General features: G+C 41.5%; 3 protein-coding genes across 7 annotated transcripts; 2 read left to right on the top strand and 1 right to left on the bottom strand.

Annotated features, from left to right (window-relative positions):
- Positions 1–40,543: 40,543 nt before the first annotated feature.
- LOC126483837 (nuclear pore glycoprotein p62) lies at positions 40,544–76,009 on the top strand. Of its 5 annotated transcripts, none has more exons than XM_050107044.1 (7): positions 40,544–40,797; positions 46,071–46,088; positions 58,375–58,627; positions 67,951–68,113; positions 73,320–73,492; positions 73,695–73,809; positions 75,787–76,009. In XM_050107044.1, exons 1-7 carry the CDS (start codon positions 40,722–40,724, stop codon positions 75,952–75,954), a joined length of 966 nt encoding a protein of 321 aa, XP_049963001.1. In that variant the 5' UTR covers positions 40,544–40,721; the 3' UTR covers positions 75,955–76,009. The 5 variants fall into 5 exon arrangements, with proteins under 5 accessions (XP_049963001.1, XP_049963003.1, XP_049963002.1 ...); XM_050107046.1 differs by having other exon boundaries at positions 40,545–40,797; positions 58,402–58,627; XM_050107045.1 differs by lacking the exon at positions 46,071–46,088 and having other exon boundaries at positions 40,545–40,797.
- A 5,217-nt stretch (positions 76,010–81,226) lies between these two features.
- Positions 81,227–145,643, bottom strand: LOC126483838 (NADH-quinone oxidoreductase subunit B 2-like). Its single transcript, XM_050107050.1, has 6 exons — positions 145,488–145,643; positions 144,921–145,040; positions 137,381–137,484; positions 113,491–113,682; positions 101,845–101,968; positions 81,227–81,438 (listed from the first exon to the last, which is right to left on the bottom strand). The coding sequence occupies exons 1-6, from the start codon at positions 145,510–145,512 to the stop codon at positions 81,341–81,343; spliced, it is 663 nt and encodes a 220-aa protein (XP_049963007.1). The 5' UTR covers positions 145,513–145,643; the 3' UTR covers positions 81,227–81,340.
- A 416-nt stretch (positions 145,644–146,059) lies between these two features.
- LOC126483835 (uncharacterized) lies at positions 146,060–245,378 on the top strand. The gene is made up of 6 exons (XM_050107042.1): positions 146,060–146,282; positions 165,499–166,650; positions 194,739–194,983; positions 226,413–226,589; positions 244,452–244,665; positions 245,006–245,378. Exons 2-6 carry the CDS (start codon positions 165,523–165,525, stop codon positions 245,120–245,122), a joined length of 1,881 nt encoding a protein of 626 aa, XP_049962999.1. The 5' UTR covers positions 146,060–146,282; positions 165,499–165,522; the 3' UTR covers positions 245,123–245,378.
- The last annotated feature ends 683 nt before the right edge of the window (positions 245,379–246,061 follow it).

Genomic DNA, 246,061 nt, shown 5'->3' with positions numbered 1-246,061 from the left:
CTCATGAAATCCATGGTGTATCTTAATGAAATAATAGTATTTTCAAAGGATGTGGAAGAACACGTGAAAAGACTGCTAGAACTCTTTTAATGACTATGGACAGCACACTTAACACTCAGTCCCAGTAAGAGCTATTTCAAACAAACAGGAGTAAACTGTCTAGGACACATAATTAACCAGGAAGAAGTAAAGACTGTCCACATTTAATATCAGCAGTTCGTGATTTTCTTCCACCACAGACTACATAATAATTACAAAGGTTCTTAGTTCTCGATAATTATTATATGAAATCTGTGCAAGTTGCCAAGCCCTTGAATCGTCTATTAAGAAAAGAACTAAAATTCATGCGAGTTGTAGAGTGCCAAGCTGCATTTGAGAAGCATATTACCATTCAGTCCCATGTTGGTATTTTCTAACTCCATGTTGGTATTTTCTAATCCTGTGATACAATCATTATATCAGTTGGTCGAGTTTTGAGTCATATCATGGATAATAAGGAACATGCAAAGGCTTATGCGTGGAGACAGTGGACTGAAGCAGAAAGCAATTATTCGACAACAGAAATGACATGTTAGCTCTTATTTAAGGTGTTACCTACTTTCAGTACCATTTCTAGAGACAGACATTTAGGGTGACTGACCATGCTTCCCTTAAGTGCTAATAGAACTGAAAGACTCTCCAGGTAGATTAACTAGGTGGGCATTCAAATTATGTGGGTTTAATTATGAGGCAGTGTATAAACCTGAGAAAGCACACACTAATGCAGACACAGTAGGCAGAAAATTGGAGAGCTTCAAGCACTAGGCAGAAGCTAGTCAGAAAGACAGAAAGCACAAACAACAGACATAGATTGTCATGATTTAAGTTACAGCCACAGTTTGTGACACATGACGGATTGCTATGCAGTAGTACAAACTACAGACCATGTGTGGTGGTACATGAATCATTAGAAAGGAAGTGTCGCAAGTAGTAAGACAAGGGCGATGCAGCCTCACTCTGCACTGTTGCCAAATTTATTCAAGATGGCGGATCCAAGAAGGTGGAGGTAGATATGACAATGTCACAATGACGTCATAGCGTGAAGTTCAAATTTTTGCAGGAAAATAGGTTAATTGGGCTATCTCCAGTAACCTAACCTCCTCCCTCCCCTCCCCCAGAAAATGGCGGAAATGCAAAGTTTGGCAGAAAAAAGGTCACTTGGGCTACCTCCACTAACCTAAGTGATCCGACTGCCACCTCTTCCTTGGAATTGGCGGGAAAAGGACTCAGCATGTGCTGGGCAGCTGGATAGGATGGACAATAGTCTTTATTTAAACAATTTGAGGCAGTAGCTCCATCCAGTGTGTTCACCACAAGGCCCGGAGTCCAACTGACCTAGTACACAGGACTGTCACCAGAGGGTGCTGTCGTACCATGGTGGTCTGTGGGAAAAATGGCACGAACAGGACTCAGCCTGCTCTGGGCTGCTATAGAGAGGAATGAGTATACTTTATTTATTTTGGAACAATTTATTTAGGGACGGATTTCAAGTAGTTTATTTATTACACTGATACAAAACACTCGCCCTGGCATGCTTGGGGTCACACTACATAGCCTACAGACCTACAAACTACTCGTAAATCCCCGAAATAATGCAGTACACTGATGTAAATTGTGAAAATAATGCATGTTTAATGCTCTGAAAACACTCTCACTAATTATAAACTGCCGAAATAATACAGTTCACAGCATACAGAGCTGCGAACTACTAGTAAAGTGTCAATATAAAGCATGTAATAGGCTCTTCAAACACTCTCACTGTCCAAATAATGCGGTGCACAGCATACAGATCTGCAAATTACTCGTAAATTACAGAAATAATGCTGTATAAAGCTCTGACAACACGCTCACAACACTTAAACAGTGTAATTAATGTAGTGCACAAACACTCACTGCGCATAAAAACAGCCTCCAAACTATCGTTAACCATGACGTATCAGCGAACTGTCCCCAACAAAGATTCCAACATGCGCAAGCGCTGACGCTACCAGAGAGACGAACGCAGGGCCACAAGCCATTGCTCTCAGGCCACTGCCACCTACAGCCAGGAGGTGAAAGTTGCGTCTATTTTCTGGTATACAGTTAGAGTTCTTCCAGTGTTATACTGACTTCACATGTCTATGTAAATAAGAGCCATGTCACCCTCTGGACGCGCATGTGTTCACCTAACCACCAGGGCTGAGGCATACCTTCCGTCCAGCACCGAGAGAGATGCTTACATAGTGGCTCACCCTTGCAGATGCGGCTAAAAGGTTTTCAATCCTATACTGATATCACAGGTCTATGTAAATAAGAATGAAGTCTCCCCTCTCAGTGCGCTAGAAAAATCTGTTGCAATGCTCCCAGAATAGCACAGGGTGTATTGTTCCTAGCAATTCTAATGGGATACGCAAGATGCATTCTCTCCAATTCTATTCAGTACCTCCTCATTAGTTACATGACCTACCCATCTAACCTTCAGCATTCTTCTGTAGCACGACATCTCAAAAGCTTCAATTCTCGTTTTATCTAAATTGTTTATTGTCCATCTTTCACTTGCATACGTGGCTACACTCCATACAAATAATTTCAGAAAGGACTTCTTAACACTTAAGCCAATACTCGACAATAAGAAATTTCTCTTGTTCAGAAATGCTTTTCTTGCCATTGCCAATCTACATTTTATATTCTCCCTACTTCGACCACATCAGTTATTTTGCTTTCCAAATAGCAAATCTCATCTGCTACTTTAAGTGTCTCGTTTCCTAATCTAATTCCCTCAGTATCACCTGATTCGGTTACATTCCATTATCCTTGTTTTGCTTTTGTCGATATTCATCTTGTATCCTCCTTTCATGACACTGTCTACTTCATTCCATTGCTCTTCCAAGTCCTTTCCTGCCTCTGGCAGAATGACAATGTCAAAATCAAACCTCAAAGTTTTTCTTTCTTCTCCCTGGATTTTAATTTCTGCTCCAAATTTTTCTTTTGTGTGTAGAGATTGACTTACATCTGGGATAGTCTACAACCCTGTCTCACTCTCTTCTCAACCACTGCATGCCTTTCATACCCCTCGACTCTTGTAACTGCCGTCTGGTTTCTGTACAAACGGTAAAATGCCTGTCGCTCCCTGTATTGTATCCCTACCACCTTTAGAATTTGAAAGAGAATATTACAGCCAACATTGTCAAAAGCTTTCTCTGAGTGTACAAATGCTACAAACGTAGGTTTATCTTTCCTTAACCTATCTTCTAAGAGAAGTTATGGGGTCAGTATTGCCTCGCGTGTTCCTACATTTATCCAGAATCGAAACTGATCTTCCCCAAGGTCTTTTTCTACCAGTTTTCCATTCTTCTGTAAAGGATCCATGTTAGTATTTTGAAACCATGTCTTATTATACTGATAGTTCGGTAATTTTCACATCTCTCAGCACCTGATTTCTTTGGAACTGGAATTACTATATTCTTCTTGAAGTCTGTGTGTATTTCACCTGTCTCACACATCTTGCTCACCAGGTGGAATCGTTTTGTCATGGTTGGCCCTCCCAAGTCTATAAATAGCTCTAATAGAATGTTGTCTACTTCTGGGGCTTGTTTTGACTTAAATCCTTAAGTGATTTGTTAAATTCTTCATGCATTACGACATCTCCCTTCTCAACTTCATCTATGTCCTCTTCCATTTCCATAACGTTGCCTGAAGTACATCTCCCTTCTATAGACCCTCTATATACTCCTTCTACCTTTCCGCTTTCCCTTACTTGCTTAGGACTGGTTTTCCATCTGAGCTCTTGATATTCATACAGGTGGTTCTGTTTTCTCCAAACATCTGTTTAATCTTTCTGTGTGCAACATCTATCTTACCACTAGTGATATATGCTTCGACATCCTTACATTTGTCCTCTGCCCATTCCTGCTTAGCCATTTTGCATTTCCTGTCGATCTCATTTTTTAGACTTTTGTATTCCCTTTCACCTATCTCATTTACTGCATTTTTATATTTTCTCCTTTCATCTGTTAAATTCAATACCTCTTCTGTTACGCAAGGATTTCTACTAGCCCTGCTTCATCCTCTGCTGCCTTCAGTATTTCATCTCTCAAAGCTACTCATTCTTCTTTTACTGTATTCCTTTCCCCTGTTCTTCTCAGTCATTCCCTAATGCTCCCTCTGAAACTCTCTACAACCTCTATTTTTTTCGTTTATCCAGGCTCCAGCTCCTTAAATTCCCACCTTTTTGCAGTTTCTTCAGTTTTAATCTGCAGTTCATAACCAATAAATTGTGGTCAGAGACCACATCTGCCCCTGGAAATGTTTTACAATTTAAAACCTTGTTCTGAAATCTCTGTTTTAACTTTACTATATCAGTCTGAAACCTTCTGATGTCTCCAGATCTCTTTCATGTATACAACCTTCTTTCATGATTCTTAAGCCAAATGTTAGCTGTTCTGTGAAAAATTCTACCAGATGGCTTCCTCTTTCGTTCCTTTCCTCTAATCCATATTCACCTACTACTTATCCCTCTCTTCCTTTTCCTACTATCGAATTCCGTTCCCCAATCACTATCAAATTTTCGTCTCCCTTAACTATGTGAATAATTTCTTTTTTCTCATCATATGTTTCCTCAGTCTCCTCTTCATCTGCAGAGCTAGTTGGCATATAAACTTGTACTACTGTGGTGGGTGTGGGCTTCATGTCTAACTTGGCTACAATAATGCGTTCACTTTGCTATTCATAGGAGCTTACCCGTGTTCATGTTTTGTTATTCATTACATCTACTCCTGCATTGCCCCTATTTGATTTTGTATTTATAACGCTATGTTAACGTGACCAGAAGTCCTGTTCCTCCGGCCAACGAACCTCACTAATTCCCACTGTATCTAACTTTAAACAATACATTTTCCTTTTTAAATTTCTAACCTATCTGCCCAATTAAGGGATCTGACATTCCCCACTCCGATCGGTAGAACGCCAGTTTTGTTTCTCCTGACAACGACATCCTTCTGAGTACTCCCTGCCCTGAGATCTGAATGGGGGAATATTTTACCAATGGAATATTTTACCCAAGAGGATACCATCATCATTTAACCACACAGTAGAGCTTAATGCTCTCAGGAAAAATTACAGCTGTAATTTCCCCTTGCTTTCAGACATTCACAGTACCAGCACAGCAAGGCCGTTTTGGTTGATGTTACAGGCCAGATCAGCCAATCATCCAAACTGTTGCCCCTGCGACTACTGAAAAAACTGCTGTACGTCTTCAGCAAAGAGACGTTTGTCTGGCCTCTCAACAGATATCTATCTGTTGTGGTTGCACCAACTCTACAGCTATCTGTATTGCTGAGGCACGCAAACCTCCCACCAATGGCAAGGTCCATGGTTCATGGGGGGAGGGAGGGGGGGTTCCATACCATAGCAATGATATCATTTCCACACCACAAACTTGTGAATGCGATGGTTTATACTTGGATACTAAGATTTGGCGGTCCTGATACTATAATTACAGGTCAGGATACAAATTTTATGTCAGTCCTTCAGACCTTTTCAATATATGTGTCGCCTGCTTTATATCTGAAAACGTTGCACTAGTCCTTTCCATCAGCGAATGAACAGTCATACTGAATGGATTCAGCCTACAATTCAGACATGTTATGCCATTTGCTGATGGTCAACACGGTAATTGGGATGCATGGGGCGTCAGAAGCTATTTTGGATGGTGATGTTAGGTTTCTGAGGTCAGTATCTAATTGGTTTCCCACTAATGGGCGCAGGCGAGCAGTAACTCAGTGTGTGATGCCCGTCAGGCGCCCTGACGGGGCAGTGAAATGTTATTAGCAAAACAAGCTTTCATTGCTAGAAGTTACACAGTTGTCTTAATTCTCAGACTACCTCCAGCAGCAGAGGAGGAGAGGCATGCATTATGAGAATAAAGTCTTTTGTGACAGCAGGTTGTATATAACATTCTTGGACTTTTTGATGCATCAATTTGGGGTAAAACCTCGAACTTTCGACGATTTCCACCGTCGTCATCGTCAGGAGCAACTGACCGTCAAAATCGCTGCTGTGGGGGCCTTATGTAGCCCAAAGACGGCTTCTGTTTGTTCGGTATTTACGGCATGCTGTCGCAGATGGTTTCAACGTCTGCGCTGGTGGCTCGACGCTCCTGCTGTAGCGTAAACGTTGCGACGAGTATCTATGGCTCTTCTCTGCATAGAGAGCTCGCTTCCATGCACCGCTAAGATTATATCCTATGTCGTTGTTGAACGTTTTCTCACACATTCTCATTCCTACAGCCTATTTAATTATAGAGTCCCAGTATGTGGGATCCTGAGACAAAACTTTTGTTTCATCAAACAGTTAGTGAGGCTGCGATCAGCAACTGCAGATTTCTCCAGATCACGGTTTTTAATATGCCATTGATGTTCTGCTCGCTGGTCAGAAACGGTGCAGATGGACAGACCGATGTAACTGCTTGTGTGTTCACAAGGGACGTTGGAAATTCCAGGGATCCTGAGGTCGAGACTGTCCTTAATATGGCGTAGCATCTGCTTTATCTTCTTGGGGCAGGCAAACAACAGATCTGATACCTCATCTTCCCAGGACTCTGCGTATTTTGCTGTATGCAGAAGGGAAGGTTCCAATGCGCGCATCCGCCGACACCGCCAAAGAGACGAACGCAGGGCCGCGAGCCATTGCTTTCAGGCCATTGCTGCCTATAGCCAGGAGGTGAAAGTCGATTCTGTTTTCGGGTATACAGTTAGAGTTCTTCGAGTGTTACACTGACGTCACATGACTATGTAAATAAGAATCAAGTCACCCTCTGGACGCGCACGTGTTCACCTAACCACTGTGGCTGAGATGTACCTGCCAGTCCAGCACTGAGAGAGATGATTGCATAGCAGCTCACCCTCGCAGACGTGGCTAAAAGGCTCTCAATCCTATACTGACGTCACAGATCTATGTAAACAAGAGCGAAGTCTCCCCTCTCAATGCACTACAGAAATCTGTTGCAATGTTTCCCAGAATAGCACAGGGTGCATTGTTCCTAGCGACCCTGATGGGTCACATGAGATGCATCGGCCACACGCATGTGTTTACCTGCCCAACGAGGCTGACGCATCGCCACAAGATGAGTGCACAGCGTGGCTTGAATTTTCGATGCCCTACAGCTTCTGGTCTGGAGATGTCCTAACCACAATGTCGGATGAGGGACAGTGTTGCGCCATAGATGGATGGTCTGCTTCAACTTGTTTTTGAACACCTGAACAGAGGATACATCACCTTACAACCAGAACTTTCCATAGATATCTTGCCACCCCCATCTTGTTCGAACCAGTCTGTAGAGGCTCCTATGTCTCAGAACAAAGGATGTCTTGTGAATGAATGGAGCACTCTGATTGGCTCTTACTGAATTTACCTGCCAAATTAGTGATGCAGCAGGTGTGGAAGCACTGTCCGCCTTTTTTTTCTGCAGACGAGACTTTCAGTGGCAAAACTATCTTCTACAGATCGCCATATTGCATTGAGAATTAAAACCCGCTAAAGTGGTCTACAGATCGTCAAATACATCCCACATACTCACCGTGCCACAGTGCAGCGCTGACAGAGGAAACTGCCGTCATAAACACAGCCCACGGCCACAGCTGCGAAACTGTGTGTCAGCCAGAGAGAGGCCAGCTGGCTGTGGATGACCCCCAACTCCAGGAGGACCTGAGTGGTAGGAGTTCGAGTGCTATCAATACTTCCAGTGCAAATAGTTGTCACACTGAATCTTCTCAAATTTCTGCATTGTTTACACACGACACACACAGTCACGAGGGCAACTCAATGCAAATTGGGTCTTAGTTCACTATTCACCAATCCAGGGGGAGCTGTGAACCAAATCTTCATAAACTGGAAGTTTTCTTGGACTCTCTGAACTGTTGTAGAAAGGATGGGCAAGGCCCTCTCGGAACAAAGGCGTCCGCTGAGATGCTGTTTCTGGCACTGACCTGCTTGTTTGTGGCTACTGTTTCTACGGCCATCTCTAGACTCACAAGAATATTGGGAACCAGGCACATATTTATCAGTGTAACTAAAATTAAATAAGGTTGCTGCCGCAGCCTGACACCCTGCAGCGTACTAAATATGTCTTCTCTCGACGCCCTTGGTTCTGGAACTAATCTCAGTGTCTATAAGACACATAATTTTCCACATTAAAAAAAAATCTTTCATTCCCGTTATGGCTATTGACGTGCTGAATGTATACCTCCCTTCGATAGGACACACAGTCATTTTCTCTGAATATACCTAAACGTAAGTAACAGTAACTTTACACTGCAACATCAACACATTTGAGACAAAGAATGCAGTTATCGTTTTATATGTGCACAGCATCAAAAAATAAATATATAAATAAATTATGGTATGCCCACACTTGCACCAGCCGTGTGTCATAGTTCTCTTCACTTGCAGGAAATTATTTTACGTTTATGTTTTCCAGTCTGCCCTTCCAGAAAATGCTGCATACTGCCAAGACTCTCCCAAAAAAATGTTGTAAAGCACAGTCGTCAGGCACTATGTGTTAATCAACAACGCTCCCGCCGACTAAAGGGTTCAAGGACATCGCCGATATGGATAGTGTACTGCAATCTACGTCAGAGTCGATAGTGCAACAAGGAAAACTTGAGAATATGCTTAGGGCTGATGCTGAGGGACGTTTTGTTATAGTAGTATTGCCTGTCCTGTTTGTACACTATAGCAGGCCCAGTTGAGGCCCTGCATTGCTATATTATGCAGCTGTTCATGAAATGAATCTATCATCCCTTACGTCACCAACTCAAATCTATCCTTCCCTTATGACTAGACATATAGGGGAACTCGGGGCAGAACGGGATAGCGGGGCACAATGGGAAATTGCTTTTTTTTTAGACTGGACACTATTGCAACCTGTTGTATGGGCATGTAACTATTTCTCCAAATGGAAGGGAAGTGAGGGCAGCCATTCTGATTTATTGTTCCATTAAGTTTCGGGTGTGCAGCCGCAAGAAATCTCCTTCTTCTTCTAATATTTCGGGTGTGTAACGTTCAGACATCTTCAGAGTGAGCTGCAACCTGAAGATTCATATTCTGATTTAGTTTGAAGTGCGAGACCTACGTGAATTGTTGTCCGTCACGTTACCGCTTGCATTGTTCTAACGTTTGGTGAATTTCAACGCCAGGTAAGCTGTTTAATTGTTAATTGTATACCCTAAAATGACACATTCCCTTAAAGTGCATGGCATTTGTTATACTTTGGTTATTTAATGCGTCCCGTTCTGCCCCGTCATATTTTGATGCAAGCAGAAAGCAAAACCAGCCTGGATGTTCATGGATGTCAGACTCTCCCAACCAGCGTTCGCTGAACAACTCAGCTTTCCAGATATCGCCCGAGGCTGTCATTCCAATCACATTAATCTGTCGAAATACTCGGTGGACTACAAGACGAAAAGGAAAAACCATCGTATTAACAGATTCTCCTTATAAGAAGGAACTGCAGAATGCTGTCGCACGTAAAGTAGGCCTACAGAAGGGAGGAGGGTGCTCAAATATGAACAATGTCAGGACAGAGATGTCAGGTGCAATGCAACTTAAGGCAAAAATATCAAACTGTACACACAAAAATAAAAAACCCGAGGACATCAAAGATCTTAAGAAAAATAAAAGTAAGAAGATGATGGAGAAGAGAGAATGAGAGAGAGAGGATGCTGAGTGTCTCTACTGTGGGAACTTCTAGTCCGTTTCTAATGAGGGCTGGGTCGTATGCCAGAGTGGGCACACAATTCATGTGCTGGCATAGACAATGAAGATGAAGAGGAAATACTGATTTGTGGCTATTGTCGAAAGGGCTAGTAGTTAGTGGTTTGGTCGTTATTAAGCATTGTACATTTTTCAGAATGACATTAAAATGTTTTCTTATTCTGAAGAATGACTTTTTAATTGTTTAAATTACACTTTCCTAAGTCTGAATTGCCTGTTATACAACATTTTGTCATAGTTTAATACGATATTCGTAATTCAAATTCAACGTTTTGCAATAATTTAACAAAACATACCCTTATCCCATTCTGCCCTGTGGGTGGGGTGGAATGGGAAATATGCAAGACTTTCTTTGAAAAATTGTAAAAAATACAAAATGTATTGTTTTAAGTGATTTTAAAATAAGGTACATTAGGTTACACAACAAGGTGTTTTTTGTCACTTTAAGAAGTGTTTCCTTGTGTTCCCTTATTTTATAGAAATTGTTAAACATTAAGTACCTCATTCCGCCCCGAGCTCCCCTATAATTTTTTCATGTGATTAGTAGCTTTATTAGTTCCCACAAATGCTGCCGTTAGCTGGAAACGTGAATCACCACAGGCTACCGCCACCGTGCTCCACGCACCCCCAGACACAATCGTCCTACGAAACCGCTTGCATGTATATTTGATCGCTATACTTACAATTAAATATTACGTTTGCAGTCTCAATTGGGCGACATTCGACCATGAGCAAAGTATCTCAAAAACCTCCTGCTCACGGCTGTGGCTCTGGAAATAGAAATACCTGTACCATTCTTATGACTTGACATACTTTTCCAAGTAACGAAAAATCTTCTTCCCTTTGCTACCGCACTAATCGCACTATTCCACATCAAATCCATACCTTCCTTACGACTGGACATTGTCATTTTCTTTGCGCATGTTGGAACACACACACACACACACACACACACACACATACTTTATAAGCCTGATGCTGAAGGCGAACATGTCACGCATCTCCTACTACTAAGTATAATACTTCGCCAATAACTGATTGCTGGCTGTACGAAACAATTCTGAGTGAAAATCAGCGATGGGTGGACATGTCTCATAAGTTTCTCGGGCGAGTGGTACCACTGTGTCTTAGAAAGAGAGGCATAATCGTCTTACAAGCCGCCAGATGTTAAAAACACGATCGCAACGACAATATTACTATCACAGTCGGTATTGGTTCTACAGGAGCTTACAAGTATTGCTCATGATATCCGTGTTAAAAACTATACAAGCTTTATAAATCGACATATGGCATTGCCCTGAAGGAACTGTTTTTTCCAGACAAATACCACGACACTGGATATAGACGGTGATCGCCGGAATGTATATTATCAGGCCAAAAGTGCGGCCATACATCACCGACGGTGTAAGCTCGCAATAAAATCTCCGAAATTAGAAAGTGATTCGGTTACAGAACATGGTATGAAGCCAGTATTTGCAACTCCCTCACGCCGCCGCTAGATATTTCTCCAGGATTCGTAACGCATTCTGTCCCGATGCCATGTCAGAGATTCTGTGATGTATCTACTGGGTTATGGGCGATGGTTGATGGGGAACAATCACATGCTGTGCTGATTGAGGTCGTAAGAAATGTGCAAAGGCTTTTTAGATTTCTAGTGTTACGCTCTCCATTAGAAATACTGTCTGCGATTTGGAATCAAGTGTTTGCATTCAGCCACACACCTGTGTTGGATCCTATGTAGAAGTCCTTTATTGATTAAAGCTACTAGTGAATCATATTCGTGGCAATCTCATATCTCGAAACGAGTCACCTTTTTCGAACTTGTCTGTTACAGTAAAATTCCAACGAAGTTTTTTGGGCAGTCCCTATGCATCTTGCAACTGCTGCCATTCTTGCAGCTTTGCACATGTGTTTGTTCCAATTTAAGTCAGAACTTAGCAGAAGTCAGAGAGAGCTACATCTGCCACCTTCTGCATCCTGTGTAACAACAGAGTGACCTGAATTAGTGCAACAGAACCGTGTTTTGACGATTCGGTGGCAATGGGAACATGTTGTCATAGCTCCGCCAACAGTGCACAGTGTGTAAGGTCAGGGCCAAATGCAGCTTGCTCTTGCAATATGACGCAGTATAAAAGACAGTACAGGAACCAGGAGAAGGACGAGGATTTAGCTACTGCACTGTGGTGCATCTCCAGACTACATATAGGTACTGCAGTCCGAAGCAGACCCTCATCCCTCAGCGTCCATTCACCACTATCACCCCAATATACAGGGTGGCGCAGATGGATCGGGTGGTTTTAAAATACTTGTGAAACTGTCAATTGTAAAGGTATTGGATTGAAATAAAGTGCAAAACGTGTAGTTACAATGGAAGTTTATTAACAAAAAAATAGTAATGTTAGTTTTTAAAAATTACATCCATCAAATGCCCTCCTTCTCGAGCGACGCATTCTTGGAGTCGGTCCTTAACGTTCCGCATTGCCCGCTCAAGCACATCACCAGGAATTGATGTGATTTCGGTGTGAATTGCTGCCTTCAACTCCTGAATGGTCCGGGGTTTGTTCATGTAGACCCTTGCTTTTAAATAGCCCCATAAGAAAAAGTCACATACCGTGAGGTCCGGCGAGCGAGGGGGCCAATGGACATCTCCATTACGGGAAATCAAACGGCCAGGGAACAAAGCGCGTACAGCTTGCATTGATATCCTAGCGGTATGTGCAGTTGCCCCGTCTTGTTGGAACCACATATTGCCCATGTCGTAATTGTTCTCTTCAAGTTGTGGGAGAAGAAAATCTTCAATCATGTTCACATAACGCTGCGAATTAACAGTAACCGCCTGCTCCCTTTCATTTTCAAAAAAGTAAGGACCAATTATCCCTACCTTAGAAACCCCACACCAAACCGTCACTTTGTCACTATGGAGAGGCCGTTGGTGTAGATCTCTTGGGTTAGTGTCGGCCCAGTAACGGCAATTTTGCTTGTTTACGTATCCGTTAATGTGAAAGTGAGCCTCGTCAGACATCATGATAATCAGGTTTACATCTTCCAATAACTCCAACATCTGTTGGCTAAACTGAAGCCTTTGAAGATGGTCTGTTGGGAGAATCTTCCGTACCAACAGGATTTTATAGGGGTGGAATTTCAGTTCTTCGTTAAGAATCCTTTGAAGGCTCCGACGTGACATTCCAAGAGCTTGAGCACGACGTCTCGTTGATCGACGTGGGCTCGCAGTGACATCGCGTCTCACACGCTCCACGTTCTCAGGCGTTGTTATTGTTGGCGGTCTAGGCGTCCATTTTGGAGCACATGAATCAGTAGTGCGGAAATTATGCACCCAACTCAATATCGTATCTCGCTTAGGAACACTACCGCGAGGTGGGATGTTGAAACGCCGGCGAAAGGCACGCGTCACAGCAACAATTGACTCGTTATTGCGTATGAACTCTTCCACTGCGAAAACACGATGCTCAACGGACCACGTAGCCATCGCGACTGACTGCCAGCCTGCAACTGAAACTTCCCGTCCCCCCCCACCACAGGACGAAGTCGCCGAACACCTGGCTCCCCCCCTCCAGACGTACAGTCCACTTCAAAACCACCCGATCCATCTGCGCCACCCTGTACTATCACCATTATTCTGTACCATCCAACAGAGAAAAATTATGAACTATAAAAGCTCCGCTAACTTCATTCAATAGACAACTCGATAAGATTTTTACTGCATCTCTCTCTCCCAATATACCGAAAACAAATACTGCCTGCTTGCCGGCATTGAGCACATGTGACGATTCTATTAAATATACAGGTATTGATCCATAGGAGTAGGCGGTCAGTGATCGAAGTCGCTTGCACAGAACAGTGTGAACTGTCAACGCCTGTATTTTAGGAGGAGGTGGATGATAGTATCCCACAGACTATACTGTCAATCGCAAGAGAAGCTCCCTGTGCTGTTATTTGAAACATTGTTTTTTTCTGCTGTAACAAGCTTTGTACGCTGTCATACATTTTGTTTTTACTGCCATGACTTCGAGGTCTGTGTCAGGTTCTAAACAGATATTAACACGTTCTGATCCTTTGTGTGTGACAGAAAACTAGGCATTGCACGGCGTAAATCATGTTGTTGCTGCTGATACCACAACACACACACACACACACACACACACAAACACACACACATGCGCGCACGCACGCACTGGATGATTTTAAATGAAAGACAATCACAACATAAGGAAACTGGAAACTGGAAGAGATTTTCAGCTTTGTGGAGCATTTTCAAACTGCTGTCTGAAGGTGATTGACGACCTCTACATTGAAACTCATGTGTCACAGTGACACGTGGCTCTGTGTTCCATTTCGGTTAATTCCTCATTTTGCAGTCACCTATGCAATCACTGTTTCTTTGCTAGCCATCCCCAGAAGGTGCTGCCCCTCCACCATGACTCTTTCTCCATCTCAAACAAATGGAGTCAGTCAGTCATTATGTGGTAATCAATAGCGTACCAATGGATGGATGGAATGGAAAAGACACCATCGATGTACTGTAATAATAATAATCGCAGTAGGTAATGTGAACAATTTTAGCAATTTTATAGTAATTTCAACACTGATCAATGATGCGACAGCAAGCTTTCTAATTTCAGTATCATCACTAAACCGCCCCTCCTCTATTTTGCGAGTACCACTGCGAATGTAGATAGATGACTGAGCAGTATGTCCATTCATTTTTAATTCATGAACATATACATCATCAAAGTATACCAGACAGCGATCTATGTACTTCTACCCCCTCGAGCGTAGTGTGGAAATTATGATCTTTCTCTATGGGGAGTCACAGGGTTTTCTTGCATTCTTTGGATAAAATTAGAGACTGAAATATCCCCTCGCACTGTCTTTGACCAACTTGCCCTACAGCACCACCACTGATTTAATCTGCAGCTGACCAGAAGTAGACCGCTACATTCTGCGTCTCGTGAATGGTGCATGTCGAGGAGGTTAGCACCCCTTATCATTGTATAGTAGTAGATTTGAAGGTGTTGTGAAGTTGTAGCAGACGCTTAGAAGAAAAAGAAACAGATAATCATTATACATGATGAAACTCCAAACGGATGAAGTTCGAAGCATTTTTTGTAAAACAATTACACTATCAACTCTAAAGTATTGTCCTAGTGTGTGGGATCAGTACCAGGGAGGTATTTGTAAGAGAGAACATAGACACATGCACTCCTAAGGCTACACCGTTCTGCACTTAAAACAGGCTACGATGTTGGCTCACATCAGTTTCTGACCTATTAGTTGTATGGAATGTAATGCTGTTAATATTCCCATGTAAGAAATACATTTCTAGTGCATGACATATGTCCTTCTTGCTGGTTTCTCTACAACAAACTATGTAACAAACTGTAAAATGAAAAAATTACTTCCTTAAAATATCGACTCTATGTGATACATGCACAATGTAACTTTCCAGAGATGTATAGCGTCAGATGTTCACATCTGATCAGGCTTCAGAAATTATACTATGCTCGCATCAGTCCTTTATAAAATGATCGTTATTAACGGAGCCTCTTATAAGGAAACAGATAAACGTATAGCAGAGGCGTTTGACGTGTGAAATTACATGTCATGCTATCATTAACTCTGTAAACAGGACGTCTGTCAAACAGATGTATACACGGGGACTGCCGTGTCTTACAATCACCTGTCGCTAACTTAGAATCACCTTAGTTATGAAACTGAAGTCTCGATTTTATACCCAAGATGTGACAGAAAAATGGAGTATGTCACATAAATCTTTGTTCGTTTCGAGGAATGTGTCGAAACAGGATGGTCACGTTTCATCACACATGAGATGGAAGTCCTCTGATGACCCAGACGTTTGCTATTAACGATCGCAAGTAGACAGTGCTCTAAGTCACACACAGAACACCCAGTTGTATACGAGTTGAAAGCAAACAACTGATGCATCCTGATGGAACAACGGTAAAATAATTGTCAAATGATCTGCAGCAACATCTCCCTCTCTCTCTAGAATGTATCATAAGTCTAAAATTAAATCATACTTCATTACAACTCCAGCATAACCGATCACTCCATCCACTCTCTGTCACCCTTTAACGCAGATGCAAGTAAGATTAGAGACAGATGGTTCTTTGTTTTCCTGGAAAGCGTCAAATACAGTAGTCAACTCGTGTGTATCACTGTTACCTCAATAGACATACAGCACAATGCTGCCTCAATGGAAAAAGGAGTGACTGTTTCCCTGGTTCCCAGCGATTCTATGTCAATGTTTTCTCGGATTGCTCTTGCTGTCGCGTACTTGTCCTCATGTACAAGAATCGTTGTGTGCCAATCAGAAGACACGCAAGTATCTCCTCGATTTCCCCGCATTTCAGTGTATTTTCCCTCAATTTATATGTATTTTCGTCATTTTTCGCAATTCTAACGATTTTTTATGTCACTTCTACCCATGCGATCATGACATAACTTCTCGTTCCGTGTTCTAAAATTACTTGTAAAGTTAGCACAGCTGCAATGCCTAGCGCAAATGCACAATTTTTCTGGTCGGGAGGCGTAGTATAGCACTGCACTTGATTGCATCCAGTCGCCTCCACCCACATATTCCACATGTGCAGTGCGTTTGCTCTGGCCTCTCTCTGGCTGACACGGGCTTCCGCAGCTGAGGTCATGGGCTGCGTTTATGGAGGCAGTTTCCTCTGCCGGCGCTGCAGTGCGGCAAGGTGATATGTGGGATGTATTTGATGATCTGTAGACCCCTTTTGCGGGGTTTAATTGTCAGTGCAATATGGCGGTTTGTACAACATAGTTTTACCGCTGAAAGTCTCGTGTGCAGAAAACAATGGCAGATGATGGTACCACACTCGCAGGAGCAGCAGTTTGATGGGCGAATTCAGTAAGAGACATTACGGATGGGCTATCTTGTTAGGACCATCAGGAGGAATGCATTCGGTCTTATTCTGGGCCATTTTCGTAAACAGGTTCTGTTAGGACAAGAATTTCCATGCAGACAAACTGAGACATCACGAAAGCTCCTGCAACAACAAAGGCGACCGTGAACTATTTCTGCAACACTTTACGATTTCCAGGAAGGGCTGTCTGTTATGATCGCTAGGAAGAATGCATCCTGTGAAACTTCCTGGCAGATTAAAACTGTGCGCCAGACCGAGACACGAACTCGGGACCTTTGCCTTTCACGGGCAAGTGCTCTACCATGTGAGCTACGCAAGCATGACTCACGCCCTGTCCTCACAGCTTTACTTGTGCCAGTACGTCGTCTCCAGCTTCTGTAAAGTTTAGAAGGTAGGAGACGAGATACTGGCAGAAGTAAAGCTGTGAGGACAGGGCGTGAGTCGTGCTTGGGTTGGTCAGATGGTAGAGCACTTGTCCGCGAAAGACAAAGGTCCCGAGTTCGAGTCTCGGTCGGGCACATAGTTTTAATCTGCCAGGAAGTTTCGTATCAGCGCAAACTTCGCTGTAGAGTGAAAATCTCATTCTGGAATGCATCCTATGTTATTCTGGGGAGCATTGCAGAAGATTTCTATAGTGCATCCAGAGGGAGACTTGGCTGTTATTTACACAGACACGTGATGTCAGTATAACACTGACAATCTTTCAGCTGCTCCTGCAAATGTGAGCTGCTATGAAAACATCTTGCTGAGGGTGGTCCACTATGTGAAAATTTCGCTGGACCACAGGTACAAAGGCTATGCGTCACTGCGCCAGCAACAGTGCCTAGGCGAACATGTGTTTGGACAGGTATTTCTAAGGTGTCAAGTATGAAAAGGATGCCACCGCCTCATCCTTGTGGGACCCGAACTAACACATGACGGCCGCATTTCACAGGGACTGCTGCTGCATCCCGACTCCTTCTAACATGTGCGGTGGCGTTCTGTGCCGCCCAGTGGACGGGGGACGGCGGGCGGTGCGTGCTTCACGATCGAGAGATTTTTAACTGTTTAATTACATGTGATGTGTTTCATGATGGTATTCCTTGTGCAAATGGAATAAAAAAGAATGTGGATCGATTTAATTACTTCTTACAAGACCTGCATAATCCGAAACAGCAGATAACGATGAGCAAGAGAAATCCAACCCCCGGTAACAGATTTTTTAATGTAAATAAACAATGTACCCTTGAATTTCCCGTCATGAGATCCTTACTCTCCACTGCAGAGCCGCCAATTTCCGCATAGGAGGGGAGGGGGAGAGGGGAGGGGGAGAGGGGAGGGAGATAGTGAGGGGGATGGGGTAGTGGGGAGGGGGGCATCGATTCCCTGAAAAATTCTTTAAATAAATAAATAAACTACATTCTGTACACTGCCCTGAATCCCATAAATTGTTTAAATAAACAACATTCTACACATTGTCTAAATTGTCTAAGCAATATTCCATACACTGCAATCGATTTCCAAACAAATTCTTTAACAAAATAAAAAAACTATGTTCCATACACTGTCAAAAATAATTAAACAATATTCTATACATTGTCTAAATTGTTTAAGCAATATTGCATGCACTGCAATCGAATTCCCTCCAAATGACCTATTAACTGAGTCTTTTTCCCACCAGTTTGCGAGAGGGAGGGTGGGAGGGGAGCTGGTTTACCAGAGGGTGTGAGGTTAATTAATTGATCAATTTAATTAAGTTGTCAATCTAATTGAGAAGAGTGAGAGGGACTGTTCCAATAACTCAGACCTGAAAGTGTATCTGAAGCAGCGAGGGGGCAGGGTGTGTTGGAGGTTTCCTGAGGGGTGGAGGGGAGGGGGTCTGGGAACAATAGGTTAAGGACCTCCAATCAAAAGGAGGGATTATTTTAGCAGAACAATAGGTTAAGGACCTGTCAATCAAAGGAGAACAATAGGCTAATGACCTGTCAATCGAAGGAGAACAATAGATTTGCCCCTCAGTACATAGTTGCTCCTGATGTCGGCAGCCTGCACTAACAAAAGGCGCTAGTGTCTTTGTTGCCCCACTACTACTGTCCCACTAATCACTTTAATGCAGACTGGTCTGTTACAACTTTAAATTGTCTACCATACCAATAACATTGGAGATACAGGGTGAGTCTTGCCCTGCGTATAACAATTTATTACAGAATAACTGTTTGACATAATAATTTACATTTGATTCTGTCACATAGGTTATTGTTACTAGTTTTTTTTTAAGACCACTTACGTAGCAAATCTCAATGTGTGCTCCCTTGATAGCTCAGAGAATTTTGAGGCAGTATTCCAGTTCCCACCAGGTGTTTCGTAACATGTTTTCTGTCACAGTACCCACAGCAGCTTGAATCCTAGCTGTCAGTTCATCGACGTCAGCAACTGGTGTGGTGAAGACTCTGTTCTTGACATAGCCCCAGAAAAAAAGTCAAGGGATGTAATGTCTGGAGCGGGGTGGCCAGGGTGTTGGACCGTTCCCTCTAATCCACCAATCTGGAAATGTTTCATCCAGGAAATCATGCACTATCAAAGCCCAGTGGGGGGGGGGGGGGGGGGGGTGGGGGTGGGATGCTCCATCTAGCTGGAAAATTATCCATGGTTGATATTCTTATAACTGTGGGGCAATGAACTGTTGCAAAACGTCTAAGTAAATATTAGCGGTAATGGATTTTTCCACGAAGAAAAACGGTCCAAGAACCTTGATATGCATGAGGCTGCACCAAACATTCACTTTTTTTCTGTTTTGCTGTAACTGTACAGTAGCATGTGGACTCTCTGAACCCCATATATGGACATTATGCCTATTTACCATTCCACTGACATGAAAGGTGGATTCATCGGTAAATCATATGCGATTTAAGTAATCGTTAGTGCCTTCAATCCTGTTGAGAATCTCAGTTGCAAATTCAGCACGTGTCAGCAAATCATTCGATTTCATGAAGACTCTTCACCACACTTGCTTGCAGTATTTGACGTTTACGTGATGCTTGACGAGTTGATTTAGACGGACTCTGGTGAAACGATCGCCGAACACGATCAACAGTTGCATCACTCACACGAGGCCTGCCACTTCGAGGACGATCTTCAACGCTGCCTGTTTCGTTAAACTTTGCATACCTTCTTTTTATTGATTTAATGCTAGGAGGACTGCGTCCATAAGAAGCCTGAAATTTACACTGAACACTGATGGGCGATTTAGTTTCGTGAAACCAAAGCACACATTGTGCTTTTTCCTGCTTCGACGCCATTTCGCCAGCAAATAAAGTCACCTAACAGACGGCGTCGGTGTTGTGGGGTAATAGCGCCATCTATTGGTCACAACAACTAGTAACACTAGCCTATGTAACGGCATCAAATGTAACTTATTATGTCAAACGTTTATGCTGTTATAAATTTTTATAATCAGGGCAAGGCTTTGTGCTTACCCTGTATATCACACTGTATATAGCACCCAAAATTTCTTTTTCCGTGCTAGAATAATTCTGCTCTGCTTTACTCAGCTGTCTCAATGTATATGCCACTACATGTCTTTGTCATTCACATCTTGGGAAAAAAAAGTCAACTCGCCAGAAAGCACACAGGGCATGATACAATAAATTCCTTAATATAATCTGGAAATCTAATACTGGAATTACGATTAATGCCTGCTTCAAATTCTGAAATGTGTTTTCGCAATAAGTTGACCACTGAAATTTTGCTCCTCTTCTTAACAAACAATTCAAGATACAGCAAATTCCTTAACTAATTTCCTACAACAGATACGAAGTTGAAGGAATGACTGAAGCTGCTTTGTTCTCTGTGGAAAGAGCTCATCAATTGACCACAGAGAAACATTAACTCAGTCAGGATTGAACTTATACATCAGCCACTCTAAGCTTTCATCTCTGAGGGAGTAGTCTAAATGGTGGTAATCAATCAGGACAGCCCACAAATTGTGATTAGCTCTTTCAACTAACCATGGATTTGGACAGCAAGGACTGGTTGTGAGAGTCTAATTCCTAGACCAAAACAGAAACTGCATAAACGTTCTGGATGTGAACACACATTATCCGAAACCAGGGCCTGCCAAGGACTAAAGATGCCAAATATCCTCCTCACCCTAGTGTATTACCTCCTTCACCTTCTCATTCCATAAATGAAACAGCCAAGAAAACCTACTAAAGGCATCCATGTGCACCAAACTATTTGCTTCTTGATCGTGAGTGTGAAAATGGTCCCGTGAAGTCTACATATAATTTCTCTAATTGCTTCTCTGCAAGTTTGAACAACAACATCCCCTCTTTAATATCCTATGGCACTTTAATTATGGAACATGTTTTACATGTCCCCAGAATAGTCCTAATAACTACATTCAGCCATTTCCAAACCATCTCGTCTCTGATCTTCACATGGACCTTTTACACCCCTAACTGTCCACCAACTAGCAGCTGATGGCAATAGCCGAATAACGTGGGAACCAGTCCCACCAAAACAATTAAGTTGGTGGTTGCCTCTAGCACACAATGTATTACACCACTCTTGAAAGTGTATGGTTACACCGCATCCGCTATGGTCAGCTAATTCCTAACAGGACACAAAAAGCATCCTCATCCTGAAGCCTTAAATAATGCTGGTAATTCTCCTAATATAGGATTAGGATGAATCTAGTTTTCTTGTTCTCCTGATATCTGAGTTCCATCATCCCACAAGATCCCCCTTGAACAGTCTACTCAGTGTGTCAGTGATCACGTTTTCAGTTCCCTTCACATGCTTTATTTTAGATTGAAACATTAATATCCAGGATGATCGTTGAGCTGTTATTTCAGTGCACCTAGGTCTCACTAACACCAGCTCAAACCCTGACTGTTGGTCTCGATTTGAAATGGACTATGTTTTAGGTAGAACCGAAACTTCTCTAGTACAAATAATACACCCAAGGCCTCTAGCTCATAAACTTAATACTTTTTTCTAATAGCGGCAATCGCCTTTAACATACAATACCAGCTGCCCACCTTCTAGGTGTTCCTATAGAAGCATGGCTGCCACCTCCAAGAGAGATGCGTCTCTCTGGACAATGAATGGCTTCTCAAAATCGGAAACTGCCAATAAGGGATGATTGTTGCTACCAGTCACGAATTCTAAAATACCAGTGCCACTGTCAGTGTGGAAATTTGCCTTGCCTTTTGCTGCATATGTTTGCACAGTACTGCTGAGTCGCTGTTTCAGCAAGCTAACCTGCCCCAGAACATTGCAGTGTTCTTGTTGAGTTATTATATGCTTGCCTGTTGCCATCACTGCTACAATACACCGCACAGGTTCGCACTAATACGCCCGTTAATGTTTGGTGTGTTACACTACTTTCACCTGATTAACCATGTCTTAAATGCAGTTGAAAATCACACGAAAATGCCAGGGTTATTCTTAAACCTAACAAACGCATTTAATGTGGTTAATTATTCTGTGTTTCTGAGAAAGCTTGAACTATATACTGTAGAAAGCGCGCCAAATATGCGGATTAAACCGTTAGGGTCATGTATTTTGCTCATGTATATTCATTACTGTGGTTTGAGGGAATGAACACCTGACAAAAACAGTTTTCAGGAAACAAAAGGCAATTATAAGGACAATGAAACAAACAAGCAACAGAAAATCATTAAAACTTTTCTTTAAAGATTTAAGAATCTTACAATTTCCGTTTGTTTATGTACTGGAAATTGTTATTCACGTCAAGAAAGGTATAGGCCTACTGAGAAAAGAATACGTTTTTTCTGAAAACAAAGTTGTCTGTGATAATATAACTGGGTCAGTGACATAGATGTTAGTCATTGCAACACCACATTCTGCCGGAATGGTATATATCATGCAGGAACAAAACTATACAACAGATCTGGGTACAGATGAATAAAATCTCTTTCTGAAATATAATACACCTTTAAAAAATCTTACATCCTGGGTTGTATGAATAAAAACGAGAACATTCTCCAGAGTTGATACTCAGAGCAAAAGAACATTCTCAAAGAAAGTTCTCAGTTTCGTATGAATAAAAACTAGGAAGCATAATCTCTGACACTGGAGTACTTTCTCTCTACCTCCCCTCCTTACTGAGTAAGTTCTCAGCAAATAGATTAAAATCCAACATCTTTGGTTCTCAGTTTGTTTCGTTTGCGTGTGTTTTGTGTTAGCGAAAGTTTTGTCAAGTTATTTCTGTGCCGAAATGGAAGACTCAGAATTAGGCTTTGTCAACATTATTAAAGATTACCCCGCAATCATCAGTAAATCACAAACTCCGGCCGCAAGAAGAGAGAAAGCGGATTGTATTAAAGAAATACAACACCGTTATATCGTTAATTTCGGGAAAGAAATAACGGACGGGCAGATAATGAAATCTTGTATCAAGGCGAAAACGGATGTGAATAAGACGGGAAACATTGAGATTTCCCTGAAAAATTGGGAGCAGATATTTTTAAAGTTTTTGGACGGAGATGACTGCAACCCAACTATCGACAGAGTTCCTGGTAAGTCCCATACTTTCCGATTTTTTAATTACGCGCTTAATGCTTTGAAATTGTGATTCAGACAAATACTTATTTTTAACATGTGAAAATGAAACAATGTTTGGTAAATTTCGTCTACTATATCGCCACTTTTCAGTAAAAGTATCACAGTGTACTATGCATGAAATTGGACGAATCTCTCCCACATTTCTGCGTAAACCTGTTTGGTATATTTACTAACTAGAAACTGAATCCTGACACACTACTATTACCTTTTTTTAAATTTTCATTAGGAGCTTGTGCAGTAGGTGGTGATTCCACCTCTGTCATCACTTCACCAAGGAATTAGGACATAGCTGACACAGACTGCATGTATGAACAAGAGTCAATTTTGCAGCTACCACTAATTGTTCCAGCCGACCATATGGATCTGGTGGGCCCCGAAGTCGTCATACCTTCACAATCGCCTGCTTCGGGGCATGAGAGTGTGCATAAACGTCGGAGATTAAGCATGGAAACAGATGAGACACGTCGTTTGTCTATTCCAGAGCTGCAAAGGCGGGTGCTATTGTATCAATTGGACATACTCAAATGAAAGCAGCAGAAATTGATGCGCGAAGAAGATAAACAATAAAACAAATTGTGTAGTGTCTTATTTACATAACGAATTTTATTAATAAAAACATATTTTTAAAGTGAATGTTCATTTTCATTCCTCATTTACCAAATTCCATATCCTCTTACAAAAATTATTCTGTACAAATGTCTTTTCAATGAAACAATAAGAGTAATATAATCCAATCTGAAATGTTAAAAAAGTGTATGCACTTATATTGTTGTGTCTGGCCAGTATCTTCACCATATCATTGAAACAATTTCTCGTATAGTAAAGCAAAAAGAGTAACTTGTTTTACTGTAGCATCTGCCAAATACCTTCACCACTAATTTTTGGTACAGTAAAGCAAAAAGAGTAAGTTGTTTCTATTTTAAATGCTGCAGGTAAGACAGTTGTGCTCTTATTTACTGTAGCACCTGGCAAATATCTTCACCACATCCTTGAAACAATTTCTGGTAAAGTAAAGCAAAGAGAGTAACTTGTTTGTATTTTAAATGCTGCAGGTTAGACAGTAGTGCACTTTATTTACTGTAGCACCTGGCAAATATCTTCACCACATCCTTGAAACAATTTCTGGTAAAGTAAAGAAAAAAGAGTAATTATTTGTATTTTAAATGCTGCGGGTTAGACAGTTGTGCACTTTATTTACTGTAGCACCTGGCAAATATCTTCACCACATCCTTGAAACAATTTCTGGTAAAGTAAAGCAAAGAGAATAACTTGTTTGTATTTTAAATGCTGCAGGTTAGACAGTTGTGCACTTATTCACTGTAGCATGTGGCAAATACCTTCACCACATCCTTGGAAAAATTTTGGTAAAGTAAAATAAAAACTTGTGCCATCAATCTGCTGAAGTTACAGTACAGAAATTACATTAAGGTTCCAGCAGTTCATGTTAACCTGTTGTGTCCAAAGCTATTTACAGTAGTATCTCTGTTCCAGTTTGAATAGTTACATGTTAAACAATTTTTGTTGAAAGTAAAATCGATTATAGATAATGAAAAAAAAAACACTAAACAGCATTTTATTGCGTAACATAAGAGCACTGTGCTTTATTTTCATGAGGGAATAATTACTGTAATTACAAAAAATATCAAATTGGGTTTAATTATTCAATGTTTGGCCAGACACCCATACATTACAGTTGTCGTATTACATTTACAATTTCCCTTCTCCTATTTGTTCCACGTACACGTACGTTTGCTGCTTCCTCTTCTCCAAGTACTGGAAGATTGTTGTCGTCATCACTAGGTGCCTCAAAATCCTCATCACCTACATGTTTTGCTACGTTGTGCAAAACAAAACAGGCTACTATCACATTGGGGATTTTTGTTTGGGCAAGCCTTATTTTATTTTGCAGAATTGGGAAACGCCTTTTCACCTGTCCAAAGCACCGTTCGATTATCACCCTTTCCTTAGAGTGAAGTCTGTTGTATGCCCTCTCATCAGGTGTTTCTGGATTTTGAAATGGTGTCATTAACCACGGTGCAATGACATATCCTTTGTCTCCTAAAATTATGGCGTTGCACTGGTTCTCACGCAATATACGATAGACATCGGAGTTTCTCCATATCCTAGCGTCATGTACAGACCATGGCCATGAAGCATCAACACTCGTAAACATTTCACTGTTGTCACACGTCGCCTGCACGTTTATAGATGGAAAGCCCTTTCGATTGACGTATTCGTCTCCATGTGAAGAAGGTTTCATTACAGGTATGTGAGTGCAGTCTAGGGCCCCTACCGCACATGGAAACTTGTATCTCGATTGCCATTTAACTTTCGCTGTTTCTAGTTCGTTAATATTTCTCGGAAATCTGATCCACAACGGTGCTTTCCTGTTGACCTGTTGCAGAACATACGAAAATGTTAGTGATACTGTAGTCTGGTGTACTCCCAAATCTTCTCCCACACTTGTCTGAAAGCCTGGATCCGCTAAATAGCGCAAAAATATTTTCATTTTGCATTCATTGGAAAGGGCGCCTCCTCTTCTTTCGTGATTTTCCGGAAGAAAGTGATTCGCCAGCCAATTAATGTTTTGACTGTTAAATCTATACAAACTTCTACAGTTCCTTTCTTCTGTGTTCCTGCGTACTATGTATATCTTTTTTTGCCTTTCAAGAAACAAATTCCGCCATTTTCGCTAAAAACACTGGGTAACGCTTAATCACAACACAACACAACTCACTCAGCTCGAAGTATGCTAAGGAGCTCACTCACATAAACAGAGAATGTTCTCCGCTTGTGAGAAACTTCTTTGGCTTTATTCATACGAAATCGGAGAATATACTTTGCTTTGAGCAAAGTATATTCTCAGACTCGCTTTATTCATGCCAACCAGACAACTTTCTCCGAACATCTGAGTATAAAGTATATTCTCTGTTTTATTCATACGACTCCCTATCTACTGCAAAACTGTTCTTAATCAATCTCACATGTGTAAGGTCTCCTGGTCGATGTTGAAATAATCGTGCTGGGAGGCAGCCCAACTGCTAACACAAAGTGTATGGGTCAGTATGAAATTTACGTAATGAGAGATAATTACTACTTGCACTACTGAAATTAAGGCATGTATTCTTGTTGAAACTAAATTTGGTGCCATAAACAGTCTTCCTCGCAGGCGTAAGAAGAATACAATGCAACATACCAATACTGAAGTCACACAAATCGTATTTTGCAGCAAACTTGGTGCTTAACAAAAAGTCAGTTGTTCGATTATTACACATAACTATATTTAATAGAAGTCACTATCAAATTACGCAGACATCACTAATTTACTTCTATTTTTTTGTAGTTGCCGATCATACAGTCCGTCCACTGAAACATGATGATTAACACATAGATATTTTTAGATGTCTTGCAGGATGGAAGAAATTACTGCTTCTTTTTATGATTGTAGGCGATATTCATGCTTGTAAACGAATATTAGCGTAATAAATAAAAATATTCTTGCGGTTATGATTACTCTAAATATAAGTACACAATATGATCAAAAGTATCCGGATACCTGGCTGAAAATGACTTACAAATTCATGGCGCCCTCCATGGGTAATGCTGGAATTCAATATGGTGTTGGCCCACCCTTAACCTTGATGATAGCTCCCACTCTCGCAGGCATACATTCAGTCAGGTGCTGGAAGGTTTCTTGGGTAATGGCAGCACATTCTTCACGGAGTGCTGCACTGAGGAGAGGTATCTACGTCGGTCGGTGAGGCCTGGCACGAAATCGGAGTTCCAAAACATCCCAAAGGTGTTCTATAGAATTCAGGTCAGTTCTCTGTGCAGGCCAGTCCATAACAGGGATGTTATTGTCGTGTAACCACTCTGCCACAGGACGTGCATTATGAACAGGTGCTTGATTGTGTTAAAAGATGCAATCGTCATCCTTGAATTGCTCTTCAACAATGGGAAGCAAGAAAGTGCTTAAAACATCAATGTAGGACTGTGCTGTGATAGTGCCACGCAAATCAACAAGGGGTGCAAGCCCCCTTCATGAAAAACATGACCACACCATAACACCACCTCCTCTGAAATTTTACTGTTGGCAGTACACACGCTGGCAGATGACGTTCACTGGGCATTAGCCATACCCACACCCTGCCATCGGATCGCCACATTGTGTATCGTGATTCGTCACTCTACACAACGTTATTCTAGTGTTCAATCGTCCAATGTTTACACTCTTTACACCAATCGAGGCGTCGTTTGGTGTTTACTGGTGCCTATGTGTGGCTTATGAGTAGTCGCTCAAGCATGAAATCCAAGTTTTCTCACCTCCTGCCTAACTGTTGTAGTACTTGCAGTGGATACTGATGCAGTTTGGAATTTCTGTGTGATGGTCTGGATAGCTGTCTGCCTACTACACATTACGACCCTCTTCAACTGTCGGAAGTCTCTGTCAGTCAACAGACGAGATTGGCCTGTACACTTCTGTGCTGTACGTGTCTCCTCGGGTTTCCACTTCACTATCGCATCGGAAACAGTGGACATAGGGATGTTTAGGAACGTGGAAATCTCGCATACAGACGTATGGCACAAGTGACACCCAATGACTTGACCACATTTGAGGTCCGTGAGTTCTGTGGAGCGTCTCATTCTGCTCTCTCACGATGTCTACATGACTACTGAGCTCGCTGATATGGAGTTCCTGGCAGTAGGTGGCAGCACATATGAAAAACATATGTTTTTGGGGGTGTCCGGATACTTTGGATAACATAGTGTATTTTATTGCATTTTTATCATGGATAGCACTTACTACTACACTGGTGACTGCATTGCACAGACTGAAAGACATCCTAGTGAACTTGAATAGATCGAAAGGTGTTGTCACCCCTGTCTTGGGATACCTTCTATGGCAGCAGGGACCTGATAATACGCCCGGACTAGATCAGTAGTGGAAAAAATAGTCTTACCATGAACACTGGCAGAGAAGTCTCCTATATGTGGTACTGGGTACCAATCTGGGATGGTCCTCGCATTGAGCTGTCGGTAATCGCCACATGGACGCCATCCGTTCTTCTTCTTTGGTACCACATGGATTGGGGCTGCCCAACTGCTACTCGAAACCCTGCAAATGCCCATTGACAGCATGCTGTGGAATTCCTGCTTCACCACTGGCAACTTCTCTGGTGTGAAACGTCTAGGCCTAGTGTGAGATGGCGGGCCTGGCGTGGTCAAAATTTGATGTGCCGTTGTGTGGTTAACTGGCGGGAGAGTAGGCGATTGCTGCATGATTTCGGAAAATTCCTTTAGTAATCGTTTGTATGGTATATCTCCTGCTACTGTACGTACCGTCATTGGAGTGATGCAACACACCTTCCCTGGAGTATGCAGGTTTGTAGCGGACTCGATCAGCTGCTTGCGTCAAAGGTCAGATCATGAAAGGATAAAAAAATCAGCTCCTATGATAGGCTGCGATATATCCGCTACAGTGAAGCCCCGCTCACATCTACGGCGCAGTCCCAGGTTTATTTATTTATTTACGTCCTGAATCTTTGTGGTAGATATACCATACCTTAGGTTAACCAACAATGTGATTTGAGCATATGTTTTAATCTTAGAGATGTTAGTGGCAAACAGACAAGAATCGTCACAGCTCTAGCATGGTACACGAGTTACCGGATACACGGACACTTCTGCCCAAGTGTTCACTACGTATTATACTTTCGTGTTGTGGTCTGTGACAAAAAGTCGACATGATTTACCGGTATGAGTAGTTGTTGCTGCTACGTTTTCCGTGTCATGTTTCCACTTGCATGGAAGTGTACGCTTTCGCGTGTCCTAGCCTAATTTCTTGTGGCACCAACACAAGTTTTGTGCCAATCAGGACAACCAAATATTGCGCAGCTCGCTGTGTTGCTGGACAGTGTACGCAAACGGTGCAAAATTTGTGACAGGGTTCGATCACTGAGCTCCTCAGTCTGTAAAAGCTTCTCTAACCGCTTCGATTACGACTGTGATAGGTGCGTCACTAGCTTGTTCTTGCCGACCGCGGTATCCGTGCAGTTCTAGGCGTTTCAGTCCAGAACCGCGAGCCTGCTATGTCGCAGGTTCGAATCCTGCCTCGGGCATGGATGTGTGTGATGTCCTTAGGTTAGTTAGGTCTAAGTAGCTCTAGGGGACAGATGACCTTAGATGTTAAGTCCCATAGTGCTCGAGACATTTGAACCATTTTTAGCGTGTTCTTAATTGACGCATACCATTCCATGTTGATTGGTGCAGCAAGAATATCCTGCACCTCAGTAGGTAAGTACTCTATTAGTGCTGCGACTACATAGCAATGCTTCGTTTCGTCTGCTGATATCTGTGCAAGGACTAACTGGGTTTCAAGCTGAGCAAACCATAACACTGGGTTATTTTGCCAGAATAGAGGGTGTTTAATTGTAACCCTGTTAACTGTGCTGTTTGTAACTGGCTCTATGGTGACTGGCGGATTATCTATTTTCGTGAGAGAACGAGCGAGCCCGTCAGCTGCACCACCATTGCAATTTTATAGTGGAGGTAGGCCAATAATAATAAATAATAATAATAAATGATAATAAATGATAATGAATTATAATAAATGCTAATGAATGATAATAAAGACAAGCACGGTTTTGCAGCCATTATCCTGTTGGAATTTGAATTTGGGGAAATTTTCTAGTGAAGGTAGGCCAATAATAAAAAACAATAAATGATATTGAATGATAATAAATGATAATGAATAATAATGAATAATATTAAAGACAAATAGAGTTTTGCAGCCATGATCCTGTTTGAATTTGAATTTGGCGCCAATTTTTTCTGGAGGGTTAGTGGACATAGCACAATCGACCTATTTTCCCACCAAAACTCAAATTTCGCGCCGATTTTCTGGGGGTTCGGTTAGTGGAGGTAGCCCAATTGGCCTATTTTCCCCTCCAGAATCCGTCATCTTGAATAACGTCACAGCAGTACTCTCTGGTGGCAGGGGGATAAACTAACACAGTTGGACTCCGGACCTTTTAGTGAACACACATGCATGGTATAAATAATAATCATAAAAAATAAATGACAATAAATAATAATAATGATAATAAGAAAGACAAGTACGGTTTTGCAGCTATTATCCTGTTGGAATTTGAATTTAGCGCCAATCTGGATGGTTAGCTTAGTGGACTTAGAACAAATTGACCTATTTTCCAGTCAAAATTCGAATTTCCCGCCATTTTTATGGGGGTTAGGTTAGTGGACATAGCACAATTGACCTATTATCCCGCCAAAATCCGCTTTCTTGAATGACATCATGCACTGTTGCCTTGTCTACACGCCGCCATCTTGGATGATGTCATCGCCACCATCTTGAATAAATTTGGCATCAATGCAGAGTGTTCCCATACACAGGTAATCCCACTACTAATGAGCGACCGTATTTTTCCAACGTTGTAGCCGAATATCTTGCGAAAATCAACGTGAAGTGCATCCCTCACCCTCCCTATAGTCTGCATTTAGCCCCATGTGACTTTTTCTATACCCTAACATGAAGAAAAGCCTTCATGGGAGGCATTATCAATCATGAGAAGCAGTGGTGAAGGCTACGGAGGCGATTTTGAAGGATATCTAAAGAAAAACGGTTTCTAGTATGTATTTGAAGACTGGTAGAAACACTGGGACAAGTGTGTCGCATTCATGGGAGACTACTTTGAGAATGACTATCAAAATCATGAGGATGAGTATAGGTATGTTGTCAAAACAAATTATGATTATTCTTTAATGAGCAGGCCTCGTACATGTGCATACTTAAAAAGCAGGTCTGTAAGTTCCTGTTGCTCCTGTTCCTTTAAGGTGCTGTACTAACTTACCTTTTGCTCTCCCATATCATATGCTTACATCTGATCCTGGCACTTGTTGATTATAGTGAGTGTTTACAAATAATACAGTAGGAAATACAAATTAAACTGTCACATCAGACCCCTCCTTCTGCTTGACCTTCTTGTCTGACGTTTCTATTAAATCGTCAAAAAGTACTTGTTCATTTACAATGAAGTAGCATTTACCACTTTCTATGTCAGTTTGATCTTATAAGTTCTAAATGTGTCCGTCCCAATCAAACAATTTACTATTAATTTGTCAACGATGAGGAAATTACATTTGACAGTAAATTGTCCTATTTTAATGGAATAAGTGCTTCTAACTTATCTACTTTTGATTTGTTTCCAGTGGCCGTCTGTATTCTACTATTTTCCACTGGGAACGTGGGAATTTTACCTCTTTTCTTTAACTCTTGGAATAATTTGGTTGACATTAAGTTAGTCGTTGCACCGATGTCTACAACTAAGTGTACTTCCATGTCAAATGAAGTTGTCTTCGTAACTGCTGTACTTGCTCTTCATACAAGTTTTCCTGAACTTTCTCCTCATGTTGGTATAAATTATCTTTCATGTCACCTTGTTCGTCGTATCTGACAAAACGTGTTTATAAGAGTATTGTCCCCACTCCGTACCTGGTCAGCTGTGTAGGATCACACTGCGACCAGTCAAAATTTTCTGCTGGTGACCAGAGTAATTTCAGCGAGCTGTACAGTGTATGTTGTGTTACGCCAATTCATATCATTGGCTGCATGTCACCTATTTTCGCGCGAATTCTTGTTGATAGTAGCGAAATTATAGTTCGCGCTATTGTGTTGTCCAAAGGCTGGCTGTGGCACAGCGCGCGGCATTTGATCGTTGCTGACCGCTAGCCACTACATCGGCTGGCTGTTACCACTTATGGATGGCAGATAGCCTTGTACTGGCGGACCGTAGTTCGCTTGCCTGTTGTAATGGATCCTGTTGTTCTGATAATCTCGTTTAAATCTTTCGTTTTTCCCATTTCCATTACCATATCCATTCCCTTTTTGTATGTACTGTGTCGGATATGGTTGCCATGCCTGTTGCATAGTAACACAGGTTGGTTTCCAAAGATGGGTTGAGGTGATTGTTTATCTGCCGCTTTATGTTGCCACGGTGCCTCTTCATAAATAAGTTCAATGGATTCCAAAACTGACAAATGGTACTCAGTGTTGTGGTCTGGTGTGGTTGATAATTTTTTCCTTATGTGTGGCGGAAGCCAGCAGCTCTTTCATATCTTCAATGCATCCACCTGTGATGTGGGATTGGTCAAATATCTGGTTCAATTTAAATAGTTTTCGAAATAACCCTGCAAGCTACAATGCTTACTATTAAATGGAGCCAGGTTAAAGACTTCACGCCTTAATATCTCTTGAACCCTTTCGACAAGTTCTTGTGTAAGAAAGCACGTTCAAATTGCTCATAACTGTGACAGTGTTGTGTCGTTTCAGTGGCCCACAAAAGAATGTCAGCTGGAGTGTAACCAACAACAAAAAAAAAAAAAATGGTTCAAATGGCTCTGAGCACTATGGGTCTTAACATCAATGGTCATCAGTCCCCTAGAACTTAGAACTACTTAAACCTAACTAACCTAGAGACATCACAGAACACCCAGTCATCACGAGGCAGAGAACATCCCTGACCCCGCCGGGAATCGAACCTGGGAACCCGGGCGCGGGAAGCGACCAACAACAAATCTTATCTTCTGAGCCTCTGTCCGGTTATTCAGAAATACGTTGCGGAACCCACTGATAAAAACTACCTGGTTCATCCGCCTTCCATCTGTCGAATACGTGGGAAACTGTCTATGTCCAAGCAATCCTTCAAAAGCAAAGATGGATGTTACACATGAGGCATTATCAGACGTCAGTGTACTGTTACAAGTGTGCAGAGCAATGTGTGGCAATTGTGGATAAGTTGTAAGTATTGCTGTAGGTAAATTTTACAATCTTCACTTGTGCTCGCTAACTGACTTGTGACAAGATGTGGATAACTATTACATGCATCTGTCTTGGGCACAGGTAATTAAATTTTAGTAACCGAACCTATTTCATTTGATGATTCAGTTCCCCTTTTCTTCACGGCCCCATCTACCATGTCTACATATTATACTCTGCATTCAGATACTATCTTCTGCACATATGTACTACTTTGATCTAAGGTACCTGCTTCTGCTCTTTTGGTTATATCGCCTAAATTTTTCCCTACCTGAATTCTTTCCTTTTTGGCACATTCAGATGACAATTCCAGTCTTTCTACTCTTAATGGTAGCTCCTCTACCGCCAATGGTAAACCTTTATAGTCCTTGTGTAAGTTGTTGGCAGTAGCGGTTAGTTTTTTTTTTTTAGTAATACACATTTGGTTTTGATTTGATCTTATACTGTTATTTGTGTCCATGATTTTCTTTAATTCACTCTCTATGTGTTCTTGATTGTCACTAACGGATCCTATCTTTTTGTTCAAAACATCAATATGTTCTTTAACGTCAGAAATAACCTCCTGTTTTAATTGTTTCTTTTAAATTTACAGATATCTCTCTGTCTACATTTTCTGTCAGATCATTAAACTTTTGTGTGACAGAGTTTTGGAAATCTTCCAACACCCGCTTTTGTTCTATTTTGAAATTTTAAACACTTGTGACAAGTCATTACATTTTGTGTTCAAGTTACTAAGCTGCTCTGTCGCTGTATTGAATTTCGTGTTCATATCATGGAATTTCGTATTCACAGTTTTCAGTAATTGCTGTAACAGTTCATTGGTGGTACTATTATCGTTGCTATCAGCTGTACTTTGCATATTAATGTTCGGATTACCGATAATCGGTTTCCATCCAAAGTTGTCGCTGTTTCACGTTTCTTCTTTTTCGTTCAGCAGCGATATATCGCTTCAGATGCGTGAAACAGTCTCATCAATAGTCATTATGGAATAGTCATATTTTGTCTGTGTATCTGTCATGGATGTAGAATTATTTTTACCTCCATGGTATCAGTGCTGTCATTTGTTACATCTGTGAACTTATCTCTGATTTATGGCGGCTTTCTGCTAGCCGCGCGGTTGGCGCTTCGTTTTCATTATCTGTTCGTGCAAATCGCCGTCATCTTGACCGATTGCAGCTTCTATATTACGGTCAACAATGGGTAAGTTTTAGACTGCCATTTTGATGGTGCTATCAACTACCAAAATATTAATAAAAGCCAGTAGGAAAATTTATGCAAATAAATATTTCACCTGAAACCTGAAGTTTCCTATGAAATCGCGATTCGATAAATTCCTGTAAATTTGGCGAAAAGTATTACAAACAAAATTGAAATTTTCGTAATGATTCACGCTATACTGATGAGTCAAAGTTTGGTATGATTTTTGAGTCCTTTCGATTAATAAATTGCCTAATAAGGAAACGGAGAGGCCAATAGGAAAGAAAGCTAATACAACAAGAGACGCGCTAGTAAGCATAATCATGCAAGCTATTGCTCAGATATTCTACCTTCTCTGCGTAGTCAAGCAGCTCACTTACATCTCCCATTAGTGGATAAATTGGTCTTTTTAATTCTCTGCTTCTCCTTTTCATATAATATTGCTTTTGTTGCACTCATACTAATACAATAAGACAATAGACAAAAACTAGTTTTTCTGTTACACAATAATAACAAAAGTTTTGTGTATCTTCATTTAATATTCGCTAGAAAAATCTTTTCGTATTTAGCTATTACTTAGTCCTGGAAAATCGGTTGCCAATTGTGCTAGGTCTCTTGGTCGATCTTGGAATAACCGTGCTGGGAGGCAGTCCAACAGTCCAGGTTCTGTTGAGCTATAGGGTCAACAGAAGCGTCCGATCTTACCCGTCGGCTTTGACCCGTGACGTAAGCGTGTTGTGGTGTGTGACGTCATTACGGCGCGGAGTTTGATTTGCGATTGTGGCGTGTTTGTAGATGTCTTGTTTTTGTTTGTCGTGCTCTCTGGTGGTGTGTTCATGGTTTTCGTTTGTTTCGTTTGTTTCGTGTGGTGGGGTCAGTTTTCTGTTGCTCTGGTGTTGGATTTGAAGCGGAATTTCTATTAGTGAGTTAATGGTTAATTTAATGCTCATTGCTGTACGTCGGGTGAGTTTGTTATTGAGTGTATTTGGTTGTGGTTTTTTGTTCAGGAATGGATATGAAAGACCGCCTTAACAGTGTTCAGTTGAGGGCGATGATGGGGGAGACAGCTTTAGAGCTGATTAAATTTCTTCAGCTATTTGGCTTAATTGCCGAGGTCGTGAAGTGCGGTGTGTGCCGTGAACCTATGAAATTGGTTAAAGTTCCGGACTCTCGGACCAGGGACGGATACATGTGGTGTTGCCGGAAAGATGGCGTATGGCGTTCTGTAAGGCGTGGTACCTGGTTCGAGAAGTCTAGATTGGCCATGCGTGAGATTGTGCTTATTACGTATTATTTTTGTTATAGTTGCGGGCAGAGTTTTTGCGCGTTTGAGACTGGTGTGAGTGAGAGGACTGTTTTAGACTGGTATTCCTTTTGTCGTGAGGTGTGTTCCGAATTTATTAAGTACAGGGGTAAGTTGGGTGGGCATGGGGTGCTTGTGGAGGTGGATGAGTCGCAGTTTGGTAAAAGGAAGTATGGGAGGGGGAAGTCTGTGGCTGGTCTTTGGGTGTGGGGGGCTGTTGTTCAGGGGGGTGGGGGTACTGAATGTGTTTTTATGGTTGTGGAGGGGAGGTCGAAGCCTGAATTAGTGGGGTTAATTGAGGAGTATGTAGAGCCGGGGTCCACAGTAGTTTCAGATGCGTTTTCTTCATATAGGGGGTTGGGTGAGAGGGGATTTAATCATTTAGTAGTGAACCACAGTCTAGAGTTTAAGAATTATGATACTGGGGCTTGCACTAACACAATTGAGGGGATGTGGGGAGCGGTTAAGTCAGTTCTTGGGAGGGGGAAGAGGCGCTCTTCCAACCTTCAGTCTCATTTAGATGAGTACTGTTGGCGGAAGAGTGTCCCAGAGGGCTATTGCATTCTTCGGGTTTTTTTAAGGGCTGTGGGTAAAATGTATAGACCGAAAGTGGTTAGTTAGGGTGGGCTGGGTAGGTGGGTGGGTGGTTTATTTTGTTGTATAGTGTTTGTGTGTTGTATTTTGGAGTTGTGGGGGAGGGGGTTGACGTTTGGGTGGGTTGGGTTTTTATTTTAGTTCAGTATTTTTTCGTTGGTGTGTGTGTGTGTGTTTTTGTATGTGTGTGTGTGTGTGTGTGTGTGTGTGCGTGCGTGCGTGTGTGCATTTGTGTGTGATTGTGGTGGCCAATCTAGTTTGTGGAGCTGGAACTTTTTTGAGGTAAGTTCCGTTTTTTTTTTTTTGGTTATTTATGTATGTTTTGTGTATTGGGTATAGGTTGGAAACATCCGATCTCACGCGTCGGCTTTGACCCGTGACGTAAGGGACCTACACATTGATCTGTAGCGTAGCCCTGAATACGAGGTTAGGTTGGGAGTTTTTTTTTGGAATGCGGCCGCGGCAGCGGCCGCCTATGATTCGAAAATATTGATTTGACACTAATGAACATGTATACGTAATATGAAGCAATTTGATGAACATATTGATCTGTAGCGTAGCCCACTTGAGGTTAGGTTGGGAGTTTTTTTTTTGGAATGCGGCCGCGGCAGCGGCCGCCTATGATTCGAAAATATTGATTTGACACTAATGAACATGTATACGTAATATGAAGCAATTTGATGAACATATTGATCTGTAGCGTAGCCCACTTGAGGTTAGGTTGGGAGTTTTTTTTTGGAATGCGGCCGCGGCAGCGGCCGCCTATGATTCGAAAATATTGATTTGACACTAATGAAGCCTGTGGGGGGATGGGGGGGCACTGCAGACTCCCCCCACCGCATAACGACACATGATGATCAAATTTTGAAAAAAAATGAAAAATTTTTTCCGTACCTGCTAAACTGCATAAGTGCCGATGTATGTAGGTGTAAGGGAAGCTTTCGTTTCTTAGTTTTCTATTGGGGGATGTGATCGGTAGGTTCTGTTGAGCTATATAGGTTAAGGGAAGTGTCCGATTATGGATAGGAATGTGTTTTTTGGTATTTGGTCAGTTTTGTGATGTTGATTTATTTCGTTGTTTTGCGTGGTTTTGAATGGCGGTCGGTGGCTACATTTCTGTATATTTAGTTTCTCCGCACCCAAAAACCCCTAATTTCCCACGCTTGTCCCGTTACAGTCATTAGGCTTTTTGTGAAACTTGTGTATTTCAGTGTTTACAATACGTATGCGATGTTTTTATATCCGCCATATTGGAATTGTTTATAGTCGTTTCCGCGGTATTTGTGACGTCATGGGTCAAAGCCGACGGGTAAGATCGGACGCTTCTGTATTTCCACACAAAGAGTATGAATTGGTATGAAATTTACGTATTGAGAGATAATTACTACGTGCAGTACTGAAATTAAAGTATGGATTCTTGTTGAAACTAAATTTGGTGCCATGAACATTCTTCCTTGCAGCTTAAGAAAAATACAATGCAGTATACCAATGCTTAAGTCATAGAAACCGTATTTTGCAGCAAACTTGGTGCTTAACAAAAAGTCAGTTGTTCGATTATTCCACATATGTATATTTAATAGAAGTCACTATTAAATTACCCTGACATCATTAATTTGCCTCTAATTTTTTATGGTTGCCGATCATACAGTCCATCCACTAAATCTCAATGATTAGCGCATATATATCTTACGGGATAGGAGAAATTAATGCCTCTTCTTAGGACTGCAGGCGAAAGTCATGCTTGTGAACGAATATTGGCGTAATAAATAAAAATATTCTTGGAGCTATGATAACTCTTAATGTATGTATTTTCTTGCATTTTTATCACACATAGCATTTACTACTACATTGTTGATGCATGAGTAAAAATTACATGTCATTTTTGTGGGAGATCTAAAACTTAAGTCTTTAAACCCCTTTTAACTTTCATAACTAATACATAACTTGGCCTGACAGTACGCAAGTAGGTGCTTCCACAAGTGAGGTTATGCGAGTGGTGGTTGGGACATGTACATGTAAGTAATTCATGGTTGTGGAAACCGGACTTAATGGAAGCTACCATGTCATCTCACATATGTATAACTCACTTGTGTATTGAGCAAGAAGTTACAAATTAAAAGGAATTCAAAATTAGTTTTGTTCATTGATTTGGATTTGCAACAATACATCTGGCGACAAGAATTTTGAGAGCTGGTTGATACACCCAAATGATTTATATGAGAAATCCATTCTTGTACCCAGTGTTTGTGGGATAATATCCTTTTGGTTAATGTCTCTGTAAGTTCTTGTCCAAAGATTTGTATAATTACATTTACACCAGCGATATTCTGGTTGACACCATCTTGAATATGGTGCCAGTAGAGAATAAGATTAAGTGTTGAAAATTACTGGGCTCTGGGTGCCCACATTTCAGACGATGATTGGGTGGGGTTGGAGGGGTGGGGATGGAGAAGGGCTGATCACATGTGCAAGTTTTTATTGCCTGTGGAAACATGGCTTAGGCGTAGTTTCCGCAGATATGAATTACTTGCAGGTGCATGCTACCACCACCAATTTCATAAAATCGAATTTCAACCCACCTCTCCTACTGAAATTAGGAAAATAATAAATTCACTGAAAAGTAAAAGCTCACATGAAATTGACAGCATTTACAACACTGTACTAAAAGCTAGTTCCCAACAAATAAGTAGGATTCTCAGCCACATATGTAGTAGCTCACTGAAACAGGGCATCTTTCCAGATAGACTGAAATACACTATTCATAAACCATTGCATAAATAGGAGGATAGATCTGATACTAACAACTACAGCCTAATCTCACTTCTATCCAAAATTCTTGAAAAAGTAATGTATTCAAGAGTAGCATGACATATTTGTAAAAATGAAGTATTAACAAAATGTCAATTCGGTTTTCAGAAAGGCTTTTCAACAGAAAGTACCATGTATGATTTCACTGATCAAATATTAAATACACTGAATAACTGAACATCACCAATTGAGATTTTTTGTGATCTCTCAAAGGCTTTTGATTTTGTGAATCATGAAATTCTTCTAGGCAAGCTTAAGTATTGTGGTATGAGTGGGATAGTGCACAAATTGTTTAGTTCATATTTAAACGGAAAAATGCAGAAGGTTGAAATTAACAGTACAGATAGTCTGCAAAAACCGGCAATGTCCTCTAACTGGGGAGGTATCAAGAACGGTGTCCCACAGGGTTCAGTCTTGAGTCCCTTATTGTTCTTAATATATATTAACGACTTGCCACTCTATATTCATGAAGATGCAAAGCTAGTTCTTTTTGCTGATGATACAATTATAGTAATCACACCTAACGGGTAAGAATCAGCTGTGGAAATTGGAAATAATGTCTTTCTGAAAATAATTAGGTGGTCTTCTGCAGATGGACTCTCACTAAATTTTGAGAAAACACAATTTATACAATTCTGTACAGTAAATGGCATAACACCATTGATAAATATGGTCTATGAACAGAAGTCTAATGTTAAGGCAGAATACTCAAAATTTCTGGGTGTGTGCATTGACGAGATATTGAATTGGAAGAAACACATCTATGATCTGCTGAAACGATTATGTTCAGCTACTTATGGGATTAGGGTTATTGCAAATTTTGGTAATAAACATATCAGTAAATTAGACTACTATGCCTTTTTTCGTTCACTGCTTTCGTATGGCGTCATATTTTTGGGCAATTCATCATTAAGAGAGAAAGTATTCATTGCACAAAAGCGTGTAATCAGAATAATAGCAGGAGCCCACCCAAGATCACCTTGAATATTTATTTAAGGAACTCGGGTTGTTCACAGTACCTTCGCAATACATATATTCACTTCTGAAATTTGTCCTTAATAACCCGTCCCAATTCAAAAATAACAGCGAAGTGCATGGCTACAACACTAGAAGAAAGGATGATTTTCAGTACTCTGGATTAAACCTCACTTTGATACACAAAGGGGTGAATTATGCTGCCACAAAAATCTTTGATCATTTGTCAAATAGTGTTAAAAGTCTGACTGATAGCCAACCAACATTTAAAAGCAAATTAAAAGAATTTCTGAACGGCAACTCCTACTCAACAGATGAATTCTTAGACATAAACTAGTACCTGTAACAAAAATTATTATTTTGTGTAAAGAAAACTTATTTTGAAGTGACACGTTCCACATCGTTACGAAATGTCGCATTCATGATCTATAGAACAAAGATTAATGTATTTACTAATAAGTGTGTGCACATTTCCACGTGCAAGTTTTTCTGCACTGCAGGATACTTCGTCTGATTTGCACCAGTGTGAGACACATGTTGAAATCGATCTATAATGCGTACATTGAAATAATCTTTGGTGTGTTTATTTGTGGCTTTGCGCGAAGTTGAAATTGATGTGCATTGTATTTGGTTGTTTATAATGAACGTGGTGAACTTTACCTTGCACGTGGATAATAACACATATTGACGGTATTAGGCGCAAACGATACGTTGAAACACTGTGAGGATGAATTTTACATTCGGAACTCCTGTTTCCAAACCTGCTACAGGTTTTACCTTATCTCTTCCCGCGGCGAGTACAGGTAAGATAATGCCTTTTTTGTGAGAATTCTAATATAAGGACGCTTAATACTTATCGAAGACCGTGGAATGTGAAATGAATTGAGTTTTCATCTGTTAATTTCGATTTGTTTGTGTACTCATGTTCGAAACATGGCTTATTGTTATGTTACAACGCAACTGCGTAAATTTGTGTTTATACAGGGAAGTTTCCCAATTCCTGATGTAATGCACCGTGGCTTTTAAGTATGTGTTGGTACCAGCTTGTGTGACAGTCGCGTCGTAATGGGAAGCTCATTAACTTTTACCTGTACCCATTAGATTAGATTAATACTTGTTCCATAGATCATGAATACGACACTTCGTAATGATATGGAACGTGTCAGGTTAATAAAAGATGTCTGTACAAGATATTACATTACACAAAATACTGCATGACACTAATGTTTAAGTTTTTTTTCCCTTAATTGATATCTAAAAATTCAGCCAATGAGTAGAAGGAGTTGTCATCTAGAAATTCTTTTAATTTATTTTTAAATGTTAGTTGGCTATCTGTCAGGCTTTTGATGCCGTTTGGTAGGTGGCCAAAGACTTTTGTGGCAGCATAATTTACCCCTTTCTGTGCCAAAGTCAGATTTAACCCTGCATAGTGTGGATCATCCTTTCTCGTGGTGTTATAGTTATGCACACTGCTATTACTTTTGAACTGGGTTGGATTATTAACAACAAATTTCATAAGTGAATATATATATATATATATACTGTGAGGATCCCTAGACCCTTAAATAGATGTCTGCAGGATGACTGTGGGTGGGCTCCAGAAATTATTCTGATTACACGTTCTTGAGCAATGAATACTTTTCTACTCAATGATGAATTACCCCGGAATATGATGCCATATGAAAGCAGTGAATGAAAGTAGGCATAGTAAGCTAATTTACTGAGATTTGTATCAGCAAAATTTGCAATAACTCTAATAGCATACGTTTCAGCAGACCATCAATGTGTTGCTTCCAGTTTAACCTTTCATCAATGGACACACCTAAAAATTTTGAAAATTGTACCTTAGCTACAGACTTATGTTCAAAGTCTATATTTATTACTGGAGTTGTGCCATTTACTGCACGGAACTGTATATACTGTGTTTTATCAAAATTTAAAGAGTCCGTTTGCTGAGAACCACTTAATAATTTTGTGAAAAACATCATTTACAATTACATCACTTAGTTCTTACTATACTTGTATCATCAGCAAAAAGAACTAACTTTGCATCTTCATCAACGTGGAATGGTAAGTCTTTAATGTATATCATGAACAGTAAAGGACCTAAGACCGAACCCTGTGGGAACCCGTACTTGATAGCCTCCCAGTTTGAGGAATCAGCTGTTGTTTTAACATTACATGAACCACTTATTTCAACTTTCTGCATTCTTCCAGTTAAGTATGAGTTAAACCATTCGTGCACTGCCCCCCTCAAACTATAATGATTTAGCTTATCTAAAAGAATTCCATGATTTACACAATCAAAGGCCTTTGAGAGATCACAAAAAATACCAATGGGTGATGTCCGGTTATTCATAGGATTTAATATTTGATCAGTGAAAGCATATATAGCATTTTCTGTTGAAAAGCCTTTCTGAAAACCAAACTGACATTTTGTTAGTACTTAATTTTTGCAAATATTGGAGGCTACTCTTGAATACATTACTTTCTCAAAAATTTTTGGTAGAGCTGTCAGAAGAGAGATTGGATGGTAGTTGTTGACATCCGACATATCCCCATTTTTATGCAATGGCATGTTTCAGTCTATCGGAGAAAACACCCTGCTCCAAAGAGCTATTACATACGTGGCTGAGAATCCTACTTATCTGTGGGGAACAAGCTTTAAGTACCTTACTGGAAATGCCATCAATTCTGTAAGAGCTTTTGCTTTTAGTGAGTTTATTATTTTACTGATTTCAGAGGGAGAGGTTGGTGGAATTACAGTTGTTTCAAACTGCACAGGTATGGCCTCTTCTATTAGTAGCCTTGCCTCTTCTAGTGAAGATCTAGATCCTATTTTCTCCACAACATTTAAAAAATGATTATTGAAAATATTTTCAATTTCTGATTGTTTGTTAGTACACTTGTCATTCAGTTTTATGGCACTGAAGTCTTCCTGTACTCTTGGTTGCCCTGTTTCCCTTTCAATAATATTCCAAATTGCTTTAATTTTATTATCAGAGTTACTGATCTCAGACATGATACATATGCTTCTGGACTTTTTAATAACTTCTCTTAGTACCGCACAATAGCTTTTATAATATTGAACAATTTCGGGGTCAGTACTCCCTCTTGCTGTTAGATACAGTTCTCTTTTACGGTTGCAAGATATTCTTATTCCTTTAGTTAGCCAAGGTTTTTTTATATGTTTTCTTGGAATTATGTTTAACTATTTTCTTGGGAAACAATTTTCAAATACCCTTAAAAATGTATTGTGAAATAAGTGATATTTCAAGTTTGCATCGGGTTCCTTATGCACTTCATCCCCTTTCTAGCTGCTGTAGGCTTTCCCTAAAGTTTGCAATATTTATATTGTTAATTGAATGCACTGCTTTGAAAGTCTGATTTGATATACTGCTTGGAGCTATGTCAGGTACTGTAACTAGCTGTGCACCATGATCTGAAAGACCATTCTCAACAGGATACGCATTTTTGTCCTTAAACTTATCTTGGTCTATAAAAAAGTTATCTATCAATGCACTGCTGTTCTTTGTTATCCGAGTAGGAAAATCAATGACGGAGCTCAAATTGAAAGAACTGAGAAATACTACTAGGTCATTCTTCCTATTACACTCTTTCAGGGAATCTACATTGAAATCCCCACAAATGATAATTTGCTTCCCCCTGTCTGACAGATAGCACAACAAAGCATCCAAGTTCCCTAGAAATAGCTGGAAATTCCCTGAGGGGGACCTATACACTGTTACAATTATGAAAGAGCCATAATTTAGTTTAAGTTCAGTGGCACATGCTTCCATATCTTGCTCTACACAAAATTTTTTACACTGTGGAAGCTTTTGACATATATGGCAACTCCTCCTCTCACCATATTATCTCTACTTACATGTGCAGCTAATTTGTACCCATTGATGCTAACATTTTGCATATCAGTGACAGTGTGATGCTCAGACAGGCATAGTACATCTATTACATTCTCAGTTTCTATATCTTCTAAACAAAGCAGAAGCTCATCAATTTTATTCTTCAATCCCCCAATATTTTGATGAAATATACTAACATTATTTTTCACTTTACTTTTGTGAGTATCTTGAACTTTTTTAACATCTATAGTACTTGCCTGGCTGAGTTTCCCACTGGACACTGATCTTACACTAAAAAATAGTTTCCACCATGAGATATAGTTCCTCCCCCATTTCCTGCTATCAGCCCAGCCAGTTTACCCTTTCCTTTCTTGTTGAGGTGTAGGCCATGTCTAGTATAGTCCCACCTACAGAGTGAATCAACAGGAACCATACCAATGTGTGACCCTGCACCAGATCCAAGTAGCCATTCCAACTCCAAAATAACTCTCCTGACAGAAGAGCTCAAATGAGGTCGGTCGTGGTGCTCCAGAACTGACACAAACCCAACACTGGTATGACTCGATGTTGATGCAATCTTTGCCAGGTCACACTCTATGCTGTACCCCGGATCTCTGTCAATACTGTTGCCCGCCCCACCCACAATAACCACGGTATCTTCCTTAGTAAAGCCTCTACATACTGAACCTAAATCCTCTGTAACCTGTCCCAGTCCAGCACTAGGTTTGAAAAAACTTGTGACCTGGTATTCTGACACTAATTCATCCTGCAGAAGTTGGCCCACACCCCTGGCATGCGAACTACCTAGCAACAAGACTTTCTTTCTCTTTGCAGACTTCCCTACATTCTTATTCAATTTGCTGCTGAAAGCTTGTTGAGCCCTGTCTACATCTACTTCTGTGAGAGGCTCTTCAGTTTCTGACTGAGGCAACAGGTCAGACATCTTGCACATTAATAACAAAGGTGTCAGAAGAATTTCTTGGCCTGTTCCTTATGCCTGTTGCCACTTCCCACCCCTGTTTACCCTTCTCCCCCCTTAACCTGCCCAATTCTCGCCTAGCCTCATCTAACTCAGCCTGAAGGGCAGCAATTTTCCCCTCCTGCTCCACAATCTTTCTATCTCTACTGCATAGCCTACAGAACCACTGATGAGTCTCGCTCATTTTCCCAATTCCCACTCCACTACAATCGCCCCAATGAAAAAAGTTACTACATCCATCACACCAGACCCCGGAGCTAACGATTCTACGGCACGTCAGGCACTTTACACCCATGGTACAAATCGTTTTTAGTGACAGAAAGACAATTAAGTTACCGGAAAACAATGAAAATATGTGTACAAAAAATTAGGCCTACTCGCGACTATGTAAACAGTGGTTCAGAAGTTTTTTACTGGAAAATACTTAAGAGACAACACTAAAATAACATTTTAGTCAGGACTAAAATCAAAACAGGGAAAATTCCATTAGTGGAAGAAAGCTCTCGTTCGATCGTTGAAAAATCCCGGAAAAAAGTTGCGTGACTTGATTTTACCTGCATCTGACACAGTAGACACGCAATACGCAGTTACATTCGACGTCGAGAGTCCTGACCCAATCAATAAGACACTGTTTGTCGTGATGAATCAAAGCAGTGATTGCCGAAAATTTCTACAACGACCAGTTATGTTATATTACTGGTACTGTTAAAGCCTTGCACTTTCATAAGAAACCTGAAGGGACAGTTTCATTTTTATCTCTTCAAAACTACAATTTCATGACTGAGTGAGGTGCGTGAATGGAGCGAGATTTAACCAGTAAATTAGATAGCTGTAAGATATGCTATAATAGTGTGTTCTATAATGTGATTAAGCAGCATATCAGCCTGTGGGGGGAAAATCTGACGAAAAATTCAGTAAGTTATTCAGTTTACTCATCTTTTTGAGCCCAGTTCTTAAGAAAATGTTTAAAAATACTGTACTTGTTTAAACAGCTGGTAAATCACTCAACTCTCTTGCCAGAAGGTCAATGTTTTTTGCTTACTGACCATTTAGATTAAGATTTTCCTTGTTTATTATCCTTGTCCAGCTTTTGCTTGTGCTCTTCATTGATCATCTTGACAATGATAGGACATTAACCTCAGACCTTCCATCAAATTCATTTACATACATGCTAAGAACTTTTCTGCTGTGCTGCATATGGTGTATTACTTCATGGTTCTTTCTTTTATTGCAGGCCTTTCTTTCCAGTGGAGTGAGTGGTTTGAAATGACAGATATTTTTTGTCTCAATATTTACGTTATTAATTTCTTGTAAACTCTCAAGCTGCCAAAAATATACCTCTTCAAGACGTAATGCTTATTATCATACCAGCATCACTAATTTATTCGCTCAATGATTAGTTTACAATGATATATAAGATCTATCTGCTTAATAGAAGAAAAAGGTGTCACATATACAGAAATAAATACTCATGTTTAATGAGGAGAGGGCAGGACAGGTGGTTGGCTGAGACCTAGTTGGAACAACCACTTCACCATTTGCCTGAAATGATGTAGGAAAACCTTAACTGGGCTTGCCAAACAGATCATGGACCTTTATCCTCTTGAATCTGAGACTACAGTCTTCACAGATGCACTACCTCGGTTGGTTATATCAAACATTTGTAGATACGTATAACTAGTTAACTTAATAACATAAAAAAAATTATGCTTTGGTCATTCAGCATTATATGCTTTAAGCTTCCCACAACACCGGATGGTGCTAACTGAGGGACACCACTAGCCCTAGATAGGTTTATTTGGACCTGGTTACCAAAACGTTACATAACTGTTATGGGTTATGGGCCATTATCTATAATGGTGGTGATGCTTTTAGGGTAATGAAATGGAGGGTCATAAGCATTATTACTGAAAACAAAAGGTTGGGTGGTGGTTGAATATAATTAGCTACAAAAGGGGGACGAGGGAGCAGGAAACCACACGGACACAAATCAAGGTTTAAAATTCAATACTGAGATCAAGAATATCTTAAAACCAATAACCCAAAAAGCAGGTAAAACCCAGTATAAAATAACAGTACAAAAGCATATTTTAAAAAATCGTATAATGATGTGAGTGAGTGCTTAATAATAATGGATGAACAAGCCATCCTTTTACACACTAAAATCTCCCATGCAGTATTTTGAAAAGGAAGCCATGCAACACAAACTTTAAAACCTATACCACTCTTGTCTCATTGGCCATTTTGTAGGGAACATCCTGTGGAAGACTCAGACTACCTCTCAGACCAGAACATAAAAATACAAATAAAATACTTGGTATACTGACACCTGTGTTCCACACATTTCACACACTGGTATCTCCTTACACCAGAGAAGAAAATCATGTGTTAGGGGACAATGTCCCATCTGTAACCATTTAAGGGCAACTTGATCTGCTTGTAGTAGCCAGAAGGGAGCAAGGCATGGTTGCTCTGTAGGTTTTACTGACTGAAACATATTGCTCCTCACATCCAGCCATTCAGTCTCCCAATAATACATGGCCCTCCTTGTCATTTATGTGGTAACTGTTCCTAGGTGAACTGCCATCTTGTTGGCTGCATCAGCATGTTCATTTCCCCAGATTCCCATGTGCCCTAGGATTTCCTTCTCTTTGTCAGCCTGGACCATCCTGTCTAATGGATACATGTGTGTGTTGGCAAGAAGGGCACTTTGGATGTTAGAGCAGGGTGAATTTCTTGCCATAAGGTCATCTTATCTGTTCAAGTGTCCTCAGGATAGCCAGCAATTCTATTTAGTAAATAGAAAACTGCTCTGAAACTGATGAAATTCTCTTGTTTAGAACCATCAGTGTAAACACAAAATAAATCGCACAGATCTAAAAGCTGCCAAGAGTTAAATATTGAGGGATTCGAATTACGATTATCCTAAACTGGAATGATCATGTATGTTTTGGGGAAAGTGAACCAAAAACAGAGTTTTATTGGTAGAAAGCTTAAAAGGTGCAACAGGTGTACTAAAGAGACTGCCTACATTAATGTTTGTCCATTCTCTTCTGGAATATTGCTGCACGGCATGAGAACCATATCAGGATTGATGGAGGACACCAAAAAAGTTCAAAGGAGGGAAAGTTATTTTGTATTCTCATGGACATGGTACTTGAGTTGGGAGTGGCAATCATTGAAACAAAGGCAGTTTTCATTGCGGTGAAATATTTTTGTGAAATTTCAATCAGTTTTCTCCTGCAAATGCAAAAATCTTTTGTCAGTGTCCCCCTAAAGAGGGAGAAATGATCATCGTGATGAACTGAGAAATCAGATCTTGTATGGAAAGATTTAAGTGTTCATTTTTCCTGTGCGCTCTTAAAGAGTGAACAGTAGAGAAATGGCTAGAAGGTAGTGTGATGAATCCTGCGCCAGGTAGGCTGCTTGTACCAATTTCATAGTATGCTATGTAAATTTAATCGTGAAGTTAGTTGAACAAAGTAGTTCTTGTCAGATTAAGATTATGTGCTAGACGTGAATGTGATCTCAGTCTATTGCTTTTTATTTATTTATTTGTCCTTTGACCACTCAGCATGACAGTATAGGACACATTAGGCACATGTTCGAACACCTCTCTTTCTAAATGGGAGTCAAGTGCCTTAATAGTGTGCTACTTCACTTGGTATCTTTTTTTAAAGGAAAAACATCAAGAAAGTTACACATATGTAGAGCCTGTCATTAGTATACATCATGCTGAAGTATAAACAGTAACTATTGGTACAGAAAACTTTCATATTTTCTGAAAAACATCAACACATGAACACCTTCCAGTACTGCTTTCTTCGTAACTGTTCTTGGATGTGATTACCTTCACTGAGGTGATGTGGTATGTGTGCATCTGAATCCAAGAAAACTGGAAACTAATAGGGGTTACGATAAACTGAATGCCCCAAGAGCCATAATACTTTCATCTAACCAAGACAGCCAAGAAAAGAGACAACCATCTTCCTCTATTTCCAAAGTGAATGTTGGTACAAATGGGGTTGAAGGGGTGAAGAAACTCCCTCAATTTATCTTCTCCATGAAGTCACACTGTGACAGTATTGTCCACATACCTCCAAAACACTGTTGGCTTAAGGGCAGTTGAGAGAAGTGCTCTCTTCTCGAAATCCTTTGTAAAAAGGTTAGCCCCCAGTGGAGATACAGGGCTGTCCTTGGCAATGTCGTCAGTCTGTTCAAAATATTCTTAGTTGAACATAACAGGTGTGGAAATAAAGAAACCCGACTCATGCTCTAACTCTTTATTGAAAAAATGTACGCAACTGAAATGTTGTCCCCTTCAATATAGTCTCCTCCTTGATCCCTGTACTGCTCCGTGTGAATTTCCATTGTTGGAAGCAGTGCTGCAAGTCTTTTTCTGTTATACTGTTGAGGAGGCTTGTCACTTTTTCCTGCACTGTGTCCGTGGACTCGAACCTGTTTCCTTTGAGTGCAGACTTCAGTTTTGGGAAGAGAAAGAAGTCGCATGGTGCTAGGTCATATGGATATGGTGGATGTTGTACCACTGGAATGTTATTTTTTCACCAAAAATCTTTTCGCAGACATTGCGTTGTGGGCTGGTGCATTGTTCTGAAGAAGAATCCCTGCGCGATACTTCCACAAATCTGGTCTCCTTCAATACACATTCAGAGGTCTTCAGAACAGTTTCGTGATAAGTGTGATTGACAGTCTGATCTTCAGGCATCATCACTTTGAATTTTGATTTGCTCATGTGCACTTTCTACTTTGTAGGGATTGAGGGCTCTTCCAATGCATGGTTTGTGGCTTAGCCTCTGGATTGTATTGGACTATCCTTGTCTCGTCACACTTAATTACTTTGCTGAGATAATCAGGGTCATTTTCAATGTTTTCAAAAATGTCAGCACAGCAGTCCACTAGATGTTGGTCAATCCAGGTGAAGTGCTCAAATAATTTAGTTAGTTGCTTGACCATTTTAAATATTTTGATTTTTTTATGTTATCACCCTATAATTGAGAATATCAAAACAGTTTAAAAAAAAAAAAATTGCCTTCCACTGTTACTGAATGGCGGCCCTTTTTATTTTTTAGCAAACAAGTTTTTGAATTTGGAGAAATTAGTGTTAATTTGAATATGCCTGCACTGTGTTAAGTTACAACTTTGCAGTTGACATGATTAATTTTAGGAGTGTCTTCTGTGCAACATAGTTTGTTACCCAAAGTACTCTAAATTCAAAAATAACCGGTCAAAATGACCTCCCAAGTTTGATATTTAAAATTTTAGACAACTCACTTTTTAGACCCAAAAATAACAACGGAGTGATTTATTAGGTTTTTTTTAGATATCATAAACTAGCTTCATATAGAACAACAACAATGACAGTTGTTTCCTTAATTTTTTGTAAATTATTGAAATTTTAAAATCCATATTTTTTTCTAAGGTTTGGGGCTAGTTACCTCTGGTGGGACTGAATAAAAAAATATGATTTTGCTCATGTTGTACACACGTGGTAGCAAAGTACTGTAAAAAATTCATCATAGATATTTGACTGTGAACAAAGATATGTATTTTTAAAAATAAGGAAATAATTCACATTGCACACAATTGATCTTATGGCTGTGTGATATTGGCTAGACGTAATCAATTATTATTGAAGATACGGTTCTAAATTATACGCAAAAACTTAAAATATTGCTGAACTAAACATTACTGTTATCATGAAAAATTTAAAATAAATATTTTCTATTGACATACTTTCGAGATGTGGTACTTCTTATCCTAGGGTTGAGTGTTAAGAACAATTATTTCTTCAGACAGCTATGTGATATAGAATAAGACCTCCCAGTTGCTGTGGTAAGTTGAAGCACTGAAAGCGTCCTAAATATATTTTTCATTAGTATCCAAACTTTGTCACTAGTAGATTTCAAACAATGAAAATGCAAATTGCAAACTGAAGAACTACAAACTTCATCTTTCTCATTTTTGAAGTATAGAACAAATGGATGCACTGTTACCTTGTCATGGACCCAGTAGTACCATTGTGTTTCATCCTGAACCACAAATGTGAAGTTTTCTGCAAAATCAGCTAGGACTATGTATTCAGTTTTATAAAGTTGTGCTTTTTATCCTTCAAAAACTTGTCGGATTTTAGAAACATAGTGGTGTGGTTCTGAGATTTCCTGAGTTATCTATTATAGGTTCAAAGTACTCTTCCTGAGATGTAACCTCTGTTAGCATTTCAGCCCTGTTGGTTGTGATCCACTGTATGAAGTTTCTTGGTTGAGCAGCTCCTTTTCAGATTTGTTAAACAATTCAAGAACAGTTTCTTTACAAGGACATTATCATGTAACCTCACCATGCAGTCATAATTATTAGTGTCACAAACCATAAATCTAGTAACTCCTTGTAGTTAACATCATTGAGTTTTGCACCTGCAGTCATCAGTTTGCCATTTTGATGATATAAACAAACACATATGGAGCATGTTCCTGAGGAGCCAGCCAAAATACACCACTTAAGAGTGAAAGTCACAAAATTTTGACCTTCCAATTTTACATTCAGGATGAGCATTTTTGAAAGCTACATAAAGTTCATTTATATGTGGCAGCACTAGTCATTTCTGCTTTGTTACGCACTCCATTTATAACAACGCTTTCACTATCTTTGCTACCTGAGCACATTCTACTATTTTTATTATTTGCAAAAACCTGCTGGATCTTTTCAGTTGTTTCTTTACAAGTACCTACTCCTTTCTTTCCTAAAACTCGTAGAATGCCTTGCTCTTTCACTAATTTTCATGTTAGTCTAACCAAACGAACAGAAACGCTGAACTTGTGAACTGGTTTTTCTCTTGATCATGAGTGAAAGAGCAAACTTAAAATTTTTACTTTTTCCTCTTTATGTGTCACTGAACACTTACTTTCTAATTTCTCAGTTACGCTCAAATATTCGGTGTCGGATGATTCTGGAGGTAGGCTTTCTTATTTTTTAGAAATACTGTTGGTATATGCATTATTAAAGCATAATTCTAAGTCTTTTCTAATTTTGACTGAAATTCATTGTACCTTGCTTTCAATGGCTGCTTTTCTTTCTCTGCTACTAAATTTTCTTATTTTTGAAGCAAGAGATTACCCTGAATAAGAACAGGCAAAATTCGATTTGCTAATAGCTTCCTCAGTAGGAACATAAATATCATTAACAAGGTTATGTGATTCTGATTCAGGATTCACGATAAATGTTTGAGTAACAAGTGAACAAGTAACAGGGAATTTCCAGTAATTACTCACAAACTAATGATACAGAGAAACATCCACATAATTTAAACAAAGTTTGTCTATCTTCATCGAAGTCACTAAAATTTTTTAAGTTTTTTGAAACCGAACTGTAACCTTTTTTGTGACACACTTACTTACTATCTATCCAATAGAGCACTGTTCATCCATTTTATTGTATTCCAATTAGTCTTTCAAATTTATTTAGTATTAAATTTTACAATTATTTTAGTTAATTAAAAATTACACTCACAACAAAAGTGCACAAAATATTCTACATGCTCAATGGAGTATGTACTTTCAGTCTGACATAGGTTTCTGAACAGACTGAGTACAACAATGCCACACCCAGCAAATGTAGTGGGAGTACACAGTTCATGTAAGGACCTGTTGCTCTGTGTACTGAGCTCCTGTATGCACTTGCCTTGAGGACTAAACTCGTGCACCAAACTGTAGCCTTCTCATCAACAGAGAAATTACACAAGTTTATTATTGTACTTACATCATTTTGAACTTGTCATAATGTGCTACTTAATTGAGAATAAATCTAGATGTAAATGGGCAACGTTTTAACATAGAACTAAAGCAAAAGCTCATACTGTTTAATATTTTATTGTTAAAATAAATAGTACTAACTAGTTATATAGGGTGATAGTGTAAAGTAAGTATAGGTTACACTAAATTTCATTACAATGAAATAATAAACCATTTAAGTAGGCAACAACCCTGAGAGCAATTGTAATGTGAAATATTTCCTGATTTTCAGAATTCATATCTTTGTTCAGTCAGATACCAATGTTGAATTTTTTTACAATACTTTGCTTCATGTAGGTGTACAAAATGTGCAAAAATTGAATTTTTCTGTTCAGTCTCACTAGAGATAAGTAGTCCCAAACTTTACAAAAAATAAAGATTTTCAAATTTCAGAAACTTATAAAAAATTAAGGAAACATTTGTCAGAATTCTTGTTCTATACAAAGCTGGTAGTTTATGATATCTAACTAGAGAGGGAAGAAAAAAAAAAAAAAAACTTTGATAAATCACTCCTTGGTTGTTATTTTTGGGTCTAAAAAGTGGATTTTCTAAATTTTCAATACCAAACTTCAGAAGTCATTTTGACTGGTTATTTTTGCATTTGGGATGTTTTGGTTCACCAACAGTGTTGTAGAGAAGACTTCTCTAAAATCAGTCATATTAACTGCAATGTTGTTACTTAACACAGTGCAGAGATATTCAAATTAACGTTAATGTCTCCAAATTGCAAAACCATTGTGTTCTTACAAATAAAAATGGCCACAATTCAGTAACAGTGCAAGGCAAAAAAAAAAAAAAACAAAAAAAAAACTGTTTTGAACTTCTCAGTTATAGGGCAATCACACACAAAAAATCAAAATATTTAAAAATCGTCAAACAAGCCTCATTGTATCACATCATATGGATTGACGCTGTTACTTTTGCTTGTCTGTGAGTATTCTTGGCACCACTTTAGCACAAAGCTTTGTCATGCTCAGATCATTGTGCAAAATGTCTGTTTCTTTATCGGTAAGGGCCAGTTCTGAAATTGCTCGAACGCATGGGCGGTGGTCTTCTCGAACAATTCTACCGACCTTCTCCACATTCTCTGCAGTTTTTGAAGTGGAAGGTCTTTGACATCTTCCCTTCTGTCCTTGAACCTATTAACCCAATTGAAAACTTGCCTGTGATATGAACACTGATAACCATAAACTTGTTGCAACAAATGTTAAGTGGCAGACTTTTCCAAGTTTTGTGAGGAATTTGATGTTAACATGTAGTTCCACTTCACGAAACAATTTCTAAGAAGGCTCACAGCCAGACTAACCACCACACCGATGTGAAATTTTGTATGCATGTCAGGGAAAATCCCAAGGGTATTCACCCTCTCTTTTTTGTTGACAAAGCAGGAAATACACACAACAGCTCACCCAGTTTCTTTATTGCTACACCATGTAAAACAGATTAAGGCTAGAATATGCCGAAACAAAGCAGTGATGCCCACCTGAAACTTTTTGTCGACTAGTGGCAAAGAATCTGTGGGAGGTACCTTTGTAAAAAGTGATAAAACATCAAAGCTTACCAAACGGTCAGAACTGCATAGGCGGAGAGCCTCCAGTCTATTGATAGTCAGCTGAGTTATGGATGTGATGTGAGCGTTTACCCACCAATGGTCTCAGCAAAGAAGCAAGATGTTAAGCCAAAACATATGTAGGAGCTCCAATGTTGTTCACTATTGGGTGTAATGGAACACAATCCTTTTGAATTTTTGGGATGCGGTACTGTGTTGGTGGTACACAACCATGTGGTCTTAACCTCTTGATGATATCTTGAGGTAAGGAGGTGGAATTCAGTAGTGCAGAAGTTTTCTGTTGCACACTTCCTGTGGTGTCGTTAATCAGTTCTCCTACAGATAGTCCTTATGAATCCAACTCAACTTGGCCAAAATCATTCCATCAACTCAATCCCATGCAATAGGAGAGGGATGTTCTGTAACCTTTAGATGTAACTGGTACAATTCTTCTAAAATGGCATCTAATCTTCTTCTAGTATAGCAATTCCTCTCTTTTGACATTAACATGACTAGTCTTCTCAGTACTTTTCCATGCTGTGGCAGTCTTAATAAAATGTGTCACTCTGGCAAATTTCAATATTATAAAATGGTCCTGACATCTCAATAAAATAGTTAAAGTATTTAACAGTTTTGCTCTCTTACTTAATTCTGACCACAACAATATCTTTTTGGTACTTCATTATGCCAGAATACACGGAAATACGACTGGCAGAGAATCTGATGGACCTGACAGTGGCTACCAGTTGGACAGTGCATTGAACCCCATCATCTCCACAATTTGTTGTAATTGAAGACAACAGTGCGCCAACAGTCACAGCAAGCAGTAACATAGAGGATAGGTGAGTTTCCAGGGAATCGTTTTCTGTCCGTAAACTTGATTTTGACACATGCGTGGAGTCCTCACAGTGCGCTATATTTTGCAGAAAAGTAGCTTTTTGTCATTCTCAAATGGCCCATGTGAAGATGATAGGCTACAAGCATGAAATTTGTTCGAACATTCAGTTCGCTGGGAAAATTTTAAAACTTAAACTCAGATCAGACGCCTTTATGGGGAGGTGGCGGCCTCATGTCCAAAGTTTCAACCATGTGGTAAGAGAGCAAAACTGTTAAATACTTTAACTATTTTATTGAGATGTCAGGACCATTTTATAATATTGAAATTTGCCAGAGTGACACATTTTATTAAGACTGCCACAGCATGGAAAAGTACTGAGAAGACTAGTCATGTTAATGTCAAAAGAGAGGAATTGCTATACTAGAAGAAGATTAGATGCCATTTTAGAAGAATTGTACCAGTTACATCTAAAGGTTACAGAACATCCCTCTCCTATTGCATGGGATTGAGTTGATGGAATGATTTTGGCCAAGTTCAGTTGGATTCATAAGGATGCAAGTTTTCAGCAGATGTCAAAATTTTGATCATTTTTTGCCACAAGAGGTAACTACACGATGCTCCATTGTCAATTTATGGTGAAAAATTTGGACAATACAATTCTATTTGTATTACACAAGTGACGCAAATTTTGCATCTACACCTAGAACACCACCTGCAATAAGTTTTGTGAGTGGTGCTTATGGAGCTGCACAACACTGTCCATTGCAGAGTGCAGAAGAAATAAGTAACGTAACCTCAACAGAAGGGCAGCACTATGAAATTTGTGTGAGGATACTGATATAATGGTACTGAAGGCTGATAAATGTAATGCAACTGTTGTGTTACCATATAGTGTGTAAAAAGATAAGACATGTTGTCTGCTAAGTGACTGCCTGTTGGAGAATTGATTGTGATCCCACAGAACACTTGCAACAGAAAAGTTCTGCACTACTGAATTCCTCCTCTTTACCTCAGAGGATTGTAAGTAGGGTAAGACCACATGACTGTGTACCACCAAGACTGTATGACTTTCCAAAAATTCAAAAGGAAAATGTTCCATCACATCCAATAGTGAGCAACTTTGGAGCTCCTACATATGTTTTAGCTAAACATCTAGCTTCTTTGTTGAGACCATTGGTGGGTAAATGCTCACATCATGTCAGTACTCAGCTCTCTGTCTAAGCAGTTCTGGCCATTTGGTTAGCTTTGATGTAGTGTCACATTTTACAAATGTCCCTCTTCCAGGTTCTTTGGCATGAATTTGCATAAAGTTGCAGGTGGACATTACTGCTTTGTTTTGGCATACTCTATCCTCAACCTATTTTATGTTAAACCAAGAAATTTGGAATTGACTGATGGCATTGCCATGGACAGCCCTCTGTCTCCCTTGGTGGCCAACCTTTTTATGAAGGATTTTGAGGAGAGAGTGCTTCACTAAGTTGCCCTTAACCCAAAAGTATTTTGGAGGTATGTGGTGAATACTTTCATAGTGTTGCTTCATGGAGAAGATAAATTGAGGGAGTTTCTTCACCACCCCAACTCTGTTTGTAACAACATTCATTTTGGAAATAAAGGAAGATGGTTGTCCCCCTTTCTTGGCTGTCTTGGTTAGATGAAAGTATGATGGCTCTTGGAGCTTTCAGTTTATCGTAATGGCACTCGTACCGATTTGTATTTGCAAGCATCAAGTTGTCATCACCTGTTGCAGACTATGAGCATGCCGAAGACAATCGAACACAGAGCTCACACTGTCTCAGATGTAGATGGTTTGCTAAACGAGGTTGCCCGCTCGAAGACAGTGTTGAGAAAAATGGATATTCCACCCTGCAGATTAATAGGGTACTGTCAGTTAAAACCAAACAAGCACCCAAAGCAAGTGGACAAGAGGAAAACACATCAGCAAAATCTTTAGCTTTTCTTCCTTTTGTGGGCAACATTTCATTTAAAATAGCAAGAATCATCTGTACATTCCAGGTGAAAGTGATTTTCTTTCCATCCTCTAATATAGCAGACCTTTTGGGACCAGTGTAGGATTACTTGCTATTGTGGAATGCTGGAATTAATAAAATACCTTGTCAGTGTGGTATGGCTTATATAGGATGGACCCCACACACTCTGAAAGAATGCTGCACTTGAACATCAATATTGCACTTGCCTTTTTCAACCAAGGAAGTCTGCTACTGCCAAACACTGTATTTCTAGTGGATGTTCAATAGAGTATGATAGAACTATAATTCTATATAACTATATTAAAGCAGTATATTTTTCTTACACCATTATTAAAGAATCCATGGTAAATAACGCCTGGTGGAGAATCTGATGAACTGCAATCGTGCCTACCAAGGTTATAGTGCATGGAACCCCATTATCCCCACGATCTTTTGTAATCAAAGACGACAGAGTGCGCCATCATCCATGGCAAACGGTAATGCAGAGGACAGCCGAGTTCTGCAGTTCCACCAGTGAGGAGGCTGCCACTGGGATATGTGGTCTGTCTGTCAGCTTGATTTTGATGCATGCATAGAATACTCGGAGCGCACTTTATATTCCAGAACAGAGCAGCTCTTTGTCAGTTTCCAGTTGCTCACCTGAGGAAGACTGGCATTTGCTCAGTCAAAATATTGTATGATGGATTAAACAACAACCGGCTGCAAGCCCAAAATTTCTTTGAACATTAATGATAATAAAACATTATCAGTGTTCATTATGGACATGTGCGAATGTTCACACAAAATTTCAGCAAAATCTGTGATTGTCATATGGGAGCTTTTTGTGATATTAGATCATTGTCATGGAATAGCTGTATTACATTCTCAGAATGAAAAATAAAAAAAAGATTTTCAGTACCTAAGTGATATAAATGTTATATTTGAGAAACAACACTACAGTGAGACCCCAGAGTCCAGATGCTTGCAATTTGTTCACTGCCTATTCATCCGGAGCAACCACTCATGAAATCTCTTCCTCTGGCAAAACTGTTCTTTGTGTAACATTACTGCTCTGTCTTGAATGACTTTGCTTCATTAAATACTGACAGTGCCATTGGTTAGTGAGTGGTACTTAGAGTAATTTACACAGTTACCATTGTGGTTACTTTTCTTATTGTTCTTCTGTAGTTTATTATCATAAAGATCAGTACATATTATCTGAGAAGTTCAGATATTTATCTGGGATGAGAATGTGGAGAAAATTTAGTCTGTAAGTAAAACTTCACATTCAGTGAGCTCATCTGTTTTTTTGCTGAAAGGAAAAACATTAAAAAAAAAATTTAAGATACTTTAGACTAAATGGTTTGTCATTTATGAAGGACTGACACTAACACCAAAAACTACAGCCACTACGTCAACAGCTGCTGCATCAGGAACAACAGCACCAGCAGGAACAAGCACAGTGGCGACAACGACCGCTGCTACTGGCTTCAGCCTACCTTCAACTGCAGCATCTGGCTTCTCCCTCATCTCAAGTGCCGCTACATCAACAGCTACAGGAACTGCACCCACGTCCATTCAGGCTATAGCAATAAGCTCATCTGTACAGGCTGGACTGGGTGCAACCACTGTGTAAGTTCTTCCACTTGGTTATTTTGGTACAGGGTGACAATTATTGAGCTATATGAAAAAAAAGTACATCATACACACACTTTATTCAACATGTAAATGTCACAACAGATACTAGGATTTAGGTTATGACATGTTCAATATGCCTGCCATCATGGTGATGTGGTGCAGACGAATAGTGAAATTCTGCATGACCCGCTGAAGTGTCAGAACATTGATGCTGTCGATGGCCTCCTGAATCGCTGTTTTCAACTCAGCAATGGTTTTGAGGTTATTGCTGTACACCTTCTCTTTAATCCAGCCCCACAAAAAGAGTTGCATGTGTTCATATCCGAAGAATATGGCAGCCAATCGAGGCTCAAGTGAGCTGCCTCTTGGAACCCAGAGCCAAGATGTGGTCCACAAAGTGCTCCTCCAGGACATTAGACACTCTCCTGCTTCAACAGGGTTGAGCTCCATCTTGCATGAACCATATCATGTAGAAATCAGGGTCATTTTGGATAATCAGGATGAAATCATCTTTCAAAACCTTCACATACGTTCAGTAGTCACTGTGCCATCAAGGAATATTGCACTGGTTATTCCGTGACTGGACATTGCAGACCACACAGTCAGCCATTAAGGGTGAAGAGACTTCTCAGTTGTGAAATGCAGATTCTCATTTCCCCAAATGCGCCAATTTTGCTTGTTGATGGACCAATCCAAATGAAAGTGAGCTTCGTCACTAAACTAAATCATATACACTTCAAAGTCCCGTTCGTCCATTCTGTGAACAATAATGTTGGCGAAACCCAAACGCTGGTCCATGGCCTCATGGCTTAATGGCTGATGGGTTTGAATTTTGTATGGGAAGAGATACAGGTTTTCAACAACAATTTGTCACAGTGTCTCCATGTCCCACGTGTTGTGCAGCTTGGCTGATCAATTTCCTGGGGCTGGTTTGAAACACAGCGCTTGTCTTCTCAATGTTTTCAGGTGTTTTCACCCCTGTTGGACAACCACTATTGCCAACACTGTCATCACCAACACTGACTGGTCTCTCAAACTTGTGAATCAAATTGTTGATTGTTAGTTAGTACACTTGGACCAGTTGCCTTCAGCTTGAACTTGGTTGCAAAGTTACTTTGAGCCGCAGTTGGGCTGTTATTGCTCATATAGTGTTGCGTGCTCAGGCATGCTGTACAGTGACATTTACCCATGCAAATGGCCGACAAGAGGGCATGCGCATACTAATTCCCATCATGCCCCGCGGCCAACTGTGCAGTTTGAACATCCTAACACAAACTGTTCAGAAGTTATGACTTTTTATTTCAAATAATTAGTAATTGTCACTCTGCAGTTACTAGTGTAGGTTGGTATTACTTATTAAATTTTACGAGACTATCTACTGTATACCTTGTTTGCTGCTGTGATTATCATATAGGCTAAAATCAAAAAGGCAATGATGATGATTACATATTCTTGTTTGTGAAGACCATCTATTGAAATCCTTAGTGATGTTTTTTTTTTCCTCGATAGGCATTGTGCCCTGGTCCAATTAAAAAATTGACAAATTGCCAACATATATTTATGTTAGTATTTACACTATACTTATTCACAACTATATATTAAATGCTTCATATATAAAAACAAAGATGAGGTGACTTACCGAACAAAAACGCTGGCAGGTCGATAGACACACAAACAAACACAAACATACACACAAAATTCAAGCTTTCGCAACAAATTGTTGCCTCATCAGGAAAGAGGGAAGGAGAGGGGAAGACGAAAGGAAGTGGGTTTTAAAGGAGAGGGTAAGGAGTCATTCCAATCCCGGGAGCGGAAAGACTTACCTTAGGGGGAAAAAAGGACAGGTATACACTCGCACACACGCACATATCCATCCACACATACAGACACAAGCAGACATATTTAAATATGTCTGCTTGTGTCTGTATGTGTGGATGGATATGTGCGTGTGTGCGAGTGTATACCTGTCCTTTTTTCCCCCTGAGGTAAGTCTTTCCGCTCCCGGGATTGGAATGACTCCTTACCCTCTCCTTTAAAACCCACTTCCTTTCGTCTTCCCCTCTCCTTCCCTCTTTCCTGATGAGGCAACAATTTGTTGCGAAAGCTTGAATTTTGTGTGTATGTTTGTGTTTGTTTGTGTGTCTATCGACCTGCCAGCGTTTTTGTTCGGTAAGTCACCTCATCTTTGTTTTTATATATAATTTTTCCCACGTGGAATGTTTCCTTCCATTATATTGATATTATTAAATGCTTCATTTATAAATAAGTAGTAAACCATCTTAGTTTATAATGTTAATAGTGAAATAAGCCTATGCACTTCTACAAGCAACTTTTAATCCTCGGGAATCCATACACTTCTGCGTGTGGTAGCATGAGCAGTGCATACATGCTACCTGGTAATGAAAGAAAGAAGTGGTTTTATTAAAAGTAATATTGTTTTTAAATATTTCAAGATATTTATTTGAACTAGAATTAGGGAAAACAGTATAAAGTTGATGCAGAGCAGTCATTACCAGGGCAAGCTGACAAGTTTTTGGACTGGCAGTGAAATACTGCATTTATTTACGTCATAAAAAACTTCATAGCAGTGTAGTTTCATTTTATATAGATGTGCTTTGTCTGAATGTTCTCCCAGCTGGTATATTCCACCTATAAAGTGATGTGCAGAATACTGATCTGTAGCTGTAATGACCGTGATTGCTCTAAAAAAATTTCTGACCATAAATCCCTTTAATACATTTAGATCTCAAAATATGGGGAATTCAGATTATACTAAATCTTGTGAACAGAATAAATGTCCCAGTAATGCATATTTTTTGTTTCATTCATTACCAAAGCATCTTTGTGGACCGGTACATTGTGCCAATTAGTTATAACTTTTTCATTTTTGTTATCCAGATTTCTTCTCACCAAACTGTAGATTAAAATGATTTGTATAGAGCCACCAATTATTGTTTCAGCCATTCCAGAATAATAATAATAACAACAACAATAACAATGAAGCAGATTAAGGTAGCAGATTCATCTCAGATCATCAGATGTGATCCTTTTAACATGCTTCAAATGTTAAAAATTCATTTTCAAATTTCATCTTCATGAGCATTCGACAGATATGGCACCCACATGACACAAAGGGTTTCATTTTTATTTCATGTAAAGTGGACTGCACTCTTACTTATACATTTTTAATCACTGAATGTACAATTCTGAGCACTTTCTGTTTTCATAACATTGATTGCAGTTCCTGTATTGTTTAACATATAACATCTTAATGACATGTAAAACCATGTTGAATTCAACTGACCATTTCACAAGTGCTGAAGACAGAGGAGAAGATTGTTTATAAATGTTCCCCAACTTGGGGACAAATTGCGTTCGCTTGTAAACTGTCCTACTTATGCTGACATGGTGATATTCTACTTCGGACAAAACTTGTTTTAAAAACCCGTATAACTAAAATTATTAGGAGAGCAAGTTGGTAATTACATTGTGTTGTGACAAGTAACAACTCTATAAAAGGAAAATTTCATCATATTGGATGATGTCTCTGTGCAATTGCAGAGTATATTTTGCCTTGTTCTTCTAATAATACTCAATTCTCTGACACAGAGTGAATGACTTATTATGGCTATTGCATTCTCCTTGTGTGGTATTTCACTCATTTGTCATATATTGGTATCTACGTATTGTGCAATTCAGTGACCAACTTAGCATGGGCTCTGCAACTGAACAATGAAAAGTAGTCGTGTGTCTGTAAATCCACTGCCTTGCAATGTCAGCCACTATATTTAATTCAGCTATCTTGCCTTGCAAAGTAAGCCACTGTATTTAATTCAGCTATCTTTTCAGAATCAGTCACAACACCTTTTTGAATGATTTGACTTCATGTTCAAATTTAAAATTTGGGAATAAAGGTTCAAGGCAAAAATTCTGCACGAGATTGATAACAGTTGATATGGCATATCAGCCAGTTTGGGAGTGTTTTTTATGTGATGCCACAGACTGCATTATATGAGTGCCAAGCACATTCTCCATTTTCACTTGCCTCTGAAACATAAAATACGAATAGTTAACACTTAAACATGTGCAGAACAAATGCTACACAATTCACATAGCAGGGCTGTTAGAGGACTGTTTTGGAATAGGAGGTGTTTCCAGTCGCAAAAACAAACCAGTTCCACAATGAAAATATACTCAGCGTGTTAACATTGGGTAGTTGTTGAATGGCGGGAGGCAGAAGGAAAAAGTAAATAAATGATTTATGTATTTATTTACTTTTGCCATTGCAACTTTGCACACTAGATAAAGCTATCCATTGGTGTGCAACACTAGAACAATGGAAAATGTGACACTCTCTAAACCAGTGTGCATGAGTCGTTGATCCCTAATGAGTTTAACCTTTAGAAGTAAGACTTTTATTTTTTCTGTTCATGTGTAAGTCACACATATTTTTCAATCAAAGTCTTACCTTGAACTTCTAACACTTAGATTATTGTTACAGATACAAAACTTTGCACTTCTACTCAAAAATGTGACCCATTTTTAAAGTTCCTGACATTTTTTGATATATTTACTTGTTTATTTTCAGACATTGAAATTGTGCTTTGAGTACATTATTAATATTTTTCACACACATTTCCGGCTGAGGTCCTCTTTGCATGTCTCACAGATGTATTTGATCTTATTTCCTGTGAGCCTTCCAGTTTGACACTTTTTTGAATTGTCCAGTCCTTCAGCTGCTTCTTTGTTTGATTGGCTTTCTTACTATTGTCCTGTGATTTGTTGCTTTCAGTTTCAGAGTTTATTTACCAGCTGAAGACTGAATGCATTCCTCTTCAGCCTATTTGATTTTGGAAGAAACGCACATTTATTGTTGCTCTGTCTAGGATATAAAGGCAGGCATCAGCCATCTCGTGCAAGAAGGCATAGTTAAATTTCTGTGAATCACTTGCTCACATGCATCCACACCGCACTTTGTTGCTTTATGGACGGTAACAGTTCCTGGTTTTGTCTTTCCTTCAGTGCCCACTGGTTCTTCAGGATGTAATGTTTTGAAAATAATGGAGTTCTTATTCTTCATCCCTTGCTACACTGTCAGGATGCACCCTGGTTTGTCAGTATTTTTCAGGAAGATGGTGGAATTTGAGTCAGAGTTGTTCTTGAAGCAGTTCGGGATTTCTCTGTAAATCTTGTTCACCGTTCCCGCTAGTAATATTTACTTCTGTTGAAATTTATTGACAAGCGGAAGGGATGTGAATAAGTGCTGTCACATTCCTTCCATGCTTAGGAAATGGCTCCAGGAGGCAAGGGATGACATACTCTGATCTACCTTCCTCCTTACCAAGGTATGGGAAGCTATTGCAAATGTACGTGGATACATGTCAGTAGCTACCTAAAACTAGAGTGAACTTTTCAGCAGGGATGCATTGAGCTCAGGATGACTTCTCATCGAAGTGGAGGAATCTGTCACATGTCATTTTATCAGTGATAAAATTTTACCTCAGTGAACACAACCAAAGGTCATTCAATGAGACACATTTAGCACAAAGAGCATCTCTGGTGTACATCATACCAAAAATTGTCTCCAGTTCCTTCAACAATACAGTCTAAGTGGTGATTTTTATTTTGTGCTGAGCATTTGATTCTGTGCATTTTTTATTATACACATCATCTGTTCATCAAAAAGAAGAGGGAAGGCATTGTTGATGCAATTATACACTTGGTGTGAGGCATTTGCTGTGGCCCCACTCTCCTTCCGAGCATTCAAAGCAGCTGTTCTTCCAGGCAGTGGTGTGTTAGTGACCTTCCATTCCATACCATCTCCATCTGCCAGCTTCACTGTTGTGCCAGTTTATCTTGAGCTTGGAATGGAAAGAACTGAGATGGGGGGACATCTGATAGTGGTTTCTCTTCCTCTGTCTTGCTACTTTTATTGTCAGTTGACTCTGACAGATAATCACGATAATCACCAAAAGAATCCAGTAAGTCACTTTATGATTCAATATCTGATTTTTTCCAGAATAAGCAAAATCTCTTTATTAGTGACATTGAGAGCATCTGTTACCAGCCAAAAAACACTTGGGGGTCAATCGATTCATCCTGCAGCTCTAGGTACACTTCATGTAATTTCCATGAAATCGTGAAAACTTTCCAAATTGCAGTACACTCTTGTGAGAAATTGAAGTGATGCAGGAAAGTAACTAAGTTTGGTTGAAAAATGTTAAAAGTGTAATTTATTGCTGCAGAAATGAAAATTGAGAGGTATCTTTGAGATATCTTCGCTGTTCTAGAGTAAACTATGTTCTGGCTAGCACCAGCACTTTCTTGTAGCCATCATTAGAATGTGCCAATTGTTTTCAGTATGTCATTGTGTTCGCATGAGTTACGGAACACTTACATTAGGATTCTGGCTATTTTCAGTTCACATATAATCAAGTTTCCATTAATATTTTGCATTACTTTTTGTTTACTTACCCAGTGGTTCAGTTATAGTGAAGTCATGCTTATGTATGCAGAAGTAATGTTGTTTAGTAGTCATTAAGTTTTCATGCTGGTTGCTTAAGCAGACAACACATTTTCTTTCGAATAGATAGCAGCACACATTTGGAAAATTTAATCATCATCATTTTTAACCACTTGATGCCCACTGCTGGATAAAGATGTGCTTCAGCCATACCCATGTTGCTTCTGCATGTTTTCAAGTGTCATATACCCACATTCAATAAGGTAATTACATCCATTTTTTATTTTTTGAAGTCCATCAGTGTACATCTTTATTGCATAAACCATTCATTTGCGTGGATGTATGTCCTGCCCACATCCTTTACGTTTTCTTGTACTACATTCTGTTCCTGATCCATTTGTATGTCTGCCTGTCTCTTTTAGTAACTAGCAACACCTGCATTTCCATTTCACAGCTTTGAATGGAAATGGGTGATATATACTGAAGGGAAATTTTTCCTTTCAGATATACTAGAAGCTTAGTTTTGAAAAACTGTTGATTCCTTTTGCTGTCCACAATGAATAGTCTTCAGTTGTCCTAAATACAACCCAACTAATTCTGTGATTACAGTATTAATTTGTATATTTTTTTTCACTGTGTTGACACTGTAATTTCTGTAGTTTTGTGATAATGTTTTCAGTTGTACATGCAAATTGAGCCTGTGAAGTTCTTTCATTAATTGTTGAAATTTATCTACCATTGAGGAAAACAGTCCAATGACATCTTCAAAACAAAATTATTCCACTACTTTGCCAACTTTATGGATCTGAAAACTTTAATGCGACACATTTTTCCAAATAGTGGATGTATGACAAACACCTTAGCTGCAAAAGTCTGCAGTTTGGCTGTTCAGATAATATTACGCCTCAGAAATCACCTTGTCATTCTGCAAGTTCCTGCCACACAACGATTTCTTCATTCCAGGGAAAAAAAAAAAAAAAAAAAAAAAAATGGTCACAGGATGCCATGTGAAGAGAATACTGGCAGAGGAGTCAAAGTGAAACAACGTAAAAGTAATTGTAGGAAAGTCAGATGCCAGACAGATTCATTGGAAGAATCCTCATGAGATGCTATAATTAAATGGAGGGAGTTTGCAACCATCATTTTAATTATCAACTTTCTGCATTGTGCTCCTGCTTGGCACAGTATGTTTGTTGAACTTTGCAGTGATGATAAAAGTGTTTACTTGTAATTTCTGTGTCGACTAACTGAATCTTCCATTACTCATCCAGTGGCCACTTAAGACTACTACACACAGTTTGTATTTGATAGTGTGCTGCACTCTTATTTTTGGGCTGTGTAATTATTGTGTTCTGCACTTCCTTGTATAATTCTCAAGCTGTTTTTTGCCTGTTTATCTGTATTGTTTTTCCTTTGTAACTCTTTTGCTCTTTTCTGAAGCTGCTAGCCGAGGTGGTCAGCAGCTCTAGGAAAGAGCAAAAGAGTTACAAGGGGAAAACGATACACGTAACAACACCAAACACAGCTCTTCTTCTATATTTCTGGCACCTGTCAACTTTACATGTAGGGTTTTATTTTGGAAAGTGTTGGAGAATGAGATGCTGCTATGCCATTTCTAGGCATTTCTTTATTTATTGCCGTATTTCAATAACAATTAGTGCATACTGGTTTCGGTTGTATAAATGAGAACTGAATGCAGAATTTTTAAATTTAATTACACAATTGTAAGGGAGATGCTAATGGACTACTAACTATGTCTGCTCCGGGTTACCCAGAAATACAGTTTGCCTTCAATCTTAAATCCTATGAAAAAAGTCTCTTAAGTTATGGTCTGTGATATATGCAGTTTGTGTATTTTTTACTGTATCAGTTTAGCCAGATCCGTAGCAAAATCGTATATAAGTCAGAATGCTTTCTGCCACAGTTCTATGGGATTAGTTTGTCATGTTGGCTTTAAAACTCTCTATTCAAATTCCAGAATGGCCCCTGACACCACAAGAAATTCTGCTTTCACCCTTTTGTGATCTGAACAGCACCTCTACTTAAGTAGCATCATTCTTTCTATAGTTGAAATTACAAAGAAGGCAGTAGAGTTTAGACTCGTTCTGCGCAACTGACATCATGCTTTTTCTAACAGCCAATGAACTTAAATGGTAATGTTTCAAGTGCACTCTATTTCAAATGTTGTATTCTGTGCACGTATATAATGTGTTCATAGCAGGTTATTTAGTAAATTTTTACTCAATTTGTTGCTAGTTATCATGGTGATGAGGTGGTAAGTGACATATTCTACATAAGCAAGTGAGAAAACAACTTTCTTCAAGCATAAAGCCCCTCTATGCATGTACAACAACAGTCACTTGGAATTGGCGATACTGCAGTCCCCATCCATGCTTTGACTTGTGTAAAATGCCATCATTTGTGAATTGGGCTATGGTACATGAACAGAATTGAGTGATGCTTTATGCTATACTTTGCCTAAAATTGTTGTCCTCGTGCATATTGCATTAATCTATTGCTAACATTTTTTAACCAGAAGGTGCCTTTATTTTTAAACATGTTCAAGGAAAGTAAAGGATGAAAATTACTGTTTATATTGGGGATTTTAGGTGCAAATATAATTGACTTACTAAAAAGTCTGACATAAAATTCTCAACATGTCTCCTTCTGTAAAAGGATTTGTACCTGTTTGTTTTGCTTCATCATCCTAGTACTTGGTACATAGGTAACAGTGCAGTATAAAGTTTCACTCGTATGCTGATGTTTGTACTTTGAGTTTAATATTTGCAGTTCATCATACAGTACTTAAATTCACAGCTGTGATCTCTGAAACCAGTTATTCTCTGTCTTCTAGGGTTTCAAGTGCAGCAGGTACAACTTCCTCTCTTAACTTCAGTCAGCTTGAAGAAAACATAAACAAATGGACTCTGGAATTAGAGGAACAAGAAAAAGTTTTCATGAATCAGGTTGTGCAGATTAATGCATGGGACCGCATGCTTATTTCTAATGCTGAAAAGGTAAGATGACAAATTTCAGTGACTAACAGTCGCAACTTGCATTTTTTATGATAATGAAGAACTTGCTATTAGCTGTTGCAACATGAGCAGAGAGTATGTCTTAAATTTTGACTGAAGTCTTTGTGTTGAATCCTGAGTGATATAAAAATTTCACAAAGTGCTTGTTCAATTGCTTTTTCGTATGTTACTGTTGAAAAGTTGTTAATTAGCGATGAAATTAAGTATTCAATGGTAGTAGTAAGTGAATGACTGATGTGTGTCATATCAGTGTGTGAGGTGCTTAAGATACTAGAATCATATTTGGGATAAGTGTGGTTAAAATAATTAGCTTTCTGTTCCTTTGCTTTGCTGCTTAGAAATGTTGCAGGAAATTTCTAGTGAAAAGTTAAGTACTTTAGGATTCAGTGAGACTACTCTCTGAAAATCTGAAGCATTCAGTTGTCAATGCACACAAAGAAAGAAAGAAAGAAAGAAAACTTGATAGTTTATAGCAGATTAAAACTGAAGAAACTGCAAGAAGGTGGGAATTTAAAGAGATGGGACCTGGATAAACTGAAAGAACCAGCAGTTTAGAGTGTTTCAGAGAGAGCATTAGAGAACAATTAACAAGAATGAGGAAAAGAAATACAATAGCAGAAGAATGAGTAGCTTTGGATGAAATAGTGAAGACAGCAGTTCATCAAGTAGGTGAAAAGACGAGGACTAGTAGAAATCCTTAGGTAACAGAAGATATTTTGATTTTAGTTGATGAAAGGAGAAAATATAAAAATGCAGTAAATGAAGCAGGCAAAAAGGAATACAAACGTCTCAAAAATGGGATTGATAGGAAGTGCAAAATGGCTAAGCAGGAGTGGCTAGAGGACAAATGGAAGGATGTAGAGGCATATATCACAAGGGGTAAGATAGATACTGCTGACAGGAAAAGTAAAGAGGGCCTTTAGAGAAAAGAGAACCACTTGTATGAATATCAAGAGCTCAGATGGAAAGCCAGTTCTAAGCAGAGAGGGGAAAGCAGAACGATGGAAGGAGTATGGAGAGGGTCTATACAAGGGTGATGTAATTGAGGACGATATTATGGAAACAGAAGAGGATGCAGACAAAAATGAAATGGGAGATATGATACTGCGTGAAGAGTTTGACAGGGCACTGAAAGGCCTAAGTCAAAACAAAGCTCCAGGAGTAGACAACGTTCCATTAGAACTCTTGAAAGCCTAGGGAGAGCCAGCCCTGGCAAAGCTCTACCATCTGGCGAGCAAGATGTATGAGACAGGCGAAATACCCCCAGACTTAAAGAAGAATATAATAATTCCAATCCCAAAGAAAGCAGGTGTGGACAGGTGTGAAAATTACTGAACTATCAGTTTAATAAGTCATGGCTGCAAAATACTAAAACGAATTGTTTGTGGACGAATGGAAAAACTGGTAGAAGCCAACCTCTGCGAAGATCAGCTTGGATTCTGTAGAAATGTTGGAACACGCGAGGCAATACTGACCCTACGACTTATCTTAGAAGATCAAACCTAAGTTTTTGGCATTTGTAGACGTAGAAAATCTCTTTCAAATTCTGAAGGTGGCAGGGGTCAGATACAGGTAGCAAAACGCTAGTTGCAATTAGTGCAGAAACCAGACGGCAGTGATGAGTCGAGGAGGCATGAAAGGGAAGCAGTGGTTGGGAAGGGAGTGAGACACAGTTGTATCCTATGCCCGATGTTATTCAATCTGTATATTGAGCAACCAGTAAAGGAAACAAAAGAAAATTTTGGAATAGGAATTAAAATCCATGGAGAAGAAATAAAAACTTTGAGGTTTACCAATGACATTGTAATTCTGTCAGAGACAGCAAAGGACTTGGAAGAGCAATTGAATGGAGTAGACAGTGTATTGAAATGAGGATATAAGATGAACATCAACAAAAGCAAAATGAGGATAATGGAGTGTAGCTGAATTAAATCAGGTAAATGCTGAGGGAATTAGATTAGGAAAGGAGACACTTAAAGTAGTGGATGAATTTTACTATTTGGGGAGAAAAATAACTGATGATGGTCGAAGTAGAGAGGATATAAAATGTATCCTAGTAATGGCAAGGAAAGCATTTCTGAAGAAGAGAAATTTGTTAACATCGAGTATAGTTTTTTCTGAAAGTATGTGTATGGAGTGTAGTGATGTATGGAAGTGAAACATGGACGATAAATACACCTGTGCTCATAAATTAAGGATAATGCTGATACATGGTGAAACAACGCTCTGGTGGGCAGTTTGCTGGTTTAAATCACCTCGTGGTATTGAGCATGTGGTGCAATTGACCTGCAGTAGTTGCACGGTGGCGCTGGCACAGTCCACATATGCAGAGGTGTGTTGGTGCATGTCAGAGTACAGTGCAGTGAGTAAGTGTGCAGACGTTTTCAGATGCCAATGGTGACTGTGTGTTGAAAATAGCTCAAAGAACACACATTGATGACGTTATGAGGTGTAGAGTACTAGGGCGACTGGTGGCTGGTCAAACACAGCAGGTCATAGCACAGGCCCTCCGTGTGCCACAAAGTGTGATCTCAAGATTCTGGCAGCAATTGCAGCAGACAGGAAACGTGTTCGGGCGCTACAGTACAGGACGTCCACAATGTAGAACACCACAAGAAGACCGATATCTCACCATCAGTGCCCGCAGACGGCCACGGAGTACTGCAGGTAGCCTTGCTCGGGACCTTGTCTCCAGACACACAGTCTACAGGACCCCTGGTCACAGGAGAGCCTGTAAAGCCTGGTGTCAAGAACACAGTACATGGTCATTGGAACAGTGGTCCCAGGTTATGGTCATGGACGAGTCCAGGTATAGCCTGAACAGTGATTCTCACCGGGTTTTCATCTTGCATGAACCAGGAACCAAATACTAACCCCTTAATGTCCTTGAAAGGGACCTATATGGAGGTCATGGATTGATGGTGTGGGGTGGGAAAATGATTGGTGCATCTACACCCCTGCATGTCTTTGACAGAGGAATTGTAACAGGTCAGGTGTATCGGGAAACAGGCTTTTCTCAATAAACAGCTTTTAGCATCGATGAAATACAGTGTGCAGTGTTGCAAAAACTTTATCAACAACATTTTTAATTTTGAATTCTTCCTTATTGACAGAGTTGTCACTAAAGCTTGGCATTCTCTGAATTAACAAAAAAATCTGTAGGCATAATTGCACTAAAATCTTAAGTGTTCAGTAGTATGTTCCTGAACCAGTTGTCACTGACTTTCAGCTTTTCCACAGGAATCATAGCATACAAATAAGAGTGAAGGACTACCATTCCTCAGATCCAGTTTCTGTCCATCTTGACAAGCGAGAGCACATGGAATCTGATGTATTTGTTTTGGTGTGTAAATAAAATTGCTACATGTTTAATTAGGTCTTCCATTACGAATATCTGAGAAAAAGAGGCTTAAACTTTGACCAAAGGCACATTTGGGTCATGTAGCTGAATCATCAAATGTGTGTGCACAAATGGATAAAAATCAGTTTTCTTTCAGTCAAACATGTCGCTAAAGTGTGCTTTTTTCCCATGCACTTTGCACTCACTGTGACCCTCCAGAGCCTGTAGAATTTTCATCTCTTGTAGGAACAGATGGTTGTGTTTTGGTTGTTGTTTACACAGATGGGGACTGTTACTTTGAGATTCTTTTGAAGGATTTATTTTCAGTGTCACTGCTAGTCAGACTCTCTAAGGTTTCTGCCTCTCTACAACTTTGATGGGATGCCATTTTCTTTCCATTTACATAAACCAGTCTTAGTCAATAGCCAGTAACTAATTCTGAAGAAGAAAACAGCAACAGAAGACAATAGCAGCAAGTGCACACAAGGACTCCAACTGAGCACACCAAATGTTAAACAGCTAGTAGGCTCTCAGTGTGGAAATCTGGCTCTGCATGTTAACATGTCCAGAACACCCAAGGACCTGAGCAGCTGTGTGTCATAACACAACTGGAGCAGACAGGGGTCATCAAGGTGGCACATAACAACATGTCTACAACACCTGGCAGAAGGAGCAGTAGCATGTTTAAAACGTCTAGAGGACATAGGGACAGGAGCAGCAATGTGCGTTAATACACCTTGAGTAAGTAGAGGTGTAGCTTGTAAAATTGTTTTATGTTGCTGAGTGAAAAGATCCTGTAATGTGAAAAGCATAAGTAAAACACTGGGTATCAATTGTTTAAATAATCTTCCTTAATACTGTAGGTCTTTCAGTGTGTGTACACACATTGTACTTTACTGTACAACTTTGTATGTGTGCTGGGCAATTCTAACAGCACAAAGAAGCTCTGCATTTCACACACCCATTTCTGTTGACAGTGTGACACACTTCCAAATTCATGGCTTCCCTTCCTTAGTGGGAATGTATTTGACCTACTACATCAAAGTGCCAAACCTTTTGTTGAAGTTCACATAAATTTGGTAATGTTTCTACCTGCCATGTGCATCAATAATTATTCTTAGAACTTGAAGCTTATTTTAGATATCCATTTTAAGTTATTTCCTTAATAAAAATAGGTAAGCAGGAGTCTGAAAAGTCAAAGTTATAACCTCAGGAAGGTTATGTGAATAGAAATTCAATTTTATATCTTGGGTGTGGAAATGTGATAGTGACAATACATTTTGCTTTACTTTGCGTAGTGCCAGATGTCTAGGAAATGCCACAACTTCACAATAATTCCCAGTATCATGCAAGATGAATGATGTTGTTCTATTATTCCTACATGTTGGAAAATACTGTTTCATTGCATGAGAAATATAGTAAAGTGTAATTAACACCATAGTCACTAAACACTCCACTTAAAAATAAATATGTAGCCAATGTAAATCAGATTAAAATCTTCCTGGGTACACTACTGTGGTATTATTTGAAATTCATTCAGGGTCAGTCCCAGAAATGTTATGTTTTCAGATACAAAATTAGCAGCCCAAACTTGGATGTGAATAATTGGTTCCAGGTAATGAAGTGTTATTGCACCCAGATTGTATTATGCATAACTTCATGTTTGGCTAGACAGTTCAAATGATTTAGAGTAAAAGAAAAGTTAATTGTGTGTATGTGTTTGCTTTATAAGTTTTTGTGTTATTTTTATGAAATGGATTCTGTTGCTAATGTAGTGGTTATGTCTTTTGTATAAAGTGTAGCTAAGCAGTGCAACTTTTTTTAGTTAAATGTGTCTTCAATGTGCAGATTGTGAATTTGAATAGTGCTGTGGAACAAGTCAAGCTAGAGCAGCAACAGCTGGAACATGAGCTAGATTTCATTGTGGCTCAGCAGCGAGAACTGGAAGAATGCTTAGTTCCTTTGGAAAAAGAACTTGAGAACACTATTACTACAGGAATAGATCCAGAGCGGGAGCGAACGTGAGTGGCCTTGCAAATCTTGCTCACATGTTATTTGCATATTTATTTCTTCCTCCTCGTATTGATGTTAGTTTCATAAACTGTGTCGCTTTGTAACAGTGTTTTCTGAAGATACTTACTTTTTGTTTACCACTCCATCATAATTACAGTTTTTGTGTGTTGTGAATGTTAGGAAATTATTTTGATTGTAACTTTTTTTCAGTTATGATTTGGCTGAGAATCTAGATTCTCAGCTTAAACAGATGTCGGAAGATCTCAAGGAACTTATTGATCTGTTGAATGAAATGAATCGCAGTGGCAAGGATTCAAATGATCCGGTAAATTTCATTATTTTGTGTTCATAAACGTAAAGCGACTTTCTCTAAGAGTGACAGTTTATCAAAGTAAGTTGTACTTTATTTTGAAGCATGGACATTGTAGTTGTGTTCTGAACAAAATATCATTCAGATGTCACCCACAGCTTTGAACACACTGACAGTCTGTAATACCCTGATGAAAGTTCATCTCCAAATGTTCCAAAGTTTGTGGCTTGTCAGCATAGACTTGGGCTTTGATGTAGCCCCCCAACAAGACCCCCTATGGGTATCATATGTGTAATACAGCCAACTGGTTGCAGCAAGATTTTACTTCAACCTGGTTTTGACACCAACTATGGGTAATGTCAGAAAGTCCAGACAGTTACCTCAAAGGATTACAAAACCATTAACATAGAGGGAAAACCAAGAATAGATGGTTATTGTACCAAACAGATTCATGCCAACGAAAATAATCAATTGATGACGAAATAATGTAATTGAACAGATAAAAAAAATCTACTCAAAGCGGAAGCATAGCACATCACAAAAAAAAATTTAAGAAAAAGGGGCGCATGCATGCATGCACGCACGCAAAGGCTTTACTTACGTAAGTGTTCAGAGCCAGTGGCTGCTCCTCCTGGCAGAAGGGTTGGAGGAGGAAGAAGCTGGGTGAAGAGAGAGAAACTGGAAAGGTTTCAGAAAAGAGGTAGAGTTCCGAAAATTCACCCAGGGGAGACCTACTGGATGGGATGAGAAGGATCAAGACTTTTTGCCTTCTCATCCTGACTGGTAAGTCTCTCCTGATGCATGGTTCTGGGTGACTTTTCAGAACTCTACCTCTTTTCTGAAACCTTTCCAGTTTCTTTCTCTTCACTCCTCTTTCTTGCCCTTCAACCATTTGAGCTCAGAATATATATGTCAAGGGTGTTGGATGGTAGTTTTGTGGATCACTTTTACTACCCGTCTTGTAGATGAGTGTGACCTGTGCTTTTTTGTCCAAGAACTGTGCATGATTCTTTGTTTGAGGCACCTGCAGAGGATTGTAGTTAGAAGAGGCGCTAACTCAGCCACAGAATCAGTATAGAATCTGACAGGAATATCTGGTTTTTCGATCGTATATCAATCAGTGCACATGGAGAGAATGTAGCTTATTCATCAGATCCATTAAAATGGAATGCAGGATGCATTAAATGCTTTGAGATATAAATTCTCACTTATGGCTGTTAGGTTTTGATTAAATACTATTGCATTAAATTAGGAAAATAGTGATGTTTAACCCTTGGGCAGCCATGTGGCGTACTTTGTACGCATGTACAGAATAGCTGTCTTTGTCGCCAAGGTAAACATATGAGCAAAATCAGAGTTTAATCATACAACAATAAAGTAAACTCACATTTTATGAGCTAAATCATTGTTTCATTAAACAATAATAAAACAAACATTCATCATACCACTATCTACTCAAGGCATTAAACAGCGCAGTTGCATCAGATCCCAGCCAACCACTTAGTCAGTTGCTAATGATCTTGTACACAACAGCCTCATTATGGGATTAAGCTTGGAATCTGGGTCATTTTCTTGCATGGGTTGTAATTTTTTTCTCACCTAGTTTGCTGTTTATTTTATACTACTACTGCTGCTCACTTGGATGTATCCACTACTTATCATTGTGTTAGCTGAAGCAGTAATGAAGGGATAGGTACGGGCTCACAATCGTATAGCAATGGAATGGTACAAGACAATGTTATTTGTGGTTGCCGCACTTTATACGTAGATGCACCCACTCGAAGGTTGAAGGAGTAGCAAGCAAAAAAAATAATAGACAACAAACCCTAAATTGATAGACTGTCACAAGGAAATTTTTTATTAGAAAATGCTAGTCACACTGTAAAGTAATCTCTAGTGGTTATGTATACTTAAGGTGCCAATATTTTGTAGCTATTATTGTACAAAGTAAATTTTTGTGTTGTATGCAACAAGCTCTTTGCTCTGTTACAGTTTGTGCAAATTGGCCGGATTTTAAATGCTCATATGAACTCTCTGCAGTGGATTGATGAAAACACTACTCAGCTCGCAACTCAGATCGAACAAGTATCAAAACTGCATGACATACTCAAAAGGGAGAATGAACGATCTTTCCATCTTACTTATGATAAAGATTATTAAACTCTGTACAACAAACCACTGTAATTATGTTTTTCAATAAAAATTCAGAAATTAATACTGATTAAATCATTTCTAAGCCATTTGCCAACCTCTGCCTTGCTTCCTTTGTATTTCAAAACTGTATTACTGCCGAACCTCATTTCAAGATGCAGAATTTATTTTAGTTGTCTATTAACAGCTACTAGTGCATGCAGATAGAGCTGCGAAAATGGTGGCTGGGTGACAAAGTATGGATGGTGCTCCCCCCCCCCCCCCCCCCCCGCCCCCCCCCCCCTCCTCTTTCTTCCTCTTTGCATTCTTCAGCTGAGTTGGGACTTTGACCTGAAGCTAAAACACAAAGATCACAACATTCCCAGATATTACCATACAAAATCTATATTTGCAGTAATTATGATTTTGATTGAAAGAAATAGTTTCCTGCCTATTTGGACTGTTCACACAGCTGATTTTTGAACACAATGTTTCAGTAACTTTTTAAGGCAAAGGCATAGTATTACACATTACAGGATATAAGATGTTCATTTTTGTCATCTTCAAAGTCTGTGCAGATCATCTTAATGTACGTTTTACGTACGTGTGGGGAACAAATAGCACATACTGTGGAATGCTTGTCACATGCACACCTTCATTTGCTAGGCTGTGGTAGCTGGTCCTGTTCTTTGCATGCTGGCACCATATCCTCTCCCTGCAAGACGAATCTATGTATTTATCATAGATTTTGATATATATGGAACTGGCCATTTTTTGACAACATTGTTGATTAGTCTCCTTAGCCACAGCCCTCAAAAATTCGTGTATTGTAACTTTATTACCAGAGCTTGTAAGAGAGAAATGGATTCAGAGCAGATGTTTACCAAATGAAGGGGGAGGAGCAGGGGAACAAACCACGAATGGACGTCTTCCTTTTACCAACGCTACAATTACTACTAATCCAATCACAAGTAGCTACTCCAACATCCATGTGCTCAAAAAATGTAGCATCTGGCTTTCTTTGACAGCCTTTTGTATTCTTCAATCTTTCCATCATTATGCATCATGGAGAAGAGTAAAACAGACAGCAACTTAGTTGTAAAATATGACACCGTTGTTGCATCTTTTATAAAACTGAACACACTTGAAGCTACTGTTATTTGTTTATTGGTCAAAAACTGAGATGATTATTTGGTTTATCTTTTTATTTATTTATTTATTTATTGTTCCGTGGGACCACATTTAGGAGAAGTCTCCATGGTCATGGAACGAGTCAATACATGAAATTGTAACACGATTGTAGAAACAGATAAAATGAAATATAAGAAACATATTCAGATGACAAGTCGTTAGTTTAAATAAAGAAAATCAAGAATGTAACACTGGAATTTGCTTAATTTTTTAGCTCTTCCAGGAGCTCCTCGACAGAATAGAAGGAGTGAGCCATGAGGAAACTCTTCAGTTTAGACTTAAAAGTGTTTGGGCTACTGCTAAGATTTTTGAGTTCTTGTGGTAGCATATTGAAAATTGATGCAGCAGAATACTGCACTCCTTTCTGCACAAGAGTCAAGGAAGTGCATTCCACATGCAGATTTGATTTCTGCCTAGTATTAACTGAGTGATAGCTGCTAACTCTTGGGAATAAGCTAATATTGCTAACAACAAACGACATTAAAGAAAATACATACTGTGAGGGCAATGTCAAAATTCCCAGACTATTGAATAGGGGTCGACAAGAGGTTTTCGAACTTACACCATACATAGCTCGAATAGCCCGTTTTTGAGCCAAAAATACCCTTTTTGAATCAGAAGAATTACCCCAAAAAATAATACCATATGACATAAGCGTATGAAAATATGCGAAGTATACTACTTTTCGTGTTGAAATGTCACTTATTTCAGATACTGTTCTAATGGTAAATAAAGCGGCATTTAGTTTCTGAACAAAATCCTGAACATGGGCTTTCCACAACAGCTTACTATCTATCCGTACGCCTAGGAACTTGAACTGTTCCGTCTCGCTTATAACATGCCCATTCTGTCTGATTAAAATGTCAGTTCTTGTTGAATTGTGGGTTTTGTATAGTATTCTGACCATGTCAACCTTTTTTCCCCACTAGAGTTCTGGCAAGAGGCATGCTGTTACACCACTTATTTTAGTTAAATTTCTGCCAGTATTTACTAGAGGAAAAACAAGACACTACACTATTTCTGAAGAATTGTTTGGTTTGTTGAAAGGACCACTTCACTGTTTGCCTGCATAAACTTGAAATTTCATTAGATAAATTTCTTTTTGAGTCTACCAAAGGAAACCTTTATGGCATATTCCTTGGGGATCTTTTGGGAGATGTTATTGGAAGGAACATTGTCCCCAGAACAATGAGTTTCTCTTCATCACATTCTCTCCAGAAGTAAACAACTTCAGGTACTTACCTTGCAATGGTGTTAGCACCAAGCTTGTAAGTTCTTTTTTCCTCGTCTCTAGTGATTTATCACTGCAAATACATCAAGCCCATTTATATCCTGCAGGTCACTGAAATGAAGATGGGAAGCTCTAAGTTCCTGCGTATAGCAGAAGATCCAGAAATGCATTCATCTCCATGTGGTTAGTGTCGACGTGTAGAATCATCCAAAAATGTTCATCAAATGCATGTTAGTGTATGTAATGATGTCATCGATAATTTTTTCTTCAAAATAAAAACTTTCCCTTGGGAGTCTATGCTGCTTTAGCCAGCACTAAAGCACCTGGTTTATGAGAAAAGATATGGCTTTTGGGTCTTCCTTCATGACTGTTTTCACTTGTGTCAGCTCATCTTCACGACACAGTAGTCTTTAGAAAGAAATCAAACAATGGAAAATCCAGGATGGAATGTAACAATCAGAATATCTCTCTCTCTCTCTCTCTCTCTCTCTCTCTCTCTCTCTGTGTGTGTGTGTGTGTGTGTGTGTGTGTGTGTGTGTGTGTGTGTGTGAGAGAGAGAGAGAGAGAGAGAGAGAGAGAGAGAGAGAGAGAGAGAGAGAGAGAACAAAAGCCTTGTTAGCCGGAAGTTTATTTTGTGACAGTCTTTTTGTTGTGCCTATCTGTGGCTCTGCATCTCTGCTATATGGTCTTTACAAAGAAACAAATTCAACGATTTGTCACTTGAAGAGGCAATGACATTTTCATCAGTAGCCTCTCCATCTTCTTACTTCTCCTCTGAAAGAGACTGTTTTGTCATCACTTTCTAATGCCTATGACATAATTGCCTCTTCTTTGAGAAACTGATATTTTGGTAAAGGACATAATTGACAACCTTAGGACCTAGAATAAAATGAATGCCTTTGGTTTGTGAACAGAAATTAAGAGTGCCACACAACAGAAGAAAAAACTCCTGGGCCATCTTGACCCGACACGAGCAGTTAAGGGTTAAGCATTCAGTAACTCTTCCTAGTGTCAAGGAATTCCTCTGTTCTGGGCACATATACTTTCTGTTGGACTGTAATGGTAACTGGCAAACCTCACAAACTCTTTGGCCATTGTTGCTAATAGTTCAAACTGGTTGTAAAGGTGCTTGTCGCACCTGACTTCCTCTGGCATCACCAGTTTTGTACAGCAGCATGAAAGTGAAATTATTTTCTCCTCTATTAACTGTAATTTCTTCCTTCCTTGTGCTTTAACCAGTATTTGAAAAAAATCACCAGATTTGGTGGCTGCACGACAGTCTTTCCTTCGTTATTTGCTACTTTCAAACCATCACTGCCCTTTGAATCCGATTTTGATTGAGCAAGGCCTCATCAAGATACACAATAAGGCTGCAATTATTTGTTTTCCTGATAATGTGCATTTTTCTCAGGAAAGCTGCCACAACATTATATCTGTCCATCAGAATATATATAATCCCAGTTATTTCAAAATTCTGGCAGTCAAATGGTGGTGTCATGGGAACCAGTCTTGTAAGACATCTTCCACCTTTTGCTGAGTGGGATACTCATTGTGGCCATAAAATTCTTAAGCAGTCCTGTGAATCATCCAAGTGTGTGACAGTTCTTTGTTCCTCAGAGATTGCTGTTGCAGTCTGCAGTTTCTTATATGTGAGTCACCTTAACTTATAAACAAAAATAGAAGTAATAAATAATAAAAATCAAAGCTCTCTTGGCAAACTAGCAACTTCATGTATTTTATTTAAGTTTGTAATTTATTTAAGTTTTGCCTTTCGCAACCTGTAATAAAAATTTTGATGTTCTTTGAAAATAAACTGTTTGTTCATATAGAAATGTGAATATCATGTGAAAGTTATTTTCTTGCCATGTCACATACACCAGAAAAAATTACAGGTACATTATAAGTGTCAACAAAATGTTCACACATTCTGTAATTTTGTCTATATTATATCAAAACTTACGTCAGTTAGGTATGTACACATTTCTGGTGTGTTGACATCACAATAAAGGTGCTTTGATAACCAACTAAGCCTTGATGAAGCTGTACTTGCATACTAAAAACACAGTGCATATTTATTATTCAGTTTTCCATTCATTTCAAATAGTAATCTTAGCTTCAGTGGAACAACTTTTTGGTTGTGATGCTGTGCCATCATGAAGTGCAGCACTGCCATGTAAACCTTATCAGTGATGACAGGTGTCGTTTTGCTAACCATTCCTCTTTGTTACCTGGCCTCTAGTTGAGTGCACATCCTTTGGTTGGGCAATATGTACCTTGAATTGGGAGTTTACATTGTGCAGCTGCGTAACTGATATCCGAAGCGAGTCAAAATCTCTGATATAGTCCATTGGACCATGATGTGTTCCATACAAAAAATTGGGTAACCCATTGCAAATGGCCAGTTGTTAATCATCTTCAGCCTTACACGGCATAGGCTTTTACCCATTGACCATATACTTTCACAATAGCAATTCTACACAATAGTTTTGTTGTGGGGTTACACTCTCCAAGAATTTTTTAAATGACATATTCACCATCTACTGTACTACCAATTACGATTGCAATTTCGACCTTAGGTCATTTTCAACCATATTTAACAACTTGATAGTGACTTAAGGTCAAAATTGCAATCGTGGAAATTTGAATAAATAGTACAGTTGATGGTAAATGTCATTTAAAAGTAGCTCTTCTGTTTTAATAGAAACTTTTTAAAAGTTTTAGGCAGTAAATAATTCACTTAATGTGAAGCAGGAAACTAGAAAAATTCCCACTGACATCACTGATCAGATTCATATAGAAATTAAACGTTGATTTCCTACCGTTTGTTTTGACTTGTTTTATCCTGAAGGCTAAACTTTGGGAATAAGTGAAGTATTGATATATTTTAGATTAAGTATTTTAATATTATAAACTTTACATAATTACAATAAATATTAGGGTACAAATTCCTTTTAACATTGTGTTAAAGAGGAAAGCACTGCTCATCTAAGTAATTTACTTTCTGTACCACATCTGCAGTGTCTTCATTCGCTTCACTTTCTTTTGTAATTGGAGTATTCCATACAGGAGTGCTTCAGCTGTCGGTGGACAACCTGCAAAAGAAGAAAAGTCAGAAATGGTATCCACACATATTTTACTATTTATTTGATCCTAACTGACCACAGTAAACGTTACTCAAATTTTACAATCAAGTAACGAAGGAGTGAAAAAACTGAGATCTAGTTTCATCTCAATAATCTGATTTAAGGTATGCTTAGCTTGTTCTGATAAAATACAGAGTAACATCAAAATTTAAACCACAGAAAGGCAGCATTGTCTCAGCAGCTGAGGATCTTATTTCATTATTTTATGAACAAAACAGTCAAGATAACTTCATATTTAATGGTAAATGCCAGTTTTGGATGAAATGGGCCTTATTCAGATATAACACCAAATATAGGATGATGACTGGTACCACATTGTCATCTCGTAGAATCAGGTGTACTGCCAGTGGTCTGCGTTTTCCCAACACTATATTCTGAATGTAACTCGGCTTCTTTGTAAGGTGTTCCCTCAGACTGGTTGATGAGCTGATCTCGTCCAATATTTATGCCTGGGCAGTGTGTGGCGCTCCCTATGCCGTCCGTGCCCACTGTGGCCATTTCTGATCCAGAGCGAGGCAACCCAAAACAAACATCTCAAGAGACGTGAGAATTGCCGCAGCCTCCTACCTTAAGAAGATGTTGGCACCATATGTGGGAAAGAGGGTCCACCACTTCCCCAACTCCTCGGACTTTGTGGAATGTCTCGACAACCTACGGATCTCAGACACAGACCTCATGGTCAGTTTTATTCACCAGCGTACCACTTCAGGACACACTCAATATAATTAGTGAGGAATTTGACAGAGCCTTGCTGGATCTTTTCAAGCATATTTTGATGTTGTAGCGGGACTTTGAATTTCGCCGCGCTACACTCGTTCCCTCAAATATAAATTATACAGTCGCAGCGGTATGAGCGCTCGATGGCAGAGAAAATTGTAACCCTTTTTGTTTTCTATCCGTCTTTTGTCTCTCGAGAGCGGAAGCTGAAGGCAGACGTAAAAACTTATTAGCTAGTCTTGGTCGGATGGAGACGAAAAAACTTATTGATGTGCAGATGTATTGTGGAAGTTTGTATGTAATTCAGGGGGCATAAAATATGAGGGTTATTCCAAAAGTAAGGTCCGATTCGCCATAACTATTGAAATTTGGCGCCAATGACAAAACACGCATGCGCGCCGACTCCCGGCAAGCCTTGCGCGTGAAACGCCGCCATTCGCTTTGTTACTGTTGCTGAGTGTAGTTCACAGTGTCACTTTACAATGTTTAAGACAATTGATCAGCCCGCCGATTGTGAAGTAAGGGCAGTGATACGGTTTTTGTCTGCAAGAAACAATTCAGCGGCGGAAATCCATCGGCAGATTACTGAAGTGTACGGTCCTAACATAATGAGCGACAGTAAAGTGCGCAAGTGGGTGCGAGCTTTTAATGAAGGACAGGATAATGTGCACGATGAACCACGGTGTGGCCGACCATCAGTGATTTCAGACGATTTGGTCAATGCGGTTGACAAAAAAATTGGTGAAGATCGCCGATTCACTATTACAGACGTAGACATGCATTTTCCGAATGTGAGTAGAACAACTTTGTACAGAATTGTGTCTGAACATTTGAAGTTTCACAAATTGTGTGCCCGTTGGGTTCCCAGGCTGCTAACTGAGCCCCAACGAATGAAAAGAATGGCTTTTGCTCTTGATTTTTTGGAGCGATATCATAAGGAAGGTGACAGTATTTTAGACAATGTTGTCACAGGGGATGAGACATGGGTTTCTCACATCACTCCAGAGTCTAAACGTCAGTCAATGCAATGGCGTCACACGTCATCGCCAGTCAAGGTCAAGGCAAAGCAGACAATCTCAACACGTAAGGTTATGGCGACTGTGTTCTGGGATAGACGTGGAGTATTGTTAGTCGACTTTATGGAGAGAGGAACAACGATTAATAAAGCCGCCTACTGCGCTACCCTGACTAAACTTCGACGTGCAATCCAGAATAAGCGACGTGGTCTTTTGTCGTCTGGAATCTTGTTGTTGCATGACAATGCCAGACCCCACACTGCAAATGAAACGCAAGCTCTGATCAAGAAATTTGGATGGGAACAGATAGACCATCCTCCTTACAGTCCGGACCTGGCGCCAAGTGATTTCCACCTGTTCCGTTACTTAAAGGAGTTTCTCGGCGGCAAGCGCTTCGACACAGATGATGAAGTGAAAGAAGCAGTTAAGGACTGGTTATCGTCACAGGCGGCTGATTTCTATAACATGGGCATTCAAAAGCTTGTTGAACGATGTGACAAATGTTTAAATAAGTATGGAAGTTATGTAGAAAAATAGATAAAGATGTAAGGAATGTAAATAAAACAATTGTTTTGAAAAAACATTTTAGTTTTGATTTTTTTTTTATAACCGGACCTTACTTTTGGAATAACCCTCGTACATTGCATTCAACATCAAGACGGTTTTGTATACATTAGTAATTCCTAGACAATGAAATTTATTGCAAAATTTCGGAGCCGCTACTACTTTTCACGCAGAAATGAAGTAGGAGATTTTTGAAGACCTGGACGCCGCACGCGAGAAGACATGTTAACATGGCAAAGGATGAACTCTTATCTATGCCATTTCTCCCTGTTAATCACATTTGTTATTCTCTGCTCTCTTTCAAATAATTTTTGTAGTGGAAATTGGTTTGACTTTTGCTCAGAAACGCCACAAGGACCACTCCAACAATAGCTTTTCCGAATCACTAAGTCCGATAACTTTTCTGTAATAAGAAGTCCGATTTACATTTCATTCTTTCCCTTTTTCACGGTCATTAACGATTTTAAAACCCCTTTTTATTCAGCATTTCTTCCCACATTTCCTTTCTTGTCTTCTCTCTCTCTTTTTTTAATATATTAACCACTACAACTGGCGACCGTGACAGGACGCAATTTTCGGATGTTTCGTTTTTGAGCAAATTTCAAACTTTAATTTGTATTTTTTCCCAACAGAGAACAACCAAAAATCCTAAAGTTTAAAGGGTAACTAAAAGACCAACTTTATTGTCCCTAAACAAATGATTATACAATATTGTAAAGAATTTTTGTAACTAATTCAATATGCTTTTCTTTTCATGTTAACATCATTGTTGCAAAAGTGTTATTTTGAGACCTCTTGGTGATTATCCGATGGAGATGTATTAAGAAAATCCATATTTTGACGAATACGATTTACGCAGAAGTGATTGACCAGCCACTGAAGGACAGAAAATTTAATGGTGAGTCACAGAATTATGTTTCATTCAAACATTCAATAGCCGACTCCAGAATCCATTTTTCCCTTTCCACAGATCCTGTAGTTTTCTTCTAGATTTTTCCAAAATTATCTCTATTGTAGTTTGTGGTAATTAGAGTATTGTTGTAGCATATGAAGATCATGAATTTGACCGCCAGTCATTTGCTACGAAAAATTTTGTCCGTCCTGCTGCATCTTTCTCAACCATTGTTTGCAATAGAGCAATTATTTACATTGACGGAAAATATTTCAACCTAAATTTGAGTCAAATCATTATTAATCAGACTTATATTATTCCCTTTTAAACTTACGATTATAAATCCTATTACAATGGAACGCGGTAAGGTCGAGATATTTTTGGCAGATGAGTTAAGTGAACTAGATTCATCGTTCAACCAACAAGAAAGTCCGCGTTTCCCTCCATGGACGAGCTCACAGGTCAACGCAATGATTTTGCCTCAAACTCACAACATTTGTGATAATACACAGATGGCGACTTTAAATGACGAAATGTGGAATGGACGCAAGACTAGACCGTCAACGCCATGGTTAACATCAATGTCAGAACCGAATATGAGACAAATTCAGCAATGTGACAAGTCGGACACAGGAGACACAAACTGGACCGACTGTTAAGAGTTATTTGCAGACATGAAACGAGACGTTAGTCAGAAAATTGACGCAAAACTGGATGCACTTGGTCAGGACTTTAAACAAAGGCTAGATAAAAGCGATGAAAAATTTGACGTATTAAACCGTACTATGACCGAAAATTTTGAACAAACGACAAAACAGATGACAGAATTAAATAACACCACTCAACAGCTCAGCCAGCGATTTGAGACATTGTCCAACCGAGTCACTAAACAGAAAGAAACTTTCGTTACATTCACACATGAAACAAAAAACAATATCACCCGATGTGAGAATCAGTTGACTCAAATAGTTAATGTGCAGCAGGAAGTGAACACCCGTGTGGCAGAGTTAGCTCAGGCCCACACTTCAGCTAGCTCCACCCAAGAAAAGCTGACTGAAGAAGTGTGAAATATTACCCAACAGCTCACAATGGTAGTTCTTGAACAAACCCACCTCAAAGAAAAGATAGAAAAATTAGAAGACCGAGCGGACCTCGCGTCACTAGACGACACCAACATGGCCGAAAGAATTGTACATGAATGTAAATTGTGTGACGACTATCTGGACAAAAAACTTGAAACAATTACACAGGACATACTTTCAAAAAACAAAGACACATGTTAAAGACGTGACAAAATTACGAGACAATGTTGTGCCGTGTTTGGCAATTGGTGCAAACGCATTGTCAGGGAACGACAGAACAGCTAAAACCATGGCTAATGACACAGACAGAACACCTATTGTGGAATCACCCGTTACCGATCAAAATTACAATGTGCCGCTTTCTTTTCCACCAAATGAGCAATATTACGGTACGACACCTAGAGTAGCAAGTGACACAAACCACGTCAATACAGTTATGCCAACCGGCATGGCCGATGACACGTTTGTAAGGCATGGTTATTTCCAGATGTTTTCCAGTGAGGACAAGCACAAAGTCCACCCTATTGTGTTTATTAGATCATTTGACGGTGTTTTTCCACGCAGTTGGTCAGAAGTCGATAAAATCAGATACGTCACCAATCTCATGAGAGGATGAGCAGCTAAGTGGGGTGCCGCTATGAAACGGCGGGGCTTTACTTTTGAACAGTTCAAACAAGCCTTCTTGGACGAATTCTGGTCCGAGAATGAGCAACAGAGTCTAAGGAGAGAAGTGTGCAACTCCGAGACCTATGACCCTAAAAAAGAGACATTAAGACAATACTTTGAGAGGTACCTAGACAAGACACTGTACTGGTCCAAACCAGCCGACTTGCCAGCCATAATTGACACTTTAAAGAGCCACTTACCCTTTCTGTACCGAGACAGATTAATAGGAGTACCGGAGAATGACATTAAGACTTTCTTAAACTTCTTAGATCAAATGGACGTAGTTTACAGAGGCGACTCACGCCATTCAAATTTTACTCATGTTATTAACCAAAATCAGCACCCACCCCAAAGGAACTGTAGTGACGGTGGTTGGTGGAACCATCTGTTCATGCCGCGACACAATACGATGCCTGCGCGCGAAACATATTCAAATGGAAACATGTATGACGGTAGAAACAACCGCAGAAATTCGTGGAATAATAATTATCACCCATATCAAAATGGTAACTACAAGCAAAATGAAAATCACAGACAGAATATGTGGAACACACAAAATTCACGCATGACAAATCAAAACCTCCACGGAATCCGCTGCCGTTCCCCAGTACAGTTATGCACTGCCCGCCACGAAGTAGCAATAACAATTGTGGTGTGCCATCAGCTGACGCGTGGGCGCCAACCGGCCGGAATGTAAACATAGTGGAGCTGGTCAATGAACCCGGCCAAGCACATCAGACGACGACCAAGCTAAGCGCTCGTGCTTCGGTCGTGAGGTGTTGTACGAGCGCAACGCCTGAGACGGTTTGTTTCCTCAGGTACGACGACAAAATGACAGCATAACAGGATTTAACAAACCTATCAGGTTGATGACCTTGTTCTTTTGCGTTCACATCCCAAGTCTACAAAATTAAAACAACTGAACAGAAAATGGCAGCTATTATATTCGGGTCCTTTCAGAATAGCAAGCATACTTCACCCAGGTTGTTACTCCCTAGAATACCCGTTATCTCTGCATCCCCACAAACATCTGAAACCCTTTGTGCACTGAAACAACATAATATAATGACAACTAATTTGAACACGAGCAAGTCGCTGTGAAAATGAGATCGTAAATATTTGTATTGAATACTCGAACATTAAGTTATACAGCCTAAGAACACAAACGTTAATTTATGGAAATTATATACTGCAGTTACACTTGTACACATAATTATGAAGAGAATGTAAACCCAGGTGAGTACACTTACTGAATGAAAAAAGATATTCATATAGGAATGAGATCTACGCAGGTTACATTTGTTGTTAATTGTAAATTATAAGGTGAATCAACAATTAGTTATTTCAAGGCACTCTAATGACAGGAGATAATAGCTATTGAGATCAGTAATGACATAGGTATGTTGCAGAATAAGACTGAATGATCAGTATGAATGAGTTAATATAAGAAGGTAAGTTACTGTGTAGTTGAGGGGGGCACAGAGATTATTTGAGGAAAATATTATTGGAGTTTTATGAGAATGGAAGTGCCAAAGACTAGTCTTTAAATATGTCTGCTTGTGTCTGTATATGTGTGGATGGATATGTGTGTGTGTGCGCGAGTGTATATGTGTGGATGGATATGTGTGTGTGTGTGTGCGCGAGTGTATACCCGTCCTTTTTTCCCCCTAAGGTAAGTCTTTCCGCTCCCGGGATTGGAACGACTCCTTACCCTCTCCCTTAAAACCCACATCCTTTCGTCTTTCCCTCTCCTTCCCTCTTTCCTGATGAGGCAACAGTTTGTTGCGAAAGCTTGAATTTTGTGTGTATGTTTGTGTGTCTGTCGACCTGCCAGCACTTTCATTTGGTAAGTCACATCATCTTCGTATATATATATATATATATATATATATATATATATATATATATATATATATATAATGATTAATATATGAGTGAGAATGTTTTGGTAATATTGTGCTATGTAGGCCTAGAGGAGTGAGTAAATTGTCAACATCTTTAAGATTACATAAGAATTTCAGTTTGAAAGAAAACATTTGGGATGAGTTAGAACGGACGTTAAATATGAATCTATTTTCAGTGCCCTTGAAAATGAACGAATGCAAGAAAAGCAGAGTGAACATAATGATGATTACAGCTGTTGAAAGAAGTGTAATAAGAATGTAACTTGGAAACACATTAGCTTTAATTTATTTCAGAAATAACTTTGTAACCTTTCGTTAAGTTTTCTTAAGCCGCTGTGTGGAAGAAAACATTTCTAGTTCGTGTCTAGACAGGAGAATGATATTTTAAGCAACTTAAGTTGAAATACAGTTTTTACACGTCCCTCATGTGAATACATTTGGGTATACAAAAGTGAAATTTAGTGCCATGTTAGCCTTTATTATACTTACACAACAGAAAACCCTGAGGAAGCAAAAGATAGGAGAGTTATTAAGGCCGTTTTGCGACTCGTACAACACCACCACTTGAGCGAACAGATGACAAAATTACATCTACTTTGAAGACAACATTTGACTTTTCAGGTAATGCAAGGTAAGTGCAAAGGAGCAGCGACCACCCGTGCAACCGACACTGAGAAAGAGATATTTTACTGTCAATTATAATACTATGTTCTTTATTTATGTTTTATAGAAAGAAATGACACACACACACACACACACACACACACACACACACACACACACACACACAAACATACATGATGTTTAACCTTCACTAAAGTAGAAGAAAGTTCATGGTTGAACTCTTGAGAGGAAATTTGATACGTTATTATAAATATACATTATGAGAGAGACAATCTCTGTGAGATATATTTTCCATTTGTATAGACGGTATCCACAAGAAGTGGAGATATCAAGGAAGTACTGAGCAGATATGTGATTTACTCATGCAAGAATTTGTTAAGGTATAATACACTTAGTCATATGAACAGTCAGAACACAAAGAGAGAATCTGTCATGATGTTACACTACACAGACTTGATGTAAGGACACTTACATTTACCTCATGATTTGGTAAATGATAAGCACCTCCTTTCACACACACCTTGAAGGTGATGCAAGCGTTATAATGTATTATGTTCTCTTTCTATGTCGTAGCTATAGGATTTGGTAGCTTATAGGTAGTGAATAGTTTCTTCCATTCTATCTTTCTCCATTATCCTACCACCTCCTGCAGCTGGGTATTGTTTGTTTATGGAATGTAAGAGTATGTTGTGTGACAGTAAACTTTCAGGTATGAATAAAAAGACATGAATATTGATGGCATTACAAGCCTGGTCAACCACTAGCCAAGATATGGAATCAAAGGAAAGAAATGAATTATAAATGAAGGAAAGCCCGTGCTATTAATATTAAGTCCGATATCCCTTGGCACGCCCAAACCTGAATAAAGAAACTTAATACCGCAATAAAAGAAAGCCAATGGGACTTAGTATAATTTTTTTAGTGTAAATATTTCACACGCATATTCTTGTAAATTTATGTGTTAAAACTTTGCATATTGTCAACATATTTTGAAATGTGACCACGAAATGTAAGCTTTCATAATTAATGATGTAAACATGCTTGGACAAAGTGAACTGTTAAAATGTAAATATGGCAAACTGTGTTAGTTATAAACGACGAAATTTGTGAAACTTATGGTGCATAAACCAAATAACTGTTTGCAAACCGATATAAACTACAATTTATTTCGACGATAATGTGGATTTTCACACTGCAAATGAACGTTTGTTGGCAAGTGTAAACAACATGATGAAACACCTACCTTTGCGAACATCGACGCCCTTGTTCCTGGCCGGCCTTCAGATGCTTTGGAGACAAAAAACTCAGCACCTGTCATAGGCGATGTGGAGGCAAAAAACTACATCGACAATATATGCCCCGGAAGCAATAGTCATGAAAACGCACAAGGACCTGGAGTGTTGTGCCGTAACAGAAGACATGGACATTGCTTCGGATCACGCACACGCTCAATCTTATGGTGTCACCGGACTTAGCATGCCATTTATGCAGGAATAACAACTTCTAATCAACACTATGTGAAAGTGAATACTGTGCAAGACTGTCATGACACAGAGATTTTGAAACTGCCGCACACGAAATTCAGTGATGCTATTGAGCATGCGCAAAGACTATGTGCTGCCATAGGTGTATTGGGAAACCAACGCTGGACGCGCACAACATTAACTGTGCTTGCTCAAACAAACTATGTAAATATATGTATATTAATTTTGTAAAAGGGATCAAAACTATAACAATTGTATTTAGTATATAGGTTTAGAAAGTAAGTATTGACAGAGATTATCCCCTACGAATGCACGTGGCCTTTCCTATGAAAATATGTATATACTGACAGTTAGGTATATCTATTATATTGTTTGCTAGCCTGCCACGCTAAATGTTTTAGCGTAATAGTCGAGGGGGCGATGTAGCGGGACTTTGAATTTCGCCGCGCTACACTCGTTCCCTCAAATATAAATTATACCGTCGCAGCGGTATGAGTGCTCGATGGCAGAGAAAATTGTAAGCCTTTTTGTTTTCTATCCATCTTTTGTCTCTCGAGAGTGGAAGCTGAAGGCAGACGTAAAAACTTATTAGCTAGTCTTGGTCAGATGGAGATGAAAAAACTTATTGATGTGCAGACGTATTGTGGAAATTTGTATGTAATTCGGAGGGTGTAAAATAAGTTGCATTCAACATCAAGACGGTTTTGTATACATTAGTAATTCCTAGACAATGAAATTTATTGCAAAATTTTGGAGCCGCTACTACTTTTCATGCAGAAATGAAGTAGGAGATTTTTGAAGACCTGAACACCGCACGCGAGAAGACATGTTAACATGGCAAAGGATGAACTCTTATGTATGCCATTTCCCCCTGTTAATCACATTTGTTATTCTCTGTTCTCTTTCAAATAATTTTTGTAGTGGAAATTGGTTTGACTTTTGTTCAGAAACGCCACTCCAATAATAGCTTTTCCGAAACACTAAGTCCGATAACTTTTCTGTAATACGAAGTCAGATTTGCATTTCATTCTTTGCCTTTTTCACGGTCATTAACTATTTTAAAACCCCCTTTTTATTCAGCATTTCTTCCCACATTTTCTTTCTTTTCTTTTCTTCTCTTTTTCTTTTTTATTAACCACTACAACGTCGACGTAAATCCTTTATGGAGGCCAATTCTATGAGCAGACTGAAGGAGTGGTCATGGGTAGCCCCTTATCTCCAGTAGTGGTGAATCTATTTATGGAGAAATTTGAGGATGAGGCAGTTACAACTGCTGCCTACCAGCCGACGTGTTTCTTCAGATACGTTGATGACACGTTTGTCATCTGGCCACAGGGCAAGAGAAGACTGGATGAGTTCCTGGACCATCTGAACACAAGACACCCCAACATCAAGTTCACCATGGAACTAGAGAGTGATGGTCAGCTCCCATTCCTCGATGTCCTGGTAAAGAGGAAGCCAGACAGCACCTTAGGCAACAGTGTGTACAGGAAACCAACACACTGACTTATATTTATAGGCTGACAGCTGCCAACACCCACAACAGAAGCATGGAAAACTCGTAACCGAGCCAAATCACAGCCTGACAGCGGAATTAGAGCATCTACAAAGAGTGTTCACAGACAACAGATACTCCACCAGGGACATCCACAAAGCACTCCATCCCACCAGACGACCTGAGGCAACAGGAGACCAGACCAGGAAAGTAGCCTTTCTACCGTATGCTGGACCTATATCTGCCAAGATCAGAAGAATCTTGAAGAAACACAATAGCAAGATAAGGACGCTCCTCGGAACTGTCAAGGATGATTTGGGGTTAAGGAAAGCTGGTGTCTACGACATACCATGTGAATGTGGGATGTCTTACTTCGGTCAAACTACCGGAACAGTTGAAATAAGATGTAAAGAACACCAGAGACATACCAGGCTACAACAGGTAACTAAATCTGCAACAGCAGAACATTGCTTGACCTTTAGCACATCATGGATTATGACAAAACCAAATTGGAACTACTATAGAAACAATGGAAGAAAGCTCCCTCCTCCAGGAATGAACTACAGATGTCCAAGGGCGTAAGTAACGAAACAACCACATACGCAATACCAGGCAGCAGCAAGCTCCTTTGAGGATGACCATCGTAACATGCAGCTCCAACAGCAGCCGGATGCCGCAGGAAGTGCACCTCACAGGCACATACCGGGTTCAAAGGCCAGGAGAATGGCTCAGCCACGAGAGAAACTCACCGTGGTCACGGACAGCACAAGGAACTTCAACCACAATGAAATTTATTGCAAAATTTTGGAGCCGCTACTACTTTTCATGCAGAAATGAAGTAGGAGATTTTTGAAGACCTGAACACCGCACGCGAGAAGACATGTTAACATGGCAAAGGATGAACTCTTATGTATGCCATTTCCCCCTGTTAATCAGGCGCGGACCCAATACGGAATGCCTTGGGATGTCCACTACCTAAAAAGAGAGCCGCAATGGGTGGAGACGGCATAGAGAGTGCCACACATTGCCCAGGCATATATATGGGACAAGGTCAGCTCATCAACCATCCTCAGGGAACACCTGATGAAGACCCCGAGTTACGATGTCAAAATATCGTGTTGGGAAGATGTGGACCACTGGCAGTAGACCCGATTCTACAAAATGACAACAAATCACCGGGAAAGTCTTAGAAATTATGGTACCACATTCATACAATTAAATTTAAAGTGCAGGAGGAGGGTTGTATTTTAGTACTCTCTATCCGGCATGTCACAATTGAAAAATGCCCCCTGGCGCACGCGTGTAGTTCAAGTGAGGCAAAAGACATTGTAATTGTAAAGTTTATACAGGGGGGGAAACAAAAAAAACCTCAGTCATATTATTTACACATGTTTCTGCAAATTAACAGGCTAACACTCATTCTTTTCGATGAGAGGTAGGTATGTGATGTACCACAGCAACTGTTCACTGCAGTGAAGAATGTTTACTGTATTTATACTCTAAGTAAGTAGAATGCAACCACTTTTATCCAATGTGGTGCATTGTCGAAGTTTATGAGTAGAGTACATGCAGTATTCTTCTCCCAAATGTACACAGACTTTTCCGTCAAAACAGATCATGGAAGAGAAGTGTGTGTGTGTATATCAGGTGCTGTGATGATGCCAGAACAGCAGCTTCACCGATGGAAAAGGAAAGACACATGTATTGCAATGGCAACACACTGCCACTGCAGATACTTCAATAAATTGAGGAAAAATGACATTTCCTGCTTTCCAATGCAGGTATGACATCCGCAGATGGCTAGGCTGTAAGGAAGAGATTTTTTGATGTGGAATGGGTGACAGCTGTCGACAAACAGGTACTGTTGGTGGTTTTTACTACCTTGATATGGAAATTCATTTGCAGTTACTCATTATTTCTAAATGTTCTTAGGTCAGCAAATTATACCCAGCAAACAGAATGCACGGGAGGCCACTTCAGAAGTAATGAGTCTACAAATTATGAATCATAATCACTAAATTATGTAAAATAACAGGAAGGTAACCACTCACCCCTGTAGCAGATCAATGTGTGGAGCACAGTAACATATATCAGGAAACAGCTCTGAGTAGGACATGGGGAAGTCTAATTCCTGGTGGATGACGTGGTTGAGCTTTTCAAGGCCAGAGAAACTTTTCTTTGTATGAGCTGGATAGGATATTGTGTGTCATTAAAGGTTCTGGTAAAGTTATCAGAATATTTTGACATTTCCTGCTTTGCAATGCAGGTATGACATCCGCAGATGGCTAGGCTGTAAGGAAGAGATTTTTTGATGTGGAATGGGTGACAGCTGTCGACAAACAGGTACTGTTGGTGGTTTTTACTACCTTGATATGGACAGACATACTTACGGAGCCATCAGAGGTGGATGTCCTCATCTAGGAAGTTGGCTCGATGAATTAAGAAGGATCAGGTGAAGGGGATATGGGAGTAGGCGTCAAGGTTTTGGAGGAAAGAGCAAAGGTTGTCCTCGCATTAAGTCCAGATCAAGCAGGAACTGTTGAAATATACCAATAACCTTAGCAGAACCTTTACTGACAAACAATATGCTAACCAGCTCATCTACAAACAAGTCTCCCAAGCCATCTGCTCATCTGATGTCAATAAATCTGTTCACTAGCCGCAAACGAGCACTCTTCTGATCTTCCAGTAATACTGCGGCCTTGAAACGTTCAACCACATCTTCTACCAGGGCTTCGAGTACATTTCATGCCCTGAGATGAGGAATGTCCTACCCAAAATCCTGCCCAGATTCCCCAATGTAATGTTCTGCCACACACCCTACCTACAGAATATCCCTGTGCATTCCTACCCTACTCCAATCCTATTCCCAATCCTGCACCCCAAGGGTGGTTTTCTTGTGGTCAGTCCGGGTGCAAGAGATGCGTTGTGTTGTGCAACACTGTGTCTGTCCGATATATTGTTTCCCACATTCACAGGAAATACTGCAGACACCCAGTGTTCTTAGACCCAAGTTGTCCTTCATTGAGCCCAGCATATTTCTGATTTTTGCAGGAGGATGGAAGATGGTTTTTATCTTGTCCTTCTCCAGTATCCTGGCAATCTTGACCATGGGCGGCCCTGTGTACAGGAGGAATGCCAGACCTTTGTTGTTCTCTTCTTCCTAAAGGTCCTCCCTCCTCCTCCTCCTCGCCCATCTTGAGAGCATGTCTAATCTGCGCTTTGATGTATCCATTCTTCTGGAAGGTTTTCTTCAGGTGCTGAATCTTTGTAGATAAACTGTCCTTGTCGCATATGTCATGAGCTCTGCAGACAAGAGTAGTGAGCATGGATTTCCATTGTGCTGGGTGATGGCAGCTGTTGGCGTTGAGGTACAGGTCTGTGTGTGTTTTCTTTCGGTAGACCTAGTGCTCCATCCGTTTTCTTCTTTATTAGGATATCGAGGAAGGGTAGACAACAACCATTCTCTTCCAATTCCATTGTGAACTTGATGTTCTCATCTATGCTGTTCAGATGGTTGAGAAATTCCATTAGAGTGTCTTCGCTGTGCGTCCACTCCGCGAAAGTATCGTCAATGTACGATAAAAGACCTTGAGTTTAAGGTGTGCTGTTTCCAAGGTGATATCCTCGAAGTATTCCATGTACAGATTAGCGACGCATGGTGCCAGTGGGGATCCCATAACAACTCCATCCATCTGTTGGTAAAACTTGCGCCCACACTGGAACGTGGTCGTGAGTGCATGGCGGAATAATTCCACTGTGTCTTCGTTGAAATGATTCACCAATAGCTTCAAGGAGTCCTCTAACGGTACCCTCGTGAAGAGGGATGTAATGTCAAAACCGACCATATCATCATTTTTGTCAACACGCCACTCCTTGAGTGTCTTAACAAACTCCATGGAATTCTTGATGTGGTGAGGACGTTTACCCCCAAGAGGCTTAAGTAGTTGCATCAGGTGTTTGGCTATAGAGAATTGATTGTGTCTACAATCGGGCGTAGTGGTACCTCCCTCTTGTGTATTTTGGGGAGGCCGTACAACAGTGGTGGAACCGGAGCTCTGAGGTAAAGCCTTTTTATCAGGTCCTGGTTCAGACCTGAGTTGTTGAGAAGACCAATGGTCTTTCTAGTCACAGCTGTTGTAGGGTCCTTCTCCACTTGTTTGTAGGCCTGGTCCTGCAGCAGCAAATTAATCTTGTCCCACTAGTCAGCCGCTCTTAGCAGCACCAACACATTCCCTCTGTCTGCTGGTAGAATGACAATATTCTCATCTTCTCTGAGGCTGCGTTCCACCACTGAGATGTTGGATTTCAGCATTCTCGCTTTGTCTAGGATTCTGCAGGTTTCCTTTCTCACCTCTTCAGCAGCTTCAGACGGCAGCCCGCGTATGGCCTGTTCGACGCTGCTGATGATCTCTAGTTTTGGTAAAGTGCTCGGAACCGGTGCAAAGTTTAATCCTTTGGATAGCACGGGTGTTGTCACCTCATCCAGCTCCTTGCTGGTCAAGTTAACAATGGTCCTCGAATCCTCGGTGTCAGGCTCCTGCCGTTGTGCACCTGGTAATTGTTGGAACTCGTTTTGTTGTTTCGTGATCGCCTTCCGCTTACATTGTTGACTGGAGGCATCACCAGTGCCGAGCTGGCACGTTGGAGGATGCATTTGGTTCTTGCCATATGTCTAGGATGTCACAGGTGTGTGAACTGCGGCAGTACGTGCTTGTCCCGACAGCATTGCAAGAACACCTTCTTGATCCGAAGTCTTGCAATGATTTGATACTGCAATATATGTCCTCCCTGTAGAGGTGCGTTATATGAGAATGCAGGATTTCTCGGTGAATCTCAATGATAAAATCTCCTCAGATTGACAGCCGAGTCAATGTGTTGTTTTCCAGTAACGTTTAAGCAAGTTTCTTACTTGCCTTCTTCAGGCGAAGTTTTGAGTTCGTGTCTCATCCTGATCTTTATAGCCATTGGACCACAGGCTTCTCTGCATCCTCGGAGCCGGGTGGGTCAATGAGGCACAAGCGGAATTGGCGCAGCGGTGAGAGGGGGAGCAGCAGGCATCGGGTCCTGGCATCTCGTCTCGGTGCGGCCTGTTTCGGTAGCTCAGTCTACCATCTACTGAAAGAAAACACACACAGACCTGTACGTCAACGCCAACAGCTGCCATCACCCAGCACAACGGAAATCCGTGCTCACTACTCTTGTCCGCAGAGCTCATGACATATGCGACAAGGACAGTTTATATACTGAGATTCAGCACCTGAAAACCTTCCAGAAGAGTGGATACACCGAAACGCACATTAGACGCGCTCTCAAGATGAGCAAGAAGAAGAAAGAGAAGGACCTTCAGGAAGAAGAGAACAACAAAGGTCTGGCATTCGTCCCGTACGCAGGGCTGCCCATGGTCAAGATTGCCAGGATACTGGAAAAGAACAAGACAAAAACGATCTTCCATCCTCCAGCAAAAATCAGAAATATGCTCGGCTCAATGAAGGACAACTTGGGTCAAAGAACACCGGGTGTCTACAGTATTTCCTGTAAATGTGGGAAACACTATATCGGACAGACACAGTGTTGCATAACACAACGCATCTCTGAACATCTGAGAAGTATCCGCCTCTGACAAAAGAAGCCCGTGGTCCAGCGGCTATAAAGATCTGGAAGAGACATGAACTAAACACTTCACCTGAAGATGGCAAGTAAGAAATTTGTTGAAACGTTGTTGGAAAACAACACATTGACACCGCTGTCAACCCGAGAAGATTTTATCATCGAGATTCGCCGAGAAAGCCTGCATTCTCATACGACACTAATCAATAGTTTACCGCAAAATATTTTGTAACATACCAATTTAGGTGCCTAATGACAAGAAACCTATTATAAACAAATTAAGCAAGAGACGCAGAAATAACATAAGTGGATTTATGCTTCAAGCAAATTTTGAGGATGCACTTCTGTTTTGCTTTTCTACACATCAGTTCTCAGACCTCTCTTTGTATTTTTCCTCTTTCACCAAACACGGCATCCAACATTTCAGACACGCTCCTGATTAATGTTGCGAAGCCTCTTTAAGAATCACCTCCCATTCTTTCAGGAGAGCCACCCATACGTCATGTAGAGTCTATGACAGATCCTTCTCTCTGGCCGGTCCCATATAAAATCAATAAGATTCAAATCAGGTCTTCGAGCATGCCATGTATAAACTTCACTTTATCCAAAAACTCTTAACACAATTCTCATAACATGAGGGCGTGCACTGTCATGCATTAGTGAAAAGTTATCACCAATAAATGGAGCAAAAGCCACAACATGCCCCAAAAGGATTTCCTTCACATACTAATATGCTGTGTCACCCCCATGGTCCATGAAGACCAAATCTTCTTGCACTCTTACTGATTCCTGTCCACATCATCGCAGAACAACCTTGAAAGGCATCCAGGATGAAACATGTTAGGGAATGCCTTTCAGCAGACCTTCTCTGTTCTTTAGCGTCAGGTGATTCCAGGTCAAATTATGACTCTGTGAACAACATTTGCTTCCATTGCTGTACTCTCCAGCCACAATATTTCCTTATGAAACACTATTTAGTTGTGCAATGCTCTCTGGTGAATTCTTGGCCTGTAGCAGGTCTTCTGGTGGGAATGTTGGCTCCTTCAAATCTTCTTCAAACAGTTCTTTCACTAACATTGACCCCCTTGAACTTGGCGGAATCAATTTTGTACTTGCAGGAAGTGTGATAGTCGTAGAGACTTAAGTTGTAAGAAGTGGGCATTTATTGGTGATGTGGCTCTTCTCAGGCTTTATTCTGGTTTCCTTGCATAGTTTCCAGTCTGCCTATACCTTCTTACAGTTTTGGAAATCATGGTATGTGTAGTTCTAACATTTTTGTAATATAATGCATGCTCCATCCATCCTCCAGCAAAGCAACAGCTTTTGCATCATCTTCAGGGATTAACACCACATGCCCTCGAGACAGCTGATTATGATAATCACAGAAAGATCTTATGAACACACATGATGTACCGTTCCCTTCAAAAGATACAACAATAAGGGTTAGAAGAGCGGAAAAAAAAAATCAATTTGCACAGGGAAACACACTTAAGGCTACTGGAATAAACAATCAACATTTCATTGTTTTTTCCCTAACCCAATAACATACACCATCTCAAAACAAAGGATAATGCGCTACAGCTTGATTAAATACATAATTACACAGAATTTATTACGTGCTGTGTTTTTCACATCGATCAGTGCATTTAAGTGACCTAGTGATAACATCTGAGGTTCCAAGAGGCTTTTTCTGATAATGCTGTAATGTAGAAAGAAGTTGCAAATTTTCGAAAATTATAGTGCAATGCAGGAAGATCTGCAGAAGATTGACATTTCGTGTAGGTATTGGCAGTTGACTCTCAACATACAAATATAGTCACAGCCATTAAATGTCTGAGTATGCATAACGAGTGATAAAAGTTGAACAGCCACATAAACTTAGTCACAGGGATGGCAGGTGCCAGACAGATTCATTGGGAAAATCATCAGGAATGTAATCCATCCATGAAGGAGATAGCTTACAAAAATCCTTGTTCAGTCATAGTTTGGTTTTCACAGCGTATGATTGCTAGACGAAGCACAATAGATTCAAAAAGATGGCTTGCATTGCATCACAGTTTCATTTAGTAAGTGTGAAAGCTTCAAGGAGATGCTCATGAAGCTCCAGTAACATGCACTACAAGAGAGGCGTTGTGCATCACAATGTTGTTTCCAGAATGAGATTTTCACTCTGCAGCAGAGTGTGCGCTGATATGAAACTTCCTGGCAGATTAAAACTGTGTGCCAGACCGAGACTCGAACTTGGGACCTTTGCCTTTCGCGGGCAAGTGCTCTACCAACTCAGCTACCCAAGCACGACTCATAACCCGTCCTCACAGCTCTACTTCTGCCAGTACCTCATTCGCAGGAGAGCTTCTGTAAAGTTTGGAAGGTAGGAGAAGGGGTACTGGCGGAAGTAAAGCTTTGAAGACGGGGCGTGAGTCGTACTTGGGTAGCTCAGTTGGTAGAGCACTTGCTTGCGAAAGGCAAAGGTCCTGAGTTCGACTCTTGGTCCGGCACACAGTTTTAATCTGCCAGGAAGTTTCACAATGTAGTTTACTCTTAAAATTCAGAGAGCAAATGTTCATACAAGAGTCAACCAATATATCACTTCCTCCACGTATATCACATGAAACAACCATGAAGGTAAAATGAGATCTGATTTCACATGAAGGCTTACCAAAAAACGTTCATCCCAAAGACAATTTGTGACCAGAACAGAAGAGGGAGTCTAGTGGGGGCTTGGGGTGGTGACAGTGATACAAAGAGCACTCATAAACCACAAAGTGGCTTGTGGAGTACAGATGTAAACGACAACTCTTTCTTATGGACAATTTAACATTTTAGTTAATCACAACCACATATGTAAATGTATTTTAAAATTATCCTTATCTTGGCAAAATTATCAGAGGGATAATGATTCTCAAGTTAAGGAGTGCTACAGCTTATTTTGGACAAGGCGAATTAAAGTAATAAAATTTATTTACCCATGAATCATTTTTACAGTACTATAGCATTTCTCAGCTTAATCTAAAGAAAAAGACTTGTCATAAATACTCTGGCCAAAAAAGTTAGTCATCCCCAGAAGGCATCACACACATACTGTGTAACACCACTTCTAGCTTTAATAACACCTCAATTCAGTGAGATAGAGAATCTACAAGTTTTGTCACGTACTCCACTTCCAGTTTAAACCACTTTATGATTAGACGCTCGTGAGACACCAAAGAGTGAGGAGTTTGATTGTTGTTTTTCACCTACTGTTCCAAATACTCAAACATTTTCTAGGCAACTAAGAGTGGGTGATTTTGTGAGGCAGTCAAGTTGTGATAAGAGTGCCTGAGTGTTCGTCAAACATTGCTTGTGCAGCCCTGTGAAGACGCCTGTTATATTGGAAGATGTGCGAGTCCACAGCCTACTCATCATGAAGATATCGAAGAAAGAGCAACACTTGGTCACCGAGAATGTAGAAATAAAGATTGTGGTTCATATCCTCAGTAATCTGAATGACTGGACCCAATTTATAGTATGGAAAAACACCCCCAAAACATCACAGAATCATCTCTGGCCTGAACTACACCCACCAGACACTGCAGGTTATGCATACCATACAGCTGTTGGTGCAGTCGACAAAGTGCATCATTGGAAAAGAAACAAAATTTTGACTCATCTGACCACACTACATGATTCCCATCAGTTACTGTGTTGTTTGGAACATGGAAGAGTTGTAGCTCTATGTGCCCTGGAAGCAATGGCTTTTTGTGAGGTATCCAACACCAAATGTCCATTGCTGACAGTTTCCTTTGCAAGGTTTGCTCAGAAACTGATTGAGATGAGCCTACATTTATTGACAGCAGCAATTCCTGTGAAGTTCAAAACCAACTGTGATTGACAAGGCCCACCACTCACTTCTGGTCCCTGTCAGGATCTTTTTACAACAACTGCATTACATGATTGCAATTGGTAGACTGTTCCTTCTAGGCCTGTTGGACAGCCTACATGATACAACAAATCAGGCAACTTCATTCACTGTCTCTATGGCATACATAAACACAGCAGTGCCTCTCCACCACATATCTACATTGACCCATCTTAGGACACTGATCCAGACAACCAGCTGGCAAGTACACATAACAGACAATTACTGCCTACATCTACATTTACCTTGGTTATGTCAGTTTTCTACAGCGCGCGCGCGCGCGCACACACACACACACACACACACACACACACACACACACACACACACACACAGAGAGAGAGAGAGAGAGAGAGAGAGAGAGAGAGAATAGTATTTATTCTTGCTCATATTGGATGTTTACCTGGTACATAAATGTCCACTGGGATAATTCTGTCACATCCCCTTACAACAGAATATGAATAGTGATAGTAACCTCCACCATTTGCACAGCTTCCCATTGATATGACCCATCTTGGTTCAGGCATCTGTAAAAAATAATGAGTGTTCTGACACACAGCAGCAGTGAACTAAATTGTTATTACAAAACGCAGAGCATCTGCATCTCAGTGGTTCCAGAGCTGGCCTAATTTTTCCCACCTTTGAGAGGTTTGGTGTATTAATCGAATTTCCTGCCTTTGGAAACCAAGCATAACACTATAAGAAGTATTTATTAACATGGAATCAATAATCTTTCTACACACTGGGGTTGCATGAATGTGTATGTCTATGCTGGTCAATTCAGAGGTTGTTCTTTCGGTTGAAAGCTTACTTGTTTAGAAGTCTTGTTGTGCCTGTTTGCAATTCATGTCCACAATATGGTGAGTAGAAATGTACCATTTTCATAATACTGTCAAAACACACACACACACACACACACACACACACACACACACACACACACACGCGTGCACAGGAATGGCAGGGGGAGCTGGCCGAACAAGGCAGCTAGGTCAGCAAGAGGGAACAGGTGGTAAGCTCCATTCCTGCCCGGATTCTAACAGCCATAGCCTCAAGAGCCGTGTGAAGTGGCACTGGGGCACTAGGAACAGTGGGAAGAACATAAACACAGACAACGCCAGACACCCTGTTGTATTCTACGTGGTTCTTATAGTAATCCCGGTAGCCACAGAGGGAGGGGGTCCGCCGAACAGGAAACCAGGTTTCCTGTAGGGTCAGACAAGTGGCAGGGAAGCGGCACAAAAGCTGTTTCAACTCAACAAGATGGTGGAAAAAACTATGACAATTCCATTGAAGGATAATGGTATCCGACTGTGAAGACATGAAAGAACCTGGGAAGGGGGGGGGGTATAGGTTACGCCTTAGAAGCACTCGTCGCCACCGATTGCAAAGTAGCCTGATCAACTTCCATAGGAGCTGGGGGTTGAGCAACATCTAGCTCCTGAGGGGACACTAGATGCTCCACCTCATCTTCAGGTGCAGTGGTGAACTCCTTTTCTGTCTATGTCCTTCTGCTTTTGCTTTTGCTTTTTCTTCTTTTTGGTAGGGTCCCGTTTGTCCTTCAGTTTATCAGGCTGGGTGGGCTTTTCCGACCCAGTCTCATGGACCGACGAAGACCTGGAAGCCCTACAGGCCTCAGGTGGTGGCTTTTTCAGCCACTGGCTGACATCTGGAGGGGCAGTAACCATGGAAGGGAGGGCACCAAGCGATCCCTTCCGCGCGAGGGGAGCCGGAGGAGGCGGGCACTTCTCCAGCGCAGAGGTGGGGACTGAAGTCCCCAAAGAAGGAGGGGTTGTTACTCCCAATGTTGATAATGGGGGAGCAACAGAAGAGGGTGTTCCCCAACTACCTGAAGGGGCAGGAATAGACGGCCAGGCTGGAGGGCCCACAAAAAGCGGCTGAACTTGGGGGCTCGTTGCCAGGGACGGCGACATCGAAGCTGCTGCAGCAAATGTCGATGAAATGCGCACAGTCGGTCATACTTGCGTTTAGCTTCTGTGTAAGTGAGCCTGTCTGAGGTCTTATACTCCATAATCTTCCATTCTTTTTTGATAAACCACGCAGTCTGATGAGCAAGGTGAATGTTTCTGTCTGCAGTTGGCACAAACAGGGGGTGGCAAACACGGGACGTTGGGGTGGGAGGCACTTCCACAATCCTGACAGGTAGGGTTGGCGTCACATCTTGATAACATATGCCCAAACCTCCAGCACTTAAAGCAGCGCACGGGAGGAGGGATGTAATGCTTAACATCACATCGATATATCATCACCTTGACCTTCTTGGGCAGGGTGTCTCCCTCAAAAGCCAAGATGAAGGCGTCGGTGGCGACCCTGCTATCTTTAGGTCCCATGAAGACACGTCATACAACGTGAACACCGCGACGTTGCAGATTTGCACGAAGCTTGTCATCGGACTGCAACAGGTCACGATGAAAAACAAGTCCCTAAACCATATTGAGGCTCTTATGAGGCGTAATGGACACTGCAACATCACCGAGCTTCTCACAAGCAAGCAATGCCCAAGACTGTGCTGAGGATGCTGTCTGTATGAGGACTGCTCCAGACCTCATTTTAGACAGGCCCTCAAATTCTCCGAATTTGTCCTCTAAATTTTCCACAAAAAACTGAGGCTTTGTGGTCAGAAATGAGTCCCCATCTGTTCAGCTGCAAACTAGAAATCAAGGAGAATACATCTCACTGGGTAATTTAGACCGCCGTTCCTCCCCTGGTGTGGACAGGGAAGGGAACGATTGGGGTTCATACTGTAAAGCATTGAACTTTCCTTTCTTAGAGACTCGTGCTTGCACACTATTCGTATTTCGTTTCATGGTGGTCCCACGAGCAGCTAGGGGAATGTCTATCCAGGCAGAGCCTCGCTTGCCTGAGTAAGCCTAATACAACCGGGAGGGGGGGGGCAGGTTCCCCAGAGGTCGCCCGCTAGCAACTGTTCTACCTCAACAGCCATGCGTCTCCTCGGCACGCAGCACACCTTGAGATTGAGGTTTTTTTTATAGACGTTTATACCATCCTTGCGACCCAGGCAGTTAAGCCAAGATCCCCAGGCTCTGTACCGTAAAACGTTCCACTGTCGCGCCTTACGGTGGTCGGTGAAGCATGCTCAGAGCTTACAGTATTGAGGACTGGTGGCGCTTCACTCCCCAGCTCAGGGACCCCGGGGTCGCCAAGCCCATACCCAGCAACTAAATGCTGAGCCCCCTGAGGAGGATGAACTGTGGTATCATGTTGAAGCTGCATGGGCAGCTGTACCTGTACACGCCATCCAAGCTCTGTTTGATTCAATGCCCAGGCATATCAAGGCCATTATTATGGCCAGAGGTGGTTGTTCTGGGCACTGATTACTCAGTATCTATGCACCCAAATTGTGTGAAAATGTAATCACATGTCAGTTCTAGTATAATATATTTGTCCAATGAATACCCATTTATCATCTGCATTTCTTCTTGGTGTAGCAATTTTAATGGCCAGTAGTGTGACAAAATAAATTCCATCATATAATGTAGATTCGGGCTGCGGTTACTCTTGACACTGCATCACAGACAGGAGCGCCTGCGATGGTGTACTCAATGACGAACCTGGGTGCATGAATGGTAAAACGTCGTCATTTTTGCAGATGAATCCTGGTTCCATTTACTGCATCATGATGGTCGCATCCGTGTTTGGCGACATCGCGGTGAACGCACATTGGAAGCATGTATTCGTCATCACCATACTGGCGTATTACCTGGTGTGATGGTATGGGGTGGTTTCGCAGCGAACAAAAGAATGCAGTAAAGGATTTATAATATCGATCCATAAAAAGCCAAATGAGTGGGAGAGATTTTTAATGTTTAGTTATATCACTCCTGGTGAATATATTGATCTGGGAATAGTATTTCTGAAACAAACTGCCACTCCTATCAGCACCTCCTAGAAGAGAATTTACTTGGTCCATCTAACAAACCTTTAAACACAGTTGTTGTTACAGAACTTATTTGCCCAGATCACATAAAAACACACAACGATAACTCGTTGCAGTGAAATTAAATCACCATCTTCAGATCATTTGTATAGAAAAAAAATTGTGTAGTGTGAATGCATTCTGTTGACCGATCACATTAACTGGACATATCTTATAGACACAATATTCCATGGTACTCTCTCGTCATACAATAGGAGAGTATGTGTGAATAGCGCAAAACAGTTACAAATAAAATTGTGACTATTGTGCACTGCTTTTCTCTTATGCGATTTCATTTCTGATAAAATTTACCAAATTTTTGTCTGCAAATTTCAGTAGGAAGGAGAAGGGTGTGAAACTGAATGACATTTGGATCCCAATGTTGAAGAAGATGTGTACCAGTCTTCCACCAGCAGTTTATAGCAACAGTGGACGGAGGCAATTGAAAACTGGCAACTGTGCTTGAGTATTCAAAACACGTGATGTCATGCCACAGCATGGAAGCACCCATAAACAGAATTTTGCTGCAGACGTTAGTGAGCTAGGTTGTGAATCGGACACTCAAAGATGCTACAATCCCCCTTGAAAATGTTCTACATAGCTGGGGATGAAACAATGGGTTTAAATGTAAAATCCATTCCACCTTGGCATAATAGCCTGCAACATTTTATTAATTGAGACATTTCTGCCCATGACAGTTTACAGGGAGGAAATGTCAAGAAATGGGCAGTACATAGAAGGTCTCCAGAAGAGGAGAGTATAGCTTTGTTTTGCCTCACAATTCTGTCTCTTTGCACATCAGTCAGTGTTATTCGGAAGCTTATGAGAATTAAAGGAAGCGTATGAGAATTAAAGGACTATGCAGCTCACCAAAAGTGCAGCATATTTTCAAACGAAGAGGCAAACTGAAGAGGCTTTATGAAAAGAGCAGATTCAACAGACCTGCTGGGACCTGTCAAGCACAGACTGTTAGTTAATGTCTCTCCATTTTACTATCAGCAATAAATTATGTAGTGGTGACGGATATAATTAATAGACTATTGCATGATACTGTTAGGAAGTGTATATTGACAAATTATGTAGTGGTGACGGATATAATTAATAGACTATTGCATGATACAGTTAGGAAGTGTATATTGACAGTGTCAGTCAGACAGAAGAAGGAATCTGATAATTTGCAACCTAATCAGACAACTCGCCATTTGGACACCTGCTGCACAATTAACAATTTATCAGGACAGTCATTATCTGTTGATCTGCACTTACCACTGGTGCAAATGTTGACACTAGTCCGTGAGCTGTGCTCACAGAAGAAATAATAGCCAGTTTAGAAGCAGGCATTCGTAGTGTGGGCATAGTTACAGCTGATCAAATCCTTATAGAAGCCGTAAGAGTACAGGCTCGTGCAATGCCTCCAAAAAGTAATTTAACTAGAGGTGAGAGGAATGCTGTAGAAAGCCTGAATGAGGATGACAATATTATCATTATCCCACTGACGAGAGAAATGTAACGGTTGTTCTGAATGTGAATGACTATCATTTTAAGATTAATGACTTACTGGATCTGCAGATATATAGGAAACTGAGTGATGAGCCCAGTGACAAAGTTCGTACGACTGTTACGTGGATGATAAAAAAAGTCCTTTTAAATAGAATGTTGAGAAAAGTCCTGTTCAATTCATTTGCACTGCCAACAAAACTTTATGGGTTGAAAAGGTGCACAAAGAACATGTTCCTCTAAGACCTATAGTGAGCGTTACTGGTTCACCCATCTATTCAATTGCTAAATTCTGTACAACAACATTACAATCATATGTGGGCCATCTGGATTCATATATCATGAATATGGCACATTTTACTAGTAATTTAAATAGCATAGTCAGCTGAATTGGATTTTTCCTTCTGATGCAGCAGAACTGTTTAAATTTTGCCCCACAACCATATATTTCAAATGGAATAATGAGTTCTATGAACAAATGGTTGACATGGCTATTGGGGGGGGGGCGGCTTAAGAGAGTTATAGCGAATTTCTCTATGGGAAAATTTGAGGAGTTGGCATTGCAAACAGACAACAAGGGATATTTGGTTCCAGTGCGCAGATGATATATTTGTTTTGTGGAGACATGACAGAGAGGAACTAGCTCATTTTCACAAGCATTTCGATAGAATTAATCCGAAGATCCAGTTTACCATGGAGCAGGAGGTAGGTAACAATATTAAATTCTCTTGATGTGCTAGTTGTCAAGGAGATGGTAGCTTAGGTCAAGCCACTCAGTTTACTGAAAACCCACACACAGACCATTAACCTATACCGAGATTCGAACCACCACCCACAAAAAAAGTGAGGCGGCACCGCAACGTTGGTTGAAGAGCAAGGAACATCTGCAACTCACAGCTGCTCATCACAGAATTAAAACATCTAATTAGTGCATTACTCAAGAATGGTTATTCACCTGCTGAGGTAAACTTAGCATTAAGACCACCAGACAGAAATCATAGCAATACACAAGTGCCTCTCATTAAGGACGTTACTGACTGAAGAGGAAAAATCTTGAAAAAATGGAACATCGCAATAATCTATAAACCTGCTTAAAAGACACAAAATAACATAAAATTGGTCAAGGATGCTTGCAAAAGCTGGAAAAAGCAGGAATTTATGGGATTCGATCTAGTTGCAGGGAGGTGTATGTGGGTACTACCAAAAGAATGGTCAAAAAAAGACTAGAAGAGAATTAGGGCAATTGCAGAAGAGGGGCAGACTGACACATCAGCTGTTGTGGAACATGCTTTGCAGACAGGAGACCACCACATTCATTTTGATAGAGCTCTAGCACTGACAGACACAAACAAATACTATGAAAGGCTACACAGAGAGGAAATAGAGATTGTAAATACCTCAGGAATTTCAGCAGGAAGGAGGAGGACGTGAAATTGAATGACATTTGGATCCCGGCACTGAAGATGATGTATAACAGTCTTCCACCATGGGGTGATAGTAATAGCAGACAATGGCAATGGACAAGGGCTTGGGTAGTGCTTGGGTAGTCAAAACATGAGACGTCACACCATTGTGCAGAAGCAGGTGTAAATGCAATTGTGCTGCAGTCGGTGGCAAACAGGGTATGAATCAGAAACTCAAGGAAGCTACAATCCCCCTTGAAAATGGGGTGAAGTCTGGCATATTGTTCCAGTTTGAAGTTGGCTTGGCAGATGATACCATCCAAGGAAACATGAGGGCCAGATAGCTGCAATATTTTGTAGGAGGAGAGAACTCTGGTGGAGTGGAAATTGGCTGAGGACGCATACTGGCTACAGATTAGCTGGTTAAGAGCAAGAGATTGCAGTCTTTGAATAGAGCCTGGTGTAGAGTAGATTTACATCCAACCCAATCCTAAAACCATTCCAACAGCAAACCTGACATTGAACCCTGTCTTTAACTGTTCAGACCACGATTCCAACTTGATCCATGACCACAACCTCAAAATACACTACTGGCCATTAAAATTGCTACACCACGTAGATGACGTGCTACAGACGCGAAATTTAACAGACAGGAAGAAGATGCTGTGATATGCCAATGATTAGCTTTTCAGAGCATTCACACAAGGTTGGTGCCGGTGACGACACCTACAACGTGCTGACATGAGGAAAGATTCCAACTGATTTCTCACACACAAACAGCACTTGACCGGTGTTGCCTGGTGAAACATTGTTGTGATGCCTCGTGTAAGGAGGAGAAATGCATACCATCACTTTTCCGACTTTGATAAAGGTCGGATTGTAGCCTATCACGATTGAAGTTTATCGTATCGCCACACTGCTGCTCGCTTTGGTTGAGATCCAATGACTGTTAGCAGAATATGGAATCGGTGGGTTCAGGAGGGTAATACGGAATGCTGTGCTGGATCCCATTGGCCTCGTATCACTAGCAGTCGAGATGACAGGCATTTTATTTGCATGGCTGTAATGGATCATGCAGCTAAATCTCGATCCCTGAGTCAACAGATGGAGACGTTTGCAAGACAACAACCATCTGCACAAACAGTTTGACAACATTTGCAGCAGCATGGACTATCAGCTTGGATACCATGGCTGCGGTTGCCCTTGACGCTGCATCACAGACAGGAGCGCCTGCGATGGTGTACTCAATGACAAACCTGGGTGCATGAATGGCAAAACGTCATTTTTGCAAATGAATCCCGGTTCTGTTTAAGGCATCATGATGGTCGCATCCATGTTTGGCGACATCGCGCTGAACGCACATTGGAAGCGTGTATTGGTCATCGCCATACTGGCGTATCACCCGGTGTGATGGTATGGGGTGCCATTTGTTATACGTCTCTGTCACCTCTTGTTCGCATTGGCGGCACTTTGAACAGTGGGCGTTACATTTCAGATGTGTTACGACCCGTGGTTCTACCCTTCATTCGATTCCTGCGAAACCCTACATTTCAGCAGGATAATGCACGACCGCATGTTGCAGATCCTGTATGAGCCTTTCTGAATACATAAAATGTTCGACTGCTGCCCTGGCCAGCACATTCTCCAGATCTCTCACCAATTGAAAATGTCTGGTCAATGGTGGCCGAGCAACTGGCTCGTTACAATACGCCAATCACTACTCTTGATGAACTGTGGTATCGTGTTGAAGCTGCATGGGCAGCTGTACCTGTACACGCCATCCAAGCTCTGTTTGACTCAATGCCCAGGTGTATCAAGGCTGTTATTATGGCCAGAGATGGTTGTTCTGAGCACTGATTTCTCAGTATCTATGCACCCAAATTGTGTGAAAATGTAATCACATGTCAGTTCTAGTATAATATATTTGTCTAATGAATACCTGTTTACCATCTGCATTTCTTCTTGGTGTAGCAATTTTATTGGCCAGTAGTGGAATCCCTTATAAGCCTTCCAAGTATTCATCACATCCAGCATTGCTTCACAACCCTTCCCCAGGTCCCTACAACATGACCCTAACCTGCACTCTACTGAACTCCAGGCTCTATGTTCCGTAAAAGCTGTTGACTATCATTATTCTCCCAGCAGACAATGGATCTACCTGTGTAGTACTTGACTGAAAGGAGTAGACTATGTTACCAAAGTCTGTCTGAAATCCGTGCCCTCCCCATTCCCACCACACGCCTTGCTTGTCGCCATTGATGCCACTTCCTTCTATCTACCAACATCCCTCACATACATGGTCTGTCTGCTGCTGGACATTTCCTCAGTCAGTGCTCACCTGATTCCAAACCTATGACGTCCTTCCTACTCACCTTAATCATCTTTATACTTACCAACAACTACTTCACCTTTGAGTTGCAGACACACAAACAGACCAGGGGTTTGGCCATAGGAACCAGAATGACTCCTTCCTATAACAATCTTTTCAAGGGTCACTTGGGGAGTGCTTTCTTGCGATCTATAAATCTTCAGCCCTTGGTTTGGTTTAGATACATTGGTGACATCTTTACCATATGGACCCATAGTGAGGATGACCTGCTAAAATTCCTAGAATCTCTGAAGACCTTCCCCCTATTAAATTTCACATGGTCCTATTCTGAATCCCTTGCTACTTTTCCTTAATGTTGAGCTCATCCTCACCAAAGGCCAGCTACTCACTTCTGTCCACATTAAACGTACCAACAAACAACAGCACTTACATTTTGACAGTTGCCATCCTTTCCATGTCAAATGTTCCCTCCCATACAGCCTTGGCATCTGCAGCTAATGTATCTCCACAATACCCTTTTCAGACCCTATGCTCCTTCTGCACCCATCTCCCTATCCTATGCCTCCTACTCCTGTGACTATCCCCACTGTAAGATCTGCCCTATGCACCCTCGTACTACCACCTATAGCAACCATGTAACTGGCAAAACATATACTATCAAAGGGAGAGCCACCTGTGAAATGACACATATCATATACCAACTGTTATGTAAACAATGTTCGGCCTTCTACAATGGCATGACTATCAGCCAGGATGAATGGGCATAAACAGAGAGAGTATACAGGCACCACACATTATCCTGTTGCAGATCATGCTGTACAGCATGACAATAGTGGCCTCGGTGCCTGTTTCATCACAAGTGCCATCTGGATTCTTCCTCCAGACACCAGTTTCTCAGAACTCCAAAGGTGCGAACTAGCACTGTAACATGTCCTTGGTTATCGCCACCCACCTGGCCTTAATTTATGTTAATTTCTTCTGTCTCAGTCTTTCTTCACAGTAACTACTCTTTGCGTCACTCTGTTTTAGTTGTCTACCTCTTTCACTGCCTTACCTGTATTTTTCACAACCCACCTCCCACCTCTGTTACGTATAATGCTCTTAGCTTATCACTCTTATTAAATCATGCATCATGTCTAAGCAGTAATCACTGTCTGCATATTACCCTGTCTTCCACTTTTAAGTTCTCAGGTTTTCAAATCTCATTCAATGGAGTCCTCAACAATAAGTATTTCCTTTTAATTCTGTGTGCAAAGTCTCCCCTGACCCGTGGTTCTGGGTGACTTTCCCGAAATCTTCCCCTTTTCCTAGGCCTCTCCAGTCCTTTTCCTTCAACCCTCTTCCTTCCCCTTCAATTTTTCTGCCTGAAGACGGAGCCACTGTCTCTGAAATCTTGCCAATTACAACTGCCTTTTATGTGTGTGTTCTGCCACCACTTGGGGAGTAGATTTTTTATCTATTCATTTAAAGTAGAAGTTGAGGCTGAAAGTATTATAAATTTTCTGGATCTGAGCACTGTCTGACACTTTTTGAAACCTATATTTTTATGTTATAACTACTATCACTTTTTGTAAAAATCATCGTGATGAAATAGTAACTTCATCACATTAGTGAGGACTACATCCAGTCAGTTGTGTAAATTGATTTCGTGTAGATTTTGAACATTAATCACAGTACACTTAAATGTGTAGGAAACTTTGAAATGGATCCTTGATATCTGAAACAATTTGTAAATAAATTGTAATGTGCCGTTGAGACTTGATCGCACATACATAAGATGAAATGTCCACAGGCAGCATAGAAAAAAACTGCTGCTCATATTTCAACTCCAACAGTTTGGCTAAAGAAGTTAACAGTCCCATTGTTTGTTGGCTATACCAATTCTGACACTTATGTCATTCTCAATAGCCCATATTAGTCCTTAGTTTTCCTCTCGGCTGTAAGGCGAATGCCAGGACTGTCCCCCAAATCCTCCAAAGGCATCTCTCTCCCTTCTATCCATGAATAAACAGTGCCATAACAGAACTACATTAGCCTTGCTGAAAAGCAGTTCCCCACAATAACAGACTCAATTTCTCCAGCCCAGAAATTTGGGGAAAAATGTTTGCATCAATATGTACTAGAAGAAAACATATCCTCAGGTCCTCTACCACAGAACTAAGTAGTAATATGGGCTACTGAGAATGATGTAAGTGTCAAAATCACTCCAGCTAACAAACATTAAAGGTCAGCATTGATTTTAATCTCTGTCGTCAAATGTAGTATGCTCACTGGTGCTCTATGCCAGCAATATTGCAGATGTAATCACAAGGGAGTGTCCAGCTCATTTAATTCACCATCAGATCTTTGCCAACATCACAATATGAAGTAATCTCAAAGTCACTTTCCATGCACAGTGGAAATCTGCACATCAGGATATTTTCTTTTCAGCTTCTTTTTTTGTGAACTTTTCTTTCACAACAACCAATAACAACCAAATCACTAAACTGTGCCCCAATTGTAGTACCTTAACAGAATTAATGTATTCAACAATCTGGCCAACATCTACATGCATCAGAGAATTTGGTAAGCATAGTGGTTAGATAGTATTCCAGCTGTTTTAAGAGCATGTGGAAAGTGTATGCCATAGTACAACCTTGGCACAGTAAACTGCTGAAAGAATGTTCATATCCTTGTAATGCCATCACATCTGGAGCTCATCAGAAAAAAGGAGCAAGTTAACACATTGGACTACTCATGGAACTCTGGCCAGAGCAGTGAAAGGTGAACAGATATTTTTAACACACTAAACTCAGTTCCACATTTGTATCATAAATCACAAACTGCGACATCAGTATTTTCTATTACAAACTTTATTTGTACCTGGTCATAAACTTTTCGAAGAGCTGGTGCCATTTTATTGGTGAGAGTTCCTGCGACTATAATAACATCTGCCTGTCTTGGTGAGGCACGGAAAACAACTCCAAATCGGTCCATATCATAGCGAGGAGCTGCAATATGCATCATTTCCACAGCACAGCAAGCCAAACCAAATGTCAGTGGCCACAGAGAACCCTGTAAAAGGAATGTATCTTCAGCAAAGTACATTAGTTGTAAAGGCACTATGGTACTATATCAATAAACCAGAAATCAAATCTGCATATTTTGATACTATATTGATAAACCAGAAATCAAATCTGCATGATGATGAGGTCCCATACTCCGAGGAGCATAGGGGAAGATGCGGGAGACCCGCACCGCCAACTAGGCAAGGTCCTAGTGGAGGTGGTTTGCCATTGCCTTCCTCCGACTGTAATGGGGATGAATGATGATGATGATGATGATGATGATGATGACGACAACACAACACCCAGTCACCTCGAGGCAGGAAAAATCCCTGACCCTGCCGGGAATCGAACCTGGGACCACGTGTGTGTGAAGTGAGAACGCTACCGCAAGACCATCAGCTGCGGACCAAATCTGCATATTTTGATATTATATTAAATTATAGTTTTGACTGACTGACTGCCATAACCAACGACTGTTGCAAAATGAATTCCTAAGTCAACCTTTTTGACATTAAACTGAAATTTTCTCTTGGAGACCCATTCCACACAGAAGTTTCAATCAAGGCTACACCTATGCTTTGTCTTTATTAGAATTACAAAACTTGAAAGATGATAGCAACTAAGTGACAGAAAGCTTTTGTTGGGAGACAGGAGCTCACTCTTCATGTGATGACAACAGGTGCCTTCTCATCAGTCCAGGACTTCCAGCCCTTCCCCTCATCAGTTGTTGCTTTGCAAACAAAGCACTAGAAGTATATATTATTTTCTGCTAACAATACGGAGTTCTTTGATGAGGCCTGCATTGGAGTACTGCGATGGTGGATTTGAACCACTATAATTCGAATAGTCTTCATTTTCAAGGATACGACACTATTAGCAACTAAACATCTGCCCATATTAGCAGCCCACAAGTACCACAGAATGGTCAATATGCCTTGAGAAATGTTTAGATTATTCTCCGCAAAATTTCCACTGTGTTGATTGTTGTGAATAGTTAACTGACATCCTTGCCTTTTGCAAACACGGTACACCCATATCTGATTTACGTACTGTTCCGACAGTGGATGATTATGATGAATATGGTTTTACGGTGCTCAGTATCTGATTAAATATCAGTGGCTCTGGTTGAATAAGAAAGTTTGCATTTAGGCATAAGGCAATCTTTTTGAGACAATAGACCATGGACACATATTGCAGACTGACTGATAATGACGACATGTACAACAGTTGGTTATCAATACATTAAAATAGATAATAACTAGCAACCCAGCTCGGCTTCACGTGAGTAACATTAAATACCTACAGCTAGACAACTTGTGCAGCATAGCTTATTTTGTTTACGGGCCACCGCGTTGAGTTGCGAAAAAAATTCTGAGAACAACATTCTGTCTGTCTGTGTGTGTGTGTGTGTGTGTGTGTGTGTGAGAGAGAGAGAGAGAGAGAGAGAGAGAGAGAGAGAGAGAGAGAGAGAGAGATTTTTCACTACGTATTGAAGGCTGGCTGGGGTAGCACAAATAAAAGAAAAAACAGGCATGATCTACATGTTTGGCTCATGTTACAGCACTCTTCTTGTCAAGCTTAATACACACTGTGATGCACTGTTGAGGCTCCCTGCCACAATTCAAAATGCGTCCACCAACCACTGAAATCTTTTTTATTCATCCACAATAAATTTCTTAATTCTATTCAGGAAAGTCAGGCCCATGTCTCTATGATTTTTAAGAGGCCTATGTGTCTTTCTGACCAGAGGAGATTCATTTACCAATGTTCTGTATAAATCAAAAGTGTTCAAACAAATAATGTCTTTCACTCCACCATGCAAAGATTGTATTAACAACTATGCTTGACTCGAGGAAATCAAAAGTAGGTGTGGGGAAGCAGCACAATAGGAAAGTCCCCAATCCTTTGGAGAGGGGGATGGTTGATCAGCCCTGAGAGCCCACTGCAGGAAGTGTAAGGGATGGGAGTACCATTGCCAAAGTGGGCGATGTCGTCATAGCTGTGGCATATAACACTATCATACATGCTGGGTGCAACTGCTTGTACATCTTCTTGACTTATTTACAAGTAATTTAATCCAGAGGCTTATATTCTTGTATTTTCTTTCCTCCCTGGAAAATGGTGCAATCTGGTGAGCAGGGAGACTGATGCTTTCCACAGGTGACACAGATGGGGGAGGGATAAAAGGAGCATTTGCACACAGTGGTCGTCCACAATATCTACAAATGGGGTTAGCATTGTAACGCGAAGACATGTGCCCGAATTCCAAACACTTGAAGCACTGCCTAGAGAGGAGAACATATGGTTTCACATTGCTTTGATATACCATCACATTCATCTTCACCTTTTCAGGCAATGAGTTGCCTTCAAAGGCCAAGATGAAGGCACTGGTAGCAACCCCTTTGTCCTTTGGTCTACATCTACATCTACATCTACATTGATACTCCGCAAGCCACCCAACGGTGTGTGGCGGAGGGCACTTTACGTGCCACTGTCATTACCTCCCTTTCCTGTTCCAGTCGCGTATGGTTCGCGGGAAGAACGACTGTCTGAAAGCCTCCGTGCGCGCTCTAATCTCTCTAATTTTACATTTGTGATCTCCTCGGGAGGTATAAGTAGGGGGAAGCAATATATTCGATACCTCATCCAGAAACGCACCCTCTCGAAACCTGGCGAGCAAGCTACACCGCGATGCAGAGCGCCTCTCTTGCAGAGTCTGCCACTTGAGTTTATTAAACATCTCCGTAACGCTATCACGGTTACCAAATAACCCGGTGACAAAACGCGCCGCTCTTCTTTGGATCTTCTCTATCTCCTCCGTCAACCCGACCTGGTACGGATCCCACACTGATGAGCAATACTCAAGTATAGGTCGAACGAGTGTTTTGTAAGCCACCTCCTTTGTTGATGGACTACATTTTCTAAGCACTCTCCCAATGAATCTCAACCTGGTACCCGCCTTACCAACAATTAATTTTATATGATCATTCCACTTCAAATCGAAGTATGCACACTCCCAGATATTTTACAGAAGTAACTGCTACCAGTGTTTGTCCCGCTATCATATAATCATACAATAAAGGATCCTTCTTTCTATGTATTCGCAATACATTACATTTGTCTATGTTAAGGGTCAGTTGCCACTCCCTGCACCAAGTGCCTATCCGCTGCAGATCTTCCTGTATTTCGCTACAATTTTCTAATGCAGCAACTTCTCTGTATACTACAGCATCATCCGCGAAAAGCCGCATGGAACTTCCGACACTATCTACTAGGTCATTTATATATATTGTGAAAAGCAATGGTCCCATAACACTCTCCTGTGGCACGCCAGAGGTTACTTTAACGTCTGTAGACGTCTCTCCATTGATAACAACATGCTGTGTTCTGTTTGCTAAAAACTCTTCAATCCAGCCACACAGCTGGTCTGATATTCCGTAGGCTCTTACTTTGTTTATCAGGCGACAGTGCGGAACTGTATCGAACGCCTTCCGGAAGTCAAGAAAAATAGCATCTACCTGGGAGCCTGTATCTAATATTTTCTGGGTCTCATGAACAAATAAGGCGAGTTGGGTCTCACACGATCGCTGTTTCCGGAATCCATGTTGATTCCTACATAGTAGATTCTGGGTTTCCAGAAATGACATGATACGCGAGCAAAAAACATGTTCTAAAATTCTACAAGAGATCGACGTAAGAGATATGGGTCTATAGTTTTGCGCATCTGCTCGACGACCCTTCTTGAAGACTGGGACTATCTGTGCTCTTTTCCAATCATTTGGAACCCTCCGTTCCTCTAGAGACTTGCGGTACACGGCTGTTAGAAGGGGGGCAAGTTCTTTCGCGTACTCAGTGTAGAATCGAATTGGTATCCCGTCAGGTCCAGTGGACTTTCCTCTATTGAGTGATTCCAGTTGCTTTTCTATTCCTTGGACACTTATTTCGATGTCAGCCATTTTTTCGTTTGTGCGAGGATTTAGAGAAGGAACTGCAGTGCGGTCTTCCTCTGTGAAACAGCTTTGGAAAAAGGTGTTCAGTATTTCAGCTTTACGCGTGTCATCCTCTGTTTCAATGCCATCATCATCCCGTAGTGTCTGGATATGCTGTTTCGAGCCACTTACTGATTTAACGTAAGACCAGAACTTCCTAGGATTTTCTGTCAAGTCGGTACATAGAATTTTACTTTCGAATTCAATGAACGCTTCACGCATAGCCCTCCTTACGCTAACTTTGACATCGTTTAGCTTCTGTTTGTCTGAGAGGTTTTGGCTGCGTTTAAACTTGGAGTGGAGCTCTCTTTGCTTTCGCAGTAGTTTCCTAACTTTGTTGTTGTACCACGGTGGATTTTTCCCGTCCCTCACAGTTTTACTCGGCACGTACCTGTCTAAAACGCATTTTACGATTGCCTTGAACTTTTTCCATAAACACTCAACATTGTCAGTGTCGGAACAGAAATTTTCGTTTTGATCTGTTAGGTAGTCTGAAATCTGCCTTCTATTACTCTTGCTAAACAGATAAACCTTCCTCCCTTTTTTTATATTCCTATTAACTTCCATATTCAGGGATGCTGCAACGGCCTTATGATCACTGATTCCCTGTTCTGTACATACAGAGTCGAAAAGTTCGGGTCTGTTTGTTATCAGTAGGTCCAAGATGTTATCTCCACGAGTCGGTTCTCTGTTTAATTGCTCGAGGTAATTTTCGGATAGTGCACTCAGTATAATGTCACTCGATGCTCTGTCCCTACCACCCGTCCTAAACATCTAAGTGTCCCAGTCTATATCTGGTAAATTGAAATCTCCACCTAAGACTATAACATGCTGAGAAAATTTATGTGAAATGTATTCCAAATTTTCTCTCAGTTGTTCTGCCACTAATGCTGCTGAGTCGGGAGGTCGGTAAAAGGAGCCAATGTCCCCTATGGACACAACAGACAAATTGTACAATCCGTCACTCCAAGTTGGCATGTAGCTCATCATCAGATTGCAAGAGCAAGTATTGCTGGAAAATGATGCGCTGTACCATATGTAGACTATTATGAGGAGTGACAGCCACTTGTACATCACCCAGCTTGTTACAAGTTAGCAGCAACCATGACTGGGCAGGGGATGCTGTTTTAATCAAGATTGTTTCACTTTAGAGATGGCTGCCACTTCCTCTAACTTGTCCTCTTTGTTCTCCACAAAGAATAAGGGCTATATGGCCCAGAAGAAATTCTTATCAGTCCTTGTGCAAACCAAGTATTGGATGGAGTATTGCTATGCTTGATGCTTAGTCCTGCATTCCTCCCACAGTGTAGCCACTGAAGGAAACATTTCCAGATCATATCTCTGTGCATTAAACAAGTACTTCGCAGCCATAGAGACTGCTGGGGCTATTGGCCACCAGCAAGGCACAACTTCACCACTTACACAACTTCGCCACTTCATTTGCAACTCATCCGCCATGCTGCCACCCACTCCGAACTGGGGCTCTCCCCAAAGGGGCCACCCAGCCTCAGCAATGGCTGCCTGGCCAGTAACATGTTGCTTGGAGTCCTCATGCCCCAATCACACCGGACACATACTCCCTGGCATATGTCTGCAGCTTGTGGTCTTGCAATTGCATTCTCGCTTCCCGAGCACAGGTCCCGGGTTCGATTCCCAGAGGGGTGAGGGATTTTCACCTGCCTCAAGATGAATGGGTGTTTATGTTGTCCTCATCATTTCATCATTATTCATGAAAGTGGCAAGATTGGACTGAGCAAAGGTTTGGAATTTGTACGGGCGCTGATAACCGCACAGTTGAGTGCCCCACAAACCAAACGTAAACACCACCACCACCATCATCATCCTTGGCATATATGGGGATCTTTCACCTCAGGCACCAACAGTGCAATCCCTATGTGGTCAGAGGGCTACGACTGTGCAGGTACTTGACGATCCCTTCACAACACAATGGCTACCAAGCTGGGATTTTTGATGTACTTCCTTATTAAACGGAAGGGGGTGCAGACATGGAAAGACACAAAAGTGGAGCATACACCGCACTGGGTGACCTTCCCTGTATGATCAGCACTTCTGGAGAATTTTGAGTGGTAGTTGAAACTCAAAAATGGGGACTATGTATTTATTTAATGAAAAGTTGTAGAAAATGCAAGGTGGAAACTTGAGTCCCAAATCATAAACCAGGTCCAAGCAGGTCCGCAACAAGAAACCATCTGATGGAAAGGCAGAAGGGGAATGGGATACTGGAAGTACAAGCTTGAAGCACGGGAAGAAAGTAATGCTGCAAAGGCTGGGGCCCCGTGGAAGCCAAGCACATACTCATGAAAGAGTTGTGAGCCTCTTGGGGGTGCGTGGGAGAGGGGGGTTGAGCAATTTCTGAGACCAGTCTGCATATACATGTGGATGCAAAAAGGAGACTTGAATTTATATTGATAGAGATGATAAATTTCGTGAGTGTGTTCATGTTGTGAGGTAACAGAATAGTGTAGCACTTGATCTAGTGAAGTACTTGATACCAAAACATGAGCATAGAAATATTTTATAGCTACCGCTTACATTTTGTGAACTCATTATTTAATGTTTTACGAGTTCATAAATTACTAAATGAATATTAGTTTGATTTATACGGAGTATTTTCATATAAAATTATGGTCTCATAAACTCTTGTGACATAACATAGTAATTTTAGTTGTGTTCAATATTATATTGCACAATCAACTGATCTAAAGTGTAAAACTTCTGTAAGGGATCTTGTATAAATGTTAAATACAGTAAATTTAAGTTTCATGAAAATAATTTTTTGCATATTATATCACACAATATTTCATGCAGAATATTAACTTTTGTCGAAATTGGATTTATTTTTGAAACATTTCCTTTCTTGCAAAACGTAACATTGTATTCAAACATTTGTAACCTTGCAACTTTTAATCACACTGACCAGTTACATTTACATAATAACCTGTCAAAAGTCTGAATAACCACCTTTTGCAGTGTGGACTGCTGCAAGACATGCAGGAAGAGAGAGTCCGAAGTTCTGGAAGTACCAATAGGGAAGTGGAGCTATGTCAACACCAGCGTGGCCAACTGCGCTAGGTTTCCCCGTTGAGGATCCATGGCGTGAACAGTCCGAGGCAGTCCCACAGATTCTGATTGGGTTTGTTGTTCAGGGCAGTATGGTAAACTAATCCAGGTACTTTTTGAACCATGCATTTACAATGGCAGCATATGACATGCTGCATTGTCCTGCTGGTAAATGCCATCGTGCTAAGGAAAAAAAACTGCACGTAGGGGTGGACTTGGTTCCCAAAGGATAGATGCATACTTGTATCGATCCATTATGCCTTCCAGAATGATGACATCACCTAGGAGAGGAGGAGGAGGAGGATAGTGTTGAACGTCCCGTCGACAACGAGGTCATTAGAGATGGAGCGCAAGCTCGGGTTAGGGAAGGATGGGGAAGGAAATCGGCCGTGCCCTTTCAAAGGAACCATCCCGGCATTTGCCTGGAACGATTTAGGGAAATCACGGAAAACCTAAATCAGGATGGCTGGAGACGGGATTGAACCATCGTCCTCCTGAATGCGAATCACCTAGGGAATGCCATGAAAACATTCCCCGCACCATAATGCTCCCTCCTCCAGCCTGGACCCTTCCGACGATTTTGCAAGGTGTTTGCTTTCAGATTTTTCACACTGTACACGCCAACAGCCATGTGTCCAATGGAGAATGAAACGTGATTCATTTAAAAAGGGCATCTCTCACCACTAAACAGATGTCCAGTTGTGGTATTCGTATACAAATTCCAGCCTTTGTTGCTGATGAATAGCAGTCAGCATGGGTACATGAACCAGGCACCTGCTCCGAAGGCCTTAACACAGCAATGACAATCAGTCTATATCGCAAAAGTTGTTTACTTTTATGGTGTGGTAACTGGTTTCAGTCACTCTACACCTAAACCTACATCTTTACTCTGGAAACCACCATGAAGTCCATGGCAGAGGGTACATCCCATTGTATTAGTTATTAGGTTTCTTCCCATTCCATTTGCATATCAAGCATGGGAAGAATGACTGACTGAAACAAGTAGGAATTATTCTAATCTTATCCTCATGATTCCTATGTGAGCAAGGCATAGTTGGTTGTAGTATATTCCTAGAGTCATCATTTAAAGCCAGTTCCTAAAACTTTGTTAATAGACTTTCTCGCGATAGTTTCTTCAAGAGTCTTTCAGTTTCAGTTCCTATGTCTATGACACTCTTCCACAAATCAAACAAACCTGTGACCACTCATGCTGACCTTATCTGTATATTTTCAACATCTCCTGTTCATCCTATCTTGTATATGTCCTCCACACTTGGGAGACTTGAGCAATATTCTAGAACTTATCACAGGAGTGAGGATTTGTAAGCAACCTCCTTTATAGACTGATTTTTCCCCAGTATTCTACCAATAAATCACCTGCTTTACCCATGACTGACCTTATGTGATCATTCAGTTTCATATTTCTAGAGTGTGTTACACCCATGTATTTGTATGAGTTGGCTGATTCCAAGATTGAGACATTGATATTATGGCCACAGGATATTACATTTTTTTCATTTTGCAGATTGCACAGTTTTACATTTCTGAACATTTAAAGTAATAAAAAAGTATCAAGGCTTTCATGGGGACTTGTTGACAAACTGCCTGTTGGCTTCTGTCTCAGGTTCTTGAGCCAATGTTTGTCAGATGACTTTGAGACAGACATTGATCGAAGAACCCGAGACAGAAACCAACAGGCAGTTTGTCATCTAAAGCAAGTTACCCTCTTTGCACCATTCAAAATCTTATCAAGATCTGACTGAATATTTATGCAGATCCTTTCAGACAGTACTTCATTATAGATAACTGACTCATCTGCAAAAAGTCTGAGGTCACTATTAATATAGTCTGCAACGTCATTAACATACAACTTTAACAACAAGGATCCCAACACACTTCCCTGACACACACCTGAAATCACTTCTATATCTGATGATGACTCTTCATCCTAGATAACATGATGTGTCCTCCCTACCAAAAAGTAATCAATCCAGTCACAAATTTCACTTGATACCCCACATATGATCATACTTTTGACAAGAAGTGTGGGTGTGACAGCAAGTAAAATGCTTTTTCGAAATCAGGAGATATACTGCATCTATCTGACTGCCTTGATCCAAGTCCTGTGTGAGATGGTTTCACATGTGATTGATATTTTCAGATCCATGCTGGTTGGCATTGAGGAGATCATTCAGTTAAAGATAAATCACTATGTTTGAGCTCAGAATATGTCCTAAGATTCTACAACAACCATCGTCAAGGACATTGGACGGTAGTTGGACCTGTGATAGATTATTGTTAGAAGAGGGGTTAATGCAGCCACAAATTTGGTACAGAATCTAACAGTGATTCCTTCCAGCCCTGGAGCTTTGTCCAATTTTAATTATTTCAGCTCTTTCTTAACACCATTGACGCTAATACTTATTTCATTCATCTTTTCAGGGGTGTGAGGATTGAATGGAGCAGTTCTCCTAGGTTTTCCTTTTTAAAGAAACATTTGGAAATGGAGCTAAGCATTTCAGCTTTTGCTTTACTATCCTTAATTTCAGTTCCCATCTCATGCATTAGGGACTGCACAGTAACTTTGGTGATAGTGTCAGCCTTTACATACAATCAGAATTTCTTTGGGTTTTTTGAAATATTATTTGACAATATTCTGTTATGGTAGTCATTGACAGAACCATAGATTGCTCTCTTGACACCCAAATGAGCTTCATTCAGCCTCTATCTATTTATAGCCCTATGCTTTGTTTTACACCTATTATGCAGTAATCTCTGTCTCTTCACAAGTTTCTTTTCACTCATGTTATGGACTGTTCTACTGGGTACATATCTATTCAGAGCATGATCAACTATTCATTTAACTTGAGCCATAGTTCCTCTGCAAGCTCCTGCCCTGTGCTGAAAGTTTCCATCTTCCTCACTGATATATGACACTTCTCGTTTTATAGTTTACTGAACATATAGATAAGAAATCTACTCACCAACAGCAGCAGGGGAACAAACACACAAAAGGGCTTCACTTTCACAAGCTTTCAGAGCCAGTGGTTCCTCCTCCTGGCAGAAGAGTTGAACGGGCAGGAAGAGGGGTGAAAAATGGATTGGAGAGGTTTGGGGAAAGGGTGCAGAAGTCACGCAGAACCTCAGGTAAGCAGGGACTTACCGGACAAGATGACAGAGGAAGACTGATTGTTGGGGACTGCACGAGACGAAATTTGAAAACCTGAGAGTCTGAAGGTAGAGGACAGGGTAGTATGCAAGAGAGAGATTACTACTAAAACATCGTGCATGAGTTAATAAGAGTGAAAAGCTAAGTGCATTGTATGTAACAGAGGTGGGAGGGGGACAGCAAAAATAGACAAGTCAGAAAATAAAAGGTGTAGAAAACTAAAATGGGGTGAAGAAAGAAGTAGTTACTGTGAATAAATGCCGATACAGAAGGAATTAATGTAAATTAAGGCCAGATGTTTTAGCACTAGTTACCAACTGCGGAATTCTGAGAAACTAGTGTCTGGGGGAAGAATCCAGTTGGCGCATGTGGTAAAACAGCAACCACGGTCATGGTCATGGCTGTTACGTTGTACAGCATGCTCTGCAACAGGATATTGTGTGTTGCCTGTATACACCTTCTGCCTATGCCCATTCATCCTGACATAACTGGGTTCTAGTCATGCAGATGTAAAAGACCAAACAGGGTTTACATAACAGCTGGTATTTGACATGTCATTTCACAGGTGGCTCTCCCTTTGATAGTATATGTTTTGCCAGTTACAGGGCTGCTATAGGTGGTGGTAGTAGGGTACATAAGGTAAGTCTTGCAGGGGAGATGGTCACAGGGGTAGAAGCCATAGGGCAGGGAGATTGGTCCAAAAAAAAAAAAAAAAAAAAAAAAAAAAAAGCATAGGGTCTGACACGGATATTGCGGAGATTCGGAGGGTGACAAAAAGCTATTCTATGTGTGGTGGCCCTACCAATCTCTGCAATATCCTTGTCAGACCCTATGATGCTTCTATACCCATCTCCCTACCCTATGGCTCCTACCCCTGTGACGGTCCCTGCTGCAAGACTTGCCCTATGCACCCTACTACCACCACCTCTTCCAGCCCTGTAACTGGCAAAAAATATACTCTCAAAGTGAGAGCCACCTGTGAAATGACACATCATATACCAGCTGTTATGTACACACTGTTTGGCTTCTTACACTGGCATGACTACCATCCAGTTATCAATCGGGATGAATGGGCATAGGCAGAGGGTGTATACAGGCAACACACAATATCCTGTAGCAGAACATGCTGTACATGACAGACATTACTTCGGTGCCTGTTTCACCATACACACCACGCGGATTTTTGCCCCCAGACACCAGCGCCTCAGGATTCTGCAGGTGGGAACCAGCACTAAAATAGGTCCTTGTTTCTTGCCACTCATGTGGCCTTAATTTACGTTAATCCCCTCATCTCAGCTTTTCTTCACAGTAACTACTACTTTCTTCACTCCATTTTAGTTTTTACATCTTCCATTTTCTGACTTTTCTATTTTTCGCCATCCCCCCTCTCACCTCTGTTACATGCAATTCACTTAGCTTTCCACTCTTATTAACTTGTGCACTATGTTTTAGTAGTAATTCATGCCTTGCATATTACCCTGTCTTCCACCTTTAGGCTCTCAGGTTTTCAAATCTCGCCCAGTGCAGTCCCCAACAATCAGTCTTTCCTTCTCATCCTGTCCGGTAAGTCTCCCCTGACCCGGGATTCTGAGTGACTTTTCTTAACTGTACCGTTTTCCCTAAACCTCTCCAGTCTTTTCCTTCACCTGTTTTCCTTTCCTTTGAACTCTTCTGCCAGAAGAAGAAAGACACTGGCCCTGGAAGCTTGTAATAGTTAAACCCTTCATGTGTGTGTGTGTGTGTGTGTGTGTGTGTGTGTGTGTGTGTGTGTGTGTGTGTGTGTTCGCTGCTGCTGCTTGATCTAAATTTTTTTTTTATCTAATCAAGAATTCATTATTTTTGTTGTTTCTTAACATATATATCTTTCTGCTTGTTTTAGTAGTCCTTTGTACTTTGGTAATTATTGTTGTCACAATCACATAATTGTGACTGATCCCAGTTTCAATGCGGACATCCTCAAAGAGGTCAGGCCTATTTGTTGCCATTAGATTCAATATACTTCCATCGTGAATGGGGTTCCTAACTACCTGTTCTAGGGAGTTTTCAGAGAAGACATCTAGTAATGTTTCACAGAATTCGTATCACACCCACCACTAACAATTCTGTAATTTTCCCAATTAACTATTGGATGATTAACGTCTCCACCAACAATGACAGTATGATTGAGGAACTTACGCAGATTATCTTCAGACCAGTATGTCTCTTAAATCAACAAAGTAGGCCAGGAATAATACAGCTACTAATCTTATGTAACATTAAATAAGCAACACAGTTACAAAACAAATATATCATGCATATACCCATTGGTGAAACACTGAGTCAATGTGTGGAGCTGAAAGGCACCTATCATCAATTAGTGGGTAGCAGAGGGGTGCTCAGGTCATAAACAGAGCACCACCCATCAATCCACACATGATCGACAACCAGTAACATCAAAACACGCAAAATAGTATGTATAAAACTGCATATGTTTTTGGCTTTTGTAACTAATGTCAGCTGTTCATTGTCTTATGGTCAGCATTGCTGACTCTCAATCACACAGCCTCGGGTTCGATTCTCAGCCACATCAGGCATTATCTCAGCTTGTGCGTGCGTGTGCGTGTGTGTGTGTGTGTGTGTGTGTGTGTGTGTGTGTGTGTGTGTGTAGCATATGCACACCAGGCAGCTGAGATCATCACAGAGTGGGTCCCCTGGCAAAAAATCCGACACACACATTTTTTAAGCAACATTATAATCTTACGTGTCTACTATATGAAGTCTGTATAATTAGGCGCACACTATTGTGTGTGTTTTAATGTTATTGGTTGTTCAACTATTGATGTGCATATCAACGGGCAGGTGCTGGCTCCATACATTGACTCCACACATCACTAATGGATGTATGCACAACATATTTGTATTCATTTTGTAATTATCTTGCTTATTTACAATTTTATAAGGTGAATTACCATATTATTCCTGGCCAACTTTACTAATCTCAGGGATAAACTGGTCTGAAGATGGTCTATGAATGAAAAAACCAGTTGTTGTTGTTGGCACTGTCTTTAGACCAGAGACTGGTTTGATGCAGCTCTCCATGCTACTCTGTCCTGTGCAAGCTTCTTCATCTCCCAGTACCTACTGCAACATACATCCTTCTGAATCTGTTTTATGTTCATCTCTTGGTCTCCCCCTATGATTTTTACCCTCCACGCTGCCCTCCAATACTAAATTGGTGATCCCTTGGTGGCTCAGAACATGTCCTACCAACTGATCCCTTCTTCTAGTCAAGTTGTGCCACAAATTCCTCTACATTTCAAAAACTTGTATTCTCTTCTTGTCTAAACTATTTATCGTCCATGTTTCACTTCCATACATGACTACACTCCATACAAATACTTTCAGAAATAACTTGCTGGCTCAAATCTACACTCTATGTTAGCAAATTTCTCTTCTTCAGAAACGCTTTCCTTACCATTGCCAGTAAAAATTTTATACCCTCTCTACTTCATCCATCATCAGTTATTTTGCTCCCCAAATAGCGAAACTCATTTACTATTTTAAGCGTCTCATTTCCTGATCTAATTCCCTCAGCATCACCCAATTTAATTCGACTACATTCCATTATCCTTGTTTTGCTTTTGTTGATGTTCATCTTATATCCTCCTTTCAAGACAAGACAATTGTGCAGAACTATACCACACAGCACAGCAACAGCTCAGCTGCAACCAAAGGCTCTGCAAAATAACACAGAGCATCTACTGTGAGAAACTACCATTAAGCCACTTTAAGAAATTTAGGCCCTTTCGAGATCTTCCAATCTGATGGTTCACACATGGTAATGAAATGAGTTTCTCATTAATGATAAGGCCCAGGAACTTAACTGATTCAATGAAACTAAGAACGGTATTCTTCAATCACAGTTTGGATCATTTTAAACCATATCATATATGAGTAAAAGTAACACACACTTATTTAAACAGAAAATTTGAAGCCTGTGGTTTTCCTCCAATTCTAGCCTTTCTAGTGTTAGTTGTAGATGTTGAGGGTAGAAGATAAGCAAAAGACAAAAATTGTCCACAAAAAGAGAGCAGCAGATATGATTTCCAATTGTAGATGATATGCTGCCAATGGCTACAGCAGATGACATATTCCCAAATGACACCATTCTTCTGCATACAATGGTCTAAGAATCCTCACCAACTCTGAATTAAATATAGGATCCTGAGAGGTTGGTTGGTTGGTTTGGGGGATTAAAGGGACCAGACTGCTATGGTCATCGGTCCCTTTTTCCAAAGACAAGAAACACCCACAGAATAAAAACGAGGAACAGAAGAGATCACAGACGACACAGAACAAGAGAAACTGAGACAAAGACAAGACAAAACGAACTAAAACCACACAGAGTGTGACGGTGGTTGGCCGACCATAGAAATAAAAAAGGAAAAACCAACCACTTAGAAACACATTAAAAAAAATCAGTTGAAAATCATAGGCCAAAGGCCAGAATCAACACAAAACAATAAAATAAAACAGAAACACTCAGAGTAAATGATAAAATCCCCCTGCCCGAATAAAACGTAAAACTAAGTCAGCCATAGTGGTGTCGTCTGTTAAAAGGGCAGGGAGCGTATCAGGCAGCGCAAATGTCTGCCTGACCACAGCTAAAAGGGGGCAGGCCAACAGAATGTGGGCCACTGTCAAAGCCGCCCCGCAGCGACATACAGGAGGGTCCTCCCGGCGCAGTAAATAACTGTGTGTTAGCCGGGAGTGGCCAATGCGGAGCCGACCAAGGATGACGGAGTCCCTGCGGTTGGCTCGCATGGATGACCGCCACACAGTCGTCGTCTCCTTAATGGTACGGAGTTTATTGGGTGTAATCCGATCGCGCCATTCAGCGTCCCAAAGCACAAAAACTTTTCGGCGGAGGACTGCCCGCAAATCAGTCTCTGGGAGGCCAACATCCAGAGATGGTTTACACGTGGCCTCTTTCGCCAGGCGGTCAACATGTTCATTGCCCGGGATACCGACATGACCGGGGGTCCACACAAAGACCACAGAGCGGCCGCAACGCGCAAGAGTATGCAGGGACTCATGGATAGCCATCACCAGACGAGAACGAGGAAAACACTGGTCGAGAGCTTGTAAACCGTTCAGGGAATCGCTACAGATCACGAAGGACTCACCTGAGCAGGAGCGGATATACTCTAGGGCTCGAAAGATGGCGACTAGCTCAGCAGTGTAAACGCTGCAGCCAGCCGCCAAGGACCGTTGTTCGGAATGGGCCCCGAGAGTTAGCGCATACCCGACACGACCAGCAACCATCGAACCGTCGGTGTAAACAATTCCAGAGCCCTGATACGTGGCAAGGATGGAATAAAAGCGGCGGCGGAAGGCCTCTGGAGGGACCGAGTCCTTCGAGCCCTGTGCCAAGTCGAGCCGAAGGCAAGGGCGAGGAACACACCACGGGGGTGTACACAGAGGCGCCTGGAAAGGAGGCGGAACAGGGAAAAACCCAAGCCCGCAGAGAAGCTCCTTGACGCGTACGGCGATCGGACAACCCGACCGGGGCCGACGGTCCGGCAGATGGACGACCAACTGCAGGAACAGGACACGGTAATTTAGATGCCCGGGCAAACTAAAAACATGGGCAGCATAAGCAGCCAGTAATTGTTGGCGTCGTACCCGCAGTGGAGGTACACCTGCCTCCACTAGTACGCTGTCCACAGGGCTGGTGCGGAAAGCACCAGTGGCAAGGCGTATGCCGCTGTGGAGAATTGGGTCCAGCACCCGTAACGCAGATGGGGATGCTGAGCCACAAGCCAGGCTCCCATAATCCAGACGGGACTGGATTAACGCCTGGTAGAGCCGCAACAGGGTAGAGCGGTCGGCGCCCCAGTGGTTGGTTGGTTTGGGGGGGATTAAAGGGACCAGACTGCTATGGTCATCGGTCCCTTTTTCCAAAGACAAAGAACACCCACAGAGAATAAAAACGAGGAACAGAAGAGATCACAGACGATACAGAACAAGAGAAACTGAGACAAAGACAAGACAAAACAAACTAAAACCACACAGAGTGTGACGGTGGTTGGCCGACCATAGAAATAAAAAAGGAAAAGCCAACCACTTAGAAACACATTTAAAAAAATCAGTTGAAAATCATAGGCCAAAGGCCAGAATCAACACAAAACAATAAAAGAAAACAGAAACACTCAGAGTAAATGATAAAATCCCCCTGCCCGAATAAAACGTAAAACTAAGTCAGCCATAGTGGAGTCGTCTGTTAAAAGGGCAGGGAAGTATCAGGCAGCGCAAATGTCTGCCTGACCACAGCTAAAAGGGGGCAGGCCAACAGAATGTGGTCCACTGTCCAAAGCTGCCCCACAGCGACACAGAGGAGGGTCCTCCCGGCGCAGTAAATAACTGTGTGTTAGACGGGAGTGGCCAATGCGGAGCCGACAAAGGACGACGGAGTCCCTGCGGTTGGCTCGCATGGATGACCGCCACACAGTCGTCGTCTCCTTAAGGGCACGGAGTTTATTGGGTGTAATCTGATCGCGCCATTCAGCGTCCCAAAGCGCAAAAACTTTTTGGCGGAGGACTGCCCGCAAATCAGTCTCTGGGAGGCCAACATCCAGAGATGGTTTACACGTGGCCTCTTTCGCCAGGCGATCAACATGTTCATTGCCCGGGATACTGACATGACCGGGGGTCCACACAAAGACCACAGAGCGGCCGCAACGCGCAAGAGTATGCAGGGACTCATGGATAGCCATCACCAGACGAGAACGAGGAAAACACTGGTCGAGAGCTCGTAAACCGCTCAGGGAATCGCTACAGATCACGAAGGACTCACCTGAGCAAGAGCGGATATACTCTAGGGCTCGAAAGATGGCGACTAGCTCAGCAGTGTAAACGCTGCAGCCAGCCGCCAAGGACCGTTGTTCGGAATGGTCCCCTAGAGTTAGCGCATACCCGACACGACCAGCAACCATCGAACCGTCGGTGTAAGCAATGCCAGAGCCCTGATACGTGGCAAGGATGGAATAAAAGCGGCGGCGGAAGGCCTCTGGAGGGACCGAGTCCTTCGAGCCCTGTGCCAAGTCGAGCCGAAGGCAAGGGCGAGGAACACACCACGGGGGTGTACGCAGAGGTGCCTGGAAAGGAGGCGGAACAGGGAAAAACCCAAGCCCGCAGAGAAGCTCCTTGACGCGTACGGCGATCGGACAACCCGACCGGGGCCGACGGTCCGGCAGATGGACGACCGACTGCGGGAACAGGACACGGTAATTTGGATGCCCGGGCAAACTAAAAACATGGGCAGCATAAGCAGCCAGTAATTGTTGGCGTCGTACCCGCAGTGGAGATACGCCTGCCTCCACTAGTACGCTGTCCACATGGCTGGTGCGGAAAGCACCAGTGGCAAGGCGTATCCCGCTGTGGAGAATTGGGTCCAGCACCCGTAACGCAGATGGGGATGCTGAGCCATAAGCCAGGCTCCCATAATCCAGACGGGACTGGATTAACGCCTGGTAGAGCCGCAACAGGGTAGAGCTGTCGGCGCCCCAGCGGGTGTAGCTCAAGCATCTCAGAGCGTTTAGATGCCGCCAACACGTCTGTTTAAGCTGCCGGATATGAGGCAGCCAAGTCAACCGGGCATCGAAAACCACCCCCAAAAACCTGTGGGTCTGCACCACAGCAAGGAGTTCGTCGGCAAGATAAAGCCGCGGCTCAGGATGGACTGTTCGGCGCCGGCAGAAATGCATAACGCGGGTCTTGGCTGCCGAAAACTGAAACCCATGCGCTACAGCCCAAGACTGCGCCTTACAGATAGCGCCCTGTAGCTGACGTTCAACAGCTGCAATGCCAGTAGAGCTGTAATAAAGGCAGAAGTCGTCAGCATACAGGGAAGCGGAGACAGAATTTCCCACGGCCGCAGCAAGCCCGTTAATGGCTATTAAAAACAGACAGACACTTAAAACAGAGCCCTGTGGCACACCGTTCTCCTGGACGTGGGAGGAACTATACGAGGTCGCGACTTGCACGCGGAAGGTACGACACGACAGAAAATTGCGGATAAAAATCGGCAGAGGACCCCGAAGGCCCCATCCATGAAGCGTAGAAAGAATGTGATGACGCCATGTCGTATCGTACGCCTTCCGCATGTCGAAAAAGACAGCGACCAGGTGCTGACGGCGGGCAAAAGCAGTACGGATGGCCGACTCCAAGCTCACCAGATTGTCGGAGGTGGAGCGGCCTTTACGGAACCCACCCTGAGATGGAGCCAGAAGGCCCCGAGACTCCAGTACCCAATGCAAGCGCCGGCTCACCATCCGTTCAAGCAACTTACAAAGAACGTTGGTGAGGCTAATGGGACGGTAGCTGTCCACCTCCAGAGGGGTCTGTCCAGGTTTCAAAACGGGGATGACTATGCCTTCCCGCCATTGCGACGGAAACTCCCCCTCGACCCAAAGACGGTTGTAAAGATCGAGAAGGCGCCGCTGGCAGTCCACTGAAAGGTGTTTCAGCATCTGACAGTGGATGCCATGTGGCCCAGGAGCGGTATCAGGGCAAGCAGCTAGGGCACTGCGAAATTCCCACTCACTGAATGGAGCATTGTAAGATTCCGGGTGGTTGGTGCGAAACGAAAGGCTCCGACGTTCCAGCCGCTCTTTAATGGAGCGGAAGGCCTGGGGGTAATTCGCAGAAGCGGAACTCATAGCAAAATGCTCTGCTAAGCGATTTGCAATGACGTCGGAGTCAGTACACACGGCTCCATGCAGTGAGAGTGCAGGGACGCTGGCAGGGGTCCGATAGCCGTAGACGCGTCGAATCTTGGCCCAGACCTGCGAGGGAGTGACATGGAGGCCAATGGTGGACACATACCGCTCCCAGCACTCCTTCTGGCCTTGGCGGATAAGGAGGCGGGCCCGCGCACGCAGCCGTTTGAAGGCGATAAGGTGCGCTAAGGAGGGATGTCGCTTGTGACGCTGGAGCGCCCGCCGGCGATCTTTAATCGCTTCAGCGATCTCAGGGGACCACCAAGGCACAGCCTTCCGCCAGGAGACCCAGAAGAACGGGGAATGGCAGATTCGGCGGCAGTAACGATGGCGGTGGTGACCGATTGAACCACCACATCAATGTCATCAGTAGAGAGAGGCTCAAAAGCGGCAGTGGAGGAGAACAAATCCCAGTCAGCCTTATTCAGAGCCCATCTGCTAGGGCGCCCAGAAGAGTGACGCTGTGGTAGTGACAAAAAGAGCGGAAAGTGGTCACTGCCACACAGGTCGTCATGCACACTCAATTGGACAGATGGTAAGAGGCTATGGCTACAGATGGAAAGGTCAATGGCGGAGTAGGTGCCATGCGCCACACTGAAGTGTGTGAAGGCACCATCATTTAACAGCGAGAGATCGAGCTGCGACAATAAATGCTCAATGATGGCGCCGCGACCTGTGGCCACTGACCCACCCCACAGAGGGTTATGGGCGTTGAAGTCGCCCAATAGCAAGAAAGGTGGCGGCAATTGGGCGACCAGTGCAGCCAGGACAGGCTGCGAGACATCACCATCCGGTGAAATGTAAAGACTGCAGACGGTAACAGCCTGTGGCGTCCACACGCGTACAGCGACAGCCTCTAAAGGCGTCTGGAGAGGGACAGACTCGCTGTGCAGAGTGTGAAGGACATATATGCAGACACCACCAGACACCCTTTCATAAGCTGCTCGGTTCTTATAATAACCCCGATAGCCACGGAGGGCGGGGGTTCGCATCGCTGGAAACCAAGTTTCCTGGAGAGCAATGCAGAAGAAAGGGCGAAGGCTGAGAAGTTGGCGGAGCTCAGCTAAATGGTGGAAGAAACCGCTGCAGTTCCACTGGAGGATGGTAGTGTCCATGGCGGACAAAGGCGTGACGGGGCTGGGAAGGCAGATTACGCCGCTGGGTCACCTGCTGCCTCCGATTGAGCACCCGTGCTAGCGCTATCCACGGCGTCTGAGGGACCGGCGAGATCGAGGTCCTCAGCGGACGCCAGGATCTCCACCTCGTCCTCAGACGCAGATCTGGAAGGTGGCGGTGGGGTGGCTGCCACCCCGAGTTCCTTGGGCTTAGAGCTCTTCTTCTTTGATTTCTCACGCTGCTCCTTGGGTTTAACTAGCTGGGAGGGCTTCACCGATTCAGTCTCCGGGACTGAGGAGGATCGTGAAGCCCGTCGACCAGCTGATTGCGGGCACTTACGCCACTGGCGGTCGTCAGCCTTCCCACTGGTGGAAACCTGGGAAGGGAGGGACCCGACGGACCCCTTGCGAGCGTGAGAAGCCGAAGAAGTTGGACACTTCTCCGGCTTAGAAGCAGGGACGGACGTCCCTGATGGGGGGGATGGTGTTGCCCCTGAGGTAGGTGGCGCAGGAGCAACCCGGTGGGTAGAGCCCCCCACTGGCAAGGGGGCAGGAGGAGTCTTACTGCTTATTGAGCTGGCTGTAAGTCGCGAAACTGATGGGGCTAGCACAGGTGTTGTAGCAGCTGCATAAGAAGATGTCATTCTCACAGGATGGAGTCTGTCATATTTCCTCTTGGCCTCAGTATAGGTCAGCCGGTCCAGGGTCTTATATTCCATGATTTTGCGCTCTTTCTGAAAGACGTTGCAGTCTGGCGAGCAAGGTGAATGGTGCTCCCCGCAGTTGACGCAGATGGGAGGCGGGGCACATGGAGTATCGGGATGAGATGGGCGTCCGCAATCTCGACATGTGAGGCTGGAAGTGCAGCGGGAAGACATATGGCCGAACTTCCAGCACTTGAAGCACCGCATCGGGGGAGGGATATAGGGTTGGACGTCACATCGGTAGACCATCACCTTGACCTTTTCCGGTAACGTATCACCCTCGAAGGCCAAGATGAAGGCACCGGTAGCAACCTGATTGTCTCTCGGACCCCGATGAACGCGCCGGATGAAATGAACACCTCTACGTTCTAAGTTGGCGCGCAGCTCGTCATCAGACTGCAAAAGGAGGTCCCTATGGAAAATAACACCCTGGACCATATTTAAACTCTTATGTGGTGTAATAGTAACGTTAACATCCCCCAACTTGTCACAAGCAAGCAACCTGCGTGACTGGGCGGAGGATGCCGTTTGTATCAGTACTGACCCAGAGCGCATTTTAGACAAGCCCTCCACCTCCCCAAACTTGTCCTCTAAATGCTCGACGAAGAACTGAGGCTTTGTGGAGAGAAAAGACTCCCCATCAGCTCTCGTACAAACTAAGAATCGGGGCGAATAACTGTTACCTCCATCCTGAGACTTACGCTCGTCCCACGGCGTGGCCAGGGAGGGGAACGTTTTCGGATCGTACTTCTGAGCATTAAATTGAGCCCGAGAACGCTTAGAGACTGCTGGCGGCTGGCTGCCAGCGAGAGATGATGTACCACGCTTCATTGCGGGTCATCCGCCCTGATGCCACCTACTCCGACCAAGGTCCCTCCCCAAGGGCGCCACCCAGCCACAGCAAAGGCCACCTGGCAGGATGGCCGTTGCCGGGAGTCCCGATACCCCAGGAGGATAGGCATCTACTCCTTGGCATACGTGGGGAGTTAACAGCGCAGGCATCAGTAGAGCGATCCCTGTGTTGTCAGGGGGCTACAACCAAGAGGTTACATGGCGGCCCCACCACAACGGGCTGGCTACCGTGCTGGATCTTAGGTGCAAAAATGTCCAAGGTCGTCGTCACAGTGAAAAGAAACACTGCAGAGGGCAGCGTGGTAATCGCACCCAGGGACGTATCCTCGCCCAAGAGATCGAAAACGAGCGGAACACCATTCCAACGACGAGAAATCCGGCTAAAGGTCTAATTGCACGACGGATACAGTGCACCATGTAAGGCGCCCTTCCCCAATTGGCTCGCTCTTCGGATAAATTTAGAAAGATGGAGGTCAAACCCAAGAGGGGACCATCACTTAAGGCCGAAACATGTGAGACTCCTTTTAGTCGCCTATTACGACAGGCAGGAATACCGCGGGCCTATTCTAACCCCCGAACCCACAGGGGGGGGATCCTGAGAGGAAGGTCACACTATAGTCACAAGATGGCCCTGAAAACTATATTCCCACGTTTTTTGGATGATATTGTACCATCATGTAGTACCAGAAGTGTTTTCAATATCAAAAAATATTCCAGTCAAGTACTGCCTATGTAAAAAGCCTCCTGTATTGTCAAGTGCATGAGTATTGGCTTGTCACGTGTAGAGTGGTACCTATGGGAACCACAATGAGGATGAAAGAGTTTTCAAGCTGCAAACATCCGTACAAAGTGGCTGTCGAAAATTTATTCCATTGTCATCCCTACACAATTGTTAAGTGCTACACTGGATTGGTGCAATCATTTCCAGGTTTCAGGTACATCATGTTTCCCTTCAGGGCTTAGTATGGCCACTGCAGTAAGCATTACCTTTCCAAAGGAGCCTTCTCATCACTTCCCATACACCATTCCTGAGGATGTGAAATGATTAATACAGTGAAACTTCTTTATAACGTTCCTCCATATAATGTTTTCCTCTATGTTACATCTGTTTTTTTTTCGGTTCTGACTAAAAGCCCATATAAACAATGTTAAATTTTCCTCTTTACTGTGTTTCCTCTATATTACAATTTCCTCCATGTAATGCTCATATTTTTGGAACCCTGGTCAATTATTTACCTCTTTATGACGTTTAAGTGACTGGATGTAGACGCATCGTTTTCTGTTCTGTGGATACACAGTTTGCACCGACTCTGAAAGCCCTTGCGATCTTTTTGGCGCTATTTACTTTCACCCATCCACATACTGGGCCCCATGTTTCAATTACAAAAAAACTAATAATTTGATACATTGATCATTTGCAATGAATATCATATTACAGTGTCGCGAAAATTTAAAATGTCATCTATGGCACCATTTGTCACAGCTGATTAGTGGTATCCCGATCTTCAGTAATGCCCTATAATTATTATTTGGAAGCCTTCCTCTTCATAGTGTTTTCCTCTATACAGTGTTCAGAATTTGTGGTCCCTTGAAAAATGTTATATAGAGGTTTCACTGTAATTGTAAAAGTTCTTGCCATACCTTTTTTTGCTCTCTCCTTCTGTTCGAGGAATTCAAAAGTTTATAAGGTGCTCAAATTCTGAATTGATATAGAACTTGCACGAGCTCACTCACTTGCCATGATGGCTAAATGGCACTCCTTGCATCACCACTTCTGATTATGAAAACTATCAACACAAACACACACACACACACACACACACACACACACACACAAATAAACTGATAATGGAAAATCTGCTGCTAGTTTATTTTTGAACTGGTGATGAGCACCAAGTGATTTGACTACCAACTTTGAAGGTATACTCTAAATTTCTATTTCCTATCTTTCTGCAGCTCTATTATAAGAGTTTACTTGGTATTACTGCAAGTTTTTTTCTGTTTGCAATGAAAGTGCAACTGAAATGTAGCATTACCTTCCGTCCCCAATTAAGCAGGTCGTCCAGCCTTGCCAACGCATATTCAGCCAAGTTGCTAGTGTTTTGAAATGGAGAATATGGTTTTCTAGTTGCAGGTACAGCTGGAAAGACAAAAAAAGAAAGTAAAACAATTCTCATTCTAGACTATGAAAAAATGCCATGGAAATACACACAGAAGCTGTGGAGGTCATTTAAATTGAAGGAGTGCTGTAGAAAAGTGACATGATTACCACTGATGTTTTATGATTTCTTATTTATTCATGATATGCAAAATACACCAATAGCACCCGCACTGATGTGGTTTTATTATTTATAGAAAGTAACTATGTAAAGATATTTAATAAAAGGAAAACAGAATGTATATTCTCACTGGAAAGAATCCATATGTGATCCTCAAAATTCAGAAATCAAGAAAAGTGACAGAATAATCGTTCTTCGTGTTACGTATAGAAACATCTAAGGAGATAACTCAGTCTTTACCTAATGTTCACATACATGGTGAAAGGGATAAGGGGAAGGACATTACAATGTTGCTGCAGAATTAAACACAACCAGCAAGGAGCCAATACTTTATGGAAAATGTATTGTGATGTACATAAGCAGTCTAATACTAATAGAGAGAAATGTCTAACAGCGAGAAATATCTAACAGTAATTAAGTTTTCTTAATCGGTTTAGTAAATTTGGACACACAGATTGGGTGGAGATTCATTTTACCAAGTGCGGATGGATGCAGCTTTTCTGCAAGACAAGGTAGGGCTGGCAGTTTGATCATGCTTTGCGGCACCTGCTGGTTTGGCGATTACTCCATGCAGCTGCATCCTTACATAAAAGACACACTGCACCTTGACAATGGACTACATCATGAAGAAAAAGATATGAGAGAGAGAGAGAGAGAGAGAGAGAGAGAGAGAGAGAGAGAGAGAGACTACTCTGGCTAGAGAGTTGGCTCTGAACTGTCTATCAATTTGTAACACAAGATGTAATTACCAAATTATAAAGGCAGGCAGTTACTGTATGGGATGTTCTGAGATTGAAAGGAAGAATATACATATGACTTCAAAGGATGACTTATGTTAATTAGTAGCTTATTATAAATATATAAGTACAATTCCATTTCAAGGACAGGCAAAACCACACACGAAACCAAGTCCACAAAAATAAAAATAGATATCATGAGGGGAGATACACACCAGACAAACAAGTCAGTATTTTCAGATCAGTAAATATAAGCATCCAAATTAGTACAGTAAGTCACCTCTCTGAGTATCCATCCTACAAAGCAGGAAACATCCCAAAGATTTAAACTTTTAAAAAGTAAGTAACAAAGCTCTTCACTAAATCATTTATGTCCAACTGCCCAACCCAGAGGAAGCCTAACAAATGTGGTTAAGAGAGTTAGAGAAAGTTCAAATACAAGTTTAAATTATCACAGAAATACTAAACAGACTCCAACAATAGTTTTTAAAAAGATAAAGGTGTTTTGCCTCATGGAAAAGCATGCTCTCGAAACTTTGAAACCTACTATAAACCTGCATATAAAATCAGTATAAATGGATTGACTTAGTACCGATGCCTCTAACTGGAAGACCACAGAAAGGGAACAAGTGTTTCCAATGTAAAATCACCAAAGGGCTTAGAAAGATGAAAACAATGCCAGTGTTGAAAAATATGAAGGGATGAGAAATGATTCAAGTGACATGGTACAAACACTGAGCAATGGTGGCTAGCAATTTTTGAACCAAACTGAAAAGTTTTTAACAAAATTTCCTATAGAGAAGTCAAGAAAATCTAGTCTCATGTGAGCATGTAGAATGGCAATGAAAATATTATTAAAACGAAGCCAACATGCATAGTGTAAGTGACTGATTTCCACAGCATTAAAGTAAATGTCATCAGTAAACATAACCACACAGAAAAATACAGCAGTCTACGAATATTTCACCTGTAAAGAGGGACCATTGGTTTACTAAACAAGCAGCAAAAATGTACAGCTTATTTTATTACACTAAACTAGCTGAATCCGGCCACATTTTATTGTAGCTCAGTCTGCTTAAATGGAAAAGAAAGAAAAGAGAAAGCACTTTTTTGTAATATGAATGGGAATGTGATATACATCCTAATTTCTTCTCCCTGTATCTGTTCATCTTGCACTTCCCCTTTGTCCATCTCCTCCTCCCCCCCTCTTCATCTCCTCCTGTCCCCCTCTCTGTCCATTTCCTCCTTCCCGTTTTCTATGTCCATTTCCTCCTCCTCCTCCTCCGCCGCCGCCGCCCTCTCTCTGACCTTGCGCCTTGTTTGATTGTTATTTGCAAATCCTATATAAAGATATGTTGTCTATATGTGCCTACACATTTATTACTGTAATGTGTAAAAATTTGTAGTAATTGGAAAGATACATTTTGAGATTTTTGTTAATAATGTTTCCCCTGTGATTACATATATACAACATAGTATTGCAGATGGTATATAAAACCATGCAAATATTTGAGTGCAATGTGTCAAAATTTTAAAGCAATCTCTGAAGAACTTTCAGAGATTAACACAATCAGTCAAGAATGTGATTCTGAACAAAAGGACATACATTTTTATTTATACAGATTGATGTATTTTTGTTTTTGAATTATTGTGACCATATTAAAAAAACGGGTGAAAAAAAGAAAGATATTCAACATGACCGCCTACTGTTACATTATAGATCTTAAAACTTTTTTCGTTTTGCATCTAGTGCCGGATTTATTGTTGTAAATTAGAGATTTTTTTTAGCTTTTGAAATATAAGGTTTGTACCTGTACAGAGATATAGGTAAGGTTGAAGGATAGCAATTTGGTTGAAAGTTGATGAAGCCAACAAATATGAATACAAGATCTCAGCTGTGGTGAAATAATGATCTGTAACATAGCCTGTGCTCTAGGTTAGCTAGAAAGGTGACAGTTTTGTTGTGAATGTTGGAAGCAATATCGAAAGTATCATTTAATCTCTGTGCCATGGGTTATACAACTGCTTATTTTTAGTTGAATAGACCATCATGATTGACATTTGCAACATCAAATGTCTCTGGGGATTTTGGAACAGCTTCTCTTTGTGAACAGTTTGGACAGTGTGTGGATGTCATGAGTAAAGCAGGAAATGGGTAAGTTTTATGAATTGGCCTCTCTTACATTTTCATAGTTAATTTACAACATTCGTGCATCATATACTCCAAAATAATTGGAGTACTGTCTATTATGCAGTACAGGTTTTCTGAGTTTACCTTGTACTTGTACATATTTATAACAAAAAGTGTAAATATGGAGGGAATCAACAACTCAAGCAATGCCACAGATCTGTCTGTAACTATAACCTTTTTTGTATTCCCATTCACAAAACCTAAAGCTCAGGTTATGCTTCAGATTACTATCACCACAAAAAAAGAGTTTTTTGGGGGGGGGGGGGGGGCACTATCACTATTAACCCTCAAACAGAGTGATGACTTCTTAGTATCATAAATCGTGTTGTGGGGTCCAAAAGTATACCACTCAATTTTATCCATGAAAATTAATTTACTTCTCTTTCATTAAAATATTTTATTTATAAATTCCTTAACTGCCTATGTTACAACACAAAACTTAAGTCAAACTAAAAAAAATCTCTATAAAAATCACAAAAGGAAAATAAGTTTATGCAACACTACTTAACATTGAAATGAAATGCAATATAAAAATTCAAACTAGTTTATTGTATCACAAATAACATGAAACAGTAATAGATTGCTGTGAGATAAATATATAGTGTTTGAAAAATTAGCTGCATTTAATGAACATCAAAAATGAATTGATACAGAGTTTTTCACAAATTGTCAATAATCACCCACATTCTCCTCTCCACACTCTTTACTGACAACCGAACGACAGGTTTGGCAAACTGGGCGACTGCAGCAGATACAATACTGGTTTGTCTTTTTCTCACTGGCACATGGACAAAGAGCACATCGTTTCCTCTTTAAATCCAGAGTGGATATTTGTGATTTTGGGAGAGGTTTCTTCAAAAGTCCTGAGATTGTTACTCTTGGTTCTTTTGGTAGTCTGCCATTCAACAGCCTCTCATTGAGATAGGGTTCAGTAAGCTGCCTGGCAAGTGTCTCGATGAATTCAAACCGGGAAATAGGTATTCTATGTACTTCTTGCAGGACGTTTGTCTTACATACGAGTTAACTCCAAGTATGTTCAGAACTGCCTAAAATACAGCAAGAGGTCATTGCGTGTTCGTCTGCCTGTGCTGTAGGTAGCACACTTCTGGACAAGAGGGTCTACGCCACCTTTTGTGCTATTGTAAAAGGAAATTATTTCTGGTTTTCCTGTTTTTGGATCTGCACTTTTTGAATGATGCATACTGGAAATCAAAATGACAGCTTCTTCCTTTTTTAGGGACATAAGAAATCAATGTTCTGTCATTTGTGAAGCCATGAAGTGTTGAACCATCCAAATGCCTTCTTAGATGGCTGGAATTCGGGTGGGATTTCCTTTTTGTTTTTCCTCAATGTACCAAAATAGGTCAACTTTCGTTTTTTCAACTCTGAAACTAATTCAATAGAGCCAAAGTAATTGTCAGCTGTAATGTTACGTTTTGTACTGTAAATGGGCTTTGCTAGTCTCAGGACAGATTGTGTAGGTTTCTGAAATTTCTTTTCTTCTGGTGTCAAGCCAATGTCATCACAGTCTTTTCCAGTGTATAAATAGGCATTCAGAAGGTAATTTGTTTGAGCATCAGCTAAAATCATTATTTTCAGCCCATATTTCACTGGTTTGCTAGCCACATAAACCCTAAATGTGCATCTCCCATGAAAACCAACCAGCATTTCATCCACGCATGCATGTGAACATATGTTATAAGATGCCTGAGAATTGTGAACCATAATCCAAGAAATCACTGCTGCAGGGTCATTTTTCCTCCTCTCATCTCTGCTAGTTATGTCATAAAATCTTTGGCAGTAAAGCAATATCAGCACTCTCTTCATGGATAGTGTGGCACGGAACATATCTCTTCCCATGACGTCTGTTGCAAACATAGACTCCAGATTTTAATGATTAGATTTGAAAATGGCACTGAAGTATAATAATCCAAATAGTGCCCTAAGTTCGTTGACATTCATGTCTCTTAGTTCTGTGCACTGCTGATCAGAAAAGTTTGATTGATATGAAGAAATTTTCACATTGGTATGACCCACAATTTCTTCTAGCATATCTCTGGAAAACAAACACTCTCATGCTTCCAATGGACTGCATGAGTCTCCCAATCGGCTTGCAGGGCCTTTCAATGTAGGAACTTTTATTACCAAGTTGTGGGCTGGTGTTCTCACATTCCTTTGAGGTTCTAGAGTGGACCACTTATACCTATTTCTGCCACAGAAACTAGATGATTCCCCTCTATGTTTATTTCCCTCTAATTTATCTGATTCACTAGAGTCACAACTTGAGTCGAAACAAGGCCCCGGGAGTAGACAACATTCCATTAGAACTACTGACGGCCTTGGGAGAGCCAGTCATGACAAAACTCTACCATCTGGTGAGCACGATGAATGAGACAGGCGAAATACCCTCAGACTTCAAGAAGAATATAATAATTCCAATCCCAAAGAAAGCAGGTTTGGACAGATGTGAAAATTACCAAACTATCAGTTTAATAAGTCACAGCTGCAAAATACTAACGCGAATTCATTAGACAAATGGAAAAACTGGTGGACGTCGACCACGGGGAAGATCAATTTGGATTCCATAGAAATGTTGGAACACGTGAGGCAATACTGACCTTACGTCTTATCTTAGAAGAAAGATTAAGGAAAGGCAAACCTATGTTTCTAGCATTTGTAGACTTAGAGAAAGCTTTTGACAATGCTGACTGGAATACTCTCTTTCAAATTCTGAAGGTGGCAGGGGTAAAATACAGGGAGCGAAAGGCTATTTACAATTTGTACAGAAACCAGATGGCAGTTATAAGAGTCGAGGGGCATGAAAGGGAAGCAGTGGTTGGGAAGGGAGTGAGACAGGGTTGTAGCCTCTCCCCGATGTTATTCAATCTGCATATTGAGCAAGCAGTAAAGGAAACAAAAGAAAAATTTGGAGTAGGTATTAAAATCCATGGAGAAGAAATAAAAAATTTGAGGTTCGCCGATGACATTGTAATTCTGTCAGAGACAGCAAAGGACTTGGAAGAGCAGCTGAACGGAATGGACAGTGTCTTGAAAGGAGGATACAAGATGAACATCAACAAAAGCAAAACTAGGATCATGGAATGCAGTCGAATTAAGTCGGGTGATGCTGAGGGAATTAGATTAGGAAATGAGACACTTAAAGTAGTAAATGTGTTTTGCTATTTGGGGAGCAAAATAACTGATGATGGTTGAAGTAGAGGGGATATAAAATGTAGACTGGCAATGGCAAGGAAAGCGTTTCTGAAGAAGAGAAATTTGTTAACATCGAGTATAGATTTTAGTGTCAGGAAGTCGTTTCTGAAAGTATTTGTATGGTGAGTAGCCATGTATGGAAGAGAAACATGGACGATAAACAGTTTGGACAAGAAGAGAATAGAAGCTTTCGAAATGTGGTGCTACAGAAAAATGCCGAAGATTAGATGGGTAAATCATGTAACAAATGACGAAGTATTGAATAGAATTGGGGAGAAGTGGAGTTTGTGGCACAACCTGACAAGAAGTAGGGACCGGCTGGTAGGACGTGTTCTGAGGCATCAAGGGATCACAAATTTAGCATTGGAGGGCAGTGTGGAGGGTAAAAATCATAGAGAGAGACCAAGAGATGAATACACTAAGCAGATTCAGAAGGATGTAGGTTGCAGTAAGTACTGGGAGATGAAGAAGCTTGCACAGGATAGAGTAGCATGGAGAGCTGCATCAAGCCAGTATCAGGACTGAAGACCACAACAACAAGCCTAAAAATAAAATGACATTTCGTTGATAAGTAAACTTTTGACGTATGGCAAACAAACACTTACGGTGTTGTGAGGTCAATAATGGCACCACCCAAACTTTACAGCTGTGCACTGAGAAAGAGAACAACTCGACAATGCTGCTAGTTCGTCAGGAGGTTCACCTTCAACTGCCGAGATGGTATGTAGAACCATCAAAAATAGAATTACCAACAGAGGAAATGGCACGTGTGTACAGTTTGACTGGTATCAAAAAGGACCCTACAACTCCGTTTGAGGGTTAATCTGATGAAACGAGCCAACTGGTGTTTTTGCCGTATTCCTGTTACTCTTTACAGAAAATAAAAAAAGTGGTTCCAGAGATTATTACGGGCACAGACTAAGTTGGGAGTAAGTTACAAAAGAACATGCAAATTTCGCAAGGGCGAGGAGGAGGGAAATAGCGAGAGGAAAACTAATAGTGTGCAAAAGGTTCAAACCTATAAGTTCATGCTGAAATTTCTACAAAGTTGGAAAAAAAGACCTGAATACAGAAAGGAGTTCATAAACCACTTACTTACATTATCAATGAAAACGGCAGTTCGCGACAAGGAGTACCAACAATATAACTTCCTTACCATTTGCTTTTGATTGCTGTGCTACAGTTGACTGAAATCGACAGTGTGAAGATAGGGCAGCACATGACCTTGCCGCAGAGTCCAAATATATATCGTTGTTAACCTTTGGCGTGTGATGCACTGAAAAAGAATATTGGTCTTACTTTGCGCATAATAATTTTTACTCTTTCTCTGCGTTCTCTCTTAATCAATTAGGGCCTATAATTAACTAACTAGGGCCTATGACAAAACAGTTTTCACTGAATTACCTATGCATGTGACATGACTAGCAGTAAACCATATAAAACTGCAAACATACTAAACCAAGCACAATAGAGCAGTAGTTCAAAAATATGACGAACTGGTGAATGCTGTTATGTGACGCCACAATGTGATTTAGTGTCAAATCATTGCCCCCCATTTTTTATTTTTATTTATTTTTTTTTTTTTATTTATTAGGAATAATCGCACCACAGTCGCATTCATCAAGCTGAGTACAGTGCTTTAAAAATTCCACTTGCTTATGGTGCTGGCATAGTCGAACATCCCACACACATTCCAATTTCAATAGCACAAACATCAACTTACACTGTCTCAACCCAATACGCAACATACTGCGCTCCAAACACTCAAACTTTCACTATACGAAATTCCTCTATGTGACCGACACTACAAATGCAAAGCTCAAAGCTGAAAGCAGTAAGATATCAAAGCAGCTTCAATCAAAGATACACCACACGCAACACCTGCGTATAGCAGACATCAGAGGATTCAGTCGTAGCCGTCGAGATGGCATTGCTGATTGGTTTATTTGTCATCCAAGACGGTTGACGCTTGACATGTTAGCTGCAGAGGCTAGGGAATTGTCGGGGTGGGGTAAATGGTACGTAAAACCAGTTTTATGAAGTAAGTAATAAGGACGGAATCAAAGGTCAAGCATTGATAGAGTCGAATGTATATATATTAGTACTTATACCGGACGTTTAAAATTGTGATTGCAAGGGACAAATTGAATTTTCTCATAGAGTTTACTATCCAGTTCACTTAATGCTTTTACTGTTCGAAAATGAGAGAGTAAATAATCACTAATAACATATGACATTCGCAAAATTACTAGAGGTTTACAATGTGTCAAATGCACTTCTTTGTTCAGGAGTCGATCCTGCGTTTGTATCAGTGCTCGAATTCTATACCTGTTGATTGTATGTAACCTCATGCAGCTAATGGCGAAGACTTCGATGTCTAGGCTGAAAGTGTGCCCAGGAAGTTTTGTTGGATTTCAGCCATTAATTACGAATTGTGTGGCATTAGCTCACTGGCATTACTGCACGATTTCAAATACTTGCCAAACTCAAGAATTTGTAGTCGATCTTTTTAAACGATGTACTGTATACGTACCAATAGTAATATCTTATATCACTATATTCTAATTTTTTCTCCACACGAAAGTTGCCGATATAATTCAGCACATTCACACCGTTTACAAGTAAATGACTGCTCCTTTTAAATATAGGCTCGTTTGGTCCTGTAATCTGGTCAGTGAAACTCGAATATCGCAGGAATTTTGGGTACACTGCGTGCATAATAGTATTTAATAAAATCTTTGAGCTAATTCTCTTTAAATTTTGACCAGAAATGTAGGCATGTATCCTGTGGGACTTGATTCCCTTTAAAGTTCAGTTTCCTCCCAAACAGTCCTTTATATGTGATAAGTGCATTGTGAAATAATAAATGCTAGTAATGTTGTATGTTCATGTAATACAAAATTTGTCAACCACTTTTTGCTCAGAACAACCGTAATGCTTCGGTTACTAAACAAGAGGCATTAACTGATTCGTATTTTTTAAAAGTGAAACAGCATAATCCTGATTGCTGTAATATCTTAAACAATCCATTGTCAAGTTTATATATTTTTGACAAAACTATTTCCAACACTTATTGTGTTTAGTACTTACATAAAATTTGTTGTACCAAAACAAAAAGGACCACTTTTGTTTGTGTGTCTATGCACTAGTGACAAAGGTAAATTGAGACAATAAATATGTTGTATTGCATGTAACTGTTTGAAAGTATTTAACTTCTATACTGATGGTTTTGTGCAAAATGGTCAAATGTATGTATCAACCATATGCCATTCACTTCTGTGTAAAAGTTATGTATTGGACTCCCCATTCATTTTTCAGTGTGGTGTGGAGATAAACATTAGACTTTACTACCGGTCAGTTTGTTAACACAACCAGATTTTCTGCTTTCACATTCATTGGCTTCCCCAACTTTCAACCAAATTGTCACATTCCAACCTAACATAGACCTTGGGCTGTGCTATAGGTAAGTCTGTTATCACAAACAAGATTTCAGGGGTGTCTAACACGTAACTTCAGTCCATGTCTGGACAAAGCCCTTATCAAGACTTCCCACGTGTGATGCTTCCATGTTGCTCCTGTATGCTTTCTAATGACATTACTCACATTCTATTAGGTCTCCATCTTTCCTAATCCCTTGGAATCCAGCAAAAAATTGTGCCTGATCCATCAAACACTGATTCACCTGACCATGTGCCCACACCACCTTAATTTCATTTTTCACTGTGCTCTTTTACCTGATCTATTTATTTGTTCTGTCTTTCTTAGTAATCCATAATATGCATCTCTCTTTCGCTCCACGAAAAATCCTCGGTTGTAAATGCTTTATGCGCTGAAAGTCTCTCTTTCATTGCTGTAGGTCAAAAGTGTGTTAGGCACATTGACTGTACACTTACCTTTCAAACCCATTGGAAAATTTGCATTGAAAGTCCTATTTAGTTTGTCACTACTAGTGCAGTCTATTTTTACTCTTAAATTCTTTCTCTTCCTGTTCATCCAGTCATTGCCTAAAACTGCGCTAAACATGAAATTTTCTCACTTATTCTGTGTGTACTTTATTAAGTTGTAGAATTATCTTTTTTGTGTGTTTATTGTACATTATTTTAGTCTTATTATAATTGATTTTCAGGCCTACTTTCAGATTTGCACTATTAACTTCTTTTTAATTCTTGATGTTGACCTGCACTGTAGGCAAACAGTACAATGTCAATAGCAAATGAAGTATTTCAGATGTGCCCCAGTCACACGAATTCTTCCAACTGCGACATAGTTGCGTAAACAAACAGTGATCCAATACTGTTAAATGTTTTTTATTCCAGTCTTTGATCACAATATCAGTTCATTAGTCAATGACCGGTTTCAGTCCGTAATGACCATACTCATCCTCATGGTGTAAAAAAGATCTGAGGGTGGTCATTACGGACTGAAACTGGTCATTGACTAATGAACTGATATTGTGATCAAAGACTGGAATAAAAAACATTTGACACAAATTTTTTTACATTTTTCCACACTACAAATCTGGAAACTTCACTAGGTCTGCTGAGAACAGCTTTTGTGATACTTAATCGCTTTGCCTGACTGCTCTTTCAGTTCTAAATATTTCCTCTTCTGTTGAAATTGGTATAGGCAAGACTGAGTAGCAATTCAGATTCATAGTTCTGTATCTACTTCAACAGTTGGCTTGATCCTTTTCCTGATATTTTTTTAATGTGTTTAATTGTTAATTTAGTGAATATTTTGTACACTAGGGATTGGAGGCTAATATGTCTGTCTCCTTTTTTCTCAAAGGTAATAATTTCAGGGTTGTTCCTGTGTAGTGGAATTGACTTCTTTCCTGATCAGCCTTAAACACTAGGAAAAGGAGACTTGGACATAAATAAATTGCAATATAACTTTATTTTTCGGCACAACTACTTTCAGTAATACTGATTCAAAAATTGTACAAATGTTTTTGATACATTTAGGTAGGTCCAATTTTTTGCCTTTTTATATGCTTAGGCAATGTGATATGTGTGGGTGGTACTCCTCAGCTACCAAATACTTAAAACAAGGGTGATTCCATGTCAGATTTTGTTCAAATTTCAAAGACTGAAATGACTGTAGCTAAATAACTTGAAAGAGCATAATGTACGAATTGATTGACAAGGGCTATAAATTTTTATGGATTTGTCAAATTGCAGAACTGAATCAAAATCTTCCATGCTACATCAATGGGAGAAATGCACTTGACTCACATCTTACTAATCTGTACAAGGACATTGGTCCTATAGAAACTGTGGTGGATGAACAATGCACCGGAATAGATTGTGCATTACTTGCAACTAATCAACTGTAGGTAGAAAATTTTGTTATAAAGATGGAATCACAAATCTCTAACATAACCATTCTCTACTTTGTTTCAAAAAGAAAAATATCTTAAAACTGTGAAGCAGAACCTTAGGCCTGGTGAAGTAATTGCATGCTTGATTTTGTTGAGTATTGGTCATTTCTTGTCCAAGATGCTGCCCAATGTTTTCAGTGGGAGAACAGTCAAGTGAAAATGGTCCGTTGACGATAAATAATGAAAATTGTGAGGTCATCCACATGAGTGCTGTAAGGAATCTGTTAAACTTCAGTTAGACAAAAAAAAAAAAAATCAGTCAAATCTAAAAACTGTAAATTCTCCTTAATACCTAGGAATTACAATTATGAAGACTGGAGAATATGTTATAAGGATACCCCCCCCCCCCCCCTCCCCCCATCTGCACAGCTCAGAAAAGATAGTGGTGGAGGGGAAGATCCAGACAGGCTGGGTTGTTAAGCTGCCATTAAAGTCTAACATATTATGTTCTGCTACATGTTGTGCCAGAGGTTGGTCTATTTTGCTCTTGGCCACAGTTTGGTGGTGACCATTTATCCTGGTGGATGTGTGATTGGTAGTCGTACAGATAGAAAAAGCTGAGAAATGATTGCAGCAGAGCTGGTATATGATATGGCTGCTTTCACAGGTGGCCCATCCTCTGATGGTGAGAGATAAGTATGTGACAGGACTGGAATAGGAAGTACTGGAGGGGGGGGGGGGGGGGAAATTGGACAGGTCTTGCACTTACATTTTCCACAGAGATATGATCCCTGTGCTGAGGGGTTATGATTGGGAGTGACGTACGAATGGACTATGATGTTATAGAGGTTGGGTGGTTGACAGAACACCACTTTAAGAGGGGTCGGATGTTGGCCTGGCTATTGAGACCACTTCCTATCCGAAGGCTCCATCCACACCTCCATATTAAGCCCATCAACCAACACCAACACCTACATTTCAACAGCTATTATCCCTTCCACACCAAAAAATCCATCCCATCTGGGGACAGTGTATATACAGTGATGAGAACTCCCTTGTACAGTATGCTGAAGGTCTCACGAAGGGCTTTACAGACAGGTACTATCCTGGTGAAAAAGTCCATGAACAGATCTCCCATGTCATTTTGCACATACACTCTACCCTCCTTCCACCTCCAAAAACTAGCTGCAAAGGAGCCCCTCCTCCCTCCCTTTTTCACCCATTATCACCCTGCACTTTAGCAACTGAATCACATCCTTTGTTAGGGCTCTTATTACCTGCCCTGATTACCTGATCATCATGCCCTTAAATGAGGGACATTCTACTCAAGATTCTTCCCACCCTTCTTAAAGGATGTTCAATTGCAGACCCAACCCCATAACATCTTAGTCCATCCGTATGCTATTTCCATTCCCAATCTCTTGACACAGGGATCATGTCCTTTAAGCAGCGTCTGAGAAGGTACAAGTGGGTAGAGGTTCGCTAGTTATCAGGAGCCCCAATGTTTTTCGTGTTATGTAGCCCTGTAGAAAGATAGCTTTCAGGGCTGGAAAGAAAGCCATTGTGCATTCGGTATGTCTGCCAGGTTGCCTCATCCGAAATACGTAGGTGGCCTTGCCTGAGGGTATCGATTGTGCAGGGTGCAGTCGTCTCCAAGTTGTGGCTCATGTTGGCACTAATGGTGACTGTCGCATGCTTTCTGAGGTCATTCTCAGTTTGTGCAGTAGCTGGCAGAGATGGTGAAGGCTGCCAGCCTCGCATGCAGTGTGCAAGCAGAGCTCGTAGTTTGCAGTATTGTTCCCAGCATTGATTGGAGTCCTTTGGTTTGGAGCCGAATGGGATAGCATAAAGGAAAGAGCTACTCAGGTAGCAGAGCACTTGTGGAGCACTCTTTTTTTAACACTCACACGTCAATACGCAGAAAGGGAAGCCAGACCTTGTTCAGAGTAAAGATGCTTTGACTGCCAAAATGTTATCAGTAAATTGTTAAAGTATTCATAACAATGTTCTCAAATTTACTGCCCTCCAGGAAAGCTCATGCATTCAAATTATTGTTGGGACTGAAAGCTGGCTGAAACCCAAAGTATTAATCTCTGAAATGTTTAGCGAGTTCAACATATATCAGAAAGACAGATTATATGCCACAGAAGGGGAAACTGTTCATTGCAGTTGACAAAAATATTTTGTGTATTGAGTTTGACATTGCGTGTGATAGTGAAGTTATATGGTTCCATATAACAGATCCAGGTGAAACCAAGTTAATTGTTGGATGTTTTTACCAGCCACCAGGTTTCGTTGTGACAATTCTAGAGTCATTCCAAGAAAGTCTACAGTTAGTAGCATGTAAATACCCAGATAATGCCATAATGCCGTATTAGTTGGAGGCGACATTAACCTACCGAGTATAGACTGGGATGTCTATGGATTCATTGTATGGGGGGAGCGGAGGGGGGGGGGGGGGAGGCTACAGACACATAGTCTTACAGTCTTGTGAAGTACTTGCGAACACATTTTCTGAACTGTCTTGAGAAGCTAGTTCGGCAGCTCACTTGCAGTGGAAATATCTTAGACCTTGTAGCTACAAAAGGGCCGGACAGCGTCATTGTAGAGACAGGGGTTAGTGGTCAAGGTCTCATTATACCACACGTAGTTACCAAAGTTAATAAATCAGTCAAGAAGCCTAGGAGAGTGTCTCTGCTAGAAAGAACAGATAAGCATTGTTAGCACGTTACTTAGACAGTGAATTGACATCATCTACTTCTAGTAATATGGACATAGAGGAATTATGGGCAAAGCTTAAACAGATTGTAAATTGCGGTCTGGAAAACAATGTGCGTAGGAAGTGGATTAAGGACAGAAAAGAGCCGCCATGCTTAACAACAAAATTCAGAAAATGCTGAGGAAGGAAAGAAACTGCAAATGATGACAGGCAAAGGTTAGTAGAGATAAGTGTGCCTGTGAAAAGATCTATGCATGAAGCATACAACCACCACCACCACCACCATCATATGTTAGCAAAAGATCTGGCCGAGAACCTGAGAAAATTGTGGTACTATGTAAAATTGCTAAGTGGGTCTAAGGATTCGTTCAGTTCTTCATTGACCATTGTGATGTGACAGTTGAAGATAGCAAAACAAAAGCAGAATTTTTAAATTTTGCATTCAAGAAATTGTTCATGCAGGAGAGTCATACAAACATACCATCATTTGACCAGCGTACAGACTCCCATGTGGATAACATAGTAATAAGCTTCCCTGGCGAAGTGAAGCAGCTGAAAGAGTTGAAAACAAATAAGTCAACAAATCTGTAGAGAATCCCAGTTTGGTTTTATAGAGAGTGCTCTAAGGCATTGGCCCTTTACTTAGCTTGCATTTATTGCAAATCTCTCAACCAGTGCAAGTCCCAAGTGACTAGGAAAAAGTTCAGGTTACCCCTGTGTATAAGAAGGGTTAAAGAATGGACTCACAAAGTTAGAGATCAATAATACTAACACCTGTTTGCTACAGAATTCTTGAACATAATCTCAGTTCAAATATAATAAATTTTCTTGAGACTGATAAGCTTCTGTCCATGAATCAGCATGGTTTTAGAAATCATTGCTCTTCTGAAACTCAACTTACTCTTTTTAACATATTATGTAGCTACAGTATATAATATACTGCAAACTATAGAAGAAGAGCAAGAGACAAATTCCATATTTCAGGATTTCTGCAAAGGCGTGATACAGTTCCTCACTGTAGACTGTTAACAAAGGTATTAGTGTACGGAGCAGGCTCCCGGTTGTGTGAATGGTTCAAACACATCTTAAGTAATAGAACCCAATAGGTTGTCCTCAATGGCGAGTGTTCATCAGAGACAAGGGTATTGTCTGAAGTGTGCCAGGGAAGTGTGATAGAATCATTGTTATTTTATGTAAATGATCTGGTGGCAGGGTAAGCAGCTGTTTGCTGATGATGCTGTGGTGTGTGGGAAGGTGTCATCGTAGAGTGGCTGTTGGAGGATGCAAGATGACTTAGACAAAATTTCTAGTTGCTGTGATGAATGGCAGCTAGTTCTAAACATAGAAAAATGTGAGTTAAGGTAAACGAGTAGGAAAAACAGACCTGTGATGTTTGGATACAGCATTAGTAGCAACCTGCATGGAACAATCATGTTGGTTAAATATGTGGACATTACATTGCAAAAAAATGGTAAGAGCACGTGAAGATTGTGGTAGGGAAGGTGAATGGTCGATTTCAGTTTATTGGGAGAATTATGGGAAATTGTGGTTCACCCATAAAGCAGACTACTTATAGTATGCCAATGTGACCTATTCTTGAGTACTGCTCGAGAGCTTGAGATCCATACCAGGTTAGAATAAAGCAAGACATTGAAGAAATTCATAGGCAGGTTGCTAGATTTGTTAGTTTGAAACAACACGCAAGTGTTTAAGAAGATGCTTCAGGGACTCAAATGGGAACCCCTGGAGGGAAGGTGCTGTTCTTAAGAACCACTATGGAGAAAATTTAGAGAACTTGCATATGAAGCTGACTGCAGAACGATTCTGCTACTGCCAACATACATTCTGCTTAAGGACAATGAAGATAAGATAGAAGAAATTAGGGCTCATAGGGAGAAATGTAGCCACTTGTTTTTCCCTCACTCTATTTGCGAGTGGAACAGGAAGCCATTCTGGCCCATTCAGTATCCATCTGGTCTCTTGTACTACTCTCCCCCAGTGGAACTGTAATGGTTACTATTGTCAGCTTCTGGAATTGGAACTCTTCTTTCACTCTACTCTGTAGCTTGTGTTGTGGATACTTACTCACCAACTCTTCGTGGTTTCCAAGCATTCTGCTGGAACCATATTGGCCCTTTACGAGCTTTTGGTGGTGTCTGTATGTTGGTCCTGATGAACAATGTTAGTTCTTGGGATCCTATTCATACTGTGGTTGAAGTGGTGGCTGTTCAGATCCATTTAGACTCTGCGGTAACAATAAGCAATGTTTATCTTCACAGACTGGCTATCTATAGTTCCTTCTCTTCTTGCCCTCCTTAGACAACTCCCTCCCCCTGTCATTCTACTTGGGGTTTTAAAAGCCATAACTCACTGTGGGGTTGTACTGTGACCACTTACTGCGGCAGAATTGTTGAAGACTTGCTGACAGGGCTTCATCTGTGCCTCCTCCACAAAGGAGGCCCCACACACTTCAGTGTGGCACATGGCACTTTCTTGGCCTTCCAACTGTAGCCCTGGATTCCTCCCCTCCATTCAACCATTCAACACAGAGCCCATGATGATTTGTGTGACATTTTTTGATCCTCATTTCTTTTCTTCAGCATCACTTGCCTAGACACCTTCCCAGGTAGGCATTTATTAATGCAGATTGGGATATCTTTTCCTTGTCTGCCATCCCAACCACTCCATCACACAATGGCACTGATGAGTCCATAAGGAGTTTGACCGAAGCCATCCTTTCGGCAGCTGTTTTGACACTTACTTCTTCCTTGCATTCTCCCTAGTGGAAGACTGTCCCTTGGTGGACCGCCTGCATCCATCTCTTGACCAGCTCCTGGCCTTTAAACGGTTTCATGCCCGGGCCCATTATCTTCCTAAAACCAGAAACAGCTCATGTTCTGTTATTACCAAGCAACAAACCTAGGAACCAACACAACTGGATACAGATCACAAGTATACACAACATTTATTACCAGATACCCAGAATTAAAATTTTTAACAGAACGACGACTAGCTGATCAGATCCGTGTAGTAATAAAAAATAACAGGATACCCCAGTCAGAATTAGAAAACATCAAACAAGTACAACAAATACTGGAACAAAATAATGTGCAATCAGAAGAAGAAGAAAATACAGTAATGGACTCAAACATCCCAGAGCAAACAAGCAAAGAACAACACGCATCAGTTAAACAGTCAGAGGGAAACAAAATCTTAAGACAGCCACCAGAACAAGCACAAATAGAACACGAAGTGACACACATGTTAGATATAGAAGAAAAATTTCAGCTGACATATATAGAATACAAAGACACAAATACAGACTTTAGACCATTCTTGCATAGACCACCAAATAACCCACATGTCAATACAACAATAACAACTATCCACACAATCATACACAACAAAATAAATGAAAACACAACTATGGAAGAGTTACAATTACTAGTTTATATAGGAGCACTCACTACACAAAATATACACACTAGACAGAGACCAGAACCAACCAACACACAGAAGAAACCCACAAAACCAGCATGGCAACACAGGCTACAGATCAGAATAGAAAAACTGAGAAAAGACATCGGACAGCTAACACAATTTATAAGAAATGAAATGTCAGAAAAAAAACGAAAAAGGTTAGGTAAAATCTCACAACAAGAAGTGATAGAGCAATTAGATGAAAAGAAGCAGAAATTACAAGCATTGGCCAAACGACTTAGAAGACAAAAAAAGTGAAAATAGAAGGAAACAAAACCAAACATTCAACACAAACCAAAAGAAATTTTACCAGACAATAGATAACACACACATTAAAATAGACAATCCACCAAACATAACAGACATGGAACACTTCTGGAGCAACATATGGTCAAACCCGGTACAACATAACAGGCAGGCACGGTGGATACAAGCAGAAACAGATACATACAAGATGATACCACAAATTCCTGAAGTGATAATTTTGCAACATGAAGTCACCCAAGCAATTAATTCTACTCACAATTGGAAAGCCCCTGGAAAAGATAAAATAGCAAATTTCTGGCTAAGGAAATTCACCTCAACACATTCACATCTAGCTAAATTATTTAACAGTTACGTTGCAGACCCATACACATTCCCTGATACACTTACACATGGAATAACTCATCTGAAACCTAAAGATCAGGCAGACACAGCAAACCCAGCAAAATATCGCCCCATAACATGCCTACCAACAATATACAAAATATTAACTTCAGTCATTACACAGAAATTAATGACACATACAACACAGAACAAAATTATAAATGAAGAACAAAAAGGCTGTTGCAAAGGAGCACGAGGATGTAACGAGCAACTGATAATAGATGCAGAGGTGACATATCAAGCTAAAACTAAACAAAGGTCGCTACACTATGCATACATTGATTACCAAAAAGCTTTTGATAGTGTACCCCACTCATGGTTACTACAAATATTGGAAATATACAAAGTAGATCCTAAATTGATACAGTTCCTAAACATAGTAATGAAAAATTGGAAAACCACACTTAATATCCAAACCAATTCAAATAATATCACATCACAGCCAATACAGATTAAGCGTGGAATATACCAAGGAGGCTCATTAAGTCCTTTCTGGTTCTGCCTTGCTCTGAACCCACTATCCAACATGCTAAATAATACAAATTATGGATACAATATTACTGGAACATACCCACACAAAATCACACATCTGCTATACATGGATGATCTAAAATTACTGGCAGCAACAAATCAACAACTCAACCAATTACTAAAGATAACAGAAGTATTCAGCAATGATATAAATGTGGCTTTTGGAACAGACAAATGTAAGAAAAATAGCATAGTTAAGGGAAAACACACGAAACAAGAAGATTACATATTGGATAACCACAGAGACTGCATAGAAGCGATGGAAAAAAACAGATGCCTATAAATATCTAGGATACAGACAAAAAATAGGAATAGATAATACAAATATTAAAGAAGAACAAAAAGAAAAATATAGACAAAGACTAACAAAAATACTGAAAACAGAATTGACAGCAAGAAACAAGACAAAAGCTATAAATACTTACGCTATACCAATATTGACCTACTCATTTGGAGTAGTGAAATGGAGTAACACAGACCTAGAAGCACTCAATACACTTACACCATCACAATGCCGCAAATATAGAATACGTCACATACATTCAGCAACTGAAAGATTCACATTAAGCAGAAAGGAAGGAGGAAGGGGATTTATCGACATAAAAAACCTACATTATGGACAGGTAGACAATTTAAGAAAATTCTTTACAGAACGAGCAGAAACTAGCAAAATACACAAAGCAATCACTCATATAAATACATCGGCTACACCACTGCAATTTCATAACCACTTCTACAACCCTTTAGATCACATAACATCAACAGATACGAAGAAAGTAAATTGGAAAAAGAAAACACTACATGGCAAGCACCCGTATCATCTAACACAGCCACACATCGATCAAGACGCATCCAACACATGGCTAAGAAAACGCAATATATACAGTGAGACGGAAGGATTCATGATTGCAATACAGGATCAAACAATAAACACCAGATATTACAGCAAGCATATTATTAAAGATCCCAATACCACAACAGATAAATGCAGACTTTGCAAACAACAAATAGAAACAGTAGATCACATCACAAGTGGATGTACAATACTAGCAAATACAGAGTACCCCAGAAGACATGACAATGTAGCAAAAATAATACATCAACAGCTTGCCTTACAACATAAACTTATAAAACAACTTGTTCCCACAAACAAGTATGCACCACAAAATGTACTGGAGAATGATGAATACAAATTATACTGGAACAGAACCATTATAACAGATAAAACAACACCACATAACAAACTTGACATCATACTCACCAATAAAAAGAAGAAATTAACACAACTAATCGAAATATCCATACCCAATGCAACAAATATACAGAAGAAAACAGGAGAAAAAATTGAAAAATACATCCAACTGGCTGAGGAAGTCAAGGAAATGTGGCATCAGGATAAAGTTGACATTATACCAATTATACTATGAACTACAGGCGTCATACCACACAATATCCACCAGTACATCAATGCAATACAGCTACATCCAAACTTATATATACAACTACAGAAATCTGTAATTATTGACACTTGTTCAATTACCCAAAAGTTCCTAAATGCAATGTAACATATACCGTACAGTTGAAAGGAAGTCACGCTTGATCAAGGTCCGCGTCACCTTCCATTTTTAACCAGACATAACGTCTGAGACAAGAAAGAAATAATAATAATAATCTATTGCTGAGCATTTTGCTTATCGTTTCACCCAAGTCTCCGCATCAGTCCACTATCTGCCTGCGTTCCATCTTCTCAAACATCATCACAAATGTCCCCCCTGTATCTTTCGTTCTAGGCCACCTAGAGCCGTATAACGCCCTGTTTAACAAGTGGGAATTTGCCAGCGCCCTTCCTGTCTACACTGACACCGCTCCTGGACCGGAATGGGTGCACAACCAGATGTTTCAGCACTTATCGAGGGCTAGCCAGTGTCATGTACTTGCACTTTTTAACCATTGCTGGAGTGAGGGGGGAATTTCCCTTTCCAATGGCAAGAAAGTGTCATTATTCCAGTTTTGAAATAGAGTAAACCACCTATTCAGATGGACAGCTATTATCTGATCAGTTTAACCAATGCCCTCTCCAAGTTACTCGAAAGTATGGTGAGTCGAATTCTGTATTGGATCCTTGAATCCCAGGACATTTTCGCTTCAGCCCAGAGTTGTTTTTGCTGAGTGACTCTCCTACATGTAGTTTAGACCATGTGGAGTTTGCCATCTGAATGGTTTTTGCCCAGCATCAACACCTTGTTGCAGATCTTTTCAATCTGCATAAAGCATATGGTACCACGTAGCACAATCACATCCTTGTCACCTTACACGAATTGGCCTCTGTGGTCTGTTCCCAATTTGTATCCAGAACTTACTTTCGTGTCTCACTTTTCAGGTATAGGTTGGTGCCTCCTGTAACACATCCCGTCTGCGGGAGAATGGGGTACGCATGGTTCTGTTTTGAGTGTCCCCAATTTTAGTGGCTATCAAAGGTCTGGTGGTGATCGTGTGACCTACAGTATCCCCCACTATGTATGCTGATAATTTTCGCATTTATTTTTGTTTGACTGCGATATATGTTGCTGAATGCAGACTCCAGGGAGCAACAGACTGAGCACAATCTTAGGCTTCCTCTCATGGATTCCATTTTTCAGCTGACAAGTCCTGCATTACGCATTTCTGTCATCACCGTACAGTCCACCCCCCACCAGAACCTGTACCTTCTTGGCCAGTCCCTCTTTCCTCAATCTGGTGGACTCGCATCATTTTTCAGGACATGTCTTTGATGCCTAGTTGACATGGCTTCTCCATTTCCACTACTAAAGCAGGCACAACCCAATGCTTATCTACATCTTAGCAACACCAACTGTGGTGCAGACTGCGCTGCCCTAATACTGCTTTACACAACATTGGTCCAGTCTCATCTAGATTATGGATATCTTAAGTTTGGCTCGACATCACCTTCAATTTTACAGGTGCTGGATCCACTATGCCATTGTGGAGTATGACTGGCAACTGGTGCCTTTCGGACTAGCCCATAATGAACCTCCCAGCAGAGGCAAGGGTTCCACTGTTGCAACTACTGTTACTGCAACGGTTGATCATTTATGTGCTACACAACCACTGCGCCCTGGAGCACCCAAACTACTGTTTCCTCTTTACAGATATGGAGATCCACCACCCACAATGCTGGCCCAGATTGGGGTTACATTCGCCAGCTGCATACAGTTCCTTTTTTTTTCTGCACTCTAGCTCTCTCCTCTACCACCTGTTCTCCGGGCCCATTCCCATACACCTCTGTGGTGCAGCCCCTGTCCACAGCTTGGTCTTGCCCTATCACAAGTTTCAAAAGACACAGTTCATCCTGAGGCTCTTCACTGCCAATTCTCCATTCTTGGCATGTTTCAGAAGTCAGTGTATACTGATGATGACTTAATGGTTGCCCGGTCATGCTGGCTTTGCTTACATGCTTGTGGGATGTAATGAACTCCACTCCTTGCCAGATGGCTGCAGTATTTTCACTGCAGAGTTAGTAGCCATCTCTTGTGCTCTTGAGTATAACCATTCCTGCATCAGAGTGTTCTTCCTCATTTGTGCAAATCTATGAGCAGTTTACAAGCTCTTGACCAATGTTAAACTTATCATCCCTTGATTGATTATCCAGAATTTCCTACTTGCCCTTGAGCAATTTGGATGTTTGGTCTCTCTTGGTGTGAACCCCAGGTCATGTTGGGATTCCCGGAAATGAACTCACTGACATGCTGGCCCAATTGGTCACCTTTTGAGATCGGTATTCTGGAATCAGATCTTTGCTCAGTATTAAGCTGTCATGTTCTAAGGATTTCGATACAGAACAGCGTAATTGGACTTTGCCAAACAAACTACATGTGGCAAAGGAGACCACAAATTTGTGGATGTCCTCCATATGGGCCTCTCACAAGGTCTCCACTGTCCTTTGCCAGCTCCACATTGGCCATACTTGACTGACTTGTGGTCATCTCCTCCATCATGAGGGACCACCCCACTGTCGTCGTATTGCACATTTGATGGTGGTCCTCATTTTGCTGGACTGTCCTAACCTAGTCATCCTGAGGCAGACCCTTAATCATCCTGAATTGCTACCACCTGGTGTTAGCGGATGATGCATCAGCAGCTGACCTGGTTTTACTGTCTATTTGCGAAGGGGTTTTTGCCATCTCTCTAAGGGAGGGAACCTCAACCTTGTCAGCCCATTGAGGGGTTGGCAGGACGCCCCGTTGCCTCATCTGCTCCCGAACGGGCAGCGGCAGTCTGGGTGTGGTGGTCCGCCCCAGCCCTCGCCATACTGGAACAGCCGTGGTACATGAAACTGTACAGTATCCTGGAGACGAGGCTGGCAGGAAACACAAATAAGTGAACTGAAGTCTGGCTTCAATAGCAGGAAGTGGACATCGCTGAGTCGAAGATATTCCAATGGGCCATGGTGTCACCATAAAATGATGATAAAATTTGAACAGTTTGCCTTCCGTTGATTTTCCCTTTACACAGTAATAATTTTATTTTCATACTGTTGTTTGTTAATCATTTTATATGCTTTTATAAGGTTTAATGTGTACTTGTGCTTCACTTGTTGTAGAATTTATTACAGTTTGCGTGTAAGCTAGCACTCCCATTTTGTATATAGGCGCAATCATTGCCCTTGAAATCATCAATCTGGTGGTTGTTATAAATACTGCGTATGATGTGGAATTTGATAGTTAATCGTTTGCCACTCATCGCACATGAAGTACATTTTTAACGATATCAGTCGGTTTTATTGCTTATCTAGCAAAGGTATGTTGGGGCTCTTAAGCTTAACTGTTTTACATAGCTGTTCTAACAAACTTGTTTTACTTCTGCTGTTCACTCGTTGTGTATTCGTTTTTTACATACCTGCTGGTCTGCCGCTTGCAGCTCGAAATCCATCTGTCATATATATGTCATTGTGTCTCCGATAAACTCTCTGTATTTTAAAGTCATTCCTAGACAAGAAATAGCAACGAATCCAGATTTCATAAAATTGGGAAATTTGCAGGGAGTTTTAGAGTGTTCTGTGCACTCAAATCAGGAATAAAGAGCAGTAAGACTTCACAACTTGAGCATGTTGTAATAGTCTGTCTACCACTCACAGCTCGAAATCCATGTGTCATAAGAATCCGCTTCGTGTCGCTGTCGGAAGTGTATGTGGTTCAGAGGTCTTATAAAGTTGCTTGTACTCTACAGTGAGAAGAGTTTTTCCCTATATCTTCCCAGCACTGGCTGATGCAAGTGACTTTTGTGTGTCACGTAATGCATCTGTGAAAGATGAAGGCTTGAGAGCACTGCTGACAGCTTTTGGAGTTAAATGCACAAATTCATACACAGAAAGAAATGTACATATGAAACCAATCTTACAACATTGTTGCTGCTTTTCATTATACATTGTGAGAATTGTGGAACACTTTTTGATTTTTCTTTATTTGACATTGTCTTGTCTTTCCACTGACTAATCCAAAACCTCATATTTTGACATGTTGCCTATTAGCTTCTGCCTCAGGATCTTTGGTCAACAGTTGTTTGATGATTTTCGTGTCATTTCGCCAGTGTGAGTGGCATCTGTTTCAAACGTTCATTCTCCACTGTCGGTGTCGGTGGAGGACGACTCTTCGATAATGCCAATTACTCATGTTTCCAAGATGTCAGAATAATCGTTAAGTAAACATCAAGCAAAGATCTTGAGGCATAAGGCAACAACTGATACATCGGCAACTGACCACATAAACACTAACAGTTTCATACATGTTCTTTTACAGTAGTTCTAATTTTTTGTTATGATGATTGATGGTAAATAAATGTATTCTTCCACACATATATTAAGTAATCACTGTAACATAATAATCTTACTTATCATTCAGGTCAACTGAACCTACCAATTCTGGACGTTGTCGTCATACAGTTACGTAATGCAGCATGGTGTGTGTTGCCATACATGCACAAACAGAAGGGAACAGAGCACTAGCAGTAATTCTGTTGTGTCTATATTAGTTTAATAACTGTATAATGTAGTGACACACAGATATTCATAGGCGCTTGAACTGAAGGTCTAGGTTAGCTTGGGAAGTGACAAGGTGATTACAGTTTGGTGTAACCAATGAATTTAAATAAAAAATCTTAAATATTGTTACATTCTGATCTGTAGCATGTTCAGAGATGTACAAGGGCAGTTCAATAAGTAATGCAACACATTTTTTTTCTCGGCCAATTTTGGTTGAAAAAACCGGAAATTTCTTGTGGAATATTTTCAAACATTCCCGCTTCGTCTCGTATAGTTTCATTGACTTCCGACAGGTGGCAGCACTGTATGGAGCTGTTAAAATGGCGTCTGTAACGGATGTGCATTGCAAACAACGGGCAGTGATCGAGTTTCTTTTGGCGGAAAACCAGGGCATCTCAGATATTCATAGGCGCTTGCAGAATGTCTACGGTGATCTGGCAGTGGACAAAAGCACGGTGAGTCGTTGGGCAAAGCGTGTGTCATCATCGCCGCAAGGTCAAGCAAGACTGACTGATCTCCCGCGTGCGGGCCGGCCGTGCACAGCTGTGACTCCTGCAATGGCGGAGCGTGCGAACACACTCGTTCGAGATGATCGACGGATCACCATCAAACAACTCAGTGCTCAACTTGACATCTCTGTTGGTAGTGCTGTCACAATTGTTCACCAGTTGGGATATTCAAAGGTTTGTTCCCGCTGGGTCCCTCGTTGTCTAACCGAACACCATAAAGAGCAAAGGAGAACCATCTGTGCGGAATTGCTTGCTCGTCATGTGGCAGAGGGTGACAATTTCTTGTCAAAGATTGTTACAGGCGATGAAACATGGGTTCATCACTTCGAACTTGAAACAAAACGGCAATCAAAGGAGTGGCGCCACACCCACTCCCCTACCAAGAAAAAGTTTAAAGCCATACCCTCAGCCGGTAAAGTCATGGTTACAGTCTTCTGGGACGCTGAAGGGGTTATTCTGTTTGATGTCCTTCCCCATGGTCAAACGATCAACTCTGAAGTGTATTATGCTACTCTTCAGAAATTGAAGAAACGACTTCAGCGTGTTCGTAGGCACAAAAATCTGAATGAACTTCTCCTTCTTCATGACAGCGCAAGACCTCACACAAGTCTTCGCACCTGAGAGGAGCTCACAAAACTTCAGTGGACTGTTCTTCCTCATGCACCCTACAGCCCCGATCTCGCACCGTCGGATTTCCATATGTTTGGCCCAATGATGGACGCAATCCGTGGGAGGCACTACGCGGATGATGAAGAAGTTATTGATGCAGTACGACGTTGGCTCCGACATCGACCAGTGGAATGGTACCGTGCAGGCATACAGGCCCTCATTTCAAGGTGGCGTAAGGCCGTAGCATTGAATGGAGATTACGTTGACAAATAGTGTTGTGTAGCTAAAAGATTGGGGAATAACCTGGTGTATTTCAATGCTGAATAAAACAACCCCTGTTTCAGAAAAAAAATGTGTTGCATTACTTATTGAACTGCCCTCGTAAATTAAGGTGAAAGGGGTCAGTTAGGTTGAATTGGTGTAGCAGTATCAAACACTTCAGTTTGTAATGAACATAAACAGCCTCAACCCCAAGAAACTGCTATTTTTGTGGTAACCAATTTCTGTCAGTTAGTGACCATCTTCAGACCTAATACCATGGTGGTAGATGGTGGTGGAGAATGGAAAAGAAGTTATGGAGTCCATGAACATCAACTGCTCAGTTTAATCCATAACGCTTGCTCTGTTCTCTGCCACCACCTACCATCATGGTATGAGGTCTGAAGATGGTCAGTAACTGACCAAAACCGGTAACCACAAAAATGAAGGTTTCTTGTGGTCGAGTCTGTTTATGTTCATTTTAAAGTGCTAAGAATAGCCATTGTTCTCTACGAGAAATGTTCTCAAAAATTACTTCAGTTTATCCTATCTTTCTCACATGCTTTCTAATTTGTGAGAAGTTCTTTTGCATTATAATAATGCTGCAAGATAACTACTAGGAAGGTAATTTTCCTGATTTGTAACTGCTCAACAAGTTTTGAATGAAGAAATTTTGGCAGTAATTTCTTTATCTGCCTTTCTTCTTCACTTCAGATATCAGGAAATACTGCTTGCAACAGTTTCCACCTGTTGTGTGGTCTGCCCACTCTGTCTGCCACAACATTTATAATCTTTCACTGTTTCTTTCTTTCCAGTTGGTCGCTCTATCTGAAACACTTTCGATGCATACTTTCATTGAGGCTTTATACCTGTAGTTTTCTTAGTGTTTCATTTGTAATCCTGCTTGTTCTTGTATACCATTTCACTCTAAGAAATCTCATATATACTCTTCTTTTAAAATTTTAGTGTGAGGACTTCCATTACTGATGTTGCCATACGCACTATATTTCTGAAGTATTTTGTAGTTTTCCAAAGATTAAAATTGATTTTTTAATTATTGAGCATTTTGGCTACAGTATTAAGGCTTTTTGAATACCGTAAATCTATAACATTGTTCTACTTCTGTTGTTTCATTATTGATTGTAATCTTTGATATTTTTTTATCCTTGTCCATTAAAGACCATTACTTTCATCTTCATGCAGCAAATTTTCACGTTCTCCCTTTGTCATGCAGTTCATAATGATTCCAGAGTGTAGACGTTAGCTATCTCTTGTGCTCCTGCTTTTCGTGACACCTCAGCTTTTTCCTGTTTACCCGTATCAAAAGCTTTGATAATGTCCATGTTTATTCATTCATTAACTGCCCATTGGATCATGCACAGGACAGTCTACTTGTAGCTGAATGAGCATTCCCATTCCTGAGACTTGGGTTCTTCACTGCTCAGCAGTTCCATTATTCTATTTCATTTTCACCATGCAAGTGTTGCGTATCATTTCAGGCCGAATCCAAAAACACTCACCCCTCTTCAGTTGTCTTGCTAATTATTGAATTATTAATTTCATGTGTGTCTCATTTGTAGTCATTTGTGTTGCTTGTTTACCAAAGACAAATTTTATTTTCAGGTCTGCACACCAGTATGACACAGAATGAGCAGCAGCCCAAATTTTCAGTCAAGGCTGGAGTCACCACAGAATGATTTTTTCAATTACTTTAGGTGCTGCATGCGGTGGTTGCCATGCTTGCAGAGCAGGCGCCAGGTGCATCCATCTGCAAGCAATCTGGTGGAAAATAAATTCATCGTTTTAAGCACGCAAAAATTGATTAGAGTTATCCATATGGACTATGAGTCAAAAATTCCACCCATCAGAGACAGCCTTACAGGCAATGTCAGCCAGCCAACTGCTACAAATTCGAGGAACTGCTCTAAAATATTATCACCTGACATTGAGTGCAGTGATTATAAAAGGAGAAGCCATTCAATGATATCCAATACTTCAGAGCAGTCATCAGAGGATTATTGGTTCACTCATTGGAGTAGACCGGCTAAACCGATGGATAGTTGTAACTGTTCTTTTAGAACATCATGGCGCTCCTCACTAAGAGATTCCAGATTTTCAGATATCCAGAATGCACTATCTGAAGTAAAAGAATGTCTCTACTCTCCTCAAGAGGAAACTAACACTCAAGTGATCCAGCCAACTACGGTACATAGTTTTGCTAACAACCTTGTAGAAAAAATTTTAGTTGACGTTATAGATCATTTGGCAAGTGATGAGTCAAAGAACGGTATTGCTGCAAAGACTAACAGAGCATTTAATATTAATTCCACTCTTCATAAAGATGAGTTTAACTTTAGTACAAAAGATCTGAAGTTTTCTTCAAATGGTTGCGTGCAGAATGGAAGAGGTGTTTTGAATCCGTCTTTTGCTGATCACCCTTCTGATCCAGTCGTTGCAGCATGCAATGATATAATTGGATTGGAAGACATTAATTTTAAAGTAAATCGATCAGAGCGACTTCAGCCTAACTTCATCAGTTTAAATAAGTCAGCAAAAAACATATTTGAGACAAGGGATTGTTCCAGCGAATCTGTAGAACTGAAAATTACTGACGCTGAAAAATCGTTGAGTAACAAAGTAAAGGCAGTTGAGCAGACTGGTTCTCCAACTGGCAACAAAGTACAACCCCTACTTGAAGAACCCCCTGTTATCACTAGAACAGCACACTCTAAGTGTCATCAGAAATGCACCCACAGCAAAAACAATAAAAGACTGGTGAGTATTGATTAATATTGCCTACTTTTTTGTACTTTATTAAAGTTAAATCACACATATAGAAAAGATTGAGGCTCATTTAATTTAAAATCACCCAAAAGTAAGAAATCTTGTTGCCCTGGTGTCGTAAATGTTTGTGAAAGATTTGTGTGAGAAAGTAAATACCACAATGAAAGAAGCGTAAAACATTTTTTTCAGATTATTTTTGATCAAAAGTACAATCAGTGTCAGTTTGAAAAGTGTCATTTTCACAAACTGGCCTCGGTAGGAGAAGTGAGTCAAAATTATGTAACCACTATAACTTCTTTATTTATAACTCAGTTTCATTAAGTGTGGCATCATGGAAAGATAAAATGGTCAACCATGACATAAAATTATTAAAATTCTAGAGTTATGGGTACAAATGTTTACAAATCAGTAATGAAAGATGAAAGTCATCTCTACAGATTATTTTATTTCCAAATTTCAGAAATTTTTTTCGCCAAAACCACAAGTGCTAATATCTTAATTTTTGTTTCACATAATCCCTATTATCATACGTTTCAGTATAAAAAATATAAGGATGTTTGTTCTGTTTAGTGATTTAAGACTGAAAGAACACAAATGTATATGTATATTCATTTCCTATTGTGCTTTGTAGAACAAACGAGCTTTGAGGGCACAAAACAACTTTCATAACATTCTAAAAAGAGTTCATTGTTTCAAACAAGCTTTCACTGGAGAATATTGTGTCTGATCCAAAACTATATAAATGATTTGTGCATGTGCTTGTGGCAGGGAAAGTCATTAAAATGTTTTGAAAAAGGGATGCAGCAAACATCAGCATGTGGCCATGAATGAACTGAGGAAAATGCACTTGGTTTCATGAATTTCTCTTTTGCATCTCTTGTCTTCACAGGTCTACAGAATTTTTCCAAGCTGCCATTGGTTATCATAGATACGTACGACAAACTTTTCTTCTTTAATAGTGACAGAGGTGGTGTTTTGAAGCCCAAGATAAACTTGTATGAATTTAGTCAGTGATGGAACACACTGCATCAGTAAACTGCTTTCACTTTGTGGTTTGAGAAGATGATTAACTTTTGTCCCAGGAATGGTAGAACCAGCTTCATACTGTTTTTGTAACATACTTGGGTATTTTATCTCCTTTGTCATTAAATGAAATGTTTTTGCTCTTGGAACATGAGTTTTGGCAAATGTAAACAGATCTTTTGAACTTAAAATGTGATTGTCACATAGATTCTGTAAATGTGTTCTTCTTGCTAAATGTTTAATAATACCAACAACTCCATCATGTGCATTTTTGCCATGACTAGTGGCAAAAAATTTACATTCTGCAGTCACCCCATCATTTTGCTTGTGGTGGCACAAAATTTATATGTGCTTAAAGTTTTTGTATTGTGCAAAGCTGCCATCACTGAAGTAAATAACAGGTTGGATGTGTGGTATTTGTTTCAGTATATAGGTGATACTGGTTTTTTGGAAAACTTAGAATGTGTTTATATCACGCTGCAAGCAATCCAGGAGGAATATTGACAATGTAGGAATACTGATTGCTACTGATTATAAAGAGGACATGCCATGTTGGAGACAGGCACAATTAAGACATCACATATAGCTTTCGGCCACAGCCTTTGTTAGTAAAAAGGACACACACACACACACACACACACACACACACACACACACACACACACACACACACACACACACACACACACACAAGTAAGCACACTTCATGCACACACGACCACCAACTCTGGTGTCGCGGGCCGGAATGCAACATTTACATCCCAGGGATGCAAGCAACAATCTGGAGGGAGTGAGGAAAGGGAAGGGATAGTGTTTGGGTGGGGAGGGAGACTAACACTGTCTGGTGAAGTGTGCAGGGTCCAGACTGCTAACAGGTGCAGGGGATCTCAAGTTGATTCTGTATTTCTAGATTTCCGGAAAGTTTTTGACACCGTTCCTCACAAGCGACTTCTAATCAAGCTGCGGGCCTATGGGGTATCGTTTCAGTTGTGCGACTGGATTCATGATTTCCTGTCAGGAAGATCGCAGTTCGTAGTAATAGACAGCAAATTGTCGAGTAAAACTGAAGTGGTATCAGGTGTTCCCCAGGGAAGTGTCCTGGGACCTCTGCTGTTCCTGATCTATATAAATGACCTGGGTGACAATCTGAGCAGTTCTCTTAGGTTGTTCGCAGATGATGCTGTAATTTACCATCTAGTAAGGTCATCCAAAGACCAGTATCAGTTGCAAAGCGATTTAGAAAAGATTGCTGTATGGTGTGGCAGGTGGCAGTTGACGCTAAATAACGAAAAGTGTGAGGTGATCCACATGAGTTCCAAAAGAAATCTGTTGGAATTTGATTACTCGATAAATAGTACAATTCTCAATGCTGTCAATTCAACTAAGTACCCGGGTGTTAAAATTATGAACAACTTCAGTTGGAAAGACCACATAGATAATATTGTGGGGAAGGCGAGCCAAAGGTTGCGTTTCATTGGCAGGACACTTAGAAGATGCAACAAGTCCACTAAAGAGACAGCTTACACTACACTCGTTCGTCCTCTGTTAGAATATTGCTGCGCAGTGTGGGATCCTTACCACGTGGGATTGACGGAGGACATCGAAAGGGTGCAAAAAAGGGCAGCTTGTTTTGTATTATCACGTAATAGGGGGGAGAGAGTGTGGCAGATATGATACGCGAGTTGGGATGGTAGTCATTAAAGCAAAGACGTTTTTCGTCGCGGCAAGATCTATTTATGAAATTTCAGTCACCAACTTTCTCTTCCGAATGCGAAAATATTTTGTTGAGCCCAAGCTACATAGGTAGGAATGATCATCAAAATAAAATAAGAGAAATCAGAGCTCGAACAGAAAGGTTTAGGTGTTCGTTTTTACCGTGCGCTGTTCGGGAATGGAATGGTAGGGAGATAGTATGATTGTGGTTCGATGAACCCTCTGCCAAGCACTTAAATGTGAATTGCAGAGTAATCCTGTAGATGTAGATGTAGATGAGGCAGTTGTGGGGCAGAGAGGTGGGATAAAAAAGAGCAAAAGAGGAGAGGAGCAGGGAAAGACAGGTGGATGTGTTGACGGAGGCTGCAAATAAACAGGGTGGGAGATGGGAGATGAAAATGAGGAAGAGATGAAAGGACTCAACCTACAGTAGTATACTGTTTCCACACTCTCCACCCAACAGTTTCCACTCTTCTCTGTTCTATCATCTCCTCTCTATTCTTATCACCCACCCTGTTTATTTGCAGCCCTCTCCCAACACATCCCTGTGTGTGTGTGTGTGTGTGTGTGTGTGTGTGTGTGTGTGTGTGTGTTTCTTTTTTTTTTTTTCCTTTTCTTTTTTTTCTGATGAAGGCTTTTGCTGAAGATTAAATGTGTCTTTTAATTGTGCCTATCTGCAACTTGATGTGTCTTCTTAATGGCAAGTAGCAATCTGTCTTTCCCTACATTGTTGTTCTTATACAATACAATCCTTTTCATGATATTGTTACATTCCATCCTGGATTTTCCAATCTTATACAACACAGTGACATTGACTTAATGGAATCCTATGTTTTATAGTAGACAACGAAAGGATGAAGGATGACTTGAATGTTCTGCCAGAGAAATCCTGACACAGACATGTCTATTTCCTTCAGAATCCACTGCAATGATGCAGGATTTTCCAATCTTATACAACACAGTGACATTGACTTAATGGAATCCTATGTTTTATAGTAGACAACGAAAGGATGAAGGATGACTTGAATGTTCTGCCAGAGAAATCCTGACACAGACATGTCTATTTCCTTCAGAATCCACTGCAATGATGCAGGAAATATCAGGGAGTTTTCTTTGCTTGATTAAGTAATGGGTCTGAGATTTCGATATGTAACAATGTTGTGTCGAGGTTTTAAGTTCTGGGATGAAATACTCGAAAAATTCATTGATGTTCTCCATTAATGTGTCCAGTGTAGGTCAATCAGTTTGCAGTCTATGCTTGAAAATTAAATTTTTAGCATCTTGCAAGAATTCTAGCTCTAGCAAAAAATTGTGCAGTTTGTATTCTTCAAGACACGGAGAACAGCAATGCCGCATATGCCCCTCATTTTCCAGATTGTAAACAAGTCTCTATAAAAGTTAAGAGTATGGTTCTTTTACACAACCAACACGCTTCAGTAGTTTTAATTTTGGTGGTAAATGAACACGCATAAGTTACGTTATGCATTCCACAATTTTTGTAGTAACATATTCTTTTGGGCAATCTTCGTAAAATCAGTTTTATGGAAGCATATTTTTCTTTGAAAGCTAATTACACTTATTTCAGATTATTGAAAATGAATGTTTCGCTCTTATAAAATTTTTTGCCACTTTCTGAAGGAATGGATAGTGTGTTTTTTTATAATCAGAAATTCGACTTATCATCATACTAAAAAGTCGGCACATGGGTTTCCACATCCTTACATATTCTGTTTCCCACATTGTAGGTTTCTTTTGACAAACAGCCATCTTCAACCTTGATTTCTTTATCACGTATTCCATAGCATTTTCTTTCCCCTATGAGGTTGGTGCTAAAGTAAGTATTTGCAGTTCTTCTTTAACAGAGCTTCTCAAAATTTTTGCGTTAAAGTATTACAGTCTGTGCAGTCAGGACGGCCATTTTCTTGAGACATTATTCACTGGAACATGTTGCACTTTCGATGTTGCTTGCTGGAATTGTAATGCTAAGCAACAAGACTTGGATCGAATGTATTCTGGATGCCTGTCTTGTGTTTTTTTAATATACAACATTAAATGGTGAACTTTCAAGTAAGTCACAATGTTCATTAAGTTTTTGAGAAATGTAGATGGATCTGGTCTGTATTCTGGATTGTTAGCTTCACATTCAGCCATGTAGCTATGTAATGTGAGATGTCACATGGCCTTATGGCATGTTACACAAGTCTTAGTATCTGGGAGAAGTCCAAGACTTTTCTATTTCCTTCCAAAGGTTAAAGAAACAATTTTCAAAGAGTTCTTCAAAGTTTTTTTGCCATGCTTCTTGAAAGGGGCAAATCAAATCGTTGTCTTCAAATGTTCCCAAATAGAGCCTTTTATGAGAAGAACAGACATTGTCACCATTTTCACAGATACTTCTTAGCTTCAGTAATTCAATATCAGTTTGATTCAGACTTCACACATCTATTAAATCAATCTCTTTACTACTGCTACTTTTCTTCTGACATGGCTCTGCTGTCACAGAACTTATAGAACATGCTCTTTCCCATAATGAATTCTAAATGAAGTGTGTATGATGCAGAAAAGAACTGAATAATTTAAACTTTTTCTGACACAATTATGAAAAAATTGTATGGGGGAAAGGCTAGAGAGTGCATGACTACTTTATGTGATCTCTAGCACTGATGTTAGGGAACAAATAAGATTTTGTGACATAGTGGAAATCTCCATGTAGCATGCTCTGAATAAGAAAAACTATAAAACTGCTACAATTCACAACAGTCACACTTCTTTCACCTGCTAAAATTAATGTATTACTTTCAAATAACTTATCAGACAGAAGAGACACTGACATAGAAAGCACAAAATCAAAAGACTGAAAAGTTCTCCAGAGATAAAAAAATCACATACACACAAAAAACTAACAATCACACGGTCTGTGTTGGCTGCGAGTTGCTGCCAGATTGAATTTTTCAGAACATGGGCATTGAGCGCCATGAATTACTGTTAAACTGAATTTTTCACTTTTGTTTCATGTATTATCGTTGTTTAGCTGTATGAAGCAACAATCATTAGAGCTCTATTGAAAAACTATGAGATCTAGCAAAAAAGGAAAAACACCATTCCGATTTTTTTTATATTGAAAAACATGTTAACAATCATTATATGAAACAAAAATTAAGATGGTGAAACTTGTGACTTCTTTTTTTTTTTGGGGGGGGGGGGGGGGGTGTATTTCTTGAAAATTGCAAATAAAAAACTGTCTTCATAAGTGGCATTCATTACAGATCTGTTTGTAAATATTGGTATGCATAATTCCAGTAATTTCTTAGTTATTCCCTCCAAATTTCCAATGACAGCATATTGAATGAAAATGGTTCATAAATAAAAAAAGTTATATTTGTACTCATCTGGGCCCACTGTATCGTACATGTTGTGTAACAACATTATATATTATGCTGTGAGATCTAGTTGATGCTGTGTTGGATTGTTATATTTAACTGCACTAGGCCTATTTCGGCATGATTGCCAACATCAGATAATACCAGATGGTCTTGATGTCCATATGATACCGCTGCCTAAGTGGCTGTCACTACTGCCTAACGAAGTGGCCGTGCGGTTCTAGGCGCTGCAGTCTGGAACCGCGAGGCCGCAACGGTCGCAGGTTCGAATCCTGCCTTGGGCATGGATGTGTGTGATGTCCTTAGGTTAATTAGGTTTAACTAGTTCTAAGTTCTAGGGGACTGATGACCTCAGAAGTTGAGTCCCATAGTGCTCAGAGCCATTTGAGCCACTACTGCCTAAGTTTGCTCCATTGATGTTGGAGCTAGAGTTGTTAAACAGTAGTTGGAGCATTTGCATCTGAAGGTTTCCAATTATGAAAGCTTATTTCATAATGGTATTTGACAACTGTATTGACAGTTGAGTCAGCAATGTTTTTGTTACCAGTCACTGTTTACCTGTATTTATATCCACAACGTGTTATTAAGGTTTAAACCTCCATCTTGTGTTAGTACTGTGTGTGTGTGTGTGTGTGTGTGTGTGTGTGTGTGTGTGTGTGTTTTGGCTTAAGACTTTGGGGTAACCTGTGGGACTGTCTTTTGGAGAAACACACACACTATTTCACAATATGGCTTTGGGGAGGCTTATGACTAAAAACTAAATGTACCAGGGTCATGCAGTAATTAAAGAGACAAATTGGTCTGGGGAAAAAACTCTTAGTAGGGCAAGTTTAGTACTTTTATGGCTTGAAGTTCGCATCACTGGGATGAGCTCTGATCAGCTGATGTATCAACATTGTTTTGTTTGTAACCTCAAAAATTCATTAAAAGATGGCGAGTCCACTTGAAACGTCCACAATAGTTGAACAACATTGTTGTTTGTTTTTTACTTGCTGAAGGCAAGAAACCAATGAATATATACTGTTGAATGTCTAAAGTTTATTCTGAAGGTTGTATGAATTGTGCAAATTTTTACAAGTGGTTAGAGCAGTTCGAAAATGTTTATGACTCGGTGATTGATGAACACCGTTCTGGCCAACAAGTTACAGTTTCAACTCCCTCTCATGAAAGTCGAATTGATGACATTATTTGTGTCAACCACCGTGTGACTGTGGAAATGGTAGTTCGTTAGGTTCAAGTTAGTACTGGTACTGTTCATAACATTATCTCTAACAAGCTGAAGTACCATAAAACATGTGCAAGATGGGTCACAAAAGAGTTGACACGGCTACACAAGGAAACAAGGTGGAGAGTGGGCACAAAGCTAAAGGAACGTTATGAAAGGGAAGTGAGCACTTCCTCAACAAAATTTTAACTTTTGATGAAACTTTGGTTCACTATTATGAGCCAGAATCAAAAAGACAAAGCCTGGAATGGAAGCACACCAACTCACCTGTCAGGAAATAATTCAAAACCCAAGCTTCAGCAGGAAAAGTCATGTTGACGGTCTTGAGAGATATTGAAGGTCCAGTTTTTGTGATTATCTCAAAGAGCAGCGTACAATGAACAGCAATACTTCTTGGATTTGCTGTTAAACAAGGTGAAACAAGCCATGAGAGAGAGACGTAGTGGATCTCAGAAGAGAGGTGTGATTCTCCAGCAATACAACGCACATCCTCATATTGTTCAACTAACCCATGAAACCATCGACAAAATGGGCTGGGAAGTACTGCCTCATCTTCCTTGCAGTCCTGATTTAGAACCTAGTGATTTCCATTTGTTTGGTGCACTGAAGGAGGTGTTACGTGAGAAGAGGTTCCAGGACAACGAGGACATGAAAAAGTTTGTGGGTAATTGGTTCCAACATCAAGATAGAGTTCCTTGCAGCCAGAATAAAAAAGTTGGTAGCCCACTGGAACAAATGCATAAATGTCAAAGGGGATTAGGTTGTAAAAATAAACATTTTTTTTCTGCAGACCAACTTGTCTCTTTAATTACTAAATGACCCTCATATATCTAAATGTGAAAATGAAACAACTAGTAGAATGTCTCCAGTGGTCACAGGCACATTTCTTTATCATAGTACACCACATGTAAAACTTGTCATACTTTGTAAAGAAAGATAATGTCTGGAAACTGATAGGTGCAAAAACATTTAATGAAACACAAACATAATCTGGAAGTACAAGGAAAATATAGCAAAACAACATTTATTCATGAATAAGTTTTAAAGGATTCTGGAGGTCTTTGTTTGAGTTAATTAATACATATGTAGGAATAAGTACTCCAAGTGGTATACAAATCTATTTCTGTGAGGTTTGTATAGCTTAAATTTCATACTCATTTATATAATCATGTGATATGTTGGAAACCTTATTATGTTGCTAACAGTGGTAATATTGTACATTAAAGATCAGTCTTGGCTGGAACTCATAGGTAGAGGATGAAAGGGTTGCAAGAAAGAGAGCTCAGTTTAGGATATACTAGAGGTGTGGGATCATTAAACTTATGTCTGTTGTGTTATAACTAAGTAAATGCTGAATGAAAACAGTGATACTGAGTTCAAGGTGTCCAGATAGATATGTTTGTAGTAAAACAAACAGGTAGATGTATATCAGGCAGACATGGGTTACAAACTGTTGGTTTTATTTCAGTGAATCCATTGAGTTTTGTGAGTTAGATAAGTTATTGCTCATTTGGAAAATGTTGAAGGAAACAAGCAGATAACTAAATTAACTCATGGAAAATAGGAAGGGAGTATGGAGAAAAGCAAATAACTAAATTATTTCATGGGAAATATGAGGGGATGGATGGAACAGAGAGAGAGAGAGAGAGAGAGAGAGAGAGAGAGAGAGAGAGAGATTCAGATACAGTGGGGAATGAAGTGATTGGAGGAGAGCAAATTTTTCAGAGTAGGGGAATCTTGAGATTACATCTGTCACATATCATAACTAAGTAAAGGCTGAAGTATGCTTTAAGTTATGCAGGTAGATAAACAGTTTATGCTCTTAGTTGATATTCATATGGTCTCAAGCTAACAGGGTACAAGCTGTTGTTGTGATGATCTGTTTGTAAATGAAGCCATTCTGTTGTTCATTTGGGGGATTAAAAAAACACTCAGCAGTGGCAAAGCAATCAAAAAAATGTACTGCACAATCCCATTACTTGGTTGTATTTCATATCAGATTGTCAGTGTCTTCAAACGAAAAGGTATAAACATATTCGTTACCACTGACAACAAGTTTGAGCAAAAGTAACCTCACACCAGTGACACACGGATTCCACTTCTCCATACAGGTGTGTACATAATTGAATGTTTGGACTGTGGCTGTTTTTGTACGTAGGCCAGACAGGTAGATCATTTGAGATTAGATTCAAAGAACACATCACAGCACTAAAAAACAGAGTACTACAGAAATAGCTGCATGGATCAAAACACCATGCCAATAAAACAAGTATCATCTTTCTACATATCCAACCTAAAGACAAAAAAGTAGACATCCTTAAAAAAATTACAATATACAAACGCCAAAGAAAACAACATTCTTCTTCATATTTATCATAAAATAATTAGTTATGTTACCATGATGTTCCCCAAATGTACAGGAGAATGGCCTCGCTTACAAATATATAATAGCAGCAGCTTGTACCCAATGTCAGCTTGAGAGTACATGTATGTCAACTAATAGCATAAACTGTATATCTGTATGCATTATTTAAAGCAGAACCAGTTTTATTACTTCAGACTTTATTTAGTTATGACCTATAAAAGACATATCAAAAACCCCTGCTCTGAAAAAATTGCTCTCCTCCAATCACTTCCTTCCCCCCCCCCCCTCCTCTCTCTCTCTCTCTCTCTCTCTCTCTCTCTCTCTCTCTCTCTCTCTCTGTGTGTGTGTGTGTGTGTGTGTGTGTGTGTGTGTGTGTGTGTGTGTGTGTGTGTCCATCCTTCCCTTCATATTTCCTATGGATTATTTATTTATTTACTCTCCTCCATCCTCCTTTCCTATTTTCCAGAAGTTAATGAGTTAATTTAGTTATCTGCATGTTTCCTTTCATATTTTCCAAATGAACAATAACTTACCTGATACACAAAACTCAATGGATCCACTGACATAAAACCAACAGTTTGTACCCTATGTCCTCCTGACATACATTACCCGTTTACATTACTACAAACATATCTATCTGGGCATCTTTAATTCAGAATCACTGTGTTAATTCAGCATTTACTTAGTTATAAGCCCCCTCCCCGCCGCCCCGCCCCCTCCCCGCCGCCCCCCCTGTGCACTCCTGAAGGCTGGCCCACGCATCTGCCACATAACGGGTGACAGGATAATGTGTAATTCCCAGCCCTGCATCAACAGGTAGGGTTTGCGCGTACCCCCTGGTAAAGGCCAGGCCCAGGGATGGGTGATTGTGTGAGCTGTTACCTTCCCAAATTGCCAATTTGTCCCTCTGTCAGGAGTTTGGGAAGTGTGACCCGAGGTATGAACAGTCACCTAAGTTGGAAGGAGCACACCATTGGAGGTGCTGGCAATCATGGGGGAATTTCTTGCAGTGAGCCAGTCACCATCTCAGTCTATGTCCACTAAACTTAAACCAAATGAGGCTAAAGATTCGAAGACTCTCCGTGCTGCACTTCAGTTCCTCCTGGTATCACATACTGAAGGAGGTCAGTGCTTTGCTACAGTTAATCCGTTTATTATTCAGAAAGGTGTCGATGCAGTTGTCGGCCCTGTGAAATCCTGCTCTCATTTACGTAGTGGCACTTTGCTTTTGGAGACTAATTGTGATTCTCAAGCACAGCTGCTTGCAGCTTCCTTCCTCTACGGCTATCCTGTTCATGTCGAGTCCCATCGAATGCTGAATTCTTTGTGTGATGTTATTTACACTAGGCGGCTTGATGGTCTGACTGAGGGAGAAATCCAAACTTACTTCTCTGATCAGTGCGTGGATCGTGAAAAATGTTGATGCATCCATAGTGCGCGCGCGCGCACACACACACTTTTTCTCCCGGTTGATTGAGTAGTGCTTGCATCGAAGATCAAAGAAGGCTCTGAAGTCATCACAGTCCAACCTTACATTCTGAAACTGATGCACTGCTGTCAGTGTCAACATTACAGCCACACTCAAATGTCCTGTCGAACCTGGTCAAATGTGTTGCTTGTGGTAGGGATGCCCACAAGGGCAATTGCCTGCCTCTTTCTCCTCACTGTATCAGTTGCAATGGTGGTGAAGCAGCTTCATTCCGAGAATGTCCCACATATCTCGATGTGTGGGCCTTCTGGGATATCTGGATGAAGGAAAAAGTGCCTTACCCTGTCGCTCACAAGCTGTTGGCCAGTTGAAAGCCCTGCGATTTACCGTGTGGCACAGAACCGTTCTTGCTGCACTATGCTCCACAAAGGACGTGGCCATGCAAACTTGCGACCTCATATTCAGCGCTATGGTTGTAAAATCGCCCAGTATCACAGAAGCATCTGCATCTGCTTCTCCTCCAGCCCCAAAATTTTTGCATCCTGCTACACAGCCAGCAGGCCAGAAAGGACAGAAGGATTACTCCCGTAGGGACTTTCTATGTTCCTCCACCAAACATACATCTGAGTCTTCATTTGCCAAATAAAAAAGCTCCAAGAAATCAAACAAAGGCAAATGGTATTCTCCTTCAATGACTTGCCGCACGATACCCTCACCTGGCTGACTTCCATTTCACCAGTGCAAACCACCAACCATTTTTCTGCCCTGGATTCCACAGGCCAACCCAGTGACAATTCCAATACCTCTGTAGATCTTATAGAGCAGGATCCTCCAGCCTCTGCACCCTGTAGCAGTGAGTCTTTGAAGGCTGACACCCAGCAACTGCCGAGGTGACAACCCTTCATTTTTTCCTCTCCTCCCTTTCCCGTCATGACTCTCCTCAAATGGAACATTTGTGGCATTAGATCCAATAAGGAGGAATTATGGCTGCTCTCAGAATCGCAACTCCAGGAAACAAAATTGTGTCCCTGTGACTGCTTTGACACCTCGCAGTTCTTTTCGGTCCACTTTGACCTTCTCCCCTGAGGACAGCATTCCATCTCATGGGGGAGTCAATGTGCTCATCCGGGATGGCGTTCATAGTCAAACCGTCTCTCTGAACACCTGGCTGGAAGCTGTTGCAGTCTGGATTTTCCTTCCTCGCATTCCCTTTTCTCTTTGTACTGTCTACATCCCTCCATCATTCAGTGTAACTAGACAGGCTTCCTCCAGCATATTGGGCAACTTCCTCAACCCTTCTTGCTGCTTGGTGACTTTAATGCACGCCATCCCCTTTGAGGCTCTTTGAGAACCTGGCCAAGACGCGCCCTCTTTGCTGACTTTCTCAATCAGTTCAATCTCATCAATGCTTGTACACCCACATTCCTTTCAGACTCTACATCCAGCTATTTCCCGTGTGGTCCATTTTCTCTGACACATACTCAAGTGACCATTTCCCGTGTGCTATCCGTTTGCTGACTCTTACTCCACCTATGTGTAAACCCAATTGGCAGTTTTCTGAGGCCAACAGGAGGCTTCACTCCTCCATTGACCTTCGATATCAACATTTCCCCAGTTACAATGGCCAGGTGGAATACCTTACAGACGTTATCTTACTGCCGCAGAATGTTCCATTCCTCGCACATCACCTTTATTGTGTCATGTCTCGGTTCCTTGGTGCACTGAGTTATGCTGCAACGCAGTCATATGCGGAGACATGCACTCCATGTTGTTAACTGTCATCCTAAAATGGCAAACAGTATTTGTTACAAACAGTTGCATGTGCAGTGTTGTAGCATTCGTCGGGAAAGGAAAAAAAATTGGTGGCTTTCATTTACTAGTTTTTTTAATAGTTCCATTCCCTCTTCCGTCGAGTGGGCCAACGTCAAATGGCTCTTTGGGACGAAGGTCCGTTCCCCAGTTTCTGTCTTGACTGTAGCGGATGATGTCATTGTGGACCACATTGCTCTCTCCAACACCTTGGGCCGCTATTTCTGCGGAGATTTCAAGCTCCACCCACTATCACCTCACTTTCCTCCATTGGAAATGAATGGAGAAGGCTTGGGTGATTCCCTTCTCCTCTCAGAATCGTGAATGCTACAATGCCGCCTTTACCGTGGAAGCTAGATCAAGCTCTCACATCATCTTGATCTTCTGCCCCAGGGCCATGTTCAGATACAGATGTTGCACCATGTGTCTCTTGCAGGCAACCACTTTCTCCCTCATAAGTACAATTGCATATCGGCAGGTGGCACATTTCCCAGGTGCTGGTGTGAAGCCATTATCGCACCCATACCTAAGCCCAGTGAGGACAAACACCTTCCTTCTAGCTACTGCCCCATTTCTCTCACCAGCTGTATTTGCAAGGAGGTGGAATGTATAATTCATGCCCAGCAGATATGGTGGCTCAAGTCTTGCTATTTACTATCCACTGCACAATGTGGATTTTGAGCATGCCATTTTGCAGTTGACCATCTCGTCACTTTGTCAACCCATGTCATGAATGGTTTTCTGCAGAAATATCAGACTGTGGCCGTGTTTTTTGTTTGGAGAAAGCCTACATCATCTGCTGGAGCATTGGTATCCTCTGTGCTCTCAACACGTGGGGCTTCCGAGGCCGCCAGCCCTGTTTCCTTCAGGCATTTTTAAAAGACAGTGTTTTCAAGGCACATGTGGGTTCTGTCTCATTGGACATCTTTATCCAAGAAACAAGGTTCCTTAGGGCACTTTCCTGAGTGTCATCCTGTTTGCTGCCGCCATTAACCCTATTATGGCCTGTCTTCTGCTGGGCATCACCGGCTACCTTTTGATTGAAAATTTTGCCATTTATTGCAGTTCTCCATGGACTTGGCTCCTTGAGCAGTGTCCTCAGTGATGTCTTGACCATCTTTACTCATTCAGCATCAACAATGGGTTTCGCTTTTCCACTGATAAAACAGTTTATAGAAATTTTGGGCAGTGCAGTGGATTTCTTCCATCATCTTATACCTTGGGCTTGTTGCTCTTTCATTCACTGATACTATGAAATTCCTGGGGCTTGTGCTTGATAGGAAACTTTCCTGGTCCTTCCACATGTCTGGCCTGGCCACACACTGTACCTGGTCCGTCAATGTTCTACGCGTCCACAGCGGTACTTCCTGTGGAGCAGATTGGTCGAAACTAGACTACGGGTGTTTCATTTATGGATCTGCATGTCTGTCCATGTTATACTATCTAAATACAGTCCACCATTGTGGAATCCATTTGGCCACTAGTGCCTTTTACACTAGCCCAGTTGAGAGTCTCTGCCAAACTACTGCTGTCATACTGACATGATGTTCTCCTGAGCGGATAACCATGTCGTTTGTCTGCCATTCATGGCCACCCTTCCTATGCCTCCTTCTTCAATGACTCCTTTGACTGCCAATGGTACATCCCTCTTCTCTAATACCTCCTAGAGGTCGCTTTCGGCTATTGCACCAGCAACTTACCTTCATGCTACCTGCCACTTTACCGATGTGTGCGAACCCTTCTGCACCTTGGCTTTGTGCAATATCCCATGTGCACTGTGGACTTCGTTCACTTCCTAAAGACACTACTCCAGATTCGATCTATAGCTGTAAGTTTCTTTACCTTTGCACGAAACTTAGCAATAGTACTTATGTGTACACTGATGGCTCTCTACTGACTGTGGTGTCACATTGGCATTACAACTGATCTTCCCTTCATGGAAATGAGCTCCAAGGAATTAAACCTCTTCCAGTGGCTTGCCAACCTCCTTTTGGCCCACTCGCAGTGAGGAGATTATTTTAGCTAGGTTGCGTATTGGACACTGTTGTTTTGCCATTGCCATTTGTTAAGTGGTGGTTCCCCACCACTTTGTACTCATTGTTATCAACCTTTGATGGTGCATGATTTCCTGACTGAATGCCCTTATTTTAACCACTTACATTCTAAGTATGTTTTTCCATTTGAATTATTGGCCATTTTAGTGAACATCACACAGGCTGTGAACTGTGTTTTACTTTTCATCTGTTGTAGCAATATGGCAAAGGACATTTACTCTTTAGTTTGGGACCTCCATTGTGTCTATGGTGTATTTTGTGGACCTTCCTCCTGGGGGAATCCTTATTCTTAGATGTCTTTCCTTCCATCGATTGGGCTTAATGTGTAGTCAGTTTAACTCCTTTTTCATATTAGTGTTCTAAGGTTCTGACATGGGCCCGTATGACCTTAGTTGTTTTTGCGTCCTTAAAAAACCACATTTCAGCAGTACTCAAGAATGGTTGCACAAGTGTTCTGTACTTGGTCTCCTTTTTATATGAGCTACACCTTCCTAGAATTCTCCCAATTTAACCAAAGTCATCCATTTGTCTTTCATACAACTGATTTTACATATCCATTCAATTTCATTTTGTTTTACAGCGTTACCCCTAGATATTTAATCGACTTGGCACTAACAAGCAGCACACTACAAATAATGTATTTGAAAATTACAGAATTGTTTTTCCTACTCAGATTCAGTTATTTACATTTTTGCATGTTTAGAGCAAGCTGCTACTCGTCACACTAAATCAGAATTCTGCTCAAGTAATCCCGCTGCTCACCCAATCCTCATGAAAGAGTTAAAGGAAGACTGTTGAGGAAAGTAGATGTTGCACTGAAGAAAAAGTCAGCAGGCATTTTAATTTTCAGTATGCTTTCATTGCTTTAATATTTAAAGGATGGGTTATATACCACAATGCAAGACCTTCTATATCAGAGCATATGAGATGATGATCCCTATACAAGAGATACAGGCACACCAAAGTTCAATGGGGATAAGCAATACACAAGATGGAATCACTGTATACATCTTCACCAAAGTATGTTAACTGTCAGGGTGCTCTTGTGTGTAACAATGAATGCAATGTGTGTACCATACTACAAATACCTGTATGGTTGATGAGGTGAGCTGCAGGAAGAGCTATGAGCTGCTTATTAGGAGAAGGTGGTAGTCGCATATGAGGAGCCTTTGTAGAAGTGAGTGTGTGCACTGTCCCTGCTACTTTCCATCTTAAAAATATTAGACGGTCAAATGAAACTTATCTGCAACGTAGGATTATAGTGACTGGATTCCACTCATGTCAGTGTCACTGCTGCTACTGCTGACTGCGGAGTCTGTGCTGTGTGCAATGCTTCTTGCATCGTTGTTGCTCTCTTTGTCACTGTCATCACTACTCTTTTTGTGTCAGCGACGAATTGTTCTGGCATTGTGTCAAGAGTTTGTTTAAGGAGAAGTTACTTCATATTGCAATCACAAAATGCAAAGTGAAGTCTGCTTATATTTACATATTGACTGAAATGTTTCTTCCACAATTTTGATTGCATCATGTAGAGTGAAAGCAACATTTTTCTTTCATAAATGCTCTTTTACTGTAGCCCATATAGGTTTAGTTGTATTTAAATCGTGCTGGGAAGCAGGTAATCTAAGCACTGAATGTCAGTGTTCAGCAAGCAGAGCGTCAGTTTTAAATGTCTGAAACCTTTCTTTACACTACATGAGGAGGCATTTGAGTCACAGACGGGCACAATGAAAAAGAATGCTAGAAATATTTAGCTGTTCTTTAAAGTTCTAATCATGAAGCACTTGCCAACTTCTTGTTGCATTAAGTAAGCATTGGTCTGACTTCTGGTCAGTGTTCATTCTTCACTGATTTAAACATTGCACACATGTAATTCATACCACTTAATCACAGTAGTTAAATATTACTTTAAAATAATCAATCAGTTCACTTTAGAAAGGAAATGATTAGTCCAGTCTTCAGTTTTATAATAAATTCAGAATAGTCACAAAGTCTTCAGTTCTTTTTATGTTGTATAGTTGCTTGATCACTTCTGCGCATAGTGACATAGTTGGCATTGGTTAATGTCTTACAGATTTGCTCTTCTTTAGCATGGTTACCAAGTGGAAGGTGGCATCAATCCTTGAATAGTTTATTGATAACTGTTGTTGTCTTTCTCAGTTTTCAGAAAATGTATAATACTTCTCCAGTGCCAACCTCTCCTTTCTTTATTACATCCTTTGGATTAATGTTGATTTGCTTCTCAACTCGGACACCACATCAAAGGGTGGCACCAGTTCTGGCATATTATTTTTTTAAATCATAATGAATTACTTCTGTTGTTATTTTCTTCGAAATAATTCCCATTTGTTTCAAATAACAACCATCTTTTAATATGATGCGTGCAGGTTTGGCAGGCTGATGGGTCAGTCATGTTTTGGCATTTCAAGAGGCATTATATCGAAGAACTTAACTGCATACAGGAAAGTGGGACATCATCATCTGCTAAGTCATAACGTGGATGAAAGTGTGTGTTGAGTGTGATCATGACAGATGGTCATTGAAGAGGATTGTGACAAAAATGAGAGAACAGGTGCAAAGTCAGTGCAGATCTGAATGTCACACTCACGTACCCTCTCAGTACTGAAACAACTTGAAGAGAGCTCCATAAGGAGGGAATTTCAGGGCAAGCTGGAATTTCATAACCATTGATCAGTGATGTGATGCAAATGCTCATAACAGGTAGACTTGGTGCTGAAGCCATAAAACCTGGACTATGGGGCAACGGAAGTGATTTGTTTGTCGAATGTGTCCTGTTTCACACTGTTTCTAAATTCTAGCTGCATTCACATTCCAAAAGTGAAACATCGTAGAGGTTCAGTGTTGATATGGGCAGCCATGCCACTGTATTTCGTGAGCTACATGGTTACTCAGCAAGGTCATATTACTGCCAAGGATTATGTGACCATTTGGCTGATCAGATCCATCCTGTGGCACAGTGACCAAGTAGGTTAGTACAGTTGTTAGCACACTGTACTCCCGTTCGGGAGGACGACAGTTCAAACCTACATCTGGCCAGCCTGATTGAGGTTTTTTGTGATTTCCCTAAATCGCTTAAGGCAAATGCTGGGGTGGTTCTTTCGAAAGAGCATAGCCAATTTCTTTCTCTGTGCTTCCCTAATTCGAGCTTGTGCTTTGTCTCTGATGACCTCATTGTTGATGGGATGTTTAACACTAATATCCACCGTCTCCTATCATGATGGTATGTTCCAAGACAACAGGGCGCCTGTTAACGTAGGCCACATCATCCAGGAGTGGTTTTATGAATGTGAGGATGAATTGTTGCATCTCCCCTGGCCACCACAAGTCACTGGATCTCAATATTAATGAGCCTTTGTGGTCTACTTTGGAGTGAAGGGTGTGTGATCACTATCCACCTCCACCACTATTACCTGAACTTGCCATTATTCTGCAGGAAGAATGGTATAACATTGTCTTAAAGATCATACAGTACTTGTGTTTATCACTTCAGAGATGACTGGAAATTGTTTGAATGCCAATGGGTTTTCTACACTCTGTTAGGCATGGTTTTAGTGTTATGTTTTTGGTGTTTCCAAATTTTTGTCCAACCCCTGTATTCATGCTATAGTTGTATCTCGAGTTGTCAGTTTGACATTTCATATTCAAATTATTGCAGTGTTTTCTTATGAAGAGATGCTAATATGAACATTCATTGTATTTAGTATTGTGTTTCCAAATTTTTGTATTGTATTTGAGAGTACACATTGATTGTTGCTCTTGTGGTCTTCATTCCAATGACTGGTTAGATGCAGCTCTCCCTGCTACTGTATCCTGTGCAAGCCTCTTCATCTCTGAGTAACTACTGCAACATACATCCTTCTGAATGTGTTTAGTTTATTCATCTCTACGTTTCCCTCTACAATTTTTACCTATCCTCAATTCCCTCCAATACTAAATTGGTGATCCCTTGATGCCTCAGAATGTGTGCTACCAACCGATCCCATCTTCTTGTCAAGTTGTGCCACAAACTCCTCTTCTCTCCAGTTCTGTTCAGTACCTCCCCATTAGTTACATGATCTACCCATGTGATCTTTAGCATTCTTCTAAGCAACACATTCCAGAAGCTTCTATTCTCTTCTTGTCTAAACTGTTTATTGCCACGTTTCACTTCCATACATGGCTACACTCCATACAAATACTTTGAGAAAAGACTTCCTGACACTTAAATCTACACTCGGCATTAGCAAATTTCTCATCTTCAGAAAAGCTTTCCTTGCCATAGCCAGTCTACATTTTATACCCTTTCTACTTCGACCATCATCAGTTATTTTGCTTCCCAAATAGCAAAACTCATGCATTACTTCAAGTGTCTTATTTCCTAATCTAATTCCCTCAGCATCACCTGATTTAATTCAATTACATTCCATTTTCTCATTTTGCTTTTGTTGATGCTCATCTTGTATCCCCATTTCGGGAAGCTGTCCATTCCATTCAACTGCTGTTCCAGGTCCTTTGCTGTCTCTGAGAGAATTACCATGTCGTAGGCAAACCTCAAAGTTTTTATTTCCTCTCCATGGATTCAATTCCTACTCCAAATTTGTCTTTTGTTTCCCTCTACTGCTTGCTCGTTATACAGATTAAATAACATTGGCGATAGGGTACAGCCTGGTTTCACTCCTTCCTCAACCACTGCTTCCCTTTTGTGCCCCTCGGCTCTAAAATGTAACTGCCATCTGGTTTCTGTACAAACTGTAAGTAGCCTTTCACTCCTTGTATTTTATCCCTGCCACTTTCAGTATTTGAAATATAATATTCCAGTCACCATTGTCAAAAACTTTCTCTGGGTCTACCAATGCTATAAACATAGGTTTGCTATCGCCTAAGATAAGTTGTTGGGTCAGTATTGCCTCACATATTCCTACATTTCTAAGGAATCCAAACTGATCTTCCCTGAGGTCAGCTTCTACCAGTTTTTCCACTCGTCTGTGAAGAATTCATGTTAGTATTTTGTAACAGTGACTTATTAAACTGATACTTCGGTAATTTTCACACCTGTCAACACCTGCTTTCTTTGGAACTGGAATTAGTATATTCTTCTTGAAACTTGAGGGTATTTGGCCTGTCTCGTACATCTTGCGCACCAGATGGAAGAGTTTTGTCATGGCTGGCTCTCCCAAGGCTATCAATAGTTCTAACAGAATGTTGTCTACTCCCAGGGCCTTGTTTAAACTTAGGCAGTATCGTATCTCCCATTTCATCTTCATTTACGTCCTCTTCCATTTCCATAATATTGCACTCAAGTACATCACCCTTGTATAGACCCTCTAGTACTCCTCCCACCTTTCTGCTTTCCCTTCTTTGCTTAGGATTTGGTTTTCCATCTGAGCTCTTGATATTCATACAGGTGGTTCTCTTTTCTCCAAAGGTCTCTTTAATTTTCCTGTAGGGGACATCTATTTAACTCTAGTGATACATGCTTCTACGTCCTTACATTTGTCCTCTAGCCATTCCTGCTTAGCCATTTTGCTCCTCATGTCGATCTCATTTTTGAGACGTTTGTGTTCCTTTTCACCTGCTTCATTTACTGCATTTTTATATTTTCTCCTTTAATCGGTTAAATTCAGTGTATCTTCTGTTACCCAAGGATTTCTACTTGCCCTCATCTTTTTACAAGCTATCCATTCTCCTTCTACTATGTTTCTTTCCCCTGTTCTTGTCAATCATTCCCTAATGTTCTCTCTGAAACACTCTACAGCTTGTGGTTCTTTCAATTTATTCGGGTCCCATCTCCTTAAATTCCTACCTTTTTGCAGTTTCTTCAGTTTTAATCTGCTGTTCAAAACCAATAAATTGTGGCGAGAGTCCACTTCTGCCCCTGGAAATGTCTTACAATTTAAAATCTTGTTCCTAAATCTCTGTCTTACCATTATATAATCTATCTGAAACTTCTGGTGTCTCCAGGCCTCTTCCATGTATACAACCTTCTTTCATTATTCGTAAACCAATTTTTAGCTGTCATTAATTTATGCTCTGTGTAAAATTCTACCAGGGGCTACCTCTTCCATTCCTTACCCCCAGTCCATATTCACATACTACTTTCCCTTCTCTTCCTTTTCCTACTATTGAATTCCAGTTCGCCATGACTATTAAATTTTTGTCTCCGTAACTATCTGAATAATTAAATTTATCTCATATTTCTTAAGTCTCTTCTTCATTTGCAGAGCTATTTGGCATATAAACTTGTACTAGTGTGGTAGGTGTGGGCTTCAAGTCTGTCGGGGCTGAAATAATTCATTCACTATGCTGTTCATAGTAACTTATATGTTTTCCTATTTTTTTATTCATTATTAAACCTACTCCTGGGACTCATATTTGATTTTGTATTTATAACCCTGTGTTCAACTGACCAGAAATCTTGTTCGTCCTGTGACCAAATTTCACTAATTCCCACTATATCTAACATTAACCTACCCCTCAAATTGAGAGGAATCCTGGTGCTGGACATATCTTGCCCATTATAGTTTCTGCAAAACTTTGTTCCACCTGAATTACAGTTGCAGCATATATTATGGACTTGCACTATCTTCGTGGCTGATTGGTTTTAAATTTCTAGCCTGGTTGTTGAATAGGTCAAGGACAGTTTGAAATCTGGTGGGTACTGTAAGCCTCATACCTGATACTGTATTTTCAAGCTCTAATTTTATGAGATTTTAAAAGAGAAATATAATTTTAAAGTTAAGTTAGGTGCACATTCAGGCCTGAGCCAGGGTAAGCATTCACTGTGAAATTGTTTTCTTGGTAGATGTCTTCAGAATACATCTCCAAATTAATGTACTCTCTATGACCTAGAATACCATGCAGTTCTGAAGATAGTGGAATAGATGTGACAAAAACAAAGCAAGAAAATTCTTATCTGCCCCTATGCCTTCGATATAATACAATACAGTCCATCCAGTTGATAAAACTGCACAGAATGTCCAGGACAATCATTATTAATTACAAAAATGAGGAAAGATGGTGGCCATTTGTCTGTGAAATTTCTGTATTCCAGAATACCTTACAAACACTGTTAAGTTCAAATTAGACTCTTTGGTGCATGCACCCAGTGGGAAGGGACAGGGGGGGGGGGGGGGGGGGTGTTAGTGTAGCTTGTTTTGATGCATTAATAGACACAAGTCCAAAAGTTTTCATTTATCAGAGAGGCCGGCTGTTTTTATTAGTAGTCAGTCAGGCAGGCACATATTGCTGACAAACAGTTTCATATACTTTCATTATTTTATTGGGTCATAAATAATTTTACCTCAAGACTATTACTGTCATTATAAATATTGGAAGCAAAGGCTTCAGGTGTTTTAGACTCACCGTTGTCATTCTAAGTGTTGAGTACACTAAACTCAATCAAGAACAATAATAACTTATTGTATGATGTTACCTGAAGGTGTGTGATTCTGTAGTGATTTCTTTCAAAATAAAAGGTTCATTCATTAAGATGTGTTGATATTAACAGTTCTGAAAGGAACAGGTCTCATAAAGGCATGCTCTGTTCACAACTGTGTCTAAGATAAGTTACATGAAATTCATTATATCTGCTGTTGGCCAGTTATATTGTCGTTTTACTTACCCAAAGATGCCCAAATGCCTTGCTCAGTGATAAGTCATTAAGAGGTCTTTCGCTTCTGGTTTGTTTAATATAGATAGACTGGTGATATTTTCTAGTCTTGTTAAAATTCCATCATGCAAGAAATGACAGTTTTTGTTGGTGAATATCAGTGGCAGAACTCCAAATGAAGAAAACCCCATAAATATCAATTTAGAGGATTTTCAGTATTTTGCATGAGTATGGATCTACAGGGTGATTAAAGTTTGTTTCAAAATGCTGTAAAAAATAAATCAATGAAAGAACTGCTGCTTGGAGTGATGTCAGATTTGAATGGAGTATTGCGAAGAAGAGAAAAATGCTGTGGAAAAAAAAAAGTTATGAAAAATTTCCCAATAGGTGGCACTGTAAGCATCATAACGTAAAGGGTTTTGGCTACAAATGACAGATCAATTGCAGTATGATGGCTATGGTGTGAGTTGCATATTAAACTAATCATATTGTGCAAGGTCTACATCTACATCTACATTTATACTCCGCAAACCACCCAACGGTGTGTGGCGGAGGGCACTTTACGTGCCACTGTCATTACCTCCTTTCCTGTTCCAGTCGAGTATGGTTCGCGGGAAGAACGACTGTCTGAAAGCCTCCGTGCGCACTCTGATCTCTCTAATTTTACATTCGTGATCTCCTCGGGAGGTATAAGTAGGGGGAAGCAATATATTCGATATCTCATCCAGAAACGCACCCTCTCGAAACCTGGCGAGCAAGCTACACCGCGATGCAGAGCGCCTCTCTTGCAGAGTCTGCCACTTGAGTTTGTTAAACATCTCCGTAACGCTATCACGGTTACCAAATAACCCTGTGATGAAACGCGCCGCTCTTCTTTGGATCTTCTCTATCTCCTCCGTCAACCCGATCTGGTACGGATTCCACACTGATTAGCAAACGTGTTTTACTGGCGTGTCATCACAAGGCAAATTCTGAACATAGGTAATTTTGTATGGATAGCAATGCAGGATGTTTCATAGAATTTTATGCTCCTTTTCCACAGGTATGTGTAAAGATCGGACAATGCCCTGTGCAATGCATGTTTGCAGACCACCACTAGAGCCCTCCTGCAATGCTGTGGCAAGATCTTCTACTGATGTTGGATCAACTGTTTCCCTCTCTCCCCTCTCTCTGCCACACTGCACCTGCCTTTTCGAATTTCATAATCATTTTCTCCAGACCCTTGTCAGACATTGGACCAATTTCCCCCCCCCCATTCCTTTGAGTGTCCGGAAGTTCTGGCAAACTATTGGTGCGCAGTCACCATTCTTCTAAAAGTGCTCTATGAGCAACGTGCAATACTGCATTGAGACAGTTATGCTGCGCATCTCAGATAGAAACTGAGGAATTTTGTTTACATACCGTTTCCCGCTTCTTTGGTAATATTCCAATGAAATTAAATGTCATTCTGCACCCGTTTCTTTTTCTTTTTTTCCCCCTTCTTCCAGCATTTTGAAACTGGGACTTGAACCTCTGAACTTAATGTGGTCATTGACTAAAATATCCTGAAAGTAATTTTTTAGTTTCTGTGTAGCTATGAAGATCAACTATGTATTTCACAATGATTTCCTGTGAACATAAGTCTTGGAGGAGCCATCTGGAACACAGTGGATTGCCTGATCTTGCTAAATTACTGTTCATGGGGTTCTTTAAAGACAAATATGTGCTGGCAAAAAGTGTAAACAAGGAAGAAATGCCTGCCATCTGTTTAAAATGTTTGTGCTAACCATCATGAAGAATTTAGACACCTGAGCTGTAAATTACTTTGAACTGGACAATAATACTTTTTAATGTAGCTTGTAAAGGGGAATTGACCCTTGGTTCTTATCGTGATATGGGGTGGCAATGTACGATCTGATTGGGAACCACCCCTTTTCTATTATTCGATTTTCCTCAACTTATTATTGCCACACCCTTGCTAATATCTTCTGATCAAATTCAGTTTCTCAAAGTGCTGCAACTAATATTGGAAGTTAAGAGTATAAATCCAACATCCATTTCTGGAATTAAATACGATTCTTGTATATTGTACTCTTGCTTACAATAGCCATGCATTACAAGGTTTCTTCATTATTCCCTACACCCAAGACAGGATCCAACAATAGGAAATAAACTGCCCAGGGACCAGCAGGTGCTCCGAACATGTATTGTGATAATTGTCATCCTGGCTTGTAGATAAACTGTGTCCATCCATTTCATAATACATACGCATAAATAAGACATACATGCAAACAGTGGGTTACATTAATGCATTATGAAAATAAACTTGCTACAGTGGTGATCATCACTCATTGGTTCAGAAAATGTTTGTGCAACACATCACTTCACCAAAACGATGTGTTGCAGTTCACCACAAAATTCAAAAAATGGTGATGTGTTCATTTCCTATCACCTGCACCTCCCCATTCCCAACAACTTAAAATTAAATACTTTCCAAAAGTTACATATGATCAAGAAAAGAACATATTTCTTGAATAGGATATCTGGAGAGTTATTGATGAAGATACGGTTTAATAACAAGCCATATGACACGACAGTGTTAAAAATTATGTGCCTGGAACAGTTCTATGGCTGGGGGGGGGGAGGGGGGGGGAGTGTGTATGGTGGCTGACAGGCTGTAATTTATCTCACCATTGTATTCCTGACATCATCTTTAAGATTCATAGTTTGCTTAAAAAAGTTTTGTACCACCCTCTTGACTTGTTAAAGATTCCTTCTTTTGTTCATCCCTGCCCCCCTCCTGCACCCCCCTCTGTTGATGCTATCCCACAGCCCCCACCAGAAACCTCTTTCCCAATACTATTTTAACTACAGCAGATCATTATGTACAGCCACCGGTGTAATGGAAGTGAATGTTAATGTAATCCCACATTCTTAGGGTAGACCAATAGAAGAAACTGCATCTCCATTTGCAAATGGGCAGCATAATATGTGCATAATGTTCAATTTGTCAGCATGTTACTGTTTGCACTTCTGTCACTTCATAGCATGAGTGGTTGCCCACCAAATTGTGAACATCATTTGAACATTTTACTCCCACTGAGAAAAATCATTGAAGATATACTTTTGAGGGGTCACTCATGCTCAACAGCACCAGCTTCAGAGCGCTACCTAGTAATTGTGGCTCAGAGGTACTCGTATGAGAATGAAACAGAACCGTCTTCCTGGAGGCAGCTGGAAAGGTTGTGTCAACACAGGCAAAATAAAGCTGTCTTCACACAGTCAGTTTGGCTTCTAGGTTTCCATTGCAAACATCAGTACAAACATCCCTTCTTCATCAATGAGTACAGGATTTGTCTAACGCCTGATTATCATCTTAGAAGAGTGTGGACATGGCCAGGTACTAGTGCATGTCTGAGGCAAGCAGATTTAACGTGGAGGGTCAGGCAAGTTTTGGGGGTAATATCGTGAACTGATGTTGGAAGCATCTCATCAGTACTGAGCACTATCTGTGGGCTATGCCGTATTCGGACAGTGTATTGTGCTCGCTTATAGTCAATATTTCATCAACAGTTTCATCAGTTGAGACAGTGAACACTTTCCACCAACCAGACAGTATCAGCCATATGGAGTGACCTGTGTCCTGTGCTAACATGAAACCAATTGAGCATGCTTGTGACCAGCTGAAACTTACAATGAATTGTTGTAGGAACCCTTGTCACATACTGGGTGACCTCACGAGGATTGCTGTCAAAGACTGGGACAGACTTGAGCAGGAATGTCTCTCAACCTCCTTGCGGCAAGCTTGCCCAGGAAACAAATAAACCAGGTGGACCAACACTGTACTGAATGAATGTTACCCAACAGCAGGCTTAGGTTCTGCAGAAGTGCAAAGATGGGCTTTTTTTTTAACAGACTGCATCTATTTGTCATTATTTAGTTTTTATTTCAAAGTTACAGTCTTTTCAAAAATCCTTGTTTTTTAATTCCCTGCTCCTCTTGAATAAAAATCCATAAGAGTTTGCAAATATGCAGTTGGTGCAAGACTTTTTCAGTAGTTTAATTGGAAACTCACTGTCCAATCCATTTATTGGATATTTCCACCTGCAAGAAACTCATGCAAGAGAAAAGCTTGAAGCAGTCCTCCATGAAGAGTAAGTTTCCGACCAGTTGCACCTGAGAAAGTCATACTTCTGAGCACCTCTGGATCCCACAGTGTTTCTCTAACCACCTATGAAGATGTGACCTTCCATACAGCCCTCCAGTACAATGGCTCCCTCCAAAAGTACTCCAGAAATGCCAAACTGGTTCCTTTCCTGAAATTCCTGAGTGTAGATTGATCAAAAATAGAAGCTCCTAAGGCATATGTTCTACAGACAGTTGTCTTGTAGACATCACTAGATGGTGTCATGCAGTTGAGACTAAATGTTGGTCATGGTTGACGCAAACATTCTTTGTATCTTGAAATTGTCATGGGAGCCTTAGAATAAAACTTTGCTGCAGAAGAATTCTGCTTTGCAGTAGAGGGTACAGGTAGCTTCTTAGTGGCATTAAATTGTAAACATCCCCAAGAGAGAACACCTTGCTCACAATGAAAATGGAAATACAACTGGGTCATCGTGGGTATAATGCACTGCTTTTCATTAGCTTTGAAACATAAGCGTATTCTGGTACGTGCAGAAAATCTTACTAGCAATTAAAATCTTGGCGTATGTTTTCTGTTTCCACCAGAAAACTAAAATATGCATGGTCATAATCACATAATTTTTTCTAGTCCTTTAATGTTTTTGTGTGCTAATTGTTCAATGTATAAAACTATTGAAAAAGGAAGATAACTATATTATGCTTGTAGATTCCATGTTTGGAAATATTTGCCAAATAAGATGAAACAAATGCAAGAGGGTACAAATCTGTACCCCCTTTTCAGAAGTAGTAATTGATGCTCCTAATCATATTTTCTTCTCAGTGAGGGACTATTTATTCAGAAACCATGACCAGTTCTTTTATTTAACCCTTTATTTTCTCTCAGTCCACTGTTAAAGGGGGGTCCATTGAAATATCACTTAAGCTATTAAGCAGAGTATTTAAAATCTACGCACATACATACACCGCATTACTTCTGCCTCCTGCCCATTTTTCACCTCCCCCCCCTCCCGCCCCTCTCTCCCATGCCATTTTCTCTAAACCCATAACCCATACTGTCTGTTTCAAACTACACCATCCCCTCCCTCCCTCCCTCCCTCCCTCCCTCCCTCCCTCCCTCCCTCCCTCCCTCCCTCCCTCCCTTCTTAGACCCAGGCACTACCTCACCCTGAGAGGGTACTCTAATTCTGTGGTATAATTGAATAATCTAATTAACTAAAGCAATGTGAACTGTGTTGATAGTGTCTGTTAACACCTATTTCAGTTGCTATTCCAATGGGCAACATCATTCCTGTACATCTAATTGTCTTAGTTCTCATGCATTGTTTTTCTGAAGATTTATTTTGTTTTCAGAAACCACCTCTTTATTTCCTGCATGGTGCTGGCTCTTCAGCAGACATTTGGTTAAGAGTAATGAAACATTTTGCTAAAATGGGATTTGAAGTTGTTGCTCCAGACATGTTGGGTCATGGTTACAGCTCTGCTCCTGACAGTCCAGCACTATACTCATTCAGTAATATACTGAAAGATGCTGTAGAAATATTTGATAAGTTCATAAGTGAACAGCAGAAATGTGTCATCATTGGTCATGCATATGGGTGAGTAATGCATAAAATACTTATTAATTGTCCATGTTACAATAATCAGCACGTTCACTGCCACGAGGCCACTGGTCACCACAACAGGGCCTTCCTTATACATGATGCCGTGTGCATACTGGCAGCCACAGCAGACCCTGGTGCTGTGCCTTGGTCCGGCTTGACGGTGAAACATCCATCACTATGCATGCAGCAGTCAACGTGTTAAAATACGTTCAGGATTGCCGTGCATTTTTTGGTACTCTCAAGTAGAAAAGATGTGAAACTTCTCAACAAATTTTAATGTTCTGCAGTTTCAGAAGTCAGATTAAGGTTTTGTGTCTGAAACTCACACTTTGATATCTTAACAACTGTAAATCTGCAAATCTGAAGATGTACAAAAGAGAATAATTCAGGAACTGCTTATGATAACAATACTGTTATACACTGAAAAGAAGTCATTTAATCTTGAAGATGGTTCTTCACATGTTTTAACTTAAGGAAGAGAATATGCTAAACATACCAGCAATCATGTAAGTGTGGAGAAAACATGTCAAAGAGCTTCTGTGTTAGCATACGTTTAGGGTGATCATAGAAATATTATTAAACTAATGAAAACTGAGGACACAGTAGCTAAAGGTTATCAAAAATTGTTAATATACTCAACAAAAATTTGAAAAACACGAAAATGTGAAAAATTATCAGGGACGATAGCATCCTAGAATACTTGAACAACCATTCCACTCGATGTTCCTGGAACTGCGGCAAAAGAAGAACTCTTAAAAACTATTCAGAGACTAAAATCCAAGAAGACTGCAGGTGCTGATGAAATCCTTAATGAAGCATGTGAGTGAAGAAATAGCTAAAGCACCTTTGTGTATAGCAAACTGCTCATTTAAATCAGTATTTCCAGAAATATTAAATATAAGCAAAGTAGTGCCAATATACAGGAAAGGTGCCAAAGATGATCCAAATAACCATAATCATACACACATGCAAGCACACCTCACACACGATTGCCAACTCCAGGATACAGAGTAAACTGAGTAAATTCTTTGAGAAACATAATATTGTATTTTAAGTAGTATGTGGTTCCCAAAGAGGGACATCTACAGAAGCAGCTACAGCATGTCTAACCTAACAGAATCTCATATGATATTACGGTGTGAGCATCCACAGCTTTGTTGATATATGTTAAAAATGTTCTTTAAAAAATTTGTTGAAATCTTCTAGAACAGCTTCTGGAAACTGCATTAACTGTTAATAAGCCTTTATTCTAAGATTAATCATGACCAGTTTCACAGTATTGTAATAGCATATTCAGAGGAAAATCTACAAAACAGAGAATGTAAATTAGGAGCAAGCTACTGTATTTACCCAAGTATAAGACCACCCTGATTATAAAAAACTCGCCTTTTTTTAAGGGACTACTCAAGAAAAATATTATTTTTAACATATTCTGACCAGTTGAAATTATACCTGTTATGCCATGTATTGATTGTCTACACATTTTATTAATATTAGGAGAGAAAAATAATCAAAAAGAAATGGTTTACATTAATTTTCAGACCATTTTTTTCCTGCTAACCCAGTAGTCTGTATTATCACCATTTTTAATAATAATAGTAATACTACTACTACTACTACTACTACTACTACTACTATAATAATAATAATAATAATAATAATAATAATAATAATAATAATAATGGTTGGGGACGAAGCTTGAATCCTATGCCCGTCCACAATGGTAACGACACTCCTAGCCACACGGAAAATGATTCAAATCCAAATAGAGGTGTTTTGCAGGATATGCTTCCTGCAACCACTGTAGAAGGAAAACAAAGACAGAGGATGAGTTGGTCAGGTGAAATTAACCGATACCTCATATTCTGTTATTACCAAGCAACAAACTTAGGAACCAACACAACTGGATACAGATCACAAGTATACACAACATTTATTACCAGATACCCAGAATTAAAATTTTTAACAGAACGACGCCTAGCTGATCAGATCCGTGTAATAATAAAAAATAACAGGATACCCCAGTCAGAATTAGAAAACATCAAACAACAAGTACAACAAATACTGGAACAAAATAATGTGCAATCAGAAGAAGAAGAAAATACAGTAATGGACTCAAACATCCCAGAGCAAACAAGCAAAGAACAACACGCATCAGTTAAACAGTCAGAGGAAAACGAAATCTTAAGACAGCCACTAGAACAAGCACAAATAGAACACGAAGTGACACACATGTTAGATATAGAAGAAAAATTTCAGCGGACATATATAGAATACAAAGACACAAATACAGACATTAGACCATTCTTGCATAGACCACCAAATAACCCACATGTCAACACAACAATAACAACTATCAACACAATCATACACAACAAAATAAATGAAAATACAACTATGGAAGAGTTACAACTACTGGTTTACATAGGAGCACTACACTAAATATACACACTAGGCAGAGATCAGAACCAACCAACACACAGAAGAAACCCACAAAATCAGCATGGCAACACAGGCTACAGATCAGAATAGAAAAACTGAGAAAAGACATCGGACAGCTAACACAATTTATAAGAAATGAAATATCAGACAAAAAACAAAAAAGGTTAGGTAAAATCTCACAACAAGAAGTGATAGAGCAGTTAGATGAAAAGAAGCAGAAATTACAAGCATTGGCCTAACAACTTAGAAGATACATAAAAAGTGAAAATAGAAGGAAACAAAACCAAATATTCAACACAAACCAAAAGAAATTTTACCAGACAATAGATAACACACACATTAAAATAGACAATCCACCAAACATAACAGACATGGAACACTTCTGGAGCAACATATGGTCAATCCCGGTACAACATAACAGCCATGCACGGTGGATACAAGTAGAAACAGACACATTTAAGATGATACCACAAATGCCTGAAGTGATAATTTTGCAACATGAAGTCACCCGAGCAATTAATTCTACGCACAATTGGAAAGCCCCTGGAAAAGATAAAACAGCAAATTTCTGGCTAAAGAAGTTCACCTCAACACATTCACATCTAACTAAATTATTTAAGTTACATTGCAGACCCATACACAGTCCCTGATACACTTGCTATCTACATTTTCTAAAATACTAGAAAAAATTTTTCATAAGAGGTTGCTAGATTTTCTAGAAAAGTGCAAAATATTATCCACAACCCAACATGGCTTCCGGAAAGGCCGATCAACAGAAACAGCAATATATGAATTTCTGGGTGAAGTACTCGAAAAAATTGATAGTGGACAAAAAGTAACTGGCATATGCCTTGATCTGTCTAAGGCTTTTGACATCATAGACCACACTCTATTGCTGCAGAAGCTTGAAAGAATTGGTATCAGAGGTATTCCTAACAGCTGGCTTAGATCATATCTTACTGACCGCAAGCAAGTAGTAGAAATACATTTTCACAAAGAAAATAAATCAACAAGACACTATTCTGATTATAAAGCAGTAAAATATGGAGTACCGCAGGGCTCGGTACTGGGCCCTATCCTATTTTTGATATATATAAATGACCTAACATCAGCCAACCAGTACCATAGCACTATCCAGTTTGCAGATGACACAAGCATATTAGTCAGCGGGAAGACTGCAGAGATACTACAGACAAGACTGTCTGAAGCATTGACAAATGTTGTAAACTGGTTCAACCAAAACAAACTAATAATAAATAAAAGCAAAACAGTAGCATTAAATTTTCATAATATCAAGAGAAACATTGAAGAGGATATAAAAATTCAAATGTCAGACACGGATATTGCAAGTGTGCCTAATACAAAATTTCTGGGGGTCTGGCTACAGGATAATCTTAGATGGGAAACTCACATTGACAACATATTAAAGAAGCTAAGTACCATGTGTTATTTAATGAGAGTGCTAGAAAACTGCTGTCATAAGGACTGTCTAATGACAGTTTACTATTCTAATATACATTCTGTCCTAAAATATGGGATCACTTTTTGGGGTAACTCGCCATCCTGCCTAAAACTCTTCAGGATGCAAAAAAGAATAGTGAGAATCATGGCTGGAATAAAAAGGAACAAACCATGTAGACCATTATTTAAAAGGATGGGGATTCTTCCCCTTACGTGTATTTTCCTATTTGAAAGTGCAATGTTTATAAAGAAATATACAATAACAAATCCTAGTATCCTCCCCAAAAATGAAAATGTTCATCATCATAATACAAGACAGAAAACTGACTTTCATGTACTCCATACAAAAACCAGTTTGTGCCAGAAAGGAACATTACACCATGGAAAAATTATCTACAATAAATTGCCAAGAGAAATTAAAGTAATGACAGATGTAAAAAATTTTAAAGCAGCATTAAAAGAATATCTGTTGACACATTGCTTTTATAGTGTGGAAGAGTTCCTCCAAAATCCTCGAGAGTCTAAGTGATGATTATGCAAATACTGTAACCATTAATATTGGCCTATAAATACATTCAGATGTAATTCTCAAGTTTATAATGGGGTTCACGTATAAGTTGTATAGCGACTTGCCCAGTATATGAAGCAAAATTCTGTGAATGTAATTCTCTAGTGTACATGTCAGTTCATAGTGTAGAAGAGTTCCTCAAAAATCCTTAGAGCTTAAGTGAGGATCATGCAAATACTTTAATCGTTAATATTGGCTTATACATGTATTCAGTTGTAAACTTCAAGTTTCTAATGTGGTTTAATTATAACTTACACATTGACTTGCCCAGTATATGAAGTGCTGTAAAATTTTGTGAACATAATTTTCTAGTTTCTAAAGTGTTTTAATTATAAGATATACTTTGACCTGTCCAATATCTGATGTGCTGTACTGTACATGTAAGATTTACTGGACCAATAAATACAATACAATACAATACAATACAATAACTTATGTGAAACCTAAAGATCAAGCAGACACAGCAAACCCAGCAAAATATCACCCCATAACATGCCTACCAACAATATACAAAATATTAACTTCAGTCATTACACAGAAATTAATGACACATACAACACAGAACAAAATTATAAATGAAGAACAAAAAGGCTGCTGCAAAGGTGCACGAGGATGTAAAGAGCAACTGATAATAGATGCAGAGGTGACATATCAAGCTAAAACTAAACAAAGGTCGCTACACTATGCATACATTGATTTCCAAAAAGCTTTTGATAGTGTACCCCACTCATGGTTACTACAAATATTGGAAATATACAAAGTAGATCCTAAATTGATCCAGTTCCTAAACATAGTAATGAAAAATTGGAAAACCACACTTAATATCCAAACCAATTCAAATAATATCACATCACAGCCAATACAGATTAAGCCTGGAATATACCAAGGAGGCTCATTAAGTCCTTTCTGGTTCTGCCTTGCTCTGAACCCACTATCCAACATGCTAAATAATACAAATTATGGATACAATATTACTGGAACATACCCACACAAAATCACACATCTGCTATACATGGATGATCTAAAACTACTGGCAGCAACAAATCAACAACTCAACCAATTACTAAAGATAACAGAAGTATTCAGCAATGATATAAATATGGGTTTTGGAACAGACCAATGTAAGAAAAATAGCATAGTTAAGGGAAAACACACGAAACAAGAAGATTACATATTGGATAACCACAGCGACTGCATAGAAGCGATGGGAAAAACAGATGCCTATAAATATCTAGGATACAGACAAAAAATAGGAATAGATAATACAAATATTAAAGAAGAACTAAAAGAAAAATATAGACAAAGACTAACAAAAATACTGAAAACAGAATTGACAGCAAGAAACAAGACAAAAGCTATAAATACTTACGCTATACCAATATTGACCTACTCATTTGGAGTAGTGAAATGGAGTAACACAGACCTAGAAGCACTCAATACACTTACACGATCACAATGCAACAAATATAGAATACATCACATACATTCAGCAACTGAACGATTCACATTAAGCAGAAAGGAAGGAGGAAGGGGATTTATCGACATAAAAAACCTACATTATGGACAGGTAGACAATTTAAGAAAATTCTTTCTAGAACGAGCAGAAACTAGCAAAATACACAAAGCAATCACTCATATAAATACATCGGCTACACCACTGCAATTTCATAACCACTTCTACAACCCTTTAGATCACATAACATCAACAGATACGAAGAAAGTAAATTGGAAAAAGAAAACACTACATGGCAAGCACCCGTATCATCTAACACAGCCACACATCGATCAAGACGCATCCAACACATGGCTAAGAAAACGCAATATATACAGTGAGACGGAAGGATTCATGATTGCAATACAGGATCAAACAATAAACACCAGATATTACAGCAAGCATATTATTAAAGATCCCAATACCACAACAGATAAATGCAGACTTTGCAAACAACAAATAGAAACAGTAGATCACATCACAAGCAGATGTACAATACTAGCAAATACAGAATACCCCAGAAGACATGACAATGTAGCAAAAATAATTCAACAACTTGCCATACAACATAAACTAATAAAACAACACATTCCCACGTACAAGTATGCACCACAAAATGTACTGGAGAATGATGAATACAAATTATACTGGAACAGAACCATTATAACAGATAAAACAATACCACATAACAAACTTGACATCATACTCACCAATAAAAAGAAGAAATTAACACAACTAATCGAAATATCCATACCCAATACAACAAATATACAGAAGAAAACAGGAGAAAAAATTGAAAAATACATCCAACTGGCTGAGGAAGTCAAGGACATGTGGCACCAAGATAAAGTTGACATTATACCAATTATACTATCAACTACAGGAGTCATACCTCACAATATCCACCAGTACATCAATGCAATACAGCTACATCCAAACGTATATATACAACTACAGAAATCTGTAATTATTGATACATGTTCAGTTACCCATAAGTTCCTAAATACAACGTAACATATACCATACGGTTAAAAGGAAGTGATGCTTGATCAAGGTCCGCGTCACTTTCCATTTTTAACCAGACATAACGTCTGAGCAAGGAAAGAAATAATAATAATAATAATAATAATAATACAAATAGCATACCTGTGAAAGTATCTTCATTGTCACAAATATTTGGCTGTTTCTTCTGAATATGCCTGTTATTTTGAGATCAATGTTATAATCTTTTTTTTGCCTCCTCAAATACATTTCAGATTTCACTTTTGTACTGATTTGAAAATGTAACAATGTCCCTTGCTTCCAAACATTGCCAACGTGCCGCTCTTGTCATTGGCTGTATTGAAATAGCTGACACACCCTATCACTCATGTGAAGGCAACGGCAACATTGTGACAAGAAATGAGTAAGTACGCCACTGGTCTTATCTAGATTTTTACCAACTCCTGCAGAAATGAATACTATTATTGTCCAATTTTGTAGTCGGTTTGATTCTGACTGCAAATTGATTCAGGAAAACTGTGGTTTGAACGTGATAGATGTTCATAAGAAGCCAAAGAATGTGGTATAGATTCCCACAGTTGGTAACATGATACTGCTTGCTCAGCCATACGCTCACTATTCATAACCACTCCGCTCCCCTCGCCTTCCCCCTGCCCTCTCCTTCCCCTCGCCTTCACCCTGCCCTCTCCTTCCCCTCGCCTTCCCCCTGCCCTCTCCTTCCCCTCGCCTTCCCCCTGCCCTTTCATTCCCCTCGCCTTCCCCCTGCCCTCTCATTCCCCTCGCCTTCCCCCTGCGTCTCCTTCCCCTCGCGTCTCCTTCCCCTCGCATTCCCCCTGCCGTCTCCTTCCCCTCGCCTTCCCCCTGCCCTCCCCTACCCCTCCCCTCCCCTACCCCTCCCCTCCCCTACCCCTCCCCTCCCCTACCCCTCCCCTCCCCTACCCCTCCCCTCCCCTCCCCTACCCATCCCCTCCCCTACCCCTCCCCTCCCCTACTCCTCCCCTCCCCTACCCCTCCCCTCCCCTAGCCCTCCCCTCCCCTACCCCTTCCCTCCCCTAGCCCTCCCCTCCCCTACCCCTTCCCTCCCCTAGCCCTCCCCTCCCCTACCCCTCCCCTCCTCACCGCTGCCATCCCTCCTCCCCTGCCATCCCCTCCTCACCTGCCATCCCCTCCTCACCTGCCATCCCCTCCTCCCCCTGCCATCCCCTCCTCCCCCTGCCATCCCATCCCCCCTGCCATACCCCCTCCCCCCTGTCATCCCCTCCTCCCCCCTGCCATCCCCTCCTCCCCCCTGCCATCCCCTCCTCCCTCTGTCATCCCCTCCTCTGCCCTGCCATCACCTACTCTGCCCTCACATCCCCTCCTCCCCCGGCCATACCCTCCTCCCCCTCCCATCCTCTCCTCCCCTGTCATCCCCTCCTGCCCCTGCCACACCCTCCTCCCCTGCTGACCCCTCCTCCCCCTGCTGTCCCCTCCTCCCCCTGCTGTCCCCTCCTCCCCCTGCCGTCCCCTCCTCCCCCTGCCGTCCCCTCCTCCCCCTGCCGTCCCCTCCTCCCCCTGCCGTCCCTCCTCCCCCTGCCGTCCCCTCCTCCCCCTTCCGTCCCCTCCTCCCCCTGCCGTCCCCTCCTCCCCCTGCCGTCCCCTCCTCCCCCTGCCGTCCCCTCCTCCCCCTGCCGTCCCCTCCTCCCCCTGCCGTCCCCTCCTCCCCCTGCCGTCCCCTCCTCCCCCTGCCGTCCCCTCCTCCCCTGCCGTCCCCTCCTCCCCCTGCCGTCCCCTCCTGCCCCTGCCGCCCCCTCCTGCCCCTGCCGCCCCCTCCTGCCCCTGCCGCCCCCTCCTGCCCCTGCCGCCCCCACCTGCCCCTGCCGCCCCCTCCTCCCCCTGCCGCCCCCTCCTACCCTGCCGACCCCTCCTCCCCCTGCCTCCCCCTGCCGACCCCTCCTCCCCCTGCCGTCCCCTCCTCCCCCTGCCGTCCCCTCCTCCCCCTGCCGTCCCCTCCTCCCCCTGCCGTCCCCTCCTCCCCTTGCCGCCCCCCACCTGACCCCTGCCGCCCCCCACCTGACCCCTGCCGCCCCCACCTGCCCCCTGCCGCCCCCACCTGCCCCCTGCCGCCCCCCACCTGCCCCCTGCCGCCCCCCACCTCCCCCTGCCGCCCCCCACCTGCCCCTGCCGCCCCCCACCTGCCCCTGCCGCCCCCCACCTGCCCCCTGCCGCCCCCCACCTGCCCCCTGCCGCCCCCCACCTGCCCCCTGCCGCCCCCCACCTGCCCCCTGCCGCCCCCACCTGCCGCCCCCACCTGCCGCCCCCACCTGCCGCCCCCACCTGCCGCCCCCACCTGCCGCCCCCCACCTGTCCCCTGCCGCCCCCCACCTGTCCCCTGCCGCCCCCCACCTGTCCCCTGCCGCCCCCCACCTGTCCCCTGCCGCCCCCCACCTGTCCCCTGCCGCCCCCCACCTGTCCCCTGCCGCCCCCCACCTGTCCCCTGCCGCCCCCACCTGTCCCCTGCCGCCGCCCACCTGTCCCCTGCCGCCCCCCACCAGTCCCCTGCCGCCCCCCACCTGTCCCCTGCCGCCCCCCCCACCAGTCCCCTGCCGCCCCCCCACCTGTCCCCTGCCGCCCCCCACCTGTCCCCTGCCGCCCCCCACCTGTCCCCTGCCGCCCCCCACCTGTCCCCTGCCGCCCCCCACCTGTCCCCTGCCGCCCCCCACCTGTCCCCTGCCGCCCCCCCACCTGTCCCCTGCCGCCCCCCACCTGTCCCCTGCCGCCCCCCACCTGTCCCCTGCCGCCCCCCACCTGTCCCCTGCCGCCCCCCACCTGTCCCCTGCCGCCCCCCCACCTGTCCCCTGCCGCCCCCCCCACCTGTCCCCTGCCGCCCCCCCCACCTGTCCCCTGCCCCCCCCCCCACCTGTCCCCTGCCGCCCCCCCACCTGTCCCCTGCCGCCCCCCCACCTTTCCCCTGCCGCCCCCACCTGTCCCCTGCCGCCCCCCCACCTGTACCCTGCCGCCCCCCCACCTGTCCCCTGCCGCCCACCCACCTGTCGCCTGGCGTCCACCCACCTGTCCCCTGGCGTCCCCCCACCTCTCGCCTGCCGTCCCCCCACCTCTCGCCTGCCGTCCCCCCTCCTCTCGCCTGCCATAACCCCTCGTCTCGCCTTACATCCTCTACTCTCCCCTGCCCTCCCCTACTCTCCCCTGACATCACCCCTCCGCTCCCCTGCCATAACCCTTCATCTCACCTGCTATCCCCTCCCCTTTCTCGGTCATACACGGCCATCCTCTCCCCTCCCTCTGCCATCCCCTCCCCTTTCCCGGCCATCCCCTCCCCTTTCCCGGCCATCCCCTCCCCTTTCCCGGCCATCCCCTCCCCTTTCCCGGCCATCCCCTCCCCTTCCCGGCCATCCCCTCCCCTTTCCCGGCCATCCCCTCCCCTTTCCCGGCCATCCCCTCCCCTTTCCCGGCCATCCCCTCCCCTTTCCCGGCCATCCCCTCCCCTTTCCCGGCCATCCCCTCCCCTTTCCCGGCCATCCCCTCCCCTTTCCTGGCCATCCCCTCCCATTTCCCGGCCATCCCCTCCCCTTTCCCGGCCAACCCCTCCCCTTTCCCGGCCATCCCCTCCCCTTTCCCGGCCATCCCCTCCCCTTCCCCGGCCAACCCCTCCCCTTCTCCTACCATTCCCCCCCTCTGCCGTCCCCTCTCCTTCCCCTGCCCTCTCCTTCCCCTGCCCTCTCCTTCCCCTGCCCTCTCCTTCCCCTGCCCTCTCCTTCCCCTGCCCTCTCCTTTCCCTGCCCTCTCCTTTCCCTCCCTTCCCTCCCTTCCCTCCCTTCCCTCCCTTCCCTCCTTTCCCTCCCTTCCCTTCGCCTCCCCTGCCCTGCCCCTTGTCCCTGCCCACCTACCCTGCCCTCCTCCCCTGCCCACCTCCCCTGCCCCCTCCCCTGCCCCCTCCACCCCTCCCCTGCCCCCTCCACCCCTCCCCTGCCCCCTCCACCCCTCCCCTGCCCCCTCCACCCCTCCCTGCCCCCCTCCCCCCCACCCCTGCCCCCTCACCCCTCCCCAGCCCCCTCCACCCCTCCCCTGCCCCCTCCACCCCTCCCCTGCCCCCTCCACCCCTCCCCTGCCCCCTCCACCCCTCCCCTGCCCCCTCCACCCCTGCCCTGCCCCTCCACCCCTGCCCTGCCCCCTCCACCCCTGCCCCTCATCACTCCCCTTCCCTGCCCCTCATCCCACCCCTTCCCTGCCCTCCTCCCCTCCCCTGCCCTTCTTCCCTCCCCTCCCCTCCCCAGCCCCCCTCCCCTCCCCTCCCCTCCCCAGCCCCCCTCCCCTCCCCAGCCCCCCTCCCCTCCCCAGCCCTCCTCCCCTCCCCAGCCCTCCTCCCCTCCCCTGCCCTCCTCCCCTCCCCAGCCCCCTCCCCTCCCCAGCCCCCCTCCCCTCCCCAGCCCTCCTCCCCTCCCCTGCCCCCCTCCCCTGCCCTTCTCCCCCTCCCCTTCTCCCCTCCCCTCCCCTTCTCCCCTCCCCTACCCTTCTCCCCTGCCCGCCTACCCTCCCCTCCCCTGCCCTCTTACCCTCCCCTGCCCTCTTACCCTCCCCTGCCCTCTTACCCTCCCCTGCCCTCTTACCCTCCCCTGCCCTCTTACCCTCCCCTGCCCTCTTACCCTCCCCTGCCCTCTTACCCTCCCCTGCCCTCTTACCCTCCCCTGCCCTCTTACCCTCCCCTGCCCTCTTACCCTCCCCTGCCCTCTTACCCTCCCCTGCCCTCTTACCCTCCCCTGCCCTCTTACCCTCCCCTGCCCTCTTACCCTCCCCTGCCCTCTTACCCTCCCCTGCCCTCTTACCCTCCCCTGCCCTCTTACCCTCCCCTGCCCTCTTACCCTGCCCTGCCCTCTTACCCTGCCCTGCCCTCTTACCCTGCCCTGCCCTACCCTCCTCCCCTCCCCTGCCCTGCCCTACCCTCCTCCCCTCCCCTGCCCTGCCCTACCCTCCTCCCCTCCCCTGCCCTGCCCTACCCTCCTCCCCTCCCCTGCCCTGCCCTACCCTCCTCCCCTCCCCTGCCCTGCCCTACCCTACCCTCCTCCCCTCCCCTGCCCTACCCTACCCTCCTCCCCTCCCCTGCCCTGCCCTATCCTCCTCCCCTCCCCTGCCCTCCCCTGCCCTGCCCTGCCCTGCCCTGCCCTCCTCCCTTCCCCTCCCCTGCCTTGCCCTCCTCCCCTCCCCTGCCCTGCCCTCTTCCCCTCCCCTCCCCTGCCCTGCCCTCTTCCCCTGCCCTGCCCTGCCCTGCCCTCTTCCCCTGCCCTGCCCTGCCCTCTTCCCCTGCCCTGCCCTGCCCTCTTCCCCTGCCCTGCCCTCTTCCCCTCCCCTGCCCTGCCCTGCCCTGCCCTGCCCTCTTCCCCTCCCCTGTCCTGCCCTGCCCTGCCCTCTTCCCCTCCCCTGTCCTGCCCTCTTCCCCTCCCCTCTCCCCCTCCCCTCCTCTGCCCTCTTCCCCTCCCCTCTCCTCCTCCCCTCCTCTCTCCCCCTCCCCTCCTCTGCCCTCTTCCCCTCCCCTCTCCCCCTCCCCTCCTCTGCCCTCTTCCCCTCCCCTTCCCTTCCCTCTCCTGCCCTCTTCCCCTCCCCTGCCCTCTTCCCCTCTTCTCCCCTCAGAGTGAATAATCACAACAAAAAGCTCCTGACATTGCAAGAAAACTTTCACATACGAAGAGCCATTGCAATGGAAAGGTACTCAATGACCAAATCCATATAAGGAATAACTCTCTGATCATGCTAGCCACCAAAACAATAACTAAGATGTAACCAGGTTAAATAATTAATGAATCTCCAACCCCCCCCCCTCTCTCTCTCTCTCTCTCTCTCTCTCTCTCTCTCTCTCTCTCTCTCTCTCTCTCTCTCTCTCTCTCTCTCTCTCTCCCTCCCCCCCCTCTCTCCCCCTCTCTCCCCGAAAACTGCCCCCTATCTCTCCCCCCTATATCTCTCCCCCCATATCTCTCCCCCCTATATCTCTCCCCCCTATATCTCTCCCCCCTATATCTCTCCACCCTATATCTCTCCCCCCTATCTCCCCCCACCCTATATCTCTCCCCCCTATCTCCCCCCCCCGCCAGCTATCTCCCCCCCCGCCAGCTATCTCCCCCCCCGCCAGCTATCTCCCCCCCCGCCAGCTATCTCCCCCCCCGCCAGCTATCTCCCCCCCCGCCAGCTATCTCCCCCCCCCGCCAGCTATATCCCCCCCCGCCAGCTATATCCCCCCCCGCCAGCTATATCCCCCCCCGCCAGCTATCTCCCCCCCCGCCAGCTATCTCCCCCCCCCCCCGCCAGCTATCTCCCCCCCGCCAGCTATCTCCCCCCCGCCAGCTATCTCCCCCCCCGCCAGCTATCCCCCCCCCGTCAGCTATCTCGCCCCCCCCCCCCGTCAGCTATCTCGCCCCGCCCCCCCGTCAGCTATCTCGCCCCGCCCCCCCGTCAGCTATCTCGCCCCGCCCCCCCCGTCAGCTATCTCGCCCCGCCCCCCCGTCAGCTATCTCGCCCCCCCCCCCGTCAGCTATCTCGCCCCCCCCCCGTCAGCTATCTCGCCCCCCCCCCCCGTCAGCTATCTCGCCCCCCCCCCCCGTCAGCTATCTCGCCCCCCCCCCGTCAGCTATCTCGCCCCCCCCCCCCGTCAGCTATCTCGCCCCCCCCCGCCAGCTATCTCGCCCCCCCCGCCAGCTATCTCGCCCCCCCCGCCAGCTATCTCGCCCCTCCCCCGCCAGCTATCTCGCCCCTCCCCCGCCAGCTATCTCGCCCCTCCCCCGCCAGCTATCTCGCCCCTCCCCCGCCAGCTATCTCGCCCCTCCCCCGCCAGCTATCTCGCCCCTCCCCCGCCAGCTATCTCGCCCCTCCCCCGCCAGCTATCTCGCCCCTCCCCCCGCCAGCTATCTCGCCCCTCCCCCGCCAGCTATCTCGCCCCTCCCCCGCCAGCTATCTCGCCCCTCCCCCGCCAGCTATCTCGCCCCTCCCCCGCCAGCTATCTCGCCCCTCCCCCGCCAGCTATCTCGCCCCTCCCCCGCCAGCTATCTCGCCCCTCCCCCGCCAGCTATCTCGCCCCTCCCCCGCCAGCTATCTCGCCCCTCCCCCGCCAGCTATCTCGCCCCTCCCCCGCCAGCTATCTCGCCCCTCCCCCGCCAGCTATCTCGCCCCTCCCCCGCCAGCTATCTCGCCCCTCCCCCGCCAGCTATCTCGCCCCTCCCCCGCCAGCTATCTCGCCCCTCCCCCGCCAGCTATCTCGCCCCTCCCCCGCCAGCTATCTCGCCCCTCCCCCGCCAGCTATCTCGCCCCTCCCCCGCCAGCTATCTCGCCCCTCCCCCGCCAGCTATCTCGCCCCTCCCCCGCCAGCTATCTCGCCCCTCCCCCGCCAGCTATCTCGCCCCTCCCCCGCCAGCTATCTCGCCCCTCCCCCGCCAGCTATCTCGCCCCTCCCCCGCCAGCTATCTCGCCCCTCCCCCGCCAGCTATCTCGCCCCTCCCCCGCCAGCTATCTCGCCCCTCCCCCGCCAGCTATCTCGCCCCTCCCCGGCCAGCTATCTCGCCCCTCCCCCGCCAGCTATCTCGCCCCTCCCCCGCCAGCTATCTCGCCCCCCCCCCGCCAGCTATCTCGCCCCCCCCCCCCCCCGCCAGCTATCTCGCCCCCCCCCGCCAGCTATCTCGCCCCCCCCGCCAGCTACCTCCCCCCCCCGGCAACTACCTCCCCCCCCCCGCCAGCAAACTCCCACCCCCGCCAGCAAACTCCCACCCCCGCCAGCAAACTCCCACCCCCGCCAGCAAACTCCCACCCCCGCCAGCAAACTCCCACCCCCGCCAGCAAACTCGCACCCCCGCCAGCAATCTCGCACCCCCGCCAGCAATCTCGCACCCCCACCAGCTACCTCCCCCCCGTGCCAGCTACCTCCCCCCCGTGCCAGCTACCTCCCCCCCGTGCCAGCTACCTCCCCCCCGTGCCAGCTACCTCCCCCCCGTGCCAGCTACCTCCCCCCCGTGCCAGCTACCTCCCCCCCGTGCCAGCTACCTCCCCCCCGTGCCAGCTACCTCCCCCCCGTGCCAGCTACCTCCCCCCCGTGCCAGCTACCTCCCCCCCGTGCCAGCTACCTCCCCCCCGTGCCAGCTACCTCCCCCCCGTGCCAGCTACCTCCCCCCCGTGCCAGCTACCTCGTTCCCTCCCAGCTATCACGCTCCCCCCCCCCCAGCTATCTCGTTCCCTCCCAGCTATCACGCTCCCCCCCCCAGCTATCACGCTCCCCCCCCCCCAGCTATCACGCTCCCCCCCCCAGCTATCACGCTCCCCCCCCCAGCTATCACGCTCTCCCCCCAGCTATCACGCTCTCCCCCCAGCTATCACGCTCTCCCCCCAGCTATCACGCTCCCCCCCCAGCTATCACGCTCTCCCCCCAGCTATCACGCTCTCCCCCCAGCTATCACGCTCCCCCAGCCCAGCTATCACGCTCCCCCAGCCCAGCTATCACGCTCCCCCAGCCCAGCTATCACGCTCCCCCAGCCCAGCTATCACGCTCCCCCCCTCAGCTATCACGCTCCCCCCCTCAGCTATCACGCTCCCCCCCTCAGCTATCACGCTCCCCCCCTCAGCTATCTCTCTCCCCCCCTCAGCTATCTCTCTCCCCCCCTCAGCTATCTCTCTCCCCCCCTCAGCTATCTCTCTCCCCCCCCTCAGCCATCTCTCTCTCCCCCCCCCAGCTATCTCTCTCTCCCCCCCCCCAGCTATCTCTCTCTCCCCCCCCGGCTATCTCCCCCCCCGGCTATCTCCCCCCCCGGCTATCTCCCCCCCCGGCTATCTCTCTCTCTCCCCCCCGGCTATCTCTCTCTCCCCCCCCCGGCTATCTCTCTCTCTCCCCCCCGGCTATCTCTCTCTCTCCCCCCCCGGCTATCTCTCCCCCCCGGCTGTCTCTCTCTCTCCCCCCCCGGCTATCTCTCCCCCCCGGCTGTCTCTCTCTCTCCCCCCCGGCTGTCTCTCTCTCTCCCCCCCCGGCTGTCTCTCTCTCCCCCCCCGGCTGTCTCTCTCTCCCCCCCCCCCGGCTGTCTCTCTCTCTCTCTCCCCCCCCCCGGCTGTCTCTCTCTCTCCCCCCCCCCCCGGCTGTCTCTCTCTCTCTCTCCCCCCCCCCCGGCTGTCTCTCTCTCTCCCCCCCCCGGCTGTCTCTCTCTCTCCCCCCCCCCGGCTGTCTCTCTCTCTCCCCCCCCCCCGGCTGTCTCTCTCTCTCTCTCCCTCTCCCCCCCCCCCGGCTGTCTCTCTCTCTCTCCCCCCCCGGATGTCTCTTTCTCTCTCCCCCCCCGGCTGTCTCTCTCTCTCTCTCCCCCCCCGGCTGTCTCTCTCTCTCTCTCCCCCCCCGGCTGTCTCTCTCTCTCTCTCCCCCCCCGGCTGTGTCTCTCTCTCTCCCCCCCCGGCTGTGTCTCTCTCTCTCCCCCCCCGGCTGTGTCTCTCTCTCTCCCCCCCCGGCTGTGTCTCTCTCCCCCCCCGGCTGTGTCTCTCTCCCCCCCCGGCTGTGTCTCTCTCCCCCCCCCCGGCTGTGTCTCTCTCCCCCCCCGGCTGTGTCTCTCTCCCCCCCCCGGCTGTGTCTCTCTCCCCCCCCCGGCTGTGTCTCTCTCCCCCCCCCGGCTGTGCCTCTCTCCGCCCCCCGGCTGTGCCTCTCTCCGCCCCCCGGCTGTGCCTCTCTCGCCCCCCGGCTGTGCCTCTCCGCCCCCCGGCTGTGCCTCTCCGCCCCCCCCCCGGCTGTGCCTCTCCGCCCCCCCCCCGGCTGTGCCTCTCCGCCCCCCCCCCCAACTGTGCCTCTCCGCCCCCCCCCCCCGGCTGTGCCTCTCCGCCCCCCCCCCCGGCTGTGCCTCTCCGCCCCACCCCCGGCTGTGCCTCTCCGCCCCCCCGGCTGTGCCTCTCCGCCCCCCCCCCCCGGCTGTGCCTCTCCGCCCCCCCCCCTCCCGGCAGTCTGTACCCTCTCGCCTGCACCTTACCTTCCCCCCTTCCCCCTACACACATAAACACACATTCATATAAAAAGAACACACATACAAAACATATGAAAAATATCAAACCATAACACAACACAAACAGAAGACAGGCAAAACACACAACAGTTGGCAACACTACACACCGAAAACACACAATGCTGTTCACAAAATGAAAAGTGCAAGTGTTACATGTGATGTGACAAATGTGGATGAAAGAACACCCAAAATCGCCCAGCAGGAGTACGAAAACTAACGAATACATCTCCAGGACCACACAAGTAACAGAGCTGGAAGTTGTAACACCAAATGATAAGTTCACATTACAAAATTTGTGCTACAAAAGGTTGATTCTAACATAGAAAACAATAGAAAGATACAACAAAATGTAATATAGTAGCATAATATGTCTACCACATAATAAGTTTATTGTATGTATAGAAGGAAACTTGTATTACCAGCCACTGATGGTGCCTCCCAAATAAAAGAAGCGAAATGTGTATGGCAATAAACAAACTGCCTGCAATTAGTTACATAGACAGTACATACCTTCATGAATTTAATGCAGGTAAGGGAAAGACGGAAAATGGAAAAAATTATGATCGAAACCATTAAGTTTGGTGTACTTCTGTGATCCATATTTCATCCGCAATTGTTCAACCTCTTTATAAAAAGTGTTGAAGTCAGGGAGAAGGAACCAGAAATACTGTTTTCTGATGACATGACACTAGTAAATGTAGAAACAAAATCTGGAAACACTTGAAAACAGAACATTTATTTCAACAAGTAACACAGTGCTTTGGTTCATACAGAATTACTTAATTACAAATCTAAAAAGATGTTGTTTATGGTGTTCGCTAATAAAGAAATGGAAGATCTCATGGATATATTTACAGATGAAACAATATTGAAAAATTCTCTCTGCAAAATTTGTGGGAATTGTGTCAGATGATAAACTCCAGTGGAGACAACATAGTGGCAATTTGCACTGTAAATTTAAGTCCTGTAGCATCTATTGTGAAACAGCATGCACATTGTAGCAACAACCAACTTCTATGTACAGTGTATTGAGCTCTTTTTCTAGCATACTGACAGTATGGAATTACTGTGTGGAAGACTCCAGCAGCAAAAACACATAAAGAATTTTTGTATTGCAAGGCCATTAGGACCATTCTGAATTAAACAAACCAGCTCGTACAAAACTGCCTTTCTAAACCTATTAAATTGGCAATATCACCAATCTACATGCACAGAATAATAGTTTCATTAATAAAAGATGATGCCTTACTGGAGAAAAAGCAGATGTCCATTTATGTAACATAAGAAATAAAACACTGAGAATTGTTAAAAAGGTTCTTGATACTCAAGTGTATAACTGATAAAGTGGGTACCTAAGGTTCTGTGGAACAGTATAAATGAAGGGACAATCCAGAAAATTCTCAAGGAGCCTAAACATACCAAATCAAACACAACTTTATTTTTCTTATTATTTGTGTATTCCATTACAGCACATGTAAGCTGTGCCCTTCTACTTTGACTACAGTATTCAACAAATTTAGGTTCATTCACATTACATTAAACATTATTGATGTTGCATTGCAATGTGTTTGTATTTTGATCCCTTAACCTTGCTGGGCTAGCCCCAGCCGTAAGGTGGTAGGCCTCTACAGCATCCCTTGTTAGCATACTGGACTCACATTCTTGAGTTCATTGGTTCAATTCCACACCTGGCCATGCAGATTTAGGTTTTCCATGACTTCCATGACTTCCATGTGGTTCCTGAAGAGGGGCAGCAGCCTTTTCAGTAGTTGCAGGGGCAACAGTCTGGATGATTGATTGATCTGGCCTTGTAACATTAACCAAAACGGCATTGCTGTGCTGGTACTGCGAACGGCTGAAAGCCAGGGGAAACTACACCCATAATTTTTACCGAGGACATGCAGTTTTGCTGTATGATTAAATGATGATGGCGTCCTCTTGGGTAAAATATTCCGGAGGTAAAATAGTCCCCCATTCGGATCTCCGGGCGGGGACTACTCAAGTGGACGTCGTTATCAGGAGAAAGAAAACTGGCGTTCTACGGATCGGAGCGTGGAATGTCAGATCCCTTAATCGGGCAGGTAGGTTAGAAAATTTAAAAAGGGAAATGGATAGGTTAAAGTTAGATATAGTGGGAATTAGTGAAGTTCGGTGGCAGGAGGAACAAGACTTTTGGTCAGGTGATTACAGGGTTATAAATACAAAATCAAATAGGGGTAATGCAGGAGTAGGTTTAATAATGAATAAAAAAATAGGAGTGCAGGTTAGCTACTACAAACAGCATAGTGAACGCATTATTGTGGCCAAGATAGACACAAAGCCCATGCCTACTACAGTAGTACAAGTTTATATGCCAACTAGCTCTGCCGATGATGAAGAAATAGATGAAATGTATGACGAGATAAAAGAAATTATTCAGGTAGTGAAGGGAGACGAAAATTTAATAGTCATGGGTGACTGGAATTCGTCAGTAGGAAAAGGGAGAGAAGGAAACATAGTAGGTGAATATGGATTGGGGGGAAGAAATGAAAGAGGAAGCCGCCTTGTAGAATTTTGCACAGAGCATAACTTAATCATAGCTAAGACTTGGTTCAAGGATCATAAAAGAAGGTTGTATACCTGGAAGAATCCTGGAGATACTAAAAGGTATCAGATAGACTATATAATGGTAAGACAGAGATTTAGGAACCAGGTTTTAAATTGTAAGACATTTCCATGGGCAGATGTGGATTCTGACCACAATCTATTGGTTATGAACTGCAGATTGAAACTGAAGAAACTGCAAGAAGGTGGGAATTTAAGGAGATGGGACCTGGATAAACTGAAAGAACCAGAGGTTGTACAGAGTTTCAGGGAGAGCATAAGGGAACAATTGACAGGAATGGGGGAAAGAAATACAGTAGAAGAAGAATGGGTAGCTCTGAGGGATGAAGTAGTGAAGGCAGCAGACGATCAAGTAGGTAAAAAGACGAGGGCTAATAGAAATCCTTGGGTAACAGAAGAAATATTGAATTTAATTGATGAAAGGAGAAAATATAAAAATGCAGTAAATGAAGCAGGCAAAAAGGAATACAAACGTCTCAAAAATGAGATCGACAGGAAGTGCAAAATGGCTAAGCAGGGTTGGCTAGAGGACAAATGTAAGGATGTAGAGGCTTGTCTCACTAGGGGTAAGATAGATACTGCCTACAGGAAAATTAAAGAGACCTTTGGAGAGAAGAGAACCACTTGTATGAATATCAAGAGCTCAGATGGCAACCCAGTTCTAAGCAAAGAAGGGAAGGCAGAAAGGTGGAAGGAGTATATAGAGGGTTTATACAAGGGCGATGTACTTGAGGACAATATGATGGAAATGGAAGAGGATGTAGATGAAGACGAAATGGGAGATACGATACTGCGTGAAGAGTTTGACAGAGCACTGAAAGACCTGAGTCGAAACAAGGCCCCCGGAGTAGACAACATTCCATTAGAACTACTGATGGCCTTGGGAGAGCCAGCCATGACAAAACTCTACCATCTGGTGAGCAAGATGTATGAGACAGGCGAAATACCCTCAGACTTCAAGAAGAATATAATAATTCCAATCCCAAAGAAAGCAGGTGTTGACAGATGTGAAAATTACCGAACTATCAGTTTAATAAGTCACAGCTGCAAAATACTAATGCGAATTCTTTACAGACAAATGGAAAAACTTCTAGAAGCGGACCTCAGGGAAGATCAGTTTGGATTCCGTAGAAATGTTGGAACACGTGAGGCAATACTAACCTTACGACTTATCTTAGAAGAAAGATTAAGAAAAGGCATTTGTAGACTTAGAGAAAGCTTTTGACAATGTTAACTGGAATACTCTCTTTCAAATTCTGAAGGTGGCAGGGGTAAAATACAGGGAGCGGAAGGCTATTTACAATTTGTACAGAAACCAGATGACAGTTATAAGAGTCGAGGGGCATGAAAGGGAAGCAGTGGTTGGGAAAGGAGTGAGACAGGGTTGTAGCCTCTCCCTGATGTTATTCAATCTGTATATTGAGCAAGCAGTAAAGGAAACAAAAGAAAAATTTGGAGTAGGTATTAAAATTCATGGGGAAGAAGTAAAAACTTTGAGGTTCGCCGATGACATTGTAATTCTGTCAGAGACAGCAAAGGACTTGGAAGAGCAGTTGAAGGAATGGACAGTATCAGGAAAGCAAAACGAGGATAATGGAATGTAGTCAAATTAAATCGGGTGATACTGAGAGGATTAGATTAGGAAATGAGACACTTAAAGTAGTAAAGGAGTTTTGCTATTTAGGGAGTAAAATAACTGATGATGGTCGAAGTAGAGAGGATATAAAATGTAGACTGGCAATGGCAAGGAAATCGTTTCTGAAGAAGAGAAATTTGTTAACATTGAGTATAGATTTAAGTGTCAGGAAGTCGTTTCTGAAAGTATTTGTATGGAGTGTAGCCATATATGGAAGTGAAACATGGACGATAACTAGTTTGGACAAGAAGAGAATAGAAGCTTTCGAAATGTGGTGCTACAGAAGAATGCTGAAGATAAGGTGGGTAGATCATGTAACTAATGAGGAGGTATTGAATAGGATTGGAGAGAAGAGAAGTTTGTGGCACAACTTGGCTAGGAGAAGGGATCGGTTGGTAGGACATGTTTTGAGGCATCAAGGGATCACAAATTTAGCATTGGAGGGCAGTGTGGAGGGTAAAAATCGTAGAGGGAGACCAAGAGATGAATACACTAAGCAGATTCAGAAGGATGTAGGTTGCAGTAGGTACTGGGAGATGAAGAAGCTTGCACAGGATAGAGTAGCATGGAGAGCTGCATCAAACCAGTCTCAGGACTGAAGACGACAACAACAACAATGACTTCCCCAAATTGCTCCAGGCAAATGCAGAGACAATTCTTTTGAAAGGACATTCCAAGTTCCCTTCTCCATCCGTAAAACATTCTGATCTTGTGCTCCATCTCTGACAATGGGATGTTAAACCCTAATCTTCCTTCCTTCCTTCCTTCCTTCCTTTCTTCCTTCTTTTCTGTGCAAGCCTTTCGATCTGTGCATAACTATGGCAACCTTCATCTCTCTCTTTTTTTTTTTTTGTTACCAGATTGGCAATTCCTTTATGCCTCCAGCTATGTCCCGTCAACTGATCTCTTCTTTTACTCAAGTTGTGCCATAAATTTCTTTTTTCCCCAGTTCGACTCAGTATCTCCCCATTAGTTATTCAATCTACTCTTCTTCTGAAACTTCCTGGCAGATTAAAACTGTGTGCCGGACCGAGACACGATCTCGGGACCTTTGCCTTTCGTGGGCAAGTGCTCTACCAACTGAGCTACCCAAGCACGACTCATGCCCCTTCCTCACAGCTTTACTTCTGCCAGTATCTCGTCTCCTACCTTCCAAACTTTACAGAAGCTCTCCTGCGAAACCTGCAGAACTAGCACTCCTGAAAGAAAGGATACAGCAGAGACATGGCCTAGCCACAGCCTGGGGGATGTTTCCAGAATGAGATTTTCACTCTGCAGCGGAGTGTGCGCTGATATGAAACTTCCTGGCAGATTAAAACTGTGTGCTGGACCGAGGCTCGAACTCGGGACCTTTGCCTTTCGCGGACAAGTGCTCTACCAACTGAGCTACCCAAGCACGACTCACGCCCCGTCCTCTCAGCTTCACTTCTGCCAATATCTCATCTCCTACCTTCCAAACTTTACTGAAGCTCTCCTGTGAAACCTGCAGAACTATCACTCCTGAAAGAAAGGATATAGCGGAGACGTGCCTTAGCCACTGCCTGCGGGATGTTTCCAGAATGAGATTTTCACTCTGCAGCTTCTGTAAAGTTTGGAAGGTAGGAGACAAGATACTGGCAGAAGTAAAGCTGTGAGGACGGGGCGTGAGTCGTGCTTGGGTAGCTCAGTTGGTAGAGCACTTGCCCGCAAAAGGCAAAGGTCCCGAGTTCGAGTCGCGGTCCGGCACACAGTTTTAATCTGCCAGTAAGTTTCATATCAGCACACACTCCGCTGCAGAGTGAAAATCTCATTCTGGATACTCTTCTTCTAATCTTAGACATTTTTGGTAGTAGGCCTACCACATTTCTAAAGCGTCTATTCTGAAATGCTCGCTGTCCACATTTCACTTATGTACAAGGCTACACTTGAGACAAATCCCTTCAGAAAATACTTTCTAATACATAAATTTGTATTTTATGTTAATAAATTTCTCTTTTTCAGAAATGCATTTTTTGCTACTGCCAGTCTGTATTTTGTATCTTCTCTACTTTGGTCATCATTAGTTGTATTGCTTATCAAATAGAAACTCAAGAACTACTTTTAGTGTCTCTGTTCCTGATCTTATTCTGTCAGAATCACATGATTTAATTCCAATGCATTCTATTATCATTGTTTTACTGCTGTTGATATTCATCTAATATTCTCTTTTCTAGACTTATCCAATCCATTCAACTGGTCTTGCAAGTCCTTTGCTGTTTCTGTCAGAATGTTTTTTCATTCTTCTCCCTGAACTCTAATTCCCTTTTCAAATTTCTCTTTACATTCCTTTACTACTTTCTCACTGTACAGATAGAATAATATCAAAGACAAGCTACAGTTCTTACTCCCTTCTCGAATATGGCTTCTCTTTCTCAACCTGTGACTCTTATAACTGCAGACTTGTTCCTGTAAAAGTTGTAGATAACATTTTGCTCTCTTCATTTTACCCTGTTACCTTCAGAATTTCCAGGAGTGTATTCCAGTCAACAGTGTCAAACGCTTACTAAAAAAATGCTGTAAACATAAGTATGCCTCTCTTCAGTCAGTTTTTTAAGGTAAGTTGTAAGATCAGTATGGGATCGCATGTTTCTAAATTTTTCAGAAGCTCAGACTGATCACACCTGTCGTCAGCTTCAACCAATTTTCGATTCACCTGCAAGTAATTTGTGTCAGTATATTGCAACCGTGACATTAAATTGATGGTTCCGTATTATTCACACCTGTCAGCACCTGCCTTCTGTGAAATAGGAGTTGTCACATTCTTCTTGAATTTTAAGGATATTTTGCTCTTATCGCATATTTCTTTAATACCAGGTGGAATATGAATTTATTAAATAGCTGTTACTGCTTCAATCAATTTTTACTTATATTTATTAGCACACATTGTTTTGAGAGCATGCTGCCATCATCAGGTGCATTACAGTTTTACGTAGATTACTTGGAATTGTGACGAGGATCGTTTACCAGATGTCCCAGAGAGGTTATGTAGTGAAATTTAACACTGTACAGAAAGATTCATTTATTTTAATGTATATCTTAAGTGAGTTGTCTGATTAAATCAGTTTCATTAATGTCTTTACTTACCCTTTTACTGGAAATTTGTCTTGCACATTGAGCACAGTAATAAAAAAATCATCACTTAACACTTTCACATTCAGAGGTTTATATTACAGAAACTCTTTAATTGCTAAGATGAACTTATTGCAGTTGCTAAGATAGTACAAACAACGACACTACAATCTTTGTATATACACATATTTATAACTTTATAGCGGAGATGGTGAGTCGCAGATAGGAACAAAAAAAAAAAAGACTGTCACAAATATAACTTTCGGCCAGTAAGGCCTTTGTCAAAATTAGGTGACAAACACACACACATACACACTCGTGCAAACGCAACTCTCACACATGTGTGCAACTCAGCATCTCCGCTATACTGTGAGTAGCAACTCTCATTTTCACAATATTGTTACAGTCCAATGTGGATCTCCTGTTGTTTCAATGGAATGGATAACTTGATACGTGTAAGACAATTTTTGTTTATCAGGTAATTCTGTATATCAATAAAACGATTATTCCACATTGGAGAAATTTTTTGAAGAAATTTACATTGTTACTTTGTATCTTACCATTTAGCAACCTATTATTGTGTACTATCCTGCTACTATTTACATTGCAGTCATTTTTTAGATATTGATGTACTTAACAATTGTTTGTTCCTCTGTATCAGATGCCACTCAAGATGAGTTATAAACCCGAAAACCAGTTTTGGCAAGTAAACATTTGTAGTGCAGTTCATGGTGTATAAATGATGCTGTGTATTAAACTTTCACGTGTCACTATTGGGTGTGTAATTCAGCTGATGTCAAGATATTCACAGTCAGCAAATTAATTCCAAAAGTATTACATACAGCTGTGAATCGTCAGCAGTGTCTGTTCTTTCAGACATACTATGTAGCAGACTAAGGCGCTCGCGCTCTCTCTCTCTCTCTCTCTCTCTCTCTCTCTCTCTCTCTCTCTCTCTCCCCCCCCCCCCCCCCCCCTTAGAGTGAAGGCCAGCACTAGTTGCCAAAAGCACCAGCATTGTCTACCATGGCTCCATCTGCATATTTGCAAACTGAGGACTGGTGAGTTTCCTCTGCCATGATGTTTGCATTTTCCTGGAAGCCAAACTGCTTCTTTTATCTATATACAGAACCTAATGACAATGACAGGTCATAGTGTACCTGAGCAACTGTTCTAATACCTTATCCAAAATAATAATTAAACTTTTTGTCCCATATTTTTGTAACCATGTGTATATGCAATATTATTGATAGCATCATAGGAAATCATATCATATATCTTGTTAATGCCCCCACAGTACTAGTGGCAATTGATCCCAGATGAGTTTTGCCCAACTTTTCCACCCTCACAAATATTAATTTTTGTCTAAAGTTTTGTTTTGAGGTTAGTTTGTATTATAACAAAAAATTTTCTCTTTCATGAATTCCTGTTATAAAATTTTCTTGCCCTATGTTATACCTGAATCATTTCACCAAGCTCTGCTAATGATGTCAACAAAGCCCCATCAGGCTTTCCCCTGAACAATACTGCCATATCAACTTATTGCAATATTGAATGCACTAGTTTTTTTGTCTTTATTTCATCAAAGTAACTTTCCAGTAATCTTGAGAGAGCACTGGCTACCCACCCATTACGAAGAGATCTATTTTTTTTTTTTTTTTTTTTAGACAAAGTGTAACAACATTACTTGAGCTCACACTGCCTCTACCCCTGTTAGTTGGTGTTGGTGAATTAAAAGCTAAAATTTCGTAAGGAAATGTCATCTCCTTGTTGGTCTTGCACACCACTATACTGAATGTGGGACTTCACATTTACGTCAGCCGTAGTAACAAGTAAGTTAGGCTGTTAAAGAGTCTATTTACAAAGCTAAGTTCCTGAAGATATACATTTGTAAGATTGCTTTACAGACAGTATGTGTTTATCAGATACACGTCTTCAGCAGTGGTACTCAGCTCGACTGTTGTGTGCCTTTTTGTTGCAGGGGACCTACAGCTGCCACAGCATCTCTGTCACCAAATGCTTTGTTGCCATTGTTCCTCCTCTTCTCTCCATCGCTTCATGGATATCTGTAAGCCATCCTTTCCATGGTCTTCCTCTTCTTCTTCCAGGAGGTTGCCATGGAAGTACTCTCTTGGGCCATCTGTCTTCTTCTATTCTTGTGACATGCACTAACCATCCTAGCTGTCTTTATTCTATTCTATCAATAACACTATAATGAGTCTGTATCCTTTCTATTATTTCCTCATTTCTTATGCAGTCAAGTCAGGAAATTCTACATGCTCTTCCCAAGTAGTCTATTTCTAAAACTCTAAGTCTCTTTCTTTTTGTGGGTTCCCAGCTCTCACTCCTGTAGCTTGTTATTAGTTCCATGAAAGATTTGTATAAACATATTTTAACCTACAAACTCATTTTTGAGGGCCAAAGTACAGGATTTAGTTTTTGGATAGCCTTCCTGATCTATTGTTGGATGTCTTTGTCACATCTTCCATCACATGGTAGGATACAACCCATGTACTTAACTCTTTACTCACTTCAGTATGATGTCTGCCAACGTCCAAGTTATTTCCCTCCTCTGCACAACATAGATATCCCAACTTCTCAAAATTAATTTTCAAATCCCACTTTTTATACTCCTCTGACATCTTCCTAAGCATATAAGCTATATCCTCTTCATTTGCTGCAACAACTTAATGACCACCATAGAAAAGTGTGTACATACACTGGTTTCCTACTGCAACCGTCAAGCCCATGCACTTTCTAACCCATGAACCTTCTGCATATACATCTTAAAGCTTGTAGGAGACAGACAGCATCCTCGTTTCAGTCCTTAGTTATTTTGAAGGCCTCTACAAATTTTTCCCCCATTTTAATTATACATTCTGCTGATTTTTAGAGGCTTATGATACTAGTTACTTATTTTTTTCCAATTTCTCTGACCGCAGACCTTCGAATGATAGCTTTAAAAAGACTGTCATTTGCTTTCTCAGGATCAACAAAGACTGCTTAGATTCCTTTCCAGTCTCTTCATCCCAATCTGCTTTAGGGCAAAGATGTTATCTACACATAACCTGCCTCTTGTAAAGCCATGAGTTTTTAATCATGTTCCTGTGGCTATATGACTGCACTGTCTGTTTGATATCTCATCGGTGCCAAAAACATCGCCCTTTAGATGAATGACCTTATGTACAAAGGTGTACAGTTAACGAAGTGTATTTGGCAGATTAACGGACTGCAGTGGTATTCTCATTCCACTAACCCAACCTCTGGAAACATGACTGTTTCCCCAGTTAAGTGTCCTAATTTCATGGAGTGCCTCAAATGCCATGGTCAGGGTGGCAGGTTGCTCTAGACATGTATGTTTTAATGTGCTGTAGCAATATTGTCAGATGTTCTGACGGTTGTAATATCAACATGAGAGAGTACACCTTCACCCCTATCAGAATGCTGCTAAATTGTTCCCACACTTTTCTTGCTGACTGAAAAAATGCCTCCTCTATTTTTCAGCCTCGCAATGTTTTACTAGGTGATTTATTATTTGTTCATAGAGACATTAGGTGGGCAATAATCAGTTCTTTGAATAAGTCTTTGTTTTGATATCTTGCAGGTGCTACAAACTTTGTTTGAGGACAAGAACTTTTTGCCCCTCTTTATACAAGGGAAGCAATTTGCAGGTTGTGACATTGTCACAGTTTTAGTTTTCATGATTGCAATCCCCACCACGTAAACAGACAGCTTTCGGAGTAGGGCAACATTGGGCTTCAAAACCCAAATTGTTACACTTCAGACAGCACACCACAATATGGCCCTTAATTGATGCAATGTTGTTATCCTACATACTGTAAAATCTTGAATGCCATCTCATCGATTTGTCTCTCAACTTGACCAACACATACATCACATGATGCACAGTTCTTATTTCTGTGTGTCTCATTTTGAAGCACGGCTGTAATTCTGAGAACAACTCTTCCCTTGACATATCTTGAAAATGTTATTAATTGTAATTCAGATTCAATAGATCTTCTCCATTCATATTGACGGTGTGTCACTCATTATCATCTCTGATTCTGTCTTACAGAAGTTCGCACTTTCTGGACTGAATTACAAGCACATTTTGTTTAGTTTTTCGTCATTGACTTGCAAAGCCACAGCTACAATCAGAACATCTTCCATTATATTTGCTTTATTAATTCTTTCTTTATTTACAGAGTTAAGTGTCTCAGTGATTGTCTCTTGCACAGTCTTGATGCCTTCCTCATGTCTGGCTTTAACAAAAATTGTCATGATTTGATTTGCACAACTTGGGTGCTATTTTCCTCCCCTTTGAGAGCTTAGCAGTCAGGAATGTAGCCATAGCAGCATCTTTTGATGCTAATTTTTTTCCCTCCAGTTCTCTCTTGTCCATATGGTATGCCTTTGATTATTGCTGCCCTCAGATGATTTTTCACTTTGTTAATCCTGGCAGTGTTAGCGTAGGCTTCCAGCAGGACCTGGAATTCCAGGAAGTCTCTTGCTACTCCACTGTCAGGGTTGGTTGGTTAGTTAGTTACATGTTCTGTGGATCACTTTGTACAATAGAGGTAATGATGTAGAACAAGTCATTTTACATTCACATTGTGAATTAGTTTGTACATATGGTTAATTTCTGAACATTTCTTGAGTTGGTAATTTCTACCTACCATCTTTTACACATGAGTTGTCAAGGAGAAGCTGTCTCAATTTGTTTTCAAATTTTACTTTTCTGTCTGTCAGACATTTTATACCACTGGGTAAGTGATCAAAAATTTCTGTTGCAGCATTGTGCTAAAGGCAACTTTGATGTGGAGTAATGAATGTAATTTTCCTTTTGGTATTCTAATTATGTACATCATTGTTCCCATTTGGTATTCTACTTATGTACATCATTGTTCCTTTTGAACTGTATTATATTATTTGCAACAAAACTTCATGAGGGAATAAGTATACTGTGAAGCAATAGTCAGAATGCTCATCGATGTCTACAAGATGACCATGGGTGAGCACCACATTAATCTTACAGCATGCAATTGTGCAGTGAGGAATTTTCTCTCTTAGAGATGAGCTATCCCAGAACATTATTCCATATACCATTACTGAAGAAAAATATGTCAACGTCCTGATTTGCCTCTCTAAGAATTGCAGTGATTCTAAGTGCAAATGTGGCAGACTTAAGTCGTTTCAGGAGTTCCAAAATGTGGGTTTTCTAATTTAAATTCTCATAAATAAGGACACTTCAGGATTTTGAAGTTTTTGCCCTATTTATTATTTCCTCACTATGTGTTACACTTATCATTGGTGTGCCTTTTTAAAAGTGATGGTGAGACCATTTGCAGAAAACTAATCAATGATACTTTCAAGAACTTTCTTTACCATTATTTCTGTTTCTGTATGTAAGCTTGGATTGACTGCAATCTGCAAAAAGAATTAATTTTGATTGCTGTATATTAGACAGATGATTGTTTACATATATAAGGAGCAATAGTGGACCTAAGACTCAGCTTTGGGGAACCCCATATGTGATTTCTCCCCAGTCATAATTATGTCCCCCCAACTGTATTGTTACTGAGTCCAACTTTCTGCATTCTTTTAGTTAGATATGGCATTATCCGTCTGTTGGCCATACCATCAATCCCATAAAACTTAGATTTATGTAGGAGAATACTGTAATTCACACAGTCAAATGCCTTAGATAGGTCACAGAAAATACCAACCGACACTATTTTATTATTTAATGCTTGTAAAATCTGGTGAGTGAACTTGTAAGTGGCATTCTCAGTAGAAGAATCATTCTGAAACCCAAACTGTGATTTGCTGAGGATACTATTGTTGGAAATACTTCTCAAAAATTTTGGAAAATGTCAGCAGTGACTCAGATCAGTAGCTGTCAACATCTCTCTTATCATCTTTCTTAAAGAGGGGTTTAACAGTGGCGTATTTCAGTCTCTTTGGTAAAATGCCTTGAGTTGATGATGCAATACATAATTTGGATAAGACAGGGCTTATTATATGGGAACAAATCTTTATTACTCTATTATAAACATCATAAAAACTAGATGAACCTTTATTTTTGAGAGACTGTATAATTTTAATAATTTCAGAAGGGGAAGTGGGTGATACATTCATATGATTGAATTTTATGAGAGGTACTTTTCCAACATACTGCTGTGATTTTTTTCTTGAACTGTTTGTCCCTATGCTTTCTTCTCTATTTAAGAAATGATTATTAATAATTTGCTACCTGTGACTCATCATTTATAAAACTTCCATTCAGTTCAATAGTGATGTTATCTTGCCCTGGGGCTGGTTGTCTTGTTTCACTATGTTCCAGTAGCCTTAAGTCTGCTGTCAGAATTACTGATTTCTGACATTATGTACATGTTCCTTGATTTTCTAGTAACCTTTCATAGTAATTTTGAGTAGTTTCTGTAGTGTGCAACTACTTCAGGATCCCTACTTGTTCTTGGCAAAGATACATCTCCCTTTTCATTTCACAACATAGTTTAATCCCTCTAGTGAACTTGTTTTTTTTACATGGCTGTTTAGTGTCCTTTCTGATTAGTTTATGTTGAAAGCTATTTCCAAATAATGATTTATCATGGTATAGATTAAATGTTACGTAAGCATTTGGTTAATTACATATATCATCCCAGGTCATCTCCTGTAAACTGTTCTTAAATGCATTTGTCATGGAGTCATTAATTATTCTGATTTCCACTGAGGAGTGTCTACACTACAAGGCACTGTATTATTTATCCTAACTTACTGTGCATCATGAACAGAGAGAGCATTTGTTGTTGGGTAAACAGTTATTTTATTGCTTTGAGCTTCAACAAAGAAAACATTATCGGTTAAGTTCCTACTGTCTGTGAAGACATGTTGGAAAGTTAATTATTGAAATCAAATTTTAGGATCCAAATAAGGATCTAAACCTGTGATTATGTGGTGCCAGACAGGCACAGGATGTCTATCTTTTCAGATCTCTCTAAATTTTCGAGAGATATTTTGTTGATTTAAATGCAAGTTGGTAACATATAGTTATATTGAATATTACTTGATAGTATTTGGTCATTTATTTCTTTATCATCAACTACCACTTTAACTGCAAATAACATTTACAGATGCAGCTTAGCTGTTGCAATTAGTCGATGCCGTCCTCAGCAAGTGATCCAGCTTGTCCTAATCAGTGGTGGAGGTCCTACACCGCTTGCTCCACATACTGTAGACTGTAGGCCTGTATCCAATTCTGGGTGCCTAATGATGTGCATGCAACCTCTTCTGAAATGTGGCTTTAGAAGGTAAACTGTTTTGTACTATATCACAGAAATCGAGCAATGAGTAATAACTTACTTTGTCCTACAGCATATTTTGTCCTAGAAAATTTGAGGTGTGTGTAGTATCATGTCAGTGTAGCACATATTAATTTTTCAGTTCTGGATTTTATCTTGTGCATTGCACCATCATCTATTAATGAAGTCTCAAACAAGAGCTTTTCTCTTTAAATATAAAGAGTTTGTAGATAAGTTTATTGTACATAATTGATCATTTGTGCACAAATGTAATTGCAATATGATAATGCAGCTTTAGAAATATTTTATGTAATTATTGAATATTTATGTATTGCAAAGTTGTCTCATATGAATGTCAAGAATTATATCTGTGAAAATAATCAGTTTTTGAAAAATGTAATGTAATTGGATAGATAAACAGTCTACCCAGCCAGCGGGTCCTTCTTCTGGCTGAGGGGTTGAAGGGGAAGGGGAAGGGAGAGGGGTGAAGGAAGAGGACTGCTGAGATTTAGGATATGGGGAGGGGTTCCAAAAGTCACTCTGAAGTCAGAGGGGACTTACTAGACGGGATGGGAAGGAAAGAAATTAAAGAAAGAAGTTACTAGTAGATACACCACTAGAGATACACACTTGCTCTTCTTTTCATTGGTTCAGATATGATTAATATTTTTATCTATAATGATTAGGAGTGACAGTAACAACTCGCCATATAGTTGAGACGCTGAGTTGTCAATAGGGACTTAAACTAAATTGAAAACATTCTTATGCTTTCAGATGATATTCAGCTTCAGAGCTAATTAGTACAAAATATGAATACACTAGCTTGCCTACATTGTCCCACCCAGCTACATTATACTGGCCCAGTCGAGCTACAGTGCCAGTATAATGTGGTTAGCCAGGACAATGCAGCCACGTGAAACATGGTTTACTGTGCTGTGTTCTAGTGGAAACCACTAGGTCTCTGCAATCATAGGCCCTATATATGCTTCAGTGACTGCGATGCTGACTGGCTATGGAACATTGTGCGGGGACCAGGGATCTTGGCTTAATTACCCAGATCATGGTAATGGTACAAATCTCTTATTATATTTTAATAAGATGAACTTTGAGGTGTGCTATGTGCCATTTGGTTGGATCGCTATCAAGCAAAACAGTTGAAACTTCCTGGCAGATTAAAACTGTGTGCCGGACCGCGACTCGAACTCAGGACCTTTGCCTTTCACGGGCAAGTGCTCTACCAACTGAGCTACCCAAGCATGACTCATGCCCCGTCCTCACAGCTTTACTTCTGCCAGTATCTCGTCTCCTACCTTCCAAACTTTACAGAAGCGAACCCTGCAGAACCAGCACTCCTGAAACAAAGGATATTGCAGAGACGTGGCTTAGCCACAGCCTGGGGGATGTGTCCAGAATGAGATTTTCACTCTGCAGTGGAGTCTGTGCTGATATGAAACTTCCTGGCAGATTAAAACTGTGTGCTGGACCGCGACTTGAACTCAGGTCCTTTGCCTTTCGCGGGCAAGTGCTCTACCAACTGAGCTACCCAAGCACGACTCACGCCCCATCCTCACAGCTTTACTTCTGCCAGTATCTCATCTCCTACCTTCCAAACTTTACAGAAGCTCTCCTGCGAACCCTGCAGAACTAACACTCCTGAAAGAAAGGATATTGTGGAGACATGGCTTAGCCACAGCCTGGGGGATGTTTCCAGAATGAGATTTTCACTCTGCAGCGGAGTGTGCGCTGATATGAAATTTCCTGGCAGATTAAAACTGTGTGATGGACCGCGACTCGAACTCAGGACCTTTGCCTTTTGCAGGCAGGTGCTCTACCAACTGAGCTACCCAAGCACAACTCATGCCCCGTCCTCACAGCTTTACTTCTGCCAGGTCCCGAGTTCAAGTCGTGGTCCGGCACACAGTTTTAATCTGCCAGGAAGTTTCATATCAGCGCACACTCCGCTGCAGAGTGAAAATCTCATTTGGAAGCAAAACAGTTGTTAGCAGTCAGCCTGTAGGTACATTTTACACACCAGTAGCATAAGACATACCCTGGCAAGCAGGGCTCTGGCTGGGTGGACCATTACTTTCCTAGCTATTCTTGAAACGTCATTGAATCCTTCAACAATCATAAACATTCCCATCAGCTTGGGTGGACTGAGAAACGTCATTGAATCCTTCAACAATCATAAACATTCCCATCAGCTTGGGTGGACTGAGGCTACTATCAATGACCCACAGGAAAGAAGGCAGGAGGCGGCTAGTCATGATGGGCTCAAAAAACTTCAAGGGGTTAGCCAAAATGTCATTCTTATTATTAATAGGATAGAGGGGATGTTTTAACAAGTGTCCTCCTCTTTAAATTTACATCTGTACTCTACAAACCACCCTGTGGTGTTTAGCAGATGTCTGTGTATGAATGTCACTTCCCCCCTTTCCTTTTCCAGTCATGAATAGTTCATGGGAAGAGCAATTGCTACCAGCCTCCATGTGAGTTCAAATCTCTCCAATTTTAACTTCATGGTCCTTTTATGAGATATACATAGGAGCGAGCAATATTTTTGTTGACTCTTCTAGGAATTTCGCTCTTGAAACTTCAACAATAAACCACACAATTATGTAGAACACTTCTTGTGGAGCATCTTCCACTAGAGTTGGTTGACCATCGATATTTAGTAACACACAGTGTGTCTTGGTACCTTAAAATATGTAAAACAAAACAAAAAAATGATGCCATAGTAGTTGAAACTAGCTGATCGAAGCAGGTGGAAAAATTAAGAAACTCCAAAAAACTGGATGACTTTAACTTAGTAGCTGAGATGCACAACTCCCCCAAGCAATGTTATAGCTAGGTGCTATTATATAATGGAAATAGATATGTTGGAAATTAATCAAGAATGGGCATCAGAGGAGCAGTCAACTTGATACAAACAACATGAAGAAATAATAGGAGAGCTAAAGAAGAGGATCACTTTTGCTGAGACATGGAACACTGTAGCTACCCAAGAATCTAATTGCAACCTTCTCTTCTCCTTAGAGTTAGGCCTTGTAACTTCTTGAGGTGTAGCAAGTGCAATTGTTTTGGCCATATGATAATTATTTATAAAGGAGAAACAGCATTTGAAAATGTGGAAAGGCAGACCATGAATCTGGCACAAACAGCCCATCTCTAGCAGTGTGCATCAACTGTTATGGGAGCCACCGTGTGTGGTGACAAGAATTCCGTATTCACTGAGGATGGGAAAAAATTGCAGATAACAAAAGTGAAAAAACTGATATACACAGAAGCCAAGAAAGAATTAAGGTGGTGCAACTTCCAGTCTTTGCTACCTCACACACTTCCTTGGCAAAGGAGCCTACCAGTAGTTTGAATTAGGATAGATTGCCTCTTAACACTTAGAAGCAAGCATTGAGCAGCAGACAAGCCCATTTAACCCTTTTGATTCCCAACAGTACAAAAACAAATACACTGAAGTGCCAGAGAAACTGGTATAGGCATGTGTATTCAAATACAGAGATATGTAAAAAGGCAGAAGATGGTACTATAGTCTGCAAAGCATATATAAGACAAAAAGTGTCTGGCACGTTTGTTAGATCGGTTACTGCACTACAATGGCAGGTTATCAAGATTTAAGTGAGTTTGAACGTGGTGTTATAATCGGCACACGAGACATAGCACCTCCGAGGTAGCGAGGAAGTAGGGATTTTCATGTATCATTTCATGAGTGTACCATGAATATCAGGAATCCAGTAAAACATCAAATCTACAACATCACTGTGGCCTGAAAAAGATCCTGCAAGAACAGGACCAATGACGACTGAAGAGATTCGTTCAGCGTGACAGAAGTACAACCCTTCCACAAATTGCTACAGATTTCAATGCTGGGCCATCAGCAATTGTCAGCCTGTGAACCATTCAATGAAACATCATCGATATGTGCTTTCGGAGCTGAAGTCTCACTCATGTACCCTTGATGACTGTACAGCACAAAACTTTACACCTCATCTGGGCCCATGAACACTGACATTGGACTGTTGACGACTGGAAATATTTTGCCTGGTCATACAAGTCTCGTTTCAACTTGTATCAAGCAGATGCTCATGTACGGGTATGGAGACAACCTCGTGAATCCATGAACCCTTCATGTCAGCAGGGAACTGTTCAAGCTGGCTCTGTAATGGTGTGGGCGTGTGTAGTTGGAATTATATGGGCTTCTGATATGTCTAGATATGACTCCGACAGGTGACATGTATGTAAGCATCCTGTCTGATCACCTGCATCCGTTCATGTCCATTGTGCATTCCAACAGACTTGGGCAATTCCAGCAGGACAATGTGACTCCCCACACATCCTGAATTGCTACAGAGTGGCTCCAGGAACACTCTTCTGAGTTTAAACACTTCTGCTGGCCACCGAACACCCCAACCATGAACAGTATTGAACATAGCTGCCTTGCAACATGCTGTTCAGAAGACATCTCCACCAAACTTGTACTCTTACCGATTTATGGACAGCCCTGCAGGATTCATGGTGTCAATTCCCTCTAGCACTACTTCAGACATTAGTCGAGTCCATGCCACATCATGCTGTGGCACTTCTGCTTGCTCGCAGGGGCCCTACACGATATTAGGCAGGTGTGCCAGTTTCTTTGGCTCTTCAGTGTATAATTTTAAAATTTTTCACCATAGTAAACTTCATTAGCATAGTAAGCAATGAATACAAGAAGAAATTGGCAAAAAGTAATTTTAAGAACATTGTTTCACTTTGAAACATTATTTTAAAATTTTTCACAAAATTAACCTATATTATCTTAGTAAGCAACAAATATGAGAATAAATTGGCAAAGAGTAAACAGTCAATTGCTTTAAGGAGATGGTTTCACTTTCAAACCCGTAGGGCATATAGTTTTCAACTACCGCATCATTTCATGTGATATACTTGAAAGCAAATTCACATTTTTCCTAGACACAGTCCCACATCTCTAAACACAGATGAACTCGTAATGCCTAAAACAAGTTACGGTTCTAGATAACAAGCAAAAATGGACCTAAAATTCGATATATTTTGTTTGAAAACTACATATTGCCCTAGTGGTTTCATTTCGAAACCATCCGTAAAAGCAATAGTACAAAAGAAAATTTATGATACAGTGACTGTAGGTATACATCCTTACACTGTCAAAGCTCTGCTCAATAAAGCCATTATTTTATTTAAAAAAAGACACATGTTACAATCTCCTACAATAAAGTAGCACAATCTCCGTGCCAACTGTTGCTTCGAAATGGTATTTTTTCAGGCAGAAAACACTCGTACTCGAAGGGTTAAAAATAAACTTCTGAATGTTATAAGCTGTCAGGCAAAGTCCTTAATGAAACTGAAAAACAAACACACACACACGCGCGTGAACGCACGCGCACACACACACACACACACACACACACACACACACACACACACACACACACACACACACCGCGCGCGCGCGCGCGCGGTCATTATTGTTTACATGCCTTCAAGCCTCTGAGGTGTGCTTTGTGTGTGTGTGTGTGTGTGTGTGTGTGTGTGTGTGTCATAACAATGCTGGTAGTAGTAATAGTCGTTCTGCATTTTAGATTTAAATCTGAAGATTGTGTAATTTGACCAAAACTAGCTATAACAGCTAAATAAAAAAATTGTCTTGACACTGTTATTAAAAAATAATGAAAAAAATCGCTGACTTCTCCTATGGAACAATACATTTTTCTGAATGTTGGAATTGAGACTTCTCATACAAGAAGGATCTTTTTCTCTGTGTCTTCAAGAGAGACATTTGACAAATACTGAAACTCCTGTGCTTGGAGTGTCTAGCCTCCACAGAAAAAATATCTTTACTGGTGACATGGTGAAGCGATGATGATATTAATTGAGGATGTGTGCACTTGTCAGTTATACCCTCAAATGATTTATTGCTGAAATACTCCATCCATTTTTGCCTTTAGAATATTTAAACAAATGTAGTACTGATAGACTGGGGCTCTACCACTGCCTCCCTTTGGGATCAAGTAATTGAGGGTATGTGCGTCTTGTTACTCATTTCACGACAACATCGTCATTTCAGCTGTAGATCTCTCATTTAGTTTTGCATGTTCTTCCAGACCTTGCTTGGTAGGAAACCTTTAATGGCTTGTGTGGAAATGACTATTTCTCCATCTACGGCTACACTCAGCAAACCACCATGAGGTGCATGGCAGAGGGTACATACCATTGTACCAGTTATTAGGGTTCCTTCCTGCTCCAGTCACTTTTGGAACATGGGAAGAATAATTGTTTGAATGCCTCTGTGCATGCAATAATTAGCCTCTGTGCATGCAATAATTATTCTAATCTCCTCCTCACAATCCCTGTTTGAGCAATACGTACGGGGTTGTGGTATACCCCTAGAGTAATCATTTGAAGCTGGTTCTTGAAATTTTATTAGTATACTTTCTCAGGGAAGTTTGCGTCCGTCTTCAAGAGTCTGCCAGTTAAGTTCCTGCAGTATCTCTGTGAGACACTCTTCTATCAATTAAACAAACCTGTCACCATTTGTGCTGCCTGTCTCTGTATACGTTCAGTATCACCTGTTAGTCCTGTCTGGTACGAGTCACACACACTTGAGCAATGTTGTGGTATAGGTTGCGTGACTAATTTGTAACCAATCTCTTTTGTGGACTGGTTTTCACTTCGCCTGTATTTTTGAACCTGTGTTGTTATTCCATTTCATATCCCTACAAAGTGTTACACCCAGGTATTTGTATGAGTTGGCTGATTCCAACAGAGACTCATTGGTATTATAGTTATAGGATATTACTTTTTTTTGTTTTGTGAAGTGCAAAATTTTACATTTCTGAACATTTAGAGCAAGTTGCCAGTCTCTGCACCATGTTGAAATCTTATCAAGATCTGACTGAATATTTATGCAGCTTCTGTCAGATAGTACTTCATTATCAATATTGTCTGCAAGATCATTAATATACAACATGTACAGCAAGGGTCCCAACACACTTCCTTGGGGTGAGCCCGAAGTTACTTCTACATCTGATGATGACTCTCCATCCAAGATAACATGCTGTCTCCTCCCTACCAAAATGTTCTCAATCCAGTCACAAACCTTACATGATACCCCATATGATTGTACTTTGACAGCAAGCCCAGATGCGGTACTGAATCAAATGCTTTTCAGAAACCAAGAAATACTGCATCTACCAGGTTGCCATGATCCAAAGCTTTCAGTATGTCATGGGAGAAAAGTGCGAGTTGGGTTTCACATCTGAATTCATCTATCAGATGGAGCAGATCTCGGGAGATTGATGTTCAGAAAGTCTTACTGGACACTTAACGGCCATTTGACAGTTTTTGAACTGTGCAAGTGTCCAGAACTGAGTGGATCACATCACAGCAGATGTACAGTATCAGGATGTCTCCTAATAATACCTGGGGGGGTCACATTTCTGGGACAGTTAATAAGAATATTTCTGCAACTACATCCAGGACCCTGCTTACCATCGCTATCTGGTGACACAAGAGAGGGACATTTGTGATTTGTGCTTAAGTAATATTAAGGAATCACCTCCTCCCCTTCTCCTTGTGGGAAATGGGTTTCGCATTTTCTGTGGTTTGTGACTCTCCTTAATTACATGTCATATACTAAATACAGCTTAATCAATAACCAAAGGAAATCCTCTTTCAACTTCATAGTGGAATTTGGCTTCTTCTTCTTCTTCACCTAGTTCCCATGCTAACCTCACATGGCACCTCCAAATGATTCTGTCTTGTGCTGCTTCCTTCCAATTAGTTATGCCCGACTTGTTGCTTATTGCTTTAATTTCATTTACCCAAGTATACTTGGTTCTCCCCCTTGGTCTCTTACCATGTGACTTCCCCATGAATATTCTTGAAACCATTTGTACCCTTTTATTCTCTTCAGATGATCCATCCACTGGATGGATTTTACTATGCTTATTATTGTTAGACCAAAGATTTTCCTATAAACTTCATCATTTTAGCTAAACTGCATGTTTCTGCTGCATAGGTTAGGACTGGTCTGATCATTGTGTTACACAGCTACCTTTGTTTATCTTGTCCATAGTGTAAGCCCTAGAAGTTTTTGTGTGGAGTAGTAGGCCCTATTTTCATTTTGCTGTGTCATTTTCACTGCTCTTTTGTTTCTGGTTTTATTTGTCTATCATTGCGCTCAGAAATTTGAACAGTTCAGTGCATTCAAATATGTGTTTGCTAATTATTAGATGTGACTGGTAGTCATGCTCATCTCATCATCTTGGAACTGTCATGTGTTTTGTTTTATGATCATTTACTTTTAGGCCAAGTTTGGGTGCTTCTTCTGTGAGCTCCACAAGTGACTATCAAATCACTATTTCATTTTTATCATTGAGCACTATATCATCTGCATTTGCTAGTAGTTTCCTCACAACACTCTCCAAGGCTGCGCGGAAGGGAAGAGGGGACAGGGCATTTCCCTGTCTAGTCCAGTTTTATTTTTAAATTGGTCAGATTTTATTCTGTTTATCAAAACCCTTCTTATCATCCTAACTCATTTTACAAAGTTATGGGTTTAATTGGACATCTCAAGTCTGCCATTGCATTCCTCTGGCTTTGGCTTGAATGGAGTCATAAGCTTTCATAAAATTAATATTCAAGTAATGCTTTCTTTTCTTCATTGCCATACTTGTTCATTTATTCTTCTGATTACAACTATATTGCAATTGTAGATCTATTCCTGTGAAAGCCATTTTGATAAGTCTCCCCAGTCTCCTTTTTTGTGCAGCAGTACTATTGATGATTCTTTTCGTTCTGTTGGTATGGTCTCAGTTTCCCATATTACCTGTATCTGATAAAACAAACATCTGTGCAGTGCTTCTCCATATTTTAGTACCACAGCTGTGTTTGTCACTTTCATTTGCCTTGCAATTTTTTAGATGTTTTATATTTCCCAGCACCTCTTCATATGTCAGTTCTGGCATTTGTGCATTATTAGGGCCACTGCTGGAATTTGTAATTGTAATTCCGGATCAGAACAGGTCAGTAGATTGTCAAAATATTCCTTGCTTCTTGATAAAATTTTGCGTGGTTCAACCATCATATTCCCATCCTTATCCGTCATGTTATATTTTTCATTACATTTGAAATTTGGCTGAGAAGCATATTTCCCAACTCCTGTGCAGTAGCCATTTTACTCTCAATTTTAAAACAAATAAGACCGTATTTGCCCCAGTAGTTCTCAGCACCAATCTCACTAGCTGAGGAAAGACCTTAGTGCTCATCGTCAGCCATTGTATAGTGTGGGCTCTGGAACCTGGTCACTACCTAGTTGCTTGATTTGTGACATCAGGTAGTATTACTCCACACTCTGGAACCTAGTACATCTGAAAGTGACAGTTCAACAGGCATTTCTACACAGGCAATGCCTCATAGGTGTATTCTTCAATGTGGATGATTCCAACAATACTGCCTGAAAGCATAATATACTGCTGCACCTCCACCAATGGAGTTACCATGGATGTCTCACATTTTCCATAAATCCTTTCTATTAGAAAGATGTTTTAAATACTGAGTCTAGAATGTCCTGCCTAAACATTTTAAGTAGAGCAACAGTATCCTTCAAGGGAGTACTTTAAGTGTAATAGTAGTCGCCATTGCAATAAATAATATTACATCCACAGTAAGGATCCCTTTACAGTGCTGCTTATTCATTGATGACTTCTCCATCTTTTTTTCATCATCCAGTCTTGCAATAACCACTTGATCAGGAGGCTAGGGGACTAAATGAAAATCACAAGGTTTAAGTTCTCTTCCATAAAACTTTTTGTGTTCCTTGTAATCATTTTCATTTCATCAGATACTTGTTTAAAAGATGTGGGATATCTGTCTCAGTTTTAAGGAAAAGATGGAAATTCTGGATCTGAACTTTGATGAAACACTATCACAGCTGCTACACCTCAGAGGCCTGAAATTAAGTTATGCCATGGCCTTAAATATTTTGAAATGCATTAGTCACAAGTTTTGAAGTCCTGGCTGAATTATATGCTCCAATTGTATAAAGACTTTGTGAGGTCTTGGCTTGAAACTGGAGGTACGATTGGATGCTGTGTTGGGACATGTAATCCACCAGCTTAACAGGCCAGTAAAATGGGTAACCGAAGTACGACCCTGTAGGAGCCACAGCATTGTGAACCAAAAACAGTTTTGATGACAACAGCCTGTTGACATGGGAAAATTACTGTGGTGCTACTGCTAACAGAGGTGCCACAAGGAGATGCAAAATTGTGCACTTCGAAGTCTAGTGTATTCAGAAGGTCCAAATCTGAAATTTTAGTAACCCAGTTGGTGATGGTGTCCAGTACTCGAGCTGTCCAATAATATTCAAGATATTTGATTGTAGAACAAAACTGTCTCATACTAATAATGCTGTTGTTACTGCAGCCAGGCCCAGTAAACTAGATAACACAACTTGTACATATAGCACATCTGGACCTGAGTGCGCTTCATCAGCTTCTGAATCCGAGTTTGTGCTGCCAAGGCATGTGTCAGCCATGTTAATTTTATATGCAGCATTACATACTTTCTCCTTGTGACCTGATTTACCACAAAATGTGCACTTTCCTTTTCACAAATAGCAGATTGGAACTTCGGGAAGCATGGTTGCCTAAAGTCAGAGAGGAGTGGGATGCTGTACCTGGCAGGGATGCGAATCATGACTGGTGAGGTTGGGTCCAGGACATGTGCGGTTGTCGGATAGCGAACAGTCACTGAAGAACTCAGCATCTGTTGAAATTCTTGAATGAGTGGAAGGCATGCCAAAAATGAGGGGTTGTTGAGTTCCAGATCATTTCAGAGACCCTCATCAGGTGCATGGACCAATACCATATCTCTCACCAAAGAATGAGCATATAATTGCTTACGCTTGGAATTGGTGCACTGGAAATGATGGTTTTGAGAAAGACACTGTAACTGCACAATGCATTCTCATACTTTTTGTAATGATGGGCAGCTACCACATGGATTTGAGAATTGAAATACTGCATTAGTTTATTTTAAGCTGTTCGTAAGACAAGTTATGTGGTTCAGTCTCAGTATTCAACTGTTGAAAAAGGCAATACACATCAGCATCCAATTATGCTAATAAGAAAGTTCATTGATAGGTATCACCTGAGATTCCGTGTGTGATGTAATGCTGTTCCAGGTAGGTGATATAGGTAGCTGACAATTCCTTTTTGTCAAATGCGGGAAATGATGGCAGCACAACTTGGAAGCCTTTGATCGTGGAGTGTGTTTATGGCCAGTATTGAAAATCTCTGGTAATGCGGTGATTGCGGCTATCTTTTCCAACATGACTTCTTGAACTTGCTGCATATTTTGCAGGAGTAGCTCTTGGATGGTCACATCTGTGTTGACAGCAGACATACTTAAATGAGAATTGAATGTTAGTACACAATGTATGCGAAATACTGTCTTACAACCATTGTCTAGTCTGGGTGATATTTTGAAGAATTTTGGGTGAAATGCACTTAATACCTTGTTACCATTGACTAAAGTGATGTGACAAGGACTGACTAAGCAAGAACAAGCTCCCAGGCAGACATACAACAATAAACCCTTTATTAACAATACCATGAAAGACACACTTGTAATTAAACCACAAGGGCTACAGCTAAATCATTCAAAGAAACACAACAAAACTACCTGGAACAGTTGGGAATGTCAAACTGTTTGATAACTGGATAATCACTGACAAGTGTGAATTGAAGGTTCATAGTGAAGCAATATCACTGTGAAACTGACATTATAAATTCTATGTCCAGATGGATCGCTGGTTGACAGCTGTCAGGAATTCACAATCACAAGAAAAGTGTAAGACCATTGGATAGTAGGTCCTGGCACCTGAGTCTGTACAAGCCAAACTTTTTGAGCATTGCTTGTTCTAGACTGCTGGTGGCTCATAGAGGGCTTCGAAGGCAGAGGTGTCCAGGATGTTGCATCGGCTTCAACTGCCTGGCTGTGTTTTGGTGGTATCTTAAGTACAGCCTTGGCAGATGGATAAGGCACAGACTACTTGCAGTCTGGTGACATGGTGGACGCAAGTAGGGTTGCGATAGCCACACCTCCTAATGGCGATGTTGACGCTGTCTGTTGGTGAGGCGCCTCTGGTTGCAGCAGTGGCTGTTAGAGATTCCCATGTCAACCAGCTGTTGTTACTGTTGTCCTTCACAACTGTTTGTTTCTGGTTCACAGTGTCATTGCTCCTGTAGGACCACACTTTGTCCACCCATATCATTGGCCTGTTATATTGGTGAGCTACATGTCCCAGCACCACAGTTGGTATAGCCAAAGAATTTAAATGTTAAATGTTGGTTTTAATGATAGATCTGTACTGCAGTCCAAGGTGTAGGATTGAAGTCAACTATTTGTCTGTGAATTGACAAAACTAACGAATGTGAAAGTGGTCTCTTGGTTACAGTTATAGACTGATCTGCAATGCAGCCAGAGATCTGTGTTACCTTGGAAGCTGACAGTTTCATTTTCCATTATTTTCTGGTTACTTGCTTCCAGAGTATTCCTGAAAATTTGGACACTTAAATAGAAAGATTGCCTTCCCTACATGCTGCTGGATGTGGCAATCTTTAATTTGTATATGCTACCTTCAGATACATCATACAGTACTGGACTCTACTTTTTACTACTATGTCATTCTGCATTTAACAGTTACGATTTTTGTGGGATTCATTGTGGCAGCAACCCACTCACAAAGTACAAATTTCAAACATTAACGTACGTTTACTTGCATGTCTGGATGAACAGACATTAATGATGATTGACAGCTGTCTGAAAATATTTTGAAATAAATTCACTGGATGCAAATCTCTTTGCATTAGCTGTGTCTGGTGTAGGTGTGCTACTTATTAGCGACATGAAAACTCGTGTTGAACAGAGCTCGAACCTGGATTTCCGCATATCACAGGTGGTCACCTTAACCACTTGGGCTGTCATTGCGTGCCTTCTGGACTGACACATACTTCTGTATGTCACACTGTGTACATCCCTATACCATAGTCCCCTACATTCATCACTTTATGCACACAGATTTACTTGGTATTCTCTCACCTGTGAGATTGGGATTATGAAGAATCGAGAGCCATGATATTATTGTCTTGTGTCCACGTTGCCATGTAATATTTACTTGCATATCTGGAGGGACAGGCATTAATGAAGATTGATTGTCCAAAAACAAGTACAAATTAAATTTGAGGAATGTGAATATCTTGGCATCAGTTGTATTAAGTATAGATGTGCCACCTTTAGTGACATGGAAATTTGTGCTGGACCAGAACTCAAACCTGGATTTCCTGTTTATTGCGAGCTGTCACCTTACCCACTTGGGCTATCCCAGTCTGCCATAAATTTTCACATATCACTAATAGGCAGTACACCTATACCTAACACAGCTGATGCCAATATATCCACATTCAGCGAATTTATTTCAAATTAATTTCAGACAGCTGTGAATCATCGTTAATGTCTCCAGAATGAAATTTTCACTCTGCAGCAGTGTGTGTGCTGATACGAAACTTCCTAGCAGATTAAAACTGTGTACCAGATCAAGACTCGCCATACAGTTTAAATCTGCCAGGTAGTTTAATCATTAATGTCTGTTCAAACAGACATCTATGATGTTTGTATGCAGACTGAAGTGACAAATGAAAATTTGTACCATGGCCAAATTTTCATTCGTCGCTTCAGTCTGCACATATACATCATAGATGTTTGTGACTTGAAAAGGTCTCTGGCACCATATTGTTTCATTTGATTAAAGCACCTATGCCTGGGTTTCGGGTAGAATCCCCTGTTGCGTTTAATGCTGTGATGGTATTCCAGTACAGTTGGGTAACCTCTGATATGCTGGTCAGGTTTAGGGGGAATACCAAGTGAGCTGAGGCGTGAATGGGAATTTGGATTGTGGGGGGAGGCATGCTAGGGTAGACCATGCACTTGTGCAAAGCCACTGTGCCAGGATAGCATAATGGTTAGTGCATCTGCCTAGTGAGTAAGAGACCAGGGTTCAAATCCTGGCCTTTGTATGAATTTTCATTTATTACTTCAGTCTGTTCGTTCAAGCATGCAAGTAAATATTACGTGCCAAGACAGGACAGTAATATCAGGGTCTTAGTTCCTCACACTCTCGTTCTCACTGATGCGGGAATGCAGACTTAAGTTGTGAGCATTAACTGATGAATGTAGGAGACTCTGGTATAGGAATGTAAACAGTGAGGCATGTGGAAGTTTGGATCAGTTCAGGAGGCATGCATGGGTAACTCATAATAGTGGGTGATAAGTGGGAAATCCATGTTTGAGACCCGATCCTGCACAAATTTTCATATGTCGCTAATAGATAGAACATCTATACTTGACATAGCAGATACCTAGATATTCACATTCATTGGATGTATTTCGAATAAGTCTATGCACCTCATTGTAAGTTTTATGAAGAAGAAAAGAAAAATTAACCTTAAGTGCTAGAAGGTGAGCTCATTACTATTCAATGTTTTTTATTAAACAGTGGAAAATGCAGGATGGAATAATGACAGTATTATAAAAAGGATAGATTGCTACTCACCATATAGAGGAAATATGACAGATACAATAGAAAGACTACTAAACATGTAAGCTTTCAGCCAGAAGGACTGCTCCTTCTTAAATAGACCCCCCTCCCCCCCCCCCCCCCCTCACACACACACACACACACACACACACACACACACACACACACACACACACACACACACACACACACACACGTGCGACCACTGTCTCTGGCCCCGGCAGCCCTGATCAAAAGAATCAGGACAACTGTTTGTGGACATTAATGTGGAATGTTTCCACCGTTTGCCTGTACAACAGCTGGAACTCTGCTGGAAACACTTCCCAGCAAGTGTATGGAGGAGGTATGTGCCACACCATTCTTCCTCAAAGGCAGAAACCAGAGAAGGTAGTGATGTTGGACGATTGTGTCGGAAGAGAAGTTGTCATTCTAACTCATCCCAAATGTGTTCCGTTGGGTTCATGTTGACACTGTGGGCAGTCCAGTCCATTTCAGAAGTGTTATTGTCTGCAGACCATTGCCTAACAGATGCTGGTTTATGTCAGGGTTCATTGTCATGCTGACAGAATCAATCATCATCTCAGAATTGTTCCTCTACCGTACGTAGTACACAACGCTGTAAAAAGTGTTGATACCCTTCCTCATATAGTATTGTCTTAAGTGCAATAAGAGGAGCAAAATGTAACCACGAAAAGCACCACCATACCTTAACACCACCTCCTGTGTATTTCACTGTAGACACTACACGTAATGGCAGAAAATGTTCTCCAGGCATTTGCCAAACCTAAACCCTTCCATCATATTGCTACAGGTTGTGCACGATTCATCACTCTGAAACACTCATTTCCAGTCATCCAGGTCAAGCAGTGGCACTCAGTACACCACATCAAGTGTTTCTTAGCACAGACTGCAGAAATTTGTGGCTTATGAGGAACTGCTTGACTGTTGTACCCATTTCTTTTTAACTCCCTATGTGCAGTCATTGTGCTAATCTGGACTGCAGGTAGCACTTTGGAACTTACAAGTTATTCCTTCCACTCATTTCATGAGATTTTGTCATAACCACCCTCTGTGATGCTTTACAGTCTATGTCCATCAGTACAGAAGATCTTGCTGGTCTCGGTTTAGCTGTGGTTGTTCCTACACATTTCCACTTTACAATCACACCACTAGCAGTTGGCGTGAGCAACTTTACAAGGATTGAAAGTCCTCGATGGATTTCTTACTCCGGTGACGATGTTTGAGAAACTGCATGGTGTATTAGAGGTTCGAATTTGAAGTGTTTGTGCACACATAGAGCACGTTCTCCTTCAGCAGAACAATGCCATACTACATACGGGCGTTGCGACATCTGCAACAATCCGACGCCCTAGTTTCACTGTGATCAATCATCCTGCATACAGTCCAAATCGTGGCCCAATCCCGTATTCATCTGTTTCCAGAACTTAAAGAATGCCTTCGAGAACTTCACTTTAATATTGGTGATGTGGTGCAAGCAGAGGTGAGGTTGAGGTGCCATCAGCAAAGTCAAACATTCTACAGAGTGGTATCAACTAACTGGTTTGTCATTGTGCCAGGGTGACTATGTTGAGAAATAAATATGTAGATATGAAGAATGTTAATGTCTGATAACCGAAATATTGTGCCTGTTGGACATTATGGACCAGCAGTACACGTGTGGACTGTTCGAGCAAGAAATATGCTAGGAAAAACTGGAGAATCATAACTTTGTTTTATTCAAAAAAGCTTTCGGAGTTTTCATATAAAAAATTCAGAAGCATTACTTTTCAGCACATACTTGTAATTATAGTGCCACTGAATTACTATTAAAGTTCAAAGAGGCCCAAATATCTGCCTCCCTGCTATTTTTATGTATTCTTGCGTGTCATGTAAATATCACTGCGTTCACATAACATCTTGACACATCCTTCTGTTTCCAACAAGTTTCAAAAAATACATTCTTTGATTAGAGTCGGTGCTCTGGTATTTATATTTATTTGTGTTCAACTGGCAGTAGCTTTCAGTTTGTTCTGGCATGCTCTGTTGGAATGCTTAGACACAGCAGATGAAAATAGTCAACACCAAGTTTGTAATAGTGATGCTCGTTTGCTAGTGCACCCTGTCTTTTCTAATTGGTGGAATTGTTGCCCAGCATCTCATTTTCAGATAACAACCATGGCTGCCACTGAGTTGCTGTATTTTACAGTTTGAGTACATGCTGTGAAGAACATTTGTCTCGAGTTAAAATTGCACGCCTGGCCGGAACTCGAACACAGATACTTACCCTCCCCAGGCAGTGTACTGCCAGTTATACTATCCCTGCACATCTCACAGATCAACATCAAATTTCAGCTTGTCACTTACTATTATCTCTCAGGTTTGCTTGGCATGATTGATCAGTGGTGTGCTATTGAGTGTTCAGATGAGTTGTTAATTCCATGTTTCTACATGATATTTAGACAATCAACACAGTCATCTTCAGGTGCTGTGAACCCTGTTAATATGCTTACTCACTGCATGAAGTGTGGTTGGAGTCCAGGCAAAATAGCACCCGAAGATGGTGACTGAGTCGATTTTGTGAATATATTGCAAAAAATTGAAATCAACAACTGTGCTGAGCACTCAGAACATCATCATTTGTCTCCTGTTTCTCTACATGGCTTCCAAACTCCACCAGGGTTCATTTGCTATGTTGCTGGACTTGGCACCTCTGTGAGTTAGAACACTTCAGAAAGATACACTTAACCACTATCTTATGAATATTAGTTGAATGTGAAAGGCAGGGATTTGAGTATGAGTTTCAGTCCAGCACAAAGTTTCAGTGTTTAACAAGTACTGTGTTGACTTATTTAAACATCTGAAAACATAAAACATGAAGGGATGTTAAACATCACTGGTTTAAAACTTGTTTTGATGTATTTGTTTTCCTTGTTTCTGTTTCATATCCATCTAAGACCTTGTGCTGTGAATATTACATGAAATATATGTAATTTAACAAACAGAATTCATTGACACACACACACACACACACACACACACACACACACACACACACACACACACACACTCTCTCTCTCTCTCTCTCTCTCTCTCTCTCTCTCTCTCTCTCTGCAGAAATTCTAATAATGTAGCCATAATGGATTTATTGATCAGATCAAATTTGACTGATGTGACTGTTATATTTTTTTCTTTATCATTTTGTATCAATACCTGCAGGAATTTTTCTCTCACACTCACAGGAATGTATTGTATTCTACATATGGGAAGCATATGGTGTCATGTGATGTTGCTGGCAGTGGTGTACCACAGTATGTATTGGACTACTTGGCACAAGGACAGGACTGGCCTGAAGGAGATGCAGCATTTCATAGGCGTATCACTATTCCCACTCTCCTAGTTCATGGCATGCAAGATCCTCTTGTTCCTCTTGTCCATGAGTGTGAGATGGAAAGGGTAAGTATGTTAATGACTCGCTTTTAGAAACTAGTACTGTAACAATTCACCAAAGGAGCTGTACATGCAAAAGGTGCCTAAGTAATTTGAGTGTATCTAAACCAGAGCAGATCTAAAAACATATGATTTCTATATGCCAGTGACTATGTGTTTCTTCACCCCCCCCCCCCCCACCCCCCCTCCACCCCCTACTCACACACACACACACACACACACACAAAAAAAAAAATCATCATTATTTCACTTCAGTTTATATTACCTTATAACTAAGAGTATTAATTTAAGTTCACACTATTTTTTGAAAGTAGTAACATATGTATATATTCCTTTTTTTTTCCAGACCATTCCACGTTCTTTCCTTGAAGTAATACCAAATGCTGGCCACTTTGCTATGTTGGAAACTCCTGAAAAGCTTATCCACATGATTCGATGCTTCATTGATTGGTGGAACACATAATTAATTTTGAAATTTCTGGCATACATGAATGCAGAAGCATTGCTTATATGTATTACAATTGTTCATACATTCCTTATTAATGAATGTTACATGTTAGTGCTTGAATTCAGAGATTAGGAAAGTCTGTCTTTCTCGCATCAGTCACATATTGAAGTAACATTTTAGTTTTATTTTGTTCAAAAGCAGTATTAGTTAAGGCTGTTGTATTGACAGAAGCTGTGTGTGTGTGTGTGTGTGTGTGTGTGTGTGTGTGTGTGTGTGTTTATTTGCCGTCCTCAATGTTGTTTATGTTATAACTTAATTAAGTATCAAAACAGTGGTTTCTGTTAAGCATGATCTTAGTAGGTTTTGGAAATTAGACTTTCAGTGTTTCACTTACTTTGTTTCCACTTTATATCACAGACTAATACTTAGTCACAACTCTCTGGTGTGAAAGTTGTTACCTGTTTGACAGCTGGAGTGACACTAGCACTCAAAGTGATGAGAAAGCAGATAGTCGCGTCCGTCGTGAGAATAACTTACTTTATACTTAAGTAACAAAATTGTTTTTTTTTTTTTTTCCTTCATTCCATGCATTACTATATTATCAAGAGACATGAATTGCCATGCAGTAAGTGTAAAAACAGCCAAATCACACTGGTTCAGTGACATAAGCTACAGCTTACTCATGAAGAAATACTTTCTAATGTGCTATATTTGCAGGTTACTCTGCTGAAAACAAATGAATATAAACACACACTTCATCCATGAGAAGTATATATTTCTGTTGTTGTCTGTTGTCATTATCATTGGCACTTTCCATGATACTTAAATTTTTTATGTAATTGAGTGATTCATCCATTCTTACACTTCACTTGACTTCCTAATGCACAAATATTTTTGTAAATCTAATTACTTTTGCCTCAAAAGTGAATGTGTTGAATATTCTTGCCTTTTGTG

This window comes from Schistocerca serialis, chromosome 6 (assembly GCF_023864345.2).
Source record: "Schistocerca serialis cubense isolate TAMUIC-IGC-003099 chromosome 6, iqSchSeri2.2, whole genome shotgun sequence".
Taxonomy (NCBI): domain Eukaryota; kingdom Metazoa; phylum Arthropoda; class Insecta; order Orthoptera; family Acrididae; genus Schistocerca; species Schistocerca serialis.
Note: the sequence above shows the minus strand (reverse complement) of the source record. Positions and strands in the feature narration are given on the sequence as shown.

Coding starts and splice junctions, on each gene's coding strand:
- LOC126483838 (XM_050107050.1), bottom strand. CDS start 145,512: ATGTTGCGTATTGGGTTGAGACAGT. Junction 113,683..137,380: donor TGCTTAATTGGGGACGGAAG/GTAATGCTACAT, acceptor TTCCTTTTACAG/GGTTCTCTGTGGCCACTGAC. Junction 81,439..101,844: donor AGTGGACATTTATGTACCAG/GTAAACATCCAA, acceptor CTTCTTTTGCAG/GTTGTCCACCGACAGCTGAA.
- LOC126483837 (XM_050107044.1), top strand. CDS start 40,722: ATGAATTTTACATTCGGAACTCCTGTTTCCAAACCTGCTACAGGTTTT. Junction 68,114..73,319: donor TTATTTCTAATGCTGAAAAG/GTAAGATGACAA, acceptor TTCAATGTGCAG/ATTGTGAATTTGAATAGTGC. Junction 73,493..73,694: donor GATCCAGAGCGGGAGCGAAC/GTGAGTGGCCTT, acceptor ACTTTTTTTCAG/TTATGATTTGGCTGAGAATC.
- LOC126483835 (XM_050107042.1), top strand. CDS start 165,523: ATGAGCAGCAGCCCAAATTTTCAGTCAAGGCTGGAGTCACCACAGAAT. Junction 194,984..226,412: donor ATCATTGGTCATGCATATGG/GTGAGTAATGCA, acceptor TAACATTTACAG/ATGCAGCTTAGCTGTTGCAA. Junction 226,590..244,451: donor CTGAAATGTGGCTTTAGAAG/GTAAACTGTTTT, acceptor TCACACTCACAG/GAATGTATTGTATTCTACAT.